Source organism: Lissotriton helveticus, chromosome 9 (genome assembly GCF_964261635.1).
Source record: "Lissotriton helveticus chromosome 9, aLisHel1.1, whole genome shotgun sequence".
In the NCBI taxonomy this organism is placed as follows: domain Eukaryota; kingdom Metazoa; phylum Chordata; class Amphibia; order Caudata; family Salamandridae; genus Lissotriton; species Lissotriton helveticus.
Genome location: NC_136070.1, coordinates 531,941,232 through 532,229,589, shown reverse-complemented (window position 1 = coordinate 532,229,589; position 288,358 = coordinate 531,941,232). Strand labels below are relative to the sequence as shown.

At 45.9% G+C, this 288,358-nt stretch overlaps 1 protein-coding gene across 4 annotated transcripts; it reads left to right on the top strand.

The window, feature by feature from the left end:
- Positions 1–96,956: 96,956 nt before the first annotated feature.
- On the top strand, positions 96,957–260,603 carry EGLN2 (egl-9 family hypoxia inducible factor 2). 4 transcript variants are annotated; one of them, XM_078660393.1, is made up of 6 exons: positions 96,957–97,061; positions 104,409–105,629; positions 247,587–247,706; positions 248,824–248,960; positions 250,676–250,743; positions 258,313–260,603. In XM_078660393.1, exons 2-6 carry the CDS (start codon positions 104,568–104,570, stop codon positions 258,366–258,368), a joined length of 1,443 nt encoding a protein of 480 aa, XP_078516519.1. In that variant the 5' UTR covers positions 96,957–97,061; positions 104,409–104,567; the 3' UTR covers positions 258,369–260,603. The 4 variants fall into 4 exon arrangements, with proteins under 4 accessions (XP_078516519.1, XP_078516518.1, XP_078516521.1 ...); XM_078660392.1 differs by lacking the exon at positions 96,957–97,061 and adding an exon at positions 101,356–101,619; XM_078660395.1 differs by lacking the exon at positions 96,957–97,061 and adding an exon at positions 101,357–101,619 and having other exon boundaries at positions 258,316–260,603.
- Positions 260,604–288,358: the final 27,755 nt, after the last annotated feature.

The window sequence follows — 288,358 nt, the reverse complement described above, 5'->3', positions numbered from 1 at the left end:
GCCCTGCAGGGTCAACCTCCCACAAGGAGCCCCACACGAAGCGGGACCCGCACAGCGGGTTCTGCGAGCAGTTAGGATGAAGGCAAAGGTACAAACAGCAGTCCAGGGTCCCAGCTCAAGGCACAAGCAATTTCCTGAGTAATCCGACGAACAGCCAACGGAGACGGCTTTTCACTGTGAGGATTGCAGGGAGGAGCTGCAGGGAGAGAGTCCCAGGTGGTAGCGGTTGGGGGTTGCTGGCGCTCCTGGGACTTGTAGTCCTGCGCCGCAACATGCTCGCAGCCCTGCAGGGTCAACCTCCCACAAGGAGCCCCACACGAAGCGGGACCCGCGCAGCGGGTTCCGCGAGCAGTTAGGATGAAGGCAAAGGTACAAACAGCAGTCCAGGGTCCCAGCTCAAGGCACAATCAATTTCCTGAGTAATCATGCATAATGTAGAACATTGTTTTACATATATTTTATTAGGCATTTTTTCTAAATTTGTAACACGTGTAAAAATATTTTATAAAATAAAAGTATAACATAAATTAAAGAATATAGTCTCCTAAAAAATGCCACCACCACATATACTTGAAAAACATACATTGAAATATACTTTACTTTCTTTTCACAGACCACTTAAAAATAGAACAGCATTCACCAAACAAAGAAAAACCTACATTCAACTTCAACAAAATAATAGTTGGTAAGTATATAATAAAACTGCATTTGTAATTATTCATGCATAATGTATAACATAGATTTACAGATAATTTTATATACATTTTCTCTAGATTTTGGCACTCCACAATGACTGAAGATGCAAAATGTATTACATCTCAGAAAGGCAAATTTTTACTGTGCTATATGGGGTACGTTTACACCCAAGAAAAGCAAACAGGGCTGAAAGTAAACTGGAAATGCTCAAAGTATTACTCAAACAAATGTTATGGGCGTGCAACAACCAGGGAAACAAGTGTAATACATACAAGTGAGCACAACCATCCACCAAATATCTCAGAAATAGAAGTGAGATCAACTCTAGAAAACATAAAAGAATTAAGTAGCACCTCAGAACTGCCAACAAGTGTTATACTTAAATAAATCTTACCTAGAGAAGCAATAGGCCAATTACCAACAATAGCTTCTATCAAAAGAACAATAGCTATAACAAAACAATCCACAAGACAAGCAATAACTACACCTAAAACTTTTCAAGATGTCATAATTCCCCCAGAACTCAGTATAATACATAATGATGAACCTTTCATCTTCCATGATAACCAAAATAAAGATAAAATGATTATTATATTTGCTAAAGCAAACAATGTAAATAAACTTAAAGAAAGCTAAAATATGGTACTTTTAGCATATGCCCTAAGCCATTCTATCAACTGTACACTATTCATGGGCAATACCATAACACTTGCATTCCATTTATATATTGTTTGTTCACAAACAAACAAATTGCAACATACACAGAAATGTTGACTAAAATAAAACAAGAAATAACAGACTTCTTCCCCCAACAAATAGTGATAGACTTTGAACAAGCCATGATAAACTCCATCCTCAAATTATACCCTCACACATCTTTACAAGGATGTTACTTCCACTTTAACCAATGTTTATGGAGACATTTACAGAAATCCACACTTAGGGCCCCATTAGGATGTCGGGCGGATCGCCACCGCCATGCGGGCGGCGGCGATCCACCCGACATCCTTCCCCGCCCACCACCCATTTTCCCCGCCATATTACTATGGCGGGGGGATTGCAGCGGGCGGAAAGAACGTCCGCCGCTTTTCCGGCCAGTCGACGTGTCGACCGGGCAGAAAAGGGTTCTATCTGGGGGCGGTGTCTGTTAGACAACGCCATTCATATTAGGAAGGCAGCGGGAACATGCTTTTCCGTTGTGGCGTTGCCGCCACGGAAAGGCATGCGGGAATCTCCTGTCGGGGCCCATTGGGGGCTCCCAGGGATTCTGGGAGGTGGGAGGGCGCACATGGGGGGTACCTATGGTACCCCCTGCACTTCAATGTACGTGGCAGGCACCGCAGGATACCTGCCACGTTGTGCACTGAAGTGCGCAACATGCATTTTTAGCATTGCGGCTGGCGCCGTAAAACGAAAAAGCTTCCTCGAAAAACCTGAAACATTAACATTCCCACCCACAAAAAGTACAAATAATACACTTTAAAAGACCATTACATATATAATTGGCTCAATATTGAAGTTAATAAATACAAACACAAATATTCTAACTAGGCCGGAAATCCGAAATACAACGATAAAAATTAAGACCTAAATAAACAACTCCAAAAACCATAACTTTCACAACGTAACTCCAGACACCCTAAACACAACAGTTCTACCTTCTAAACACACTTAAAATAGTAAAAGAAAATAACTCTTACCTTCTCGGGCGCGAAACAGCTCCCAACCACGAGCTTCTCTCTTCCCAAATAACCCAAAAAGACAACGAGCGGTTACTAAATTAAAGACCCAAATAAAGATGTCAACAATAACAATGTTAAATAAATGAGTTAATAATTTATTTAACATTAAATAAAAATTTATAAATTAAAATACCAGTATGATATATTTTTTTAAATTGTATCTTATATTTTTAAAAATATTGGATTTGTCTCATGTATTATAAAATTATAATAATAAATATTATGCCATAATAATATTTAATATTGGGCGTGGTTTAGCACGCAATGGTGGAAGATGTGCTCGGGTAGAGCTCCTGCTTGAGCTCCCCTACCCCGGGCCAATTCTCCGACTAAAATTGTCCTGCTTGGCCTGAAACTGCTGGCGGGTCTGCCCGCAAGCCTTGGCAAAATCTGGGCCAAATTTGGTGAAAATCGGCAGCGGAGCTCCGCACCGCGACCGACGGAGATATTGCGACCGACTTGCCTGCACCAGGACCGGATACGTACCTACGCGAGGCCGCGGCTTCTCAGGGCCTACCGGGCCCCACCCTGCGGCCTACCGGAGGCGGCCCGACCGCTACTAGGAGCGGACGAAGACGGGTGTGACGACCCCCCGCGGAGTCGCAGCTGACAGCCCCCACGCATCGGGCCCTGGAGATCACGGGTGGAGAGGCGGGTGAGCTGGAGACATCCGGGGTTCGGCGCGGGCCGGGACGGGCCTGCGGAGGCGCGGACGAGTGGAAGCGGACACCTGCCTGTTGCGGACGCGACCTGGGCTGCAGCGGGAGCAGCGCTGAGGCACTGACGGACGAGAGGAGCCTTCCTACTGCCCCTCCGCTGCTGCGTGTCACCCAGCGCCGACGCCCCAGACAGAGGGCCCCGGGGCTGGCAGGCCCTCACAGCGACGCAGTGAGTACCCTCCCCCCCATTACAGAGGGGACTGCCAATGGAGGGCTGCGGAGTCACTGCCGAGATGCACCCGCCCACGGTGGCTGCCTGGGCCCCCGCACGTCTGCAACTGCACTGCCCCGGGGGGCACCCCAGCGGGAATACCTAACCTGGTGAGGCCCGGCTGACGTTTGGCGCTGTCCGTTGGGTGTAGCCTCCTCCCTCCTGCCCCTCCGCGCTGCATTCTGCCCTGGGCTGGCGCCGGGGGCTTGGGACCTCGGAGCTAACAGACACTTACAGCGGCGCAACGAGTACCTGGGCCGGGGAATCCTTCTCCCCCTCATCGTAGAAGAGGCCACGAGCGGAGAGCCACAGAGACGCTGCTAGGACGCGACCGCCCATGGTGGCTGCCTAAGCTCCCACATGCCTGCAATAACATTATCCCGGAAGGCACCCTAGCAGCACCACTTGCCCTGGTGGGACCTGACTGGCGCTTGATGATGGCGAGGGTCTCCCACTCTCCAAGACTGGGCTGGCGCCCCGTCCTCCTGTGAACTGAGATTAGCTGCACTGCAGGCCCCCAGGCGCCTGGCTGGAGCACACGCCACAGAACCACGGTGTGGGGACTGGGGGAGTGGGTGCACCCACGGGTCTTCCGCACCAGACCAAAGACAAGTGGCATTGGGGGATTGATAAGCCGACGTTCCTAGCCTACACAGCCTGACACACCTTGGACACAACCTGCGGGCTTGCCCCCCCCCCCTCGGAACTCATGGCCGACAGCAAGAATCGCCCCTGCTGCTACCTACACATGCAACCTGCCCCATGTCTCGTGGGGTGAAGACACGCACCGGAACGGGGGGCATGTCGGTGAAGGGGAAAACGGCGAAGACACCTTCCAAAATGGACGCCGATCACGTGGCGTCGAAACTGGACTCTGTCCTGGCAGCCATGGAACGGATGGAGGAATCTCTTCAGCAGACACGCACCTCTCTAGAAACCAGGATAGACGGTGTGGCGATTGATCTAACTCATCTCAGAGCTGATCACAAGAAATTGCAAGAGCGCACCACTGCGCTGGAGGGTGCGGTGACAATCATGGAACCAAAGGTGTCGCAATCGGACAAGCACATACAGGACCTCCTTAACAGGGTGGAATTCCTGGAGGATCGCGCGGAGGATGCAGAAGGGAGGGCGAGACGGAACAATATCCGCTTGGTGGGCATTCCGGAGAAATGGGAAGGGATGGACCCCACGCAGAGAGTGGAGGACTGGCTCCGTGAACTACTACCGGAAGGAGTGCTGTCGCCCCACTTTGTGGTGGAACGTGCCCACCGAGTGCCCACGAAACCCCTAACCACTGGCTCGAACCCCAGACCAGTAATCCTCCGAGTCCTTAACTACAGAGACCGCAACACGATCTTGCGGGAAGCCAGGAAACTAGGCGAGATCAGGATCGACAACGCCACGGTGATGTTCTTTCCGGACTATACTGTGCAAGTCCAAAGGCAAAGACACTCCTTCCTGGAAGTGAAGAGGCGATTGCGGCAAGCTGGACTTAAATACTCGCTTCTCTTCCCGGCCAAGCTACGGGTGGTAGCGAAAGACAAAACGCACTTTTTCACGGACTCTGATGAGGTCGAGGCCTGGCTGGATGAGAACATGCCGGATGTGCCTAGACGGGCGCAGGGGACTGCTACTACAGAACGCACGCGTGGGGCGCGGAGGCGCCGCCGACGAAGAGCTCCCACACCTCCAAGAACAAGGGAACCGCCAGCCCACTCTCCAACTGCAAGCGAGATGATGCAGGAACAGCGAGACGCCCTCCGCAAAGTAGTGGAAATCAGCAGCTCCCCGGCCCCATCCCCTGCCCCGGACACAACTCCAACGCCTCTCCCAAGTGACGATGAGGCAATTTATGGCCTACAAGACTCCCAGCACACCGACGACCTCCCGGACATCACACCGCAAACTGCAGACTTGTTTGGCTAAAAGACCCACGCAGAATCCAGCTACTTCGCGATGGGAATGACAGAACTGCGCGGACACTATGCAGGCCTCCATTGTGAGGGGAGGACTAAGCAGCTCTACTTTGCTGGATCCTGTTTGCCTAGAGACACTGAAACCTGACCAGGTATTGTGCTTATTCTGTACACATGACCCAGTCACTTACTGTTGAGTGCTGGTTACTTAATAGACAGCTACACACGAGCTGACCAGAGACGGCCAGACTATTTGGGGAAGGAGCTCGCCCCCCCCCTGAGGGCCCGCTCTTCCAGCTCGATACCAGGCGAGCCACTGTAGCTACGCGGAGGGACGAGACCTGGGCGACCGCCAGACGGCGATGGCCTCCTGACCCTACCCGGGAGGGATGCTACATCCACTATGGATAATACTGTTAATTGTACTGTTACAGCTTAAGCCACAGAGCACCCCTTAGAACTGTATAGTTTACGAGCTCATACGAGCGTTTGGACGGCAACATGTTTTGTAGCCGACCTTGTGGCATTTTAGGTTATGTAGCCATGTTGAGGCCACGGGTTTCCATCCCTTTCCCTACCCATTTACTTCCTCGGAGATCACCACACACAGCGCTGACACTTTGGAGCACTTTTGTATTGGGGAGGTGGTTCTGGACCAAGCGAGAAGCACTTCTTGAGTATTTGGGGGCGGGGGGGCGGGGGAGACATGCAACCAGCAGCACAATGACTGAGACACGAATTTGCACTTGGAACATCAGGGGGATGCACACACCAGCTCGGCGCTACCAGATTTACTCATACTTGAAGCGACACAAGATAGGCATTGCACTGCTACAAGAGACACACTTAAACGAGGCGGAAGTCCGGGCACTGCACCGCAAATGGCGAGGACAACTGTACGCCACGTCCTATTCCTCATATGCCCGCGGCGCACTGATATGGGTCCGCCCTGGGATCCCCTGGACAGCTACAGACACTACGATAGATCGGGAGGGTAGGTTCGTTGCGATACAAGGCAGACTCGATGGGCACCAGATGGCGCTGGTATCACTGTACGCTCCAAACACTGACCAAGGTGGCTTCTTAGCGCGCCTCTCTACGATACTGGCACCCTGGCACGGGACCCCCTGGCTACTGGGCGGAGATTACAATTGCACGTTAGATACTGCGCTGGATCGCTCCTCACCGCCCCCTGTTGGCGCTCCGACACGCGGGGCCACGAAGGCGCTGCTGGAGTGGGCCGAGCAGTGGGACCTCCATGATGTTTGGAGGTCACACAACCCTGGGACGCGAATCTACTCCTACTATTCAGGCGCCCACGACTTACATGTCCGCCTAGACCGATTCATGTCCACTACTGACCTCTTACCCCTAGTGACTGACGCATTATACATGGGCCGCACGCACTCTGACCACAATCCACACTTTCTAGCCATGGCCTGGGACCGACCACACCCTCCGGTCCCCACCTGGAGACTGCAACCGGCGATGCTGCTGGATGCGGAATTTCGCGAATCCCTTCTCACAAGTACTGCCCAATATTTCGAGGACAACACGGGCACGGCGTCCTCCCCACAAGTAGAATGGGACGCCTTCAAGGTAGTGATCCGGGGCCACTGCTTGAGGACACAGGGCCACATGAGACAACAACTAGAGAGCGAGCTCACCAGATTAGAAACTACTCTACTCGAGAGGGAGGGGGAGGCCGCTGAGGGTAGCGCTGACTTGCTACGGAAGGCGCGCGCAGACCACGCGGGCCTCATGGAGCGACTTCGCGACATTAACTACGCAGCACACTCGGCGAGGACGCACCACATGAGTGACAGACCTGGCAAGTTACTGGCCTGGCTGATATCACAGGAGACGCGCTCAACCCCAGTGGCAGCGATACAGGTGGAGGGGAGAGGCCTACTATACTCGCAGCGCCAGATCCACGACGCATTCACCACACACTATACTGCACTGTATCGCTCAAGGCTACCACACCCGCGCCCCGACATTACTGGCTACCTTGCCCCCCTGCCAATGCCGCAACTGACTGCCGCGCAGCAGGACGAGCTGGGAGCCTAGCTTGACCCGGAAGAGGTTCGCGGCGCAATTTTTAACTTGTCTAATGGCAAATCCCCGGGCCCGGATTTATTTATTTATTTATTTATAGCAATTTTTAAAGCGCAAACAAATACCCGTGAGGGTGTCTCGGCGCTAAATTCATAGAACTCACTAAGAGATGTCGGGGGAGTTAGTTGTAGAATAGCCACGTCTGAGGGGAAGTTAGGAGGAGGAGAATAGCCATGTCTTGAGGCTTTTACGAAATTTTAGGAGCGTGGGAGCAGTTTTAATGTGGAGCGGTAGAGTGTTCCACAGTTTGGCCGTTGCAATGGTGAAGCGTCTGTCTCCCCAGTTGGCCCTCTTTGTTCGATGGACTTTCAACAGATAGGCTGAGGAGGACCGTAAAATCCTATGTTGTTCAACTGGACGGAGAGCTTCTTTTAAAAACTGTGGTCCTGTGTTGTTCAGGGTCTTATAAGCTATACACATAGCTTTAAATTTGATTCGGCTCCTGATAGGGAGCCAATGGAGTTTTCTGATGTACGGGGACACATGTGAAAATTTGGGGATAGACAGTAGCGTTCTAGCTGCAGCATTTTGTACTGTCTGCAGTTTATTGAGAACTCCTTCCTGCGCATTCAGGAGAAGTGAGTTGCAATAATCGGTTCTCGAGAACACTAATGAACTGATAAGAGTTTTTCCTGCTGATTACTGGGATGGGCTTCCAGCCGAATTTTATAAAGCAGGCTCGGCCATACTCATCCCTGAACTCCTGAGGATGTATGCTGCGGCCTTGGAAGACGCTGCCTTACCCCCGACGTTAAATGAGGCGACCCTGATCTCCATCCCTAAACCGGACAAAGACTGCACACAAGTGGGCTCTTATCGCCCGCTGGCGCTGCTCAATACAGATTACAAAATACTGGCCTACACTCTAGCTCGGAGATTGGCCCCTTATGTGCCCCGACTGGTGCACCAAGATCAAAATGGCTTTGTCCCAACGTGCCACACCTCCCACAATATCCGACGCCTCTTCCGGGTGCAGGAGTATGCCACCCTGAGGTGGCCTAGAGCAGGGTGCTTGATATTGGACCTGGAAAAAGCTTTCGACTCGGTGGAGTGGCCGTACCTGGGAGCGGTATTGGAAAAGTTCCAATTGGGTGGCGGATACGAGGCTATGGTGGATTTGCTTTATGGCAGGCCGACAGTTCGGGTGCGCACGGGTACGCTACTCTCAGACGCTCTTCGAGTCTGCAGGGGCACTAGGCAGGGCTGCCCCCTGTCGCCTCTGCTGTTCTCTCTAGCCATGGAGCCCCTGGCCACGATACTTAGGGCACAAGGGGCCGATTGGGGCATCCCACTGGCGGACGGTCTCCACGCAGTGTCGCTGTACGCAGATGATTTACTGTTGTACGTCAGGGATATAACCAACATCCCGGACTCGCTGGCCAGCGTCTTCCAAACTTTCGAGGAGATGTCGGGACTGCGAGTCAACTGGTCCAAATCGGGGGCTTACGCCCGAGTGTGATGTGCGACTGGGCGGCGGCAGGCTACAGTGGTATCCCACCACTTTCCGGTATCTGGGGATACGAATCTATCGGGCTCCACTGGATGTCCTGGAGGGAAACCTCATAAGAGCAATTGCCTCGATCCGGGCGCAGGTCACGTTCCGGAACACCTTACCCCTTAATGTTCCAAGTCGGATAGCACTTATCAAAATGATAGTACTGCCTAGACTCCTGTACTATTTCGCTAATATACCGACTTACGTGCCGAACAAAATTTTTCGAGACCTGGAGACCCTGCTGAGAAGCCTCATTTGGAACAGGGGCCGACCCAGGGTAGCGCTGACTAAACTCTACATGCCAACGGAACTAGGAGGCCTGGCGGTTCCCAACATGGAACTGTACTACCTTTCGGCACAGATGCAGTGGGTGTCGGAGTGGCTTAGACGCAAGCACCTCGAAGATACTGCCTCGGACGCGGCTGCCTGGACGCAAACGCAAATCAATACCCTGTTCCACCCGTTATCCCGAACCCCCCGCCCCCCCCAGATGTACTTGGCGGTGGCAGGCAAATGTTTCCTGCGCTGTTTGAGACTCACCCGGGCCACGACACCATATGCCCCGACCATGCCCATTCTAGGCACCCCGAGCCCTACAGGAGCACTGACTGTGAATTGTCTGACCAGTTGGACGCAAGCAGGGGTGGATACCCTGGGCGACTTGTATGCTGAGGGAGCGTTGCTCACCTTTGAGGGCCTAACTGCTGCCACGGAACTCCCAGCTGGACAGTTCCTGCTGCATGCGTCCCTCTTGCGCACACTCACTGCCTACTGGGGAGATGTGACGGAGGAACTACCGATGCACTGCTTTATACAGTACCTCCATGTTATGGGGACTGGCTCGCACATCATCCACTGGCTGGCGCAGGCTCTGCTGGCACACTCGCAGCGATCTGTGCTGCGGTTGCGTGATGGGTGGGCGGCAGACAGGGGGGCGGGCCTGGACCGACAAGGAATGGGCAATGATATTAGCCGGACCGACATATATCCCACGCAGCCCCCGCTTTAGGATCATACAATTCTATATTCTACACCGCGCTTACCTAACGCCTGACAAGATAAATAGATACTTTGCCACCACGGATGCTGCCTGCCCGCGCTGCTCTCTGGCTGGAGCTGACCTCTTACATATGCTGTGGCATTGCCCTGAAGTGAGCACATACTGGAGCGAGGTCGTGACGCTCCTCTCACGCAGTGCTGACGAGCAAATACCACACACGTGGGAAGCATGCATCTTAGGGTTGTATAAACGCATGAAGCTCACCAAAGTGCGGACCCGCTTCTGGGACATGGGGCTTATAACAGCTAAGCGCCTGATCACCAAGCACTGGAAGGCAGCGACCTCCCCCCATGTTCGACATTGGCGCGCTTCCTTTACTAACTGGGCGCGAGCGGAGGGCACGGTTCTTCTTCGGGAAGAAACAGCGGGACTCCGCAAATTCCCCATCGCCCAGCTTTGGAACGACCTCCTAAAGACATTCCACCACGCCTGCCAGGAACGGGGAATCCAATGAGACAAAAGGCAACATAGCCATAGTAATACTATCTGATACTAAGGGTGGATGCAGGCCTACGCCCCCCCCTCCCCCCGCCCACTCACCACGCACCGGTCAGAGACACGCGGCCCTGGGTGGGGATGCTACTGCCTCCCCACCGCACGTTGGACGCCTCTGAGACACTGAATGCGCGCCGTCACCCTGGCCCTGGCATGCCTGCGACGACAGCAGACATTAACACTAAAAGAGAAGCCGACCACCCCCCCGCCCGCCTGTCCACCGGCAGGAAACAAATTACCACATAGATGACCTGCGCCGCCGCCCCGCGCACTGCCGGCTTACGCCCTGACCCTGCAATGCAGTTGTTGCCCATATGTTCTTGAATGAGTCAGGGGACTTGCACCCCTCCCCCCACCCCTCTCCCCCCCCCTCCTCGACTGTCCCCATACATTGCAAGTAGCCTCGCTGGACCCCACCTTACAATAGATGCCCCACATCGGAACCTGCAACGATCTCCCCCCTTTTTCCCCCCTCCCCTGCCTCTCACACTCTCCCAACCCCCAGTTTTCCCAGCCAATATATGGGCGTAGGGAACAGTTTGTTTACTGGTCAAGTCCCCGGACTAGACCCAATTTCCTTGTTTTAAATGAAGACACAAGAGAAGACACGTTACAAACAAGAGACAATTCCTCGAGACCTCATGCCACCTGCGAATTGCGGAGACATGACACTATTCACATACCACAGGAGGTCCATATGGACATCTGGCCACAAACGTGTTACACGTGGATAATACACACTGCTTATTGGATGCTGTCATGTCCCTAGCGCCCTCCCAGTGCTGTAACTGGGAGAACTCACAGACACTCTACCGCTCAGTACTCTGAACCCTACCCAACATGGCTGCGGACTAACCCTGCTGACTACATCTGCGCACTCCTATGCCTCAGTGAGCTATACTAATGCACACATCACCAGTACAAGAGCAGCAACACTGACTCAACATTGGGAACGCATACATAACTGATTCCCCTCCCCCCTTTCCGACTACCCGCAGCTGACTGGTACACGACCTTTGGGACTTGGGGGAGATACATTCATGAGGCAAATGCTGGGTGACCATTGCGACACGAATCTTGAGGATAAAATGTAAAACCATGAGATCTGCCATTAACGTCATTAGTCAACAGATGGTTATACTAACTAGCACATGGAACTCGCCGCCGGACCCCCGGGTTGTCGGCTGAATGGCTGTGTCATCCTGTTCAGAACCTAGCAAACTAATATCTGCTTACGCAGTCTTTGTAGAGATGTGGATTGTGAATTATATGATAACCGCATACTGCATAATAAAGATCTTCTTAAAAATTAAAAAAAAAAAAATAATAATAATATTTAATATTATATTTTAAAAAAATGTATGTTCAAAAAAATTACAAAATGAATGTATTAATTTTACAAAGCAAATGTTATCATATGTAATAAATATTAATATTAATAATCCATCATTAATGTTAATAATATAAATAAATGTACTTTATATTATAATTTAAAACTATGTTATTTTTGTACAAACTTTATTTTAAATATTTACAGTATATTATGTTAAAAAATATTTAGCAATTTTTGTTAACATTTATAACAATATTAAAATGTAAAAACAATATTTTAAATGTGTAAAAAAAATGGACTAATTAACAAGATGTCAAATGAAAAAATAAAAATGCATCAAAGTATATGAACAAAATATATGCAAATGTAAAATATATTTGTATTCACTGTATAATTTTCTTTTTCCTATAATACACTTTTTGCAACATACATACTAATAAAAATAGATTTGCATAAATAAAAACATCCTAAATAAAACATGCTGCTGCAAATATTCATCAGTCGCGGAGGTGTGTGATGTTCGGATATTTTCTAATGCTCTAGTAGCCCGAACAAAACCACATGCAACATTTCCACTGTATGACCCATCTCGACCTGTATATTGACCATGAGCCTTATTAAAATGGCAGCAGCATGAGTCAGCCAGTGAGCAGGCCTTATGAATCTACATAATTGGCACAGAGGCTGATGATGCCAGTGATTTGTGTTATCTTCTCCAACTGGACATACATTTGTTACAGCCTCTGTTAGTTGCTGTAAGCAGTCAATTTCTGACCCTACTCAGCTGTGTTATTAGGCTTATGTATACCATATTTTAGGTTTCCAATATGTGCATTCACTGTGACTAATAGTGTATTAAGTAATTTGGGGGCCCATTTGGATCGCCCACCATCCCGACGCAAAAAGGGACCGCCCGCCAAAGGAGTGGCGGTCCCGTGGGGGCCATTAGGATGCACTCGCCACACTGGCGGGCGCATCCTGCATTTTTAACCTTGCGGTGGGCGGTGCTGAAAGCACCACCCGCCGCAATGCTAAAAATGCACGTTACGCACTTCAATGCACAATGTGGCAGGCATCGTGCGGTGCCTGCCACGTTGTACATTGAAGTGCAGTGGGATACCATAGGTACCCCCCATGTGTGCCCCCCACCTCCCAGAATCCCAGGGGGCCCGCAACGGGCCCCTGCAGGAGATTCCCGCATGCCTTTCCGTGGCGGCAACGCAACCATATAGAACCCTTTTCCGCTCGGTCAACATGTCGACAGGGCGGAAAAGCAGTGGACGGTCTTTCCGTGCGCCGCGGTCCCCCCCGCCATAGTAATATGGCGGGGGGAAATGGGTGGCGGGGAAGGATGTAGGGCGGATCGCCACTGCCCGCATGGCAGTGGTGATCCGCCCGACATCCTAATGGGGCCCTTAATGTTCTTATTTTGTAGGCACTGCGCTGCCAAAAAATGTACCTCCAAACCAACAAAAATAGCTGTAATGTCACCATCATCTAAAGCCAGAACAGCGCCTGAACCTGTCAGTCTGGAAAATGTTTCCTATGATGTGTTTGCATATTCTGGTAGGTTGAGTTGCATTCATGCCTGTTGTTTGGTTCTCTGATTCCGGGGAGAAATCTGACAGTGGAACGTTGCTGCTTTGGGTCTGGAAGGCACAGGCTGTGGATGTTGTAGCATTATCCTCCTCCATGTCTGAGGGAGCGCCTAGCTGTGCCTCATGTTGTGAATCATCACCTGTTGTGGATGAGACATCTATGACATACAGAACAATAGTCTAGTATGTTGACTCTAACCCCCACATGCATCATCCCGGTCGTTTGCGAATGCTAAATTGCGAAAAATAGCGAAACGCAATTTAGAATTCGCAAAACGGGATGCATGATTAATTTCTAATAATATTAGCGATTCGGTAAAATTCGCATTTTTTACCGAATCGCTAATATTATGCGATTTCTAATTTGGCAATTTGCATTTCCCATTGATTCCTATGGCCCAAAAGGCCCATAGGAATCAATGGAAATTGCGAATTCGCAATTTACAATTTTCACAATCTTCATGCATTCCATGGGTGCAGGGGGGGGGGTCCAAAGGACCCCCTCCTGCACCCCTGAAATGTATTTTTAAGTGGTTGTTTCACACACACATGTCCTATGGACATGTGTGTCTGTAACATGTAAGTTTTAAAAATGCATTTTTTTGCTTTTTTAACAATTTTCGCAAATTAACACGAGGGTCAACCTCGTGTTAATTTGCACTTCCAATTTTCAAATTCGCTATTTTAAAAAAAATGATGCATTGCATTTAAGGAATCGCACAAATGCGATTCCTTAAATGCATTCGCAATTATTAGAAATGCTAAAAATAGCAAATTATGCACAACAGTTTCATGCATCCCAAAAACGGATTTTGCATTCGCAAACGGCCGATTTTTCCGAATCGCACCGTTTGCGAATGAAAAAAACGTTGATGCATGTGGCCACAAAAGCATTTTTTCATTAAACATTTTTTTATTTGTTTGCTAGAAATGTGTTCATAACTTATTTGTAAAAGCTCATAAATGATCGAATTTTTTTTTAAGTAGTTGCAAACCTTATTAGCTTCATTTAATAGCTCATCTTTGTATCTTCACTGCTGCGCTGTCACAGGGTATTGGATTCTCTCCTTTCTTCGCTCTAAGGTAAATCTATGCAATAAGGCTGCTGTGTAAAGTGAGTGGCAGAGTGGTTTGATTATTATGTTTATTTTTTAGCTGAATTAGGGCTTGAATTCCCCTTTCATCAAAGCAAAAGGAGGAGCTGGCACACCGTGCCATCAGCCTTGGGAACAGCAGAGAAATTGTTGGAGATTTAGCTGAGAGAGTGTGATGCATTCTGCCCTGCTCATGGTGTGATTGAGCTCCTCCCACTGCACTCCTTTTTTAGGTCTTGCCTACGCAGTTTATATGCGCTGCACAGGAGGAGACCTCTTGGAATCGTTTCGCTTTTTCGCCCAAAAACGTGTACGCTTTGCATTGCTTTTAATGGCAGCGTGTGCACTTTTGGCGATTCCCTTGTGGGAGCGAGCTTTGGCGATATCGGTTTGTAATTACCTATCAAACAGATGGTGCCCCTGCTTGCTCCCGCAAGGGAAACGCTGTGTGTGTCTGTTTTTCCCTGCTTTCGCTTTCTCTATCCCAGTCACGCTGAGGTTCACTGCCCAGAGTGTTTCCTTGTTTTGATTAAATTTTGTACTGATATCTTTCATTTCCATGTCCCTTAATCTCTCTTATTCTCTGTCTTCTTGGTTTGCTTCCATACTTATCCTTCTAGCCTCCCATGCTTGAAACGGGTGCTGATCAGGAATGAGTGGAGCAGAAGGATGGGCAGCCGTTATTAAGCATGAGATCACAACACATGCCAGTATTCTTGCACTTTACTCTGCTGCTAATATAACATCTGTGTGAATTTATATCTTAAAACTTGCGTGAATTTTAAAAGCGTGTTTTAACTTTCATTGTGGTTGTCAGCTGTTTTTACTAGTATTCAGTGGCCATGTTCAGAGCCACTTCCTCCTTGCCACACAAAGACTAGAGCCGTCATGTTTGAGCCATGGTCTAGTCTAGTCGTCAGGTCCAGTCATGCCCGCTATTTACGGCACTCCGGGCGCAGATGCGCCAAACAGCAGCTAGAACAACTGACGCTTATTAAACTCTCCGGGCAGTACCAGCACCTCAGAGCTCTACCCGCTCCTGCAGGCACCCCGAGACAAACAGGCAAACCCTGCGATGACGCAGCTTTTGTGAGGGCGCAGACAATAGTAATTACTTTACGTACTGCCAACTTTTATAAGTGGCATGAACACATTATTGTGTGGAAATATCTGTCGCATGTTTGACTACACAGGTCATTCATGGGCCATCCGGGTGTGACCGGTGAGCCCAGTAAACAGCTCACGACCATCCCGAGCCAGCACGAGCTGTTCCAAGGTAACCAACACTTATCAATTAAATTCCACACTCAAACTATACAAAAGTGCCAACCTTTTCAACATTCTTATTGAAAGCTTGTTAAATGTAAAGGGCAAGTAGTTAATGTGCCAGAAGTGAGAGGCGTATAAAAACAATGCACACGCAAATATTATCCCCCCACCACCACCCGGGGCACCCCCTCAAAAACAGAAGCAGTTGCAGCAAATCACTATCAAATGGGGTGAGGTAGTAGGATGGAGAGGAGACTTTAACACATCATGTACCAGCCACTAAAGATGCGGAAAAAAAACCAATATTGATCAACATTACTGGCTACGCACTTCACAAGATTATTAATGTTTTGGAAGCTTTCGAGCCACCCTTCTTCTGGCCCGATATTCCCATCATTAAAATCTAAAATTGTGAAAGCATCACGACCTAAGGGGTATTTCCAACAAGACTGCCACTCCTCGTTTTAACATTCCAGTCAGAGAGGAGCATGAAGAACGTCACTGAGGTCATTAGTATCACTATAGAGTGTAATGCGACTAAGAGCTCCCATATTCATTAGGTAATTCGCAGGTGGATATTTGTACGATAAATACAGATAAAAGTATGCTCAAGTGGTCAGGAGCAGCGTATAGCGTTGGCACTATGGCGTCCAGAAACTGGCAGCACCTTTGCAGCTGTCTTAAATATCCTCTCTAAAATGGTAGAGCCCAATCCACATGTAACCAATCTACAGTGACGTGCTGTTTTACTTCCACTTCAAAGTCAACAAGGTCAGGTATCATCTGCTGCCAATTGACCCAACCCTGCCGACCTCATTCTGAAGACAGGCTTTCTGTGCGTTGTCTTTGAATCTGAAGTGACCAAATCCTAAAATCCTTCTGTGCTTCCTTACTGCCCATTTAATGGCTGCAGTAACAAAGTTAGATCTCCCAATAAAGGCTATTCTCTTAACCAGAATTGTTTCCTCCCTCTAGTTGCACACTTCAACCATCTCTCTCAACTCCTTTTTCTTTCCTTCCATCAAGAATATTTATAGATTTCCCTAAGGATTACCTACTTACCTTCCTCATTTAATATTTACATTCATCAGGTAACTTCTGATTTTAATGTCGGTTTGGGCATTGACAAAACAGTCTAACGTTGACCATGGCAAATTATGGTTTTGTTTGATGGGTCACATGGCATAGCCAATAGGTCTCGCGTTTGGGACCTTATAAGTGTTTAGCCATGCAACGGTTGATATTGTTGCACCAAGGATATTGTGCTGCATAACTAAATACTTATAAGGTCCCAAAAGCGAGACCTATTGGCTATGCCAATGCTTGTTCTGGAGGTCAGGGTTCGAATGTTAGAGCTTTTCCTTGTACAAATGATGGGGTCCATAAAGCGTTATCAAAGTTATGTAACTGAGGCTGATCAACAAATCAATATATTCAATAACATTAAAACACATTAGGCTTCACAAGAAAGACAGAAAATGATTACGTTTTCACACCATAAAGGTTTATGAATGGTTATAAGTGCACTGACAGCAAAACTCAGATAAGTATTGAATAATCAAATATGAATGCATCAAATAATATGTAGTTCAAATCAAATCTGTGTCATAAAGAGGACGAACTAGTATGGAGTCGCCTCAAAATAAAGGGTTAAGAAAATAATGTTCTCCCATATAGAGGGTATCCTAAATTCTCCTACTCTTCTCTAAGCTGCATCAAAAAGTGGACAATGCATTCTGAACTGCTATCTACTTTGCACTAACTAAAATCGTACAATTCCAACATTTCCTACACTTACACACAGTTCTCATGAAATGATCCAATCAGGAAAGAGTGAAATGAAACATTTTCAAGTTCATTGGCTTCTCCGAGTCTTCCAGAATACAGCTTTTCTCAGCCTCCTTCAAACGTAAATTATATGCAACAAAATGAGATACAGAGACAACCCTGTGTGTCTTCGTGACTATGCAATTAATTATAACATTCCATGACAATCACAGTGAAAAGAAAACATTTCACAGGGGAAAGAAAGCAAAAGAACATTGCATTTGATAACTAGAACTCCAGCTTCTTCTAGAAATAAAAGTGTCACAAAGCAAGATGACAACTAAACTTAGTCATTTTGAAGTTCAGGCCTTAGCTATGGTCAATTTCTATGTGAATAACCACAAACTCTCTTCAACTGGCATTTGCATCTCGGTGTGCTAATGTTGATTAATTGCAAAAACATTTATTTAAAAAAAACTTTCTCTGATAACCTTAGTGCCACTACCAGCAGGACCATAATGGATATTATCTTCCCCCATATTATGAGTCCTCACTGCAGTCAAGGCACATAATTGTGAGAGAAGGTTACAATAATTAACAGCAACTATCGCCCACAGGTGTGGGTCATAGCACTTAGGGTATCTTCTTCCCGCACCAATTATTTAGTGACTCCTACCCCCTCTCCTTCAAGAAACTTCAATCCATCTATGACCTAGACTCATTGGAGTTCTATAACTTTTTGAGTATTAAGGCAGCGATCTCTAAAGCAAAATTTCCACAAGTCCCCCCTCTCTTCTGAAATATCTAGCCAATCTCAATAAACTTGGCCACCAGGTCTCCTGGCTTTATAAATTACTGCGGCCGCAACACTCTAACCTCAATAAACATCTTACTCAGTTCTGGGAATCTCACTCCTCTCTACCAATTTCAGATTTGGATTGGGCCAAAACCTGGGAATCGACTATGAGACACAAAATAAGCCCTACACTCTCCCAGGTGAAGTTTTGGCTTCTCCATAATGCTTTCTGGACCCCGCGCGTCTCTGCTCACACAACATTAGAGAAAATGCAACTTGCTGGAATTGCAACGACAAAGACGGAGATCTGGAACACCTCTTACTCCAATGTGTATGTTTAGTACCCTTTTGGGACAAGGTCTTCACCTTTCTCTAAAATATTTTCCCTTTCTCTCCCACTAGGGAGTTATCCACCTTGGTTTTCGGGTTTCTAAGAGCTGACTCTCTCACAGATAATGATAGGGCCCTACTACACTTACTCCTCACTGCCGCTGTTAAGACTGTTCTTAATAATTGGAAGGACACTCGCAAAGCCTCTTTTAAATGCTGGTTAAATTGGGTTACCAGCCTCAGAGGGGCAGATAACATTGCACTTCAAAACACTCCATGGCGTCCTCCTCACAGACAAATGTGGGCCACTCTTGATGACTATTTCAGCAGGCACAAATCTCCTTAAAGCCCTCACATATTCCTCCACCTAATCCCATCACGATCACATTTGCTCTTTGATGACTCTAAAACTCCTTGTCCCTACACTCTCTTTTTGTGCTATACCAATGAGTCCATCCTCCTCAATAATTGTAATCACCTGCAAGTCACTACACTTGTGTTGATACTACCTATACAATATACTTGTGTTGATACTACCTAGGCAATGTACTTGTGCTGTTACTACCTATGCAATTGTTTCCCTAGATTCTATTGTCACCCAGGCATTTATTTCTGTTTATTTACACAGCCGGTCGTCATTTTCATTGTGCCCACCATTGACTTTTATGTTTTCTTTATTGTATGTACATGTCTTTTGTGTTCTTTTTGGAAACAACCAATACAAACTTTTGAAATAAATAACACTTAGGTATATTTCGCACTATAAGAACTAAGGTCACTTAGATGAACGAGAGATCCTAAAAGACTGATGCATGAGAACATAATGTGGAGCCTACATCCAGGGTTCCCATAGTCTGGAGTTCTCTGATGATGTTGTACGATAACCACCCTGTAATCATGGCGCACAGACACAGGATCCTGGATACACTGATAGCTGTGCTGGAAAAGTCAACCAAATGGGGCACTGGCACTACCATGTCCTATAAGGTGTTGGCCTCTGTTGTGCTAACTATTCATCCGCCTACTATAGTGTTGCCCCTTAAAAATATATTTTGTAATGGAGAAGTGATAGTGATACAAAGTACTTGAGAAGGGCTTGAGAGCAGTGACAGTATGAACTACCTGGTGACTGTATTCTTATGTGAGGATGGTGTGTGGTTCGAGCCTTCTTTAGATACTGAGGAATGTGCTAATGGGCAGGTTTAGGGTTTCTGAAGGGGGCATCATAAATAACTATGAATATTTCTTTGACATTATGTGTATATTTCAAGATTATGTAATGTATGGCTAGCATCACTAAAATGTGTTGTGAGTTGTAGACTTGGGATGTTTAGTGGAAGGGAACTAGGGACTTGAGAAGCTATCATGTCTAGCATTCACATTAAACGAGAGGGGGAGAGTGTAAAAGCCTTGTTTCCACATTGACTGTTGAGACTTCAAGCTTGAATTGTGTTTGAGTGATGCCAGTCAATATGTACGTGTGGACAAGTCAGAAGGGAGCAGATGTGCGTCCTCAATAGAACCTTCTTGAACGTTCCACATTTGCCAGTTGCTCACTGGCTGGTAAGGAGAGAATGTGGCTCCATAGCCAGGGATGAATGGAGGACTTTTAGTAGAAACAGAAAAGGGATATTTAAGGCCCGAATTTGTCATAACTCAGAACAATCCGCAAGTTGAAAACAGTCCTGAGATCGCCATCTTTAACCTCAGGGGGTGGAAGGAAGCAGCACTCCTGTCAGAACCCTGGTGGTAAGTGTGTCTATCAGAATGGTACAACGTCCTGTCTGGCTGGCTGTTTGTCATATGCAGTTGTAAAAAGCGTTAAATGCCCCGAGGTACTGGAATGGTGAGGGCAGAAGTGTTTCTCTTGAGGATAATTCCCAGCTTCGGTTATAACCAACATATCTCCACGTGACAAAAATTAGGCTCTCCTGAGGGATACATTTTCCAAAATATATACATCAAAAGTGAGCCCTTTGCTAAGTATTTTCTCAAGTTGATTAGAGGAAATGAAAGCATAAAATTGTAGTACAACGATGGAAATATTCTTTACAACAATTATGCTCTCACCTGTAGTACAAAAATACCGTATCCTGTGAGTAAATGATGCCTATGTTATTCAACACTATGATTGTCATTTTCTTTATTATAGTAATGGACATTTTAAGCAGCACAATAATCACATTATTTGACACAATTCTATTTGCGTATTCAATGCCGCAATTATGACCATATTCTTTATTACAACCATGACCATATTCTGCAGCCGAGGGGTAACCACATTATTTTGCACAAGGGTGGCCATATTTTGTGGATTAATGATGACTCTCAACTGTGGCCCAAAAATGGCAATATTCTGTGGCACTATGAAGGAAATAATAAATGATGCAATCATGGCCACATTCTAAGACACAGAGATATCTATATGGTGATGTGCAATGGTGGCAATAATCTACAGCACAATGATGCTCATATTTTGTAGTACGACAGCCATATTCTGCAATTCAGATATGTGCATAGGGCGCTGCTGAATCTGATTAAACAATTGCGAAATACCTTTCATAGGTGAGAAAGAGGGGGTTTAGGGCCAGACGTACGACCCTTACATTTAGAGACTCGCAAATTGCGTTGCTTTGCGACTTGCAATTTGCGACTTGCAAAATAGCGTTTGCAAATGCCAGGACCTTTTTTTGCGGTTGCAAATGGGCCAATTTCCCATTTGCTACAGCAAAAAACTGTGTGCATCTGGCACTTAGAGAGAAGCACATCCTCTCCCTAGGGTCATCATACATATCCATACTATGCTGCCACCTCTAGAAGTTCTGTGTTTCAGGATCCCATAAGGTTCCCCATTAACGGTAAGCACAGAGTTTAGGAAAGCACTTTCAGAACTTCAGATCAAGCTCCGGCACTCAATGGCTTCCCAGACTCCACTCTCGCACCCCTTAAAGACAACCAACAGGCCACCAGATGTATTTGTGGTTGTGTTATGACAATAAAAGGTCTATTAGTACATGGATGCTGATTCATGAAAAGTGACTTCACACTATGTTTGATCCTTGAAGACATTATAGAGGTCAGGGAGTTTCCTGTTCATCCAAAAAAGTCACAGCGAAGTGGTCATTCCTTCTAGATAAACATGACTTGCTTGTTATCAAGATCCTTTTGGCGGGAAACATCCTTTAGAACGCAACTTTTACCACGCAGTGCCTTTACAACGCAACTTTTACAACGCAAACCATTACAACGCATTGCGCTGGGGGGCGCTCTAGGATAGGGAATAGGTTTAATTTACTATCCAACACCTTCCCTACTATCCACGGGGACTGGAGTTGGAATAGTAAACTAAACTATTCACTAGCCAGCGCCCCAAAGCACTATGCGTTGTAAAGGCATGCGTTGTAAAAACAGCGTTGTAAAGGCATGCGATGTAAAAGCATGCGTTGTAATGTCATACATCCCTTTTGGCTGCTGAGGGCCCTGGACTAGACTAGGATTGAAATCTGCAGGAAGTTAAAGTGGTTTTTGGAGCATTGCTTACTCTTTGTTCCCATGTCTACCTTTATTACCTCTGATAAAGGAGGGAGTGCAAGCAGTGCCAGGAGAACCATGATGCATGCCAAGAGTGCCCTCTGCTATTCCCGTCGGCCCCTATTTGATGTTCATTCTGTAAATGACTTAAGGAAGTTTTACTCTGTTTATAATGGATGGTTTTATCAGGATATTTTAATATTTTGTTTAATGATGAATGCTCTCTGCTTGTATGCTTGAGCTTTTATGCTCTTACCGAATAAGTATTGCATAAAGTGATTTGACTGACTGACTTAATGGAAGCATTTAGAGAAAGCATTTTTGCTGCCCTCTCAGACCTCTATTTCTTAGACAACCCTGAGTTCTCATGATGTATTATCACACCCACAAGTCCTGATACCTTAATTTTACATGAGGGATGAATGTCAATCAAATTGGGCACAGTCTTTAGACCAATCAGGTGGTTCCTGGATGTTTTTAATACCTCATGGGCTGTGCTTAGTCCTTGAAAATTCTTTAACTACTGAACTATTTTGATTCACATCTTGGTTGTTCATGCTCTATAGTCTATTTTCAGCATGATCCTGTCAGTGCGCGCACGCCAGTGGACGACTCACTGCAGAAGGCCTTCACTGATCAGCGCCTTGAGACCCTCACGGGTGAGTAGAGCGCTTTATAAATGCTATGACTGATTGATTGACTGATCAGCCACATTAAATGGGTACGCACTGGAATCCGGAAGCCAACTTGCACTCCTGAGAATACCTGCATCATGCGGCAGTGAAGGAAAGTTTGAAAATGTGGGTCTATGCCTACCTTAAATTACCCTAGCTTTTTTCTGAAGGCAATTTTGAGATTTACAACATACACCAGTTCCTTCCAGTGCTGAATATATATGTAAACAACAAACTTGGCAGTGGTTTCAGCACTGTAGGGGATGTATCCTTAACCGTGGGTGTTACTCAATCCGCAAGGATGTGTCCGTCACCGTGGGCATTAATCGCATGTAATTCTAGTCAGAACAGAATCCGATATTTTATTTTTCCTGTGTTGATTGCCTTTGAGTCACCAGTTTAATATAGTATGGGGAAAGAGCTATGCAGCGTTCAATAAAATCTTACTTTAGTTTAACTCTCATTTTTTGGCTGACCTATCTGTTTGTGTCGTGCTAGGCTTATCGTTCAATCAGTGGCTTTAGCATGACATTTCTAGAGGAATTAAGTCACAGCCCGAGCCAAATTATTGTTCAGAAATGGTTGCCAAAATATTGAGGACACAAATATCAAAAGGTCTATCTATCTAAAGATGTATCTAAAGATTTACTATTCTTAACTCCACATATAAGTACCTTAACCGCGGCGCGAATTCCGCCGCGGTGCGGCGGTTTGAATAAGTGGGTGGGGTAGCGCCGGCCAACTGACGTGCACAGCACTATGGAGATAGTGCTCGCGACGGCGGTTGGCCGACGGGCGCAGAGAAGGGGTTAAATATATGCATATTGCCAAGGTACTTGCATGTGTAGTTAGGTATAGAAAATCCAGCAGCGGCCAATGCAGGTAAGCGTGGTGGGGCACTGCAAGGGAGGGGGGTTGTTGACAGATGACGTAATAGGAGTTATTTATTTATTTACTTTGCCCTATTCCATCGTCTGTCGACATTCCCCCTCGCCCCGCCCCACCGTGCTTACCTGCACCGGCCACTGCTGAGAAATTCTATACGCACTTACCTGTCAATATTTTTGTCCTCAATCTTTTGGCTCCAATATTAAAGTATAATGAAATTGCCTAGGTGATATTCAGGACCAGCACCTTCAAAAGCAAGATTAAGGGGAATCATTCAATGGATTTTCAATTTCATTTATTTATTTAGGGCGCTGTCGCCAGTTGGCAACTCGGCGGTAGGATACTCAATGGACCAGCAGCAGAACACCAGGCGAAGAGTAGTGGGCAATTAGCAGAAAATAAATATATTCAAAGCTCCATGGAATTTCTAAAATGCAGCACTGGGAGTAGCTCATTCCAAAGATTGGAGTAGCACCTAGAACACTGCATTCTTGTCTGAAGCGAGAAACCTTGAGGAAGAACTTGGTTTCAGATAATAATGGCTCCAGAAGATTGCTTAGAAAAAGGGGCATATCCTTTATAAGGCCCAGTGAACTACGCATAACTTTTTGCAGTGGATGATTAGTATTATGGCTTCTACTGGCAACCAGTTGTGAGGTTGCAGAACGGTGGGGATTGTCATATGGTCAGAGACACTGGAATTATGTGATTGTGCAGCCACTGCGATTATTGCATGATTATATATTTGCTGCATCTTCCACATATTCTATCATCTGCCACGTAATCTGCAGATTTCAACAAAAAAATGTTGTTTCTAGGTCACATAGTTCAAAAGTGTCTAAGAATGCAGTGACATGCATTTCTGCGCAATAGAAGGCTCTTTGCAAAAGTTATTTGGCAGTTAAACTGGTTCTAATAAGGTGGAACCAATGCCCAGACAGTGTTAACAAGGGATAAAATGACAAAATAATGAAGTATTACTATGACAAAATGTGCTGGTTTATGCTGCATAATTCACCTCTTCTTGCTACTCAACCCTCCTGCATAATTTGGCCCTCCTCTGCCGCATAATTCCAGTAGCCCTGCATATGTTCTGGTTCTGAGGAACTAGAGGCATGCTCATAAACCATGATGGTGAGAGCACTGCTTCTCATTTGATTCATGTCACTCTAGCCTTCTTCACGGTTACTATAAAAGATGTGTCAATTCACAAAGTGCCACCCGACATTGGCTCTCTTCGTGTGGTCTCCCGGTGGAAAGCTTATAACAGACTGTATGCACAAAGTGAGTTGGAAGCCCCAGCAGATTCTGATTTTCAAGCTCAAGTTTGAAGACTCTAGGCAGCCAACATCCTTCAGGGCTTTGACAGCATTTAAAGGATGTCTGTGACAATCACAGAAGCCTTTTTTATTTGTTTTTGAGGAATGGTGGGAGGGTCAGCTCGGGCATTACTGGGCTCTAAGCAGTGCCGTCTTAACAGCATTATAGGTCCCCGGGCAAAGCAGTGCACTGGGCCCTGCCTACACAACCACTCAAAGGAATAACAATGTAAACTATCAACAAAATAAACTTATATTTATTGGTACCACCAACAAAATCAGTGTTTTGTTAAATTCTGGTCTGTGCATAGATTAGCATGGGGTCCCCATGCTTGTGGGCCCCCCGGGCAACTGCCCAACCTGTCCATGAAAATGCTTTAAGATGGCACTGGCTATAAGCCCTGCAGCTCCATAGTTGGCCAGGTGGTAATGGGCTCAAAGCCCCACCCCTTCGAAGCCGCACCTCTGATAAAGTTCTTTTCAAAGTTCTCAGGTCAGCTTTGCAAAATATACTTGCAATATGAACTGGGGCCACACCTATTTCCATTGCCAAAAATAGTTTTTTCTTTAGCATTAGGCCATAATTCAATCTAAAAATAATTGCTCTAGTTTATTCCATTATACAGAGGAAATTGTTTCCCTGGTAACAGAAGTAACATGAAAATAAGCACTCCCGCCTGTGCAACTTCTCTAACGCACACACACGCTTATAGTTCACTGCTGGAAACCAGCAGAATGTTTTGTGTATTTATTTAAAAATGGGTCGGGCACCGCAAATCCAGCATTGACTGCACATTTTAAGGGTAGGCAGGAGCTATCATGAAAATATGCGCCTTTGCTAAAGACATCTTGGGGACATTCAGAAAGCTTACCTGGAATTATTCTGCCCATTGTTTACCATTGGCTTTGTGGTTTTTAACTTATATTTTCTGGCTTTATTTGTTTTAGGCTGTTAAGGGTGCGGTTGTCCTTCTCAAGGAGCTAAGGGCCAGATGTAGGTCACCAAATACCGGTCGGTAACGGCCGATTTCGGCCGTTACCGACCGGTATTTGGTTTGTGACATGTAGGGGGCCTAAAATGTACCGATTCGGTAAATCTAGATGTAGGTGGCACTGCAAACAGTGCCACAGGCCCTTAAGAATTTGTTATTTATCAACAAATACTATTTGATGGTAAATAACGAATTCCTGTGTACATGCACATCTGTGCATGTACACCTATGCCACATGGCACACATACATGCCCTAAGGGCATGTATGTGTGTCACATGGCACACAAGCCTGAATCAGGGGTGCAACAGGGTGTCAAAGTGACACCCTGTCTCCCTTGTCAATTCGGTAATTTTACCGAATCGGTATTTACCGATTCGGTAATTACCATTGGTTCCTATGGGCCTCAAGGCCCATATGAATCAATGGCAATTACCGAATCGGTAAATACCGATTCGGTAATTACTGAATATTACGGATTCATTAATTTATTCGGTAAAAATACCTACATAGCATTTACCGATTTGTAAATACCGAATCAGTAAAATTCGGTATTTACGAATCCGTAAATACTAATTACCTACATCGGGCCCCAAGGCTTTTCACACCAACTCCCCTTATATTCTACCATAAGTGCTCCTTTCTGTACGCGGACCTGTAAATCTTGTTCTTATCTTGTCACATTTGCTGTGCATTGAAAGACATAGTTCAAATGTCAGACTCGGTCTTCTGAGGGAGCCTGTTGTTTACTTTTCTTTCTCTTACTTCAAAGTGAGTGGATTTATGTGACATTTTGCTGGATGCTGGGGGTAGGAAAGTGGATTTTTCTAGCACACAACAACATTTAATAAACTGTGCACATATTTCGGAATATATCAGAATTAGGAACCACATATGAAGCACATTTTTATTAATTCTGTGATGTGTGTTGGAAACAAATTCTTTCATATGATCAAAACAAATCAATACACTAGATGTTGCCGTTTCCACACATTATCTTTTGTGCGCTTTATATTTTTGTTTAGTAAAACTCCATGTGTGTGCAAATGTAATGGTCATTTCAATTGAACATGTTTTGTCTGTAATGGCAGTGTGCTACCACACCATGCATACTCCACTCTACGTCACTTCACACTACTCTGCACCACTCCATGCCACTGCACTCTACTCTGCACTCTACTCCCCTCTGCACCATTTAGCTCTGCACCACTGTATTCTACAATACTCCACTCTACACCTCTCTACTCTACTCCATTTTACTCTATCCCAATACACTTTACGCCACTCTACTCTAAACCTCTGCACTCGTTGCCACTGAACTCTACATCACTCCAGTCTAGGCCACTCCAATCTACTCTGCACAACTCCACCATACAACACTTTACTCCAGTCTACTCCACTCTGCAACACTGCACTCTACGCCACTGTACTCTATGCCAATACACTCTATGCCCCTGCACTCTATGCCAGTCCACTGTATGTCACTCAAGACTACTCTGCACCATTGCACTCTACACCACTTTACACCACTGCACTCTACGATGTACCACTCCATGCCACTTCACTCTACTCTGAAACAATCTACTCTACGCCACTCTATTCCACTCTGCACAACTCCACTCTATGTCACTGCACCCTGTGCCACTGCGCTCTAGGCCAATGCACTCTACGCCAATGCACTGTACTCTGCAACAATGCATTCTCAGCCACTGAACTATACGCCACTCTACTCTGCATCACTACACTCTACACCACTGCACTCTACTATGCGCCAATCTAATCTAAGCCACTGCGTTCAATGATGCTGCATTGTACAACGCTGAATTCTATGTCGCTGCACTCTACTTCACTATGCTCTGCAACACTATATACTAATGCACTCTCCACCAGTCCACTCTAATCTTTACCACTCAATGCCACTGAACTCTACGCCACTGCACTCTACCCTGCACCACTCCACTTTATGCCACTTCACGCTACTCTGAAACAATCTACACTATGTCACTCTACTTCACTGCACTCCATGCCACTGCACTGTACACCACTCTACTTCAAACCACTAAGTCGCTTAAGGGCCCCCTGTACACCCCACTCCTAACAGTCATCAAAGCCAAGCTACTTCCAACAATAGCTTATGGCAGTGTGGTACATTGTGGAAAGAGCGCGCCACTCTTGGACAAAATCCAAACAAGGGTGTATAAACGTATATTCAGATTGCCATGCGACGCCTCACCCGCCCAGGTTCGGCTTGAATTTGGATTGAAGTGTCAAACATTGCAAAAAAAATACGACACATTGGTACAATGTGTGGCTAAACCGTGAGATACAAATCAACCTTGCTATCTGGGAAGCCATGCAAAGCAACCCAAACTCCCAGCACGCAAAGTATTTAAAATCCTCCCTAGAAATCACAGCGCTGGCGTCATTGTGGCAAAAGCAGTTACCAGTGTCTTCATTCAAACAGGCTGCAAAAAGGCAGCTAATTGGCACTCGTTGATTGATGATAAAACAATCCTGAGACAACGCTCACACTCCCGGATGATAATCCAATCATATAAGAAGCTGGCCCCGGCACCCTATCTAGGTCTAGCCTTTCCAACACCTCTGAAATCCAAATACCTAACCCTACGAATGGGCAATTTGCCTACAAATGCTGACCAACTGGGCTGGAAGACACCAGGCTCAAAGGAGTGTAACTTATGTGGCGCTGCGGTACAAGATCTCATTCATCTGATCTGCATTTGCCCGCAACTAGACAGTGAACGTCGGCACCTGCTCAAGGCAAAATTCAACAAACTAGGAATCCGCACATGCCGCTCAGCCATAGTCCAAGTGTTGGACTCAGCGGAGCCTCAATTTATCTGTCGAACAATTAAATATGTCATCAATTTTGAAAAAAAACAGAAATTGTGTCAATATCTACTACAAATTTGATCTTCCTGAACTTTTTAACCTGTATTTTATAGAATTTGAATTAGCACTTACAATTTTTATACCAGTACCAATATTATGTTTACCTTTTAAATTAATGTTTGTTTTATTATTCTATAAGAATGTGCTTTCTTTGATCCATCTTAAATCAATGTTGCATCCCATATTGTAATGGTTTTTATTAACTACACAATAAAGAATTTTTTTTTTTCACTCTACTTCAAACCACTACACTCTATGCAACTGCACTCTACGCAACTGCACTCTACATTGCACCACTGTACTCTGTGCCACTGTACTTTGTGCCCCTGTGCTCTATGCCACTCTACTCTATGCAAACTGCACTCTTCAGCACTCTACACCACTGGACCCTATGACATACTGCTCCGCATCCCTGCACTCTCCACCACTGAACTCCACGCCACTGTATTCTGCACTACTGCATTCCATGTCAATGCACTCTACGCCACTCTGTTCTGCATCACTGCACTCTATGCCACTCAACTCTGCATCACTCCACATCAATGCACTCTGTGCCACTCCATTCCACACCACTCTACACAATTGCACTGTGCCACTCTACTCCACTCTGCACCACTGCGATCTTCGGTACTGCACTCTAAGCCACTCCACTCTGTTCTGCACCATCCTAATATAGGCCATTGCATTCTATGACGCTGCATTGTATGCAACTGAATTCTATGCCACTGCACTCTACATCACTATACTCAGCAAAACCCTATGCCAATGCTTTCCACACCAGTTCACTCTGTTCTACACCATGCCACTCCACACCTCTATACTCTACTCTAGTCTGTACCACTCTATGCCACTGCACTCTACACCACTGCACTCTATGCTGCATCACTGTACTCAACACCACTTCCCTCTAATCCATTCTATTGAATATTACTCTATGCCACTGCACTCTATGCCACTCTACACCACTGCACTATAGGACACTGAACACTCTACATACTGCATTCTATGCCAGCGCCCTCTATGCCACTGCACTCTACGCCACTCTACTCTGAATCACTCCACGCTATGCCACTGCACTCAATGCCACAGCACTCAACATCACTATATTCTACTATGCACCACTCTGCACTATTCTGCTCTGCATCACTCTACAGCACTGCTCTCTGTGCCACTGTACTCTGCACCACTGCACTCTATGTCACTGTACTCTGCACCACTCCACTCTGCACCACTGCAGTCTACACCACTGTGCTCTACTGTGCAACACTCTTATCAACAACACTGCTTTCTATGACGCTGCATTTTACACTGCTGAATTCTATGCCGCTGCAGTCTATACCACTATATTCTGCAACACACCACACCAATGAACTCTACTCTGCTCTACACTACTCCACTGTACACCACTCTATGCGACTCCACTCTATGCCCCTTTACTAAACGACACTTTCTGCCTCTCCACTCTACAACACTGTAATCCACTCTTCACCATTCCATTCTACAACACTCCATGCCACTCTCCTCTATGTCAGTAACTTTTAGCCATGCTGAACAGCAGCCACGCTGGTGTACAACATGGCTAAAACAAAATGGCAAAGCCAGTAGCTCTTGCATAGATGAGACCTAACGGCTTTGCCAATGCTTGTTTGAGATTGGATTGTCTAAAGCATGTACATTTAACTCCGAACTTTTTCTGTTAAGCACACAAACTACAGGAAGCACAGCTCGGAAACAGTGAGTAGTGGTTGCCTCTTTCCTTTTCAGAGCAGTACTATTTGAAGCTCTTGCACCACCCCGGAGAAATATAGAGTTAATTCTATGCAACTTAGACAGTGCATTTACATCACGTTCATGATAATGCTTCAAAGGGGCTGCACCATTTTTATCTTTCAGGAGCCATCAAATAAGCTCACAGCTGAGACTATGATGATCAATATTGCGTTTTGCAGTCATACTGTAGTGTGAGGACAATGTGTTTGGTAAATGCTAAAGAAGGAAATGTAACAGCCACTCCCCTCATGCTGCCACAGATACCAATACCTATGTGGTCTGGCCACATATTTGGAGCTGGTAAATTTCAATGGTGTACCAAAATTTAAGGGGGCCCCCCTACAAAGTACACGGAGGGCCCCCCTCCCTGGGCCGTCACCTACCAATTTTGCTGAGGGGGCCCTCTTAAACTCGGGCCCCTCTGCACCGCGGGGGCTGCGGGGTCTTAATTTATGCCACTGGCTCGTTCTCGTTAGATCAGCTCAAATAGGCCTAGAAGAATCTACTGTGAGTTGTGACTCCTTCAGGCCTTTTCAGGACTGTGACTGCCTTCATCACATGCAGGGTGGCAATTTGGGCAGGCAGCAGCTTAGTGTTTTTATTTTTTTTGCCGGTCGCAACTTGAAGGAGGATGTGCCGGTTTCAAGGGAGACTCGGATTTAGGTGTTGCGACTGTGGTTAATATCCTTACCCAAGCTCAAATGGATGGAAATGGTGCCACAAACCAATGAGGTGACATGCATCAGAATGGATTCTTATTCGCCATATACTCAAAAATAAGCCCGGATGAAGTTCAGTTTATTTAAATGAAATGCGTTGGCTGTAACCATGGCTGTGTTTTAAGAAAAGAAAGTATAACATTCTCAATTAAGAAAATAACCAACATACAAAAGAAACTTCGGACTTTTTTGTGGCAGCACTCTCTTGTGGCTCATTTTTATGTATCTCTGCTCATCAGTGGTGTCAAGCAACAACTGATACCTTGGATGTAGTGCACTACTAATCAATTGAACGGAGCTGTGTGGGAGGTGCGGTTCCGGGAGTCTGTCATTGCAGGAGTTAATTGTATAGCAGCTTAGTGTAGCATTCCCATGACAGATTACACACCCTTCCATCCACTTTATCCCTTTCATAGAATGGCGAGAGGAAAAACCAAACCCCTTCGGTAAAGTCACTACGGGGGTTGGGTTCCCCCTTTATATACAGCTCTCCTCTAGGAGGTCATCCTCTGTGGCCATTCGGTACTGCAAAACCCAGCCTACCAATTACTCTTATTGACATGTTTCTGATTACTAATTTAATAGGAGTGTTGTTATGTTTTATAGTTTTTTGTTTTGCATTTCAGATGAAATGACAGGGTGATCCAAAGGACTTTGGTGAAAAAAGCAGCCACAAGAAAGCACCCATAGGGGGCTTCATGCCAATAACTCAGGAGTTCTTACAGCAGGACCCCAGGATGAAAGCGACGGTGCCCCATTATTCACATGGGCACTTGTAAACTTGAGCAACTGAGGCACTCCTTGGTAACTCTCCACCTCTGGGTGTGAGTCCCTTTCCTGGACTATGGGATCCAGATGTGTGGTGAACCCCCAAAGGTTTGGCAACAGATGTTGTATATTCCTGGTCGCCCACGGCCATCTACTCTGAAGTCATCAACTGCTGCACAACAACATAATATGCCCCTGGTGTGGCTAGCCAGTATTTACCCTCAAGTTGCCTCCCTAGGTCTTGTGGTTCTTCTCTACATCACACACTGGCCTGGAGATGTATTCATTGGTTCAGCTGATGTATACAGTGCTTATGCACTGTGAAGTATGTGGGTGTTTTACAACGCATAACAAATATTGAATGTACAAAGAGTGAGCAACGAGACTAGGAAAAAGATACTTAGGGCAGTGTAAAGAAATAAGGGGCATATGTATGAAGAAGTTGATTTGCGATTCGGAATTTGCGATTTTTACCGAATCGCAAAATCTGAATCGCAAATCGGATGTATCAACAGAATCGCAAATATTTAGCGATTCGTCCATAATCGCTAAATATTTGCGTGAAAGTCAATAGCGATTCCTTAACCTAAAAAAATCGCTAAACAGCGAGTTCGCATCGAGAAAATCGCAATTTAGCGAATTTTCATTGGGAAAAATCGCTAAATTGCGATTTTCTGGAAACATCCAATTGCAATCCTGATGCTTTTTGATGACATCACCATCCAGGAAGTGACTGATTACCCATGGGGCAACAGCATTGCTTGTGAGAGAGTGTGAGAGTGTTGTTTGCTATTCAGGAGCCATGGCTGAAAGTGGAAATAAGGATGTGCCTGCAACCCAGCAAGAGCAGCAAGAAGGGGAAACAGCTAGGAAGAGAAAGCTGAAGTTCTCTGAGGCAGAACTTGAAACCCTCATCACAGAGATGGTGCCAAACCATGACACTTTATTTGGGAGAAGCTCACACAAGGTGCCTGAAGCAAGAAAGAGACGCATCTGGGAAGGCATACAAGCAAAAGTAAATGCCCTTGGAGTAACACACAGGAGTGTTGAAGTTTTGCGCAAGCGCTGGTACGACCTGTGCCAGCGCTCTAAAGAAAAATTGGCAGCCAGGCTGGAGCAGTCTCAGCTCACCGGTGGGGGAACCTCCAATGTCTCTGATTCAACACCGCTTGAGGAACTGGTAGAGGGCACACTGCCTCCACAAAGTGTTGCGGGCGTGTCCGTGCTAGACAGCTCAGACCAACCAGCTGCAAGACCAGGTAAGAAGCATGCCTTCCCACCCTAAACCACCCCCAGCAACCCCCTGCAGCGACCTAGGGATAAGGGGAACCACATGTCACGCTAGAGCAAGTACACAGGCAGTCACAGTAATGCATTGTGGGAGATGTAGTCACAATAGTCAGTAATGTTGGAAGTAGCATCCATTCCATGCAATTTTCACATGTGCAGGTCAGGAAAGGTGAATGACAGAAGTAAAGTAAGGGAAAACTGTGAAATATTTTATTTACACATCATATGACAGCAATTAAAATTAATGTGTGCTGTTCTATCCACCAGTCATCAGTCCATCACTTGTTGTTTTTTGCAATTGCCGCCCTAAGTGCGCTGGGGATGCCCAGACGTGGGTCCCAGGCACTCCACACCACTTGGAGTCAAGCTAGCCGGGCTGAAGAGAGGTGTTACCTCGAAACCGGTCCGGTCCTCGGATGCTTGATTCCGGTCTGGGAAAGATATGGCTGTTGTAGTTCGGACTGGACTGTTCCCATGGGGCAACAGGGTCAGAGCTGATTTGCATAAAGCCATTATCTGACCCAGGGTGGTGTGGAGTGCAAAAAAACGATGGATTTGGGCCCAGATCTTTTGACTGGGGGAGTGTGTGACATTGATCCACATTCAGTCCGTCACTTGTTGTTTTTTGCAATTGCCGCCCTAAGTGCGCTGGGGATGCCCAGACGTGGGTCCCAGGCACTCCACACCACTTGGAGTCAAGCTAGCCGGGCTGAAGAGAGGTGTTACCTCGAAACCGGTCCGGTCCTCGGATGCTTGATTCCGGTCTGGGAAAGATATGGCTGTTGTAGTTCGGACTGGACTGTTCCCATGGGGCAACAGGGTCAGAGCTGATTTGCATAAAGCCATTATCTGACCCAGGGTGGTGTGGAGTGCAAAAAAACGATGGATTTGGGCCCAGATCTTTTGACTGGGGGAGTGTGTGACATTGATCCACATTCAGTCCATCACTTGTTGTTTTTTGCAATTGCCGCCCTAAGTGCGCTGGGGATGCCCAGACGTGGGTCCCAGGCACTCCACACCACTTGGAGTCAAGCTAGCCGGGCTGAAGAGAGGTGTTACCTCGAAACCGGTCCGGTCCTCGGATGCTTGATTCCGGTCTGGGAAAGATATGGCTGTTGTAGTTCGGACTGGACTGTTCCCATGGGGCAACAGGGTCAGAGCTGATTTGCATAAAGCCATTATCTGACCCAGGGTGGTGTGGAGTGCAAAAAAACGATGGATTTGGGCCCAGATCTTTTGACTGGGGGAGTGTTTGACATTGATCCACATTCAGTCCATCACTTGTTGTTTTTTGCAATTGCCGCCCTAAGTGCGCTGGGGATGCCCAGACGTGGGTCCCAGGCACTCCACACCACTTGGAGTCAAGCTAGCCGGGCTGAAGAGAGGTGTTACCTCGAAACCGGTCCGGTCCTCGGATGCTTGATTCCGGTCTGGGAAAGATATGGCTGTTGTAGTTCGGACTGGACTGTTCCCATGGGGCAACAGGGTCAGAGCTGATTTGCATAAAGCCATTATCTGACCCAGGGTGGTGTGGAGTGCAAAAAAACGATGGATTTGGGCCCAGATCTTTTGACTGGGGGAGTGTGTGACATTGATCCACATTCAGTCCATCACTTGTTGTTTTTTGCAATTGCCGCCCTAAGTGCGCTGGGGATGCCCAGACGTGGGTCCCAGGCACTCCACACCACTTGGAGTCAAGCTAGCCGGGCTGAAGAGAGGTGTTACCTCGAAACCGGTCCGGTCCTCGGATGCTTGATTCCGGTCTGGGAAAGATATGGCTGTTGTAGTTCGGACTGGACTGTTCCCATGGGGCAACAGGGTCAGAGCTGATTTGCATAAAGCCATTATCTGACCCAGGGTGGTGTGGAGTGCAAAAAAACGATGGATTTGGGCCCAGATCTTTTGACTGGGGGAGTGTGTGACATTGATCCACATTCAGTCCATCACTTGTTGTTTTTTGCAATTGCCGCCCTAAGTGCGCTGGGGATGCCCAGACGTGGGTCCCAGGCACTCCACACCACTTGGAGTCAAGCTAGCCGGGCTGAAGAGAGGTGTTACCTCGAAACCGGTCCGGTCCTCGGATGCTTGATTCCGGTCTGGGAAAGATATGGCTGTTGTAGTTCGGACTGGACTGTTCCCATGGGGCAACAGGGTCAGAGCTGATTTGCATAAAGCCATTATCTGACCCAGGGTGGTGTGGAGTGCAAAAAAACGATGGATTTGGGCCCAGATCTTTTGACTGGGGGAGTGTGTGACATTGATCCACATTCAGTCCATCACTTGTTGTTTTTTGCAATTGCCGCCCTAAGTGCGCTGGGGATGCCCAGACGTGGGTCCCAGGCACTCCACACCACTTGGAGTCAAGCTAGCCGGGCTGAAGAGAGGTGTTACCTCGAAACCGGTCCGGTCCTCGGATGCTTGATTCCGGTCTGGGAAAGATATGGCTGTTGTAGTTCGGACTGGACTGTTCCCATGGGGCAACAGGGTCAGAGCTGATTTGCATAAAGCCATTATCTGACCCAGGGTGGTGTGGAGTGCAAAAAAACGATGGATTTGGGCCCAGATCTTTTGACTGGGGGAGTGTGTGACATTGATCCACATTCAGTCCATCACTTGTTGTTTTTTGCAATTGCCGCCCTAAGTGCGCTGGGGATGCCCAGACGTGGGTCCCAGGCACTCCACACCACTTGGAGTCAAGCTAGCCGGGCTGAAGAGAGGTGTTACCTCGAAACCGGTCCGGTCCTCGGATGCTTGATTCCGGTCTGGGAAAGATATGGCTGTTGTAGTTCGGACTGGACTGTTCCCATGGGGCAACAGGGTCAGAGCTGATTTGCATAAAGCCATTATCTGACCCAGGGTGGTGTGGAGTGCAAAAAAACGATGGATTTGGGCCCCGATCTTTTGACTGGGGGAGTGTGTGACATTGATCCACATTCAGTCCATCACTTGTTGTTTTTTGCAATTGCCGCCCTAAGTGCGCTGGGGATGCCCAGACGTGGGTCCCAGGCACTCCACACCACTTGGAGTCAAGCTAGCCGGGCTGAAGAGAGGTGTTACCTCGAAACCGGTCCGGTCCTCGGATGCTTGATTCCGGTCTGGGAAAGATATGGCTGTTGTAGTTCGGACTGGACTGTTCCCATGGGGCAACAGGGTCAGAGCTGATTTGCATAAAGCCATTATCTGACCCAGGGTGGTGTGGAGTGCAAAAAAACGATGGATTTGGGCCCAGATCTTTTGACTGGGGGAGTGTTTGACATTGATCCACATTCAGTCCATCACTTGTTGTTTTTTGCAATTGCCGCCCTAAGTGCGCTGGGGATGCCCAGACGTGGGTCCCAGGCACTCCACACCACTTGGAGTCAAGCTAGCCGGGCTGAAGAGAGGTGTTACCTCGAAACCGGTCCGGTCCTCGGATGCTTGATTCCGGTCTGGGAAAGATATGGCTGTTGTAGTTCGGACTGGACTGTTCCCATGGGGCAACAGGGTCAGAGCTGATTTGCATAAAGCCATTATCTGACCCAGGGTGGTGTGGAGTGCAAAAAAACGATGGATTTGGGCCCAGATCTTTTGACTGGGGGAGTGTGTGACATTGATCCACATTCAGTCCATCACTTGTTGTTTTTTGCAATTGCCGCCCTAAGTGCGCTGGGGATGCCCAGACGTGGGTCCCAGGCACTCCACACCACTTGGAGTCAAGCTAGCCGGGCTGAAGAGAGGTGTTACCTCGAAACCGGTCCGGTCCTCGGATGCTTGATTCCGGTCTGGGAAAGATATGGCTGTTGTAGTTCGGACTGGACTGTTCCCATGGGGCAACAGGGTCAGAGCTGATTTGCATAAAGCCATTATCTGACCCAGGGTGGTGTGGAGTGCAAAAAAACGATGGATTTGGGCCCAGATCTTTTGACTGGGGGAGTGTGTGACATTGATCCACATTCAGTCCATCACTTGTTGTTTTTTGCAATTGCCGCCCTAAGTGCGCTGGGGATGCCCAGACGTGGGTCCCAGGCACTCCACACCACTTGGAGTCAAGCTAGCCGGGCTGAAGAGAGGTGTTACCTCGAAACCGGTCCGGTCCTCGGATGCTTGATTCCGGTCTGGGAAAGATATGGCTGTTGTAGTTCGGACTGGACTGTTCCCATGGGGCAACAGGGTCAGAGCTGATTTGCATAAAGCCATTATCTGACCCAGGGTGGTGTGGAGTGCAAAAAACCGATGGATTTGGGCCCAGATCTTTTGACTGGGGGAGTGTGTGACATTGATCCACATTCAGTCCATCACTTGTTGTTTTTTGCAATTGCCGCCCTAAGTGCGCTGGGGATGCCCAGACGTGGGTCCCAGGCACTCCACACCACTTGGAGTCAAGCTAGCCGGGTTGAAGAGAGGTGTTACCTCGAAACCGGTCCGGTCCTCGGATGCTTGATTCCGGTCTGGGAAAGATATGGCTGTTGTAGTTCGGACTGGACTGTTCCCATGGGGCAACAGGGTCAGAGCTGATTTGCATAAAGCCATTATCTGACCCAGGGTGGTGTGGAGTGCAAAAAAACGATGGATTTGGGCCCAGATCTTTTGACTGGGGGATTGTGTGACATTGATCCACATTCAGTCCATCACTTGTTGTTTTTTGCAATTGCCGCCCTAAGTGCGCTGGGGATGCCCAGACGTGGGTCCCAGGCACTCCACACCACTTGGAGTCAAGCTAGCCGGGCTGAAGAGAGGTGTTACCTCGAAACCGGTCCGGTCCTCGGATGCTTGATTCCGGTCTGGGAAAGATATGGCTGTTGTAGTTCGGACTGGACTGTTCCCATGGGGCAACAGGGTCAGAGCTGATTTGCATAAAGCCATTATCTGACCCAGGGTGGTGTGGAGTGCAAAAAAACGATGGATTTGGGCCCAGATCTTTTGACTGGGGGAGTGTGTGACATTGATCCACATTCAGTCCATCACTTGTTGTTTTTGCAATTGCCGCCCTAAGTGCGCTGGGGATGCCCAGACGTGGGTCCCAGGCACTCCACACCACTTGGAGTCAAGCTAGCCGGGCTGAAGAGAGGTGTTACCTCGAAACCGGTCCGGTCCTCGGATGCTTGATTCCGGTCTGGGAAAGATATGGCTGTTGTAGTTCGGACTGGACTGTTCCCATGGGGCAACAGGGTCAGAGCTGATTTGCATAAAGCCATTATCTGACCCAGGGTGGTGTGGAGTGCAAAAAAACGATGGATTTGGGCCCAGATCTTTTGACTGGGGGAGTGTGTGACATTGATCCACATTCAGTCCATCACTTGTTGTTTTTTGCAATTGCCGCCCTAAGTGCGCTGGGGATGCCCAGACGTGGGTCCCAGGCACTCCACACCACTTGGAGTCAAGCTAGCCGGGCTGAAGAGAGGTGTTACCTCGAAACCGGTCCGGTCCTCGGATGCTTGATTCCGGTCTGGGAAAGATATGGCTGTTGTAGTTCGGACTGGACTGTTCCCATGGGGCAACAGGGTCAGAGCTGATTTGCATAAAGCCATTATCTGACCCAGGGTGGTGTGGAGTGCAAAAAAAACGATGGATTTGGGCCCAGATCTTTTGACTGGGGGAGTGTGTGACATTGATCCACATTCAGTCCATCACTTGTTGTTTTTTGCAATTGCCGCCCTAAGTGCGCTGGGGATGCCCAGACGTGGGTCCCAGGCACTCCACACCATTTGGAGTCAAGCTAGCCGGGCTGAAGAGAGGTGTTACCTCGAAACCGGTCCGGTCCTCGGATGCTTGATTCCGGTCTGGGAAAGATATGGCTGTTGTAGTTCGGACTGGACTGTTCCCATGGGGCAACAGGGTCAGAGCTGATTTGCATAAAGCCATTATCTGACCCAGGGTGGTGTGGAGTGCAAAAAAACGATGGATTTGGGCCCAGATCTTTTGACTGGGGGAGTGTGTGACATTGATCCACATTCAGTCCATCACTTGTTGTTTTTTGCAATTGCCGCCCTAAGTGCGCTGGGGATGCCCAGACGTGGGTCCCAGGCACTCCACACCACTTGGAGTCAAGCTAGCCGGGCTGAAGAGAGGTGTTACCTCGAAACCGGTCCGGTCCTCGGATGCTTGATTCCGGTCTGGGAAAGATATGGCTGTTGTAGTTCGGACTGGACTGTTCCCATGGGGCAACAGGGTCAGAGCTGATTTGCATAAAGCCATTATCTGACCCAGGGTGGTGTGGAGTGCAAAAAAACGATGGATTTGGGCCCAGATCTTTTGACTGGGGGATTGTGTGACATTGATCCACATTCAGTCCATCACTTGTTGTTTTTTGCAATTGCCGCCCTAAGTGCGCTGGGGATGCCCAGACGTGGGTCCCAGGCACTCCACACCACTTGGAGTCAAGCTAGCCGGGCTGAAGAGAGGTGTTACCTCGAAACCGGTCCGGTCCTCGGATGCTTGATTCCGGTCTGGGAAAGATATGGCTGTTGTAGTTCGGACTGGACTGTTCCCATGGGGCAACAGGGTCAGAGCTGATTTGCATAAAGCCATTATCTGACCCAGGGTGGTGTGGAGTGCAAAAAAACGATGGATTTGGGCCCAGATCTTTTGACTGGGGGAGTGTGTGACATTGATCCACATTCAGTCCATCACTTGTTGTTTTTGCAATTGCCGCCCTAAGTGCGCTGGGGATGCCCAGACGTGGGTCCCAGGCACTCCACACCACTTGGAGTCAAGCTAGCCGGGCTGAAGAGAGGTGTTACCTCGAAACCGGTCCGGTCCTCGGATGCTTGATTCCGGTCTGGGAAAGATATGGCTGTTGTAGTTCGGACTGGACTGTTCCCATGGGGCAACAGGGTCAGAGCTGATTTGCATAAAGCCATTATCTGACCCAGGGTGGTGTGGAGTGCAAAAAAACGATGGATTTGGGCCCAGATCTTTTGACTGGGGGAGTGTGTGACATTGATCCACATTCAGTCCATCACTTGTTGTTTTTTGCAATTGCCGCCCTAAGTGCGCTGGGGATGCCCAGACGTGGGTCCCAGGCACTCCACACCACTTGGAGTCAAGCTAGCCGGGCTGAAGAGAGGTGTTACCTCGAAACCGGTCCGGTCCTCGGATGCTTGATTCCGGTCTGGGAAAGATATGGCTGTTGTAGTTCGGACTGGACTGTTCCCATGGGGCAACAGGGTCAGAGCTGATTTGCATAAAGCCATTATCTGACCCAGGGTGGTGTGGAGTGCAAAAAAAACGATGGATTTGGGCCCAGATCTTTTGACTGGGGGAGTGTGTGACATTGATCCACATTCAGTCCATCACTTGTTGTTTTTTGCAATTGCCGCCCTAAGTGCGCTGGGGATGCCCAGACGTGGGTCCCAGGCACTCCACACCATTTGGAGTCAAGCTAGCCGGGCTGAAGAGAGGTGTTACCTCGAAACCGGTCCGGTCCTCGGATGCTTGATTCCGGTCTGGGAAAGATATGGCTGTTGTAGTTCGGACTGGACTGTTCCCATGGGGCAACAGGGTCAGAGCTGATTTGCATAAAGCCATTATCTGACCCAGGGTGGTGTGGAGTGCAAAAAAACGATGGATTTGGGCCCAGATCTTTTGACTGGGGGAGTGTGTGACATTGATCCACATTCAGTCCATCACTTGTTGTTTTTTGCAATTGCCGCCCTAAGTGCGCTGGGGATGCCCAGACGTGGGTCCCAGGCACTCCACACCACTTGGAGTCAAGCTAGCCGGGCTGAAGAGAGGTGTTACCTCGAAACCGGTCCGGTCCTCGGATGCTTGATTCCGGTCTGGGAAAGATATGGCTGTTGTAGTTCGGACTGGACTGTTCCCATGGGGCAACAGGGTCAGAGCTGATTTGCATAAAGCCATTATCTGACCCAGGGTGGTGTGGAGTGCAAAAAAACGATGGATTTGGGCCCAGATCTTTTGACTGGGGGAGTGTTTGACATTGATCCACATTCAGTCCATCACTTGTTGTTTTTTGCAATTGCCGCCCTAAGTGCGCTGGGGATGCCCAGACGTGGGTCCCAGGCACTCCACACCACTTGGAGTCAAGCTAGCCGGGCTGAAGAGAGGTGTTACCTCGAAACCGGTCCGGTCCTCGGATGCTTGATTCCGGTCTGGGAAAGATATGGCTGTTGTAGTTCGGACTGGACTGTTCCCATGGGGCAACAGGGTCAGAGCTGGTTTGCATAAAGCCATTATCTGACCCAGGGTGGTGTGGAGTGCAAAAAAACGATGGATTTGGGCCCAGATCTTTTGACTGGGGGAGTGTGTGACATTGATCCACATTCGGTCTATCACTTGTTGTTTTTTGCAATTGCCGCCCTAAGTGCGCTGGGGATGCCCAGACGTGGGTCCCAGGCACTCCACACCACTTGGGAGTCAAGCTAGCCGGGCTGAAGAGAGGTGTTACCTCGAAACCGGTCCGGTCCTCGGATGCTTGATTCCGGTCTGGGAAAGATATGGCTGTTGTAGTTCGGACTGGACTGTTCCCATGGGGCAACAGGGTCAGAGCTGATTTGCATAAAGCCATTATCTGACCCAGGTTGGTGTGGAGTGCAAAAAAACGATGGATTTGGGCCCAGATCTTTTGACTGGGGGAGTGTGTGACATTGATCCACATTCAGTCCATCACTTGTTGTTTTTTGCAATTGCCGCCCTAAGTGCGCTGGGGATGCCCAGACGTGGGTCCCAGGCACTCCACACCACTTGGAGTCAAGCTAGCCGGGCTGAAGAGAGGTGTTACCTCGAAACCGGTCCGGTCCTCGGATGCTTGATTCCGGTCTGGGAAAGATATGGCTGTTGTAGTTCGGACTGGACTGTTCCCATGGGGCAACAGGGTCAGAGCTGATTTGCATAAAGCCATTATCTGACCCAGGGTGGTGTGGAGTGCAAAAAAACGATGGATTTGGGCCCAGATCTTTTGACTGGGGGAGTGTGTGACATTGATCCACATTCAGTCCATCACTTGTTGTTTTTTGCAATTGCCGCCCTAAGTGCGCTGGGGATGCCCAGACGTGGGTCCCAGGCACTCCACACCACTTGGAGTCAAGCTAGCCGGGCTGAAGAGAGGTGTTACCTCGAAACCGGTCCGGTCCTCGGATGCTTGATTCCGGTCTGGGAAAGATATGGCTGTTGTAGTTCGGACTGGACTGTTCCCATGGGGCAACAGGGTCAGAGCTGATTTGCATAAAGCCATTATCTGACCCAGGGTGGTGTGGAGTGCAAAAAAACGATGGATTTGGGCCCAGATCTTTTGACTGGGGGAGTGTGTGACATTGATCCACATTCAGTCCATCACTTGTTGTTTTTGCAATTGCCGCCCTAAGTGCGCTGGGGATGCCCAGACGTGGGTCCCAGGCACTCCACACCACTTGGAGTCAAGCTAGCCGGGCTGAAGAGAGGTGTTACCTCGAAACCGGTCCGGTCCTCGGATGCTTGATTCCGGTCTGGGAAAGATATGGCTGTTGTAGTTCGGACTGGACTGTTCCCATGGGGCAACAGGGTCAGAGCTGATTTGCATAAAGCCATTATCTGACCCAGGGTGGTGTGGAGTGCAAAAAAACGATGGATTTGGGCCCAGATCTTTTGACTGGGGGAGTGTGTGACATTGATCCACATTCAGTCCATCACTTGTTGTTTTTTGCAATTGCCGCCCTAAGTGCGCTGGGGATGCCCAGACGTGGGTCCCAGGCACTCCACACCACTTGGAGTCAAGCTAGCCGGGCTGAAGAGAGGTGTTACCTCGAAACCGGTCCGGTCCTCGGATGCTTGATTCCGGTCTGGGAAAGATATGGCTGTTGTAGTTCGGACTGGACTGTTCCCATGGGGCAACAGGGTCAGAGCTGATTTGCATAAAGCCATTATCTGACCCAGGGTGGTGTGGAGTGCAAAAAAAACGATGGATTTGGGCCCAGATCTTTTGACTGGGGGAGTGTGTGACATTGATCCACATTCAGTCCATCACTTGTTGTTTTTTGCAATTGCCGCCCTAAGTGCGCTGGGGATGCCCAGACGTGGGTCCCAGGCACTCCACACCATTTGGAGTCAAGCTAGCCGGGCTGAAGAGAGGTGTTACCTCGAAACCGGTCCGGTCCTCGGATGCTTGATTCCGGTCTGGGAAAGATATGGCTGTTGTAGTTCGGACTGGACTGTTCCCATGGGGCAACAGGGTCAGAGCTGATTTGCATAAAGCCATTATCTGACCCAGGGTGGTGTGGAGTGCAAAAAAACGATGGATTTGGGCCCAGATCTTTTGACTGGGGGAGTGTGTGACATTGATCCACATTCAGTCCATCACTTGTTGTTTTTTGCAATTGCCGCCCTAAGTGCGCTGGGGATGCCCAGACGTGGGTCCCAGGCACTCCACACCACTTGGAGTCAAGCTAGCCGGGCTGAAGAGAGGTGTTACCTCGAAACCGGTCCGGTCCTCGGATGCTTGATTCCGGTCTGGGAAAGATATGGCTGTTGTAGTTCGGACTGGACTGTTCCCATGGGGCAACAGGGTCAGAGCTGATTTGCATAAAGCCATTATCTGACCCAGGGTGGTGTGGAGTGCAAAAAAACGATGGATTTGGGCCCAGATCTTTTGACTGGGGGAGTGTTTGACATTGATCCACATTCAGTCCATCACTTGTTGTTTTTTGCAATTGCCGCCCTAAGTGCGCTGGGGATGCCCAGACGTGGGTCCCAGGCACTCCACACCACTTGGAGTCAAGCTAGCCGGGCTGAAGAGAGGTGTTACCTCGAAACCGGTCCGGTCCTCGGATGCTTGATTCCGGTCTGGGAAAGATATGGCTGTTGTAGTTCGGACTGGACTGTTCCCATGGGGCAACAGGGTCAGAGCTGGTTTGCATAAAGCCATTATCTGACCCAGGGTGGTGTGGAGTGCAAAAAAACGATGGATTTGGGCCCAGATCTTTTGACTGGGGGAGTGTGTGACATTGATCCACATTCGGTCTATCACTTGTTGTTTTTTGCAATTGCCGCCCTAAGTGCGCTGGGGATGCCCAGACGTGGGTCCCAGGCACTCCACACCACTTGGGAGTCAAGCTAGCCGGGCTGAAGAGAGGTGTTACCTCGAAACCGGTCCGGTCCTCGGATGCTTGATTCCGGTCTGGGAAAGATATGGCTGTTGTAGTTCGGACTGGACTGTTCCCATGGGGCAACAGGGTCAGAGCTGATTTGCATAAAGCCATTATCTGACCCAGGGTGGTGTGGAGTGCAAAAAAACGATGGATTTGGGCCCAGATCTTTTGACTGGGGGAGTGTGTGACATTGATCCACATTCAGTCCATCACTTGTTGTTTTTTGCAATTGCCGCCCTAAGTGCGCTGGGGATGCCCAGACGTGGGTCCCAGGCACTCCACACCACTTGGAGTCAAGCTAGCCGGGCTGAAGAGAGGTGTTACCTCGAAACCGGTCCGGTCCTCGGATGCTTGATTCCGGTCTGGGAAAGATATGGCTGTTGTAGTTCGGACTGGACTGTTCCCATGGGGCAACAGGGTCAGAGCTGATTTGCATAAAGCCATTATCTGACCCAGGGTGGTGTGGAGTGCAAAAAAACGATGGATTTGGGCCCAGATCTTTTGACTGGGGGAGTGTGTGACATTGATCCACATTCAGTCCATCACTTGTTGTTTTTTGCAATTGCCGCCCTAAGTGCGCTGGGGATGCCCAGACGTGGGTCCCAGGCACTCCACACCACTTGGAGTCAAGCTAGCCGGGCTGAAGAGAGGTGTTACCTCGAAACCGGTCCGGTCCTCGGATGCTTGATTCCGGTCTGGGAAAGATATGGCTGTTGTAGTTCGGACTGGACTGTTCCCATGGGGCAACAGGGTCAGAGCTGATTTGCATAAAGCCATTATCTGACCAAGGGTGGTGTGGAGTGCAAAAAAAACGATGGATTTGGGCCCAGATCTTTTGACTGGGGGAGTGTGTGACATTGATCCACATTCAGTCCATCACTTGTTGTTTTTTGCAATTGCCGCCCTAAGTGCGCTGGGGATGCCCAGACGTGGGTCCCAGGCACTCCACACCACTTGGAGTCAAGCTAGCCGGGCTGAAGAGAGGTGTTACCTCGAAACCGGTCCGGTCCTCGGATGCTTGATTCCGGTCTGGGAAAGATATGGCTGTTGTAGTTCGGACTGGACTGTTCCCATGGGGCAACAGGGTCAGAGCTGATTTGCATAAAGCCATTATCTGACCAAGGGTGGTGTGGAGTGCAAAAAAAACGATGGATTTGGGCCCAGATCTTTTGACTGGGGGAGTGTGTGACATTGATCCACATTCAGTCCATCACTTGTTGTTTTTTGCAATTGCCGCCCTAAGTGCGCTGGGGATGCCCAGACGTGGGTCCCAGGCCTTCCACACCACTTGGAGTCAAGCTAGCCGGGCTGAAGAGAGGTGTTACCTCGAAACCGGTCCGGTCCTCGGATGCTTGATTCCGGTCTGGGAAAGATATGGCTGTTGTAGTTCGGACTGGGCTGTTCCCATGGGGCAACAGGGTCAGAGCTGATTTGCATAAAGCCATTATCTGACCCAGGGTGGTGTGGAGTGCAAAAAAACGATGGATTTGGGCCCAGATCTTTTGACTGGGGGAGTGTGTGACATTGATCCACATTCAGTCCATCACTTGTTGGTTCTATCCACAGCACCTGCAACTAAAAAGGCCACAGGCAGTGCAAGTGACACAGGACCCCAAGCCTCTGGAGAAGCTAGCCAGGGGCAGGACACAGATGAGGAGGACAGTCTTTTCATACCACCACAGGGACACAGAAGGAGGATCATGAGGCCATTAAGAATCATGGAGGAAGAGGATGAGGACAACAATGAGATAGTGCAGTCTGATGCACCAGTTTCCCAGCAGCAGGAGTCAAGACCACAGCACAGCCAGGGTCCACAGGTCACAGGCAGGCGTAGACCCCGCACGGGCTTCAGCTCCATTGAGCATCATGAAGATTCTGTATTTGCTGGGCTGGAAATGCACATGCTCCAAGTACACCGCCTACAAGCAAAACATATAAAGGCAATTCAGCGTGAGATTAGGGCAGGGTACAGGGGAATGCGTGAAGAAATCAGGGGTGCTGTGCAAGAGCTAACTGCCGAGTTGTGTGCAGAACGCGCAGCCAGGCGCAAAGAGATGGCCCGCATGGACCACTATACACGCGCAATAAACCGGCTGGCCTCATCTACCAATATGCTGGCAAGGCGAACCATAGAGACCCAGCGTGAGTTCTCTCACGTCATTCAGGATATCGCCACTGTTGTAGTGCAGTCCACTTCTGCCCTGGATGAACTGAGTGCCCTGCGTACCGCTGGTCCAGGAGTGCTGACCCCCAGTGAGGAGGACTCCCAGTCAGTGCGGAGCTCCAACACCCCACCACCCACTGTTGAGAGGCGCCGTAGTGGCAGGAGCAACAGGCCTGCCACACACCAATAGGATCTGCTGCCAAATGACAATTACTTACAGGGGCAAAATAGGCCCATCAACAGTGTTGACTTTGCTGTCATTACACTCAAATAGTTGCACTGTGATTTCAACATGTGCATTGCATTTGGAGTGTTTAATTTTGACTATTTGGATGTGTGACATTGTTGCAATAGCAAATAAAACACATCAGCAAAGATTTAAGTTGTCATTGTCTTATTATTACTCACCTAGAAGTAGTTGCGCATGATCTCATCACGCCTCTGTCGCCAAGCTACAGCAACAGCTACGCCTGCTTCCATGTGTACAGGTCCAGGTCCCTCCATGTCGGAGGATTCTGAGTCACTCAACTCCATTGGTGTCCCTTTCCTGGTTGCGATGTTGTGCAGCATGGCACAAGCTACAACAATTTTGCAGCACGTTTCAGGGCTGTATTGGAGAGCTCCTCCACTTTTATGGATGCATCTGAATCTGCTCTTCAATATGCCAAAGGTTCTCTCGATGGTGCCTCTTGTTGAAATGTGTGCCCGGTTGTAGCGCCGCTCCCCAGCAGTGGCAGGATTTAGGTAGGGTGTCAGGATGAAATCCCGGACTGCATAAGCACTGTCCCCTGTGGGTGGAAATGTTAACGGTCAGTCACTGTGATGCACATGGTAGTCAGTGGAAATGTGGCCTATGTTTGTGTGCTTTTACCTAGTAGGTATCCCTCTCCAAAATTACCTCTTGAGAGTCTACGGTATAGCCCACTGTGATGGAAGATAAAGGCGTCATGTGTGCTTCCCGGATACTAGCCACTATGTCTGTGATGATGTTTTTGGCATCACACACCATCTGTATGTTAAGTGAGTGGTAGCATTTCCTGTTCCTGAATACATACTCTACGTTTGAGGGGGGTGAAATGGCAACATGTGTCCCATCTATACATCCTATGACGTGGGGGAATTGGGCAATGTTGTAAAAGTCCTGCTTGGTCTGTGCTAGTTCCTGTGGGGTGCTGGGGAAGTGTATGTGGTGTTGCATCCTATGTGTCATGGCGTCGAGGAATGCATGGAAGAAGCGCGACAGGGCACTTTGTGACACCCCTCCTGCTGAGGCTATGACCCCCTGAAAACTACCTGAGGCCAGCAGGTGTAGTGAACACAGGACCTGTATGTGTGTGGGTATGGCTTGTGTCCTGCGGGTGGGGTGTTCTAGGTAGGGTCTGAGTTCCTCTATTAAATCAAGTATGCTCTCTTCCTCCAGTCTGTTGTGGAAAAGTAAATTTTGCCATGTTATATGTGCCTACGTGTTCCCCATCTCATGTTATATGTGCATGATCAATATGCATGTATTCCTTTCTGATCGATTAAAGACGCAATTACAGTTGTGTCCATCTCTAGTATGCCAGTTTCCAGTTTTCGTGAATACAACGAATATCAGGCCTGTGTAATCCTACGTTGCCACGTTTTTACAGTGTGCACGTTAATTCATTGAATTGTCCCCGTTTCTAGGCCTCAAAAGGGCCCGGACTCAGATTCAGCTCCTGTTTCCTGAACCCTCTCCGAGGAGCGATACAGCCCCCACCTGTATCCCTGACCCTTAGCTTACTTTCATGCCTCGCAGTGCCCGGCTCGGCCTGGCTCTGCCTCCCAGTCTGCCAAGAGTATGTTATGATTTTAGTTATCAGTCCAGCCCTCCTTCTCTGCATTCCTAAGCTACTGAATCGCATCAATAGTTTCCGTCATGGTCTAGCCTTTATGTCTCCATGTAAGAGAAATACTGTATTAATATTCATAGAATATTCCTCACACACGCACTACATATAGAATAACGCATGCACCAGTCTTAGTGTCTATTAGCCTTTGCCCTGATAACTTTTGGATTCTATCAACATGTTCTCTAAACACTAGATACTAGATATGCCTAGGTACATGTCGCTCTGACACTCCAGACTTTAGTCTCCTCTTCTAGCGCAGAAGTCATAGCCCCCCAGTTCTCCCTGGTAACACGTCATTGTCAGTTTGCGCGCATCACTAGGTTAGAGGTCCCAGCTGCTCAGGTAGCCCCCTCCATGTTTCCGCCCCGTTTATGACATATTCTGTTACGTTTGCATCACATGTCTATGTATACGCCCTGTACACGCCTTCTTGTTACCTCATTTCACCCTTATCTTTCGCGACTGCTACAAACTCCACCTACTGCTACGCCTACTGTATTGAATGCAATGTATTTTGTTTAACTATATATACTGATGTTCTGTTATTAAAAGTTGTGCGCACCATTCCCAGATCCTGCCCCGGCAGCTGCCGGGCCCCTGCCATCCCATTCCCGTACAGGCTGTCCTGTTCCAGTCTTTATGCTTGATTAAAGCCTGTCAACTCCAGCTACCTCGTATCTTGACTCTTATTTATTGAGCTAACCGTTTATTGATTATAGTCAAAAATAGATCAGGTAATAATTTATTTATTTACCACATAATGGCGCCCGAATAGGAACTTGCCCTTTCCCCACGCGCCGGAGAAGCCACGCAAGCCCCCTGATCCTCTGCAGCCGTGACGGAACCATACCGTGCACGTGCAGATATTTCTGCTTCAAGTATCCCTCAGGCCCACGGAGGAGACGGAGGTTGCGGTCCAGCGTCCAGACGAGGCGGTGGAGGAACGCGGCGAGTCCCGACCAGAGCCCAAGCCAAGAGTCCAAGGTCCGAGGTATCCGGAGGCCCACCTGTAACTGAAGTCCGAAGTTCGTCCGTCCGTCGTCGTAGCAGTCCAGTCCAGTCCGAGGCCTTCCGTTCTTGCTGCCCGGTGAGTACCGTTGCTGGGGTAGTATCTAGACAGGGTCAATTAATTTGTCTCTGGTCCGTGGGTTTGGGCACACAGATCCAACACGAAGTGTCCACCTAGGTGGATGCGGGTCCTGACGTGTCTCTTTATGGGACCGGTAAGTTTCGTACTGTTTTAGTAGTGCATCTAGTCATTCCAGTAAGTTCTGTTCTGTTCTCGAGAAAATTCATGTATTCTGTTTTCAGTATTTCAGGTAGTATTTTGTCCGAACTGTTATTTTAAATGTTATTTCATGTGTTTTCAATGTCGTGGTATGAGTGATTTGTTTTCAAGTTATTATTGTGTTTTTATCGTGTATTGTATCGTGTCCAGACTCCAGTTTAAGTCATGCCTTTGTTCTCAAAGTTACGTCAGTTAAGAACTAGGAAAGGTCTGCTCGAGGAAGCAGTTCCTGTCCCGCCTAGGGACAGTCCAGGTCATTTTATGTATCAAAAGCATGGCATAAGTGCCATATTATATCTAGATTTATGGGTAGAGTACACCAAGGAATTAGAGGAAAAGTATAGATGGCCCGTATCAGGTACGTGGGATGCCGAGTGCATCATGCGAGTAGAAGAAGCATTATGGAAAAAGAAAGCCAGACAGTCCCAGAAAGATGCCATCGAGTTATGGCGCAAAGAATCTCATAAAAGAACCGAAAAAGAAATCAGAAAGTCAGAATTAAGTAGAGAATCCTCAGAAAGAGCCCAAGAAAGGGAATTAATCGAAGTAGGTGAACGAGTTAAAGCCGAACAGTCAGACAGACAGGGGAATGCCCTTATTAAGGGTATGTATCCTCTCCTTGCCGAGGGCTTGCCACAAGCAACCCCGGAAGCACCATGTAATTTTCCGCCGCCATTAGTTCCGATTAAGCTACGTCACAAACCGACCGCAGCTGATATTTTTCTCTCGTCCTATTTGGACGACACAGTCCCAGAATATGCGAATCCTGCTCCGCCAGCTCCTGTAAATAATGTAATTCCTGTTCCTCCAGCCACCGGGGCACCTGTTACAGTACCTGTTACGGTACCCCCGGTCCAGCCCGTAATACAAGTTCCCGCTACATCGGTCACTCTGCCAGCACGAAGAGTATCAGTCGATGATTCCAGTTTAGGGGCCGCGGGGGGAGGTCCTCCTGGAACCCCGCCGCCACACAAACGTGTAACGTTAGTCGAGTTACATGAACGTGCGTTACAGCGTACGCCCAAATATCAGTCCGTTGCAGATATCAGACGAGCTCTTACTGAATGCCGTTATGATCCAGTCCCAGGCGATGATAATATGGTTATATATTCATTGCGTGTAAGACGGGTGACCGAGTATTTGGACACCCTACCGAATATGAAAGAAGATCTAGACAGAATATATCGTTTCATCCGTACAGGAGAAGATCCAGAAAGTATTGGCGAAATCATGTCACTAAGGAAAGCTGAGACTCAGCTCATGCTATTAAAGTTTCTAATCAATTGTTTAATTAGGGAACAAGATTATCCAGATAAAGATCCGATCGAAATGAAAGTTCTGACAAGGTGGAGTGATAATATAGCCGAGGGAAGACACAGGACACTCAGTTGTATAGAGAGCATGTACAAGAAAATTCGTAAGGAAATAATAAGGTTACACGAGAAACGCAAAGCAGCACAAGTAAGCGAGAAAGAAGACGACTCTGATACTGAAGAGGTAAACGACGAGAATCCCACCAGAATAGCGTATGTAGGTAGAACTAGACTTCCCGACCGACATTCACGTCTAGAACACAAGAAAGTTTTCTCTCTTCCAGCACCAGAACAAGGTTCTCTAGAGCAAGTATTTCAAGCTACCGATCACATTCTGAAATCACGAATCGGTTATAGTGAACTTAGTACCATGCATGAACAAGAACTAGTCCGATCAGCAGTCCGATGGATTACTGATTCTACCACTTTTCCAGACGAAATAGTGGCACAAATGTTTCTGAAACTGCCCCCAGCCGAGCAGCGACTGGTGGGTATGTATATGATCCAGCACCTCATTACACTGTATGAGGGACAACATTCTGATCCAGGTCCGTTACATGATGTTCTGAACGAGTTACTCCAGTATAAATGGAAAGGTTTAGGTACCGATTTAATTAGTGTCATTCTAGAACAGCGCCACAAATATAGAACGTTTCTGAATCCGCATTTTGTTCACGTCTCACCTCCAGAAAGTAAACCATTTTATATAGATAGACAGCATCCGCTACGAGAAGTACATCCAGTTAGGACACCGGATGGTGAAATGCAACGAGTATTTGTTAACACCCCTGTCACAAAGATGGAACTCTTAGAGATGAAGAAATTAATTCCCTGTCACGACAAAGATCCAGCAGGGTTCCATCGAGAATTAAAAGACATGCTCCGTATGGGAGAATACACGTATCCAGATATTATTAAAATGTTAAAGGTCCTGTTGCCCGCAGGGGTATATGAAAAACTCAAGGAAAAAGAATGGGAGGTGGGAGAGAAAAAGATTGATTGGACAGCTCTAGAAGCTGAAGATAAAATACGAGTACCAGGTACCGGTCTTGGGGACAAATGTAAAGAGTTGCCCGAGTTATTAATTCAAGTTTTGCCAAGATTACTAGCCACGAAAAAGGAAGATTGGGATGCAATCTCAGCATGTAAACAGAAACAGGATGAAGACACTAGTGATTTTTATTCTAGATTCGAAAAATGTTTTATTATCAACAGTGGTTTGAAGACAGGTAGCGAGTCATACCCTCATCTTTTTGTTACTAAACTAGTCGAGAATTCAAGTCCACAAGTTAAAAATCGAGTTTTGAAAGTCGAAAGTACCTGGCAAGCTAGTACACCGTCACAGATGCTCCAAATGCTCCAGTATCACCAGAATAGAATCAGGGAAGAGCAAGAACACGAAAGGAGACGTATGAAAGACACGAAAATGAAAGTACTAGTTGCACAATCTATTCCACAAGACAGTCAGAAGAGGGGTCCGAATCAAGCCAGTCATCCTGCAGCTCCCGTTAAAGGGACATGCAATTATTGTAAACAGCCAGGTCATTTTATAAACGAGTTTGCAGTTCTGAAACACAACATAGCCACTGGTAAGACTAAAGAAAGACCACGTCCGCCTAGACCAGAACAAGTACCACAGACTTCTCAGCCACCACAGAATGCACAACAGATAGTTCCAGTACCGCAGCCTATCGCTGCAACACAGCATGTTACACAGCAGATGTACCAGTATGCCCAGACAGAGTATCCAGAGTATCAACCGTATTCATGAAACAGCCTAGAGAGGGAGGTAGGCTTGCCTCTCATCGAGATACCTGTAGATCAAGAGGGTCCCTATGTACACAGTCAAGTATTAGGGAAAGACAGAAAGTTTTTGATTGATACAGGGGCAAGTAGGACTACTATCAGTCATGACGAGGTTCCAGGGGCTCCGCTCTCAGGCTCTAGAAATGTTTCCCTTGGATTTTCAGGAAAGCCGATTGTTAACGAGATATCAAAGCCAGTTACTCTAGAAGTTGGTCCATTGTCCCGAACTACTGATTTATTACTTACGAAATCATGTCCAGAAAATTTGTTAGGTATTAAAACATTGAAAGAATTAGGTGCAGTTATTTGCTGTTCCCCAGAAGGAATCCGTTTGTTTTTAAGAGACTTTAAAGGTCACTATGTATTACGTGATTTTGATCCAAGATTGTCAAAGGTACCGCAGCATTTATGGGCGCAAGGTCCAACTGATGTAGGTTTTATGCAAATCACACCCCATCGTGTGACTCTCAAGCAAGGTATAGTTTTACCACGAATCAGACAGTACAGATTGCCACCTGAGGCTGTAGCAGCCTTATCCAAAATTATTGACGAGCTCATTGCTCAAGGAGTGGTTGTAGAAACTGACTCCAATGTATGTAATTCTCCTATCATTCCAGTCATGAAACGTACTGATCCAAATGCACCTCCAGTATATCGATTAGTGATTGACCTTCGAGAACTTAATAAATGTATCATACCCCAGTATCCAGTAGTCCCAGATATTTCATCTCTATTGACAGCTATTGATTCTGAAGCTACATTTTTCACTGTAATAGACCTCAAGAATGCATTTTTCAGTGTCCCGATTCATCCAGACAGCCAGTACCTTTTCGTTTTTTGTTTAAATGGAAGGAGCTATAAATTCACACGAGCTCCTCAAGGTTTCACAGAAAGTCCTAGTATTTACAGTCAAGCACTTAAAAGACAACTAGACAATATTCACATGCCAACTGACACTGCCCTGCTCCAGTATGTCGATGATCTATTGATCACAGCCCGTTCTGAACGTGATTGCGAGCGAGCGTCACTCACAGTCCTGTATTTCCTAGCCGAGCAGGGGCACAAGGTGTCCCCTTCGAAGCTTCAATTCTGTGTCCAGCAAGTGATCTACTTAGGCCACTTACTGTCCAAGTGGGGTAGGCAGTTGACACCAGACCGTATCCAGTTAATAGCGAGTCTTCCACAGCCCAAGACACAGAAGGAGGTACGTGCTTTTATTGGCCTCACTTCTTATTGCAGACAATGGATTCCTCAGTATGCATTTCTAGCTAAGCCACTGATACAGTTAACGACACAGGAGGCAGCCGTATCGACTGTTCTCCCTTGGACATCTGAACATACCCTTAGTTTTAATGAATTAAAGAAAGCCTTATGCCAAGCTCCTGTTCTAGCTACACCGAACTACAGTAAGCCTTTTACACTTTTTGTCACAGAACGTGATGGTACTGCATTATCTGTCCTCACACAAGATCAAGCCGGACAATACAAGCCCTGTGCTTATTTTTCGAGCACCTTAGATCCAGTAGCCCAGGCTCTGCCTGCGTGCCTCAAGTCAGTTGCAGCCACAGCTCTAGCTATTAGACAAAGTGATTCCATAGTATTAGGACACTCCCTGACAGTACAAGTTCCACACTCCGTGGAAGTTCTTTTAAACCGAACACAGACTCAGCACTTGACAATTGCACGTTTAACAGGTTATGAACTGACACTGTTCCAGCCACACATAGAAATCAGACGCTGCAACGTTTTAAATCCTGCTACACTATTACCGTCAGTTACTTCAAAACCTGTCACACATGACTGTGTGGAAGTTGTTAACACTATGACAAAGCCAAGACAAGACCTGACAGACATTGCATTACCTAATCCCGACCTGACACTTTATGTGGATGGTTCATGTATGAGAACTAGTACAGGAGAACTAGTAGCCGCGTATGCAGTGACTACTGAAACCGAAGTTATAGAAACTCACCGTATTGACACCCTGTCTGCTCAAGCAGCGGAGCTAGTTGCTCTGACCCAAGCCTGCATACGTGCCAAGAACCTGAAAGTAAACATATATACAGATTCACGTTACGCATTCGGAGTTGTACACGACTTCGGAGTGCTCTGGCAGGAGAGAGGTTTCATGACTTCTCATGGAACCAAGATTCAGCATGGTCTCCTCATTCAAGCCCTGTTAGATGCAATACATTTACCGACAGCTATCGCTATGATGAAGTGCAAGGCACATACGAAAGTTACTGACATCATTTCCCAAGGTAATGATCTAGCGGATCGAACAGCCAAGCTTACAGCTCAGACACCAGACATTCCAGTTAACAAGACACAGACATCCACTCCAGAACAGACTACTTGTATGACAGTTAAGGACCCTACACAAGATGTCATAGACATACAGTTACATGCTACTCCTGAAGAAATCAAGAAATGGTCCGAACAAGGAGGGGTCCAGACAGATCAGGGATGGGTGACGAAGGGAAAAGCCACATGGTTTCTCCCCGACTCTATGGTTCAAGTCATTATCAATACCGCACATAGTCCAGCACATCTAGGAGAAAAAGCTATGTTAGACAGTATCCAGAACCTTTGGTTCAACAAGCACTTACGAGCTGCAGCCAAGCAGAAAGTCTGTACTTGTATGATATGTTGTCAATTCAATCCAGGTAAAAGTGTCCCGGTGGAACAAGGTGGATTCCAACCTCCTGACCACCCTTTTGAAGTCCTCCAGATGGATTATATTCAGATGGAGCGATGTCGAGGTTTCAAGTATGTCCTTGTAGTTGTATGCGCTTTGTCCAGGTGGACAGAAGCATATCCAGTTCCAGATTACACAGCAGCGACCACTGCCAAGCAGTTGGTTCGTGAATTCTTCCCCCGTTATGGACTCCCTAGGGTCGTGTATTCTGATAACGGCCAGCCATTCTCATCTGAGCTAATGAAACATGTTTCCCTTTTGTTAGGGTACCAGTGGAAGTTCCATTGTGTGCGCCATCCTGAAGCAGCCGGTCTCGTAGAGAGACATAATCAGACTCTGAAAATCCGTATTGCTAAGACATGTAAAGAGAAAGGTGTAGACTGGCTAGTTGCCCTGCCAGTTGCTTTATTCTTTATGCGGATGGTTGCACATTCCAGATCAGGTCTGTCCCCTTATGAGGTCGTATTCGGCCGCCCCCCAAATATGTGGGGTACACCTAGACCCCGCAGTATTACAGATGTTTCCAGTAATATGTTGACAGATTACCTAGCTTCCTTGATGTCTGCCCTACACTCTTGTCGTTCACAGGTTGCCGCTGCATTTCCAGACAATACTGAAGTGAAACCGCACGAGGTCCTTCCAGGGGACCTTGTTCTCGTAAGGAACTTTGATCGTTCAAGTCCGCTGGAGCCCCGTTGGAAGCAGCCACGACTTGTCCTTCTGACCACCCGCACGGCCGTGAAGTTGGAGGGCCGCAAGGGGTGGGTCCATCTGTCCCACATCAAGAAATTCCATGGATTGCGTATAAAAACATTTGCCAAGAACATTTCTAAGGACTGCCTAAAAATTGACTCTGAATCCAAGCCTCCCCTGTTAGAGGCAACTCCGCAACAGGAGTATAAGTTAAAACTCCGGTCTAGTAAAATAAGTCAGCCAGTTTAATTGTCTAAGTCCCCCTCGGGTGAAACGGTTAGACAGGTATCTGACATGTATGAGATAGACCCCCATAGTGAGAGAGTTAGTCAAAACTCTATCAGATGTATCGTTTTTCTAAGTTTTATATTGTTTCTAAGTCTTATGGTTACCTGCACAAGTTATGCATTGCATTTATGTTTTCCAATTTCTCATGAAAATAAGTTTTCTAATGCTACAGTAGAGCACACATTTAGTGATCTGCCTCCTCACGAGTTATCCTATCGTCTTGCTATGAGAAATAATACATTTATCAGAATGTTACACTATTCACACCAGACCAGCAATGCTACTAATTGTTGGGTGTGTGGTCGACTCCCCCCTTTCCAGACACCGAAGGGAGTTCTGCCACTCTTTCCTTATCCATTTTCACATAATGGTTCGTGTGGAGCATGGTCCATGTTAACGTCATCCTCTAATGATATGTCCCTTCTGAATAGAACATGTTTTCCAGACAAGCAAGGTCTCTCCCATAGAACAGGGTTAGATCTAGAAAATGAAGTTTACAATTTAGGTAATTATTCCTCGAATTTCATGGTCCTGAATGTTCAGTCTGATACTACTCCAGATTTGCCTGCTATTTCAGTACTACCAGTCAAAGGCGAATTATGTGTCAGAAATAATGATTCCGCACATGTAGGACATAGTGATTGTACTACTACTGTCGAGTATAGTGACAGTGGGAAATCTATTTTCAAAGCCTCACGTCATTCTTATTTTGTTTGTGGTCAGACCGCATATGTTCGTCTGCCCCTCGATTGGGATGGAACATGTTACATTGCCTTCCTACTGCCACCAGTTTTTCTAGCCCCATCAGATTATCACAGAAACACACATCTAGTACACGTCAGACCTAGAAGAGAGATCGAGTCCCCGATTGTCGATCAAACTGAAACTGCTCTAGAACAGTATACAGATTTCAATAGAGGTTTCTTCTTCTTTATAGGACCTATCCAGAATAGTAAGCTAATCCGTAGGTTAACCAGAACCCTTGAAGCAGTAGTGAATGAGACTACTTCTGCTCTAGGTAACTTAACTGAAGAGCAATCTGCTATGAGATTTGTCGTGCTCCAAAATCGTCTCGTTCTTGACGTCATACTGGCCGATAGAGGAGGAGCATGTAGAGTCATCGGATCTAGTTGCTGCATTTTCATTCCTAATAACGCGCCGTCTGTTTATTCAGCTATAACCAGACTTCATAAAATTGCCCATCAGTTACACCAGAATCCAGGCACCTGGACATGGTCCGGTTGGCTCTGGAGCATTATATCTGCCTGGGGATGGAAAGTATTGTCATTCCTAGGTATTGCAGTAATGATCATATTCAGTTGCTGCCTCTGTATACAATGTGGCCCTGCGATTTGCGGCATTTGTGCTACCTCTTGTATTCCTAGTCCTAAGTCCCGTTCCAAGACAATTCGAGACGAGCAAATGATGCTGTATGAAATTATAGATGGTATCATGAATATAGATGTTTCCTGATGGAAACGTAGGGCACAAGGAGGGAATGTGGAAAAGTAAATTTTGCCATGTTATATGTGCCTACGTGTTCCCCATCTCATGTTATATGTGCATGTTCGATATGCATGTATTCCTTTCTGATCGATTAAAGACGCAATTACAGTTGTGTCCATCTCTAGTATGCCAGTTTCCAGTTTTCGTGAATACAACGAATATCAGGCCTGTGTAATCCTACGTTGCCACGTTTTTACAGTGTGCACGTTAATTCATTGAATTGTCCCCGTTTCTAGGCCTCAAAAGGGCCCGGACTCAGATTCAGCTCCTGTTTCCTGAACCCTCTCCGAGGAGCGATACAGCCCCCACCTGTATCCCTGACCCTTAGCTTACTTTCATGCCTCGCAGTGCCCGGCTCGGCCTGGCTCTGCCTCCCAGTCTGCCAAGAGTATGTTATGATTCTAGTTATCAGTCCAGCCCTCCTTCTCTGCATTCCTAAGCTACTGAATCGCATCAATAGTTTCCGTCATGGTCTAGCCTTTATGTCTCCATGTAAGAGAAATACTGTATTAATATTCATAGAATATTCCTCACACACGCACTACATATAGAATAACGCATGCACCAGTCTTAGTGTCTATTAGCCTTTGCCCTGATAACTTTTGGATTCTATCAACATGTTCTCTAAACACTAGATACTAGATATGCCTAGGTACATGTCGCTCTGACACTCCAGACTTTAGTCTCCTCTTCTAGCACAGAAGTCATAGCCCCCCAGTTCTCCCTGGTAACACGTCATTGTCAGTTTGCGCGCATCACTAGGTTAGAGGTCCCAGCTGCTCAGGTAGCCCCCTCCATGTTTCCGCCCCGTTTATGACATATTCTGTTACGTTTGCATCACATGTCTATGTATACGCCCTGTACACGCCTTCTTGTTACCTCATTTCACCCTTATCTTTCGCGACTGCTACAAACTCCACCTACTGCTACGCCTACTGTATTGAATGCAATGTATTTTGTTTAACTATATATACTGATGTTCTGTTATTAAAAGTTGTGCGCACCATTCCCAGATCCTGCCCCGGCAGCTGCCGGGCCCCTGCCATCCCATTCCCGTACAGGCTGTCCTGTTCCAGTCCTTTATGCTTGATTAAAGCCTGTCAACTCCAGCTACCTCGTATCTTGACTCTTATTTATTGAGCTAACCGTTTATTGATTATAGTCAAAAATAGATCAGGTAATAATTTATTTATTTACCACACTGTAATGGATGTAGATGTCCTCCTCAGTGCGCTGGAAGATGGTGGTGCACGCACGGAATATCCTCTCCTGCCGTCTCCTCCTCTGCGCCACAGCTCTCAGTCTTCGCCTCCTCACTATCATGTAGAGCCCAGACATTGTGGAAAAGAGTGTGTTGCATTCTGGGCTTCATTTTATACTTGGCACCTGGTTACCACCTGCTCCCACTTGATGGTAATTGCGATTCCTTAAAAAGCGATTTTCATTAAATCGCTATTTGCGAATGGTTGATACATATCATTGCGAATTCTTAATTGCGATTTCCAGAATAGCGATTTTCGCTAACCGGTTTCAGCGCAATATTGGAATTCGCTATGGAATTCGCAGTTTAACACTTTCGCAAAGTTTGGAACTCGCTAAATAGCGATTCCTTGTTTAGCGTGCATTTTAGCCTTCATACATTGGGATTTGCGATTTTTCCGTCGCTGGCGCTATTTTTACCGATTCGCAGCGTTTGCGACAGAAAATTAGCTTCATACATATGGCCCTAAATCGGTAGTCACAATTCGCTAAACCAATACAATTTTGAGCCATTTAACAAAGAGAAGTAAGGGTTAATTATTTGCTTATTGAACAGTTTTATATAGCGCATGTGCGGTATAGGCACGCTTTACATAGTAGCAACAAAAGTGACATGTTGTTTGTACATCGAAGGAGAAATACAACAAACAAGTGTGGGAATGGAGAACTGAACAAACAACCAGGAAGCTGAGGGAGGGGAGAAGAGAGAAAAGAGGGAGCAAAGTAGAGGGAACAGGAGATACATTTTGGTAAGTGTCATTGCTGCGGAGTGATGATAAGCATAGAAAAGCTAAATGTTTTACTTTAAATGGGGATTGAACAAGTGAATCTTTAGGTCCTTTATTAATGATAGTAAGGTGGGTTTGGTTCTGAGCCCCACTGGGAGCAAGTTCCATAGAACAGTGGCAACTTTTGAGATGGAATGCTGCTGAGCGTGACTGTTTTGGAACCTGGGATTTCTAACAGAAAGTTTTCTTTATGGTGTTTGATCGATTGAGGAGCTTGGAAAAATAGGGTATTCAATTAAGATGAACAGCCTTGTATGCTAGGCATCCTAGTTTAAAGTGTATTGTTGTGTTGGTGGGGATCCAGAGGAGTACAGTGAGAATTAGGGGGTGGGATCATATTTTATGGATCAGTGAAGAGGAGGAGCTGTGGAGTGAAGAAGTGCTTTGAGAGGGTTGAGTGTGGATTGGGGGAAGCCTGCTAGTACAGCATATCTGAACTCTAGTTGTGATAAGACGAGGGCAGGTCTGTGGATATCAGGAGATCTGGTGATAGAAATAGCTTCATGTGGATCCTATGTGATTACCTGTCAAGCAGCCGCGGCCCGTGCAGGTAAGAGCAGTGGGGTGGTGGGGCCGGGTGGGGGGTATTTCGACAGACGACAGCGAGGGAAAATTAATTATTTATTATGTAGTAAGTCGAAATCCCCCCCACCGCCCGACTGCCCTTACCTGCACGGGCCGCGGCTGCTGTCAAGAACCCATTGCATTGCAGTATTATTGAATCAAAAAGAAAGATGAGAAAAGTCAAATACCTATTTGTTCAGCATTATTCTTTACAGAAAAGGTGGTGTCCTCGTAGCAAACTGTTGATTTGCACTTCATTAAAATGTGTGCAGTGCATGCATGGTGATAATTCCAAAATGGCACCAAAGTTTTGGTGCGGTCTAGTGGTTTTAACAGTTTGAACATTTGGTGCACGTGTCAGCAGAACGTGGCGCACTTTAACTGAATTCCTGTAGTGAAACAGGATCGTCTCTTCAGTGTGCCTGCTTCATTGAGGAGAATTTGACGTTTTTTGGAGCATTAATCAGTATCTATCAGTAGTGCATATGTTTTAGAGTCCAACCTCGTGTGAACAGTGATTCATCTGAAAATGTCATGACAGCTGGCCATGTGTAGTGTTTCTGCACATGAGCACAAGCAAGTTAGTTGAAAAAATACTGAATCCGGTATCCTAGTGAAAGATTAGTGTCTTCTTGTATTTTGCTGCAAACAAAAGATAAAAGTCACAGTATAACTCTATTGGAGAAAATCAATACGATATGAAAGAGAACACAGAGAAGAGAAAAAACATAGACTGAGTAAGAGAACAGAGAAGATTAAAACCTACAATTGATTGTGGAATTAGTTCAAGAAAAGACATTAACACATTAAAACTACATATATATATATATGAGTGTGGGTGAAGTTGAAGTTAGTTGAAGTTAAAAACATTTATAGAGCGCGCTAACACCAAGCGGTTTCATGGCGCTATGATTAGACCGAAAGGGGGAGGGAAGACTAAGAACTGAAAGAGTATTTATATAGGGAAAGCCAGGGAAAAGAGGTGGGTTTTAAGAGCTCTGCGGAAGTCCGCATAACAGGGCAGAGACCGAATAGAAAGAGGGAGGGTGTTCCAGAAAGTGGGGGCAAGGAAAGAGAAACGGAATCCACCGTGCTTTTTCCTTTTGAAACGGGGGACCACCAGAAGGGCTTGGGTGGAAGAACGAAGGCATCTGGTGGGGAGATAAGGCCGGATTTTTGAATTAAGAAACCCGGGGGCGGTGCCAGCACGGACCATGAAAGTGAGGCAGCCAAGCTTGAAGAGGGCGCGCTGGGGGATGGGAAGCCAGTGGAGGGACTTAAGGAGGGGGGTGTGTGTGTGTTTGTGTGTGTATATATATATATATATATATATATATATATTCACAGAAAAAACCATAGGTTATAGACCATATATAGTTAGGAATTAGCATTTAAAAAACCTTTTTTTACTCACACAAAACCATTGAAATTCCATATATAGTTAGTTGTACTAACTATATATCGCGCACCCGCAATCCACTGCTGATCATGTCACATATTACATCATTCATGACATGGTCAGTGACATCACTGATGACATCACTGATGACATCTCAAATGACATCACTGATGACATCACTGATGACATCTCAAATGACATCACTGATTACATCACTGATGACATCTCAATTGACAACACTGATGACATCACTGATGACATCACTGATGACATCACTGATGACATCTCAAATGACATCACTGATGACATCACTGATGACATCATCCAGTGACTGTGTGTTTCTGTAAAGTTTAAATATGTTTTATATATTGAAGAATGAGTGGATATATAAGTGTCTGAATGAAGGTTTTAGTAGGTGCGTGATTGACTATATGAGTGAGTGATTAAATGTCTTACTGAGTGCATAAGTTAGTGACTTAACTGTCTTAATTTGTGCATCATTGTGTCTGTTGTTCTGTAATCTGCTGCATGTGATGATCATTAGCTATATGAGTAACTATATGGATTATTGATTGTTTGCCCAAGTATTTGTATAGGAGACTGAGTGTGTGTGTGGGTGGCTGGGAGGTGTATGACTCTGTGCATACATGTGTAAGCAGTTGATTCACTAGATGTATGGGTTCAAAAGTGTATATGGAAACAACTGTATGGGCGGTTGACTGTGTGCATGAGTGTATTGGTGAGTGAATGGATATCTCAGTGCTACATGTCAAAGTAAGTACATATGTAAAACACAGTACATGTGACAGTTGACATATGTAAATAAGTGTGCATAAGAGCCAGTGAATGTGTGAGTGGCTGTATGGATCATTGTGAATTTGTATCACGGATTGTATAAGAGAGTAAATATGTGTTAGTATATGTTTGAATAAGTAAGGTGTGTATAACTGTATAGTTGAGGAAATGGAGGTGTGATTGATTCTTTGCATGACTGACTAGGTGTTTGAGTAACTCCGTGGATGAGTGACAGTCTGTGAGTGTCTGTTTACACTGAGTGTATCTAAGGTTATATTAGAGTCTGAAGAGGTTCATCGTATTATCATATGAATGATGTCATCAGTGATGTGATCAGTAATGTCAAATGAGATGTCATCAGTGATGTTATCAGTGATGTCATTTGAGATGTCATCAGTGATGTCATCAGTGATGTCATCAGTGATGTCATCAGTGTTGTCATTTGAGATGTCATCAGTGATGTAATCAGTGATGTCATTTGAGATGTCATCAGTGATGTCATCACTGATGTCATCAGTGATGTCACTGACCATGTCATGAATGATGTAATATGTGACATGATCAGCAGTGGATTGCGGGTGCGCGATATATAGTTAGTACAACTAACTATATATGGAATTTCAATGGTTTTGTGTGAGTAAAAAAAGGTTTTTTAAATGCTAATTCCTAACTATATATGGTCTATAACCTATGGTTTTTTCTGTGAATTTTCAAGGTTTTGTAAATGCTAATTCCTAACTATATATGGTCTATAACCTATGGTTTTTTCAGTGAATTTCAATGGTTTTTTAATAGCAAATATCAAAAGCTTTAAAATGTATTCTTCTTTAAATCAAAAAATATATTTTATATGTTTATTAATACATTTTTTTTGTATTTTTTTTTTTAGTTCGCTCCCGGTCCGCGAACCGGTTAGCTTTCCGTTAGCTCAATTTAATGCCGCGATCCGGTCCGCGAACCAGTAAACGTTCCGTTCGCGCAACTGTCACGTTAGAAAACAACATCGTGACGCGTCGCGACAGCGTGACGTATCGCGTTGTTGCGTGATACGTCATATGACGCGCCGCGTTAGCGTACCCGGAAGTGAACCGGTACGCAAAGCGAGGCGCGAAGCGCAGCTTCCCGGAAGCGATCCGGGACGCGGCGCGAAGCGCGTAACGTAAACACAACAGGTCATGTGACTTGTTAATAACACTTTTCATTGGTTCATTTCACTTTTGGTTTCCTAATGATGTAAGGCTAGGTCATGTGACCTAAAAGTAACACTTTTCATTGGTTTAGAACTATTGTTTTTCCCAAATGATGAAAACCCCTCCTTGTTTTCTCACTCTGACTTTCATCTTTGTGAGAGGAAGACCTTTTGTCATCACTGAGCAATGGCTTCATTAGTAGCTTCAGCTGGTGCATCCCCACCACCACCACCACCTCCTAGGAAGAGAGGACCACCTGCTGAAGTTATCATTCAGCAAGAGGAGGAAGAAGAGGAAGAAGAGGAAGAGCAGGAGAGGAGGCAGTTTTTGCCTGAGGAGCCCAGGAGGTCTCATGTCAAAGAAAACTTTATTTGGCAATTTTTTAAATATCCCCGGGGCCAAAAAAAAAGTAAATGCCCGGTACGTAACTTGCCTTATCTGTAAGAAAGATTTGTCCAGAGGGACAAATAAAAAATATAGTTACGGCAATTATACAATGCATCGCCATATGGACAGGTGGCATCCTAACAACTACAGTGCTGCGCAGCTATGTGACCTGCAAGATAATCCTCCTTCTGTGGCCAGAAGATCAGTTGTAGAGGAAGTGACGGGACCAGAGGCGAGGGAGATGGTCCTAAATATACAGATGAGGTTTGGGGCAGTCAAACAAGTGTGCGTACGTTGCGGTCAGTTGATTTGCTACAGAGAAAGTAGCATCACTTTAATCAACTTAGCAATTGATAATCATGTTTGTTCAGGACGATTCAGAAAATAAATTATCTTTTTTTTTGTTGCTCCTGTTGAGCCCTTTACAATGAATTGTTTTCGTTTCCCCCCCCCCCAAAAAAACAAAAAAAATATTAAACCGTTCAAAAAATACAAAAAAAGTAAAAAAATGTTCAAAAAAATAATTAAAAAAAATATAAAACAACAAAAATAAAAAAAATAAAAAGTTCTTTTCAGAACTACCTCCCCTTTATAAAAAAAACTGCTAGAATGTTTAGCACTCTGGCAACCTCTATTTCTTTTGGTTCGCTTCCCGGTTCGCTCGCCGGTACGCGAACCTGGAGCGAACCAAAAAAAAAAAAAAAAAAAAAAAATAACAGTAAGTATAAGAGAAGTAAACAGAGAGTAATGTTAAAAGAAAGACAGCTATAGGGACTAAACCAGAGATACTGTTTAATAGATCTATTTACCGAAGAAAAGATGCAAGAGGGTATAATTGTGAAAAACAAAATAGATAAGGAAGTGAAAGAAAAAAAGGAGAGTAGAAAAATAACAAAGAAGAGTTTCTTAGAGAATATGAGTGAATGTTCAAAATAAGATTAAAACATGTGGAATAACACAGAGAAAAAACAGAAAGCAGAAAAGAAGAAGTAACAGAAAAGGAATAATTGAAACAGCAAAGAAATGTAAATAACATAGGGGCATATTATCAACATAGGCGATAAAAGTTTCGCAGCTTTTATCGGCAGAAATGTGCCAGTAAAGCCGCTTTTGCGGCAGAAAACTGCCGCTAAAGCCGCTTTTGCAGCAGTTTTCTGCCGATAAAAGCAGCGATAATTTTATTGGCTGTGTTGATAATATGCCCCTTAGTGTGCTTCAACTACACAGAGAAAGCATAATGAACAAGTAGTGAAAGAGTGATCAGTCAGAGACAGTGAGTAGCAGTAGAGTAAGTAAGTAATAGAGAAAAGAATGAGGGAAGTAGCAAAGGCAGGAAAGTGAGGGTTAAAGAAATAAAGAAATGAAGCAGTGGAACTAATAGAAGTTAAATGTGATAGAAATGTAACAAAAAGAGTACAAAACATTTACCTTATAATTGTCGTTAACTTAGTTACTTGTTATTTTTATACTTTCAATCTGTGAAAGAGAGAACAAACATTTGAAAAATATTAAAACATGTATCTACAAATTAGAAAAGACAAGGGAAAAGATTGAAGGACAAACAGTTTTTCAACAACTTTGACACTTACAGAAGCCTCTGCTTCTCCAGGCCCCCTACACAGTCCTAAAAATATACATTTTAAACTAACAGTATCTTGATGTAGATGAAGTGAGGCCTATCTTGCAACATGGTGCATCTTTTGCACTGCTGCTGTCTCACAAAAGTGACGCAACGGCAGTGCAAAAGAGGTGCACAGCCATCATAAAACTGTCCCTAACATTTTAAATGATTGTTTCAGGATGCCAATAAGGTGTGTCCTATCCAGAGGTTTGTTTGAGGTGAGGCCTACTCAGGGTTGCAGATGAAATTTAGGCTTGTTGAAGAGTACAAAGGAGATAATACATGTCCATGCCTACCAATGAAGTGAGTCATGTCCACTTCACTCTTGAACAAAGGCCACACCTCCTCTGTTTCCCTGGACAGGCCTAAACTTGATCTGCACAATGTGATTCGTAATATTAGGAAACAAAGATGATGTAATTGAAAAACGTGCAATTTCTTTTGCTCATTTCACAATCACATCACTTGTGTTTCCTTTGCTTAGGTATCGCATTGTGCAGATGTAGTCCAGCATATGAAAGAGTACGCAGAAGTGCAGCACTGCATGCAACAACTTTGACACTTACTGAAGCCTCACCTTCTGCATGCCCCCTACACAGTCCTAATTATATACATTTTAAAGTGACGGTATCTTGCTGGAGATGAACTGAGGCCTATCTTGCAACATGGTGCATCTTTTACACTGCTGCTGCATCACAAAAGTGACGGAACAGCGGCGCAAAAGAGGCACACGGCCATCATAAATCTGCCCTTAACATTTTAAATGATTGTTTCTAGATGCTGATAAGGTGTGGCCTATCCACAGATTTGTTTCAGGTGAGTCCTACTCAGGGTTGCAGATGAAATGTAGGCTTGTTGAAGAGTACAGAGGAGATAATACATGTGCAGGCCTACCAACGAAGTGAGTCATGTCCACTGCACTCTTGAACAAATGTCAGACCTCCTCTGTCTCCTGGAACAGGCCTAAACCTCATCTACACAATGTGATGTGTAATGTTAGGAAACACAGGTATAATTGAAAAACGTGCAATTGTTTTTCCTCATTCCACAATCACATCACCTGTGTTTCCTTTGCTTAGGTATCTCATTGTGCAGATGTAGTCTATCATATGAAAGACTACATAGAATGTGAGCACTGTATACAACAACTTTGACACTTACAGAAGCCTCAGCTTCTCCATGCCTACTACACAGTTCTAAATGTATATCATAAATACAAAAAGTACAGAATTAATTATACATGTTAAATGGTTTATTTTTGCTGTTCTCAGAATTTATCAAATTTCACTAAAAACAGTGACTTGAAGGTATTCAAAATGATTGTGTTTAAAAAACCCATATAACATAACCAATCAGAAATCAGAACTCCTCAAAAGTAACTTACTTTCCATCACGTCGAAGGATATCCTATGAACAGCTTACACTCTGTTGTGCTGTTATTATTTTCAACCCGCCACTTTCTGAAAGAAAAGCTCCATCGTTTTGACAAATATGTTACATACAATAAATGACTTCTCGCTCTCTACCACACTTTTCCACAAGGCCAAATCGTGTAAGAGCCATTTATAAATCTTGGAATTCTTCTAAGCAAATCCCGTCATTTTGTATTTCCGCAACTTTCAGAAAGAAAACGTTCAAGATCACTTTCACAATCCTGTACTAGTAATATCTCACCCTTCTTGCTCACTCATGTTCCACATTTCCTATGACACTGATACTGCTTACTATGAAGCAGACTTACACTACCTCTATGACTACTACAATTATTTAATTCTCTACATCGCTTTTAATCACAAAGCAATTTAAAACAGTAGATAAATTTATATCAACCCCTAGAATCATTATAGGCCACTTACCTACCCTAAATTCTCTTTTCTGAAAACAGAAAGTAAGAATATTTTTAAGTAAAAAGGCAACATTGTATCGTAGTGAAATGGGAATCATTTCCGAAACAGCAGCTTTTTTTACATTTTCAATAAGCTGTGTAATAAGCGGATCTTGTCAAAGGACCATCATGTCATATAATAGCTGCAGTTACAAATGTTCTTCCTAAAATCAACGACTGTGTAGCCACAACATTTGTAATTAAAGTTGAAGACTTACTTTCATCAGGTTTATATAGTTGGAATTTTAAAATGACATTATAACCAAATGTTTGGTCAAATAATCTAGACAGCATTGCAGACTTACATTACCTCTACTCCATATTTTGATTGGCTGCTTGAATTAGCTTATAAAAAGAAACAGTTTTTCTGAACTCATTCAAAGTGCAGTTATTTTTCCATGACGTTAAGTGTTATGGTAAGAACACCGTTTGCTTTGGGAAATACTCTGTTGTCCTTTAACTAATCCGTGCCCACCACTTTCTGTAAGAAAACCTTCTTTTTTTCCAGGAACTATTTAAAACTCAAAAATAACTTTTGACTCTGTACTACACTTATCCTCAAGGCCAAATAGTGTAGGAGCCATTAGAACCTCTTGAAATTCCTCAGAGCAAATCCCGAGATTCCTTCCCTAAAATTTTGGTTTTAAAAACACCAGGTAAGAATTTTTAAGGTCAAAAGGCAATTTTTTTTTTTAAGTTAAAACAGAATCATTGCAGAATGACCAGCCGTTTCTAGACTTTAAATAAGCTGTGTAATGTCCTGATGTTGTTGAAGGACCATCATGATATATAATTGCTGCAGTTACAAAAGTCCTTCCTGATATTGACAACTGCGAAGCCACAAAATTTTTTATTAAAGTTGTCAATTTTGTTCCATCAGGCCTACATCGTTGGAACATTAAAATGACATACTGGCCATATGTTTGTATAAATAATGTTGACAACATTTCAGACTTACATTGGCTACACTCCATGTTGTGATCAGCTGCTTTTACTAGCTTATTAAAGGACACTGATTTACTGTCTGGCAAACTTAAATATATAAATTTTTCTGAGTCTACACTAGTAGTACTTGATACCCTACAGTTCTCGCAGTCATGCTGCCATTGATAAGAAAGCCCAAACAGGTGATCTACATCTACACCTTCATCATGCAATACATCAAGCATATACATTAAAAACTCCTGACAATCTTGCTGAATATTTTGAGAGAATTGTGTTTGACCTGAACATCTGTCTAACAGATTTCGAATTTCAGACACACTTTCTATTTTTGTTCTATCAGTGCTACATTTCTCTAACACAGAATTCAACAAACTGCAAAATCTTTGATCCGAATTGACCACAATCTCTTCTTTTACATTTTCTAGAGAAAACAAAACATTAACCACTACATTAGCATAGCAGTTGACACCAGAACTGTTTTCAAATTGAAAACCAACAACATCTTCAACAAAATCCTTTTTCTTTCTGCTTATAATTTCTGGTTCATCGAATTTTCGTCTTTTTGCTACAACCTCCCTACTATTGGTCACATTTCTTCGTTTCCGGCCTACCACACGTTTCTCAAACAAAGGATATTGAGGCAAATGTGGCGCATACTCTCTTCTTAACCTATTGTATTCCTTAACACAATCTAGATCCGCACAAATGTTTGTGACATCACACTCAATCAAGTACAATCCCGATAAAGTTCTAACTCGTGACAATGCCACATATGCCTGTCAGGACTTCTGTCCCGGCTACTAGGCACACGAAGGTAGGAGCGAGTCTGGGGGTATGGTTTACCAGCTTTATTGGTTCTTTTAGGCTTTGATTGCTCTTGCTGGCTCATGAAACAAAGTAGTGATCTCCTTGTGGACAGTTATACAGTCACTGAGTACACACAGCAAACAAATAATAGGAAGTCTCTCAGAAAGTATCGGCGCTCGGCCAATGGTCTGGATGCTTTGTCCCTTCTTCGGGTGTAGAAGTCTTTGACCGGCCTCCAGAAATCCAGAAGGGAGTGAGGGAGAAAAGAAACAAAACAAGGGTCAGGTCTCTGCCTCTTCAAGATACGTGGGGGAAAGGGATGTGCATACCTCACCCCGGTCCCTAACAGTGCAGTGCCTAAGTGAGGGACATACCAGTGCTAGTGACGTAGTGTGGTGCTCAGGCGGCCCTTCCACCACCCTTTGAACCAGCCCCCAGTCTCCCCCGTCACTTGCCTGTCGCCACGGTCCCAGGTGACCGTGGTATCGTGAGATCCTGCCTCCTCTGGTTCCTTCAGGGGGCCGGTCTCGCTCGCGTTCTCTGGGGTTCTTGTGGTGTCCTCGGGTTGGTCCCTCGGGCTCGGGACGTTCTCCTGCTTTTCCTCGTTCTCGCCGACGTCCCTTCCTGGGTCTCGCCACCTCGAAGCGCTCTCGAAGGTCTTCTCTGTTCCTTCCGGTTCCGACTCCGGCTCTGCGCGCCGGTTTACTGTGGACGCTGCCATTTGTGTCCGCAAAGCGGAAACCGCGCCTTCCATGGCAACGGCTGGTATGCCGACCTGATTTCCAGCCGTGTCCAATCCCGCGGCCATCTTGGGTTGGGTCGGGGTCGCGGATCCCTCACAATGCCATACCCTCCTTGAACACAGAACTGCCAATATTCACCAATGCACTGTCTACACTTAAACCTTGCGATTTATGGATTGTCACCGCATATGCCAAGCAAACAGGAAACTGCTTACGACGAACATATAAGTCTTTTACAAGCAAAAACCTAGCAGAGCAACGACCAATTAGCTGTACTTCCTCAATGCCATCAAATTTAATTTGTAAAAATTCAATTCCGTCTCTATTTCTGTATTTCACAAAATCAACAACATTACCCATTGATCCATTTACCAGACCTCTTTCAACATGTAAATTCCTTCTTAAAATTATACGGCAATTTAAGCACACATTCAGAGTCTTTTCAAAACCTGCAGTTTTAGATATAGTCTTCTCTAATGAATCCAATTTTGATTTCAAATTCTCAGACAAAATAATTGTTGATCCCATATGCTCTACTCTGTCAATAGCTTCCAGTTTCACAATCTCTTGGTTTTCTAAATACAACATTTTGTTGTTGAAGATGGCACATTCTGCAAGAGTTGGCATCAAACATATTCCAGATTTCTTCTCAGTAATTTTCTGAAAAATATTCTCAGGCACAACGTCTTGTTCTGGATACAAATTTGACAGTAATCGTGCATGTAAAGCTTCTTTCCCATGCTCGGTCACTTTTCCAATTCTAACATCTTGTAGAATATTCTTGTAATCTTCATCCTTCGCCTGACGCATATTTTCACGCAGTTCAGCATAATTGAAGTTTAACCATATATTAACGTTGTCAATGCTCCCTAGGCACTTCCTGGTATCTTCATGCGTGAGAATTTTGAACACAGGTTGTCCTTTCACTGGTGTCAGCTGCAGAAGATCACCGAAAACAATGATGTGTTTGCCACCAAATAACACATCATACTCTGTTTTGAGAACTTCTTGCATTCTCAAATGCACAAAGGCAAGCATGACATTGGAAACCATGCTTACTTCGTCAATGATAAGAAGTTTCATTTTCTTCAAGACTCTTGAAACTTCACAACAAGCATCTCCAGATAACTTGTGGTATTGTAATTTGTTATCATGCTCCACTGGCAGCATCAGTAGACGATGCAAAGTAATACCTTTAATGTTATGTGCTGCCAGTCCAGTTGGAGCGGTGACAACACAAGACAGCGATGACTCAGTCCTTTTCTGCAAATAACATGAAATTGCTTTAATGAGGAAACTTTTTCCAGTTCCCGCTTCTCCACTCACGTACAGTCGGACAGGCTTCAACGACGTACATGAGCATTCTTTCTTCTCATGACTTAATCCATGATCAATTTGGTTGGTAACTTCGTCATATATTTTCCTCTGCTCAACGTTGAGTTGTCTTTCCAAGTCTTCTAAGTTAACCGCATCCTCCTGAGCATGTGCCATGGCTCTTTCCACTTCAATCATGGCAGTGGCAGCTTCATTTTCGATAACTGGTCCTCCTAGTGGATCCTGACTCAATGAAACAGAACTCTGACTGTCCTGAGAACTGTCTCTAGCAATCTCGGCTGCAATCGTTGCTTCCTGCTCGATTTCCGCATTCAACATTTCTAGATATTTGGGAAAAACAGGACATTCTATGGTCTCCTTGGCGGCATTGAAAGAGTCTTCGTAACAGAGGAAATCTCCAAGCAGTTCCTCTTCTGCATGCCAAGGCTTGAAAAGTTGCAAAAGTGCTAAATAGAAAAACTCTTTTTTTTCAGGAGATTCGCCACTCAATTTTCGATGGTTTACCAAGTGGCATTTTCTTTGCATGACCAGACATCCCTCACTTCCAATTACAGCATACACTCCTTTATCAATATCTTCTTTGATGTTCCTCTTGAATATGTAATTTTGTAGAACCTCATACAGACAAACATTCTCGAGGTGACTGCTTCTATTTGGATAATATGTATCCAACATGTTGGTCTTCAAAATATCGGTACTGTTTGTCTCCTTTTCCGCCACATACTCAATTTCCCGCACAGGTTTCAGAACTCGATTACGCGTTGCAGGAAGACCAAGACTCGCCCAAAGGATACTCCTGGATTTGGCATAGAGACTTGCTGAAGACAACCGGTCAGAACATTCGTAAGTTCCGATTTCTCGATGTGACAACATCTTCAGACTGAAACTGTACAACTTCTTACTGAGGCTCTTTTCATGGGAAATGTCCTCCCACATATCCTTCAATTCTGTCTTTTCTTTTTTGGTGATGTAAGATGTCACATACCGAGCCACAGCCATACAGTTATCAGCCACAAACTGTATATCCATGTTAGCATTCCACATGGACAAAATCACTGGGTTGTAGTCGTTGATGTACTTGGACTCTTCATTCCTTTTCAAATTGTATGTGTTTTTAGGTGATTTCTTCATCACATTATGTCGCAGCGAAGACATCAAACTGTTCACTCTTCCTTTAGAAATCACCGGTCGTGGAAAGGCGAAACGACATTTGGTGTAGAACTTGTCCTTGTTTCTGAATTTACAACGACAGTACTTTCCACAACGATGGCTTTGGAAGCGTAAAACTTGTTCTCTTAGACTTTTGTCTTCCTTTGCGTTTGGAACAGCACATGTAGAATACTGTTCTATGAAACTCATCACTAAGTCTTCTGGATCTGTTCCAAATTTAGGTGCATCCTTGATCCACAGCAGCATATGTATATGAGGAGCACCTCTTGCTTGGTACTCCTTTCTCCAGAAGAAATCCAACACCTCTCCAAGAGGTGGATTTTTCTTGTTCATGATGAAAGACATCATAGCTTCAAATCTATGATTGAAGTACCTGCATACATTCACTGGATCCAAAGAGCACAGTTCTCCGGGTGTCTTGAATTCGATATTTTCAATGTTTCCATTTGCCTCTCGTAGAAATTCAAGTAAGTCTTCCCAGCCATACTCGGCACAGCTGAGAGTGAGGAACCATGTGGGAGTTCCTAAGTTCCTCAGCATACATTTTAAATCACCATGACGACGGTACCAGTACTCATTAGTACCACGCTGACACGCCATGAGATTAATCAGGTGAGAATCCAAAATACTGTCTTGTACATTGACTTTATCCATAAAGTCACTTGCCGAGATGTTTTGCATCTGTATACCACTTTTCAAGATATGGTTCACTGCATATGTCAGTCCAGACAGATCGCTTTCAAACAGGAAATGAAACAAATACGGAATGCATTGTCGAAACCTAGGATCTTCTGCATACAATCGTAAAGTCCGGTATTCAGAAGCAGGAATTTGATGAGGTCGCTGATCATATCTTCCTCCTTGACCTGTTGGAAATAGCTGTGGGAAACACCGAGCTTCCAAACTTTCCTCCCAAACACTAATGGGACTCCCTTTGGCTTGTTTCATTTGAAACAACTCAATAGCATTCCCCATGACTTCCTTGGAATGCAAAGGATGAACACTATAATGTTCATATATTTCTTCACTTTTAGAGGGTTCTACTCTCTCAATTTGACCAGCACACAAATCGCTATCCTCTTCTTCACTTACTTCCTCTTCTGCAACATATATATTCTTATAGTACTTATTGCTTTTTTTCAAATACAATGTTGCCTTTTTGACTTTCCTAACATCCACTAAATCTTGCCATATTTTCTTACTCTTTGTCGGAACCCCATTAACTAAGATAACCAGAGGTTCCTCTTCCACTTTTTCTACTCCAATTGTATTAATGTTTTTCTTCAAATCTAGAGGCAAATAAACAACTCTTCCCTTTAATCCTCTCTGTAAATCTGATGGAGGCAATTTCCCTGTCTTTGGCTCCATTCTTACAATAGCCTGAAAGGGATGGATACTTTGAATCAAAATAGATTCATAAGTATTTAAATCCTTCAATTCAGAAGGAATCTCAACCAATTCCAAATTATTATGAACCGCTCTAGCAGGCATCTGGTTTTGATTTAATTTGTTACAACAATAAGTGCACACACGTTGATCCAATCCCAAATCAAAACAATTTTCTACCATCAAGTATGTTGCGAAATCCTTCCATTCACAATTATTTTCCCTTTCACTTTTCGCATATAAATCCACTAACTTAGTCTGATTCTTATAATAAGTGCGTCGACAACACACACAAGTGAAATTAGGCCTCTCACTTGATTTCACCTGAAACGTGGCAATTTCCTTCTGAAAATTATCTGTACTGGAAACCTGTACACTATCTTCCACATTACCCTCTTCTTCTGGGTCAATTTCAACATTCTCCTCTTTATTTCCAAAGTAACAAAACTCAATTTCTTCACAAATATTCTTCACATCTATTTCAGAACCATGCAAAAGAGCAGTGCATAATTGTTTAAGCATAATTGCTGGACTCTTAGCATAATACAACATTCTAACTAATTTCCTCACTTTATTATGATGCACTGCTAGCATCCTGAAATGATGAAAAACACTCTGGCCTACTCTCCTGGAAAGACAAGCCAGTGAATGACCATGCAAACCTGTCACTTCTCTCACTCTGCAAGGATCTAATTCTTGCAACAACCTCATTTTTTGTTTTAAACTTTTCTTATTAAATGTCCGTACAAAATCACAAAGCAAATTGATGGAATCCTGTCGCACACTGCAAATACTACTACACTTCCAGGTGTACACAGGTCCCTTAGGACGTCTTCCTAAAACCTCATTACCTAACACCTCTTCAGCCTCTGTTGTCACAAGTTTTTCTTTTTCAACTGGACAACCATCTTTCACCTCATAAGCTCGACCACTGGTGTCAACTGCATGCAGCAAATCATTATCCTGGAAATAACTCTCCTCATTAAAAAATGCCTCACAACTTGAACTATGCATCCATTCTCCTGAAAAAACTTCACAAAAATTACTACGATTAACTGTTCTCTTCCATCTACTATTTCTTTTGAAATCATATATTGCCTTGTTTAGCTTCCTAATTCTATTGATTATCAAAATAAATAACTTTCGCTTTATTTCAAATGCCTGATCAATAACTTTCTCAACTTTTTTTTTCTCTTATAAAAAACCACTTTCTGTTGACCTTTCTTAATATTTTTTAACAAATTGCCAATTATCCTGTTACGGAACATTCGTCTACGAATGTCCCTAAACTGTTGTTTCCTTCTACTATCATGCACAGAGTTATCTCCTGCTCTAGCAGTAACATTTTTGATTGGCCTTTCCTTTCCGTTTAAATTGCTTCTCTTTTTCTGGACTAAAACATTTTCTGTAGTACTACTTTTTTTTCTACAAATGTTTCTTATGAATGATTTCGTTGTCTTACCCAGAGCTTTCTTGGTGACTTGACAAGTTTTTTTTGTAGAGGACTGCTGCAACAATTTATTAAGCTGCTGTCTTTGACGTTTTGTAGCCTTTCGGATTCTATGCTTAGACGGCATTCTCTAATTTCGAAATGATCTGCAGTTGAATCTGTGGTAAAATATAATAAAAAATGTTATTAACCACTATTACCAAACAGTAAATCAATAACAGTCGTCAAAAATTTAACACACTACTTGTCATTTTTACATAGAATAATTTTTAGTGCATTGGCAAATTTAGTATTCACAAATAGTAGGAAAGAAATGGAATGCTTCTACATTTTACCTGTGCTGTTTTATATGTGAATCCGATCTAATTTTATGAGCATATTTGACTATTTTATTAAAGACACTACACATAACCTGTTTTTGAAGTTGTGTTTAATTTTAAATGAAACGGTTTACATTTTTACTTTTTATTTCCAGTAAATTTTAAAAATAAATGTTTATAGTTCCATAGGCTCAAGCAGGTCAGCTTCCCACCCTATGTCATACAATTCTGAAAAATCGGCATCCTCATCATGTTCTTCATCATCCTCAGGATTTAAATCATCTAAGGGATCTACTTCCACTGACGTTTCAATGACAAGTTCAACTATAAGATCGAGATCAACGGATTGCTCATTATCACTCATGGTTGATGTTGTCGTTATCTTTAAAGAAAGAGAACAACAATAAGATGTTGCAGAGTAAGAGACAAATCTCAGAGACTATAATAGTAAAATTGTTTAACAAGAGTAACATTTTGCAGCTATTATTTAGCCATGTCCAGCGATGCTGAGGAGGTGAGGCCTATGTCCAAGTTTTCAGTGAACAGGACTCATCTCTTTTTAACCTTGGATAAGCCTCACCAACTCTGTGTCCCCTGCTCATACTTAAATGTAAAGGGGCAGATTTATGTTAACTGGCGCATCCCCAGAGATGCACCGGTTAATGTGCACCGCTGCTCTGCCACCCATGGTGTGCCGCATTTACAATGTGGAGCACCACTGAGTAAAAACAGCACAGATGCGTCACGCATCTGTGCCGCAAAAGCAGCACATTGCAGGAATCACATCGTAAGCGCGACATGTCTACTGCAATGCACAGGAGCAAGCCACACATTGCATGGTGCATCACTCCTTATGCCTGTTTCAAACAGGCGTAAGGATTTGATTCAGCAATGCTATAAAGCTGACTCAGTGAAATCTTCTAAATTTCACTGTGTTAGTTTTACAGGGCTTTCATGCAAATGAATGCCCACCCTGCAACAAAACGCCTATATGAAACCTGACGCAGGTTTCATGTGGCACAGGACTTTACAGCATTACACATCTGCCTAGATGCATCAAGTTGTAAATATGTCGCAACATAGCGCATCTTTTGCGCCGCCGCTACGTCACAAAAGTGAATCACAGTGGCGCAAAAGAGGCACACGGCTATCATAAATCTGTCCCTAACATTTGAAATGATTGATTCAGGATGACGATAAGGTGTGGCCTATCCAGAGGTTTGTTTGAGGTGAGGCCTACTCAGGGTTGCAGATGAAATTTAAGCTTGTTGAAGAGTACAGAGGAGATAATACATGTGCAGGCCTACCATTGAAGCAAGTCATGTCCACTTCACTCTTGAACAAAGGCCAGACTCGCATCTTTTGCGCCGCCGCTACGTCACAAAAGTGACTCACAGCGGCGCAAAAGAGGCACATGGCTATCATAAATCTGTCCCTAACATTTTAAATGATTGATTCAGGATGACGATAAGGTGTGGCCTATCCAGAGGTTTGTTTGAGGTGAGGCCTACTCAGGGTTGCAGATGAAATTTAGGCTTGTTGAAGAATACAGAGGAGATAATACATGTGCAGGCCTACCAATGAAGTGAGTCATGTCCACTGCACTCTTGAACAAAGGTCAGACCTCTTCTGTGTCCGTGAACAGGCCTAAACCTCATCTGCACAATGTGATTCGTAAAGTTAGGAAACACAGGTGATGTAATTGAAAAATGTGGAATTTCTTTTCCTCATTTCACAATCACATCACCTGTGTTTCCTTTGCTTAGTTATCTCATTGTGCTGATGGAGTCTAGCATATCAAAGAGTACACAGAAGTTGAGCACTGTATACAACAATTTTGACATTTACAGAAGATTCAGCTTCTCCATGCCCCCTACACAGTCCTAAATGTTTACAGTTTAAACTGACAGTATCTTGTTGGAGATGAAGTGAGGCCTGCCTTGCAACATGGTGCATCTTTTGCATCACTGCTGCATTGGTTTCATGTGGCACAGGACTTTACAGCATGACACATCTGCCTAGATGCATCAAGTTGTAAATATGTCGCCACATAGCAAATCTTTTGCACCGCCGCTGCGTCACAAAAGTGACGCACAGTGGCGCAAAAGAGGCACACGGCTATTATAAATCTGTCCCTAACATTTTAAATGATTGATTCAGGATGACGATAAGGTGTGGCCTATTCAGAGGTTTGTTTGAGGTGAGGCCTACTCAGGGTTGCAGATGAAATTTAAGCTTGTTGAAGAGTACAGAGGAGATAATACATGTGCAGGCCTACCATTGAAGCAAGTCATGTCCACTTCACTCTTGAACAAAGGCCAGACTCGCATCTTTTGCGCCGCCGCTACGTCACAAAAGTGACTCACAGCGACGCAAAAGAGGCACATGGCTATCATAAATCTGTCCCTAACATTTTAAATGATTGATTCAGGATGACGATAAGGTGTGGCCTATCCAGAGGTTTGTTTGAGGTGAGGCCTACTCAGTGTTGCAGATGAAATTTAGGCTTGTTGAAGAATACAGAGGAGATAATACATGTGCAGGCCTACCAATGAAGTGAGTCATGTCCACTGCACTCTTGAACAAAGGTCAGACCTCTTCTGTGTCCGTGAGCAGGCCTAAACCTCATCTGCACAATGTGATTCGTAAAGTTAGGAAACACAGGTAATGAAATTGAAAAATGTGGAATTTCTTTTCCTCATTTCACAATCACATCACCTGTGTTTCCTTTGCTTAGTTATCTCATTGTGCTGATGGAGTCTAGCATATCAAAGAGTACACAGAAGTTGAGCACTGTATACAACAATTTTGACATTTACAGAAGATTCAGCTTCTCCATGCCCCCTACACAGTCCTAAATGTTTACAGTTTAAACTGACAGTATCTTGTTGGAGATGAAGTGAGGCCTGCCTTGCAACATGGTGCATCTTTTGCATCACTGCTGCATCGGTTTCATGTGGCACAGGACTTTACAGCATGACACATCTGCCTAGATGCATCAAGTTGTAAATATGTCGCCACATAGCAAATCTTTTGCACCGCCGCTGCGTCACAAAAGTGACGCACAGTGGCGCAAAAGAGGCACATGGCTATCATAAATCTGTCCCTAACATTTTAAATGATTGATTCAGGATGACGATAAGGTGTGGCCTATTCAGAGGTTTGTTTGAGGTGAGGCCTACTCAGGGTTGCAGATGAAATTTAAGCTTGTTGAAGAGTACAGAGGAGATAATACATGTACAGGCCTACCATTGAAGCAAGTCATGTCCACTTCACTCTTGAACAAAGGCCAGACCTCTTTTGTGTCTGTGTACAGGCCTAAACCTCATCTGCACAACGTCATTCGTAAAGTTAGAAAACACAGGTGATGTAATTGAAAAATGTGGAATTTCTTTTCCTCATTTCACAATCAGATCACCTGTGTTTCCTTTGCTTAGGTATCTCATTGTGCAGATGGAGTCTAGCATATCAAAGACTACGCAGAAGGTGAGCACTATATGGAACATGGCTATATAACTCAAAGAATCAAAATCTAAATTTGCCAAGCACACATAGGGGTGTATTTACAAGGACCTTCCACCACGGGGAAATGTCTTAAATTAAAATGGGAAAAATAACATCAAAGGAACTCAAAGGCCTTGTAAATATACCCCAAGCAACCTATGAAACTCTAGCAGTACATATCAAGAAACCTAATTGATTTCAAAAAACGTTTTTAAAAACATCTTGTAAAGCAATTATATTCCTACATTCATGGGGAAGTGACTTAAAATGCCCTAAGACACATGAAAGCGGTTTTTTTAGGCCCTTGCACCATTTTTGGGTCACTTTTAACATGGCTATATAACTAAAAGAATCAAAATCTAAATTTGCGAAGCACAGATGGGGGCGTATTTACAAGGACCTTGCACCATGGGGAAAGGTCTTAAATTTAAATGGGAAAAATAACATCAGAGACACTCAAAGGCCTTATAAATATGCCCCAAGCAACCTATGAAACTCTACCACTACATATCCAGAAACCTAATTGATTTCAAAAAACATTTTTAAACACATCATCTAAATCAATTATATACCTACATTCATCGGGAAATGACTTAAAATGCCCTAAAACACATGAAAGCGTTTTTTTAAGGCCCTTGCACCATTTTTGGGTCACTTTTAACATCGCTATGTAACTCAAAGAATCAAAATCTAAATTTGCCAAGCACAGATGGGGGCGTATTTACAAGGACCTTGCACCACGGGGAAAGGTCTTAAATTAAAATGGGAAAAATAACATCAGAGAGACTCAAAGGCCTTGTAAATATGCCCCAAGCAACCTATGAAACTCTAGCAGTACATATCAAGAAACCTAATTGATTTAAAAAAAACATTTTTAAACACATCTTGTAAAGCAAGTATATTCCCACATTCATGGGGAAGTGAGTTAAAATGCCCTAAGACACATGAAATCGTTTTTTTGAGGCCCTTGCATCATTTTTGCGTTACTTTTAACATGGCTATGTAACTCAAAGAATCAAAATCTAAATTTGCCAAGCACAGATGGGGGCGTATTTACAAGGACCTTGCACCACAAGGAAATGTCTTAAAATAAAATGGGAAAAATTACATCAAATAAACTCAAAAGCCTTGTAAATATGCCCCAAGCAACCTATGAAACTCTAGCAGTACATATCAAGAAACCTAATTGATTTCAAAAAACGTTTTTAAAAACATCTTGTAAAGCAATTATATTTCTACATTCATGGGAAGTGAGTTAAAATGCCTTGAGACACATGAAAGCATTTTTGTAAGACCCTTCCACCACTTTTGCGTCACTTTTAACATGGCTATGAAACTCAAAGAAACTAAATCTATTTGTAAAACACTTCACACAAAGCAACATTTTAAATACACAACTTTCTTCATAAATTTATCCCTAAAGCATACTATTCTCTATTTAAATTAAATGAATCTTTTCTCACCTTAGCAAATACTTTATGAGTTTCAAAACAGTCTCAGACACACACCAATTTGTCTTTAGCAGAGCAAAAGGTATGCACTCCAGAGGCTGCAACCAACAATGGCACAGAAATGCTGTAATTCATCACACATATCTCTCATGTCACCCAATCAAAACTCTTCCCTCACTTTTTTCAAATCAACACCCTTCCCCCCTCTGCCCTTTCTGCCTTTTTTGCATAGCAACCACCTCCTGAAAGACCTCTGATGTTTGCAAGTTCACACAACAATGTTTCATTTGAACTCTGAATTCTCAGTACACCTGCATATCCAGTGCAATCTTTCATTAAATGATTTTTTCTTGACCATTCAAATTACATCTTTCAAAGAACTCATCCATGCACCCTAACTTTCTGTTTTCAGCAATCAAAATCCACCAATCACTGCTACTGCTTCATTAACACAGAAACTCCACAGTTTTTTTCATTTTAAACTCTTATTTTTTCAACTGCCATTTCATTGCCACACTTCATCTGACTACAGCAGAACCTTCTCTCACCATGTTTTCTGTCTGGATTGTTGGACATAGTTACATCTACTGGGCTCAAAGGTATGCTGATAACAGAAATTTACCTAACCTCAATTTACAAAATGTGGAAATTAAGTGGATTGGCCACAGAGGATTAAAATGTCACCAATTGATACCATTGGTGAAAACCTTTTTGCATTTGCCAAAACCTGACCTGTTAATTGTGCACTGTGGATGTAATGACTTGGGCACTTTGACTGGGGTAGGTCTGGAAATGCTTTTAAAGGACACCTTTGACCAATTGATGGCACTTTTTCCTCAAACTGCCTCGGTATATTCAAATATATGCCAAAGACAGAAATGGAGGTGGTCGAACCAATTTTGTCCACAAATTGAGAAATCGAGGAAGCATGTAAATAAGTCTGTTTCACCTTACATGAGAGACCATGGAATGGGCTCAATGTACAACAATAACTTGCGTTACTACATGCAAGATATCTACAGAGGAGATGGAGTTCACTTCTCAGATGAGGGGAACAGAATTTTCATTCTGAATTTAAGACTGTGCATTGGTACCTACTTATAAGTACCTAAATCTACCATAAACCCAAAAGCTCTTCTCAGAGCTACCCTAACTATGATCACCATAAACAAATTTTAAATGTAACTTTTTTTTACTAATTTTCACAATTTACGCTTCCTGGAGCGCTACCCGGTACGCGCACCGGACGCTAACCGCGCGAATTTTTAAAAAAAAATGTTTCTTTTTCGCACATATGGACCTCCTCAGCCACCCTCAGAAAACCTAGGGGGTCAGGATACGTCTACCGTGCCCCCTTCTACCCATTCTGAACATTTTTTGCCCTCTATCTTGTATCTCAATTCTACCGTAATACAAAATGGAGGACTCCCGTAACGCTGCCGGTTCGCGTACCGGGGCGCTCACCGGGAAGCGCTCAATTAAAAAAGGTGGGAAAGTAATTTACAGAAAAACGACTGGAGACACTTTCACCAAATATAGATTAGCTCATACTACATACCAATCCCTACCATTTTCACAAATTTGATTGAAATTCCATTTAGCCATTTAGCCTGTAGACCTCTCTAAATACCCTGAGGTAAATTAATTCTCAAAACACATCTGAAGTGTTGGAATTGACAACCAATTAAAATGTTACTTTCATTTTCTACTTTTTTTACCTCACATTTGATTGGTTATGTACCTGAATATATATAAAAAAAGAGAGAGAAACACAGCCATTTTGACTACTACTTCCTGAACTACATTGCAAGATCATTTTCACTCACAACTTAAACTTGTTTTTAAAAGGTAAGATGTTATTTTATAAATTTGAAAACATTTTCAGATAGTTATATACTATCCCTCTGTAAGAGTTAGACATTGAGAAAGGCTTGTTTATTATAATTATGGATTGATTTAGGTTTCTGTGGTATAATTATGAATTTACTTAGGCTTTTTCACAGGCACTTTTTAATAGTACTACTTCACGCCTCAAAAGTACCTGTCTGAACTTAAACCCAACAGTGCCCTATCTCTACTGATATATTTATTTTTTATGCAAATTTCAGCACAAAAATGGAAGGAGAACAGAACGTTTCCTTTGAAATTGTCCTAGAGATGAACAATGAGGAAATCATTGATCCCATTGACTTGGAATTCATGGATGAATCACGAGACCATGAACTTCTACAATGTGTAGATTCTGTGGATTTCTTACTTCAATATGAGGACGGTCAAATGTGGGAAGTTATGTTCAGTCAAAAAGAAGACATATCGGACAGTCAAATGTTAGACGTTCTATTAAATTTTGAAAAAGAATCAGAAAAATAAAATTATATTTAATATTAAAAAATTGTTTGAGTCTTTAATCATTTTTATATGTAATTCATAAACTAGTACCAAATTGATTATAATGTAAAGTCAGACTTATAGTATACTGTGCACAATCACAAAAATAAATGTATATTTAATAATCATAAATACTGCTACTTAAATAAAAAAAATAAAAAAACACAACAAAAAGAACAATCAATAAACATACAATATTTCAAAATATCATAGTCTATCATTCTTTTTTCCTTATAGTACGCTTCCCAGACCGCTTCCCGGTGCGCGTACCGGGCGCTCCCCACGCAAAAAAAACAAAAAAAATTATTTATTTTTTGCCCCGCAGGGCCCTTTTAAAGCCTCCACATCAAACCTAGGGGGTCAGGGAGGATCTACTATGCCCCCTTATGGTCATTTCCCCCTTTGTTTTGGCCTCCTCTTGTCTCTCGATCCTACCGAAAGAAGATGGCGGCTGCTCCGGACTGTTTAGAATGTTGACAGACACCGGAGAGCCAATCAGCTTCGCTTCGCGAAGTTCCGTTACGCGTCAGGTACGCGAACCGGGGCGCTGCCCGGAGCGCGCTTACAGATATATATATTTTTTTGAACGTTAATTTCTCAAAATCCACTGGAGCACATATATTGAGACCTAGCAAAGGCACATCGGGCTACCAGTCCCTACAATTTTGCCAAGTTTTGTGAAAATCCATTCAGCCGTTCGAGCTAAAAGTGAGGCCAACCGCCCTATGGAAAATTGCATGGGAAAAACACGTTTTGGGACACCCCTTTTTTCTCGCCCCCCCCCTGACGAAACCCCCCCAAATTTTCAGGGGTTGCTCAGAAACAAAATGTGCCATTTTCCTGAAAATTTCAGCCAATTCCGTCCTCAAACGCCAAAGTGTTTCGACATAGAATTTTCAAAAATCCCATAGAGAAAAAATCCTAACTATATATACCTACTGGCGACCGCCAGTAGGCAATATATATATATACATATATATATATATATCCAAGAAAGATATTTTTTTTTGTATATGTATATATATATATATATATATATATATATATATATATATATATATATATATATATATATATATATATATTATTCCACAAAACGCCCTGAAGCATTGGAGGCGCACTCGACGATGTTCGACCATCCGGCCTGTAGATGCAGCCTGCTTGTCTATGCGCGTTTCTTTTCCTTTGTGCCGACGCGTTTCAGGGCATCAAGCCCCTTCTTCCTGGGCACGTTGAACAAAACACACGAGCCCCACAGGTTCTTTTTCCGGTTTTATTTAGCCATATCCGCCCACCATGAGCGTGTGGGTTTTACTCCATCCCTTGGTGCATTATGGGACATGGTGTTTTACCTGTAGGTACGAAAAAAATATATTATTGTCCTTTCGTAAGTTCGTGCGTTGTTCACAATTATTGTCCATTAAGACTCTGAGTGAGTTACACATTTCAAAGCTGGCTCAATTTAGCATATAGAACATCGTGCCGCTTTCAATCCTGATAAGTTCAGAATGTCCGGCCTCGATCTGCTGGTACATTTGTAAGTCCCAACTGTCGATGTTGCTACCTCCTGCGGCCAGGACAGCCGCGTTAAAATTATTCCACAAAACGCCCTGAAGCATTGGAGGCGCACTCGACGATGTTCGACCATCCGGCCTGTAGATGCAGCCTGCTTGTCTATGCGCGTTTCTTTTCCTTTGTGCCGACGCGTTTCAGGGCATCAAGCCCCTTCTTCCTGGGCAGGTTGAACAAAACACACGAGCCCCACAGGTTCTTTTTCCGGTTTTATTAAGCCATATCCGCCCACCATGAGCGTGTGGGTTTTACTCCATCCCTTGGTGCATTATGGGACATGGTGTTTTACCTGTAGGTACGAAAAAAATATATTATTGTCCTTTCGTAAGTTCGTGCGTTGTTCACGATTATTGTCCATTAAGACTCTGAGTGAGTTACACATTTCAAAGCTGGCTCAATTTAGCATATAGAACATCGTGCCGCTTTCAATCCTGATAAGTTCAGAATGTCCGGCCTCGATCTGCTGCTACATTTGTAAGTCACAACTGTCGATGTTGCTACCTCCCGCGGCCAGGACAGCCGCGTTAAAATTATTCCACAAAACGCCCTGAAGCATTGGAGGCGCACTCGACGATGTTCGACCATCCGGCCTGTAGATGCAGCCTGCTTGTCTATGCGAGTTTCTTTTCCTTTGTGCCGACGCGTTTCAGGGCATCAAGCCGATCGACAATAATTGTGAACAACGCACGAACTTACGAAAGGACAATAATATATTGTTTTCGTACCTACAGGCTACAGGTAAAACACCATGTCCCATAATGCACCAAGGGATGGAGTAAAACCCACACGCTCATGGTGGGCGGATATGGCTAAATAAAACCGGAAAAAGAACCTGTGGGGCTCGTGTGTTTTGTTCAACCTGCCCAGGAAGAAGGGGCTTGATGCCCTGAAATGCGTCGGCACAAAGGAAAAGAAACGCGCATAGACAAGCAGGCTGCATCTACAGGCCGGATGGTCGAACATCGTCGAGTGCGCCTCCAATGCTTCAGGGCGTTTTGTGGAATAATTTTAACGCGGCTGTCCTGGCCGCGGGAGGTAGCAACATCGACAGTTGGGACTTACAAATGTACCAGCAGATCGAGGCCGGAAATTCTGAACTTATCAGGATTGAAAGCGGCACGATGTTCTATATGCTAAATTGAGCCAGCTTTGAAATGTGTAACTCACTCAGAGTCTTAATGGACAATAATTGTGAACAACGCACGAACTTACGAAAGGACAACAATATATTTTTTTCGTACCTACAGGTAAAACACCATGTCCCATAATGCACCAAGGGATGGAGTAAAACCCACACGCTCATGGTGGGCGGATATGGCTAAATAAAACCGGAAAAAGAACCTGTGGGGCTCGTGTGTTTTGTTCAACCTGCCCAGGAAGAAGGGGCTTGATACCCTGAAACGCGTCGGCACAAAGGAAAAGAAACGCGCATAGACAAGCAGGCTGCATCTACAGGTCGGATGGTCGAACATCGTCGAGTGCGCCTCCAATGCTTCAGAGCGTTTTGTGGAATAATTTTAACGCGGCTGTCCTGGCCGCGGGAGGTAGCAACATCGACAGTTGGGACTTACAAATGTACCAGCAGATCGAGGCCGGACATTCTGAACTTATCAGGATTGAAAGCGGCACGATGTTCTATATGCTAAATTGAGCCAGCTTTGAAATGTGTAACTCACTCAGAGTCTTAATGGACAATAATTGTGAACAACTCACGAACTTAAAAAAGGACAATAATATATTTTTTTCGTACCTACAGGTAAAACACCATGTCGCATAATGCACCAAGGGATGGAGTAAAACCCACACGCTCATGGTGGGCGGATATGGCTAAATAAAACCGGAAAAAGAACCTGTGGGGCTCGTGTGTTTTGTTCAACCTGCCCAGGAAGAAGGGGCTTGATGCCCTGAAACGCGTCGGCACAAAGGAAAAGAAACGCGCATAGACAAGCAGGCTGCATCTACAGGCCGGATGGTCGAACATCGTCGAGTGCGCCTCCAATGCTTCAGGGCGTTTTGTGGAATAATATATATAAATATATATATATATATTACCTAGTTAGTTAGGACCTAGTTTCTATTCAAAAAGCATTTTATGTTTTGCCAATAACTTTGCCGCCGTTTGACGAATCTTCACGTAATTTTCAAAACTAATGGCCCGCCCTGGTCAGCTCCTGTCTTGAAAGTTCCAGGATGATTTTTCAAGTGGGGGCGGAGAAAAAGGGGGGTCCCTAAAAGCATTTTCCCCATGTTCATTTGCATAGGAACTTTAGACAAAGCTACAGCCTGAACTGCTGAACGGAATTACACCAACATTGGCAGAAAGGTAGCTCTTGGTTCAGAAAGGGACCTTTTTTAAATGGTGTAAATCCGTTCAGTAGTTTCTGAAAAATAAAAAAAAGAAAACTTTCGACATCTGAGCACCGAGGAGGTGTCGCGACTCCTCCAGAGCAACGAGCTGACTTCTGATTGGCTGCCAACACTCCAAACCAGGAAGTGTTGGCAGCCATCATGTGACTCGGTTATCGAGTGACAAGACAAAAAGTGGAAAAAAGGCGCTGAAAAAGAAGAAAAGGGGCAGGGTAGAAAGACCCTGAGCCCTTAGGCCTGTCCAGGGGGTCCCAGAAGCACCCCAGGCCCAAAAAAACTCTTTTTTTTTTATACGTCCGAAGTTGCTCTGGGTGCCCGAATCCAGATGAGGAAAAAAAAACAGGTGCTTCATTTTCTATAAGCCCCAGGGAGGGCCAGGTCCCGGGGCAATCAGTTTTTGAATTTGTGGGGCCTGTGGGGCCCCCCGCAGCCCCACAAACCGCAACCTCTCCGGGGCATTTTTAATTGTAAGGGGGGCCTCACGGGCCCCCCCATGCCCCGGGGACCACCACCTCCCCAGGGCTAAGCAAATGAAGTGTGGAGCCCTCGGTGGCCCTGGGGACTGCCATCCCCCAGGGCCGGCTCCTGCAATGTCCCGGGGTGCCCACCCCCGGGACATTGCTGTTTGCAATGATAGGACGGGAGCGTGGGGTTCCCGTCCTGTGTTTGCAAACACCGCTTTGGTTCTTGGAAGCATGAGCAGGCAACCTGCTCTCGCTCCCAAGAAGCAAAGCAGTATTGCTGTTGGGCAAGGGGAGCTGCATGTTAGCAGCTCCCCTTGTCCAAAAGCAATGCCGGCTCCCACAGGAGGCGGGGAGCCAGCTGAGACCATTGGGGAATTGGGGCTACCCCCACAGTCCCCAAGGGTATGCCTCAGGATGGGGTCCACGAGGCAGAATTAAATAATTTAGAATAGGGGCCCTTTTTTTTCACGCGCTTGGAGTCGTGACTTCATCGCGCCCCCAGTGTAAAATCGATGGGTTCGTGACAACAAGCAAAATTATAGAAAAAATAATATGCATATTTTTAAGAGGTAAGATTCACTGTTGGGTTATAGGGTGGCTCTAAAGAGCCCTTGTGTTTATTATGAGCTTGTTGTAGATTCATGTAAGTTAAAAGAAAAGAGTGGAAAAAAGACTGAAAAACAAGAAAAGGAGGCAGGGTAGAAAGACCCTGACCCGCTAGGCCTGGGCAGGTGGTCCCAGAAGGAGTCCCAGGCCTAAAAAAAGCGTATTTTTTTTATAAAACGCCTGAAGTCATGCCGGGTGCGTGAATCCGGAAGAGATTTTTTTTTTTTTAATGAAGCGCTTTGTTTTTTATAAGCCCCCGGGTGGGCCAGGTCCTGGGCAATCAGTTTTTAATTTGTGGGAGCCTTCAGGGGCCCCTGCAGCCCCAGGCACCGCCACCTCCCTAGGGCTTGTTTATTCAATGCGCGGGGGTTTGTAACACCCCCAAGCTGCCCCCCGGATCGCCACCACCCCAGGCATTTCGAATTGTGAGGGAGGCTTTGCTGCCCTCCCCAAACCCCGATGACCATCACCTCCCCAGGGCTACAATAAATAATGAGAAGGGCCTCGGGTGTCCCCCCAAGCCCCGAGGACCACCACCTCCCCGGGGCTATGCAAATGAAGTGAGGGGGCATGTGGCTCCCTTGTTGAGCCCTTGATGGCCCTGGGAACGCCACCCTCCCAGGGCCAGCTCCTGCAATGTCCCGGGTGCCCACTCCCGGAACACTGCTGTCTGCAATGATAGGGCAGGAGCTATGTGGCTCCCGCCCAGTCATTGCAAACTCTGCTTTGGTTGTTGGAAGCGAGATCAGGCAACCTGCTCTCACTTCCAAGGAGCAAAGCAGTATTGCTTTTGGGCAAGGAGAGCTGCATGTTAGTAGCTCCCCTCGTCCAAAAGCAATGCTGACTCCCGCAGGAAGCGGGGAGCCAGCTGAGACCACGGGGGCATTGGGGCTCCCATGTGGTCTCCAACATCAGGGCTGGCCCCGGGGATGGGGTTCTTGGGCCAATAGTGGCCCAGGGAAGGGGGGGCACGCACCCCCCTCCCTAAATAAAAATAAAAATAAAAAAGAACAAGGCAAAGCCCCGGGGAATGGGATCCCCGGGGCCAAAAATAGCCTAACAAGGGGGGGCGCGCAGCCCCCTCCTTTAAAGTATTATGTGGCCATGCCCCGGGGAAGGGGGCCCCAGGGCCGAAATCGGCCATGGGAAGGGGGCTGGGTGCCACCCTTCCCGTTTAAAAAAAAAGCTCAGGCCCTGGGGGATGGGGTCCCCAGGGCCCAAAGATAATAAAGAGAAGGGGGTCACAAAGCCCCCTTCCAAAATGCAAAGTAAAAAAAAGTTGCCACCCCCTCCCTGCACCACTGTGCAAACACTCCTCCTGGCATGTTCTGAATACGGGGATTAAGCCCCCTTGAATACTAAGGGTCCTTAGGGGCCAACTAGACCACCAGGTACCTGCAGTAATCCCCACACAGTGAGATTGCTGAGAGGTAGTATGAGGCCACTCCCCTTTTTACACTACTCTGAAAACAAGCTTCTTGGCACACAGCTGGTGGGGCGATGAGGTTCTCTTGTATTCTAAGGACCTCAGGACTAAAGTGATTGGAGCAGTGCATGGGTAGTACCTGGGTAATTGAAGGAGTGAATGAGTAGTGTGTAGAATTCCAACAGGCACAGAAAACAGTTGTTTCACCCCTGCCATTAAACCCCGCCCCAGGCTGGGCGGGACGAGACTGAAAGTGCCGATAAGATACCGGCAACCCACTTGCAGTATGAGTGGTAGCAGGCGGCTGAGAAGACGCCATCCATTGTAGCCACAACTCTGAGTCCACATCACCCCAGGGTCTGTCATTAAAAACGCTCATGCGAGCTCTAAGCTCCTCATCATATGACAACCAAGCATAACCCCCAAAATAACTGAGCTTTCCTTATATCCATGTACTTGAACATCACTACCGCTCTATCCTGATGTTTCTCACAATAAATGCTAGCGCAAAAAAGAAAGGCAGGTGTCCAGTTCTCAATAATTTTGGGGACCCTAGGTCTTCTGGCCAATTCCCATTCTTCCTCCTTTGAGCCTTCTTTGGCCTGAATATCCTGATGTAACAGCTTAAAAACATCCACAAATTCATGGCGCCAAATTCTGCTCTTGGTCTTCCTTGATAAATGAGAGCCAAATGGCATACCAATCCCCATGTAAGGCAATTTTTTTTGTGTATATTTTTATCGTCCTCCACTGTCTCTTTGTCCTCTTTTCCCACTTCCTTGGCTTCCTGAACTCCTTTGGCAGAGTCGCCCCCCCACCCTTAACTCCTCCTGTAAATTACCTTGATGCACAACCCCAGAAGGGACCTTGTCTAAAACCTTCTCCCCCCCCCAACTCCAATGGACCTGGTTGATTTCTTCGGTTGACCCCACTGTTGCCAAACTGTCCACCATCCTGCCTTACTTTTTGACAACTGAGATGTTCTCTGGTGGAATTCCTGAGGGTCATCCTGTTGGTGACAGACAGTTGTAGATTCCCGTACAATTGCTTGGTCTGCACTTGACTTCTGCAAAAGACTAAGAACACTGTTTTGCCCCGAGACACCCCTCTTATTCCCCACTAAATTCAAAAACTTCTCCCCTTTGTCCCCACAATCCCTTTCTCTCAATTCACCCTCTTCTGGGTCATCGCTTTCAGAATCAAATACCAATGGTTCACTACATCCACCATAACTTTCCCCACTTCCTGCCGGCTTTTCCCCATCACCGACCCCTCCATCATAAAACTGCCAATGAATATCTTTAGTAGCATTTGTTTTGCCTGTATGCAAAGGGAAATCCGCTCCAGATCTCCCTCTCTCTAGTAGCCCCCCTGACGGAGCCGCATTGTGCTCTGTCCACAACTTTCTTTTGCCACCCGCTTTCCTCTTTGATGAAACTGGCACCTTGCCCCTCAAGCCGCTCAGACCTGACAGTTCCTTATCACCTGATTTACCCCCCATGCCCCTAATCCTGTCACCATGATCCTCTCTGGACGTACCACCACTACCCACCCAGACCCACTGACCTCCCTTGGACCCCTGCCCAGCCATCTGAAGTGACCCTCCCAAGTTCAATCCCTGATGCCCTACCACCATTGCTGGGCTGGCTCACTGCCGAGCTCCTGATATGTGCCATCCCCTTGGGAAACCAGGGATCCTGCGTCATGTACTTGCTGTGTCCAAATAGGCAGCTGCAATGCCTCCACGCAGCCCTGCATCCCTGCCTGCATCACTGCTTCGCCACTGTTGGGCGCCTGTCCTGCTATAAAGCCACTTGGGGCCAAACTGACACTCCCTTGTGACAACATTCCTGCTGGCCCAACCGAGGGGGCCTCCATGGGCAAAGCTGGGGGGTATAAATATGGCAACGCTGGAGCAAGGCTCAAAACATAATTCTGCCCCTGTACATTGAGCAGCTGAGCTCTCCCAGGCCACACAAAGCCAGCAAGTGATACAAGGGGGGGCCAATAGGCCCCCACGCAAGCATGGCGGGGCCCGGCCCCTCATGCCCTCGCCCCGCGCCCTCGCCCCGGAAGTACTGGTGTGCTTCCGGGGCGAGGGGGCGGGGTCGCGGCGGCGAAAGGGTTAAAAGCCTGGGGAGCGCAGGAAGCGGCCTCTTTGTGCCCGCGCTCCCAGGCTCGCTCCTCGCCCCACCGTGGGGCCGTGTAATTTTCTCTTGTTTTTATTTCAGGTGCCGGCGGATTCTAGGGGCTTCGGGATCGCCTGGTTCCAGCCGACGTACGGCGGAAAGAACAGCGGGAGGACTCCGGTTATTTTTCTCTCGTTCTTCATTTCAGGTGCCTGAGGATTGCGAGGGGCTGCGGTGATCGCCTGGTTTTTTCTGCCGACGTACTGCGGAAGGACAGCGGGAGGACTGCGGTGTCGTCGCGGAGCGGATTCACCATCAATCGGAACGGAGCCCGGGAGTGGGCAGGACAGTTGGGCTTTAGGTGAGCCACGGGTGCTGTGTTTTTCGTTATGCGGGGCTCTAAGGACTGGATGTCAGGTTTTTCACCTGCTCAAATGCAATCAAACCATGAGGCTTACCTTACTGAGTGTTTTGAATTATAATGAGGGGCCATCCAGGTGTGTACCTTGCTATGCTAAGTTCAAACAGCATCATACATTGAAGGAGTGTCTTCTGCTACTGAATCCTATAACATGTCTCACGCAGCCATGACAAAATGATCTAAACCCACTTTTGCTGAGTCATAAATGTTGCCTCCGGGCTATGCTGACGGGGAGAAGGGGGTCCGATTATGCCTGTCCGTGCCATGTGCCATGGGGGTGATTAGGCCTGTCCGTGCCATGTGCCATGGGGGTTTGAATACTTGGGGCAGTGTGGACATGGGGGGTGCGTCGGAAAGGAGCTTACTAGTTTGTCCGTGAAAGGTGAGGCCGTTTACGAACCTTAGTTGTGTCTCACATCATATTCTAACTGGACATTACCAGTGAGGGGATTCAGCTAGAGGAATTGCACTTGACGAACAACGGGACTTGTTCTGCCAGTTGTATGTTTTGCAGGGCAATGTTAATGTTTATCGATTCTCAGTTAGTTAACAAAAGACCACTACATGATAAAGGAACGTTTAATTTCTGTGCAAGAATTTTCTTGGGGCTAGAATATCGCTGTTTATCTACATCACTTGTGGCACTCAAAAGGTTAGTACTGCTGTGTTTGTGCTGCGGCATTACCATGCTTGTCCTAATAAGTTTTGTTATTACGAATGATACAGCTGGGATATTAATCCTTTCAGCACTTGTGGTATACTATGTCCTGCAGCACTAAAAGGGGCATAAGAGGCACACAGGTTCTTTGCCGCAGCCGGCATTCAGGAGTGTAAGAAATTGGGTCATAGAGGATGGCGATGTAAGCCGGTCCTGCAGGATGACGGGGCAGAGCAGGCCTGCGCTCCCAGATTTATTATATGGGTGGGATGAATTACCAGAGATAGCGCTACTCCCCCCTTCTCCTGAACTCTGATGTGGACGAACAGTGGCGAGTGCTGAATCACTCACGTCTCGGTTGCATTGAAAGGGCCGACCATAATAGGGCGCAAAAATTTTCAGAGGGGAGAATTTATGCCACCAAGGCCGGTGGGGCGTTTGTCCTTGTGCCTGCTGTGTTTAGCACATTTTAGAGTAACATACCTCAGATTGTACTTTGTTTTCCTCTTGTGGTCTGCACACGGGTCACTTTCTGCCTGTGCAGTTTTGGCTACCTATGAATTTTGTTTGCTCGCATTTGTCGCTATTACCTCACGTAACTTAACGTCTGCTTTGGTAGTCTGTTCTCGGGGACTGTTCTCATCATGTATCATTGTTGTTCTTATCGCGAAGCGCTATGTCGCCGTTGGGTAAAGTCCGCGCTATATGTAAAAGCATAAATACATAAATAAAGACCCAGGGTAGGAGCACTTTAGGGCATACAGCTGCCATAAAAAGCAGATAAGTAAGATGGAGGGTACCACCACGTCAATAGGTTTCCCCTTCCATTGCTCATTTTGAGGAAGGCTTCGTAGGTAGCAATTTTAGACGCTGCACTGGCTGGCATGAAGATGCACGGAGGCAATCTTAACGGGTGGTGAGATTCGTTCGTGATAAATAGATTGGTTAAACGGTCTATGCTGCCATCTAGTGCGCCAATAACGTCACCACTTGCACAATGCCGCGAGAATAGACTGTCTTTGTAAAGCACATCTGTCATATGCGTGATGTTAGTCCCTGGCATGGGCCTGGGATATTAACTCCTAAACATTTAGAGATGAGTGGTGCACAGTACTGGTGTTCGCTTTAGGCAAAGGTACATTAAATATTACATAATAGTGTCTCATTTCTCTAATGAACACTAATGGTAAACTTGGCTAGCCACAGCACGGGAGTGCTTGAAACAAAGCACGAACTTTTCTGCCCAGCAGAGGATTATCCAGTTCTTGTTTCATAATTGCTCCCCAGAGAAGTTTCTTTTCATACATTAGTGGGTAATGATAATTACCGATCATGCCCCGGGACCTGGGTCATCAGTTAGCGGCTACTGGGTGTCTCCCTTTGTCAGACATTTATCTCTATAGAACTGAGGGTTGGTGGATAGAGTATTACTGCACGTGGGCGACAGAGGTTTCTGTACACTAAATTCTAGCCTGTCCCTACCTTTTACGTCAATTAGGCTTAAATTGCCATTAAAACACATATCTTGGGAGTAAGGTGGAAACAGGATAGGCTCAACTCCTTTCTGTATAAAGAGCCACAGTGGAATAATATTTCATGCTAGAAGTGACGTTAGTAGTCCAGTTCAGTTTCAAATGCCCTGAGTGGATGTATTACTGTTTACACGTTTATATCAAGTACTGTTTTGCTCCAGTTTGGTGGTGAAGGGTTGCGCGATGGTTAGAGTGGCAGACCCTGATGCAGAGGTCTAGCCCGGGACCAGGGGTCAATCCCCCGTCTTGGCGGGTTTTGGGCTCAAGTTACCAGCAACTGCCAGCCTCTGATGTTCACGAATTTTCATTTAAGTACAATAGTGGGGTAGGATAAGTACTATCCCAGATCCTATCACACCTGTTTACAAGCAAGTTGGTCCAGGGAATTGTTGACCGGGGGACCACCTGCTACTGGGGATTGCAATAAGGCAGTGGGAATTTTAAGTAGAATTGTGTGGGTAGGTTAAGTACTATCCCACATCCTATCACACCTGTTTACAAACGAGTGGGTTCAGGACATAGTTGGCCAGGGTGACCACCGGCTACTGGTTATAGCAATATGGCAATGGGCCATGTTAGCTCACAAGTTATTCAAAAGGATGGGTCAGGGCCATAATTGCCTGCTGAAATGGGAAGAATTTTATCTTTTTCGTTAAATCAGGAATGTCCAATGTAGGCACAGGAGGGCTGCACCCATGACAGATTTGCAGGAAAACCAACACGCTTTAAAAAATGTTATATGTAGAGGCACTGTATCTAAATGCATTTAATATGTTAATTCTAAGCTCAGGGATGCCGCCCATTGTACACCTACAGTGGGGCAAGAACACGTCAAACGATCATTTGTCAGAATGGTTGAGTGCAAGGAGCATGAAAAGCTGCCCACATGGGTTTAAATACTGTGACATTAGGATAACAGTTGCTGTGCCCTCGCGGTTCCTTTATGACTCAGCGACAAGACAGTCGTGGTAGCTACTTATGTGGTAGTTAGACAATGTGACCATGATGGCTGGGCGGGCACTGCAATCTGATCCCTGCTTGACACCGTCCTTGCACTGACCCCGCAACCCCATAATAATTTTTTCTGGGTGCGGGAATTTTTGGGTGTTTCCACTTCACCTGGGTATCTGCCCGCTACTCACAACGGTAACATGGCAGAGTGGTCTACGTAATCGACAATACTAGTTCGGGGTGACCGGGGGGCTTGCTGATTCAAGTTACACTTGCGTACGTGCTTGCCTAGGCCTATATGCACTTGCGTGTCGACTTAACAGCATTTGGCACTTAATTCTTCCCCACCTGTTTTTTGCCTAAGTAAGTCAGCCATACCAAAGGTCAGCCAGGAAATTGCCATTCCATAGTAGGCCTGTTAGTTTCAGGTACTTTCCCCAGAGGACATAGAGCACGCAAAAAACTCACGATAGTAGAGTGGATCTAAAGAGGAAGGTCGTGACCATGCCTAAATCCCATCTCTGATACTGCTGGTGCTCTTATATGGGCAGGAGGGTCAGACAGATTTGCAGATGAACAGGGCTGAACTGGGGGAGGCAGAATGGGTTGATGAACGGTAACACATTAAACCCTGATCTGTTGAAACTAATGTTGCATCATGATTTACAATAGGTGGCGGTATAATATGAATTGATGGGACAATCAGGTGTGGCAGCGGGAGGGCCACCTGTTACTTGCAACTTGTTAAGGAAATGATGCTCAGTCTGGGATCATGAGAATAATATATATAGGTTATGGTTGCCCCTTAGTTATTACGCGTTACCACTGTCAGCCACGGTCGAAGCCAACAGTCAGGCGCGAGGGGTTCGATACTTAGATTACGTATATTTCATCAAGTTGTGATTGGGTGGGTGTTAATACAAACTGACTGTTCCTTTTAAACTGATATCCTAATCATCCTTAAGGAGTCATGAGGGCGTTATGGGGTGCACTGGGGACTCCATCCTTTGTGTCACTGCACTACACACTGGGTAGTATTCGTTATTGAAGGCCATTTTACAGGGCACTCTTCGTAACACTAGTACAGTCAGGCTACAGGGGACACAAACTGAGGCGATGCGCAACACTTAGTCGGAAGTGTTTAGGAGTATGCATCGGACGCCAATTGTATCTCAAACGTAGCAAGGGATGGCAATGTAAGACTAGCACGTATACAGCAGTTATCGCCAGAAACACTAATGGTTTGTGTTTATCTTTTCCATTTATGTATGGCCGGGTCCATGGTGGATATCTGGAGTGCTCCGCATCACAACAGCTGCTACAGGTGGACAGCCCAAGGGATGCTGACGTCAGGTACAGGATGGCAAACAACAACGCAAGTGTGATGGGCGAGCGATCAAAAGACGCAAGAGGTGCCAACACAGAGTTGATTGTTTCGGTGTGTAAGCCCTTATATTGGGCTGGCGGCAGTAATGTAGCAGGATGTGATTTCACAAGAATGGCAGTATTTGCCGTAACAGGAAAATGTATACCTACAGTAACGGCGCCTGTGCACGCAGGGCCACCAGTGTCAGCATGATATGGATAGATCACCAAATGGTAAGTGACAACGGTAGAGATGGGACAGTACACAAGGGTGTACATTCCTAGCTTCGGCAACCCCAGGAATGATAGGCCTATGCAACGCCTCATTTCCCCGGTTCAGGAAGTGGGGTAAAAGTAGTACCATACACGTAAACACTTCCAGAGCGTAGTAGCTGGGTGTGGATGGTTAGCAGACTGTACAGTAGGCCAGTGGGAAGAGTAGAATGGGAGTACCAGGATACCCCCGGTCACAGCATCTGCAGGGACCCTCGAGAGGCGTGCCCCCACACCCTCGTTCATTTTAGGACATGGGGTAACGTTGATAGGACCCAGATTGCACCATGGGGGGGCTGCGTTTTCCCCCGGCTGCACGTAAAAGGGGGGGGGGGAATTAGGCGAGTGCACGGAGTCACTCGGTGAAGAATCACTCGATAAAGAGGATCTACACTTGGTTGGAGAAACTATTTCCTACACATTAATGACAGAATATCCCACAAGGGGTCATCTCAGGACCAAGTAGACTAACAGTCGGCTGATAATGAGGAGTTGACGTTTATTAGAGGCTCTACTCACAGGGTGGGGGGTCCAGTGGACAGAGTCAGGGATGCCATAGGGGTAGGGAACAAAATAGCAGGGGTAGAGGGTTTTGGATTAGGAAGTTATGACCTTTCAGTGTAGGCGGTTGGGGGGGGGGGGCCAGATAGTCGGTTAACTACCTGGCCTGTGGCGGTAAGGTAATTAATCGGTGAGCAGCATTTTAAGGTCCTTACGGGGGGGCGGACCCATTCACGAAAGGGGCCGCCCGCGGGAGGGGCCATTGGTCTCTCTCAGAACTTCAGGGGCAGGATATGATATCCCGTTTTAAAGGGTGCGGGGGAGGGAGTCTACGCTTTCCTCAGGCTGGTAGCCACCCCTCACAACACTATGACGTCACTAAGGTGCGCGAGTGTCTGGGCCCTCCTGTTATGGTTAAATGGAGTTCAGGGAGCGCACGTGGGTGTAACGTGCCCTGGGTTGCGCATGCGCATCTCCAACGTGGGAGCGCAGCTGTAAAAGGATCTGACACCGGTTGGCGACCTTGCCGTAGGACTTTATTAAAAATATTAGAATGCAGTTTAATTTTCAGGATGATTAGATTACGTTAGGAAACACGCTGTACTAGCTATTTGTTAAGGTTAGCCCATCATACCATGTCGGAACGGATGTCAATCTAATCGTCTGAAAAGTGTGCATTTTAATAATTGTCAGAAATGTTTATTTGATTAAAATTTTTGATTTGTTTTTATATTTTAATAAATACGGCCAGGGGGGGGGCCCCGTACCCCCCCTTGACTTCCAAAGACCCCCATGTGTTGACTGGTTGAATTGGGTAATTCAGTCGGTGTTCAAGGGGGGAGGTGGCCGGCAGTCCAAGACCATGATACAAGGGGGGGCCAATAGGCCCCCACGCAAGCATGGCGGGGCCCGGCCCCTCATACACCCCGTCCCTTTCGGGGCCGCTTGCCCCGCGCCCTCGCCCCGGAAGTACTGGTGTGCTTCCGGGGCGAGGGGGCGGGGTCGCGGCGGCGAAAGGGTTAAAAGCCTGGGGAGCGCGGGAAGCGGCCTCTTTGTGCCCGCGCTCCCAGGCTCGCTCCTCGCCTCACCGTGGGGCCGTGTAATTTTCCCCACCCTCCATCCCTTATTAGCAGACCTTGGGGCTTGGCAAATGGTAAGTATCAGGTTTGTCAAGGTGCCGGAATATAGGTGTAGGGGGGCTTGATCCAGTAGGCCTTGAATTTCCCGTTTACTGGAAGGTAGAACAGATTTAAACATTTTGTGCAGTGCCGTGATATTTAACCAATTCTTTCCTTAGGCCCTTTTTTCCCGCTTACAGGAGTATCTGTATATGTAGATGTTTTGTGCTTTTGCTGTGTATTAACAAATGTTATCCTTAGGCCTTTTTTCCTTTTAGAATAGCAATGTCGTATTTATTATGTGTGTCTGGCGGTAAGGTCATTAATCGGTGAGCAGCATTTTAAGGTCCTTACGGGGGGGCGGACCCATTCACGAAAGGGGCCGCCCGCGGGAGGGGCCATTGGTCTCTCTCAGAACTTCAGGGGCAGGATATGATATCCCGTTTTAAAGGGTGCGGGGGAGGGAGTCTACGCTTTCCTCAGGCTGGTAGCCACCCCTCACAACACTATGACGTCACTAAGGTGCGCGAGTGTCTGGGCCCTCCTGTTATGGTTAAATGGAGTTCAGGGAGCGCACGTGGGTGTAACGTGCCCTGGGTTGCGCATGCGCATCTCCAACGTGGGAGCGCAGCTGTAAAAGGATCTGACACCGGTTGGCGACCTTGCCGTAGGACTTTATTAAAAATATTAGAATGCAGTTTAATTTTCAGGATGATTAGATTACGTTAGGAAACACGCTGTACTAGCTATTTGTTAAGGTTAGCCCATCATACCATGTCGGAACGGATGTCAATCTAATCGTCTGAAAAGTGTGCATTTTAATAATTGTCAGAAATGTTTATTTGATTAAAATTTTTGATTTGTTTTTATATTTTAATAAATACGGCCAGGGGGGGTCCCCGTACCCCCCCTTGACTTCCAAAGACCCCCATGTGTTGACTGGTTGAATTGGGTAATTCAGTCGGTGTTCAAGGGGGGAGGTGGCCGGCAGTCCAAGACCATGCTGCAACCGGGGCACTGGCCGGTTCCTGCAGCTGACAATGGGAAACAACTGCTGCCGCGGCACTCTTCTCCCACCTCCCCTTCATGCTAGTCTTGTCCATACAAGTAATCCGGCCCAGGGCGCTTCCACGTAGCCTCCCGGCCCGACCCAGAGACCGCCCCCTCCTCCCGACCACTCCAGCGCGCCGCCCGTCTACAGAGAGCCGAGCTGCCGCACGTACCTGAGCGGTATCAGGGGCCGACTCGGGAGGGTCGAGAGGCTCCTCCAGTCCCACAGTCGCGACCTGCGCTGGCACCACCGGCATGGCCGCAGAGCACTCCTCTTCTTCCGTGGGCTGCGGGGACAGGCAGGCGGCCACTGCTTGGGAGACTCCACGCGCTGCCTTTCTTTTTGAGCGCGCGAGCCCCTCCCATGCCTCGCCCGGGACTCCGGGCTTCAGCAGGTCATCTCTGCCAGCCGCGTAGAGCACCTGGCAGGCCTCCCGCACCTCCAAGGTGAGGGGCGCAGGAAAATTGCAGCCTTAAACTACAAAACTGAAATCCTCTGCCTCCCGCCTCCCTCGGGCACATTGACTTTCCCGCCCTGCTAGACCCCTATAAATAACTTTTTGGGCCTGCGCGCCCACTTCCTCTCCAATTAGCCCTATCTCGGCACCTAGGTGGCCGCTCCATTGCGTCAAACAACCCAGGGGGAGACCGGCTTACGCCCAGCTCCCCCTGGAGACCGGCTTATGCCCAGCTCCCCCTGGGTCCCCCCCTTGTAGGCCCCAAAATATGTCCAAAGAAAACGCTAACACAAGCGAGCCACAATTTAGAAAAACCCTAAATTAAAATCAAACTACGTTCGCAGGAGAAGCATTTAAAAAAATCCTTAAACATGAAACATTTTGCTTTTGAATCATTTACATGAATCAGGATACAAAATATCAATTTATGTTGGTAGGTGACGTTCATACTCCCTATCCCGCGAAAAAAAGTTACATAGTCACCAGAGTAACATTATGTGCCTGTTGTAGTTCCCCCTCCTTTCTCTGCCAACAAACCCTTTATTACTCCCCGCATCACGCCGCCAGTCCCCTGGGTCACATGAGCCGGTGCGCACGTGTAGCCGCTAGACTGGCTTATGGAGCGCGTAGAGCGGCTCAGGGAGGGCAGGAGGCGGAGAGGGGCGGGGCGGAGACAGGCACGGGGCCCTTTAAGGGACGGCATCCTGTGCTGGGTGACAGTAAGGGGCCGGGATTTCTGTCATAGCATATCGGCAAGAGGCTCTGCCCATCGGACATCGGGGTCAGGCTAGAGTGGGGCACTGGGGCGGAGGCTGCTTGCGCCAGAGCGCTGAGTCATGTACCGCCCTCCTCCCGCACACATCAGTCCAATACCACGCACGCCTCGTAGTGCGCCTCCAAACCAGCCTGATCCGAGGCACTGAGCGGGATCTGGGCTGCTCAGCGGTGTATTCTGCTAAATAAAGCGCACCTGGAAAAGGAATCGACCCTACTCTAAAGTAGCGCGTCACTGTGTTTTTTTTCTTATTATTTTTATTCGTATTAGATCTAGGATCGCCTCTCCGAAAAAAGCGCCAACGATCCTCTCACCCAGTAAACGTCTCACAGGAGCTACGGCGTTCCACGCATCCTGCCCAAAAATGTGAAGTAGGTTTGTTTATGGCACCGTACACGTACCTTCGTGGATTATTTTACTGTGCTGCGCGCGGATCGTTATGTGCCATGCCTATTTATTTTATTGACGTATTTGCTTTTCTAGTGTGGTGTTGCCCGTTAGGCTGATGTGCGCTCGCTCTGCAGAGCGGCATTTAAGGGCGTGGGGGGTACTGCAGTCCGGGGGTACCGCGGCTACACGCAGTTGTCACTGATGAGGGTAAAGAGCGCACGTGGTACAGAGTTGTCCTCGGATGACACCGCGGGTTGCGGTACGTGCCTGCCCTTCCAGGCTAGTCTGTGAGTGTGGGGTGGGAGGGCACATTTCTCTTGACGTGTGGTCGCGATGGCAGCGTGTCACCGGGGGGATGAGCGGTTGGCATTCTGGCATGCTAGTGCTTTGCGTGATGATGCCATAGCGGACAGGGGTACGCGGCTTATTTTGATTCCGTCATTCTCCGGGGTGTGTCGAGGTGAGTGGACGTTAGAGACAATCCAATATATTTCGTGTTATTGCAATTATTTTTCACCAATTTACACTTGCATTTGATGACGTTTTACGTTTGTAATTTTACGCTCGGAGGAATAGTAAAGTCCCTTGCCCCAAATCACACGGTTTGAAAAAGGTGCCGAAATTAATAAAGTAACCTTAATAAATAAATATATAAAGATTATAAAAAAATAAGGTAACCTTTCCATGCCATTCTGAGCAGCAACGTTATGCAAATGCCACTTTCATTAACATAGAGTTGGAGTGGGGAAGGAAGGGCGGGAGGTTGAGAGTCCATACCTATTCTCCTGGTGTAACAGTTCAAAGGTCGCCCGGATACATTTACCACCTGCCTTTATTTTAAAAGTTGTATATAGCGCTAGTTTAACCCGTAAGTATCAGAGCGCTTGACAAACACACAGTAAACAGCAGCAAGACATTACATTACATAGTAGGCTGGCAGTAAGGAAACCATAGAAACAAAAAAATATAGCATGGGCAAAAAAAAAAATAAGTAGTGCAGCGGAGAAAAAGGCGAGAGTGACATAGTCCGGTCACCCACTATCCATGAATGTCCAGAGAGACCCTGACTCAAAGATGGCTTACACACCACCTGAGAGAAACCAGACACCACCCCTCCCCTCAGCTGAAACCGAAACGAAAGACCTGTACACTGGCTCCTGGGGCATGTATACCATGGCATGAAGTGACCTCATATCCCAAGTACCACAGACACCGTGCGCTGCTGCCATGTCTGCCCTGTGGCGCCTCTGTTCATTTACTGTTACATACTAAGCAGTGTTTTAAGTGGACATACATGTCTAATGACCTGCACTCTCTCATTAGGAATAGCTGTGCATTCAATTTAGTGATAATAGCTCTGGAGTGCCTTGAGGCGGGTCGGTTGGTATTGCGCGCTATATAACGGTTACAGTTATACATATATGAAATGGAGGGTGCCGGTTTCTCGTTTCGTGCCTGTCTAGGACGCCTCCTGGGCTGCCGGAGTCTCGCTGCATTCTGTTTGGGAACGGTACCTGATGGGAAAGATGATTAGAGAGGCGGGCGTGAATGTGCGAGCCAGCACCAGAAAAGGAAAAGCGGGTAAGGCGGGGGCCATGGGGAGAGGAATGTGCCCCCTCCCAATGGGGCCACTTGAGGCGAGTGCCTGGCAGCGCGGTTCTTTTCAGACTCCCTTTGCCAGGTGCCGCAAAAGCCAAGCGCATAAGGACTCGTTCTAATTAATATCTCTGCTGCACCATCCTTTTTTGTCAAATTGACACCGTATTCTTTTCGAGAAGTTACCTAGGTTTATTTTATGGATTTATTGTTTTTTTTAACCAGAATTCACTGGGGTAGTTGAATCCAGAAGCCCCCTTTCGCGACAGCTGCGCAGCCCAAACGTGACACATTCAGGTTCAGACTTGGACAGAAAGTATTGTGCGGGGAATGAAAGTAAAAGTGCCCCTCCCCCATTAGCGAATCAGATTGCCAAAAAGAGCCCATATTTTAAAACCGGGGTATTTCCGAATTTGCATTAGACACCCTGTATAAATAAGGGTTTTGTCAGTTATGGGAGACATGCATTTGTGCTTACTACTGTTTTTGTGGTAATGTCGGAGAAATAAAAAAAATAACAACCCACTAGACTAGACCATAAAACCGGGTCACACCCTAACCTGCTAGTCCAGCCCCTCTGGCACTGCCAAATTGCCCTACTTAAACCCTGTCCAAACCTGCACACATTGGAGGACTGGCATTACAGGCGTTGAGGATTGTTCGAATACAATGCTCATGCTATCATTGGCCTCTTTGCTGACACTGCAACTGTCTTAAAAGTAATTAGACAATAAAGTATCGACGTATCGTATTTTTTTTATCACACAAAGTGTTTATCCACAAAAGAATTGGGGTCCACGGCCTTTAACACAAGCTTTACGTTTGACTTGATTATATCAACATAGCTGTTATTTTCTCTTCCGTTCTGTCCCCTTTGGCATGTCCGCTCGAGGGACACTAGCACGAAGGGGCTCTGAAGGCACTTTTGGGAAGTTTAGGATATTTGAGATTTAAATGTTGACTGCGCCCTAGGCGTTCGGTCCCAAACTGGCCACGATGAACTTAGGTCTGGCTATGGGAAAAAAACCATAACCTCAACTTCACATCTCACATTGTCTTGGCAGGTGTCATCGTGTGCTTTCCTGTTTGTTTCTTGCATTTGGAATTGTGCCCAGTCGGGCAGGTGGAAGGTCGGGAACGAGGCTTCATTCTCACTTTATCTCTTTTTTTCTAGCATTGACCGAAGTATATCTTCCCTGCTGACTGCACGAGGGAACGACAGAAAGGCGGAAAGGCGGACGGCGCGCAGGTAGCACACAGCTTCGCCAGCAAAGGAGGCTGGCACCATGGGAGCGGGACGTGAGATACGTGCCGAGCAGATGAACCAGCTGACATGGAGAATTTGTACCAGCCAGACGATGTTTTAAGCACCGTGCTAGCGCAGCAGGGGCAGCCGCACTTGTTGATTCAGTCTCAGGGGCACGAGCTGGGCCAGCAGCGAGCCCTCGGTGCCCACTGCTCCAGCATGGGGGTGGAAAGTTACAGCCACCACGTGGAGGCTGCACAGATGCCCCGTGACCGCCTAGCAGCCGGGCACCACCCCACCCCCTTTCACCAGAAGCCATGGAGTTGTGGCCTGGCTTTAGGCAGTTGTGGGCAGGTGGGTTCCACCATGCTGCCCCCTGGGGCTTCAGGGGTTGCAGAGTCGAACCCCAATGTGTTTCATGCCAAGGATCCCCACCAAAGAATTGGAGAGCTCTCCGTTTTGGGGAGCGAACATACTGCTGTTATGATCACGAAGGAGGAGGCAGACCTCAGGAGAAGATATGGTGTTGATCCCGGCTCTACCAGCACTGGGGACAATTTCCTTATGCTGCAGCATCCCATTACCGCCCTGAGTGGCCGGACCGATGGCCTGAATGCATTGACTTTAAAGAGGAAGAACGGGAACTTCAATCAGGGAATTTACGCTAGCATGGGGCAAGAAGGCGGCTTGAACCCCTGTCCTTCCCAGGAGGCCAAGAGAATAAGATTGGGACTGGAGAGCAACCTAGAACCTCAGGGACACCACACAGATGCAGAGACGCAGATACTCCCCATGCCCATGCCCAACGGGAACCTGATTGTCTCCCCCCAGCGGATGGCTTTGGATTACATCGTCCCTTGCTTGAACTACTATGGCATCTGTGTGAAGGATAACTTTTTGGGGGAGAGCGCAGGGAGCAAAGTTCTGGAAGAAGTAGAAATTCTAAACCAGAGTGGGAAATTTCGGGATGGGCAGCTGGTGAGCCAGCGGACTATCCCATCCAACAGAATCCGGGGGGATAAGATCGCCTGGGTGGAAGGCAAGGAGCCCGGCTGTGAGAACATCGGCTTTCTCATGTCCAAGATAGATGAGGTCATCATGCACTGCTCCAGCCGACTGGGTCAATACGTGATCAATGGGAGAACCAAGGTAAGGAGGTTTTTTGGGTCTGCGAGGGGCTGGCGGCTGTGGCGGAGGTAGAGTATAGAAGCTCATAGAGGGATTTGCCACTTCTAAACCACACTCTATGGGCAAGTGGGGTATAAGTCAATAAGTGGAAGACTTTTAAAATAGGGCTGTGAGGGCCAGCAACCCCTTCCTCGTTCACCTTGTTTCTTCAGGGAAATTTGTGTTATTTGAAAAGAGCCAGACAACAAAGACTAGGAACCAGTGACATGCCCTGCAGAGCTGAGGTCATACGAGCGATCGACATTAGTAGCTGTTGCCAAGTTCAATAATATCTTTCCTTGGCAGACGAATGAAAAGCCTATGGGCACTGAACATCCTCACATTTCTTCTGAAAACTCTAGGGCATTGCATGCAGCTGCCGATCTCCCTCCACAATACCACCCTATAATGGATTCACTTGGTGGGCTCTGCTCTGTATTTAGAGTTTCCTCTAGAAATTAGAAGAATTTGATGAACCCCAATTTATTTCTGGCACATCAGGTGACATTGTGCACCTGTGAATGGCATGTAATGAGGAACAGGTCCAGCCCACCAAGACTAATGTGTTTATTACATTTAAGGACAACATGGTCACAAATGTTTGCATTTGAGGGCCTGTAGCTCCTCACATGGTGCCCAGTCCATCCACTTACCTCCTGTAGTATCATTATTTGCCCCCAGGCAGTGGAAGGTTGTGAGTGGGCAGACTTATCCCTCTACTTATAGAGGGGGTAAGACTGTCAATTACAGGTCCAGACTGTGTTGAGTTGGGGAAGTGCACCCTTTAATGTAATCTCGGCAGCGGGTTCGCTTTCTGCTTCATAAACGCTGTCATTGCCATATCTGACTATTATATGATATTGACTTTTGTATAGCATACATTATTCCACTGGGGTGGTCTCATGGTGCTACATAAGCTAATGCACACATTTCCAATGTGTCTACCCATGGTGCATTTTAACCCCTCTGGCCACAGCAATGAGAACTCATGTTAATGCATACATTTCAAATATGTCTACCCATGGTGCATTTTAACCCCTCTGGCTACAGCAATGAGAACTCATGTTAATGCATACATTTCAAATATGTCTACCAATGGTGCATTTTAACCCCTGTGGCTACAGCAATGAGAACTTATGTTAATGCATACCCATTCAAAGCTTTATTTCGATATACAAGATATCATAAAAGCACTTACAAAATATAAAAAACACAATTCATAAGGGTTACATTTTACAAAATAGGTTTACAATAAAAGTCTTACAAAAGTCTTACAATAGTAAGTCTTCCAGATCCACCATCACTCTTGATGGAGAACCACTGGAGCGTGTAAAAGAATTTGACTACCTGGGAATTAGGATTACACAAAACCTCAAGTGGCAGCCCCACATGGATAAAATGGTTTTAAATCATAGAAGGGTGGTTGGTGCCCTAGGGCGTGAACATCGTATGTCTACCTCTAAGCCCATTGCCCCTGCCTTGGACATCTATGCTGCTAAAGCTGTGGGCAGTGCTCTTTATGGTGCAGAGCTGTGGGGCTTCGATTGTATCAACAGCCTGATCACATCTGAAAACAAATTTCTTAGGGAGTTGGTATCCCTTCCAAGGGGCACCCCCATAAAAGCGCTTTTGGGTGATCTGGGTCGTCACTCCATTCAGGACCTAGCCAGGCTTCGGCCTCTTCTATATTGGGCTAGGTTACGGCGGACTCCGGAGCTCTCAAAGTACTTAGATGGTCTGAAAGAGGTCATGAGCTTTAACGGCGTCCATAAAATTGATTGGATCCGTAACTTAAAGAAGCTCCTGCACGATACTGACTTGCCAATTGATTGGGAGCTTGGAGTTCCTTTATCCAAGGCTGAAATTAAGCGAGTTTATTGGAATTGGGTTGATGAGCAAGACCTAAGAAACCCATTTCAAGGAAGGCTGACTCAAGAGTTTAAACAGCACAAACCAAAACCCCGCTTGGAGCCTTACTTGGATTTCATTAAGAAACCAAGAGACAGATCCCTGTTTATTCAGTTCAGGTTGGGAAATCTCCCCCTCCATGAGTACACGTCCAAGTGGAAGCCCCCATACCAAACTACACCTGACTGCCCAATCTGTAAAGGTGTCACAGAAAGTATCGCCCATTTCTTCTTCGCATGTCCGGCCTATGAAAAACCCAGACACAAATGGCTAAAACCCGCTTGCTTATTGCTCGGGACCAGGGACCATTCCTCCGCACTTAGGATACTTAAGACTGATACTAGTACAAGCCTAGTGTGCGGGGTTGCCAAGTTCCTGAGCTGGGCTTGGCTGATTAGATTAAAGGCTATGAGATGACCCTATTTTTAGCAGATTTTTTAATACTCACAAAGCTGCTAATGTTTAATATGCCTTTTAAATTATTTATTGTAATACGAAAGTTTTTATTGTAAACCTATTTTGTAAAATGTAACCCTTATGAATTGTGGTTTTTATATTTTGTAAGTGCTTTTATGATATCTTGTATATCGAAATAAAGCTTTGAATGGTTAATGCATACATTTCCAATATGTCTACCCACGGTGCATTTTAACCCCTCTGACTGCAGCTCTGAGAACAGCGAGTTAGGAGTGCACCTTTTAAGTAAATAAACTTGCCTTCTATAAACCCTTTTAGTGCTCTATTCGGCCACTAACTAAGCGGTCTAACCATTTTGCCACGTTCAGATATTTTGATGCTTTTGTTGGGTTCAGGAAGGGGCTTTTGTTGTCCTTTCACTCCAGCTCTCATTACGAGTTCGCCACTCTCCGGTATGAAAATTACTGCACCCTATAAAAACCGACAACGAGGTGTTCGGTATTTATCGGGCTAATAAGTATTACCTGTTGGGGTTTTGGGGAACATGGTTATGGGAGGGTAGTAAAATCTCTTCCTTTAGGATCACTTAGAGTTTTTGCTGATTGCTTGTGCCAATTTATCTACTAATTTATAAGAGACACTGTGCACAGGCTGTGATTAAAATGATGCAGGCACGTGTCTGTGCTGGTCTCATGAGCAGCCTGGCACCACTTTTTCTTTTCCACAGGGAGTTGAGCTTGTGCAACAGAATCTAGGCCTGACTGTTAAAGGAGCGTCCTACTGCCTGTACTGCTGCCAAGCGCTTGGGAAAGCACCTCTTTTTATGGTAAAGCGGCACGACTGCTCGCAGTGCTGAAAAACCCGTGAGAGTAACCAGCTTGTAGGGGGGTAGTTTAAGGTTTTTAACTTAGGACGTGGCAGGATTGAAATATTGTGAAATTCCAGTGAGGCCAGTAACAGGATTTAACAGACCATTGTTATTATGAGATCTCTTTTGTTTAATCTGGGGCCTTTGCCTGCTGAATGCTGCAGAAATTTCCAATTGAAACATGTGTCAGGAATAACCATACTAATTCCTCATTTCTCAGAGGAGCCTCATTGTTCCACCCGTATTCGCGGATATTTCCTCACCCCCAGTTACCAGGATCCTGAGTATCAATAACTGGCGGCTTGGAAATTACCACCTGAAATTGGCCCTAGAATCTCTCAACCATAGGTGCAGCCAGGCTGCTTTATGATAGAGCTCTAGGCAGGCAGGCTATTGGACTTCAGACTGGCCACATGACATCTCTATCGATAACACCTGTTTAGATTATAGGATTTATAGTCTTACTTTTACTGTAATGATAATGGACGTGCAAGTCCCAGCCTATATGATTCTGTTAAATAAACGTACATTTCTGAAGATCGCCATTGTGATATGGTCCACTTGATGTCTCTATGACTAACTTATTATCACATACCAAGTTTTCCTCTTTGTTTTCACAAGGTTCACAAAGTTGTCAGCTGTGTATTATGAGTTGAGGCCGGCAGCACGCTATTGATATATCTCTTGCTATTGACCAATCAATCAATTGATGGCTTGTAAAGTGAGACCACTCACCTCTAAGGGTCTTAAGGCACTGGGGGATGGTGGTGGTGTGGGGGAGGTAGTGGGAGGGAAGCTGCTGGTCCACCGAGGTGCTGTGGTTCAGGCGAAGAGCCAGGTCTTGAGGTCCTTCCTGAATTGAAGCAGTGACGGTGATTGCCTGAGGTGGAGAGGCAGGGTGTTCCAGGTCTTTGCTGTGAGGTAGGAGAAGGATCTTCCTCTGGCTGTGGTCTTGCGGATACATGGGACGGTAGCCAGGGCCAACTGGGCTGAGTGGAGGTCTTTGGTGGGTACGTGGAATGCGAGGCGGTGGTTGAGGTCCGCAGGTCCCACGTCATGTAGGGCTTTGTAGGCGTGTGTGAGGAGCTTGAAAGTGATTCTTTTGTTGACTGGGAGCCAGTGCAGGTCTCTTAGGTGGCTGGTGATGTGGCTGCAGCCGGGGATGTTGAGGATGAAAATGGCATAGGCATTCTGGATGTTCTGCAGTTTCTTGAGGCGTTTCTGGGTGATGCCTGCTTAGAGTGCGTTGCTGTAATAGATTCTGCTGGGTAGTTAGCTTTAAAATTTATAACATCCTTGTGCCATATCAGTGTCATTACTGTAGCCAAAAAAGGTCATTGCTGCTATTTGTGACAGAAGAGCCCTTCGAGGGAGCCACACTGCTACGCTAAGTGAAGGCCACAGAAAAAACGCAGGACCCATTAAGCAAAGAATCCGCGCAGGGGCGTCCTTATGTGGGCCAGTGGTTGTGGGCAGCTCCATGGTGAGGAGGGCAAGAGCAAAGAGTCTGATCCCTACCTGCCTACTGCCTTCAAAGGTGGAAAATGATGCCCCACCCATTTCACCCTCAACCACTGCGAGATCCCAAGTACGACTCCAGGCACTGAGAGGAAAAGTTGTGAGCCAAGGCCAACCAGATGATTGCTTGCTAGCCTGCCATCGTACCCCGTCTTCCATGAGGTCTACTCTCACCATTCTGAGGGAGAGCATTGAGACAGAGTGATTACTGTAGCATAACAAGTTAACTGCTGCTCTTTGGGACTGAAGACAGGCACTTCGGCAATTAACTGCTCAGGGTTCAGAGGATTCTGTTCAGAATGCTAAGGCTCATACAGAGGGAGCACGTTAGGGGTATCCACTCAGTTATGGGTATTGCCATGCTACCACTGTCTACAAACTGTTAACGCTTTTTCCAAGAAGTCCACCTCTATAAAATAATACTACCAGGTCCGAAATCATGCTGTGCAGGTAGGTAAAGCAAAACTGTTGTTCTAGAAATCATCATTTTTCTCAATATGTAAATCACCACTGTCATGCCCCTGCCCATATTGCCCAATATTTTAAGCACCACTACCATCTTGAAAGCCAGACTCACTATGTACATTAAGAATGAAGTGCAGGCATGCATAATGCCATTGTGCGCACAGCTCCATCATCATGCCAGATTGCACATTGTCCAGGTATACACAACAACACAAGCTCGCCAGAAGATTCTCATGAGGGATTGACCCGGGACTACTCCTTTGTCACAAAAACAGCATTTATTAGGTACTGCTTTGAAGTCTCATGAGCTGCACCATAAGAGAATTGTTCTCTAATTTTCAGAATAATCACTAAGCCTTGAGAAAGCCCTGGTCTCATTGACCACTTTGGGCAAAACACGTGTCGGCTGTTGCACCTCCAGAATACGTACTTAAATATTGTGTATGGAAATATAAGGATGTAATCAATAAAGATTTCTTTTAAGACAACACACTGCATTGGCTTCTCCCCAAAAAAACAACCGATCATAAAAAGAAAACCCTCTGCATGTTTGAAATTACCACTACTATTTAAAGAGGAGCATATGCTCAAACTCTCACTGCATAGTTACGGATATGAGGCTGGAAAGGCTCAGCGCCTCGAGCAAAGCTCCTCTAACAATTATTAACTGATGAAGGTGACATATCCAGTCCTAGGATGCCTGGACCTTCTTCACACCTTTAAACACAACAACACTGCCATGCCATTACCATATTGCCCCATGTCAATGCAAGTGTCATTTCTAGAATGCTACCAACCTTAGCTTTGATTCTACTGTCTCAAACTCCTTTCATCTCTTCTCCATTTTTATGGTCGGGCTTGACAGCGCAGCTGTAACCAGACAGTTATGTGAGGAACACAAGAGAGTGGCTTTAGCTTCGCTCAAATGTTTGGAGCATGAGTACCTGTTTTGATTGGGCAGAAGTTGTGTCCTTCCTCGCAAAAAAGTGCTTGCCTTCCAATCAACTGTGATCATTTTGTTTGTTTATCCAACTGTCTGAACTTGAATGTTTATTCGCGCACACATGACAATCTAAAGTTATTAAACTGTCTTAGATGACAAGACAATTTATGGTGTTTTTTTCTGGTAGCAGCATAGATGGGAGTTGGGTAGTCGTTAACCTACATGAATGTTTAGGTCTGGCTTGACATTGCAACTGTCACCTGAGGCAGCAGAAAAGGAAAAAAGATGTGGCAAAGTTTGCGTTTGACGTGAATTAGGATGGTTGTAGACCATAGGTCTTCAGGAAGTGGGCTTTTCCGACTTTTCTGGGCCAGGAGAAGAGGAATCCAAAGGGGGGATATAGAACATAGTAGTTGGACTCCTGCAGTATCATTTGTGATATGCCTTTACTAAAGGTGGGTCTGCTCTTTATCTCTCGGGGGAAGGCATTTAAGGACCAGATAAATGGCGCTGTAGTGGGATGTATTGATGTCCTAAACAGACAATTAATTTCAGATTCCTTTCAAGTGAATGTATTTCTGGGCGAGTTAACATTAGTAGCTGACGAGAACACTTTTATCGGACTTTTGTCTGTGAATGCAACGAAAAAAAGATTCTTAGAATACTCATGGTGAGAAATCAGTTCACCCAAACCTTTTAAACAGAATTTTGCGGTATGAGGGGCATTTACCATTTGTCAGATACCATTTCATAGAATTTCTTTTTTTCAAGTTTGTTTTTTCATGCAATTGAAGGGTGAAAGAGATTTCTAAAAGATGGTTTATCAACAAAGTTGCATAGATCTTTTTTTCCCTTCACCACATTTCCATCCCACATCCTGTCACTTACGGATGCTTCATTTATTTTTAAGTCTTGCTTGCAATTTATAGCTGCATGTTGCCGCGAGATCTCTTGTGGACTGTACCAAAAACATACAATGGACTTAGAACCAGCCCATTGCTTATCATTGGTTGGCCTTCTTATCACTATCATTTGCTGTCTTCTTTAACAGCTTTCCTTTACCTTCTTTGTTTGCCTCCTCAGGATCATAGTTTCTTTACCCTACTTTTAATTCAATGACGTGTATCCTTCTACTGCTCACATTCAGGGAACTCGTTTTTTCCTTTTCTTTCAACACTCCATAACAGTGCATGCGGTTTCATGTGCTCTTCCTTTTACGCTGCTTCCCCCTCAAATACCACTCCCATGTACTCTGTGTTTCTCCCTCCCCCCATACCCAGTGCCCCCATTGCTTCCCCATTAGTTATTGGCAGGGCACAAGTTCTAAAAAAAGAAGTGGGGGGACGCTGTCACTGGAAGTGACGTCACGACAGGAAGTGACGTCATGAAAGGCGGCTCGCACCATTGGGCTCATTGCCTCCACTCGCTCACCTCTCAGATGCAATTGCATCTGAGAAGCTAGCGCGTGAGCAACGTGCTGTGAGCTCCGATCTCGTCGCAGAGAGGCCAGAGTGAAGTTCAGCTGTTTGGCAGGGGGGACGGCGTCCACCCGGTAAAATAAGTAGGGGGACGCTGTCCACCCGCGTTGCACCCTGACTCGAGTCCTGGTTATTGGCTTTTCTATAGCCCTCTGCCTCAATGCATCTGTTACTCCACATATACTTCTCCCTCAGTCCGCTTTGACTTTTTCATGATACGCGACTCCATTGCTACCCATGGCACTACTGCTGCATCCTTTAAAAAAAGAAAGAAAATCTGTTTACATTTTTTTGTAGTTCCTAGCAATTGCCATTTGCTGCTGGGCAATTCTTTTTTCCAGTGCGCTTTTGCTCACTTGAAATTATATATTTTTTTATTTAATGCACTCCAAGATTGGCTTCTGACATCTTGGAATAGTAAATAATAAAATAAATGGCATCTGTGTCATGCCTTATGTGCTTGTGTGCTCATATGTCACTTTGGTCATGACGTACATATGCACGCTCTATGTTGCTTATGCACGTATAGTTAATTATACCTTTGTTCTCTCTCTTGCCCTTTTTTTGTTTTTGGAGATGATGCAGAATTGACTTTATTTTTCTGGACACTCAACAGTATTAGCAAAAAAAATTGGCAAAACTATAGGTCGAATACAGGAGACCTATTGTCTGTGTCAAGGCCTGTTTTAAATTGTTCTTCCAGGGAGGCGAGAGGAGGTTACCTCAGTCCCTCTTGTTTTTCCATACCCCACACCCCTTGGGTCGTTATATTCCTCCTTCTTTGCTAACCTTTGTTTTTTGGAGGGGAAGGCAGGGCACTCCATTACCCATCTTTAAATTAGTATATATTCCTCTCCCATATACTTCCCCCTTTTTTTTAGGTTGAGCATTCGAGACCTCTTGTATACACTTTAGTGTATACTTATTTGTATATACTTTAGTATATACTTATATGTGTATGTAATCTGTGGGCTCTGGAGATCAGCCCTAGGACTTGTCTGCTTCCGCTTAGGGACTGTTTTTTCTGTTCAACTGCCTCTATTTACCTGTCTTGATAGAAAACGACCAGTAGAGGTCAGTAAAATACCAGAATTGCTTTCTGCTGAGGGACTTCCTTTTTTTACTTTTTCTGGCAACTGCCTCTATTTAACTTTCTTGATAGAAAACGACCAGCAGAGGTCAGTAAATACCAAAATCACTTTAGCATTCCCTAGATTTCAGTCCATAGATATTGTCTTCCAGGAGCACCCATAGACAATATTATTTTTTTCAAATCTTGTATTTTGAGTGATAAAACCCACAGAAGGCCCTGATTTTATATTAAAAACAGAGCTTTGGACTATACCATTTCCCACTGAAAGGCAATGTTTCTCTGCATGTGTACCCATACCTGGCGTGTCACGCAGTGTGGTGCTTACTTTCCCTCCATGTTAAAGAACAGAAGATGTTTCAGCTCCCAGGCTAATGTGCTACATAGGTAAATACAGATAAGGCCCCAAAGGCGAGACCGATTGCATTGCAAATGCTTGTTTACTATTTGGAGGGAGACTCTCATTCCCCGTGTTAACCCTTTCCATGTCTTGCCTTTTTACACTTTGTTCCCTTTCCTTTTTTTCCCACATTAATCTTCAACAATTTATCCTAATCAAGAGTTGTTAAGGGATCCACAGTTCTTTTTTATAAGTATTATTTTTATATTTTATTGTAAATTAATGTTAACTATTCCTGAGTTTTTCTGTTCTATTCGTCAACACCGTATCTATATTTTTTCAACAGGGTTTTTTGTTATTTGGGTTTTATAATATATTGTTTTTCTATGAATTTTAAATGCAACAATATAAGACAAAGCAACATTTTGACCCCATGCCACATCTGTTGCCGTAGGGAGCCGACTAGACTTGCCTTGAAATAGAAGTGACCGTGATAGAAAGTCATTTCAGAGTACCATGGCCTTGTAAATAAACTTGGCCTCCAGCCTTGTTCCTCGATAAAGTTAATAAATCCTCTGTGACTTGACTCCGCGTTATCGGTACAATGGAACATTATGGGTACTTCATATCTTGATGGCGCCTGGGGTTCTAGTGACTTGCAAAACTTTCAGTCTTTGCCAAGTTGTTTATCCTAGTTCAAGAAGCAATAAGTGGCATGAATATACAGTTACATTACACTAAGAGCATGCACTAGAGAGATGCTGATTCCACATTAACATGTCAGTCTCACGAGAACTGGGACTCCCTGCAAATCTCAGCATGTTAGTCCCAGGGATGAAGTTTATCGGGAGGTGATTTTTCTTGTTGAATGAAATACGACCACGCACCGATTTGGAAAGTAGACGTAAAAAATACGGTGAGAGGAAATCAATGGCAGAAGTATGCTGAGCAGGCTGTTTCCTGCCCTGCTGCTAAATGCTAAATCAGCTCCTTATACATCTTGACTAAAACGGAAGGGCGGCTCGAGTGGGGAGCCCTCTCCCACCCTTGTGTATTGTAATCCCCTTTGGATTTCCGTCTATAATTGTGTACCTAAAGTAGGCTTAGAGAGGGACAACCCTCAATCTTGTGGCACAGACTAAAAAAGATCACACGGCCCAAGCCCCTGTGCATGTAGTCTGCCATCCCTATATTAAACAGTATGATTTTTCAATCGATGTACAGCTTTACATCATAATTTCGCAGGACAGTTTGTGTGAAGACCCCCACACATCCTTGAGACCCTCATGGGTGAGTAGTCGTGCTTTATAAGAATCATGATTGATTATTGCTTGAAGCAGGCCCGGACTGGCAGTTGCGGGCACCGGGCAATCCCCCGGTGCGCCGCAAGGCTGGGGGCCGGTTTTCGGCTCCTGGGGGCCGTTTTTGTTACAGGACCATTTTTGCAGCAACGCTGCAAAAACGGCCCTGTAACAAAATCGGCCGAAAACCGACCCTGGCAAAGAGCGGGGTCGCACCCCCAATCCCCCCAGGGGGTGAGGGGGCCGGCCGAGCACTTTGCCAGGGCCGGTTTTGGTTACCAGTCCGGCCCTGGCATGAAGCGCCACTAAAAGATGTTTCGTTTAGGAGCTGGATGATGATTCATAGAGTGCATCTTTAGAGTTTTATGTCATATCACCTACCTCCAATTTAGATGCCTGTGCTATTTAAAAGGTAAACCTCTGGCACCAAATTAGGCTTTTGAAGTGTGGTCACTTGTGCTACACAGTGCCTGAATTCCAGCCTCTCTACCTTCTTGATGTAGCTTGACTGCTGGCTGACATTACCCATGGAGAGTCAAGTGTATGTCTACCAGAACCCGACAGCCCTGCTAATGGCAATACAGAACTATACAAATCTTTGTTACGATAATGCAACAAATGGAGTAACTTGCCTGGCCGTTTGTTATGAAATAATATCTTATGTTCTGGGACACAAGTTGTAAACTACAGTATCCAACTGCTCATTAAATTCCTATGGCCTAATTATGAGTCTGGCGGTCCGAGGACCGACAGGCTCGTGGTGGCGTGGCGGTGGCTGATACACCGGCGGTCTGACCACCCTATTAGGAGTGGGGTGGTCAGACCTCCCTGCAACCGCCGGCTCTGCCAGGGAACCGCCGTTCCATGACGTTGAAGCGGCGGTCAGAGGCTGCAATATGTTTGGCGGGACCGCCATGGTCCAGCCAGCATTTTACGTGTTTTCTCTCCTCCAGGGTTTACATGGAGGCTCTTCCTCCATGTAAACCTTGGAGGAGAGGAAACTAATGGGGCCCTACAGGGGCCCCCTGTGCCTGAACTACATGTGGATGTACACAGGGGCGCATAACAAGTGCCCCATGTGTGCATGCACACCGGTTCCTGGCCGGCATGGACTTTCGAATCCATGCCGCACAGGAACCTTGTAGTGCGGTCTCATTGTGGTCTGGCTTAGAGACTGGCTTTGATTTCTGTCAGGCGCATGTTGAAAAAAAAAATCTGTACATATGTTTACACACCCACAGTTGGTTAGCCCTCTTCTCCTGTTGGCATTTTCAAGTGTCATTCATATATTGCTTCTGTCTCATTAGAGTATAAAGAATAGGGGGACGAGTCAGCCCACTTCATCCATTGACTTCTTGCGCTGTGAATGATGGCTGGAAAAGACTGCACTTTAGTGCCAGGGCGTGTCAGCTTGCATTGCTGGGCCACTTGCTTATTTTAATATTTTTCATATTGTGTCCCTGTTTTGCATGTTATGCACAAAAAATAATATAAAAGATCACGTTGCATGCTTTCCCATCCCAGACGTATTCGTTTTGCTGATGCTTGTTCGGATATTTGTTTCTGTGGATGTGATTAAATGTAAAGGTGCACTCCTAATAATTGATGAGAGATGCGACCTAGCAGCTAGAGCTGCCAACTTTGGAACCTGGTAATCCAGGTTCGAATCCTGGCTGCGACACTTGATTCAACATTGTGTGACTGCAGAAAATCACTTGGAGCCTTATTAAGACTTTGGTGGTGGTCCGACAGTGGGCGGTGCAACATGCTGTCTGCTGTAGTACTGCCAAAGCAGTGGTATGACCGCCTGCCAGATCAGGAGTCAAATCCTGGTCTGGCGGGCGGTCCTGCGAAGGTCTGACAGCGACGGACTGTGAGGCTCATAGAAGAGCCTCACATGCAGACCGCTGGTGCCAGAGCGCAGACTGCACCTTCCTGCATGGTCAGACATACATGCCACACCGTACAGGAAATAGGGGTGCTAATACATGAGTCTCCCAGGCCCAAATCCGGCAAAGGTCCCTGTTAGGGCCCCCTCTGTTGATATTTCGCCACTCTTTGTCCGGCGGGATGACTGCCATGAAAAGGGCAGTGAAATGGCAACTTGGAATATGCTTGGCTGTGCTGGCTGCAGCACCATCAGCATATTGCTGCAGATGAAAGACCGCAGGTCCATTGGGATCATTGTGGGGGAAAGGGGTTGGCCTAACGGCTAAGGCGCTCGACCTCGGACCTGGGGAACTTGGTTCGAGTCTCGGTAACAACGCCAAAAAAAAAACACCTGTGATTCTGGGCAAATCACTTAATCTCCCCATGCCTAAAATGAAAGTGTGTCCTCATGTAACGTAACTGGTGCTATGTAAAGCGCTCTGATAACTGATTCGGTTCGGTTCTAGTTCGCGCTATATAAAACTCTGCAAAAAAAAAAAATCCCAGTGGTGCCAGCAGTCTTGTGGCGGTCCGTCCACCGCAGTCAGAATACTGTGGGTGGTACCGCACTGTGGCGGTGATCAGACCACCACGGGTGAACCCTTAAGGAGGCCCTTAATCTCTCTGTGCTTATAAAAGTGAAATGTAATGTGTGAATTGTATTTTGTATTTTCCACTTGATGCACATGATCTTGTAGATTGCCTCCCATTCCCCCAAGTATTGGTCATTGCTCCATTGCTTCTGAGCTAGATGTGCACCATAACATGACATAAATATAATGTGTTTCTTAACAGCAAACACATACTTATCTTTATGAAAGTAAACACTACAATTCCATATCTTGCAGTTCTTAAAATTATTTAGTTACTCTGCATTCCCTAATATCTTTGTAAGTCATAGTATAGGAAGAAGTGATAAAAAGATCAAATTAAAAGCATACATTTTATGATCAACTTTGTAGCGTCCTCCTCAGCCCAGTTGCATGTAAATAAATCATGCCACACACGGAGCTTGGTATTACACGTCTTTATTCTCTAAAGTGTAACCATTAACTGACATACTGCGTCATGAATTTTACTAACCACACCCAGTCACTTATGTCACTAGACTACGGAGTCTGTTAGGGATCATATGGGTCCTGCGCTCTGTAGTACACACACACTACGTCCTGCAGACTGCTTTAATGAGGGTACCAACTCACAATTCTATCATACCGAGAATGGGATAAGTGAAAGACATTAAACTGTGTGTTTGTCTTACCTTATTATAACAGCACTTAAAAGTAGAAAGCAATGCAATATAATAGCTCCATAACCAATTTTAATGAATTTTGCATTCCCTGCCGGCCACTTCACTGCGCTGTAAATTCCTGGCAGGATCGCCTAGACACCCATCTATAGAAATCCACCCGGATGTGAGACTCTAGCCTCCAGGAACCATGACTTCACTCAAAGGCATGTCTGAAAAGCACTGGTTTCAAGACTTCACTCAAGTGCACGTGCTTGGGTTCTGCCATCATGTTCTGGTTCAGAGAATTCTAAAGGTTTGGGCCCGTACCATGATGTCGTTCTGTGCTTGTGCACGGGCGCATCTTGGAGCCGAGCACCAGTTTCTGTCTACATCTCGTCAACTACATATTTTAAGTGTGGCATATTGCAGTGTAATTTTGCCTGATCCTTAAACAAATTAAGTTTTACTCACACTGCAGCTAAGGCTCTCAGTGATTATTTTTTAGCAACACAAGTTTATAAATGTACATATACATCAAGCGGAGCATATCATTTAGTTAATGCTATGTATCGCGCTTGCCATAACTGGATAACTTTGTGAAGTAGTGTGTGAGGTCTGGACATCCCAGTTCAGCAACAGGGAACAGCAACCACGACGCCTGTGGTTCTGAGCTGTGATGTCAGCAGCAAATGAGATGTATTTAAGGAGTTGTCGAATTAGTGCACACGCCGTAAAAAGCGATTGTTATTTTAATTTGTTTAAATTTCTGCACTGTCCCGTTGTGTTCCTGTGCGAAGGTGCGGAAAAAGTGAATTACAAATCCTTTGAAACATAATATGTAGGAATATGTATGGTATTCATATATTTGCTTAATTGTCAGGGACCCAAGCAGTTGGGTAGACTAAGAATGCTCTTTTCAGCCATCTGCTTAGAATAATGCTTTCACACTTGAAAGCTTTTGTATTGAGCCACTTTGATATTTGCAGACGTTGCTGCAAAGAATTCCACATCCTGTGTGAATCATTGCGAGTCCTGACTTTTTAACCAACATTAACTTGGTATTTTGCATCCTATATTTTTTTTAATCTGGTAAAAAAAATGGCATAAAATTCTCTGTATGCAAAGTGCTATTTGCAACAAAAAAAGCCGGAATTGAGGAAGGTAGAACCCTTGACTTTGAGTATCTAGAAAATATGTACTTTCAAATTGGTATCACTATAGAGGTTGAAGGGTGCGTCCCAGACTAAGTGGAGGGGGCATCTTGTGTGAATCTTGCACCAATACACTATGGGCCGATTCACAAAGGTAAAATAAGACGTAAGTCTAACTTTACGAGTTTTGGTATTCACAAAGGGCATTTGGGAGTAGTAAATGCCCTTTGTGAATACCGAAGGTCGTAAAGTTATTTTATTTTATTTTTTATTTTATTTAATGCGATTTTATATAGCGCAAACTTTACCCGAAGGTGTCAGAGCGCTTTACATAAGAACCAGTTGCAAAACATGAGGATTTAGGATTACATGCATTACATAAAAGATACAAACAGAAAAAAATGCAAATGTACAAGATGTAAAGTCACACAAGGAAGAGATACAAACAGTAAGAAACATTGCAGATGTACAAATAGTAGAGTCACTCAAGGAAGAGATACAAATGTATATACTCTAAGAGTCACATTGGAATGGTAGAGAGTACAAAGGTCTACTGCATATACTAGTGATTAGAGTTATTTCTATATACATAAGGAAGGGATACGAATGGATATGCTCTAAGAGTGACATAGGCATGGTAGAGAGTACAAATGTCTACAGCATATACTAGTGATTAGAGTTATCTCTATATACATAAGGAAGGGATACGAATGGATATGCTCTAAGAGTGACATAGGCATGGTAGAGAGTACAAATGTCTACAGCATATACTAGTGATTAGAGTTATCTCTATATACATAGGGAAGGGATACAAATGGATATACTCTAAGAGTCACATAGGAAAGGTAGAGAGTACAAAGGTCTACTGCATATACTAGTGATTAGAGTTATCTCTATATACATATATACACATTGTAGATTTTCTCAGGTCAAGACCCAAAAAAAACAAATACAGAAAAGCAGAGTTCCATTAAGTGAGGACGGAGGAGGGATGCAGTCACAGCGCCAAGGGAGGGTGGGAGGAATACAAGGGTATGGAGAAAAGTTAGACTTTCGTTGCATTTTACCTTTGTGAATCGGGCCCTATGTATTTAGACTTTCCAAAGGGAAGCCCCTAGGGGGGGTAAGACATCTCCTCCTGGTTTTTTAGGTCTCGCGACCTATCAATGCGCGCAAGCGCATTGAGGGAGCGAGAATTCAAGTGCTCAAAATACTCGTGAAACCACGGGTTTTTCCATGCGGTTTTCTTCGAGTTCACGTGGCCACAGGCACGCGCTTTTGGGCCATAAACTTTACCCCTCCCCAGCCAGCTTTGCCAGCAGCATTTGCCTCATCAAAGGCTTCCGCTGCCCCGCCCCCCGCCCTCACTTATTCACGGCCGCAGGCCGTGACTTCAAAGGGTGCCGCCTGCTTCACGGCCATCTGTTCCCCAGCACCTCCCCTCTCTGTCCCCTAATTATTCACTGCTGGCCGGCCCGCACATCTAGTTTTCCACGCCGTAGGACAAGCTTCTTTGCTGTTTACAGCGTTTTTTACTTTCAAAATATACGGAATGCTCTCTACATGTGTTTAGCACTCTGCTTATCAACAATCTCTCGTTTTCACTGTTAACTTTCACTCCTACTTTGGGCAATGCTATATTTTCCTTGTGGCTGGAGTTTTGTATCAACAATTAATAAAAAAAAAAATGAAGCTACGTAATAAAATATCAAAACGAGCCTTGAGTTTCTTCGTGGTGCAGGGTTAGTCCATTATAATTCATGTCTTCATTATTTTGTTTTATGTGCTCCGTCCTTCAGGTAGTTCTTCTCTATTTTGTTTACTTATTTCTTTTCAAGTTTTACATTTGTAGATTAAGAGGAGGACATTTTAGAGACTAACACTAGTCTTAAATCTACCGGCAGGAGGCACTCTTGCCACATGGCTCATGTTTATAATCTGAATAATTCATTAGGAAAGTGTAAGCTATTGGCTTTGTAAATAACAATGCTATTAATTTATATATTTTCAGTGCCAACACATATTAAAAAAATAATTGTCATTTACAATACCAATAGCCCACACTTTCCTAATGCGAGACCTATTGGCAACGCCAGTGCTTGTTTTAGGTGGGTTGCGCATTCCAAGTAAGGAATGTGCCAGGATAGATCAAGTTTCTTAACGACAATAGGCAGGGGTGAAGGACAACTTTACAGCTCTTCTCCGGTGCTGAGGTATGGGTAGAGAAGTATTTTATGCAATGCCCTCCATCACCTTTTGTTTCAGTTGAGCTTTCGGTTAGAGTAGTGTGTCATTGATAATTTAGCGCCTGCTTTGTTGAGATTTATTTTCTTTTTCAGGTTTCAGGCTAGTTTGTTCATTGCTGTTAGGACAGGCTGCATGAAAGTACAGGCCTGAAACACAAAGATGGAAGTCTTCCGGGAGTGGGATCTCCAAGGGGGCTGGAGAATGTGACACTTTCAATGCAAAGTTTGGGTCCACCTGAATGAACGGTGGTTAAAGGATGTTTGGATGGGGTTGGAAGATGTGGTTGTTTGACTGGAGAGGTATCCTAGTTGGGTGAGGTTTAAGGGCAAGAGGGGATAGTTTGGTCTATGTACTAGTGAGGTGGGGATTTATGATGACTGTAATGATTTAGTAACTAGCTGCAGACCTGTCCTAATAAAGTGGCCTTTACTCTCTAAAATTGGTCCTTGGTTTTTATTCGCCGTCCTGCCTAAATGACCCCATCTGTTCACAGTCTTCTTCAGCAGTAATGGATTTTTATACATCGGCTCTCTGCACAGTGGGATTTGTAAGCCCATTCTTAAATTCGGGGGAGCAAAACTGTAAGTTCCAAAATCCCAAGACATTTTTGCCCAATATCCTTCATGGCTTGGGGCTACCCCCTCAGGGAAACGCACAAGTGACATGCTCCCATCTGCAAACCAGGACACCCCCCTCACCTCGAAATCATGTAAGTGCCCATTGAGTTACATTAAAAATGCGTAACATGCAAAGCAGTCCCTGAATGGTTCCCCTTTATTATAATTTACCTCTGTTTGTGTGCTATTTTTAATAGTGTGAGGTAACCGTATATGCAGCTGTAGTAAATTCAGTTTTTGTGTGCCTGCCCACTGTCCCCATTTTGTCAGGATCACCTTAAGCCAATACAGTCTTTTAACCCAACTGCCCTGTAAATTCAGGGATTTGCGGATTGATATTCCTATTCTTTGTAAGGACCCTCAATATAGAGAACTGCTTGCTAAACAGGCAAGACCGGCTTCCAGCTGGCTTCCCAGTTAGAAAATGTATTTTGTACCTTACTTTATGCCATTTACGTGACATACACCTTAATATTATCTTACCAGGTTCCACTTTGTTGCAGCTTTGACATTTAAACCTACATTTACATAACATTTTCATGTAGCTGATTTACATCTCATTTCTTCTTCACCACATTCTATTTTGATTGCTTTAATTTTCATATACCAAGAGGCACACCACAAAAGAAATTGCATATCGATGCTATTGTGTGAACAAATAAGTAGGCACAATTCTGCAGAGAAATAGTCAATTGTTTCTGCATGTTCCTGGAAAGCCTGTTCGTGTAGGGATTTGGAAGTGAGACACAGCGCTTTAAACCACCTAGCTACTAGCATAGAAGAGAGCCTAAGAGCCTCTGGGTCATACTGCTGCATGTTGCAGAATTGCTGCAGCTTTCTGCACACCTGGAAGACATTAAATTTGGTGGACTGGAAGCTCCAAGAGAACACCATTGTTGTAACCCACGTTTCGTATTATGAGTACTTCCTCAACCGCCAATTTGGAGGTATGGTAGCGCTCAGAAGCTTGAGCCGCCTGAGGCAGTGAAAGCCTCCCTGGCCAAAAGTACCAACGTGCGAGGACATGTTAAGGTCCCTTAACTTCTAAATTCTTGAACTTGCTTGTGAAGGCAATGAAAGGGGAAGCATCACTTACAACGAAACTTTTACAACGCACTACCATTACAACACGGTCATTACAACGCAAACCATTACAACGCATTGCGCTGGGGGGCGCTCTAGGATAGGGAATAGGTTAATTTACTATCCAATAACCTTCCCTAGTGTCCACGGGGACTGGAGTTGGAATAGTAAATTAAACTACTCACTATCCAGCACCCAAAAGCGCTATGCGTTGTAATGGTATGCGATGTAAAAACCGCGTTGTAAAGGCATGCGATGTAAAAGTATGCGTTGTAACGTCATACATCCCAATTAAACAGCCAAAACAACTATGTGTGTTTTTGTAATATTTGTAGGATTCTATACCTATTTTTCCGGTATATTATGATGACCTCTTATCTTGGATGTCATCTCAAACATTTCAATCAAAAACAGGTTGCAGGGTTCCAGCCACCAGTGCAAACTGTCAGTTACATTTTTGTATCAGCTTCTTAAGAACGAAGCTTGGGCAACATGTTGGGGACTGACATCACAAGGACGTGAAACTGAGTGGTGGAAGAGGCGAGCCCTGAGGATCCCCACAGTTCTCAGGTATTGCGGGTGATACGCAGCTCCGTACTTTCAGCTTTGGTTCCCCGCCAGTCAATAACGAGTGGAACCAGTGCCCTGGTAGTTCTGTTGTCTGGTTAACAGAACATAAACTTTCAAGAGGGATGAAGGCTTCAGTGACACTGCATGCTAGCAATAAGTCTAGCAAGTTGAGGAGACTTTAATCCTTTCAGACATCGGCATTGGCCACTGCATTACCCTCTACAGCAGGTAGTGGCGTTTTGACACGTGAGCCAAAGTAGTTGTAGTGCAAGCATGAAAGCTTGAAACTGGTCCACCATAGATCCTTCTAGAATTGTAAATAGCATGTGGAGACCTGGAATGCTGACTACTTACCAGTACAATGTGGTATGAAAATAAATAAGGGCGAAAAAAAGGGAAAACTTACTCAAAACATTTGGACAATTTATAAACCCAGATTTTCAAGTTTCATAGCCTTAGGCGTGACTATTTCTCTAAATCCGTTGTCCATCGTGGCAGGAGGCATTTCCAAGTTCAAGGTTTTACGTCTAAAGAGTTTTAATTTTATGTATTTATTTTATAGTTTTATAGAGTGCAAACCAGACCCGTGAGGGTATCAGAGAGCTTTACAGGATTAAGGGGGAGGAGTACAAAGTGTAAGGATGGGAGGGATCAAATTGTGAGTGATAGGGATACATTATACGGGAGGAGCACACAGTCTAACGTCCAAGCTACATGTGGGATAAAAATTAAGGCAGGTAGATATAATCTACAAAAAAAGCTACATTATATAGGAGGAGCACACCGTCTGAGGTCCAAGCTACTACATGTGGGATAAAAATTAAAGCAGGTAGGTATAATATACAAGAAGGAGACACAGTCTCAGCTCTTGGGGGGATGCCCAGGAGTGCAGAAAAATGTATAATCAGTGGAGGCCGTGGATAATGCCGCGGTGGAGGGTGGAACATGTCGATGAGGTGATTGTAAAGTATTCATTAGATGAGGTATTTTCCCATTAGGAAAGTTTTGGTCTCCTTCTTAAAGTGTGCCAATGACGGAAGTCTTCTGATGGCGAGTGGGAGAAAGTTCCAGATTCTTGGTGCGGCCCCTGGAGAAGGCCCGATTGTAGGTTCTTTTTTTTTCGGAAGCATGCTGGTTGCAGCAGCAGGTCTTTGGCAGATCTGGAGTTTCTGGCTCCTCTGGATATCACAAGTTTTTGTGCGAGAAATATAGGGGAATTCGAGTACAGAGCTTTGTGAGTAATGCAGGCCAGTTTAAATTGTATTCTGGCCTCTAGGGGAAGCCAGTTCAGAGCTTTGAGGTGGGAGAGATGTGGTCACATTTTTTTGAACCCGTTAGGAGTCTGGAGACGGTGTAGAGGCAGGCTTTCAATGGGGCCAGAGAGTTCTTGGGTAGCCCTGCAAGAGTAGACCATCCATATTCAAGTCTGGAAATGACTAGAGCTTGGGTTGTCGTTTTAAGGTCGGACACATTGAGGAAGGGTTTTAGGTTTCTTAGGTAGCTCAGGTGGAATCTGGCCATTTTGGCCATCGAGTTTATATGGCCACGCATATTCAGGCTACCGTCAAGGGTTATTCCAAGGGATTTCGCTGATTCAACAATGGTAGGAGGGCAGTTTAGTGCAGTGATGGTCTGTGGTTCTGAAAAATCTGGATTCATATAATAGTACCGGACTCGAGAATAAAAACTTCGTCGAAATAGGACGAATTTGGTATCAAAAGACCGAGAATGACGAGTACATCAAGTACATGTATTTTCGGCATATTCGAGTGACGATTTCACCTCGAAATCGTCATTTACCTTCTAAACCCTTAGCTGCATGTTGCCCTTTACATAGGCCTTAATCCAGTTGAATTTGATTCCACAAGGACACATACTCCTTAATCGACTTCTCCCTGACCCCAGTACAAGTTAGAACCATTGCCCCAGACCGAGCTCGTTAGGTCAGTTCCCTCCCAGTGGCCAAACAAGATAGCATCTAGGCCCAACCAGCCATAAAACCATTTCAGCGCGCACACCTGCCATATCTCGCTCACATCTTTCTCCACTCCTTTTCTTCACTTGCTTTATGATGGGGAGGTCACCATTTTTATTAGGGGTCCAGCGATATCTGATGAAATGTTGGGCCTTGCCGGATGATTTGTTATGAGCAGCACGACGTGAAATATGTACATGTCATCATGACTCTGGTTTTCTTTTGTAATCAGTAACCATAAATGAAATACCACGAATCCAAGGAATGTTTTGCTCAAGGCTGAATATTAGGTATAAGAAGAGAAGCCTGACTTTGTGAAAGTGTGCAGTCTCCTGAATATACTTGTATCGTACTTCTAGGACCCTGTCACCTTGGTTGCAGCCAATAAACTAACCTTTGACTTCACCTGGAAGACTCTGAAGTTTCTGTTGGTCTGACTCAGGAGAACCCGAGGTCTCTGGTGTGTTGATCCCCTGGCACCGCTGGGTTACCGGTTCTGTACCGGTTCTTAAAAACTCAGTACCTCATTTGGCGCCCAACGTGGGGCGATTCCAGTGGTACCAATCAGCCTGAAGATCGTGAGGAGCTTCGTGTGAAAATTCCGGAGGAGGGCCCACCACCTCATCGACCCCTGCATGTCGACGTGGTCCGAAGGTCTTTACTGCGAGGTTCCCCGCTTCCCGACGGCTACAAGGACTGCTGCCCTGGCTATCGCCCTGATGTTGGACCCTTGAAATTTTCGGTAGAGCGAAACGCTGAGACGAGTCTTCTGGTGAAGCTATCGATATTTTTCAGTTAAGTATAAGTGGAGCGTCTCCCAGTCCTTAGTTGGACTTACTTTGTGGTATCTTGGAGATACATAAAGGTTTTTATTGGTACTTGCAAGCACCATATTTATTGGTACTTGCAAGCACCATAACCGAAGGACTCGTGTTTTCACGAGGAATATCGTAGTCGATAAATCCTTTGAAGTTTTGGAACTAGACTAGAGAGCGAGGATGCCTAGTCTTAGACTCGGGAATTGGTTTTGTCTTGGTAGTAATAATAGGGACTCCCGATTGGAGGACTCATGTCCGGTTCCTCCAGTTGGAACTCCGACTTACGAACTATACGTTAAACATGGGGTAGGCCCCATCGTTTACAACGAGGTATGGATTAAATACACTAGGAAAGATGGTGTTTTAAAATGGCCCCAATATGGTAGCTTTGATTCCGAAATCTTAAACAACCTTGAAGTTAAACTCTTCAAAAAGAAAGCCCGGCCGGCGATGTTTGACTCTTTCCGCCTATGGCGCAAAGAAGCCAAACAAAAAGAAATTAAATTAGCTAAAAAAAATAAGAGAGAAGGGGGACTTTCAGTAATGCAAGCTGCCGTGCAGTTTAAAGATAATGAGGAAGAGCAGATAAATGAGCAGTTGCACAGGCAACGTAAAATGGCAATAGATAAGTGTTATCCAGTTTTGCCGTCTCTTCAGCAAGGGACAGCAAAAGAGCGTGGAAAAGACCAATTAATGTCGCAATTATTAACTTCGCCACCCCCCTATGCGCAGAATGCTACAGCACCCCCACAACCTTTAGTTGCGCAAGCTGCGCCTCTGGCTCTTCCACAGCACCCACCAGCTGTTCTTCAGCTGGCTCCTACTTCTTCGGTGCAGCCTCCTCCAGGCCCACCGACCGCTTCTGTTTCATCTATGTTTTCTACGATTTTGCCTACTGTACTTTCTACATCTCCTAATGCCCCTTCTATGATTTTGCCTAGTACCACATCTATTATTCCTTATACGTCTTCTGCCATCTCTACCCCCGCCTTATCTCACCCCGTTCTTTCATCTGTTTATCCTTCCGTTTCACCTTCCCTTCGGCAGAAAATGGCCAGCACTGTTACTAATCTTCTTTTACCCCTTTTTGGGTCGCCTGCTACGACCCCTAACATAGGAAGAAGACAGTTGCGAAGTCAACTGCCTGATTATCAAGAGAGAGATTCCCTGAATAGTTTAGCTCGGAAATGGGTCTTGGACACTGCAAAATATGATTCACAGTCTGTCATGGAAGTTTTCCATCAATGGGAAACAGCGACACAGAGATATGTGTTCGAACAGATGTGTGTTTTTCTTTGCGAGGATTTAGAAGACAATGATCAGGATTGCCTCCCACAAGAGATGTGTCGTATAAGGTTTAAATTTAGTCAGGGTATGATTGTAGGACCCGATGTGGAAAAAGCAGTTGAAATGCTATTATCATATCGAAGTAAGGGAAGTAGTTCTGGGTCACCATCAGAATATATTGCATCTAGTAGGAAAAAGGCACGACAATACCCTATGAGAGAAGTTCCCCCACAATGGAGAGAGGGTGACGCGACAGCAGTCCCACCTGTCCTGCCCCACTTTCACCGCGTATGGGTACATGTTCCATGGAAGCGAGCTGAAGTTTTAGCACTCAAACAAACACTACCAGATCCGCGTAAAAATCCTGCAGGGTATTATAAAGAATTGTCGCAAACTGCTGGGTCATGTATAATGAATTTGGCCGATATCGATATGTTATTCGGGAACGTTGTTCCACAGCCCTTATGGGGAAAAATTCGCCATGTAGATCATGACCAGGAATTAGGTGACACGTGGGCTAATATTACTGCTGCAGACGCACGACAAGTTGGTGGTGCCAAGCCTGAGCCCCTGATAGCGGAACTACCTGGTAGAATAGTAGATTACATGAAAACGATAATGCCTGCAATACGCGTAAATTGGGATAAGTTATCTGCATGCAAGAAAAAGAAAGAAGAAACTGTTTCAGATTTCTTCACCAGATTTGAAGAAACATTCATTGACCACAGCGGTCAAGATATGACCACAGAAGGTGGTCAGAGATTGTTTGTCGATAAATTTGTGCACAATCTACTTCCAGACTTGTGTAGAAAATTAAAAGATTTGGAAAGTTCTTGGGCAGTCTCATCTTCAGCCCAGATATTAGCTACCGCACAGTACTACGAGAATAGAGACAAAGATGAGAAAGATAAAGTAGAGAAGAAAACTAGAGAACTCAAAACGAAGGTCTTGCTACAGCAAGCCTATCCTCCACGTGGTGGTGGTAATAGAAATAATAATGGTCCGAATCACTACCAGAACACTTTTCAGCAGCCTCAGAGAAACTTGCAGAGATTCGATTACAATCAAAAACGCGTAGGTCCCAACCAGTGTTTATACTGCAAACAAGAGGGTCATTACAAATATGACTGTCCTGCCCTGCCACAACGTACAAATGGATTCTCTGGCGTAAGAGGTCGTGGTAGTCAGCAAGCGCCTAGAGGTAGAGGGCGTGGAAACGCCCCTCAGGACGCACGTCCCCTTCCAGCACAAAACTCTATGAACAGGTTTGACCAGCAAAATAACGTATCTGACAGGACAGCTCAATACTACGTTGATGAGTATTACACAGAAAATGAGCAGTGGGAGAATAATGATTGCTAGGACAGCCTTAGACAAGGAGAGGGAGTTGTTTCAGTTCCAGTAGATCAGAGTGGACCTTACGTTGAGGTGATTACATCGGGTGTGTCAGAACCTTTTCTGTTGGATACTGGTGCTACAAAGAGTTCTATTATGCACTCCAAACTCCCTGGCGCACCTTTGTCTGGCGAAATGAACGTTTCCGTAGGTTTTTCTGGCGCCCCGGTTAGAAATCCGATTTCTGACCCGTTATCTCTTTCTGTTGGTCCTTGTGAATTCGAAGCACCCCTTATTTTGACAACAGGTTGTGGTGAAAATTTGCTAGGATTAGATTTGCTAAAAAGATTATATGCGACTTTGTACTGTTCTCCCTCAGGAGTACAACTTACTTTAGGTAAGAAAGTGGTCTCTCCCATGTATTTGTCGAGAAATACGCTTCCAGCAGAATTGGCACTTCTTCCAGATATTCTTTGGGCTACTGGTCCGAATGATGTAGGTCTTTTAGAAATTCCACCGTATGTTGTAACATTGAAACCGAATGTCAAAATGCCACGAATTCCCCAATACTTGATATCCAATGAGGGCGAAAAAGCTTTGCTAGCGATTGTTTACGAGTTGATTGAGAAAGACGTAATTGAAGAAACACGAGGAAATGTTTGCAATAGTCCTGTTCTGCCTGTTTTAAAACGAACTGACCCTTCTCAGCCACCTGTGTATAGATTCGTGATTGATCTTAGGGAAGTAAATAAGATAGTGGTGCCACAATTCCCAGTTGTCCCCGACATTACAACATTATTGACTATGATTCCAGCCTCTGCATCCTGGTTTTCGGTGATTGACCTGAAGAATGCTTTCTTCAGTATCCCGATTGCTGAGGAAAGCAGGGATATTTTTTCCTTTAGTTTAGGTGGTCGAAGCTTCCGCTTTAAACGCGCTCCTCAAGGCTACTGTGAAAGCCCCTCAATATACAGTCAAGCTCTGAAAAGTCAGCTCGACGCAATGGTTTTGCCCGAAGGTTCCACTCTCGTACAGTACGTGGACGATTTGCTCATAGCTGCGGATACTGAGAAAATATGTAAAATGGCCACGTTGGAATTACTGCGTCATCTATGTGATCTACATCACAAGGTGTCACTTTCCAAGCTCCAATATTGCCGACAAGAAGCGACCTACTTAGGTCATCTCTTATCGAAGGAGGGAAGGAAACTGACCCCAGAAAGAATTCAGGCAATAGCTAAATTGAATGTGCCAAGAACGCAGAGAGAAGTACGCGCTTTCTTGGGCATTACATCGTACTGTAGACAGTGGATTCCAAATTTTTCGTTATTAGCCAAACCCTTATTGGCACTAACGTGTACAAATACACCCAATCCCATTCCTTGGTCTGATGAGTGTCAGAAAAGTTTTCTCGAATTACGCACAGCATTATGTTCGGCCCCTGTGTTAGGTAACCCCAACTACAGTAAGCCTTTCACATTATATGTCCACGAGAAGGAGGGCTGTGCATTGTCTGTACTGAGTCCTTTATACGGAGATAGACAGCGGCCATGCGCCTATTTTTCGTCAACTTTGGATCCGGTAGCACGAGCATTGCCAAGTTGTCTAAGGGCCACAGCAGCAGCAGCTGTTTCTATCCGACAGTCTGCAGGTCTAGTAATGAATAATACACTAATCGTGATGGTCCCGCATGCAGTAGACACATTGTTAAATAGGACCAAGACACAGCACTTAACTAGTGCTCGACTGTCCAGTTATGAATTGACGCTACTAGCGAGCCATGTGCACATCAAAAGGTGCAGTACCTTGAACATAGCCACATTGTTACCAATTGCTGAGGAGTCGGATGCTTCAGAACAGCACGATTGTTTCCTCAGAACGGAGGAAGAGACGAAAGGGAGAGTTGATTTATTCGACACTCCTCTTGCTGAATGTGATGGTACATTATGGGTGGATGGTTCATGCTTTAAACTCCCAAATGGTAACGTGACTACAGCATATGCTGTCACAACTTTGCACAGAATCGTTGAAACTGCGCGAATACCACATGGTTCAGCTCAAGCCGCTGAACTCGTGGCATTGACGAGAGCATGTGTGTTATCCAAAGGAATGAAAGTGACTGTCTATACCGACAGCCAGTATGCTTTTGGAGTGGCTCACAGTTTTGGACGATTGTGGAGAGAACGTGGGTTCCTGACTTCGCATGGAGCTAAGATTCAGCATGGTCAGTTGGTGAATGAGCTTCTTGAATCACTGACGTTGCCCCTGAAAGTAGCGATCGTGAAATGTAGTGCTCACAAGAAAGTGATTGATGATGTTGGTCGTGGAAATGCATTTGCTGATGAAACTGCTAAGGATACTGCAAAGAATATGATGAGCCGAATGTATGTTGCGAGCCCAGAAAGATGGACTGGTGATGTTGGAATATGTGAAGACACGATAGAAAGTGTGAAGTCCATCCAAGCTGAGGCCACGGAGAAAGAGTTAAGCATGTGGAAAGAAAGTACAGGGGGAATGGATGCAAATGGTTGTTGGATTGAATCGACAAAGCAACAGAGATGGTTGTTACCCGATGCATATGTGCCTGCAGTGGTTACAATGGCACATGGGATGGCCCATATCAGCGCGAAAGGGATTTGCGAGTTGTTGGCCCCAGTGTGGAAGAATTCAGGGATTCCCAAGTGTGCAGAGAATGTTGTCAAGAATTGCATGGTATGTCTGAAGCACAATCCTGGTAGGGGAACCCCAACTCCAGCTGGTCATTTTGCACCTCCTACGTATCCGTTCGAGGTTTTGCAGCTAGATTTCATACACATGGAGAGGTGCAACAACTTAAAATATGTGCTCGTGGTTGTTTGTGCCTTCTCAAGATGGGTAGAAGCCTATCCCCTAAGGGACAATACTGCCTTGTCCACAGCGAAAGCCCTTGTGAAAGAGTTCTTCCCCAGGTTCGGAATGCCTAGAATGGTCTGGTCGGACAACGGAAGTGAATTTGTGGGTTGTGTGATGAAAAGAGTCTGTGAAGGGCTAGGCATTAGGCAAAAGTTCCACGCTGCAAATCACCCCCAATCAGCTGGATTAGTGGAATGTTACAATGGCACGCTTAAACTTAAATTGGCCAAAATCCAAGCGAGCACGGGTCTTAAATGGCCTGACGCTCTACCCTTAGCACTCCTATCCACCAGAATGACTGTGCATTCGCGAATGAAACTCAGCCCCTATGAAATAGTCTTTGGTCGGCCAGCCAACATATGGGGAGTGCCTAGGCCCACGAAGTTTAGCGAGCTGCAACACCCCATTTTGCTTGACTATTTGTATGAATTGACGGCTAAATTGCGTGTTTTATATCAACAGGTCCACAACACCTTGCCTCCGGTCTCTGAGACACCGGGTCACTCCATTGACCCCGGTTCCTGGGTATTGGTCCGCAATTTCCAGAGGACAAGAAACGACCAGCCCAGATGGACCGGGCCTCACCTCGTCCTCCTGTCTACAAGGTCGACTGTTAAAGTGGAGGGGAAGGCCAATTGGGTCCACGGGATCCATTGTAAGAAGATACCCTTCCCTCTGCCACATGACCAATGGGTCCAAAAAGGAGGCACTAACTCAGAGCGCACAACTGATGAACGTGTAAAAGAAGCTAAACGTGATTGTAAGAGTGGGAACATTTTTCAAGAAACTACGCCGCCATCAGAACAATTGAACTCTGTGGAACCTGAACTACTATTTTTGGACCAGACAGTACCCGGGAAAAGACGCTACAATTTACGACCAAGAAAAACAGACTAAAGTAAAAGTGATTTATTTTTATAATCCGAGAGAAAAAACCTGTGGACTAATAAAGAGGTTGTGTTTTTTTCCCCCCAAATCCTATTTTTGAAAGTGCAGATTCTCCCATCTAGGTAACTTGCTTATTTTTGTTTTTTTCGAACCGCCATCCGGGTTCCGCTGCTAGGGTCGCGGTTGATTAAAGACTTTTGGGTGCAGCTGACGACAATAGGTCGCTGGTTCCAGTTGGTCCAAGGGAGCCACCCTAGACTGACGGAAGCATCCTTTAGCAGAAACAACCTACCGCCGCGGGCAGCACCTTAGAGAGGATGGAGTTTCCTGATGTGGAGAGAACTGCCAAACAAATGAACTTTAAGCAGAGACTTTTGAAAACAATAAGGAAGAGAATTTTTATAATAATGTGTATTTTTATGCTATTTAGCGTAATGGTCTTTCTGATAAGCTATGTTTTATTCTCTTTTCATTTTTTTTTTGCAAAAACATTTTTTATTGGTGATCAAGTGCTGAGGAGACAATACAGTATAAGAGCATCTCAGGCATCAGTGAACGATGCGGCAAATCAACTCAGCTCAAGCAAGACACCTTTTTTATAGAACCGCCCCCAACGTGCCCACCCCACCCCGCATTCCCCCCCCCGTAGCCAGTGTGCCGCTTTCTCCCTTTCCAGTCATTAACATGTTATCCCCGCCCGTCCCGGACAGGGGCCACAGTAAAGGGTAAATGGTGTCAGTCAACGGAGTGTCAAGACCCCCAAGGCTGTTATCAGTAATAGTAAGTAGTGCGTGCGCCTAGGTGTGTGCGAGAAATCCCGGTCCCAGCGCCCTCACCCAGGAGTCCCTCCCTCATCCTCACTCTGGTCTCCATCCGGCTGTTGGAGCGCTACCACTAAGGCCTCCCACGCCCTGGCCACCTCCAGCGCCCTGTCATTATCTAGGTTCCTAGCCTGTCGCAGCCGCAATGTACTCTCCGCCTTCGCCCAGCGCTCTAGAGTGGTCTTCCAACGCGTGTAGCTGGGGCCTTGAGTAGATTTCCAGTGCATGGAGATTTCACGTTTAGCCAGTATCAAACCCAGGTCGCAGAATTTGCTGGTAACTCGCGTGCGAGGGGTATGCGGGAACCACAGTAAAAGGCATGTACCCATGTCAGGAGCGATCTGCCGGTCCGTGACAGCATTCAGGCAGGACATTACCGCCTCCCAGTAACCCGCCAGCTTGATGCAAGTCCAAAACATATGGGCGAAGTCCGCATCCGCGGTTACACATCGGGGACAAAGCGAAGAGGCACCCTCAAAGTATTGCGAAATTTTCGTCGGCGTCAGGTACGCCCGGTGCAGGGTAAAAAACTGGACCAATTGGAACCTGGCGTTCCTCGTGCCCTTCCATGCCCTGCGCAGTAGCTGCGTCCACGCCGTGTCAGGAATAGACCGCCCAATGTCCCCCTCCCACTTGGCTCGCAGCCCATCTAGGGGCCGCAGGGCAGTAGTCGACAGCCGTCGATAAAGGCACGTGACAGCCTTGTAGGTGCCAGCGGCCGTCACTACATATTGGCAGCACTCCGATGTCTGCGGTTCAATGAGCCCACATTTCCAGTAGCGGCGAATACCAGCCACTAATGCAGCGTGTAGCAAATACCCACCCCTCGGTAGATCATAAGAGTCTCGCAGCTCCTGAAACGGAATCAGCGAGCCATCCTTGTAGAGATCGCCGACCATCAACAGGCCAAGCTCCTCCCAAATCGCCAGTGTCGACCAGTCCCCGCCATGCGGGAAGGCTGTGCACATCCCGAGCGGAATTTCCGGGGCATAAGGTCGAACGGCACCGGAGCGCTTGTGGGCCCGAAGCCAACAGCTGCGGATCGTCCGTTCCTCCATAGTGAGCTGAGTCAAGTCCAGTTTCTGGCCCAAGACTATAAAGGAGAGGAAGTGTCTCGGGAACAATTTGCCCGGCGTATCGTCCGGGCCGCGGAACTCCAAAGCCACCGCCTGGGTGAGCCACTGCAGTTGAGCCGCCAGGTAGTACCACTCAAAATCCGGGGCAGCAAGGCCCCCGTCCGCCCTGGGGCGCATCAAGGTGGTCAGCGCAACCCGTCTTCTACCCGAACCCCAGATGAACCCCGTCGTCAGGGAGCGAAGTCTGGTGAAAACTGACGCGGGGATCCAGACCGGCAGGGTGCGAAACAGGTACAACAGTCGGGGAAGTGCCACAATCTTCAGCAACGCGACTCGACCCGCGACTGAGAGCGGCAGCGTCCGCCAGAAACCCATGCAACCCTGTAGATTCCGAATTGCCCTGTTGACGTTACCGTCTAGGAGGACCGCAGGTGAGTGGTAGATGAAAGTGCCCAGATAGGGGAGGCAATGGTGTTCCCATCGCAGGGCACCCTCCGGTTGGGCGTCACCGGCCCCCGGAGTCAGCGGGAAGAGGCAAGACTTCCCCCAGTTGACCCTTAGCCCTGAAAGATGACCAAAATCCGCCAGGAGCCGTTCGGCCCCGCGCAGGGAGTCGCCCGTGTCTGCCAGAAACAACAGACAGTCGTCCGCATAGAGAGAGATGTAGTGGGTGTCGGCTCTCAGCGGGAGCCCTGCATACGCTCGGCCCAGCCGGGCGTGCGCAGCCAATGGCTCTATGGCCAGTGCAAATAACAAGGGGGATAGAGAGCACCCCTGTCGGGTCCCCCTACCCACCGTGTAAGAGGCTGAAATGGTGGACCCCGTCTTGACCCGGGCCGTAGCCGCGGCATAGAGCAAGGCAGTCCATCTCACAAAGCGTTCGCCCAGTCCAAAGGCCTCCAGGACACGGAGCAGGTACGACCACTCGACGCTATCGAATGCTTTCTCGATGTCAATCGAGAGGACCGCGGCACTCGGAAAGTCAGCGGCCTCCCCTCCCATGATCCGGAGCAACCGGCGCACACAAGTGGCGGTGGTGCGTTGAGGAATAAAGCCCGCCTGGTCGCTATGCACCAAGGAGCGCATGTGGGTGAGGAGCCGCGTCGCGAGGATCCGGCTCAGGATCTTGTAATCCGTGGTGAGCATGGAGAGCGGGCGGTATGCTGAACGGCAGCTCGCATCACCGTCTCGCTTTAGGAGGGGTATCACTAAGGCTTCGCGTGTAGACGCCGGCAAACACCCCGAGTTCCAGGCCTCTTGATAGACCTCCTGCAGTCGCGGAACCAGCACATCTGCGTAGGCCACATAAAATTCGATCGGGAGCCCATCCGTACCCGGAGTCTTGCGGCGGGCCATATGTTTGATGGCCACCCTGATTTCTCCCACGGAGATATCGCCGCCTAGCTGTTTCGCGTGCTCCGGATCGAGCCTGGGCAGCTGCGCCGCCACCAGGAACTCCTCCAACTCCGCTGGGGGGTCCGGCATCCTACTCCTATAAAGATGTTCGTAATACCGATGGAATTGGTCATTAATGTCCAATTGCGTGTAGACCATGCGCCCCTCCGGAGTGGCGAGCGCCACTATAGGGGAGCCCCGGGTTCCAGGACTGGCCAACCATGCCAGTAGCGAACCCACTTTGTCGCGTTCGGCGTGAGCCCGGACCAGGAACTCCTTATAATCAAAGCAGCGCAGTTTTTCCAGCACTGCCGCCACTGCCTCTCGAGCCTCGGAGACCGCTCCATGAGCCTCAGGATCCGCGTGGCTGCGCCTCTCCTCGGCGCGCAAACGGTCCTCACCGCGCTCTACATCCTGCAGTAGGGTTTTACGGACACCCGCAGTAGCCGAAATACAGACGCCCCGAACTACCGCCTTAAAGGCGTCCCATTCCAGTGCCCGGCTGGAGGCCGTGCCCACATTAGTGTCAAAGTATCCCTCCACCCCGCCACGCACACTGGCTTTAAACGCCGGGTCCTCCAGCACCAGCGGATTCAACCGCCACGTCGGGATAGCCTGGCGTCGCCTCATCCACTGTATCGTAACCAGGCAAGGGTTGTGGTCAGACACCGTCCTGGTCAAGTACTCACTGTGGCGGACCAGGCTCTGGACGTCCAGTGAACACAGAATGCTGTCTAAACGAACATGCAGATCGTGCGGGGGGGAGTAAAAGGAGAAATCCCTTTCCGTTGGGTGGTGGGTCCTCCATGCATCGACTAGGCCCCAGCTACTCTGCCATGCTCTCCTACTCTGCGCCAACTTGTGAGCCGCTGCCTGCGCTAGGGGCGGGTGAGAGCGATCCAGTTCCACGTCCAACACTGAGTTAAAATCCCCCCCAAGCAGGACCGTACCAGCCAGGACAGTCGCCAGCTTCCCAGACAGTCGCGCAAAGAAGGCAGGCTGGTCTACGTTAGGGGCGTATACGCTGCAGAGCGTCACGTCCCTCCCATCTAGGCGGCCCTGCACAGCGACAAACCTCCCCTCGGGATCAACTATCGTTACCAGAGGCTGGAAAGGAACCCCCGCCCGGACCCATATCAAAGCCCCCCGTGCAAAGGCCGAGTAGGTGGTGTAAAACATATGCCCCCGCCATCTGCGCTGCAGAGCCCGCCCCTCAGTTAGATCAATGTGGGTTTCCTGCAGGAAGGCAACCTGAACCCCCCTGCGGACAAGATGGGCATGAACCCTGTGGCGTTTCAGCATGGAATGCAGGCCCCTCACATTCCAGGTCACACACTTCAGTTCAAGGAGGGTCCCCATTCCTTACGACAAACACAACCCCAAAGAAAGCAACATTCGCACGCGCACTGGCTACTCCCCAAGAAACAAACCCCGACAATCCCCAACAACCCCACGTCCCACCCCTCCCCAGAATAGGTCCCCAACAGCAGAAACCCATCCAAATGAGCAAGTCCCAACAGTAACAGTCTCTGGCAACTACCAGAGTCCCACAGTAGGTGTGGGAGAAGAGGGGGTGGCCTGTCGCCTTCCTCAGCAGACCGCAAACAGCTCACTCTTTCAAGCCAGTTAGGCCTCCCCCTCATGCCCCAAGTGTCCCGCATCCCCTCCATAAGGAAGGCGACCATCACCACAGAGGTTGGCCGCCCAACATCAGTTCCAGGCCCAACAGGTCAACGCCATCACAGCCCCAAGCCCCAGTCAGGAGCTCATCAGGTTATACGATACCACAGCAGGGGAACAGTAGCCTCATTCGTCCAGTAGACCATCTGCAGTTCCAGGCGTGACATGGGGTGGCGCGGGGTCTCCAGTCACCGACTCCTCCGAGGACCCCCCATCGGTGCCACCACGAGATCCCGACTCCATAGCCGTTGCGGATTCCAATGTCTGGGAGATGTCAGAGACCGCCCGGAGGGCATCCCTACGCTCCAGCTCAGTCTGTGAGACCGTGGGTGTCCGAACCTTTGGCGGTCGTTTCTTGCGCCTCCTACCCCGCCTGGGCCGAGGTGGCGCCCGCCGCCGCTCCCCGGCCGCATGAGGAGCATCCGCGCCGGTCTTGTAAAGCTCCAGCCAGTTCCAAACGTCGTCGGGAGTGTCGTAGAAGGAAGATTTGCCATCTAGCATGATCCGTAGGCGGGCTGGGAACAGGAGAGAGTAGCGGATGCCCTCCTCCCGAAGCGCCCTCTTGACCGCCAAAAAAGTCGACCGCTGCCTCTGGACTTCCAAGGAATAATCAGGGTATATGGATACCTGGGCATTGTCCACTCGATAGGGTCCCAGAGCTCGCGCCCTCTGCAGAATGAGGTCCCGGTCCCTGTAATGCAGCAACCGCGCCACCACCGGGCGGGGAGGCCGGCCTTCAGCTGGGGGACGAGCCGGCACGCGGTGAGCACGCTCCAAGGTGTAAAACGGCGAGAGCCCTTCCGGAACAACCACATCTCGCAGCCAGGCCTCCAAATAGCCCAACATGTCGGTTCCCTCAATTTTCTCCGGCAGGCCCACCACGCGAACGTTATTGCGGCGGTTGCGCCCCTCCGCATCCTCCGCTCGCTGTTCCAGTATGTGCACCCTCTGCTGCAGCTCCCCCAGCAGGGCGTCCGCCGCCTTCGACGAAGGTTCCAGCACGGCGATCCGGGTCTCGGTCTCCTTGACCCGATCCGCCAACTTGCCGTGGTCTGCACGCAAGAGGCCCAGGCTCGTGGACACCTGCCCGATGTCATGATGTAGGGCCTCCCTGGTGTCAGCGATGGCCTTCAGGATCTGCTCCAGTTGGCTTTGCGGTAGGCCCGCCGCCGGGATGGCGTCCAGATTGGGGCCCCGATCATCCACCGGCCCCCCAGCAGCTTCCGGCGGGGGCTTCAGGGGGCGCTTCCCCATGGGGGTGGTCACGTCTCGCCCTCGCAGCAACAGGGTCGGCGCCTTCACCTGCGTCCAACACGCCAGGCCGCAATCCTCGGGGTCGTCCGCCGCCCGGCGTGTCCCCAGGGTCCGCCGGCCCCCGAAACCAGCGGCTCTCCTGCGGCGCCCGGGTCCCACTCGCCGCCTCGCGGTCCACTTAGCACACGGAGCACCTCTGAGTGCACTGTTCCCCAAAGTCCACAAGCAGAGTACAAGGCCACCAGCCCAGATTGGCGACAGGGGCGGCTCTCCAGGACGCCAATGAGGCAGGGGCAGGAAAAGGCGCGCCCGGGCGCCAAGAAGCGGCTCCCCCGGGGGGCCCACAGAGCCAGGCCACTAGGCTCCCCGGCGGCGGCAGAGTCCCTCGACAGTAGACGGCCAGGGAGCAGCGCGGGACCACCTCCACTCAGGTCGGCTGCACAGGGTCCGGACCCAGCTCAATCTCGGGTCGCGCAGGGCTGGTCTGCACCCCAAGCCCGCGTCTCACAGTTGGCGCTCAATGGAAACCCCCAGAGTCAGGCCGGCAAGGCCAGCGCCGGGCAGCTGCGACCCCGGTAGGCCGCGCGGAGAGAGGCCCAAGTCCAAGCCCAGCCACACGCTCCCTGTCCGGCCAGCAGCAGGCCCACCCCAGGCCGGGGCGGTATCAGGGCCGCTCACCTGTAGGTGGCCCCGCCGTGCTCCCGTTGATGCTCCGCGGTGATGTAGTCTGAGGTCCGCCGCCGCGGCGGGCCCAAAGATCCTGGGTTCCGGGTCTCGTGGTGGCCGGCGGCCGGCTAGGTACCGCCGCGGGCCGGCCCCCGGAGCACTCGAGGCCGGGGATGCGGCCGAGCGCCAAGGCCGCAAGATGGCCGGCGCCGCCCACTGATCACCGGGCGCGGCGCAGGTGCTGCGCGGTCAGGGATCCGTCCCCGCCGCCTCCGGTCAGGCCCCAGGACACACAGGAGGAGATGCGGGCAAACCTAGGGCACCAAGGCCATCAGGATCACCAGCGCCAGGATTAATGGAGGAGGCCACGGCGGAGCTCAGTGCTCACGCGTCTACCTCCATCGGCTGCCAAGCCACGCCCCCTTTTATTCTCTTTTCATGTGACATTCACGCCCACTACATCGCCCATACCTCCCCCTACTGTTTTCTCTCATTCTTTCCACTCTTTGCCTGACCACGAATCAAATAGGAGATTAGAGTTCATTAATAACTCCTTCGTTCAGCTATTACACCAACACCAACTTGTAATGAACACAACCAACTGCTGGGTGTGTGGTCTCATGCCCCACACCACGGATAGAGGTATCCCCTATTTGGTCCTGCCATTTAGTCGCAATGGGTCAGTATGGGCATATAGGACAATGTTCATATATTCACGAGAAATCCAACCCCTACGTTCTGTAAAAGATAACCTCAAGACTAGCGCCCTAGTCAAGGGTATAGTTGACACGATCAAGGAAGTCACTTCTTACGAAGATACCCCGGATGATGAGATACTTGCATACGTAGGTTGGAATGTGACCGGATATGGCACTACATTAAGTGAGAAACAGCAAGCCAAGAGATCGTCCCCTATCTGGATCGTACCCCATCAAGGTCACCTGTGTCTGCAAGGCATTGGTAAGAATCCCAGAGCTCAGCTAGGGAAGAGTGTCTGTACAGAAACGTACGTTTTTGGATCTCAGACTTCCCCTGCCTTTTTAGCCGCTAAGGGTACTTATTTCATCTGCCACGATAGAGCCTATACATGGTTGCCCCCTGACTTCTCGGGCTCATGTTTTGTTTCATTCCTGTTACCTCCCACCTACACAGCAGCGGCGGATTACCATCGGACAAGGGTAGTTAGAGGTGTTTTGAGTAAAGAAGACACTGCAGGTCAAGAATTTGGTGACTTTGCAATGGGTGTTCTGCCGTTCTGGGGAGCCATGATTAACAGCAGAAACATAAGGCAATTGACAAGGGTAGTTGAATCCACCGTGATTGAAACTGCTGGTGCCCTTAGTAACCTGACTGCTGAGCTCCAGTCGGATCGACTGATGACCCTTCAGAACCGGGTCGCTTTGGATGTAATACTGGCGGACCGAGGTGGAGTATGCAAATTGATCCAGTCCAGTTGTTGCATTTTTATTCCAGATAATGCTCCAACAGTGTACGGGGCCATCTCCAAACTACATAAAATTTCCGACTCTATTCATGTAGATAAAGGAGATTGGTCATTAATGGGATGGTTCTGGGGACTGATATCTGCCTGGGGATGGAAAATTCTGATGGTCATTGGGATGGTCTTAGCCATTCTTTTCCTGTTCTGTCTATGCATACAGTGTGCTCCTGCAATATGTGGCCTCTGTGTTACATCATGTGTAAGGAAGCCTGTGTCAAGACATGAGCTCAGCACTAGAATGATGTTGCAGCAACATCTCAATGACTTTAGGAATATAGATCTGGACTCAGATTAACATGAGGATAGATTAATTGCCTATGTAAGGGCAAAAGGAGGGTCTGTGGTTCTGAAAAATCTGGATTCATATAATAGTACCGGACTCGAGAATAAAAACTTCGTCGAAATAGGAGGAATTTGGTATCAAAAGACCGAGAATGACGAGTACATCAAGTACATGTATTTTCGGCATATTCGAGTGACGATTTCACCTCGAAATCGTCATTTACCTTCTAAACCCTTAGCTGCATGTTGCCCTTTACATAGGCCTTAATCCAGTTGAATTTGATTCCACAAGGACACATACTCCTTAATCGACTTCTCCCTGACCCCAGTACAAGTTAGAACCATTGCCCCAGGCCGAGCTCGTTAGGTCAGTTCCCTCCCAGTGGCCGAACAAGATAGCATCTAGGCCCAACCAGCCATAAAACCATTTCAGCGCGCACACCTGCCATATCTCGCTCACATCTTTCTCCACTCCTTTTCTTCACTTGCTTTATGATGGGGAGGTGACCATTTTTATTAGGGGTCCAGCGATATCTGATGAAATGTTGGGCCTTGCCGGATGATTTGTTATGAGCAGCACGACGTGAAATATGTACATGTCATCATGACTCTGCTTTTCTTTTGTAATCAGTAACCATAAATGAAATACCACGAATCCAAGGAATGTTTTGCTCAAGGCTGAATACTAGGTATAAGAAGAGAAGCCTGACTTTGTGAAAGTGTGCAGTCTCCTGAATATACTTGTATCGTACTTCTAGGACCCTGTCACCTTGGTTGCAGCCAATAAACTAACCTTTGACTTCACCTGGAAGACTCTGAAGTTTCTGTTGGTCTGACTCAGGAGAACCCGAGGTCTCTGGTGTGTTGATCCCCTGGCACCGCTGGGTTACCGGTTCTGTACCGGTTCTTAAAAACTCAGTACCTCAGATGGTCTTGATCCATTCCTGGATGTCTGGATTGGGTTTGGGTGGGGAGATCAGAAGAAATTCAGTTGTATTTGCGTTGAGTTTAAGCTGGTTGGCGGTGAGCCAATGGACCCACAGCTTCAGGGCCTCGTTTAGGAAGAAAATGTCCTCAGGAGAAGAGATTGTTATGTAGACCTGTGTATCGTCGGCGTAAATAAGGTAGGAGATGGCGGCATGAAGCACCTCGTGAGAGGTTCAAGGTAAAGGTTGAAGAGGGTAGGGGAGAGGGTTGATCCTTGGGGGACTCCACCAGAAACCGGAGAGGGGGCGAATAGATCACCATTGATGAGCATTCACCAAGGACCAGTCTCTTAATGAGACTGGTCACAAAAAGAAGTTATAAGATTAATAGTGAAAATGTTTTCTCATGTTATGGTAAAACCCAGAGAACTGGCATCCCATTGGCAGAATTAGGGTAAGCAACCCTCAACACAAAAGTCATACAGCACTGACAACAGCAGTGCAAGCTTCCCTCACACAGAATAGTAACGGTTTAGGGAGGATCCTGGAAAGCATCACAGGACACGTAGAGTGTGTGCAGTATCAGTGCAAGCTTCACACACACAAACTAAAGAATTTTTGCATGCACATTGTGATTTTGGGAGAAAGGTGTTTATCAGTGGAGTTATTTTTATTGCAACTCATAAGTCATCTTGCAATGGGTTAACTATTTTATTATTAACCCATTTAAGTAGTGAAATGCAAAATAAATGCATTTTTATGACAGTGCATGTATATGCTCTTTTTATTTTTATTTTTATATTGCAAACCTAGCTAAAAGGCAGCGGAAAGTTGTAAATGGACAAAGACAAGCATAAAGTCAACGAGTTATAGGAGAGGAAAGTTGGCTATCGACGATTAATGCATTGCGAAATAATGTTCTTTAAAGTGGCGAGTGTTCAACTCTTTCTTAAATTGGGGCAGCATTGGAGCAGTCTTGATGGTTACATGGGTGTTATTCCAGATCCTGGGTGAATAAAAGTAAAAGGCCTGCTTTTTTAGGTCAAGTCTGCAACAGTGCATGCACTGCAGGTACCCCTTGCTTGCAATATGTTATTGTTTACAATAAAGGGCATGGAGCCCGTCCACTGCTTACATTTGTTGGCTTCAGGGTCACTCTTTGTAGTTGCCTCCTAATTGGCCAGTGCCGGCCAAGCGTCACTTCCATTCCTTTCTTTGGAGCATGGACCAAGCACAGATTTATTTCACTTAATCAGTGCTCGTTCGCTGCTCTTGTGGTGATTGAGGTACCATTTCTTCTTGCCCTGTCTGGGACACCCTCGCCCCCTGCTTTTTTTCTAACATATTGCCCAGCAGCACAGGCTGCTGTGCACCATGGAAAAGCGTGTTTCACCACACATCCTAATTTGGCTGACGGCGTCTTGCAGACACTGCCACCAAATAGCGGTCATCATCCCGCGGATCAGCGGCGGACGGGCCTGCCGTCCGCCGGTGTTCCCAACGCCATCCCACCGCCATCCTAATCTGGCGGTGGGTGTTTTCTGTCACCGCGGCGGTGAATCCGCATCCTCTGGGCCGGCGGTGGCTTCCACCGTCCCGTAGGATGCGGATTCACCGCCTTCATTATCGACCCCTTAGTGTTTTTCAAGTCCAGCACCAACTATCCTCTAGTAGTGCTTAAACAAAAACTACACTAACATGTATAAATTATCATTTTCAAAACTAATAGGTCAGGCTTGCAACCTCGGAATCATCAATGACAACAAGCTCATAAGAAATAACAGATCCACACCATCTCCTCATGCTGCGTCACTCTGTGCATGCTACGTAAGATCTTCAAGTGGCTACCCCTACACATGAGACTCACCTTGACAAAGGCCCTCATCAGCAGCCGACTGGACTATGATAACGCCTTCTACATAGGAATCACGGCACACCTCCTACAGAAACTTCAGACCATGCAGAATGCCGCAGCCAGACTCCTCCTCGGCCTTCCCCGATTAACCCACATAACATGCCACCTCAGGCACCTCCACTGGCTGCCCATACCGAAGCGATGCCAATACAAGCTGCTGACCGATGCACATAAACCTCTACACAACCAAGGACCCCCTACATTAACCACCGCCTGAACTTCCACCAAACGTCGACTGTGCTCCGCCTCCCTTTCATTTGGCCAGCCTTACTGCATCCACTGAAGTAGAAGTGGAGGGCGCTTCTTCTCCCACATTGCAGCAAAAACCTGGAACAGCCTCCCCACGCTCCTCCGGACCATCACCTCACTTCCGAAATTATGAATGGCCCTCAAGAACTGGCTGTTCGATAAGCCTCTGGGAGCTGCAAGTGCAAGGATACCCTAGCAGGTGATTAGCTGTGCTTTATAAATCCTGACTGATTGATTTTGAGTCCTAGGTCTACCATAAAGAGTAGTGAAACAAATTTTAAAAAACAATTGTTTTCAATGTACAATGCATCTCTAAGGTAATTCAATTTAACCTGTAATGATTTTGAGTATAGCTTTGAGACATATAGTACTTCATGAATTACAACCCAAGCACTTCATAAAATGTGGATTTACACGCCAGATCGAGCCAGAGCTCACTTTATGTGTATTTTCAATGATTTGTAACAAGATATATCGCTTCAGGTGCAAAATGTTAAACCATTCTTGGCTGTTCAGCTTCCATCAGTTCGCATTCTGCTTCTTATAGTTCAGCATTTACAAGAGAAGAGTGCATGTGCAAGTAAGTACCTGAATTCCATCTAATGGGAGGTAAGAAGCGAGGGTGACAGAATATCTCCCACCCTTGAGAGAGGGGGAGGAGGCCGTGTATGGATTTTAATCCCGCGCTCGTCGAAGGGGCCTAATGCCTCACGTGCAACGTGTGCGCAGTGGCGCGTGCTATTCTCAGAGACGCTGGAAGCCCAGGAATGCGCGGTATTTCCCCCTACCAGCGTCCCTTTCCCACGCAAGCACGCAGCAGCGACCCCCGCAGGGCTGGCCGGCAGGGCATATCTAAGGCGCATCTCTCTGCCTTGAAAGGGCTTCGCTTCCGTTCCCACGTCAGCAGCGCCACTATCTCGAAGGCCTCGTGCAGCTGCGTGAACCCGCTCGCCGCGGGGGAGTGACATGATGTCAGTCCCTTGAAGCGTTACGTGCTTTACATCCTATAATCCAAATGGCAGTCAGTAATTCACACCTTTGTCCAATGCCTGTGTGAGCTTGGGTTAAAAAAAATACTATTGCCAAAATACTGTGACTCACCTGCGACACTCCTGCTGCTCAGAGCTCACTCGAACCCTCTCTCCTGTGCCACCGAATATTGTTGCCGCCCCTCTCACTTACAAGCTCGTCCACCTATCTAAATGTACTTTCTCTGTAAGGCCCTGACAAATGGATTGCAATTGTCGAAGAGTCCACCTCGCAATACCGATCTTCATTTTAACACTCCAATGCTGATATTTATATAGTAGCAGTGACGTAGATAGACCTATTGCCGCCCCAGTGGTGGTTGGAGGGGAGGGGGGTGAGGATGGACAGACGACTTGCTGTCCTTTGCCGCCCCTCAAAAGTGTGACGACCCCTCCGCCCCCACGAGCAACGCCACTGCTACCGAGAACGCGTCTGGCAAGTTTACGGTTGTATTTCACGTTAGGTTCCAAGAAATCTTACAGTTTTCGTGTTACAGTAAAAAGGAAGAAATGTAAATCTGTAAAAAGACAGATTAAAAACGATTAAAACGGACTTTGTTTCCTAGAACATAACATGCAGTAGGCTGCCCCTGCAAAGCTCAACTTATTCGCCATGCGAGGGTGAAAATGTCGATTTAAAAGGGCTTAGTGCCTAAATGGGGCAGATTTACAAGCCTCTCGTGCCACTTTTGCGTCATTTTTATCATGGGAAAAGTAACGTAAGGGTGGCGCTAGGGGCTTGTAAATAACTCCCAATGTGCGGAAAGGGCTGCCGCTTTCATATCCCAAAATATGAGGTACGGGGATACACCACCAGCATGTGCTGCTTTGAATAAAAAGGTGCTTTAAAGGAACAACGCCAGCGTAAGTACTTGGAAAGACCGCTGTGCCCCATTTGAGATAGAAATGGACGAAGAAATGGAAAGGATGTATGTTGCCAATGGCTTGTACCAAAGGATAAGATAAGGTGGGGCAAAAGGGAAGTGTCTATTTTGTGACATACATTCTAAAATAATATGGTTGTTCATTCCTGAAGGGCTGGTGAGGCCTTTCACAGCCGAATGTGAGGGTGATACTCGGTTCCTCAACGATCCTTCAGTATTTTCTGAGGTAGCTACCTCTTCACCTGACCTGGCCTAGGTAACGAAGGAGGATAGACATTGCTCTAGCCATATATGAAATGCCTTTCCAGTTCAGGTAATGGAGAATCTTCGTCCTTTGATGTTTACAATGGGCATAATAGGATGACGTTCCTCAGATGCTCTTCAATGCTTAGCAACGACGACATGATTCACCTTTTGTTATGCAGTTTTTTTGTGAGAGACTGTAGGCTGCTTGAAAAGATCTTGTTATTGTGCGTTGGACAGTATTTCAAGATATCCGTCCAGTTAGCCACAGTAATCATAAACACCACCCCAAGGCAAGACATACGTACTTTTTCTTGAATTTCCTGGTTTCCACCTGCTTTAAGTTTGAAGTTTATGACACTTGTGCCATTCATAGTGGCAACGTTATTGTATTCTTTACTTTATGATGCTTTGGGTGAGTTTCCATGAGCCATTGGCTTCTTCTGACTCGGAACCTACAGCCATTGGCTTCTTCTGCTGTGGAACCTTCAGCCGTTGGCTTCTTCTGCCATGGAACTTTCTTTCAGCCATTGGCTTGCATCATTGAACTCAGGGGTCATGAAAGCAGAGGTAGGAAAAGGCAGTCAGATTGCAAAGGAATTGGTTGGGGGTAGTAGGTGGGGTACAGAAAGGCAAGCTGTGGGTACCAGCAGCTATCCCTGGCTACCCTTAATTGAGATCCCTGAGTTAAATGCAATAACAGCACTACGGATCAGTCGCTTTTCTAGAGTGTTATCTATATAGTACTACTGTCGCTGTATGCAGGGCGGCTGCCCAGTCTCTCACAGCCGCTCACTGCACAGTCACACTTGCGATAATCATTACTCCGTGCTTTGTTTCTCACAACCCAAGATGATAGACGTTTCCAAGAGGTTCCTTACAGATCTCCATCCAAGAAGGAGCCCCGTGATACCCTCCACTGCTCGGCAGGATGTCAGTATGGAAGACGAAAGAGTTCTTTTGGGGTGACAAAGCAGAGCAGCAATTAGGTTAGAGATAATTTCTCAATGGTGCCGACACTCAAAGTGCAGTCACCTTGGGCTCTTGTGTTCTACAGCCAAACTCCACGCCAGTGCTAATAAATGATAACCTGGCATTTATTGCAACCCAGTCAGTTTGCGATAAACAGCCTGAGAAGCCCTTACCCAGAGTCATTGAACCGCTTTGCTAATCTTTAACTCACTCTGAAAAAGTCTGACCAGTCATTACCCTTTTGTTAGCTATATTGTGAAGTGAAATATTCATGTTTAGTGTACAACAACAGAACCAGAATCATTTAGGGCCCGATGAAAGAAAACACTGGTCCCAAAATACTGTTCACAATGTGTTGCTAGTATTTTTGCGGCCAGTGTAGAATTTTATAAACCAAGGTATGTACTAATAGGTCAGTACACAAAATTCTCATTTAAATTGGATCGCAATCCAACCCGAATATTAATGAGGTAGGTTGCAAATTGTGACTTCACAGAAACTCATGCCATTCCAGTGATGGTAACTTGCTTGGGCCAGCAGTCGATTATGTATGTAATCTGAATTAAATTACGTATTTTTCAAAATTTTTAAATGCAACCCATTTCCCTTTAAGGAAACAGTGCTGTGTTAAAAATCAAACAAAAAAAACACGTTTTTTTTTAGAAAGTATGTTTCAAAGTTGGCAGTGGTCACTTGGAACACTGCCTACTTCCGATTTTTTTTAAATTTATGATTAAGTAGCTTGCCATCTGAACTCGGGAGTCTGTAAATTTTCAATATTTTGAGAACTGGATTTGAGTTGCAATATACTGTTACATCTCCTATAGAATTACTATTTAGAAGGGTCAAACAGCGATTCCTTGGGGAGTCTCAAACCCATTTTAGGACCAGGCAACAATTAACAGACCCCTAAAATCGAACTGTACATATACAAGATCTTTTTACTGTCTCAGTCAGAATTGCACTTTGCAGTGGCAAAACATTTTGAACATCGAACCCCCATTTCTTACCTTCACCTGCACTGTCATTCTGAATATGAACAACCCAATCCCTATTGCTCTTTGACCACAGTATCAGTTTCAATTGTTGCATTCGTTTTCAAGTTTCAAGTTTCAAGTTTAAATACTTTATTCGACAGCATTGTCATAAAAGCATATTTCCCTAAACTAAACAGAATAAATACTACGCTAGAATTTTAAGAACAAGATAAAATGCATATTAAATACCATCAATTTATACAGTGCTGGCGAATATTTCAATTTATAAGATTCATATGTTGTAAAGTCCAAGTCACAGCACAAGGCCTTGGCAGATTAAATTTGTCATTAAAATTACATTTCCCTTAATTAATTACAGTTTTAAAGTGCGCATACGTATTATCCAGGCCCACCCGATGTATTTGGCTACAGCGATTGTAAGATTGGGGGCACAGTTTGATCTTAATATCCTTAGTGCCTCTAGATATTTCCTTGTCCCCAGATTCCTACAAACCGGTATTAGCCATCTACTTCTTGGGGCAGCATATAATGGGCAAACAAACAGAAAATGTGGGATGTCCTCTGCATGTACTTTACAGTAAGAGCAAGTATTTACATTACCAGGGGACCAATTGGCGGTGAAGGCATTGAGGGGTAGAGAGCCAATTCTGAACTGGAAATACAGCTTCCTGTCTAGGGGTTTAGAAATCAAGTCCCAGTACTGTTCGCATTTAGGAGTGATTTTAAAATCCAAGAACTGGGATGTCAACATGGATGGTTGGTTGGAAATCAGAACAGTATTGTGTATCATGTCCCAATACATTTTTTTCAATGATGCCTTAGATGGAAAGGCATGTGGGTCTACTGCAGTCCACAAATGATCTAGGTGCAATTTTTGGAGCAAGTTCCTAACTTCTTTAGGCCATGATATTTTATGAAACCGATCAGCGCTAACAACGTCCATGAGGGCAGCTGCGTAATGTCCCAGTTCAGGAGTAGTTTTTATACGCCTCCAATATAGGAGGGGACGCAATCTGGCCATGTCCTCGACCTTTTTCCTCCCAAGGTCATATTGGAGCGGGATCGAAGGGGTGCTCTGGGGGACACCAGTCATTCGACGAAGAAATTTATTTTCTGCAACCACTAGTGTACTCAAATTGCTGAAGCCCCATAGCTCTGATCCATAGAGGCAAGCGCCCAACACTTTCATACTATAAATCTCCATTATTGGCTGAATGGGTTTTGTAAATGAAGATTTATGTTTTTGTGCTATTGCCCCTGTCAATTGATTGAACTTTAGTACCACAGAGTCCATATGGGATTTCCAGTTCATGTTGGCCTGTAAGGAAATACCTAGATAGGTGAAGGCATTCACTTCCTCCAATGGGGATCCATTAAAATGCATTTTCCCCTTGAATTTTTTGGCAGGATTCAGGTTCATAAACTTAGTCTTTGTTGTATTTAGTTCCAAACCCCGAATCCGACAGAAGTCACCAAAGCGTTGATTGTCTTTTGAAGGCCACTAGGGGTCCGCGAGACCAGCAAGGTGTCATCAGCAAACATTAATACCGGAACCCGCTCCCCATCTAATATCGGGGCATCTGTCGGAAATTGCTTTAGAAAGTCAACTATGCCATTGATATAGAGGGAGAATAGAGTGGGGGCCAGGACACAGCCCTGCCTTACCCCTCGTTCCACGGGGAAGGATTCAGTGACATCTCCCTGGGCACCCCACCTAATCCGGGCATAGTTGTTTTCATGCATCCTCACGTGCAGAGTCAGCAATTCGGGGCTTATTCCGAGGTCTCGCAAAACAATCCAGAGTTTTTGTCGGGGTACCAAGTCAAACGCTGACTTCAGGTCAACGAAAACAGCATATAATGGGCCATTTATCAGAGTTCCATTTTTCCAGAACATAGTTAAGAAGTGGAATACCTGGTCAACGGAGCTAGTTAAGGGGCGGAAACCGGCTTGGTATGGGGAAAGGATATCCTTATCATCTATCCAGGCTTGTATTTTGTTTTGTATCATCCTGCCCATCAGTTTTTGTGCAGAGTCGATAAGGCTGATGGGCCTGTAGTTACTTGGTAAAGCCTTATCCCCTTTTTTGAAAACTGGTATTAACACCGCACCCTTCCATGTTGATGGGATCATTGCTCCTTGTGCGATGGCGTTACCAAGCCATACAAAATATTTACACCAGTTAGCCCTATCAGATAAAAACACATCCGCCGGTATTCCATCAATTCCTGGCGCCCTTCCTCTGGTTACTCCGTCCATTGCCTCGTTTGCGTCTTTCAGTGAGAATATTCCATGGGTATAGAATACCCTTTCTGGAGGGGTTTCAATTGGGGGAGGTAAATAGTCTGCGTATTGTGGTTTAAAAAAGACCACCCATGCCTCCTTTGCTACATGATTTTTCGGGCAATCTGCTATGCCCCCACTACCCCACTTTAAGATGGCCCAAAACTCCTTCTGTTGTTTGGCTGCACATGCTTTCTTCAGATCTAACCATATGTTCTCATCCCACAGTCTTTTTGCCCTGATTTGTTCTTTCTTGTAATCATCCCTGGCTTTTAATACTCCTGTTTTAGTCCTCAGGGCTATACTGAGTTTCTGTCGCGCTTTTCTGCAGGAGTGGTCATACCACCCTCTTTTTATCGGTGGTCTAGGACCCTTCCTCTGCTGGTTTTTTTTAAAAAATAACTTCTGTAAGTTAGCAAAAAACGTTGGCTGTGACTCTTCAATCAATTGATTAAAATTTAGTTCATTAGTATGAAACTGTAGTCTGGTAACCTCTTCGCTAACTATCGCCCCTAAGGCCTGCATATCCCCGGGTTTATCTACCAAAGTTGCCCATTTAATGTGGCGGAGATTATTGGTTGAGACAACATCTAGTGTCGTAGCACCCCTATTCTGGTCAGTTGAATTTTCACCTTGTTCCAGATTAAAGAGCAGGCACAACGGGTTGTGATCACTCTCCAATCTCGGTGTCACTTGCATATCTACCACTTTATGCCAGTCTCTAACATCTATTAGAATGTAATCTATCCTGCTACTTGACCTCAAATTGTCAAAGGTGTGCTTGCCCTGTGGGTCAGAAGGGGTGCAACCATTTACTGCCCTCAATCCCCTAGACAGGCATAGACTCTTAACCTGTATTGCCACTTCTGTCCACTTTTTTACCAGTGGCAGGTCCAACTGGGGAATTCCCCATTTGGTATCTTCCTCTTGGGCCAGTTCGTTATCCTCAAATCCTAGTGGTTCAAATGTTGTGTTCAGGTCTCCCCCCACTAGGATAGTGTACTGTGTGGGTAGAGTCTCTAAGTCATTATCTAATTCACCTATCACATCAGAGGCTATGCCCCCTTGAGTTCCCCTGGCATAAATATTATATAAGGCTAAGTTATGGCCATCAGCCCAGGTGAACACTAGTGGGAGTAGGTCACAATTGCTGATGGGTCTTTGCTTGATGGTGCATTGTAAAGATTGTCATACCCAAATAGTTAGACCCCCTGTGGGCCGCCCTTTGGTATTCTTTTTTGCAGGTACATAGAAATTTAAAAACCCTGCCGAAAAACTGGTGCCACTGCCCAAGTTTCCTGCAGCATAATAACATCGTGGCGGTCAATAAACTCACACCATTCAGGGGTTTCTAATTTATGGTGGATTCCCGCCAGATTCCAAGAGATAATTTTAATGCTACCTTTCATCTGGGTGGTCCACTCTTGTAAGGGTAGACCCTGATTAAGGGGAGACAAGGGGGATGAAGGACTACTTTCCTCATTGCTTACAATGGTGTGGGTATTTAGTGGAGTGTGCTCTACTAGACTGGGAATATATTCCCCGGGGTTGGGTGTCTTACCCTCACTACAGTTTATTTCTAGATGCTTTATAATACCATAATTTCCGCTGTCATGAAACTCTACAGCTTTAGCCTTTCCTAAGCTCATCCATTCTTCCAGTCAATCACATTCACTTAATCCAGAAAGGGCCGAAAACCTATTTTCCATCGGGATTCCCCAGTTATTTCTATTAACAAGGGTTTTCGCTTTTTTTAGTACAGGGTTCCATTTAGTTTTCAACATTGTTGGATTTAAAGTATTACCTTTTTTTGAATAAAAAAAACCCAACGTTAGTGGCACTATTTCGGTTGATCTACGCTGGGGGGATATATATTAGCTAGAATATTTGGCAGAACTTCTGGGTCAGAAAGATGTAGCACCACACAATCCCCCTCGAATTTTTTGGTACCACCCCCGATCCATTCAACTCTTCTAGCTTTAACTACTTCTTGTGCCAACTGATCCCTGCCTCCCGGAGTAAAAGCCATGTTCCTTGATAACCAATGGAGGGATTTATTTATCAGGGAAGGAACGTTCTCTACTTGCCCTGATTCCAACTGGGGGACGTTTGCTAGGACCAAAATTAATGGAGAAGCCTCTACAATTAATTCTACAGGCCCCTTCTCTAGATTAGCATCTTCTTTTCTGCCTCTGTGGCTCGACCCTGCAGAGTCCCCTTTATTAATATCTGGATCTGAGTCCCTCAGGCCCCCCCTCACTAGATCCACTCTCTCCATGGTGGTCAAAGGAGTATTTGCAAGTGGATCTATCCTGGGGGCAGTTTGGGTGATTTTTGATTCGACTATAATTGTTTTTGGCAATGACGTCTTCGATTTTTCTTCTAATGATTTTTGCAGGAGACCCCCCAGCCTATTCACCTCTTCTGTGAGCTGATCTATTTTACTTAGGAGCGGTTTGGTTATGGTTTTGATCTTATTGTCTATGGCATTTAGCAACTTCTTGAATTGATCTTCATCCAAGTGTACCTTCCCTCCTATAGTACCCCTTATATCATCACCACTATTTTCCTGGGGGGATGCATCAGGACGCTTTTTGCTTGAGCGGAGGCCGCCCCGTTTGGATATATTCTTCTCCCCCCCCTTCGTTACTCTCGGTGCTGGGACCGGTGCAGGGGCCTCTTCTTCTAGAAGAATAATTTCTTTGTCCTGTATGCTCTCGGGAGCTGGTTCGACAATGGCTACCAGGAGCTGGGTCAATGAATTGTTCTCTGTGGTCTGAAACACCTCGTTACTAATATCGAGAGTAGGAGTAGGTAAGGATGTGCTATCAATAAGCAGTTCTGGTGAATAACTCAACCCCAAAGATGATCTCCTCTCGTAATTAATTTTGGCAACTTTCTGAACCATATAATTGTCTATGGTATTTAGTGGGGCAATCGATTTTGTTTTAGACATTTTGAAAGGCAACTTTTCCAGGTAGCGTCTATGCAGAATCGTGAGGTGTTAGTCGTAAATGATATCACAGACACTTACAGTTATTTTTGGGAGATTATGGCTTACTTGGGAGATTTAGACAGAGGTCAGGGCCCTGTCCCTGTCTCTTCCTGCCGATGAGGGCCGTAGAGGGCCCGCCCTTTGCCCGGGCTTCGCCCCGGGCGTCCCGCTCGCGTCCCGCGAGGCTGGGTACTGCGCTGCTTATGTGCGCCTCCTGGCGCGCTTCGCGGTGTCAGAGAGCGCGCCGCCACTTAGGCTGCCGGGAATTATAGTCCCGGAGCGGCGGCGCGTGTAGTCAGCAGTAGTTTGACTCCTGGCGGTGGCGGCGTCTCCCAGGTAGGTACAGGTTTGGTCTCTTTCCTCTCCCCCGCTCTGCCGAGTACTGCGCTGCTTATGTGCGCCTCCTGGCGCTCTTCGCTGTGTCAGAGAGCGCGCCGCCGCGTAGGCTGCCGGGAATTATAGTCCCGGAGCGGCGGCGCGTGTAGTCAGCAGTAGTTTGACTCCTGGCGGTGGCGGCGTCACCCAGGTAGGTACAGGTTTGGTCTCTTTCCTCTCCCCCGCTCTGCCGAGTACTGCGCTGCTTATGTGCGCCTCCTGGCGCTCTTCGCGGTGTCAGAGAGCGCGCCGCCGCGTAGGCTGCTGGGAATTATAGTCCCGGAGCAGCGGCGCGTGTAGTCAGCAGTAGTTTGACTCCTGGCGGTGGCGGCGACTCCCAGGTAGGTACAGGTTTGGTCTCTTTCCTCTCGTTCGTTTTCTGTTTTTCATCAACCTCACATTCACCCATGCACTTGCCTCTTGTCTCACCAATCATCTGTTTGTCTATAATGAATATATTTTCAGAGCCTTTTAGAAAACTTGGTAGTGACTGGGAGTGGCGTAATTCAAAACAGGGTGATTCCCAGAAGTGAAGGTTCAGATAGGAGAAAGCCCTGCCGCCTTTGGGAAAAAAAGGTTTAAAATCAGCAATCATAAGGGTACTATTTCAGCTAGGCGAGTTTGTATCTTACGGGAGCATAGTGATTCATTTTGTGTTTTTAAATACTTAGGAGAAAGTTTGGTAAGGTTAAGTAATGGTGTCCAATTTAAACTGAATCCTCTCCAGCCGTGGGAGCCGTGAAGTAACTATCTGGCAAAAGCTAGTCTCTTTTGGAGAGACCCTTGACACATGAACACAAAAGGTTAAGGAGGGTCCAAGGGAATTTTTACCGACCACACACAACTATAGCACCCTATTAATACAGTTTCTAACAACAAAGAATAGCGGTGGGTCACAAGAACACACAGACAGACTAACTAAGCAATTGACAGATACAAAACTAGGACCAAAAAGAATACTCCTTAGTAGTACATGGTCACCTAGCTGAGGGTACTTCATTCGTGTGTAAAAAAATAAAAAAATGCCTATCAGTAGTCGACCGATACTGCCCTTTTCATCATGTGGGATCCTTGTTAGAGACCCTTGACACCCCAGCTACAGTATTCTGCAACTCTGCAACTTGCATGACTGGTATGATGGAAAACCTGCTTATAATTGCCACTTCTTCTACTGTTTGAAAATAAAGCATTGGCAATGCCAGTAGGTGTTGTGGGTTATAGCTGAAAATGCCTCTTAAGTCAGTGATGAATTTAGGATCACAATACGTCATCATACAATTACTCTCAGTCATCCTAGTACTCTTACTTCAATCTATCCACCCACTCACTCATTCGTGCATCCCCCCTACTTAAACATCTCCAGTAAAACAGACATAAAATCTCAAGCTGCAAGATAAATACAAATAATGAAAGTAAAGCAGGCAGTAGGACTGTGATGGGATCTGCAAGACACTCTTAGATACAAAAGAAAGGAAATTAAATGAAAGGGAACTAATAGAAGGAACAAATGGAAAACTGAAGTCATTTAGTTTTGAGGTGGATGTGCACATGTTATCAGGAAAAATGGCATCACTCTAGTGTAGGGCAAGAGAGCCAGCGGCAGAAATTGAGGTTACGCTCCGAGACTACCGGTAGAATAATTTTGCATTCAGCTATGTTGTGAATCCCAATGGACTTGGTCACTTAATTCTCTGCCCATTCTTCCTGAATAGTTCTAGTCACGATTTAGTGTTATTTTCTTTCTCTTTAGATTTGTAAGTTTTAGGACCCTGTCCACGTGGCTTACAGTGCGTTATTAATGTAAACTAAATGGATAAACAAAAAGGCTGGTTACAAATCGATAAAGTACACTTCTGATTAAACTTGAGGTTTACTTAGAATTAACCCTGGGCGGCCAACTACACTACGCTTGCGAAGTTTGCGTAGTTTGTGCTACTTCAGGCTATGTGAATTGCACGTAGCACAGTGAAAAATCGCGTAGCGTAGTTGGCATTTTTTGCTCGCACGTAGTCCTCAACATCAAGTTGGCGACCTCGAGCGAGCAAAATGACATCCCGGCGAGACTTTTTCCTCATTCGCGATCAGCAACATCAAGTTGGCGATCGCGAATGAGGAAAATAAACCTCCGTCGAGATTCTCAATGTGGGGCGGTCAGGTTTCTTATTGCGAGTGGTCGCGTAAGCTCACAACCATTCTTGATGAGAAACTACCGGTCTGCGTTGAGAAAGTGGCAGAAAACGACAGCTCGCACTGTGCGAGATGCCGTTTTCAATGATTGCACAGTGCGGACAATCATCCGGCACTGTGCAATCATCGCGAACACCGCACTATGCAGTTCGCGTATCTCACGTAGTGCGAAGTGCACTTCGCGTACCTACGCGTAGCGCAACTATGCGAACTACGCCCAGGGTTACTTAGAATGGCATCAAAAAGGTCATCAATACCACCAACATGTCTTATAATTCATCGCTGGCTATACAGCTATGATCTCTAAAAAACGATTTATTTCAAATTCATTTTTGGTTTGATAGAAAAAATCGGTAAAACTAACATGCAAAAAGACATTTCACAACTTAGCAAAAACAGATTGGTTAAAAAGAAACGAAGAAGAACGAGGTCCCGTTAATACAACACTCATAATACACTAAGAAAAACTCTTAAAACTCAAAATATAGTCCTGCGATAACTTAGACAAAATGTTTTAAAGCGTAGGGCACCTAATATTTCTCATCTTCAATTGAACAAGGAAATGTCCCTCTGAGTGACAGAACCGAAGTCATTACAAAGTAGCAAACGTGTAATAAACGAGACGTGCGTCGTCCGAGTTCAAAGCATTAAAAACAGGTTCAATATAGATACGTTTTAGGTTTATTCGATTCCACTTACAGTGAAATGCGCATCAGGATGTGAATACAATGGGCTTTACCATGCAGGTACACATGCATGTATTGCATGTACTACAAGGCCCATTAAAGGAACGTATTTTACAATGTTGCCCAAAAAATGAGCTACAAGGCTCATGAAGCCAAGCACAGACGTAAATATGAGCTGGCTGTTGGAGTGCAAGCACTCAGTAATTAGCTGTTTGGGGATGGTGGAGTGCTTGCCTTATTCTGGTGTTAATATAACATAGCACACTAGTGCACCATTGCGTTTGTTAACCCGTTTCATGCGCCCGTGATTTTGCGGAAGTGCGGCACTTCCACAAAACGGGCGAGACCACGTCGGCCATTGGCCGACGTCAGCACTGGGCAGGTCGTGCTGCCGTCGGCCAATGGCCTTGTGGCATCATTGATGTGATGCCACAAGGCAGAAAGCAGCCTAAAGATTTTGGTACTATTGGAACTATTTGTTTCATAAATATTGTTCAACTCACCTCAACCCCTTGATATACATAATTATATGTCAACCCCTTAATATACAGAATTACAGCTCAACCCCCTGATTTACAGCTTTATAGCTCAACCCCTGATTAGGCCCTTTCCGAAATACAAAGAATATACCTTGCGCCCTTCCACCTTCTTGCACAAGCTTGAAAAATCCCTTTCCCCACACCATCCTCGTAAGAAAGAAAATGATAAAATAATACTTTATGGTCGAGTCTCCACAAGCACGGAGGGGCCGATTACCAGTCTTGCGGTCTGGGGACCGCCAGACTCATAGGGGAACGGCGGTGGCGGTCTCCCAGCCTCCCTATTAGAATAAGGGAAGTCGGACTGCCGTTGACCTGCCACAGCTGCCAGGGAATGTACATTGTGGTGTTGCGGCGATCAGTAGGCAGTAATATGCTTGGCGGGACTGTCGCGGTCCCGCCAAGCATATTACAAGTTTCCTCTCTGCCATGGTTTTCAGGCCAGTTCCACTGCCACGAAAACCAATGCGGAGAAGAAACAAAGGGGGCCTTACAGGGCCCACTGGTGCCTCACGCCCTGTGGATTTACATTTTCCCTATCTGTGTGCATGCACATCAGTTCCTGCACAGCATGGACTTTACAGTCCATGCTGTGCCGTAACTGTTTTTGGCGTTCCCATTACGGTGCCCTTTTTTACGGCACCACCGTGGGAACGTAAAAAACACAACCCGCCAGACAGGAGAGAATCTGGCGGGTGGTCTGACCACAGCTTTGGCGTTGTGGCGGCGGGCGACCCGGTGCCCCGCCGTCAAAGTCATAATCAGGTCTTAACTATGCACGTGTAGAATTACTCCTGGGAACAGGTGCAGATTTAGCACTTAGCATTCACAAGCACTGGAACAGGTGCATCTCGAAAGCTGGGATTGTCATGCGACTCTTTTGGGTGAAGAAATGTACTCAGTGTTGAATTGTAAGCAAAGTACCATTCTGCTTTGTGGACACGCAGCCTCGCTGAGCAATTGCTCATTTCTTTTCTATCCACACATTCCCCATGGAGAAATCCCTTCCTCTAAAACTTTGAGTATTTTGTTTCCCTTCCCATCATAGAATGAGATATACTGCAACCCATTGCGGGGGAAAAAATGTCTGACCTTTTGTAGAGTGGGAAAGGGTCACAGCCTGAGTTTGTAAATTAAATCTTGTAACCTGATGGCCGTATCCGAAAATATCCACAAGCATGCGACTAAGTTCTTTTTTGCCCCTTTTCGTATTTGTATCAGAATAAAAATAATGCTACATTGCCCTGTGCCATGACCTACAGAAAAGCCCTTAGGGAAGACATTGTTCTAGAAATATTTCTGCTATGCAGGTCAGGTCAGGGGAGTGCTGGATTATTTCCAAAACATAATAATGCTTCAGAGAATGTCACTTTGTGAGGGGGGCGGAGCTGAGAATTCCCAAAACAATGTGTGACTCAGCCACAAAAACGCATAGGCCAGCATGGTGTGCGTGTGTTTGTATATACACACATACACACACTCTCCCCACCCTTCTGTCTCTTTGTCTAATATTTGATTTTCATGAACTAAGTATGCGCCTCTGGCTCTTTTGACTCAGATTTCAGCTTAGTATTTTGGTGCCTTTCTTAGTCGATATAGGTGTACAGTGACTGTAAACTAGACGTAGGAGCAGGGTCAGTTGGTTCCTTTGCTATTCGAGCAGATTATTATTTACACTTTTTGGAATGCGTTTATAGTTTAACTTTTTTACAGTGAGGTGATACTCTGTTCTCATTCCTTAGGGACCCGAGGAGCTGAATTATGTGTTGGTAACTGGATCATTGCCAAATCAGATTCTGGTGATCACTCATTGGTGCGCTGGAAAGGATGAAGGATGAATGAAGGCTTGTTTTTTTTCACTGAGGAAAAATATGTGCTCTATGAACCTGTATTTTCCTCAGATTTAATGAATTGTTGTTGTTGTTGTTGTAGTTAAGGGAACTACAGTAACCACTGACCGATAATCATTCGTTCACTGTCCTTTCACTGAGGTGTGATAATGAGGCGTAACTCCTGGGTGGGAGTGAGTTGGTTTACTGTGTGGGACACTGTGTGAAGAAGGCCTGAGGTGAACAAGACCATTGATTATGGAGCTTGTGTCTATACTGCTACCCTTGTAAACAGAAGAACTGTGTTCTAGCCCTGTCTTTCCCAATGGGCTGAGGTTGGTTGACATTTGACAAATCTCTTTTTAGGTCAAGCCTACTATAAGGCACATACGCAGCCTGTTGCACAACAAATTGTGGGTTACCGAGGACACAGAAATACTTTTTTTATTTTAACTTACAGCCATGCTGAACAGCAGTCAAGACGTTGTTTAGTGTGGCTAAAAAACACTTGTTTAGGTGAGCCCTATTGGCTTTGTTATGCTTATTTTTTTGTGCATCATCATGATCATCAAAATGACTTTATTTCCTCCACCAGGGAATAAAAGTACAAATAGAGATAAAATGCACAGTAAATAATTCAAAACAATGCCTTTGCAGCGTAACAGCTTCTTGTTTCATAAAACTTACAGCCAGTAACAATGCAATAAGGCATAAAAAATCAGGAAACTCCACAGAAAAGATGGGGTTTGGTTCAGAGGATGTCAATACAATTACAACTATTATATAATTAAAAAAAAGTAAAACAGGGTGATCGACTTAATGTAACAAGAGGAGCTGTGACGTTCTGCGGAGTATCAGCATCGCACCCCGAAACTTGGCTACAGGGATAGCAAACATTGGGATACAGTCTGACCTCAGGATGCGAAGGGCAGCCAAATGCCTATGAACACCCAGACATCTGCAAATAGGTGCTAGCCAGGTTTTGCTCGGGCGGGCATTAGCTGGGTAGGCAAAGAATACGTGCCCGACACTCTCCTCTGTAGGGGAACCAATGGGCCATGCATCAGTAGCCACACCTGACCACTTAGTTGTAAATACCTTCAACGGGAGTGCCCGATCTAAACTGGTAGTTAACCTCCTGTCTATAGAGACAGTCACATGGTCCCAGTATGGCCCATACTCACTCAAAGATTTAAAGTCAAGGAAGTCACTAACCAGTTTGGAGGACTCAAAGGTGAGAAATTTAGGAATCGTGTTCTATTTCAGACTCACCTTTATTGATCAGACAAATCAGCTTGTGTCGCCTTGTTTTTTTCTGTTAAAAATATTAAAGAAAATTCTACTCCATACCTTATGATGTTAGGGAACCTGTTATTATTTCTCTGTTTCTTTCAAGACTAGATTAGTGCAATGCCCTTTACCTGAGTTTAAATCAAGTGGTGTGAAACCCATTGCAGAGGGTAGAGAATGCAGAAGCTCGTCTCCTTAAAAATATCAGGAACTCTGTCTCGAAAGCCTTGGAGGAGTTGCACTGGCTCCCAGTTAAGAAGAGGGTAGCTTTTAATGCTCTTTGTACAGCTCACAAAGCTCTTAACCTGACTCACCCTGAATACCTCAAAAGATGATTCTCTTGGTATGTACCAAATAGGCATTTATAATCTGCAGCTGCTAAGAAAGTGGTGGTGCCTAGAATTCATAGAGCCTCTTGGGACTGTAGAGGTTTTCTCTACCACACTTCCAAGCTCAGGAATCATATTCCAGAGCACTTGCGAGGCCCATCCAATTCACAGATTTTCGGAAAGCAGATTAAAACCTGTCTTTTTGCTCTTTAATTTTAATTTATCACTGTTGTAAATTACCTAACAGAAGACTCCAAGCTCCAAGAAGCCTTTAGACATGCGCCAATACTTTACAAAAATAGATTGGTAGACTTGATCCCTTTTTTGATTGGTTTAATTTGGAGCTTGGTTAATACTATTTTAAGAAGTTGCTGGGGGATGGCTTTTGTTGTGGCAGTATGTCAGGAAAATGACAACGTAAGAGGAAGCATGTTATTTATTCTTCTTCCTCTGATGACGAAGGGCCTATTTTTGTGAAATAGCCTCCTAAGGATGGAAATAAATTGTAATCCAAGCCTTACAATCCTCTCGTCTCTCAATCAGAGGTGCAGGACTTGATTGAGGATGCAGTTTTAAGAGCCTTAGCATCGGCAAGAGATAAACGAGGGGTCAGGCATACTAAGAACCAGGAAGAATGAAATTCCTTGTCTTTGGATTCTGAGAAACCCTCGATGTCATCAGGGAAATACCTCAGGAAAGAAGAAATGTGAGAAACTCTTTACCATGTGCAGCATATTTTGGGGTTTCCTCCCTTTCAAGTGGAGAATGAAGGGGATTCCCTATTTCCACAATATGTCAGACCTTCTACTATGGCAATGCCATTTCGTGGTGCAATTAAGGACGTGGTAATGGGAGAGTGGAAGGAGCTGGATAAGTTTAATGTGCCAAGATTTCTGCAGAAACTATATATGTTGAACGGTGATGAATTCTGATATCATTAAAGTAGAGGCTTCTCTAATTGTCAAGATGAGTATTAATCCTGAGGATTGTATCCCTTTTTATGCCTCTGATAAAAATGCGGGTTCGAGATTTAGGAAGGAGTTCGCAGCAGGGAACCTGGCTCTGAAAGCCAGCATGTATGCAGCATAAATGACTCAGTCTCTCATTGATGACTTTGATCAGTTAGCGCTGGTGATTCAGGGCAGTCTGAAGACTTCAGAGCTATTGGCTGGTATGGATTAATAGGCAAGACTGTTGGCTGATATCTCCGTGAATGTGGTCTAGGCAACTGCAATGTCTTCTGGAGCTGTGGTTGCTGCCAGACCCAACCATGGATGAGAGATTAGAAAACGGAGGCTGGTGAGAAATCATCATTAATAAACTTCCATTCCAAGGCAAGATGCTTTTTGGGTAGTAGTGGGATTCCATGATCTCTAAAGCATTTGAAGATTGAAAGAATACCCTTCAACATAAAGGGAAGGTTGATTCGCAAGATTTTGGAATGAAAGAACAGGTGGGGGTAATGAATGCTTTCTCATGCCGATGGTCAGAAGGTCTGCTATATGCATTTATCCAGTTTCCCCATATCAGACTGTTTCTGGTGAGAGTTAGGAGAGAAAAAGCAGATGTGATTCTGATTGCACTTCTGTGGCCCTGGGCCAATTAGTTCCCTCTTTTAATGATCATGAATGTGGTTTCGTGGTGGTCGCTTCCACTGAATCTGTCTCCTCTCAACTTTCCACTTTTGTGGATGGAGTCGTTAAGGAAGCTCCGCTTCACAGCTTGGAGGTTGAGAGGAGGAGATTAGGACCGGGGCTTCTGGAAAAATTGGTAGTCATTTTCCAGGCATCCAGGAAGGTCTGGACTCACTTGTCACATAACAGGCACTGGAGATCTTTCTTACTATGGTGTGATAGGCGGTTAGGAGAGTTGGGAGCTTTATCGTGTAGGTTTCCTTTTTGCAAAATCTTTTATGACTGGATGGTTTTGGTGTTGGCGCCTTCCTTTATTCCGAAAATGTATTCCTCTTTTCACAGGCTACTAGAGATGCATTTGGCCACCTTTCATCCATCTCCTTCTTCGGAGGAGGAATCTAGAATACATTTGTTGAATGATAGAAGGGCTCTCCGTCTATATCTAGACAAACTGGGGTCCTTGTTTGTGACTTTTGACCTGGGTAAAAAGGGGGGAGAAACCTGCAACAGCAACTTTGAGTAGGTGGATCAAAACTTTGCTAAAGCCTATGAGGTGGAGGTAAAGTCTCCCCCTTTGCGTGTACAGGGAAGGTCGACCCATAACATGGCTTCTACGCTGGTAGAATTACAGAGAGCTTCCCTTCATGAGATTTGTAGAGCAGTGACTTGGTTGAACACATCTTCTTTTGCAAGGCACTATAGGTTGTCAGAATGTCATTGTATTACTGATGTTTGTGGTTACAGGGTCCTGTCCTCTATGAAGGAATAGTGGGGAAGGGTTTTCTGTTTCAAATAAAGCATGTTTTGGTTCAGCATTCATGGGCAGTTATCAGTTGTCCATTATTTGTGAGCTTGGTACATCTCACACGTAATAAATGAAAGCGGGGGAAGGGTAATGCTTAAATTACTTACCAATAATGGCATTAGTCTGAGTCCTACTCCCTCACTTTTATTCATAAGCTCCCCAGTTTCTGTTTCTATTGATTTTTATAGATAAATACAGACAGAAACACATTTATTTTCTTGCCTGTATTTATCTTTAAATGTGGATAAAAACAAAAACTGGCCTGCTTTTTGAGTGATTCTATATACTCTCTGCCATGAATAGCAGGCCAATAGCTGTGTCAATTGATAGGTAAGGGAGTTAAAAAAGAAAGGAATTTCAGTAGAGTCTTAAACAACAGTAGATATGCACAAGGTTGATACTGAAATGTGCATACTTTCATATAAGTGCATTGAATTATCTTCTGCGGGTATCCATATCACTGCAGGCAGTCAAGCATGAGTGCATATTTATCGGTAAAATGCATATGGAAATATACCAGTTTCCACTTCATTTTTTGCACAAAATCCAAAATAAATATTGATAAAAACAGACAGAAATGTCCAAAAACAAATACCATAAGACCGTGAGCCCTTTTTAGGTCTCAACCTCTGCCAATGCGCTTGCGCATTGCAGATGTCGAGACATATAGAGGTGGAAACAGGAAAGCTGAACCAGGCGGATTACGCCGAGTGCATGTGCCCGTGCACGCGCTTGCCGTTTGTTCCCCGAGCCGCCTCCATTATCGCATCAGACCCGCCACAGCAATGCCGAGAGCTTCACACTTCAGAGGAATGCTCTCCCTCGCCCTCATGCCTCTTCTCTCACCCTTTCGCTATCTCCCCCGCCCTCCCACCTTCAGCCTCTTCCTCACACTGCCTTCTTTCTCGCTTTGAATTTCAGCCTAATCCTTTTGAAAAAATACACTCGGAACCACTCTTTGACTGGTTTTGTTTAATTCTTGCGTTCATGCTGCCTAACACGGTGCCCCGTTTTATATATTTTTTTTCTTGCTGCATCCTTTGACCTCGAAACCATCATGCACCCTACGATCTTAAATAATACTGTGTCCTCAATACTTTTCACGCTTGGCAGAGCCTTTGACTTCCGCAGCGCAGCGTGAGTTTTAGACACAGCTGTACATATTAAGAGCATTGCTGCCTTTAAAGGCTGCAAATCCCCAGGTTTCACCACTGCTTTCCTTTTCACCATCACCTCACTAAATCCAGTTATGGATCTTAAATAATGCGGTCAAAAGCTTGGCCCCTAGCACGGTGCCCGGTTTTATGGTATTCTTTCAATGAATGCACCCGGTTTCCTTTTTTTTTTTTAAATTCATGTGTTCACGATGCCGCATCTTTTCACCTCAAACCCTCATCTTAAATAATGTGCTAGGGTGCCGCGCTCCCTAGCATGGGGCCCGGTTTCATGTCTTTTTTTTTTAAATGATTGTGCTCGGGCATCACGCTGCCTACCACAGTGCCCGCTTTCATGGGTTTTATTTTCATTAATTTGCTCCTGCTCCACGCTGCCTAGCTACCACTGTGCCCAGTTTCCTTTTTTTTGTAAATCTTTCCTGCCTTTCGCATCCTTTTGCCACTTTGCCTTTTCCTTCTAACTCAGTAGTTATTTTCTACCTGCTGATGCTTAGTCAGCCTATTTCTTTTTCTAGCCTCTTATTACGACCTGCCTCTTCAATAACCTGCATGCCTCTCTGATTACCTTCTTCCCCTGCACGCCTCCTCTTCCTCACTGGTGCCATTGTATCCGCCCCACCTCTCCCCCTTGCTATCATGTTCTCTCCTCTCCTTCTCTCTCTCCAGATCGCACCTTAATCCTTAATGACTCTCGTCCATCCCTCTCCCTCTTTGCCTCCGCCACCCTCCCGTGTCCTCATTATCACTCATCATCCCAACTCACCAAGCTTTCCAGTTCACAATCAGTCATCACCACGTCTCACAAAGGTTTTCAAGTTCACAATCAATCATTATCACATTTCCCCAGGTTTTCCATTTTCATTTCCACAATCAATCACTATCACCTCACCACAGCTTTCCTTTTTACCATTCACTCACCATGGCTTTCCAGGTTACAATCAATCATTATTACATCTCACCAGCGCTTCCTTTCCACCAAGCGCCATGTTTTATATTTTAGCCCACTTTAAGCATTATTTTTGAATTATTGTGCATGGGCGCCCCGCTTTGTGTTAGCATGGCACCCGTTTTTTATATTTACAACACGGGCGGATCGCTTTAGATATGGTCACGGCCCCTGCTTTTATGTTTTAAAAAAGCAATAGCTTTAAGTCTCACAAATGCAACAGGTTTTGCATTTGCCCGAGCTTGAGCTATTGCATCCGACTGGGGGAAAAGGGTGATAAATGAAGAAAAAGTTGCGTTTTATGATCCGGATCAAAGGTATTTTATTTGAATGTTTTCCGCGTTCAACTACATCACAGCACCCAAGAGAAAGCATTACATCAAACAAATGTGCTTGCATTTGTAAACAAGAAGAACGTGCAAGGATAGGTAAGTGCACAGGGGCAAAATCCAGTAAATAATGTAAACGTTTCTCAACTTGCTAATAATATTAGCATTTGCTAAATTTGTCATGTAGACAAATCACTTTTGGTGAAGCTGGAGTAGACTGGTTTTTTGTTGGCTTAGCTAGTGCCGCTTTTACAGTGCGGGTTACAGCTGCTTTTATAAAGCTTAATTTGTGACCGGATAGGTGCCGGGGCTATGATTATGTGGCAGCTTTTATTGAAATATGTTTCTGTTAGCCTGCCTAAGAAACAGCACAGAAATCATATTATTCAGGAGGACATGTTGTTTAGAGGGAAAAAGCTGAGACTTTTAGCACTCGTGTATATTTTACTTTGAAAGGAGCTACAGACGCTTTCACCGTTTCTGGCCTAAAAGAGTTTCTTAGGCGGCCTTTGGAATCCGTGCGTGTCCTTTCCAGGCCATACCAGCCTTTTTTACCCACATATAAGCCTTATCATATGTGCCCAGCCAGCTGCAGTTCATTGCTGTTTTTTGTCTGTGTGTTATGTACATAAAAACGTTAGACAATAAACACTTGCGTGTATATTCTTTTTAAAAGCAACTTATCACCCAATGCACGTGCACACAGCCAGCTGCCGTTCCTTGTTGTTTGTGGCTTAGCTACAGCTGCTTCGCGCAGTGCTGGTTACTTTCAGCCGCTTTTCCAGTGCTTAATTTGTGACAAAAGAGGTGCTGGGGCTATTATTAGGCGGCAGCTTTTAAAAAATATTTTTTTGTGTCAGCCTGCCTAAGAAAGATTACAGAAATCGTACAATTGGGGATTGCATGTTGTTTAAAGACAAACAGTTAGAAAATCTGCACTTGCATTTATATTATTTTTAAAGGAAACTTAACACGAAATGCAAATGTGCCCAGACAGCGTGTGATTTTTCGCAGCACCAGACTTCAATGGAATGCCTCCAAGCTGCTCCCCCGCTCCCTCACTCACACCCCATATGCTCGTTCCCTCCCACCCTTCCTTTGATGTCCGCATCTTTATGCGCGCCCCACTCCCCCTAGCCCTCCCACAAAGCAAGACATTTTTTTTAAACTTGTTTTGTTGAGATTCTGCGTCAGGGAACGCTCAGTGACTCAGCCTCCGGCTGTCATTTCTTCATATTTTCTGTTATGGCTCAGGCCCGAAAATTCTTCCACTGACCTGACGGGGTCTGCTTGCCTGCTTGTAGACTAGAGGGTGCGTTTGGGAGGGAGGGGTGGGGGGGAGTGAGCAGACCAAGAGACCAAGTAGAGTGTGAAAAAGGCCGCTTTAATGAAACAGGTGCACATTTACACAACGAATCCTCGGCAAACGCCTAACAATCTAAAACCTTACCAATTGTTTGAATTGTTTTTCCAACCCCCAAAATACCCACCCCCGCCCCTCACCCTCAGTCAAACCCGCCCCCACCCGTACATACCCCATCACATATTAAAACCATATAACAGCCCCATTACAACATTATAACTTCAACAGGCCCCAAAACCATATCTCCAAACCCCACTTACAGCCAAAGCCCGACCAGATCCCCCAGCCTATGCCTCCAAACCCGAATTCCACCTGTACAACTTCCCCTGACAAAATCCACGTTCCAAAATCTCAACTCCCCTCGTGCCCAAAATTTGGCAAATCAAAATATTCCGCACCGCACCTGTTCCAAGCGACAATAAAAGAACAATAACAAATAACCCCCATGTCCACCCGTACCAAAAAGCTGCGCCAAACAAAAAGAAAAAAGGAAGGGGCAAAATAGCAAGCGTCAGAAAAACCCATGAGATGAAACCAAAGAAAAGGAAGAAAAAACCATGAGGGAGGGAGGGAGGGACAAAAAACTCGCTATGCAACACACCCGGCCACCAGGTCACCTAAGCCTAAAATGGTGGCCGGGAGGAGGAGCCCAAGCCCCTTATAGGCTGGGCTCCTCCACAACCAAAAATAGCCCAAAACTAGCCCAAACCCCTGGCCTGCTTCAAAATGGCCCCCACCCGACCCTCCCAAACAGCCCGGGGGGGGGGACCTCCCAGGGGTCGGCTGCCCCCCCCCAAGCCCCCCTTGGGAGGGAGGGGTGGGGGGGAGTGAGCAGACCAAGAGACCAAGTAGAGTGTGAAAAAGGCCGCTTTAATGAAACAGGTGCACATTTACACAACGAATCCTCGGCAAACGCCTAACAATCTAAAACCTTACCAATTGTTTGAATTGTTTTTCCAACCCCCAAAATACCCACCCCCGCCCCTCACCCTCAGTCAAACCCGCCCCCACCCGTACATACCCCATCACATATTAAAACCATATAACAGCCCCATTACAACATTATAACTTCAACAGGCCCCAAAACCATATCTCCAAACCCCACTTACAGCCAAAGCCCGACCAGATCCCCCAGCCTATGCCTCCAAACCCGAATTCCACCTGTACAACTTCCCCTGACAAAATCCACGTTCCAAAATCTCAACTCCCCTCGTGCCCAAAATTTGGCAAATCAAAATATTCCGCCACCCAGAAAGCAGTGGGAGAGGACAACGAAAACCACCTTTCTGCCCCCCCAAACAGACAACAAATCCCGTGAAAACAAGGGACAAAAGATTACACTAAACCAACGCATTTCTGACCGTCAAACAGCGGGACAAAACCTCCCGAATCTCCAAAAGATACAAGTCCATCCCCATCCGGGATAAATGAACCCCGTCACTGTGGAAAAAAGGCACAGCATCATACCGGATGTCACTATGAACAATCCGGCCAAACCCCAAGTCCCTACAAAACCGAGACACCTCAAGATTAACTTTCCTGCGGGACTTGTCAATAGCTTTAGGCTTTACAGCATTACGCCAGCACCTCCTCGGGATCAATTCAGTCCACAGGACGTGGCACCCAGCCCATTGCTGATGTAACAAAGAAAGATCCTTTTTCATGGTCCGAAGAAGAACAACACCCTTAACTGAACACAGGTCATTCTCTCCCAGATGTAAAACCAAAATATCCGGACACACCCCTCCCACCAACCACGAATTAAGAGCTGGAATAAGATCCTTCCACAACATACCCCCCCGACCCTTCCAAACAACATTAAATAGACGTTCATTAAAGCCCAGCATAGCACCAAAGTAACTCAAACGGGCTTGAAGCTGAGCTCTTTTAACGAAGGAGTGGCCCACAATCCATATCGTCAGAACAGCGGAACGAGGACCAGCCACAGAACCTGCAAGAAAAAGAAGTATCAGAAAGGCAAAACAGGAGAAGACGCAGGCGCATCCCCAACCGCACCTCGGACATAGCGCTGAAAGCAGTTTGAAGTCCAGCGCCCCAAATGCATAATGTCCTCCCGTGACCAACCCCTGTGATAGGCCTCAGTGGCAGCCCCAATTCGAAAAGAATGAGTGCCATAACTAGACTCATCCAAGCCAAGATGACGCAGCGCTTTTCGCAACACCATGCGCAGTTGGTATGTAGTGACCACAGAACCATCTAAGTGCTGAAAAACATTATGTTCTAAAACACCACCCGAAAGATCCCACCAGCAGCGCGCCCAGCGCAAAGGGCAAGTCTCCACGGAAGAAACAGCTTCCAGCCAAATACCCTTGCCTTTCTGTCTCTGATCCGTTTTGGAATGAGAAAGCCAAATATGAACCCCTCTACCAGACAAACGAACATCACCCCACAGAACTCCCTTGGAACACCGATTACCCAACAACTCGGACACCCTAAAGGCGCCAAAAAACATCCAAACCATCAAGGTGGCAAACAGGCAAGCTTCCGCCCTGTCCCTACACACTTCCGGCAAGATCGACACCACACTAGCCAACCTCTGCCATGACAAAGGAGACCTCACCGCCGGAACACCACCCCGCTCCCGAGCCCACCCTTCCAACATTCTCCTGCCCAATTCCCCCGCAGATGGTGAGTAACCCCAAAACAACTTACCCATAAAGGAAACGCCCGCCAACTTCCCAGCAATAGTAACTCTAGATAAACCCCTGTCCATTAAACCCAACATAAACTGAACCACATCCTCTGATCTTTGCCACGACAGGTCCCTTTTGACAGCTCCAGAAGCCAAAAATTCTTTCCACGCCAGCTCATACGCCGTTCTCGTGGAAGTCGCCAAGGACCCTACCACCAGCTGAAAGACCCTGTGTTGCCTACCGTCCACAGATGTTCCGGCATGGGAGTCGGCGTCTCGTCTGCCTCCAAAGCTAGCCCACGGAATCTCTCCCACTGTGAACGAGACAAAGCATCCGCAATGTCATTGTCCACACCAGGAATGTGTAGGGCCCTAAAGCAAATATCAAATCTAAGGCATCCTAACACAAAGACCCTGAGCAGCTTCAGAACTTGGACGTCCTTGGCAGATTGTCTATTGATCACCTGAACCACAGCCAAATTGTCAATCCTGAAAAGAACCTTCTTGTGAGCCAAATCCTGGCCCCACAACGTTACTGCCACAACAACCGGGAACAGTTCCAAAAAGGCAATGCTCCGGCCACCATTCCTCCAAGCCTCGGGCCACCGCTGAGCACACCATTTTCCTTGCCAATACAGGCCAAAACCATCACTACCAGCTGCATCAGAAAAGATCTGCACATCCCACATCCAATCCACTTCCCTATGTAGAGGAACTCCATTGAAAGAATGTAGAAAGGTGACCCACATACGCAAATCCTCTTTGACACCCACCGACAGCCGAACCCGATGATGTGGCAAGTAACGACCAGACAGAGCCCTGCCTAGTCGCCTACAGAAAGTCCTGCCCGCCCTGACCACCCGACATGCAAAATTAAGGTGACCCAGTAAGACTTGCACTTCCCGCACCATGACTTTCTTTTTAGGCAACATTTGTTCAACCAACTCCAACATGTTCCTTTTCTTATCAAGGGGTAAACGAGCCTGCATGGACTGAGAGTCAAGTTCAATGCCCAAAAAAGACATGGTCGCGCAAGGACCCATGGTCTTCTCCGGAGCCAAAGGAACACCCAAATGAACCATAAGGGACTGGAACTGAACCAAAGCATTCTGGCAGTCTAAAGAATCAGCAGCACCCACAAAAAAGAAATCGTCCAGATAGTGAGTGACCAAAGTGTGACCAGATTGCTGTGTGAAGAACCATTGTAAGAACGTACTGAACGTTTCAAACAACGCACATGACATGGAACAGCCCATTGGCAGTGCTTTGTCCACGTACCACTTCCCAAGGAATTGGATACCCAGAAGAGGCCAATCTTCAGGATGGACTGGAAGCAGTCGAAATGCGGATTTAATATCGCATTTTGCCATTAGAGCCGAAGGGCCTGCAGCCACTACCAAAGACATGGCCACATCGACGGAAGAGTATGAAACAGAAGCTGCTTCATCATCAATAAAGTCATTCACAGAACTACCCTCAGGCCACGACAAGTGTTGGATAAGCCGAAATTGCCCCGGGTCTTTCTTGGGAACCACCCCAATTGGTGAAATAATTAACTCTTCCAGAGGCCAATCATCAAAAGGACCCGCCATTCTGCCTTCACACACCTCCTTGTTCAACTTCTCCTGGACTATATCCTTGTGTTCCTCCGCTGACTTAAGATTCTTTGACCACCTCCTCACACGAGGTCCCACATAACCCAGATGAAAACCATCTCTGAAACCAGACACCAAAAACTCTCTCAACTCAGCAGACCCATACCCGTGTAGCGCCGCAGACAAATGTAGCACATTAACCGGCGTATGAGCCTTTGGGCCCAACACCCGATGAACCTCTCCCTCCCCTGGAAGCCGGAGGTGGCTGTGAAATGGCCTGATGTGTGGAACCCTGCTGTGACCACTGTTGCCCACCCGGAGGTCTGAGTCCCCAACATCTAGAAAGCGGGTGGCTCTTTTTCCCACACTGTGAACATTCGTGTCGGAACTTACAAAACTCTCTAGTGCAAGTCCCTCTATTGAAGTCCCAGCAGGTCCCAACATTAGCCTGTGCTGATGTACCTGACCCCACCCCTCCCCGGGTGGGTCGCGCTTGAAAGGGGCGGTAAAGTAAAGGCAAACCACTGGCCGTAAATATCGTTTTACCACTAGAAGCCGCTCCCATGGTGTGTTGCCAAAGGTCTGTGTCTAATTCCCCCCATTTCGCCTCAGGGTCCCAAGCCATACGGGCCCTAAACTCCTCATCATACTGCGCCCAAGCAAAGTCATTTCTAGTGATTTGAGCTTTACGAATCACATCCATGTATTTGAACAACGAAACGCAGCGCTCAGGAAACTTCTCACAGTAGACACTGGCGTATATTAAAAACGCTGCCGTCCAATTTTCGATGGTCAGGGGGACTCTAGGCCGCTTAGCCAATTCGTATTCCTCTTCCTTGGAACCCTCCTTGGCACGTACTTCCCTATGTAACAACTTTAGGAGTTCCACAAACTCACCATTCCAAATTTTCTCCTTAGTGCTCAACATTAGATGAGCTCCCAATGGTTTAGTGACGCCCATATAGGGCAACTTCTTGATTTTCAACTCCTTACTATGTACAACCTTACCTGTATCCGTTCCGACAGTAGAAGTCCCACTGTCAACCTTAGCCTCCACCCCCTTGTCAACCCCATCGGTACCAACACCCTGATCTTTAACATAGCGACCCTTGTGTAACCTACCCCCAGACCCCGTGGAGACTAAATCTTCCCCAGACCCCACAGACACCATTTTAACCTGAGGCTGCACAGTCTCACCTGGGCGTAACAAAGGAGGCTGGCTTGGCTCCGTTCTCCACTCCACATGGGAAACATCATCCGCCGTTCGAGGAGCCCTCACTGAGGGGCCGAGCGCTCGTGGCCTGGACCGTTCAGCTCTCCCACGCACCACCGGTGCCTGTAAAGAACTAAAAGACACATGAGACTGCCCCCCCTTAGGCACATTATCCCGCACTTCGCCCTCCTCAGGGCTATCCTCATCATAGTCAAGAATTAACGATTCCTCCAACTGAGAGGGGGCAGGCAACACCACTTCCTTCTGGACCCCTGCAAGGGTCAGTGAACGATCACGGGCCTTACCAACCCTGACATGCGAGCGAGGCGGGGAGGCAGACTGTACGCGCCTGTATGCCCCACCATCATTACCAATCCCAACACCTGTCACCGGCAAAAAATTTTGAAGACCTTGTGGAGCAAAAGCAGTCGCGCCGGACCTGCTCTTGGAAACTGCGCTGTAATCCCTCGGTGGAGCCAGTGAGATCGCACGTGACCTGCTAAAACCAGCTGCGCTGACATCCCTCGTTGGGGCCACTGAGGTCGCGCTTAACCTGCTTGTAGTGGCCACGACGGGATCCCTCGTTGTGACGGGACGTGCCGCGCAAGGCTCCACCCTCTTTTCACCTTGGCGCAAATGGGCTGCCTTCCGCCCTACCAAGTCCGCTGCTCCCGACTGCTCCCTATCCTGAAAAGAAAAAGGCCGGACTGATGTGCCAGGGTCTAAACCACCTAAAGAACCAGCAGCTGGGAACACGTCCCCTGTTGCCCTACCAAAAACCTGTCTGCCCCCCTGAAAATCAACTGGAACCGGCCGCTTACTCTTAAGAGCCGCGCTCAAACGAAGCGGAGGGGGAGAAGGGGCACAAACTTCTTCATCACTACTGCATTCAAACATTGCCAGAATTATATCGGACGCCGTACCCTGGACTTGAGAACCCAAAGCCACGCTGTCCTGGTGTGCCCCCTCCGAAAAGCCCGACGCCCTATTCTGCCCACCAACCTGTAAACCCGGAAAATGCACCACACCAGACCTCGAACCCACCTCACCCTGAGCTACACCAGTACCAATCTGAGCAGCATCACGCAGCCCCTCGGCCCAAGAGGGGAAGACATCCAGACCCCCAAAAGACCGAACCCTAACCCCCGAGGAAGCTCCACCCACATCGCCCCCCACTGTAGAGGATCCCACCATCCCCTTATCTGCAGACCCAGAAAAAGAAGAAACCTGAGGAAAAACAAATTCCCCACCACCCACGCCTGATCGCAAATTGGGAGAAACATCATGCCCCCCAGTCTGTGCCCACTCACCCTCCCCCACAGAACCACTGCAAACCGAAAAAACTTCCCCCCCAACAGATACAGGGGGAGAAAACAATAAAGGGCTAAAAGGCACCCTAATGGAACCTGCCCCACCACCTCCCTCCAAAGGGGAACAAACCTCCTGAGCAGGAGTAAGGGAAACTGTATGAGACCTAGGGGCATGGAAGGAAAGCCCTCCCCTTGACACCCCCGGCGCTAGTAAAACATCCTGGGTAAGTCCCTCCTGAAACGAAACTACAGAGTCATGCCTCTCTCTGACACCCTCGCTCTGAAGAGGCATAATACACAGCGCCTCGCGCTCCGAAAAGGCCTCCGCCCCTCCCCCCACAGTGACGTCACCAACCGCCACCGCAGAGGTTGAGGCAGAGCGCCGAGCACCACCACGTTGTCTAGAGGCCCGACGACCCTGCTGGGATGGAGCAGAAGCCGCCCTCTCCCGAAAGGATGACACCGGTAACTCGACCGGCGCTGCCTGCATGCCGTCCCTAACCGCCAGCTCACCCGCAGCAAAGGCGCCTGCACCCACGAGGTCAGAGAGCCCCGAGCCCCTCCCCCGCTGTGCTTTTACAGCCGGGGCCGCTCTGCGGGAACGCGAGCGGCCCCTTTCACTTACCGCCTCATTTCGCCGACGTTTGGGGGACACACACGCCGCCACCACGGCGGACACTCCCGCCGATGCACGACGCTGGGGACGCGGCTGCTCGACCTGCCGCTCCCCAATTACCAAATCCAAGCGGCCCGCCTCGCTAAGGAGGCGGATCGCTTCAAGGACGCGATAGTCTTCGGCCGCCATCAGTAAAGACTATGAAAACCTGACTATGCTCACACAAAAAACTCGCTATGCAACACACCCGGCCACCAGGTCACCTAAGCCTAAAATGGTGGCCGGGAGGAGGAGCCCAAGCCCCTTATAGGCTGGGCTCCTCCACAACCAAAAATAGCCCAAAACTAGCCCAAACCCCTGGCCTGCTTCAAAATGGCCCCCACCCGACCCTCCCAAACAGCCCGGGGGGGGGGACCTCCCAGGGGTCGGCTGCTCCCCCCCAAGCCACCCTTTCGAGCACAGCACTACCCATCCTATAGTTTAGAATTTGTCACTTCCTGTGCGCACCTAGTAAATACAGTGGAACTTGTTGTTTGTTGTTTTTTTTTTTGTTGGCTTAGCTAGTGCCGCTTTTACAGTGCGGGTTACAGCTGCTTTTATAAAGCTTAATTTGTGACGGGATAGGTGCCGGGGCTCTGATTATGTGGCAGCTTTTATTGAAATATGTTTATGTTAGCCTGCCTAAGAAACAGCACAGAAATCATTATTCAGGAGGACATGTTGTTTAGAGGGAAAAAGCTGAGACTTTTAGCACTCGTGTTTATTTTAATTTGAAAGGAGCTACAGATGCTTTCACCATTTCTGGCCTAAAAGAGTTTCTTAGGCGGCCTTTGGAATCCGTGCGTGTCCTTTCCAGGCCATACCAGCCTTTTTTACCCGCATATAAGCCTTATCATATGTGCCCAGCCAGATGCAGTCACTTGCCGTTTTTTGACTGTGTGTTAATGTACATAAAAACGTTAGACAATAAACACTTGCGTGTATATTGTTTTTGAAAGCAACTTATCACCCAATGCACGTGCACGCAGCCAGCTGCCGTTCCTTGTTGTTTGTGGCTTAGCTACAGCTGCTTCGCGCAGTGCTGAATACTTTCAGCCGTTTTTCCAATGCTTAATTTGTGACAAAAAAGGTGCCGGGCTATTATTAGGCGGCATCTTTTAAAAAATATTTTTTTGTGTCAGCCTGCCTAAGAAAGATCACAGAAATCATACAATTGGGGATTGCATGTTGTTTAAAGACAAACAGTTAGAAAATCTGCACTTGCATTTATATTATTTTTAAAGGAAACTTTTAACACGAAATGCAAATGTGCCCAGACAGCGTGAGATTTTTTTTTAAAACAATATCCAGAGACAATTTTGGAACGCGTGTCTGTAGGCAACTTTGTAACACATCACATGTTTGGTTTTTACACTGCGCTCAACACAACATACACTCCAAATACCACTCAGTGCCACATAATTACACGCCACATAATTACACTACACTCAATGGAACATACACTCCAAATACCACTCAGTGCCACAGTATTACACTCACATAATTACACTGAACTCAATGCAACATACACTCCAAATACCACTCAGTGCCACATAATTACACGCCACATAATTACACTGCACTCAATGCAACATACACTCCAAATACCACTCAGTGTCACATAATTACACTCCACATAATTACACTGCACTCAATGCAACATACACTCCAAATACCACTCAGTGCCACATAATTAGACGCCACATATTTACAATGCACTCAATGCAACATACGCTACAAATACCACTTAGTGCCACATAATTACACGCCACATAATTACACTGCACTCAATGCAACATACACTCCAAATCCCACTCAGTGCCACATAATTACACGCCACACAATTACACTCTACTGAATACAACATACACTACACACAATACCACTCAGTGCCACATAATTATATGCTACATAATTACACTGCGCTCAACGCAACAGACACTCCAAATACTACTCAGCGCCACATAATTACACTCCACATAATTACACTGCACTCAATGCAACATACACTCCAAATACCACTCAGTGCCACAATAATTACACGCCACATAATTACACTGCACTCAATGCAACATACACTCCAAATACCACTCAGTGGCACATAATTACACGCCACATAATTACACTGCACTCAATGCAACATACACTCCAAATCCCACTCAGTGCCACATAATTACATGCCACATAATTACACTGCACTCAATGCAACATACACTCCAAATCCCACTCAGTGCCACATAATTACACGCCACATAATTACACTGCACTCAATGGAACATACACTCCAAATACCACTCAGTGCCACATAATTACACGCCACATAATTACACTGCACTCAATGCAACATACACTCCAAATCCCACTCAGTGCCACATAATTACACGCCACATAATTACACAGCACTCAATGCAACATACACTCCAAATACCACTCAGTGCCACATAGTCATATGCAACATAATTACACTGCACTCAATGCAACATACACTCCAAATACCACTCAGTGCCACATAATTACACTCCACATAATTACACTGCACTCAAAGCAACATACACTCCAAACAATACCACTCGGTGCCATATAATTATATGCTACATAATTACACAGCACTCAATGCAACATACACTCCAAATACCAATCAGTGCCACATAATTACACGCTACATAATTACACTCTACTGAATACAACATACACTCCCCATATTACCACTCAGTGCCACATAATTACACTCCACTTAATTACACTCTTCTCAATCCAACGTAAATACACTCCACATAATACCACTCAGTGCCATATAATTACACACCTCGTACTTACACTCTACTCAATGCAACATAAATACACTCTATCTATCTGTCTAGCTATCTATCGCCCTCACTCTATCTATCCATCTATCTATCTATCTATCTATCTATCTATCTATTTATCTATCTATCTATCTATCTATCTATCTATCTATCTATCTATCTATCTATCTATCTATCTATCTATCTATCTATCTATCTATCTCACCCTCACTCTATCTATCTATCTATCTATCTATCTATCTATCGCACTCACTCTATCTATCTATCTATCGCATCACCACAGCATCACTCACCACCACCACAGCATCACTCAGGGGCACTACAACATCACTATGCGCTACCACAGCATCACTGAACGCCACAGCATCACTCGTCGCCACCACAACATCACTCAGCGCCACCACAGCATCAATCTTTGCAACCATTCAACAACAACTGGTTCAAATATGTTCTCTCAATGTTTCAAGCTTTATTACAAATGTCACAATAAAATACAATGAACATAATCTTCACAAAAGTTATTTCCAAAAGTTTAAGCAATTGCCATTATAAATTACAAAAACTTTTATTTAAGTATTAATTAGTAAAAAAATGAAAAGCCATTGTTATTTGTAATATCAATACATCTAAGCCACTTAAATACAACACATATCGCATTACAAATGCTATAGGTTTCACATTTCCGAAAGTTGAAACTATTGGCATTGTAGATGACAAAGCTATTAATTTAGCTATTTTCAAAACCAACACATAAATTAAAAAAAATTCATTTACAATACCAATAGCTCAAAATTTCCTAATGGGAGACCTATTGCATTGCAAATGCTTGTTATAATCCCTCCCGCCCTCCCAGTATGAAACTACTGACACATTTGTTGTTTAAGAGCTTGATTACTGAAAGGAGGTGTGGCGGGGAAGGGAAGGTTTATGTTACCTGGTGGCATGCGATTGGTTCTAGGGAGGCAGAGAGGCAGAGAGGCCTCAGACTTAATGAATGAATGCAAGGGAGTAGGACTCAGAGTAATGCCATTACCGGTAAGTAATGCAAGCATGTCCACATCAGAAAGACATGTATACAATAGATACAAATGGTACTGATTTACATAATGGTTATCCTGAAAATCTGGCATGTATGCAGCTCCGGCCTAGGCTGAACATCTATAAGTTTCAAAATTGTTAAAAAAAACACTTCCATTCTCATCAGCCTCAAAGGATATGCCTAGTCTAAATTTGGAACTAAATTGTTATTAAGAAAAGAAAAAAATCCAAAAATATATTTTGTTTAAACAAACTTTTTTATGTTTAAAAAAAATATATATATATTTAAAGTCTGGAAGAAACATACATGGCAATTTTATTCCCCAGTGTTTTTTGGAGTACGTTTTCAACCATTTCAAATGGGTTGCGAAAGCTAACAGTTGATTCACATGAATTTCTGTTTCTAGTGAGTTAATCTCAGGCAGGGCATCTGTAATGGAAAGATGAAGCCAAGGCCACAGACTTTACTGAAGCTGTAACACAAGCACCCAGGTCCCCCTGCTTGTCCTGGCTGTGTCTGACAAGAAGCAGATTTAGCATTATTTCCATCTGAGCACAGAGCGCTTCTTCGTGTACTTTACAGGAAGTATTTTTCCTCTCTGGTGTTTTTCTGGTAATCAGCTTACAGGAGTTGGGAAGTGAGAAGTAAAGTAGCAGAATGTTAAGACTTTTGTAGTAAAAATGCTGTTCCACATAGGACCCTGATGTTATTCCTGATTTAGACAGATTAAAAGCGTACCCAACAAACATTGGCAAAGTCAATATGGAATCCTTAGCGAGCTGTGCAATAGTAACATTTTTTTAAGGTGTATTTGTCTGTTGATGACAGAGGCCTAAAGACCAGTGAAACGTATGATTATTTGTGCAATACCATGCCCTTTGACCTAACTTGCTCTTAACAATTATCTTTGCTAAAAAAACGGAACTAAAAAGCTTAAATTGAAGTTTAAACATTTTTTTTACTCAAAATACTAGACCGTTTTCTAATCCATAGATTTGAAACTTTTTAGTACCAAGATTTCCACTTTATTTATTTCTCTTTATTGATCTGTTTCAATGATGGAAAAATGAATGTCGACCTGGAACATCTCAAGGCAACTTATTTCAGGAGCATGCATTTTTAGTTTCAAAAGGAAGGCGCAGAGTTTTCAACAAGATGTATGCTCTTACCTTGGAACTAAACTGGGCCTTACATTGACACCTACTTATTCCACTCTGATTCCACAAACAGTACCGATGTCCCCCAAAATGGAATTCCTTTGTCTGCGGTATTGCCTTTGCTATTTCGAGTCAAGACTACTTGTCGTATTTGTGGGGCAGGAACGTGGTCTTTACCTCATTTGCTAATCATCTATCCCAGACTGATTAATAGAAAGTATTATTTTAAACCTATGCTTAACTTTTAAACAAAAAGAACAGACTGTTCCTTTTTATATCTCAAGGTTGTACCTATCATGGCTACACTTGTGTAGTGAGATTTATTACTGGCTATTCTCTACTTTGCAACCCTGGAACAAGGACACTGATCAGTAAGAGCCCATATTACTTTGATAACAGACAACTCATCAAATCTGTTGCTGTTTAGTGTTGCAGAGTGTGGTTTTAAACTTTGCAGTGATTTATATGTGTTTGGATAATGACGATATTGTGCCATGCCTATGATAAACTGTTTATTAAATATTCAATAAATACAATTAAAATAATTGTCAGCAAATTGCACAAAAAGAAAAAGAAAAAAAAACGTCACCTGAACATGGTGGCCATATGCTTGCTGTAGAAATTTTGAATTAAAAATAATTAACCAATGCCTATAATTTTAATAGAATAGTCAACTTGCTTTCTAGCAAGCATGTGTACTTAGAAATTATATATTTTTTAGTTAAATGCAGATTACATCAACATATGATTATATGACCCACTAGGGTTTATAGATTTAGAGAAGCTGCTGAGTTCTTGGTTCATGCTAACCAGTCCTCACAGGTAATACAGGTAATACTCTTTGTGACAGTGGGTAAAGTTGCCTTATATTTATATTTATGAGAAGAAGTTAGTGAGGCCTTCAAGCATTTACAATTGAGACCTAGAAGTAGGGGTGCACGATATATGTGTAGGGGCTATGGTGTATAGGCGTTTATATGATTTACTGAATGCCTGAGAACATCCCTTATTTTCCAAATAAATACAAATGATGCACAAAAACAGGTGAGCGGGTTGGATGTTGGCTATTTCTGTGAATGTGTGATTATTTTTTGTGCACCATTGCTTTCCTGCTAGGTTTCCGCTATTGAAAGGTCACTACATACGTGTGGTATGCGCCCATAGAGCTGTGTGCATTGATGTGTCCTTCGTCATGAGATGAGACACGGATCCTTGCAATCAGGCACCTGCAGGTGAGAGAGTTGCCTGAGTAGGACCTTGAACTTGTCAGTTATGGTCTAAGGGAGTTGAAATCAATTCAGTGGCTGTCTTGTGGAGTTTGGGGAGGGGGAAACAAAAACAAGGGAGGACCTTGCTTGTTTTTGGGTTCTGCTTGAGACATGTGACGTGAAAGCTTGCACTGATATTTCTTGTGTCTAACAAGAAGTACTTGGCTTGCCTGGCACTGGTGCCTAGTGGCAGTAGGGGCCCTCCTTGAGTCAAATATGTCACAATCTGCCACAGGAGTTGACACTTTTTTGCAGATGTCAGGTTTAATGGAGTGAGATCTTAAACAGTTTATGTAGTGGTCTCACTAGAACTGAGACGTGCTTACATACACAATAATGGTGTTGCTCCTACATATAAGATCCAGCAATATATTTTTCATGTGGGATAACTACAATAGGTTCTCACAACAGACATCTAAACTTCCCTATCATTTTGCAGATACTCTCATACGGACATAGGCGAAAATGTTGAAACTGAGAACGTACTTATTGATAATGGGGTTACCTTAAATAGGTTAAAATAATCTTTCTTGGGTAGGAACCCTGGAATCAATTTTCTTCTTCTGGAATGCTGCCAAGTGAAATTCCACATTTCATAGATCAATTTAATTAATATTTCGAGCAGTTTAAGAGTAGTGACTGCAAGTATCTCTTGAATCCTTTTGTATGGCACTTAAGTCCTCAATTCCAGGTTAAGGAAGTAGGTCAGACATGTAATTTAAGGGCTCCATAAAATGCAAACCGATTCACGAGAAAAGGATCAAGCAACACTTACAACAGCAGTAGGAGCCATCGAGCTTGACTGCTCAATGACGTCTACCTGGGCCACCTCAGGAAACCATTCTCTAGGTTACTACTAGGGCAGCGGTGAACACGTTCATTTTCCCACCACCTTCAATAGGCCATACTGTAGACTAAATTATAGATGTTCCTAATGTGGAATTGGAGTTTTCCACTGTATAACGTAAGCTGATGTGGTTTGGATTGCCCTATGGTTCACGTTTACAGTTCTAGACTTTTCCCTTACATGTCGGTGTTTTAGGTATGATAGTCCAGTGGGTTCATTTGAAGTAAAACTAGACTACATGTCCCAGATTGCACAACTGCGATAAAGAAACTTAGAATTGTAAAATGCTGGCGTTGTGACACAGAGTCAAATGGTGCCCGTCACTCCGATCCAAAATGGCTAACTAGTGGAAATGTGGACTACTCGCCCACTGATCTGTCCATACTCTGAAGTAAACCACACTAAACGTTCTTGCTGCCCTCAAGGTATACAAAAAGGCATTTGCTGCTATGAGACACAAAGTAATCCAGTCTGAAGGCTCAAGGAAATCTACTGGCAAGAATATGCAAGCTCTCCTTCATTATTTACCGACTATTGGAGATGATTTGTAGTTACCAAAGAAACAGCTGCCAAGTGGTCAGTGTCTTGCGTGACGCCTTCCTCCAGCATGGCTTTTTAGCCAGCTGTGCATACTAAGGTTGTTTTGCTCACCCTCGCGTTGTTACAAGTGAAACTGCTAGTCCCAGAATTCAACATACTGGTGGATAACATGTCCGAACTGGCCATTAGTGTCACATATAGGAACAGGCTACTAGACAGCTAAGGAGTTAAAATGGTGTAAAAGTATCCAGTGTAGTAGGAGAAAAAAGCTTCAGCCGAGCAAAGTGAGGTGACAAAATATTGCAAATTTTGAAGAGAGTCGACTGGGCGAGGTATTTCGTCCTGCCCTTGTTGCCTTAGGTCTAGTTCTCCCTCGTGCCAGTGAGGAACAAATAAGGTGTGCGGAATAAAAAGAGTGCCTTGCTAGAAAGTGCTGACAGGAGTTGCGGCTTCACCACAAAGCAGACTGCGCCAGGAGCCCGAGGCAGCGTTAGAAAGTTTCAAAGCAAACATATCCTGGAATGCATCCTTCAAAAGCACACAACTCAGAAGGTGGGGCATTCAATGTAATCTTTTGGCTGAAGCTTTTCCTAAAGTGACAGGCCTGCTAAAAAGGGCCTCTGAAAACAAAAGTTTTCAGTTTCTTGTTCTGTGGAAATTAAGGGCTTGATGTATCTCGTTCACTGTCTAATAGGTACATCAGGACATAGGGTTGAGATATAATGCACCTGTAATAAGGCAGGTGGGAATCTTCCCTGTATAGGAGTACCTGTCGACCAAACTCTAAATCAGGCCTTTAGTTGGCACTAGACAGAGGCCGGACCACTGCGCCACATCTCCTACCTCAACCTTAAGCTAGGGTGTCCACCTCACTTCATGTCACCATGGACCCTATATTCAGTCCTGGGCTTTAACGTAGACAAGTCAATAAACACAGACTGGAGCAATTGGATTGTTTCTATCTATTCTGGGATGAAGTGATGGGACTGAAAGATACATTGTAGTGGGTGGTTATTTTGGACTGTTTTTGAATGTTCACAATTGCACTATGATACCAGGTGCATTCATGTATATCAAACTCCTGCCCTGTGGGGTTTGACCTCCCAGATGTAGAGAGCCACCCGGGCTCTCACCTACAATGTATCTTTCCTAAGCACGCACGCACACGCAGCCTCGGGGCGGGCTCGCCCCTAGGTATAAATAAACAAGCGGAAGACCGCTCGGGGTCTTTCCGGCTAACCATACACCAGTGTCCGTGTCATCCCTGTCTGAGTGAGAGCACACGTGGTAGGCCTTACCTTACCACTTTACATTGGCGACGAGGCCGGTGTTCATCCCCACGTGTGCCTGGTGCCCCGGGTCGCTCTGCCGCCTGCCTCCCGCTGCGGTGCCTGCCCGCTGTGGTATCCCGGCTCCCCGTGCGCCTGAGACCCGCCCTCGCGTCTCCCGTGAGGGAGCGCCTTCAGCCGGCGGGACTCGGGACTGACGGAGGCCGACGTGTTGCCTGGTGAAGATCCTGCGGGTGAGTGATCGTCTGCCCCGCCTGCGCGGCCCCTGCCCTGCCGCCTTCCGCCAGCCACCGCGGAGGAGGTGCGCCTGCCGGCTGCAGGCCCTCGGAGAGGCCCGGCGGACACCACGTGACGGCCCGCCCTGGACCCGCCCTCACTCCCGGAGAAGGCGCGCATGAGGCGCCCTTGCTGCGGCGCACGCCGAGCACAGCGCCAGGCCCCTCCAGTGCGACACCTACCCTCGCTACACCCCGGACGCAAGCACAGCTGTGCAGGGCCCGCTGCCTGCCTCGTCCGTTGCTTTGCTTAAGGAGGGGGGTGAGCCACACGTCCATAGAAAAACAAGCAGAGGCACCTGCAAAGGACTCTAGCCTGGGGCAGCCAAATAAGCATTGGCAAACACAAGAACTTGCATCATAGAACCTGCCACCACTGCTGGTTCCTGAGGTCCTCACCCTCGCCACTGCTGCCTCTTCCTGCGTCACGCCCCACGGCGCCTCGACACGTGGCGCGGCCTGCGCCTCTGCCCTACGCCACACACCGCCACCATCCCGGAAAGCACCAGCACGGCCGGAGTGACGCCACGCCATGAACCAGGACGCGACAGGAGCAGCCCAAGACGGGGCTGGCCAGCCCCCCCAGCAAGCAATTCAGCCGCCACCAGTTGCGCCCGCTGCTCAACCGCAGGCTCAAGCCCAAGCCAGAGCGGGTGCCCCGGTAGGACCCCCCGCGCCTGCGCCCCACGCGCATCAGCACGCCGGTGCAGCACCCATAGCACCGTTCAGCGAATCTGCGGACCCGGCGACGGCGGCTATCCGCTGGAAAGCATGGGTCGGACGCCTCAATCTGTATTTCAAGGGCACAAGGGAAACTGATGGAACGGTGAAAAGGTCGCTCCTCATTCTATATGGGGGTCAAGAGATCTATGATTTATTCGAGTCGCTCCCTAACACCGGAGCTGAGGATAACTATGATGCCGCTGTCGCGGCCCTCAACGCACATTTTGATCCTCAGCTTAACAATGATTTTGAAAAATTCAAGTTCAAACGTGCATGGCAGATGGACTCCGAGTCGGTCGACATGTACTACACTCGACTCCGACGGCTTGCGAGCACGTGTCCCTTCACCAATCCTCGTGACGAAATCAGGGATCAGATCATAGTTGGCTGCAAATCAAAGCTACTGAGGAAGCTGATCCTCAGACAACCAGGAATCACTCTTGACGAGATCCTCATCCTGGCGAGATCACATGAACTGTCCGATGCCCGTGCAGAGGAGATGGAGGTAGCGCTGCGCACCCCGGTGATCGCCCCGTCTGCGGCGAGGGCCCCGACCATCAAGGAAGAACGGGTGGACGCGGTCCACAGACGATTCCCGCCCGCAAGGCCGCGAGGTGGCCCGCCAAGAAGTAGTCAATGCGGGTACTGCGGTGAAGACCACCCTGCCACAGCCACGTGTGGCGCCAAAGGCAAGACGTGCCTCAAGTGTGGACGTCTGAATCATTTCGCAGCTGTCTGCCGGGGAGGGAAATTCCGGTCAGCAGGCCCGCGCGCCAGAACTGTGACACAGCGTGTCCGGCAGCTGTCTCTCGACCAAGAGAGACCCCCTCCCGACACAGAGGCACAAGACCGCCGGCCCAGGTACGAAGATGATGAAGACGACGAAGTATATGTCATCTCCTATGTGAGCCGGGCATCCACGAAAAGACGACCGCCTCCCATGTGTTCCGTCTCAGTTGATGGGACGAGTGTCAACGCGCTGATCGATACAGGGGCGTCCGTAAACGTCATGGACTCGGACCAGTATGAGCGCATGTCCCCGAAACCAACGCTGGCACCGTCCGCGGCACGCATCTACACCTATGGAGGGACGGAACCCATGCCTCTTCGTGGAGTGATCCAAACCACCGTTGTCAACGGAGAATATTCCACAGTGACCAAGTTCCACATCACCGAGGGCAAGAAGGGCACCCTCCTGAGCTGCCACACAGCAGAGGACCTGGGACTGGTGTTCTTCGCCAACCAAGTGCACCAAGCTCACGCGGACTTCATGCTAAGAGACTTCCCAGAACTGTTCAAGGGCCTCGGCAAGCTCAAGGGAAAGAAGTTTAAGCTACACATCGACGCGACCGTGAAACCTGTCGCTCTCAGGCACCGGCGAGTGCCTTTCAACCTCAGGCCTCAAGTGGAGGAAGAGCTTCGCAAGCTTGAAGAATTGGGAGTAATCGAGAAAGTGTCGGGCCCGACACCCTGGGTCTCGCCACTGGTAGTCGCCCCCAAACCGAAGCAGCCGGGGGCCATACGTCTATGCGTGGACATGAGGCTCCCCAACACCGCTGTCAAGCGCAAACGGCACATCACCCCTACTATGGATGACATCATAGCTGACCTCAACGGGGCGAAGTGGTTCTCAAAACTGGACCTCAACTCAGGCTATCACCAGCTGGAGTTAGAGCCGGCTAGCAGATACATCACCACATTTTCGACGCACGTGGGGCTGCGTCGCTACACCCGGCTCAGTTTTGGGGTCTCGTCGGCAGCCGAGGTCTTCCAAAACGCCATTCGCGAGGTGCTATCTGGCCTACGGGGGGTGATCAACCTGAGTGATGACATCCTAGTATACTCCACGACCCTCGAGGAGCACCACGCCAACTTGAGGGCGACCCTGCAGAGACTCGCCGATAGCGGCCTAACCCTCCACCGCGCCAAATGTGCCTTCTATCAAGAATCAGTAGACTTCTTTGGATACATCTTTACGAGGGAAGGCCTGAAGGTTGATCCCAAGAAGGCAGAAGCCATCAAAGCAGCCAGCACCCCACGGAGTCAAACCGAAGTCCGCAGCTTTCTGGGCATGGCCACGTACTGTGGCCGGTTCATCCCGAACCTAGCTGACATAGCGGAACCCCTCCGAGCCCTCACCCGTGCTGATCAGAAATGGGACTGGACTGCAGCCGCCAACAAAGCGTTCCAGACCATCAAGGCCAGTCTGCTAGACAACACCACCATGGCCTACTTCCAGCCACGAAGGCGTACCGAATTGATTGTCGACGCCTGCCCAGTAGGGCTAGGAGCCGTTCTGCTGCAAGAGTACGGACCGGAAGAGTGGAAGCCCGTTGCCTATGCCAGCAAGGCCCTGTCCGACACTGAGACCAGGTACGCCCAAATTGAAAGAGAAGCGTTGGCCATCAAATGGGCATGCCAGCATTTTCACCTCTACCTCTGCGGGCAGGAATTCACAGTGGTCACAGACCACAAGCCCCTTCTACCCCTCTTTGCGGGAACGTCACGGCTTGCTCCCCCGCGCATCGAACGGTGGGCTGTCCAACTGCAGGGCTACCGGTTCAAGGTGGTGTTCAGGCCAGGAGCACACAATCCCGCCGACTACCTGTCGCGACATCCTGATGTCATCCCGCCACAGGCCCTCGCAGACGACGGGGATGAGGTAGAGGAGATCGTACACATGATCACCCAAGCGGCGTGCCCTGAGAATATGTCGCTCCAGGAAATTGGCGACGCCACGGCGGCGGACGAGACCTTGGTGAAGGTCAGACAAGCACTCGAGGGAAATCGCTGGGCCCATTTTCTTGATGGCGCATCTTGCCTCCGGCCGGAGGTGAGTCATGCCAGACAGCAGTTGTGGCAAATACGGAGTGAACTAAGCATCGGAGACGAGGGAGTGGTGCTACGCGGACACCTCATCGTCATGCCCGCAGGTCTTCAGCAACGAGCCCTGAGCCTAGCCCACGTGGGACACCAAGGTATGGCTAAAACCAAGGCCCGCTTGAGGAGTAAAGTGTGGTTTCCCGCGATGGACAGCCAGGTGGAAGCTATGATACGGTCCTGCCACGCATGCACGATCACGGGCGGAGACCCTGCCCCAGCACCCGTGCTCACGGAAGAAGCGCCCCAGGCCCCGTGGGCTCAACTCAGCATTGACTTTGGCAGCTTTCCAGACGGTCGGCACATGTTGGTGCTGGTTGATTCTTTTTCAAAATTCCCAATCGTGGAAGTCATCGCGTCCACTGCATTCCCGCAGGTAAAGAAGGTCCTAAACCGAGTGTTTGCCACGATGGGGCTCCCCGAAGAAATCAAGTCCGACAACGGACCCCCCTTTCAAGGGAGAGAGTTCCAGGCCTACTTGGAGGCTCTCCGGATCAAACATCGGAAAATCACACCCCTGTGGCCCCAAGCCAATGGGGAAGTCGAGAGGCTGATGCGAACATTAAACAGAGCACTTAGGATAGCGGTTGACAATGGTGAAGACCCGGAGACTGCCCTGGACGATTTCCTCGGAGCCTATCGTCAGACGCCTCACTCAACGACAAAATGTGCTCCCTCCCATGTACTGTTCAAGCGAGCTCCAAGGGATGGCATCCCCACTGCAAGCACGTGGGTGCCGGAAGAAAGGGACGCTGAGGCCATACAAGCCCGACGACAAGCCACAAACACCAAAGCGAGTGTACACCGGCATGCCAAAGAACCAGCCCTCCGGCAGGGGGATGCGGTCATTGTCAAGGATCGCCATCCTGGGTGGAAGTTTCGGACTCCATTCGAGCCCGAAGTGTGGATAGTGGAGCGAGTGCAAGGGACTATGATTACAGCTAAAAGAAATGGCCAAGCCGTGACGAGAAATGTCTCATGTTTCAGGAAGATAACTGACACCGTCGATGGGCGTCAGAGAGCTGAGAGAACGGAACCCGGAGACCAAGGAAACATGGACTTAGACAACTATCCTAGTCCAGCACCTACTCCGCCAAGAGTGGTCACTCCGCCAAGGCCAGCGTCACCAGGCCCCGATGTCGGGTGGAGTCAGCCAAGGGTCGAGGAGGCGAGCGAAGGTCCGATGATAACCCCGGCCGGGGTTATCGAACTACCTCGGACCCAGGATCGTCGCTACAACTTGCGGCCTAATCCAAGGCCGAGTCAACGGTTGCTGGACTTTGCCTGTTCGTCTCCCTGAGCACTAGTCTCCAAAAGTGCCTGCAGAAAAGGACTAAAATAAAGGAGGGATGTAGAGAGCCACCCGGGCTCTCACCTACAATGTATCTTTCCTAAGCACGCATGCACACGCAGCCTCGGGGCGGGCTCGCCCCTAGGTATAAATAAACAAGCGGAAGACCGCTCGGGGTCTTTCCGGCTAACCATACACCAGTGTCCGTGTCATCCCTGTCTGAGTGAGAGCACACGTGGTAGGCCTTACCTTACCACTTTACACCAAGTACCTGGCTAGATATTACACCGTTAGCTAGTGAAATCTGACTTTTGAAGGGGGCTGGTGACGGCTACCACGAGTGACGGCATACTCCTGCCCAGTGAGATCTGGCTTCTACGTGGATTGACATCATGAGGGACTGACGTCGGCCTGGCCAGGCAAGCAACGGCCACCGAGTCCAGACTCCTAGAGTGACGTCAAAATCTGGCACTTTAAGGCCTGGCTTGCTAGGAGATCGACATCCGGTGCCCGAAGCTCGTGCACACACGCAGGGATGGGGCTCTCCGCTTCCACGAGGAGTGATGCCTGCCCAGCCCCGGACTGCACGCCGTGATACCGTCCCTGAATGCAGAGGCCAATGCTTCTAGGCACTTTTTGGGGAATCAAAACTCATTTTAAAGTTTAACAAACACTGTGTAGTAAAGCTCTGTGCTTTATTACATTTGAGAACTAGATGGAAACGAATTGTAAAGTTCGAAGAAGAAGCAATCGTGGAAATAGCGCCCTGTGAATCCAGAGTTTGAAGGGAGGGGTTAAGGTGGGGAGGAATGTGTTAATGGGGCCGTTGCAAAGGGCTGAGCCGCTGAAAGCATGTCTTGTTCAAACATTGGGGACTTATCTGGAGGGCTGGTTCGTGGGAAGCGAGGCTGGGCGTCGCCCGTGACGCACTTGTTGGGGTCTCGGTGCCGGGAATAGCAACATGTTCTCGGTCTCCTGTCAGGGCGAGATGGCCGTGCTGTCGGAACTCTCGGCTGCTGTGCCGAAAACAGCTTCCTTCAGCTCCGTTGTTTATTCCTTTCAAGCGGTATGTAGTCGAAGCCAGGCCACAGGCGAGGATGTTTCTTACGCTACAGGCAAAGGAGTGTTCTCAGCAGTGTGAAAAGTCACATTTTTGTGAGCAGTCTGAGCTGAAAAGAGTGTCACTTTATGAATTCATCTCACACGTTAAAATCCCTAACCTCATTTCACATGTTCTTCCCGAAGTACCACCCCCTTGGCCATATAAGTGGCTACACCTCCTTTCCTCGGCACAGGTGCTCTTAAACACAATCTCCCTGTCTTCCCAGTGATTTGAAAGGCCCGGTACTGTCCGGTACTAACTACCGGCACCTTTTTATTTCAAGAAGAAGAGCACCTGCATTTCTCAGGGGAACCGTAATACTTGTAATTGGAGAGTACCAGCACTTCTCAGAAGCAAGCAGGTGCTCTGGTACAGAGCACCTGCACTTATATTTTTCCATTTCAAGCACTCTGTCTTCCTACCTCTCCCCAGCAGCTTTTATGACCTATCGATCAAACCCCCGACGCGCCCGTCCTTTCCTGTACCTACCTGTCACTCAACTGTTTGCACCAGCTGGTGCCTCTTCCTATTCTGCACCTAATATCCATCCATACACTCTATCCTGTGTCTAATCGTTCTTGCTTCGCCCTACCTCCTAGACCAACAGGTCCCCTTCACGTGCTGGGCCCTAAAGCCCTGCTTTTCTCTCCTGTACCTTTACTGCCGGTCTGCCTTTACAGGATGGGCATACCAACCCTACTTTTCTTGACGGACCAGGCCTTAAGCGCCTACTGGTGCAGAGACCTCCCAAGCAAACTAAGCTGGTTACACTGGAAGCAAGGTCAATATTTCCTATCCTCTCCATCACAGAGACACCCAAACCTAACACACTTTTCTATTACCACACAGTAGGTAATCTTCATACAACCAGGACAAACGCCCTTAAGCACATATTCCTTCCTGTCCTGCACTTTCTGATGTCACCGCTCTCATATCTGTATGCCAAAAAACTCTCCTTACAATGAGAGTCCTGCACCCATGAGAAGCCATTCCTACAACATACAAACTCATATTAATTCACCCTTATTATTCCCCACTCCAGCTTTATGAAACTAATACTTTATCTCTATTTGTCCTCTCCTTAAGAATTCCTTATTATAGGTTGATCCTCTTGCATGTATGTCTAGGAAAATACACAAGTAGTTTGCTCAAGCTCTTTTGTTTATGTAATCCAGTCCTTATCAGTACCTAGTGGAATTTTCAACAAAATCTTTGTTTGACAATCAATTTGGCTTTAACTTCTAGTACCCTAATTCCCTAAGCTATTAATTTGATCAGTTTTATTGAGCAACTTCATAAATGAATTGCGTTGATTACTTTAACAAAAAGCAATATCAAACATAACACCTTACAAAATGGGCCCCATATTTCACTTTTCATCCATCATTTTGCATTTTGCAACCACCACAACAGTGGGTAGCCTAGTTTACTCCAAGAAGTCCTCTTACACACGCCAATTTCCTTTCACCAAATAATTATAACTGTTACTCAGTATTACTCATTCATCTGCAAAAATGTTATTTCACGCTGTGACATGCTAAGGGCTTTTAAGGACCATAGTTCCACGGTTTCCAATTATCCAAAACCTCTGTCGCATTGCCCGTAAGTTGTAAAAAAAAAATGAAATAACCTCATTGTAAGTCTGTCTGTTTATTGAACAGCCTTAAACATAGATCATCACCTCTTATCCCAAGAGATTAGGCTTTTGCAGAAAACACACCCTGCCATACTCTATTTTTAGGTTACGCCGTTACTGTACATAGGACAAATACTATGTTTCACCAGGTCTTGTTAATGCTCTTCTTGTGTTCAGTCCCTCGTGTTTAGGTCTTGCTTGACAGTGCAACTGTCACCAGATGTAATGTGATCAACCTAAAAAAGAGATTTCATGAGTACTACAAAAAGGGGCTTTGGCTCCACCCTAATATTGGTATGCAGGAGTAAATGTTTTGATTGGGTAAAAGCTGTCTGCTTCCACAGAAAAAAACAGTGCGTTCTCTCTATGAAGGTGTGATTATTTTGTTTATTTAACCAGCTGCCTGATCCAGCAGAAGTGTGGCTGCCTGAGTTTGAATCTTCAGGAGCACACAAAACACTGTAATGCTGTTAAAGTGTTTTAGATAACTAGATAATGTATGGTGTTTGTTTGCCCTAGCAGCAGCACAGACGAGAGAAGAGGAGTTCCGAGGAATGTATTGCACTCCCAGCACACTCCCATTTCATCGTTAGCTTTAGACTTTAGAATGCAGTTTTAGGTTTGAAAGTAGTATAGGATGCCCACGGATACAGTAATCTACATGGATTTTTAGGCCTGGCACAAGGCCGGACTGGGAACCGAAACTGGACCTGGCAAAGAGCTTGGCTGGCCCTGGGTTGGGGGCAGGTGGGGATATTGGGGGGGTTTGGGTGGTGCTAGCGGCGAGGGCGAGGTTTAGTCCGCTTTTCTTGCAGGTATGCTGCAAAAGTGGCCCCTGGTAACAAAAGCGGCCCCACAGGGGTCTAAAACCAGTCCCCACCCTGGCGGCCCATTGGGGAAACGTCCGGTGCCCGCTACGGCCAGTCCGGCTTGGCCTGGCTCGACAGGGCAAGTGTCGCATGAATGTATGTGATCAACAAAAAAGATCATTCAGAGTACTATTGAGAGGGAGCTTAAGCTCCAGTCACATGTTGGTTCCCCAGAGTAAGGATTTGAGTGGACCAAATTTGTGTGCATTCACTAAGAGTGCTTGTATTGCACGTTTTGGCTTGTGGCAAAACCTATACTTTAAGCGCCTTCGGTGCGTCGGACGGGCGGGGGCCGTCCAACGCACCAGTGCTCATGTGCGTAGGACGGCCCCGGCCGTCCTCGCACATGGCACAGGGAATCCCTCTGGTGTGGGCACCAGAGGGATTCCCTTTACCCCCCAATAGCCACGGAAGCTGGGGAAGAGCTTTCCCAGCTCCCGAGACCCCCCTGGTTTCCCTGAAATGACGATCAGCGCGCACACGGCGCATCATGTCATTTCAGTGAAACCGAAACTGAAATGAGCCAAGAGGCTCATTTCAGTTTCACTTTCCACGTGCTCAGGGGGCTATCTCAGCCCCCCGAGCACGTAGAAAGACGGGAGAGGTATAATTGGAAACTTTCCAATGTTACCCCTCCCTAGTGGATCCCTGCTTGGGGTTCACCCCAGGAGGGATTTTGGGCCCTAGCGCAGCCGGCACATAGGAAACCTGTACTTGTACTAGACACCAAGGGGAATCCAGGATGGGGTGACTTGTGTGCCTCTCAACAGGTTCTGTTACTCAGAATCCCTTGCAAACCTCAAACTTAGGTAAACAAAACACATTTTTCTCACATTTCTGTGATGGAAAGTTCTGGGATCTGTGTGGCTCCACAAAATTCCACCCACCCCGCATTCCCCAAAGTCTTCCAAGAAAAATGGTACCTCACTTGTGTGGGTAGGCCTAGTGCCCGCAGCAGGAAACGGCCAAAACGCAAAGTGGACACACCACATATTCACAGTGAAAACTGACCCTTTGTTTGCAAAGTGCCTAGTTGTAGATTTTGAACCCTAGCTCTGCCGACACCTAGGTGAACCTAGCAAACCTATACATTTTTGAAACAAGACACCCAGGGGAATCCAGGATGTGGTGACTTGTCTGGCTCTCGCCAGGTTCTGTTACCTAGAATCCCTTGCAAACCTCAAACTTGTTCCCAAAAAAAAAGTTCCTCATATTTTTCTGTGGTGGAAAATTCTGGAACCAGTGTAGAACCGCAAAATTCCACCCACCCCGCATTCCCCAAAGTCTTCTGAGAAAAATGGTACCTCACTTGTGTGGGTATGCCTATTGCCCGCATCAGGAAACAGCCCAAAACGCTACATGGACACATCACATATTCACAGTGAAAACGTACCCTTTTTTTGCAAAGTGCTTAGCTGTAGATTTTGAACCCTAGCTCTGCCGGCAGCTAGGGAAACCTAGCAAACCTATACATTTATGAAAACTAAACAACCAGGGGAATCCAGGATGGGGTGACTTGTCTAGCTCTCGCCAGGTTCTGTTACCCAGAATACCTTGCAAACCTCAAACTTTGTAAAACAGAAAAAGACATTTGCCTCACATTTCTGTGGTGGACAGTTCTGGAATCTGTGTGGATCCACAAATTCCTTACCATACAGCGTTCCCCCAGGTCTCCCGATAAAAATGGTACTTCACTCGTGTGGGTGGGTCAAGTACCTGTGACAGGCAATGGCCCAAAACGTATTGAGGTAACATCAAAATTACCTATCACGAAACAACCTGGTTTTGCCAGGGGGGTCCCCTGGGTTTTTAGCCCCGCGATCGGCGGCCATCTTGGGAAACTACCACACCCACATATTTTTGAAAACTAGACACCTGGGGGAGACCAACGAAGTATAACTTGCGTGGACCTCCCAACGCTTTCCTACCCCAGAATCCCCTGCAAACCTCAAATGTAGCTAAAAAAATCACTTTTTTCCCCAAATTTCCACATTTATGTGTGGGAAGTTCTGGAATCTGCGTGGATCCACAAATTTCTTACCACCCAGCATTCCCTCAGGTCTCCCAATAAAAATGGTACCTCACTCGCATGGGTGGGTCAAGTACTCACGATAGGCAAGGGCCCAAAACCTATTGAGGCGACATCAAAATTACCTAAGACAAAACAATCTGGTTTTGCAAGGGGGGTCCCATGAGTTTTTGTCCCCGGGCTCGGCGGCCTTCTTGGGAAACCTACCAAACCCACACATTTCTGAAAACTAGGCACCCGGGGGAGTCCAGGGAGGTATGGCTTGCGTGGATCCCCCAATGTTTCCCTACCCAGAATCCCCTGCAAACCTAAAATTTTGCTGAACAAATCAAATGTTCACACGTTTCTGTGAGGGAAGGTTGTAGGATCACCGGGCAGACACAAATTTCCTAGCACCCAGCATTCCCCTAGGTCTCCTGATAAAAATGGTACCTCACTCTTGTTGGTGGGTCAAGTACCCGCGACAGGCAAGAGCCCAAAACGTATTGTCGAGACATCAAAATGACCTAGCACAAAACAACCTGGTTTTGAAAGGGGGGTCACCTGGGTTTTTGGCCCCGGGTTCGGCGTCCATCTTGGGAAACCTACCAAACCCACACATATCTGAAAACTAGACCCTCGTGAGATTCCAGCAAGGTATGGCTTGCATGGGCCCCCCAACGTTTTCCTACTCAGAATCCCCTGCAAACCTCAAATTTAGCTGAAAAAATTCACATTTTTCTCACATTTCTGTGCGGGGAAGTTCTGGAATCTGCATGGATCCACAAATTTCCTACCACCCAGTGTTGCCCCAGGTATCCCGATAAAAATTGTACCTCACTGGCGTGGCTGGGTCAAGTACCCGCGACAGGCAAGGGCCCAAAACTTATTGAGGAGACATCAAAATTAAATGTCACAAAACAACCTGGTTTTGCAAGGGGAGTCACCTGGGATTTTGGCTCCAGGTTCAGCGGCCATCTTGGGAAGCCTACCAAACCTTCAAAATTCTGAAAAATAGACACATGGGGGAGTCCAGCGAGGTATGGCTTGCGTGGATCCCTCAAAGTTTTCTTAATTTCCTACCCAGATCCCCTGCAAACCTCAAATTTAGCTAAAACAATCTCTTTTTACTAATATTTGTGTGTGGAATCACCGTGGCGGCACAAATGTCCTACCCCACAGCATTACGCTCAGTCTCCCGAGTAAAATGATGCCTCTCTTGTGTAGGTGGGGCAAGGGCCTGTGACTGGAAGAGCCCAACATTTAGGGATTAAGGATATAACACCGAGAATTGTAAGCACAACATTTTTTTTAAATAAGTTTTTAGCCAAACTGCATTGGACACCCACACAGGTGAGGTATGATTTTACTCGGGAGACTAAGGAGGAGAACACTGTGGGGCAGGACATTTCTGCCAGCACGGTGATTCCACACAAAAATATGTGGAAAATGTACCTCACTGGCGTGGCTGGGTCAAGTACCCGTGACAGGCAAGGGCCCAAAACTTATTGAGGAGACATCAAAATTAAATGTCACAAAACAACCTGGTTTTGCAAGGGGAGTCACCTGGGATTTTGGCTCCAGGTTCAGCGGTCATCTTGGGAAGCCTACCAAACCTTCAAAATTCTGAAAAATAGACACCTGGGGGAGTCCAGCGAGGTATGGCTTGCGTGGATCCCTCAACGTTTTCGTAATTTCCTACCCAGATCCCCTGCAAACCTCAAATTTAGCTAAAACAATCTCTTTTTACTAATATTTGTGTGTGGAATCACCGTGGCGGCACAAATGTCCTACCCCACAGCATTCCGCTCAGTCTCCCGAGTAAAATGATGCCTCTCTTGTGTAGGTGGGGCAAGGGCCTGTGACTGGAAGAGCCCAACATTTAGGGATTAAGGATATAACACCGAGAATTGTAAGCACAAAATTTTTTTTAAATAAGTTTTTAGCCAAACTGCATTGGACACCCACACAGGTGAGGTATGATTTTACTCGGGAGACTAAGGAGGAGAACACTGTGGGACAGGACATTTCTGCCAGCACGGTGATTCCACACAAAAATATGTGGAAAATGTGTTTTTTACAGCTAAAGTTGAGGTTTGCAGGGGATTCTGGGTAGGAAAACGTTGGGGGATGCATGCAAGCCATGCCTCGCTGGACTCCCCCGGGTGTCTAGTTTTAAAAAATGAGTGAGTTTGGTAGTTTCTCAAAGTGGCCGCCGAGCTCGGGGCCAAAAACTCTGGTGACCCCTTGCAAAACCAGGTTGATTTGTGATAGGTAACTTTGATGATTCCTCAATACGTTTTGGGCTCTTGCCTGTCGCTGGTACTTGACCCACCCACGCAAGTGAGGTACCATTTTTATCGGGAGACCTGGGGAAACGCTGGGTGGTAGGAAATTTGTGGATCCACAGAGATTCCAGAACTTTTTCACACAGAAATTTGAGAAAAATTTCATTTTTGCAGCTAAATTTGAGGTTTGTAGGGATTCGGAGTAGGAAAACTTTGGGGAACCCACGCAAGCCCTACCTCACTGAACTCCCTTCTTGTGTCTAGTTTTAAAAAATGTGTGCGTTTGGTAGGTTTCCCAAGATGGCCCCGAGCTCGGGGCCAAAAACCCAGGTGACCACCTTTGGAAAAGCAGGTTGTTTTGTAATAGGTCATTTTGAAGTCTCCTCAATGCGTTTGTGGCCCTTGCCTGTCAAGGGTACTTGACCGCCCCACAAGAGTGAAGTACCATTTTTATCAGTAGACCTGGGGAAACGCTGGGTGGTAGGAAATTTGTGGATCCACGCAGATTCCAGAACTTTCCCACACAGATATTTGAGAAAAAAAGTGTTTTTCCAGCTAAATTTGAGGTTTGCAGGGAAATATGGGTAGGAAAACGTTAGGGGACCCAAGCAAGACATACCTTGCTGGACTACCCCGGGTGTCTAGTTTTCAGAAATGTGTGGGTTTGGTAGATGCCCAAGATGGCCACCGTGCCTGGGGTCAAAAACCCAGGTGACTCCCCTTGCAAAACCAGGTTGTTTTGTGATAGGTCATTTTGATGTCTCCCAACACGTTTTGGGCCCTTGCCTATCGCAGGTACTTGGGGCACCCACACAAAAGAGTTACCGTTTCGATCAGGAGACCTGGAGGAACGCAGGGTGGTAGAATATTTGTGGATCTATGCAGATTCCTGAACTTTCCAGTCCTTTTAGAGAATCGCAATTTGCGATTCTCTAAATGCAATGCAGGAAGCGCTGTTTAAATTGCGATCCTGCTTTAAGGAATCACAATTTACCACCAATTTCAAGTTGGTGGCAAATTGCAAATCCTTAGAAAAATGCAAATTTTTGCAATTTTCTAAGTGCCATGTGGCGCACATACATCCCCTTAGACATATATACATACATCCACATATTTCAGGGGTGAAGCAGGGTGTTGTTTTGTCACCCTTGAAATTGCATGCTCAATTTGCGAGTACCTATTGGGTACTCGCAAATTGTGCAATCAATTCCCATTCATTCCTAAGGGCCTCTAGGCCCATAGAAATGACTGGGAAGCCATTCCTTATTTGCAACTCCCAATTTGCGAGTCGCAAATAAGGAATGCGTAGGATTCGCAATTTTATTTACAAATCCTACATACATTGCATTTTGCGAGTCCATAATAGCGAATCGGTAAAATTTGCTATTAGGGACTAGCAAAATACAATGTTTTTGTATTATTATATAAAACCTTTTATTTGAGACAAGGTTAAAACACATCAGACATCATACAGCCACGTGTGTCCGAAGTTCGATGCTGGCACAAATTTAAGAATATATCTGAGACCATAGTGTTATTGCAAACAGTGTACATTGGGTCCACTTATGACCAGCCATTCCAGATCGGCACCCCGCCTAGTCTGCGGGGGATCACATATTCCTCCCCTGTATTCATTCCATTTTCCCCAAATATGTGTCCATTTGGTGGGAATCCCCCTTGATCCGTATACAGTTTTCTCTGTTGCCATCACCAATCCATGTCCTTTCCCCACTCACGCAGTGTTGGTGGTTCCTGCACCCTCCAAAGTCTTGCAATATTTCTCTTGGCAATTATCATACCCTGTGCCACCCATATTCTCTCTTTGGTATTTAAGTCTGTAGGGCCCCAAATATTCAGGAGACAAAGTTTTATATTACAGTCAGTCTCAGTACCCATTACTTGCTCCATGCACTTCTTCAATGAAGACCAGTATCTCTAAAAGACCATACACTCCCAGAGTATGTGTATAAAAGTACCTTCCTGCCTGCATCCCCTTATGCATCTGGCCTCAGTGCTATATCCCATCTTTACCAGCATTGGCCCCTCAAGGGATATCCTATGGAGTATCTTCAGCTGTACAAGTCTAAGCCTTGAGGAGATGGCAGTCTCTCTAGGAGAGGCCAAGGCCTCAAGCCATTCTTCATCCTCCGAACCCGCATAATCGTGGTCCCATTTGGCTCTAAGTCGAAGGAGGGGGTCCAACATGCTATTAATGGGTTTTTCAATATTCGCGATATGGCTTTCTCCGGGAGATTACCATCTAGGACCCTATCTTCTAATGCGGTGGAGTGTGTCGGCGTCTCTCCCTTTGCTATCACTGCGAGCAACGCGTGCATGATCTGTAGATACCTAAAATACACAGTATTAGCAAGTTCATATTCCACTTGCAATTGGGGGAAGGGGATTACTCCTCCCGCCTTCCAGAGATCCCCAACCTTGGAGATGCCTATTAAGTCCCAATTGTCAAATCCACGAGTGTGTCGTAGATTGCCAAGTAGGTCGGTGTCCCAGAGTGGGGTGGCTAGCGTGATCTTACCCTTACATTCTAGGCTCCTCGTAGCAGCCCGCCACACTTGGATCGCATGTCCAGTGGGTCCCGACAGTCTCATCTTGACGGGGTTAGTATATATTGCCCCTGCAAAACTTCCTCCTGGGAGGAGCCATCTATCCATGTGGAATCCAGGATCTCCCTGTGGCCTATATGTACATTGATTTATAGCGGTAAGTTGTGCTGCCCGATAACATTTCTGGATGTCTGGGAGACCACTTCCTCTGTTGTACCACCCTCTGTAAGCTTCTGCATGGCAATTCTGGGTAGTTTACCATCCCCCAGGAGCTCTCTCAAGGCGCAGTCTATAGCCCTAAAGTATTCTGCTCCCACTGGATATGGCATGTTCTGTAGGACATATAAAAACAGTGGAAGGGACACCATTTTGAATAAGGCTGCACGCCCCAGCAGAGACAGTGGGAGCGACTTAAATTAATCATCAATCAGGGTTTTTATAAAGCGCGTTACTCACCCGTGAAGGTCTCAAGGCGCTGGTGGGGGGGAGTGCAGCTCTGGATCAGTCAAAGAGCCAGGTCTTGAGGTTCTTCCTGAAGGTGTGCAGGGTCGGGGAGCGTCTGATGTTGGCTGGTAGCTCGTTCCAAGCCTTGGCTGCGACGTACGAGAAGGTTTTCCGCTTGCTCTGTTTCTATGGATGCGGGTTGTCTCTGCCAGAGCGAGGTCAGCGGAGCGCAGGTTCCTTTTGGGTATGTGGAAGGAGACTCTCTCGTCGAGGTATTTGGGCCTGATGTTGTGGAGGGATTTTTAGGCGTAGGTGAGAAGTTTGAAGGTCACTCTCCTTCCAGTGCAGGACATAACTCTTGAGTCGCTGTAGTGGGGGCAGGAGGTTGCATTCATAGAAATGAGTTGGGTCTTTAGAGACCTGGATTCCCAGGTATTTGAATCCCATCCCTACTTCTGTTATAGTGAAACCCCTGTGCAAGGAGGGCAGCCTTCCACTAGGGATGTAAATGACTGATTTGGACCAATTGATCCTGTATCAAGCGGATCTTCCAAATACTATAAAGATGTAAAGCACTTTATTCCGGAAGGCCACCAGGATGCCAAGTACAATAGAATATCATCGGCACATAGTGAAATACAGTCTTCCCAATCCTCAGCCCACCTAAGCCCCCTGATAATGGGATCTTTCCGTATCCACATCGCCAATGGCTCAAGCACTAGGGCAAAGAGTAATGGGGAGAGGGGACAACCCTGCCTGATACCCCAACCGAGTATGAACACAGGAGACTTTCTATTATTGACCACTATTTGAGCAAGCGGTTCTGAATAGATGAGGTGGACCCACTCCAAGAAGCCCCGGCCAAATTCCAACTTCTTTAATACTGCAAACATATAGGACCATTCGATCGTATCGAACTCCATGGCCCCGTCCAAGGACACCACCACTGCGTCTTCCTCGATCTTGTTGGCTCAGTTCAGCACTCCCTGTAGTCTCTGCAAATTAAGAGAAGTATTTCTGGCTGGCATGAAGCCCGATTTACCAGCTTTGTTATAACGCTTATTTAACGAGTGGCTAGGACTTTCCCCAATATCTTGGCTTCCGCATTAAGCAGCGATATTGGCCTATACGACGAGCATAGGTTCTTGGGTTTTCCACTCTTATGAATAACCACTATCGTTGCCAACCTCTGTTCAATGGGTAGCAGTCCCGCCTCTCTGCTCTCCTGAAACATTTTAGTCAAATATGGTGCAATCTTACTTTGGGCCAGCTTCTATAATTCAATGGGCAAGCCATTTTAAGCCTGTCGACTTGCCCAAACGTAAATCTTGTATTGCTTTCTCCACCTCTGTGCAGTTCAATTCCAGTTCAAGATCCGACCGCTCTTCCTCAGAAAGTAAGGGTAAGGAAATGTCCTTAAAAAATGAGTGCATATCTTTTTCTGCGTGCAGTGTCTGAAACGCATAAATGCCACGATAATAAGCGCCAAAGGCGTCTGCGACCTCTTGTGGCTCATTGAGTCTCTCCCCGCACTCTGTTGCGAGCTCCACCACCACTCTAGTTGCCTTTACCCTACGGTCTAACCAGGGCGGTGGTTTCCCAGCCTTTTCCCCGACTTTGTAGGACCTGCTGAGCGTTGCCCTGTGTGGTGTCTTGGCCGCATCAGTGGCCAAGGCAGTATATTCTTTTGTTTTGAGTTTTAAGGCATGTCTTATCTCATCTATGTTCGCATCTCAGAGTTTCCCTTCCGGTTCCAATATTTCTGCTTCTAAATGTACTAATTCTGCCTGTTTGCGTTTTTTAACCCCCTCAATTTGATCGATAGCGGCACCGCAAATTACTACCTTGTATGCTTTCCACAGTATCTGGGCTGAATCCACAGATTGCTCGTTTTCTTGAAAATAAAGTTCTGTATCTCGTATAATTCTCTCTTTTATCAGGGGGATCTTAAGATACCACAGATTAATAAGGCTGTTCTACCGATTTTGGGTTCTCCCACCTTGAGCCAGGACCAGATATGTGAGTGATCTGAAATACCTCTGGCGAGGTGATTCACCTCTTTGATGTTTTCCAATTGGTCTACCGGTGTTATGATATAATCTATCCTTGACATACTTCGGTGAGCCCCCAAATAGAATGTGTATTGTTGTTCCATGGGATGGACACCCTCCAACTATCTACTAGGCCCATTGCTCCCAGAAAAATATGAATTTGTGTACAAGCGGCAGTATAGCTCTTGGGGGCCACCTATTTAAAGAATCAGAAATAATGGAGTTAAAGTCACCCCTAATTATGAGTCTGCCCTCTTGTAGGGTGAGCAGGAGGTCGCCATGGTCTCTTAATACTGGGGCCTGAAGACCCGGCGGTAAATATACTGAGACTAAGTTTAATGTGCGTCCCTCTCAACTCCCAGAGATTGTCACGAAACGACCCAAGTTATCTGTCCATGTACGCTCAATCGTCATCTGGAAAATGTTATGAGTCATTATTCCCACCCTCCTAGACCCGGAACCCAATGCAGAATGTGCTACGAGCTTGAATCCTCATCTTGTCAATGTGTTACACGCGTTACCTAGTAAATGTGGCTCTTGGAGTAGAATCACGTCGGGGGAGTGTTGCTTTATATATAGGAGCACTACTCCTGTTTTTATCTTGTCCCCAAGCCCATTTACGTTCCAGGACAACAATTGAAGCCCTTGGTTCGATGTTATAACCATGTTTGCATAGGATATAAGTCTGCGTCATCAAGGGGAGACCTCTGCGCACCTCAATGCTCATCTCAGTATCTATCACCCATATAACCCTACCAGGCGTCAGTCTTGTTATGTCTAGTGTACGAAGCGCTCTATCGCCAGCTTTCTGTCCAGTGTCAACCTTGTCCGAACTGCTCACAAACTTAACTAAACATTCCCCAAACTTCTGTCGGTCACCAGTGAATTTTAACTGATCATTAGTGTGTGCAATGCAAGGTTCTCGGCAACTGGAGACCCACCCCTCCCATTGTAAAGAACTGTACCCCCCTCCCTGCCTTTCTGCATGGCGGTTTCGGAACCTCCAGCCACCTCAAACTTGCAGAGTGCCTATCGCCCACCCCTTTAACTTGTGGTGCATGTGCCAACCCCACATCCGTTCAATAATCACCTTAAGGAAATGCTGAGTCAGTGCTCTGATTCCCCAAGCAGCTCCATCTTACTTTACATTGTAGTCTTTTGCCCCTCATAGTGGACAGTCCATTTCTTAATATCTCACCCTCACTTGCTTGTCAGCCTGCCTGGGAAACCAAGTTCGAATGTGGCTCAGAGAAAGAGTTGCTGCAAAACATTTGCAATAAAAGTGAAGGATAAGGACTAGTCCTCATTAGTCACCATTGACCGTCGTGTTCTCGCCTATTGGGGATCATGCTTTTTGTTCCACTCGAGATTTCCCTTGTCTATCATGTTGGCTTTGGTGACCCTTCTTCGCTCCTAACCGCCATCCGTCAAGCTAATCCCATGCCTCCTCATGAGTAGCGAAAAACCAAACCTTTCCCTCCGATTCCACTCTTAACTTGGCCGGGATGAGCTTCGCATATTTGATGTCTTTCTCTCCCAAGGCTCTTCTAATTTCAAGGAAGCTGCATTGCTGGCAGTGTACCTTGAGCGTAAAGTTTGGAAAGAAAGACACCTTACTATTTTCGAGGTCAATTGGTGGCGTTGTGCGAGCCGTTTGTAAAATGATGTCCCTGTCCCTGTAGTTGAAGACTCTCGCTACTATAGGCCACGGGGGAGCACCAGGTTTCGGTCTACCTCTGGGCACTATGTGTGCCCGCTCAATCGTAGAAAACTTTGACAGTCTTAAGGGCTTTAGATAGGTAGTGAACAAGTCTGTTTCCTGCCCTTCCGCTTGCTGTGGAACACTAAGAATTCACACGTTGTTACGCCTGGAGTGCCCATCGTACTCATCCAGCTGAGCTTCCATCCTTACACTGTGAGTCTGTAGATCGTTCACTCTTTGTTGAAGAGTGGACGTGTCTTTGACTAGGGAGCTTGCAGTCGATTCAACATCTTTAAGTCTAGTGTTCCTAGATCTAATGTCGGCACTTATTAAGGAGACCTCTATGGCATCAGTATCAATTCTGGACTCCAGTGATTTCCTCACCGTCGTGATGGCTGCCATGATATCTTGGAAGGTTAGCTCCGGCGCACCATCACATCTTGCCTCTTCTCAGGCACGTCTTCTGCATCTTTATCTTTGGAGCCCGCTCCCTTGCTTCAGGCATATTTGTCTAACTTGGCCTGCAAGGTGAACTTGGTATTTCGGCCTCTGGCCATGTTGGGGTCCCCTCACATCACCGGCTGAGGATAACTAGGCTCTGTCCGCCCCCGTAGATGGCTCGAACGGGCCAGTAAGCCGCTGCGGTACTCAATAGTCACTGTCAGCGAGTCACTGCAGAATTTGCGTGTGTTTGTTGCTAAATATCGTGCTGGCGGTTCCCCGGCCGGCTGACTGGTGAAGCGTCACAGGGCCTCCCTCGAACTATTAACACCCCCACCAGGAGCAACAGAATATAGTCCAATCACGCCAACGATGTCAACAACGTCAGGGTGCGAGAGCCTCCATTGATGCCTACATGAAGAAGCAGCCACTATTAAAAATTGTAAAGTAGTCACTAGTGTCCATGATGGTGAGGGAGCATCGGAATGCGACAGGGGAGCTGAGGACAGCAGCATTGATGTATTTTTCAAAGTCCCGAGAGGTAAACTAGTTGAAAGGAGGCTGACAACACTTTTATACCTGGGTCTCAAATTCAGCGCATTGCTAGCTCCACACAAACGTTGCTCTAAATGCTGTTTGAATTGTGTGTGTGTCCTTGCCAGGGTGTTCTGTGCTCTGGCTGGTACAGCCGATCATTTGTCCCAGTCGCGAGTGCAGCCAATGGGACCCTGCAGGCACACACACAGCGTCTTCCCCATATCGTGGGCGCACCCTTCAAGCTCTAGGGTGAGTCCAATTTGTGTGTGTGTCGCCCCGCACTCCTTGATCATCACTTGGGCACCAGCTGCAGAGACGGTCCGACGGCACTCTCAGCCTCACGTTACTCGCTCTGCATAGGCCCCACGGAGGCTGTTCACCGGCTCAAAAACGCCGCTCGCTAGATCCTCCCACGCCGACGGGGCCGCCGAGGCTCAGGCTTCAGCTGGAGCGTATCCTGGTTAAGTTTTCTCCAGGTTGCACAGGTCTTGGGGTTTTGAGCTCACCTTCCAATCCAACGCCAGTGTCTGATGTGGTGGGCGAGTTTAGAGCGCCCCTTCTCCGACTCTTTCGCTTTGTCACCTGGTTGATCACATAGTCGAACCGTACTCCTTCTCTACACTCTCAGTCCGCCCGGTTCTGGGCTCGGAATATGCACTCTTGGGTGTGGTATCTAATTGAGTTGTTTTTCACTCATATCTTTCGATCTTAAGGCCGATTTTTACTAGGCCTGGGCGGTAAATTTCATTCCGCTCGCGGAATTTGCAATATTTTGACATTATCGCGTTCCGCGGAGAGCGCGAAAATGTCAAAACTTTCGCAATCTGCCGCGAAACTGAAGTATTTTCTTGTTTGCGCTTTATAAATGCATTCTCGGGCGCGCGGTAGTGAATTACCGGGTCCCTGCCTTCGCCGACCAATTTTCCTATCTGTTCGCGTGCGCCATGAGATGTTGGATTGTTCGCGCGCGTTTGTGTTCGCGAACGCGTCATTCGACCCGGAGCAGGCAATAAGCATCACGAGCAAGCTGGCCGCACCCATTAGCGACCGCATGGCAATTTGGAGATACATTTTCATGCAAGCACGCAAAAACACATTGCGAACGGATGGGAAAAGCAATCTTTGCGAAAGTTTTGCATGCTCGCGAAGATTTTGAGCAATTTTGCGATAATTTGCGAAAGTCCATTTCGTAAATTCCGCCCACCCCTAATTTTTTACTGGAACGGGTGTGTTCCGACGGAGCCGCCTCAAGGTGCGGCCATCTTTCTCGGCGGTTGGCCACGCCCCACAAAATACAATGTTAATACATCTGGCCCTTTCACTGTGAGAATCCTTATCAAGCCCTTGGAGGAGAGATAGTATTTTCCTTTGCCAAATGTAATTTTATATACATGTGCAATTTTATGACTGTATGCTGGATAGTTAGTTGCCTTGTAGGAAAGCTTAAGCTAAGTACAGCACCTCTACGTTGATTATGGTGATAAGCCAATGATCAGAGCTATAGGCTTGATTTGTGTGGAGGGAAATGTTATGCCAGATGCCATAATTCTAGCCTGTTTATTATGAACATTTATTACAAAAGCAAAAGGCCTTGCATATTTGTTTTGAAAATCATATGATAAAGCAAATAGGCCTCTAACAGTTGATTATTGTTGTCATGTTATGTTACAGACCGTAGGAAGCTATCTCATTGATTACCATAGTATGCCAGGCTTTTGGTGTTGGTCACCTACCCTGACAAATCTGGGATGTGGAATTTCACTGTGATGATTCTCGTTAGGCCCTGTTAAGAGGAGTTGTACATTTTTTTGATAACTATAATTTTGTACATATTTGTAATTATATAAATGTATGCCTGGTGCTTGCAAAGTGTGCACACTTTAGTATGCATTTATTGTATACAGTGTCAAGCTATTGGTAAAGGCTAGAGATCTGATGATTGCCTTGTGAGAAAAGCGTATGACCAAAGCAGTAGGACAGAGAGAGTGACTAGCAAATTATAAAGGTTATAGGCCTGATTGTTTATAATGAACAGTTACAATAAATGTGGTAGACCTGGCATATTGATTGTGCAAAGTCAATAGGCATTTAAGGGTAGCTTGTTATTACTCTTTATTAAAGCCTATGGAGAGGGGTATGTTGTTATACGAAAGGAAGGATTTTGATATTGGTACCACCTTTGGGAAGCCCTAAGGGGAGAAACTTTGCACTGTAGTCATTCTTGCTAGAATCACTTTTCTGTCTGCCAATATTATTGCAGTAACAAAATCTTTCAATAATATCTACAGCCATAAATGCAAAAACATATCCATATAGATACATAGAGTGCCTTTTTGTAAGCTCTGTTCTCCTATTAATCTGTCAGATCATCATTTAGGGTCTGCTTAAATCCATGACAGCATACTGCATGGGGTAATGGTTCGGTCCACATCAGTCATTGGCTCTCTTGCCTTGTCAATGATGGCATTTTCTGATCATGGGTACATCCACCTGAAAATGAGTGTGATTCAGTGTCAGGGCTGGTTGTCCAGTCTTTTGGATTTCAATTTGCATATTTATAGTTCCCCTTTCATTTCTTTGCGTCTCCTCTTTTGTATTTTAATGTTCTTAAGAGGATACTACAGCTCTCCGGGCAGTGCAAACTGGTCGCTTGCTTGGCACTCCATTTATCTGCAGTGTGCCCCATCTCACTTGGGCACTTCCTGTAAACCAGGAGACCATTACCGAATACTGTTGTCCATAGTGCTTATATATTTTAGTATTCTACGATGGCCAACACGTTGGTTGTAAATGTGGCAGCTATGTTGGAACTTTAAAACAATGCTAGACTATTTACAATCCCTCAGCAAGTCGGACATCCCTTGCTATGCTTGGTTTAGTTACTGCAAGCATATGCCTGTCTTGTTTAGACAGCAGCATGGTTTCTTTTTTTCTACTTCTGTTCATTTAATAAAATGTGCATATGTTGTTGAGTATGTGTGTGTTTTATTGTAGTTTTGCATTGTATTGTATATGTAGTTGCATTTATATTGTGCTTACTACCTCTGATAAGGGATTGAAGCGCTTTGGTGAATTGCATGCAATCCTGGAACCAAAAAAGAATTACTGGTACATTAGTCTGGGGAAATATTAAATTAATTTGAGCGGTGGACATGTTAGTCTGTTATTTGGATTTAGAAGGATAATGGAGGGATGGAAAAGGGGAGGCTTTGCATTTAAATAGTACTTGCTATCCCTGATGAGGAGTTGAAATGCTTTTTGGCGGGTAGCACGCTACTTCGGAACCCAAACAGAATTAGTGGTGAATTAGTATAGGAAAATATGAAATCAATTTGAGTGGTGGACGTTTTAGTCTGTTGTTTGAATTGAAAAGGAATAGTGGAGGAATAGAAGAAGGAAGGATCTAGAAAGTTTTCTTTAGTTCATAACAGTAAGAGGGAGTTTAGGATGAGTACATAGGAGGTGGAGGGGGAAGAGTCAGAAGGAAGAGTTTAGAAAGGCTTGTTTGGGAGATCTGAATAGTAAAAGAGGTATGAGATGATGCGAGGAAGGATAGAGGAAGGAAGAGTCTAGAAGGGGTTATTTTGGGGGTCATAGTAGTGGTATGGTGTTTGGGATGAATGAGAGTAGAGGTAGAGGATATATTGATTGAGGTATAGGGTGAGAAAAAGGGGGAGTATTTTGGAAAGAGTAGTAGAATGAGGTTTGAGATGAGTCAGAGAGTTGAGGAAGAGGATATAGTGAGAGCAGTATAGGGTGAGAAATAGGGCAGTTAATTGGAGACAAAGTCATATCTATTATTCTAAAGTGCAGATCCAAAGCATGTGAAAAACGAATGCTACAGAAAATGATTGCTTATTTTTTGTGCATCCAGTTTTTAGATGCTGCTAGCATCTGCTCTCCAGTGTTACTGGAATACTCGACAACCAAATTAATTCAGATATAAAATAGTCCCTCATGCGTGGAAGCAGTATGACACACTCAACCAGCCAACAGAAAATTGGTATGACTAATCCAGTCTGTGGATTGGCCATGTCTCAAGCCAATCCTTGAAGGTTTTAGAGAAAAAGAAGCCAATGGCGAAGGTTGCCTACGCAAAGTGAACTTCAGAATACAAACTGCGTGCACTGAATGAAGTAAGCAGTGTACAGGTAAATTCTACAAAGGAATTAAATACAAGACACAGTGAACCAACTCAAATAACTTAGTGGAAACAACGTGTCAGAGTGTAAATGCATGAATGAGTCTGTGGATGGATGATGAATGGTTGTATGAGTGACAGAATGCACGAATGATGACGTATACCTTATCCGATCAATTAACACAAAAAGCACATTTATTCATGAACCAGACCTGTTGGCATTTCCAAAACCCAAACTTGTTACTATTTTAACCCTACAGGCATGAAACAGTCTTGGAAGCACCCAAAAATTCTTATTCATCAACTGTGCCAACGTCTGCCTAAACAAGCATTTGCAATGCAATAGGTCTCGCATTAATGAGAGTTTAAGCAATGCAATAGCTTAAACTCTCGCAAATGCAAGACTAATTGCATTGCAAAGTACTAGCACCCATGCGGGGCTTTCACAGTCATAGAGGCCGCGCCCCTTTCTTTAGACAAGCCGCGTCTAAAGAAAGGGGCGTGGCCGACAAAGTGAAACCGCGGCAAGGGGCGATTTGACCCAAAAAAAATCTATTTGCCAAGTTGACAAATAGATGTTATTTCCTGGATAAAAGCGCACATGCCATGCTTTCACTGTAATGTTGGCCGCGTAGCTTTTTGTTGACGCGGTTTGTGCAAAGAAAAGGGCACAGCCTCTATGAAAGTGAGAGCACCATATGGGCGCTAGTAAACAAAATAAATAAGCGCAGCTGCTAAATGCGGACAGTGCTGCTAAAATAAATAAATAAAAAACCACGGGCCCTAAAGTTAAAGTGAAACACCATTAGTAACATTTAAATTAAAGGAGGTGTCGTGCGGCAAGGTAGTGGGTGGAATAGGGAAAGAGCATTAAATAAAATAGTGTGCACCGACTTATAAAGCAGACCATGTAACAACACCAGTAAAAGGTCCTTTCGTTATGGGAGGTAACAAATGCAGACAAGGCGGAACCAAGGAGGGACTAACAAGCCTAATAATGACTCGGAAGCCTGCGTTTACGAGAGACAATGACACAAACCAATTAAAAATATGGGCGAAGAGTGGACTGGCTTCAAAGCCATACTCCACGACTGCATGCCTCGCAGCAGCGCTTGAGCTGCCCAGACTAGACCTAAAAACTATTGTTCAACAGAAGCCCTCTGAAACTCTCCCCTCTTATTCTTTAAAGCCTTAACCCTGAATCAAACACCATTGACCTGCTTTTGGTTATAGAGAGTGCATCCAAACTCTTACTATTGAAGTGCTTGCCATTGCTAGGTGTAGTATGTTCGATGTATCCCCAACACAGCTTTTTATGCTCCAGTGTGTATTTTGTGAAATCACTGATCCTTACCACAAAGGCAGGACAAAGTACAAGTTGAAAACATTGAGTAGGGAAACAACAACCTCTCAGTTGTACCCCATTGTTCGGGAAGGCGCTCCTATAGTTCTCACTTTAACTACAAATAAAGATATAACTTGGAACCTACATCTTGGCATCCTGAAGATTCTTACTTGCAACACATCCTGTGCAATTATTTATTAAATAGTCTGCAACCTCGCTAATGTTGCAGTTTTTCACTTTGCCAGGCCTGTTGCAATTTTGCGATAATTTATTTCACACATATTGTTATTTAACACTAACAAAATGGCGCTACATTTGATATGCTTCTCTGAAATCATGGTTCTTTTCCTGTGCAGTGTTGTGCTTAGAAGAATTCTGCAAACCCGGTAAACGTGCTGTAAAAAAAAATCTGCAACTTTAGACATTGTGACTAGAAAAGCTTTACAAAACGTGTTGGTACAAAATTCGCCATGCAACCAAATGCTATGTAGGGTATATGTTTACACATAAACTTTCCGAGCAGTGAGCGCTCACACGCGGGAGTTTTGAGATCAGCGACAGATAAACGCCAGTGACTGGGCCGCCTGGCTCCCGCACAGAAACTCCTGCCATTGTTTTGGGTTTGTTCTTAGATTCTTTGATTAGAAGTCTTTGGAATGAGCGGCATTTGAGATGACTGGAGACTTTCTGCTTCCTCCGTGGCAAAATAAATATGGTAGTATTCGAGCAGGCAGAGATATGTTTTCTCTGCACTACCCACATCCATGCATCCTACACACACGCATGGGAGCCAATATGACATAACAATATGACATAATTATTGGTGAGGCTACGCAATGTAAACTGCTGAACCGAAGCTCAGTGAGTGTACCCATCTCGAGACAATCTTTGAAAAAATTTGGATGCACGACCCTCCCACCCAGACTGTGTGCCAGGACAGGATTTGGCACTCCCAGAATTCTCATGAATAACCCAAACTGGCACTGACCGACGGCTAAAATGTCAAGACAGAGTGAGTGGGGCCTGACTACTTGTACGAAGGGCTAAAAGTAATGCAGATTCCTGTTAAATAGTTGGACTAGGAGCAGCCAAGATTCCTGCTAAGTAATTTGGGCATGCAGCTGACACTTAAACCAGTGAGTGAAGGAATCACCACTTGCCTTCCATACCCTCTCCCTCTGAGAAACCTAGGGGCATATTATCAAGGGGGTTTATCGCCGCTTTTTTGGCTTTAAAAGCCAAGAAAGCGGAGATAAAATGATCTCCCTATTACCTAGCTGTCGCTAACACCAGTTAGCGACAGCTAGTAGGAGATAGCGACCATCTTGGGCCCCACTTTGCATGTCAGTGATATTTATCACTAATGACATGCAAAGTGGGCGTGCCAAGATGTTAGCGACTGGAAACAGTCGCTAACATCGCTATCTCCTATTACCAACTTTTGGAGATATTCACGCTAAGCGCGAATATCTCCAAAAGCTAACACCTGCCCTGAGCAGTTCTTAGCCATGTTATCCAATGGGAGGTGGATAACATGGCTAAGAGCATTAGCTCGGTAATGCATGAATATCGCTGACTTTTCAGCGATATTCATGCATTGCGGCCGTTTTTTATCGCATTTGCGATAAACCTTGGTAAAAATCGCCGCAGCTCAGCGGAAAAATTTTGTCTCTAACCAAGCAATAGCGATAATTATCGCTCTTGCTTGGTAATATGCCCCCTAGTTTCTCGCCGACCAGCTAAGCCCTGACTTTATCCCGTGACGAAATAAAACATGTTTGAATCAGAGAATTTTTGTTACAGGCCATCTGAAACCGCTGTCGCAAGTTTTAACAACAAGAGTGAAAAGGAAATTTGTAAACGAGTACTATAAAAAAAAAAATGAAAATGTTTAATATTTAGTTAAAACAATTTGTATGGCGTGTTTATTTGTACAAGGAGCGAACACTAATGGAAGCATCTGAAAAACAGATATGTTAAAAAAACATTGCCTTCTTTTCTGTAGCTATTTTTTGGATGCATTTTACAGTGCTACTTCCAGGTGTTACTGACCAATCACAGACTGTGAAACAGTACCACGTCTATCCCGGGAACATCCTGAACAACGAGGCCGGAGCCACGAGTTCCGGAAGCCTGCAAGCCGAACAATGACTTGCCTTAACAACGACTTTGACTTAACCTTGCATGTGCGTGGTTGAGGCAAATTTGGTCTAGTGTTCGGGATAGTCGGGGAGAGAGGAGCGTCAGAAAGAGAACAGGACAGGTAAAAGGAGTTTGGGGTAGTTTTAAGGGAGTGGGGGGGGTTCGGGTAATTTTTAGGGGTGGGGATCAGGCTAGTTTTTAGGGGTGGGGTAGTTTTTAGAGGGTGGGAGGGAGTTTGGGATTGTTTTTAGGAGGTGCGGGTTGGGGTCGTTTTTAGGGGGTATGAAGGGATCGGGGTGGTTTTAAGGGAGTAGGGAGGTTCGGGTAATTTTTAGGGGGTGTGGGGGTTCGGGCAGTTTTTAGCGGGTATGAAGGGATCGGGGTACTTAAGGGGTGGGGATTTGGGTTAGTTTTAGGGGGTGGGGGGTTTGGGGTAATTTTTAGGGGTTGGGGGTTAGGAGTAGTTTTTAGGGGTGTGGGGGGGTTCAGGGTAGTTTTTAAGAGCATGGGGTGTATTAAGGGCTCAGGGTGAGGGGGGGTCGTAAGCTTAGCCACTGATAGCTGTTTACCATGCATGCCTTTACCAGAAAAATGTGTGGTAAAGGAATGCATGGTAAAGCAATTTGTGGTTAAGACGTGGTTGTTGTAGAGACCGCGTTGTAAAGGTAGTCGTTGTTGAGGAACTCATTGTTCCAACATGCAACCCGTCCATCCCAATGGAATGCGGAAGGGCATACTTAAACGGCCAATAGAAAAAGAGTGCCACCAAAATACTCCTCTCTGTTGTTCCAAGGTTGCCAATGTTGCAGGCCTATGACTTAAAGGTTTGAGGGCAAAAGTACCAATGGGTGAAGAAGACTAAGCCAAAGCCTCATAAGGCATCGGTTGACACAATACATTTGCCACGAATAGCGCAAGCGCCACATATGTCAAACATCAAAATGACTTTAGAATCTGAATGAAGTTCTGGCACTCTGGGGTACACTATGCATTGTAGTGTTTGTTATGCCATTTACATTATTTTATGTCATGGGCATTATTTGTAGGTCACTCTACTGAGCACATTTACATCTGCATTCATTTAAACTTGGTAGCCCGATATTTTATCATACTGATGTGCCATTAATTCTGAGACGCTTTTACTCTGTATGGTGGTTCAGCAACTGTGCTGTTGGTGTATGGTTTGATCTGCAAAACAAACATTCAATTTGGGATAAGTCCAGCATAGTCTTTCATCCTTCCAATGTCGATAAGTAAATTGTATACCGTTACATTAGGCAACACCTGTCATTTACAGCGTTCGAAATGAGGAAATTACGTTTTCAGTGATCGTAAATCATTTTTCATGTTCACGTGTAACTCTTGGTAGAGATGCTGATTACACTTAGCCTTGACAACAGAGCCTGGAGCTGAGCAAACAAACAAACCATTCTCAGCCACACAGACTGATTACCCCCCCCCCACACACACACACATGTACTGACGGAGCCACCCGGCCCGTCCATACCCGCAGTCACGCACACACGTACACACGCACGCACGCATCCCTACACACCGAGGGCGGGCTAGCCCCAGGGTATAAATAAATGGGCGTGAGACCGCTCGTGGTCTTCGGCCCGTAGCTATAGCCAGTATCTCCGTTGTGTCTTTTGCAACTAAATAGTTTAGGCCCCACTTTGTGGCCTAGGTTCTCCCCACCCCCGTGCCACGGCACCACATTGGCGACAAGGCGGGTCTTCCCACGCCTCGCCCTCGATCGCCCATCACCGCTCCCCTCCTGCGGTGCTCACGCCTCAGTGCCTGGAAGTTGCCGACACTGTCCTGCTGTGGCCGGCCGTTGCACCATCAGACCGGCGAGGACGGTGCCACCGTGTCCGTTTCTTCGCGCCCCGTGGGGCGCCCAGGTGAGCCCTCCCCTGCCGGGAGGCGTCGGCCTCTGCCAAGTGCTCCCGCGAGTGCCCCTGCTGCGCGACCAGACCGCGCTCTCGGCGGCGCTGCCCACCCGCCACCCGCTGACACTGAGGGACACCAGGAGACCTGCTCTGTGTGCCGCGGAGCCGTGCTGCCCGCCCTACGCCCGCTGCTGCTGGGGGACAACGAGGGACCTGCCTTGCGCGCCGCGTGCCGCGCTTCTCCCCCCCCCCCCTCTCCCGCACCGGACGGAATGTGAAGGACACCCAGTGAGGGTGACGGTGTGACGCCCACGCATCGATAGGGCCCACCACGTGGCGCTCTTCCCTGCAATTGTGTGGTCTTTGCAGCCGGCCCTGCAGCCTGGACGTAGGCCCACGCGCTGTGCACAGCTTCTCACCCAGGACCCAGAAGGGGGTCACAACACACGTGACGCCTGCAGGTGGCCCCCACAGACGCTGCTGCTCCAACGATGAGTCAAGATGCCGCCGCCAATGGTGCCGGGGACCCCGCCGCTCAGGCCCCACAGGTCGCAGCGCCCCAGAATGCAGCGGCGCCACCAGTCAATGTCGGCGCCCAGGGACCTGCCGTGGCTGCCCCGCCAGTCCACGTCGGCCATGGCGTGGCTGCCCCCCTGCCACCATTTAGTGAACTCTCCGATCTTTTCACCGCGGCAGCGCGTCGGCGGTTGTGGATTGGTCGCCTGGACCATTATTTTATTGGCGTGAGGGAGACGGACGGCAGAGTCAAGCGATCCCTGCTCATGTGTTATGGCGGGGACGAGCGATATGAGCTGTTTGAGACCTTACCGGATAGGGGTGAAGCACACGATTACGACGCCGCTGTCACCGCTCTGAACCGATACTTCGACCAGCGTGTTAACCCGGACTATGAATGGTTCAAACTACGCCAAGCGCGCCAGGGAGAGACAGAATCCATTGACTCCTACTACGCACGTCTTCGCAAACTGGCTACGGCCTGTGAACTACCGGACCAAAGGGCGGAACTTCGAGCACAACTCATACAAGGGTGTAGATCTGTCCAACTGCGACGCCTCATCCTCCGGCAACCGCGGATCTCACTTGACGAGATACTTGTGTTGGCCCGTTCCCACGAACTGTCCAATGCCCGAGCTGACGAGATGGAAGCCGCTCTACACCGGCCCGGAGCGGCGTCTCGCATGCCGGTGATCAAGGAGGAGCACCTCGACATGATTCACAGACGTCCACAACCGGGGAAAGGAGGTGCGAGGCCCACATCCTAGTCCTCCTGCGGGAATTGCGGGATGGAACACCATGCCAATGGAAAATGCTTCGCAAAGGGCAAGACGTGCTCGAACTGTGGCAAACAGAACCATTTCGCGAAGATGTGCCGGAGCAGTGCCAATCGTCGTTCAAGCAATTTCGGCGCCAGGGGAGTGGCTCGAGGAGTACATCAGCTGTCACTCAAAGATCCCGGACCATGCAGTGACCCATCTCGTGCAGCGTTTAGCCTGGAAGACGATGATGAGTTATACTTCGTATCCTTTGTTGGCAGGAATGGCGCCAAACGACGGCCGCCACCAATGTGCGACGTGCAGATAGCAGGATCCCCAGTTCATGCCCTGATTGACACTGGGGCGTCAGTAAACGTCATGGACAGCATTCAGTATGACCGCCTCTCCCCTCGCCCATCTCTCTCTCCGTCCAATGCCAAGATATACACCTATGACAGTGATGATCCACTGCCCCTGCGTGGAGTGATCGACGTGGTGGTCACCAGCAATGGCCACTAGGTGAAAACAAAGTTCCATATCACTGGAGGGAAGCGCGGCACGCTACTCAGCTGCCATACAGCCGAAGACCTTCAATTGGTGTTCTTCGCCAACCAGGTGCATGAGTTGCACGCAGACATGATGCTCAAGGACTTTCCCGCCCTCTTCCGAGGTCTAGGCTGCCTCAAAGACAAAATGTTCAAGTTACACATAGACAAGACCATTCGGCTCACAGCGATGAGGCATCGGCGAGTACCATTCCACCTGCGGCCGCAGGTGGAAGAAGAGCTGCGGAAGCTCGAAGAACGAAGAATTGGGCGTGATTGAGAAGGTGTCCGGCCCGACACCCTGGGTGTCACCTCTAGTGGTCGCGCCGAAGCCCAAACTACCGGGTGCCATTCGCTTATGTGTGGATATGTGCCTCCCGAACAAGGCCATCAAACGGGAAAGGCATCTCACTCCTACGATGGACGACATCGTCGCAGACCTGAACGGGGCGAAGTGGTTTTCGAAGTTAGATCTTAACGCAGGATACCACCAGCTCGAACTCCACCCAGACAGCCGTAACATAACAACCTTCTCCACACATGTAGGATTACGACGGTACAAACGGCTTAGCTTCGGCGTCTCCTCTGCAGCCGAGGTCTTTCAGAATGCGATCAAAGAGACCCTCTCCGGCCTGACTGGAGTCATTAATCTCAGCGATGATATCCTTGTATTTTCAAAGACACTTGAAGAACACCGTGCCCACCTCAGAGCCACCTTGCAACGCCTAACAGACCACGGCCTCACGCTACACCGAGCAAAGTGCTCCTTCTACCAGGAGTCCGCTGAATTCTTTGGATACATATTCTCGCGCGACGGACTGCGCGTCGACCCGAAGAAGGCGGAAGCCATTCGCTCAGCACCGAGACCTATGTCAGCCACTGAAGTCAGGAGTTTCCTGGGAATGGCGACATATTGCGGCCGCTTCATCCCCAACCTCGCCGAGCCCCTGAGATCGCTGACCAAGGCTGGCCAGCCATGGACATGGTCGGCGAAGGAAGATAGCGCGTTCTCCACAGTCAAGGATGCCCTTATCGACGATAAGGTCATGGCTTACTTCCGCCCCCATCGTCGCACAGAAGTCGTGGTCGACGCCAGCCCCGTCGGGCTGGGAGCCATACTCATGCAAGAGACAGAGGCACACGAGTGGGTTCCCACCGCGTATGCTAGCCGTGCCCTCAAAGCCACGGAAATGCGCTACGCGCAGATTGAAAGCGAGGCTCTGGCGATCAAATGGGCCTGTCGCCATTTTCACCTCTACTGGTATGGCCACGAGTTCAAGGTCGTCACAGACCACAAGCCATTGGTACCCCTATTCGCAGGAACAAACCGGCTCGCCCCCCCCCCCGAGAATAGAGCGGTGGGCCGTCCAACTGCAAACATATCGATTTTCTGTCTCGACACCCAAAGGCCACTCCCCTCACGATGGAGCACGAGGACACAGAAGAGGTGGAAGAATTTGTCCGCATGCTGACGCAAGACACCTGCCCAGAGGCCCTCACGCTTGGGGACATTGGGAAAGCCACAGAGGAAGACGAGTGCCTGCGCCGAGTGAAAACGACTCTAGCGGACCGCAGCTGGAAGCACTTTCTGGATGGGGCCAGCGCCCTCACGGCCGTGGAAAAGACCTTCTGTCAGCAGATCTGGCAGGCGCAAAGCGAACTCAGCGAAGGGCCACATGGGGTGATCTTGCGCGGCACTGCCATCGTTATACCCTCGAGTGTGCAGAAGGAAGTAGTGCGACTCGCACACCAGGGTCATCAAGGCGTGTCCAAGACGAAGGCGCGCCTGCGCAACAAACTGTGGTTCCCGGGCATGGACCTGGCTGTCGAGGAGGAGGTGCGCAATTGCCATTCATGCAACATCACAGGCCAGGACCCCGCCCCTCACCCGGTCATCACTGAAGAGCCATGCACGGAACCGTGGACAAAGTTAAGCATCGATTTTGGATCTTTCCAGACGGAAGGCACACTTTAGTGCTAATAGACTCACACTCTCGCTTTCTCGTGGTTGAAATAGTGCCGTCCACGGCGTTCACCCATGTCAAAGCAGCGTTAGATCAGACATTTGCCATGATGGGACTGCCCTCCGAAATACGGTCAGACAACGGCCCACCCTTTCAAGGGAAGGAGTTCCAAACATATCTGGAGACAAGAGGCATCCGCCACAGGAAGATCACGCCTCAGTGGCCGCAGGCAAACGGCGAGGTCGAGAGGTTCATGCGCACGCTGAACCGAGCCCTTCAAATCGGGGTGGAAAGAGGAGAATCGGCGGAGGAATGTCTGTCGCAATTTCTGAGTGCATACCGCCAAATGTAAATGTACAGGAATTTATATAGCGCAAATCACCAAGCGGTTTCTAAGCGCTTGCTTAGGGAACCCGTCCTGGTATTCCCATGTGAGATAACCCCGGCAGGGTATCCGCAAGGTGAAAGCCAGGCATCCCGCTGCGAGGGGCCATTGTGGAGATTAAGCAAGCTATTGCCCAGAGTCGCAGAGTGTGAACCCATGAATCGAGTAGGCACCGGAACAAGGATTGTCTAGTCCATGGACATTTTAGGACTCAAGACCCCGCCGAGCCGGGAATTGAACCCTGGTCCCGGGCTGACCTCTGCTTCCAGGTCTGCCTCCTCTAACCAGAACGCCACACTGCACCACAAAATGCGCACCAGCACACCTACTGTTCAGGAAAGCCTCCAGAGACTGTGTACCAGCAAGTCCCTCCTGGCGCCCGCCGAATTTGGATCAGAACGCCACACAGCTGCGCAGACAACGGACCAATGAAAGAGCAAGCCAATACAGGAGAGCGAAGTCCCGGTCCCTGGCCGTTGGGGACAGAGTGATCCTGAAACACCGACACCACAACTGGAAGTATCTTACCGCGTATGAACCCGAAGTGTGGGAAGTCGTCAATGTTCGGGGCACCATGGTGTCAGCAACCAGAGGCAACAGAGCTGTGACGCGGAATGTGTCCTGGTTCAAACGGGCCACAAGAAATCCTGAAAACGAGGAATCCGCACTTGTGGATGAAGATAGCGCGGCAGGAGAGCAGAACCTCCGGGAGACGCCGCCGAGCCAACCGAGTGTGGACGCCCCTCTCGCGAGGTCAGAACAAGAGGCAACCGAGGGCAGTGAAAGCGTGACAAACCCACCCCGGGATCCGACAGAGGAGGCTGGTGGAGATGGAGAATGTCAGCGGAGTCGGAGGTACAATCTCCGACCGAACCCCACCCCGAGCCAGCGGCTGAAGGACTATGCCTGGGCACTGGGTGCAGTACAAATGCCCTCATAAGGTGGACTATGCATCTGTGAGTTTGGAGGGATGTACTGACGGAGCCACCCGGCCCGTCCATACCCGCAGTCACGCACGCACGTACACATGCACGCACGCATCCCTGCACCCCGAGGGCGGGCTAGCCCAGGGGTATAAATAAATGGGTCTTCGGCCCGTAGCTATAGCCAGTATCTCCGTTGTGTCTTTTGCAACTAAATAGTTTAGGCCCCACTTCGTGGCCTAGGTTCTCCCCACCCCCGTGCCACGGCACCACAACACACACACTGCGCTGTTCATCCTGCCCTGTCCATTCAGCCGCTAAATATGAATTATTGCCAGGTTGCCTCAAGCCCCATAATATCAAGTGACCCCTGTGCTTGTTCAGCTGGTGCGGGACTGCTCAAACTGGGCTTCCAGAAACACATTCTGTTCCAGTTCTGTGACCAGAGAAGTCTGTCATGGCACCTTCTCTCTGTCAATCAAACGATAGGCGACCGCACATCTGTGCCAAAGTGAGAATCAGTTTTGATGGAGGTCTTAGAATAACATAGTGACAAGAGTATCTGTAAAGTACACATCAACCCGAGGGGCTATCCAACTCAGTGGTTATCCTTTTATCGATTTCGAGAGGATGAAAGACTGACTAGACCCGCCAGGATTCAAATCGGTGAACATATGGTTACAGATCCTTGCACTGGATGCTTCAATCCACTGAGCCACTATTTACAAAAGAAGTCAACATAAACACAAGCAGGTCTTAAATATCGATATCCCTTTATGAGCCTCACCTATGCTCTCAGCGTACCTTCACTATTCACGGGAACACAACTCTGGTGAAGTGATCCAACCTTGACTTGGAACACCGCCTGCTATTCCAGATGTGGGACCCCACACTTAAGATTGCCACTGTTTAATTACCTTTTCCTCTTTTGAAACAGCCAAGAGCTGATGAGTGAAAAATAATTGATGTAAAATTGGCAGGATAGTTTTGTAACATGGCAATGACCCCTCTGTTTGCTCTAATAATGATTCTGAAACGATTAATAAAGCTCTTAAATACATTTGAACTGATTTCTTTATGTTATTACAGTTTTAAGTTTAAGATTCACGAGGCAAACATATAGATTTCCCCAGTATTTTTACTGGCCTGAACTTAAAAAAACATGCCAGGCTGGTAACAAAATGGCCAGGTGGCAACCCTGCTCACACTTAACTACCCCAGTGACCATAAAGTGACCTCCTGCACCCCGAATACCCAACACAGGCCCCACACCTCTATGCATGTATTAAGATGGCAAATTCCTGCATGCACTGGTGTGTCTGTTCTTAAACTTGCTGCAGTACAAATGCGTATGTGCTGTGAAGCAGTAGGCAACTCCTACACCATGCCTCACAACTTCATAGACTGCACTCAGCTTTTCCCACGAAGGGCAAACAAAAACCAACACCCTTTCAACCATACACTGGAAGGGCGCCCAATGAAAATCCAAGTGCTTCTTCGATCACACCAAGGCTACGAAGCACTTTATAAATGGCACATATTTACTAGCTACTTAACAATACACAAAGTGCCTCATGCCTTGCAAGGGTATCGACGTTGCTGTATAAAATGCTAATACAATGACATAGCGTGCAACAGGGGCGTAACAAACACCCCCGCAGCCCTCAGCCTTGAGTAGGTGAAGGGTGCCCCTCAGCTCCTCAGTGGAGATCAGATCTGTGAGAGGCTCTGAAGCAGCAGCAGTGTGCTGAGCTCCTCCTCTGACCCATGACTGAAGAGAAACAATCTTTCACCTGACATTGTTTCTCTTCAGGCAGAGCCACGAGCCAGAAAGAGGAGGGGGGTGGGGCTCCAGAGACAGCATTCCCTGCAGGGCTCTGCTCCTCTGAGAAGAGACAAGGACAAGGATGGGGTGGGGTGGGGGCCCCAGAGACAGCATTCCCTGCAGGGCTCTGCTCCTCTGAGAAGAGACAAGGACAAGGATGGGGTGGGGGCCCAGAGACAGCATTCCCCAGGGCAATGCTCCTGTGAGAAGGGAGGAGGCAGCAAAATGGTGCCCTCAGGTAAGCACTCTTGTTAGAAGGCACACTACTTTGTGTCTGCCCTCAGTCAGGCGTGTTTAATAATTGAGCTCAGTGTGCCAAGTTGTGTTTGTGTTGCTCTGGTTGCAGATGAGAGGCGAAGACATTATAGTGCGAAGGTGGCTGACTGTTCTGGATGCATGGGCTCTGGGCTCAGGCGCTTGTTCCCACCTTCTTATATATTTGTTGACACAAGTAACTCTCAACAAGGACCGATAACAAGGAAAGGGTGCTGCGCTGCAAAGAGCGTTGTCTGAGTCTTTAGGCAAAAATCACTATTTTTTTTTAAGACGTCTTGGGTCTTGATCGTCTTATTTGGACCTATTAAAAGTAATGAGCCACGGTAGCGCAATACACCTTGTTTGTCGTCCCAACAGACAGTGGAGAGAGAGAGAGAGAGTGGAGAGAGAGAGAGTGGAGAGAGAGAGTGGAGAGCCTGGAGAGAGAGAGTGGAGAAAGTGAATGGGAAGAGAGAGAGTTGAGAGAGAGTTGAGACAGAGAGTGGACAGAGAGTGGACAGAGAGAGTGGAGAGAGAGGAGAGAGGGAGTGGAGAGCTTGGAGAGAGTAGAGAAAGTGAATGGAGAGAGAGAGAGTGGGGAGAGAATGGAGGGAGACAGTGGAGAGAGAGAGAGTGGAGAGAGAGAGAGTGGAGAGATTGGAGAGAAAGAGTGGAGAGAGAGAGAGTGGCGAGATAGTGGAGAGAGAGAGTGGAGAGCGAGACAGTGGAGAGAGAGAGAGTGGCGAGACAGTAGAGAGAGAGTGGAGAGAGAGAGTGGAGAGAGAGAGTAGAGAGATTGGAGAGAGTGGAGAGAGAGAGTAGAGAGATTGGAGAGAGTGGAGAGAGAGAGAGTGGAGAGAGAGAGTAGAGAGAGTGGAGGGAGACAATGGAGAGATTGGAGAGAGAAAGTGGAGAGATAGTGGAGAGAGAGAGTGCAGAGCGAGACAGTAGAGAGAGAGTGGAGAGAGAGTGGAGAGAGAGAGTAGAGAGATTGGAGAGAGTGGAGAGAGAGAGAGTGGAAAGAGAGAGTGGAGAGAGAGTAGAGAGAGATAATGGAGAGATTGGAGAGAGAGAGTGAAGAGAAAGAGTGGATAGAGAGAGTGAAGAGAGATAGTGGAGACAGAGAGTGAAGAGAGAGTGGAGAGTCAGTGGAGAGAGAGACAGTGGAGAGAGAGTAGAGAGAGTGGAGTGAGAGTGGGGGGAGAGTGGAGAGACAGTGGAGAAAGAGTGGGGAGAGAGACAGTGAAGAGGGAGTGAGACAGTGGAGATAGAGTGGACAGAGTGGAGAGAGAGAGTGGAGAGAGAGAGGGTGGAGAGAGTGGAGAGAGAGTAGAGAGAGAGAGTGGAGAGAGAGAGAGAGAGAGTAGAAAGACTGACTGACTGACTCAGAGACTGAATACTGACTGACTGAGAGACTGGCTGGCTGAGAGACTGACAGAGAGAGAGAAAGACTGACTGACAGAGAGAGAGACTGACTGACAGAGACTGACTGACTGAGGTAGAGAGATACTGACAGAGAGAGGCAAAGGCTGACTGGCTGAGAGAGAGAGAGACTGACTGAGAGAGAGAGAAAGAATGACTGACTGAGGTAGAGAGAGGGAATGACTGACTGAGAGAGAGACTGACAGAGAGAGACTGACTGACAGAGAGAGAGACTGACTGACTGAGAGAGAGACTGACCGAGAGAGACTGACTGACAGAGATAGACTGACTGACAGAAAGAGAGAGAGATAGAGAGACTGACAGGGAGAGAGAGACTGACGGACTGAGAGAGACTGAATGACAGAGAGAGATAGACTGATTGACTGAGAGAGAGACCGACTGACTGACAGACTGACTGAGAGAGAGTGAGACTGACTGACTGACCGACTGACTGACTGAGAGAGACTGACTGACAGAGAGAGAGAGAGACCGACTGACTGACAGACTGACAGAGAGAGAGAGAGAGACTGACCGACTGACTGACTGAGAGAGAATGACTGACAGAGAGAGAGAGGCCGACTGACTGACAGACTGACTGAGAGAGAGAGAGACTGACTGACTAAGAGAGAGAGAGAAAGAGACTGTGATGGAACTGGGGTCAAAGTGTGTATGAAGCTATGCAATGCCTCTTACGATTGCTATTGTCTACCAATACAAATGTATTATCAAAATGTGCTCTTTGTAGTTACATCTGCTTTTGAAATACTACATTGTCGCATTGTCTAATGTTTTAAAATGGAAACAAGAAGGAGCAGTGGATGCACTTTTGTCAAAACTGAAGGATGAGTGGGCCCCATGTTGTATATCATGACAGGAGTCTGCATCAGGAAACCCACCTAAAATTGTCCAAACTTCTACTGATGGCAGGGACCCTGTATTAAATGGTCCACCACCTTCGATAGCCTGCTGGCAGACTAAGCCCAACCTTTACATCCACCGTCCAGTGTTATTTATAACGGCTGTATTGCTGTATTGGTGACAGTGGCGTAACAATAGCCCCGCATCCCCTGCAGGTCGCTGGCATGAGAGCTCTAGACTGGCACGAAGAATGAAGTTTGCAGGGGGGCCCCCTCAAGTTTCGCAACGCCACTGGCGTGCAATACCAGTATCGGACCAGCATTTACTACCAGTTCTTCGGTGTGCTGCGCACATCAGGTTTGACTTCAATCTCATTCTGTGGCAGATGCTGAAATTCTAGTATTGGCTGACCTAGGGCAGCTCTTTCCTAGTACCTAAAAGTTGTTCTGCTGCATTCTTAGCCATTAGAACGTTATTGCTGATTACATTTTTTAAAACCCCGCCTCTCCTAGCACCAGCTGCACTTCGGCAAGAGGGACAGATGCGGTGTATGTTCGTGCAAGGAGACTTACCTCGTTGGTCCAGATGGGTGATTGGGAGAACGCGACGTTAGGATGTCTCCCTCCCCCCCCCCCGGACTTAGAGAGACTGAATGACAGAGAGAGATAGACTGATTGACTGAGAGAGAGACCGACTGACTGACAGACTGACTGAGAGAGAGTGAGACTGACTGACTGACCGACTGACTGACTGAGAGAGACTGACTGACAGAGAGAGAGAGAGACCGACTGACTGACAGACTGACAGAGAGAGAGAGAGAGACTGACTGACTGAGAGAGACTGACTGACAGAGAGAGAGAGGCCGACTGACTGACAGACTGACTGAGAGAGAGAGAGACTGACTGACTAAGAGAGAGAGAGAAAGAGACTGTGATGGAATTGGGGGTCAAAGTGTGTATGAAGCTATGCAATGCCTCTTAAGATTGCTATTGTCTACCAATACAAATGTATTATCAAAATGTGCTCTTTGTAGTTACATCTGCTTTTGAAATACTACATTGTCGCATTGTCTAATGTTTTAAAACGGAAACAAGAAGGAGAAGTGAATGCACTTTTGTCAAAACTGAAGGATGAGTGGGCCCGATGTTGTATATCATGACAGGAGTCTGCATCAGGAAACCCACCTAAAATTGTCCAAACTTCTACTGATGGCAGGGACCCTGTATTAAATGGTCCACCACCTACGATAGCCTGCTGGCAGACTAAGCCCAACCTTTACATCCACCGTCCAGTGTTACTTATAACGGCTGTATTGCTGTATTGGTGACAGTGGCGTAACAATAGCCCCGCATCCCCTGCAGGTCGCTGGCATGAGAGCTCTAGACTGGCACGAAGAATGAAGTTTGCAGGGGGGTCCCCTCAAGTTTCGCAACGCCACTGGCGTGCAATACCAGTATCGGACCAGCATTTACTACCAGTTCTTCGGTGTGCTGCGCACATCAGGTTTGACTTCAATCTCATTCTGTGGCAGATGCTGAAATTCTAGTATTGGCTGACCTAGGGCAGCTCTTTCCTAGTACCTAAAAGTTGTTCTGCTGCATTCTTAGCCATTAGAACGTTATTGCTGATTACATTTTTTAAAACCCCGCCTCTCCTAGCACCAGCTGCACTTCGGCAAGAGGGACAGATGAGAGAGCACAAGTTTGAAAAAATGTATAAGTACGCCATATTTACAAGCACGTAGTTAGTTTAAACATGTTTTGCACACGAGTGTTTTATATTCAATAGCGAAATGTATAGAATGTTAAGTAGAGTAACCATAATTATAACGGTGTGAGATTAAATGTAGAAATGTTGGAGTATATGTGAAAACCTCATGGTTCTCTCATGTTAAAAGAGTCATGTCCGAATTAAATGTAACTTTGGATTCCAGTATTTTGTGTAGGCCTTAGGGCAATTCACAGCAAACCTGAACGTGCTGCTAAAATGATGTGAGATAAAGTTGACATGGTTCTTTCAAAATGTACTATTGAACTTAGGGTTAAAAGTATATGCTTTATAGATGTGTTATTTTAGAAACGTATGCTAGTTAAGAATGTTTGCTGTTTAAATCAAGTTAACGTTTTAAGAGTGCAGGGACCTGCTGCATGTAAATCAAGTAGGCCAGAACAGATAATGTCATGTAGTTTAAATCGTCATGTGCTCGTTAGAGGAGAGGTCGTGAGGTGTCCAGTATGGAGCTCTGAGAGTGTTTTATGGCCTAAGATATGGTGAAGTCTGGAATTTGAGGCCCACTGCAGGACGAGCTGTATGCAGGTGCGAGGGTCCTAATCAGCTCGAATGAAAGGGACTTTGTTCAGTGGCGCCTTGCGCAGGCCTGTAGGAGTTTCCAGGAATTTCAGGGGGTATCAGCGCACTGAAGAAGCCGCCTGGGAACCAAGGTCAACTATAACGAGGGTCTTCAAGAGTACCATCATGGAGTTTACCGCGCAAAGATGTACCACGTGAGGGGCGTCCCAAAGGGCGTTTCTATTGGAAATGTGATTTGGTATTAGGGAAAGTGACCCGGGAGGAGAGCAGAGCAGATGATTTTGGGAGCCTAAGGAAGCGGATGGGTAGGCAGATAGGCTGAACAGGAGAGACCCATTATCAGAGAAGAGACAAAGAGAAGTGCGTGATCTTCTTAGGAAATCACCACGGCTGACACCTAGAGGGTAAAGATCTTGTTAAGTAGGGATGTCATTTAGTGTATGGTAGGGACAGACTAACCTTAATTTTCTTTTCTGTAATGACTTTGAGGTTGCAACTTGTATTCATTTTGGCAACGCTCATGTTATTAGAAGTTGTACTTATTATTCTGTTCTTCAGACTCAGACTATTCAAAAAGTTCATGTTCATAGTGATACCGATTTATCTTCTTAATCTCATTTTGAGAAGTTTGTATCTTCAGTTATCTTTGACTTTATATTAAATCTTTAAAACTTAATTTTGGTCAGTGGTCATTTAGAGTGGTGTAAGTTCTTAAATTGATTGTTTACTGCGAGATTACCTTTTACTCAAGACAGGTACCAACGATTCAGTCGACAGGAAATGGGATTTGGTAAGATAATTAGTAACCAGTAATCCCGCGTTAGCAGTTGGTAGCAGAGTGAGGATGGTTATCTTCTTGAGGAAGGTAATCTAGAGAGGTTAGTTTACCCCAAGGCCCGAGACGCCGAGAGACGAGCAGCGGAAGAATCGTGTGCCGAAAGGTGCAGACGGCGCGAGAAAAGCAGCAGTATCGGAAGAGAGTGAGTATAACAAGGGTCATGCGTGAACAGATTGCGGTGTTTTGTGTTGTATTTGTATTGTAATGTCTTGCGGAGTTGAATGCCTGTAGTGTGAATGAGAGAAGGTTGTGAGCGCGCGCAACCTGGTAAACTGGTAACCTGGTAAACGGGTGAACTGGTGAAATCTTAAGTTCAGGCCAGAGCTTAAGTGGTTTTGGGTGTATCGAACATCCAGGGTAGTTGTCGACCATAGTACGGAGGTCACGAGGTACCATTGACCGCCGTGGATCCAAGATAGGGGGAGTGTAAGAGTGAGTGTATGAGTAACGGACGCTGGTCGAAAGTTACTGTGTGTGAATAACCTATCGGAGAAGGCGATTGTCTGGAAGTAATCGGAAAGACATTTCGCCAAGTTAAGGTGACAACTACAGAAAGACTGTGGGCGTACAGTCAAAGAAAGGTGATCGCTTGGACGGAAGTAATCATTTTTCAGAGTATGAATGGGATGCGTGCATGACCGAGGAGACGAGCTGAGAAAGGAGGGGAACTGCTGCGAAGGGGGACGGGTGACGTCGGCTAGAGCCGCGCTCTGATTGAGCGGTTGGTGTGACGTTAGCTAGAGCCGCGCTCTGGTTGGGCGGCTAGCGTGACGTCGGAGGAAAGCCGCGTACGGATAGGCCAGTTAGTGAGAACAGCGCTGAGATTGGTGGAGTGTCATCAGGAAGTAAACAAACGCGGAGAAAAGAGAAATCATGAAGTGTTTTAAGTGTTTGAAAGGGATTTTTAAACGTAAACGAAGTGAACATTATTACGGGGAAGAGGCTCCCCCAGAGGGTACGCCAGCTCATTATATGGCAACGAATGTTGGGCTGCATACGATATTGTGGATTGGGGCTTGGAATAAGCTTACGGAAGGGAATGAGGAAATGCAGTTCCCGAAGTACGGGACGTTTAAATTAGAGGTGTTACATCGGCTGAAAGCAACCATGTCCTCATTGAAACCCTCGCCCAGACCAACACAGTTTGAGGCTCTTAATGCATGGATTAAGGCTGCACACGACCGAAATTTGAACAGGCGTCAACAAAGGCTGACGCGATCGGTAAGGGCAGTGCGAGATTCCAAATGGGATGAGGAGGAAAAGCGTTGGAGGGTACAGACTATTGAGGTGGAGAAAATTTATCCGATGAGGGAGGTGTCAGGAGGAGGAAACCTCATGGAAGAAGACGAGGAAAGCGAGTCGGAGGACAATCTGATAAACAGATTGTTAATGGATAGACCACCTCCGAGAGTGGAGTTGATAGAAGATAGAGGGCTCGCAAGGGAGGATGGGAATGAGATAGAGGGATATACACCACTCCCTATATCGGAATGGACACCTAGCAAAGGCGGAGAAACACCTCCAAACAACACTGTACAGAGTGTAGTGGGAAGGTTTGTGGTGCAGAAAACGCCAACCACAGAAAGGGTTGAGTCTGTGGGATTGCCAGACGCTCTTCAAGTGCCTGTTACCATAGGACCCATAGTTTCGATCTATAATTCTGAGAGAGATAGAGGGGAACAACAAAGGCAATTGGATAGGGAGAGGATTGAGATGGAAAGGAGGAATAATGTGACAAATGCATGGAAACAATTGCCAGGATCAGTAACATGGAATACCCCATTAGACACAACTGTCGGTCCCAATTCAGAACAGGGAGGTCCGAGAGGACCAATGGATCTAAGGGGACCGCGGCCAAGATCTTTTTCAGAGTTAAGAGCTGATTTGAGGGAATGGGACGGGTCCATAGTATCTCCGAGTAACAGGACAAGAACGGAACCAGAGTGGGAAAGCAGGGGTAACGGGACTGTATCTCATTGTGGGGCCAGCGAAAGCAGTCAGGGCCGGGAAGGCCAAAGTCAAGAGAATGGAGGGGATGCATGTCCTACAAATCAGAGAGAACAGCCGGAACAAAATACTAGGATTGTAGAATGTGAGGAAATGTCCCGTCTCTGGGGGAAGGGAGGAGATGAGGCGGTACGGGCTTTTCAGAATAGGTTTAGGTGCCTTCATCATACACTCGGGGAAGACGTTCAACATTGGAGAAAGGAGAACAGCGATAAGTCCCGCCACGCCTCGAATAATCAGGAATCACAGGGAAGTAGGGAAGAAAGAGGGAGTAATGGAACATCTTACCCTGCATCCCGTGAAACTAGCCCGGAGGGGGAGAGAGGGGCTATGAGGCATGAAGGAGTGTTTCACCACCCACCCCGAGAAGACGGAAAGGCATGGGATCTAGAGAGATGGGAACAGGGGAGGACTCCCTATAATTCACCAATACCTAAACGTAGATCTCGGAGCTGGGATGGGAGAGATGCGGATGGAGGAGCTAAATTGAGTGTCTTGAAAGCTGAAATTAAGGCAAAAAGGCTTGATGTTACCAGTTTAAAATCAGATGTTGATGAGATAATAGATGGAACATTGCCTTTGGAAAGGATAGAATTGTACGAACAGGATGAGTTATTGTTCATGGCAAAGGATATTACTAGGAAAGCTAGAGCGTTTCATGAAAAACTGACTGATTTGGCAGACAAGTATGCCGTGGATTTGTCTAGGACAAGGGCATTGCAGAGCAACCACAGATTACAGTACGCAGACCAAGATCTAGATGAGAAGAGAACTACTGGATTAAAAACACACATAAGAGAGCTGGTAACAGGGATAAGAGTGTGGAGAGAACTGGATAAATGGGAAGAAAGGTGGTCGAAAAAGGGCACAGTTAGGCGAAGTACAAATGTGATGACCCCTGAGGGAAGGGTAATGCAGATGGAGGCATTCCCTTTGCGAGAAATATCAAATGGAAATTATGTACATGTGCCCTGGAGTAGAGGAGACTTAGCCGCATTTACCAACTCATTTCCGAAGTTGCGGGACAATCCAGTCGAATGGTATAAGCAGGTAGAGAGGTTCGTTAAAATCTCGAAAGTACTGTGGATAGACTTGAACACGTTGTTTGACATCGTGGTCCCATCTGATTTGTGGACCCCGTGCAAGACTAGTGTCGAATGGCCAAATGCTGAACCATTGAGGGATGCTCGAACAAATGGACCATCTGAGATTGTCATGCGAAAGTATGAAAGGGTAATAGCATGGCTGAAAGATAAGGTACCACCACAGGATATAGATTGGGTAAAAATAGACCGAACAAGGCAGGAACCCAAGGAGACAGTTCACGAGTTTTATGAAAGATTGTTGAAAACATTCAAGCAATACAGTGGACTAGATGTAATGGATCCCAAAGACATAGGGCAGTTCGTGTCAAAGTTTGTCTTGGGGTTGAGACCTGATATTTGTTTGATGATACAGCAACATTTAATCTGTTGGCAGAACAAACCACTAGATGAGATTTTACGATATGCGAGGTACTGCAGTGACGAGATAGATTCTAAAGCCAAGAATCTAAAGGAGAAATTGATGGTGGTGCAAATGCAGTCCGCTGGGAAGGGTGGCCAGCAGAAGCAGGGGATGGGACGAAAACCAAATGGTCAGAGCAAAGATAATGAAGAAGGGCAGAGACCTAGGATAGACTTTGCCACTTTAAAGAAAACGACAAAGTGTCATCAGTGTCACCAGGTGGGGCATTGGCGACGCGAGTGTCCCTTTAACCCTGAAAATGGAGAGCTAGAAGTAGAAGAGCAGGTCCAAGAAGACCCAGTGCAAAAGGTGACAGTCCCAAGTAATAAGGTGGCCAAAGGGGGGACTTCGGCTCCACGGGCCCAATTCCCACAGCCACCGAAGATAGCAGCTGGAGGAAAGGTCTTTAAACAAATGCCTCTGTTTATCGAGGAAGAAAAATGTTATTACATTGATCCATTGACAGGACAACGGGTGAGCAGTGAAGAGGACTGTACCCTCGGGGCAGTTCTAGAAGTGGATCAGAGAGGGCCATTTGTTGAGGCAGAAGTGGCAGGGTGTCCCACTACGTTCTTAGTGGATACTGGGGCTACTCGTTCGACTCTGAGATCAGCGGTGGTTCCAGACTTGCCGATGTCAGGGGAAACAATTCAGGTGGTAGGAGTCGCAAATAAAAGAATGACTAGTCCGTTGACAGAACCAGTATCTGTGAAAATAGGCAATCATATGAACGAACATCAGTTTGTGGTTTGTGACTCGAGTCCGGTATGTCTGTTAGGAAGGGATTTGTTGTGCAAATTGAACTGCACCATATACTGCACCCCGCAAGGAGTGGAGGTACAGACTACCGACGATGATGCTACCTTTAAGGTGGCCAATTCAAAATTCTGTGTAGAACTATATCCTACTCTGACTGTAGAAGATCTTCCACAAGATTTAAGAGATGCAGTGGCGTCAGAGGTGTGGGATTTCACAGGAGAAGATATAGGATTGATTAAAGGGGTAGAACCTGTAAAAATATTGGTAAAACCAAATGTTGAGTTTCCAAGAACGCCTCAATATAAATTGTCACAGGAAACGATTGCAGGAATAAAGCCTGTGATCGAGTCAATGATACAGCAGGGAATACTGAAAGAAATCGTGGGTAGTCCTTGTAACTCCCCGATTATGGGTTTGCAGAAACCTAGCGGGAAGTTTAGGATAGTTCAGGATTTACGAAAAATTAACAACATAGTCGTTTCATGTTGTCCCGTGGTACCGAATCCATCAGTAATATTGTTTCAAATACCATGTCAAGCAGAATGGTTCACAGTGATAGATCTTTGTCAGGCTTTCTTTTCAATCCCATTGGATGAAGAGAGCAGGTACCTTTTCGCTTTTAAAATGGAAGATCGCGTTTTAACATGGTGTCGAATCCCACAAGGATTCACAGACAGTCCATCCATCTTTAATCAGTTGTTGAAAAAGAATCTTGAGAATCTAGTACTGCCACAGAACTCGGTTCTGGTACAGTACATAGATGACCTACTTGTTGCGTCAGAAACAGAGGAAGCTTGTAAAGTAGATTCAATTGCCTTACTGAATCATTTAGCTGAAAATGGACATAAGGTATCTCCGAGCAAGTTACAGTATTGTCTGACAGAAGTACAGTATCTAGGGCACAGGTTAGAAAAAGGGAAACGTAAGGTGTCCCCAGAGAGGATTGAGGCGATAATGAAAATGAATGCGCCTACAACACAGAGAGAAGTTAGAATGTTCTTAGGAATGGTGGGTTACTGCCGACAGTGGATAGTTAACTTTTCACTGAAAGCAAAGCCCTTACAGAAACTGACGCACAAGGAGGTGAGTGATCCGGTACCATGGGATGAAGAATGTCTGGTGGCGTTTTTACAGCTGAGAGACGATTTATGTCGTGCTCCGGCTCTGGGAATGCCAGATTACGAAAAGTCATTTTCACTCTATTGCTGTGAGAGAGAGGGATGTGCTTTGTCAGTCTTGGCACAGACCCACGGTAATGCCCGTAGACCAGTTGCATATTTTTCGGCTACATTAGATCCAGTAGCCGCAGCGTTGCCCGGATGTCTCAAATCCGTTGCCGCAACGGGTGTCAGCATTGAAAGGAGCGAAAGTATTGTAATGGGACATCCAGTGGTGGTGTATGTACCGCATTCAGTTGAATTGTTAATGACCAGGACGAAGACGCAGCATCTGACCAATAGCAGGCTCACGCGTTATGAGCAAGTTATACTTGCCGCAGAAAACGTGACTCTCAGGAGATGCTCTGTCTTGAATCCTGCTACTTTGATGCCATTACCTACTGTAATAGAAGGCGAAGGATGTGAAGACCACGATTGCCTTGATGTGACTGAACTATGCACGAAACCCAGACCAGATATTGTGGATGAGCCATTGTCTGACCCCGATGAAATTTATTTTGTTGATGGCTCATGTTTAAGAGACGATACTGGTCGGTTGAGAGCAGCTTATGCTGTTTGTACCATTACTGGAGTTGTAGAAGCCGCTTGCCTGGAAGGAGTACATTCCGCACAGGTAGCAGAGATTATTGCCCTAACTCGTGCCTGCATAGCAGGAAATGGAAAGAGAGTCACCATCTACACGGACAGCCAATATGGTTTCGGTGTGGTTCATGATTTCGGGCAGTTGTGGTCTCAGAGGGGTTACATGACCTCCTCTGGTTCGCCCATTCGAAATGGAGAATTTGTGCGATTGCTGATAGAAGCATTACAAGGTCCTGTTGACATTGCAGTAGTGAAGTGTGTAGCTCATACTAAGAATACAGATTTTGTGTCACAAGGTAATAGATATGCTGATGAAGTCGCACGCTATTGTGCGGAACAAAGTTATTCTTTCTCAAAGGTGGAAATAGAAGGTGCAGAAGAAAAGACTGAATTAAGTATGATGTTAGAAACTGTAGACACTTGGGAGGATTTAAGAATAATGCAGGAGAACGCACCTGAAACAGAGAAAAAGGCATGGGAAATAGCAGGTTGTGTGCGAAGTGAAATGGATTTCTGGGTTTCAGCAGATGGGAGAGCTGTGTTACCTGAAGAATTAGCTAATCCCATGGCGAGAGAAATACATGGTCCAGTACATCTAGGAAGGGATGCTATGATGAGAGTTTTTAGGCAGACTTGGTATTGCCCGAAATTCAGAATAGCAGCAGAATCAGTATGTAAGCGATGTGTTACCTGCCAACAACTGAACGTAGGCAAACGAACACCAGTCACACTGAGTCACATTGGGAGGTCGGGGGGGCCTTTCAATAGAATGCAATTAGATTTCATCGAAATGCCAAGAGTCAATCGCCTTAGGTATGTGTTGGTGATTGTATGCGTATTTTCCAGATGGGTTGAAGCGTACCCTACACGTAGGTGCGATACACTCACAGTGGCTAAATTGTTGCTCAGGGAGTTGATACCGCGCTTCGGGGTGCCTGCCTCTTTGGAATCGGACAGAGGAAAACATTTTTACAGCGAAATAGTGAAGATGTTGTGCTCCACACTGAATATCGATCAAAAGCTGCATTGTAGTTATCGACCAGAAGCTTCAGGAATTGTGGAACAAGTGAATGGCACTTTGAAGAATAGATTGGCTAAAGTAGTGGCATCCACATCCTTGAGTTGGCCAGATGCTCTTCCATTGGTGCTCATGAGCATGCGCAGCACACCTGATAGGAGGACAGGTCTCTCTCCCCACGAGATCCTGATGGGGAGGGCCATGAGACTTCCTACAGTTCCAACTACTGCTCTATTGAATATTACATATGATCTGATCTTGGATTATTGTAAAGGACTGTCTGACGCCATCCATTCTGTGTCCCTTCAGGTGCATGCGGCTGAAGTTCCAGCAGCGAGGAACCTGTGTCATGACCTGAACCCAGGGGACTGGGTCCTGGTTAAAAAGCACGTCCGGAAGAACTGCCTAGATGTTCGCTGGCGTGGGCCCTTTCAGGTAATCCTGATAACGAACACCGCGGTGAAGTGCGGGGGGCTGCCAAATTGGATTCATGCATCCCATACTCGAAGAGTTCCAGCACCTCTAGAAGGAACAGCTCCCATCCCAGACGAAAGCCCGGAAGTGGAAGAAGAGTCGCAAGAAGGGATTGAGGCAGCTGAGGAGGTGTCGGAGGAAGTTGGGAACGCATCGGATTCAGAAGAAGAGCGAAGGCAGGACGGCAGTGAGACAGAAGACGCAACTGAAGGAGAGAGCAGAAGTGAATACGACTCAGACTCAGATCCGTATCGGAGCGATCAAGAACCAAGTGGGAGGACAAGAAATAGGAGAATAAGGCTTGGAGCTGCCACTTGGCCAACAAGGAGAAGAAGGCTAAGTTTGAGGTCGGCCCAGGAAGAAACGCTCACTCCTATATCCGAAGACTCAGATCCAGAAGAAGATATCCAGGATCAAGCCGAGGAGGGTCTTAGAAGATCAAGTAGGGTGCGAGTGCCTAGCAGAAGATACTCTACTCCCGACTGGACCTACCTCGTGGCAGATGTCTGGGAGACACAGAACAGGGAGGATCAGGGAGGTGGAACTGATCAGAACTGACCCGATCATCACAGTGCAAATAAAGTTTCTACTGCCAGGAGCGGAGACCGAAAGGTTGCTGACACTCAACATCGTTCATCCTGCTCTCCTGAGTGGAATAAGAAAGTTGATTTTAGAAACAGTTGAGTTTCCAGTTTGCTGTTCACGATATCCAATATTGGAGGGAACTCTTCTTCGTTTGGAAATGCTTGAGCGAGTAGTAGAAATGTTAGGAGCACTTATTGTTGTGGACTAATATCATATTGCGAATGGCTTCAAGGGGGTGCAGATCTGGAAAGGTGAAGAAAGTGATCTTGATTAGAACGGACCCCTTTGTAATTGTGGATATAGAACTGATAGTACCAGGATTGGAAATTGAAAAAACGCTAACTCTCAATTTTGTCCGTCCACTTGTCTTGAGCGAAATAAGGAGAATAATCCTAGAAAAAGTTGACTTTCCATGGTGTGGTACGAACTGTCCAGAACCTGAGGGAATGATACTTCGGATGGACATTTATGAAGAAGTAGTGTCACTCCTTGAGTCATACATAACTTCAGACGAAAATAAGACTTTTGAAAAGAAATTGTAAATTGTTGCAAGATAACCTAGCGCCGAGTGGAAGAAGAAAAAAAAAAATGGTAGGGGTTTCCTTTTAGCGGATGGAGAAGGGCTAGGGTTGTCTATTTTACTGGACTTTGAATTGTTTTGCGGAAATAAATTGTCAAGCTTCCAAGTGTTCCAAGAAAGACATTGCAAGAGAGAAAGACTTTGTTTGAAAAGAAGAGGAAGTGAATGCTGGAAGATAGTCGAAAACTACACTGTTTGAGAACATGGAGGCTGGCAACCCGAACCGCAGGGCAAAATGTATAGCTGTTACATTTTTAGGAGTAGTGGTTTCTCTTATAATTTTAGTGGTAACTGTTTCATTCCTAGCGGGACACGAAGGGGATGGAACCACAGTTAAGGAGGATAAGGGAGTGTCAACACCGAGAACTACCATTATTAAGGAGAAGGGAAACATCAATGAGAAAGACAAAGCGTTGTTAGATGCAGAAGTAAAAAGGTTACACATGGATGAGTCACAGGGGAATTACAAGTCAAATGCTTATGCTAAGTTGCTTTATGAATATGTTGATGCCATGGAAGTAAAGGATTGTTATGTCTGTATGCAATTACCAATTTCGGTGGAGGAGGGTATCAAATACCATCATCTCCCGTTGACCTATGGGATAACGTGCAGTTTATTGTTAAGTATGTTTTATGGACGAGACGGATTTGAGTATTACTTCTCGAATTTCGACTCGACATTGCCAGAGGTTCCGAATTTCAAGCATTTGAACAAATGGGACTACTACAAAAGCGAAGACAGGTTACACAAATGGTTTATTCCATGGAGAACGTTAGATACTTCACATGCTCGAATCAACAATCTGACTTGTCAAATATCAGAAGTTGAGAAAAAGTTTATAGCTCAGGTAGATACTAGATACAGGAGGCAGAAGATATTGAAGGCATCAGGACAAGGGGAAACAGATTGGACCAAGGAGGAAAGGGCACAACAACGAAAAGGTAGTATTGGTCCAATTGCTTTGGATAAGGAGAAACGGGGGAAACTGTGCATTCACAGGAGTTACTCCTATTATGAAAACGTTTATGTAGGACAAGTAAATTGTGAACATGCCTTTCAATTGGAGTACTACTCTAAGAACTTCATGAAAGGGATGCAAGCAATACCAAATGTATATTTTGTATGTGGAAGATATGCCTATGTGAAGTTACCAGATAATTGGTACGGATCATGCTATCTGGCTGTTGTCTTTCCTAAAATATATCATGTTGAGAATTTAGACACGCCTAAGAAAGAAATATCAACTAGATGGAAGCGAGGGCTGGGTGCAGCAGAAGTAGTTGGAGATGTAATAGGTGCTGCATTCCCTTTCTTAGGATTGATAATGAATGACATTAAGATCAGGAGGTTAGCTACAGTCGTAGATAGACTGTCTGCCAGTACTGCAAGATCCTTGATGCTGATAGAGGGGGAGATGCAATCGATTAGGGCAATGGTTCTTCAGAACCGACTTGCTTTAGATGTTCTGTTAGCAAAAGAGGGAGGAGTCTGTAGGGCCTTGAAGGTACAGGAATGCTGTACTTACATTCCAGACAATTCAAAGCCTCTAGAGAAGTATATACAAAACATCACTGCCATACACTACGAAATTGAGGACCTGGCAAAGGTAAATGTGTGGGAAAAAGTAGGTCATGGAATGGGTAAAGTTGGAAGTTGGTTTGCCAACTTAGGAAAGGGTATCGTTTGGTACATATTGAAACCCATCATCATAGTAGTGATTTGTGTAATCACTTTGTGGGGATTGGTGCGTTTGTATCAATGGTATAGAGCAAATAGGTTACAGAGAGCTATGAAGAAACAGGAAGAAGAGTTGACAGCGATGCAGGACACTCAATATAAGAGTCTGAAAGCATTAGAGAGTATGAAAAGAAGTGGTACTACCCTGTCTTCACTTTAAAGGTTCTACATTTTAGTGTCATGGTAATGATGACCCCTGAAGGTCATCAAAGGGGGGACTGAGAGAGCACAAGTTTGAAAAAATGTATAAGTACGCCATATTTACAAGCACGTAGTTAGTTTAAACATGTTTTGCACACGAGTGTTTTATATTCAATAGCGAAATGTATAGAATGTTAAGTAGAGTATCCATAATTATAACGGTGTGAGATTAAATGTAGAAATGTTGGAGTATATGTGAAAACCTCATGGTTCTCTCATGTTAAAAGAGTCATGTCCGAATTAAATGTAACTTTGGATTCCAGTATTTTGTGTAGGCCTTAGGGCAATTCACAGCAAACCTGAACGTGCTGCTAAAATGATGTGAGATAAAGTTGACATGGTTCTTTCAAAATGTACTATTGAACTTAGGGTTAAAAGTATATGCTTTATAGATGTGTTATTTTAGAAACGTATGCTAGTTAAGAATGTTTGCTGTTTAAATCAAGTTAACGTTTTAAGAGTGCAGGAACCTGCTGCATGTAAATCAAGTAGGCCAGAACAGATAATGTCATGTAGTTTAAATCGTCATGTGCTCGTTAGAGGAGAGGTCGTGAGGTGTCCAGTATGGAGCTCTGAGAGTGTTTTATGGCCTAAGATATGGTGAAGTCTGGAATTTGAGGCCCACTGCAGGACGAGCTGTATGCAGGTGCGAGGGTCCTAATCAGCTCGAATGAAAGGGACTTTGTTCAGTGGCGCCTTGCGCAGGCCTGTAGGAGTTTCCAGGAATTTCAGGGGGTATCAGCGCACTGAAGAAGCCGCCTGGGAACCAAGGTCAACTATAACGAGGGTCTTCAAGAGTACCATCATGGAGTTTACCGCGCAAAGATGTACCACGTGAGGGGCGTCCCAAAGGGCGTTTCTATTGGAAATGTGATTTGGTATTAGGGAAAGTGACCCGGGAGGAGAGCAGAGCAGATGATTTTGGGAGCCTAAGGAAGCGGATGGGTAGGCAGATAGGCTGAACAGGAGAGACCCATTATCAGAGAAGAGACAAAGAGAAGTGCGTGATCTTCTTAGGAAATCACCACGGCTGACACCTAGAGGGTAAAGATCTTGTTAAGTAGGGATGTCATTTAGTGTAGGGTAGGGACAGACTAACCTTAATTTTCTTTTCTGTAATGACTTTGAGGTTGCAACTTGTATTCATTTTGGCAACGCTCATGTTATTAGAAGTTGTACTTATTATTCTGTTCTTCAGACTCAGACTATTCAAAAAGTTCATGTTCATAGTGATACCGATTTATCTTCTTAATCTCATTTTGAGAAGTTTGTATCTTCAGTTATCTTTGACTTTATATTAAATCTTTAAAACTTAATTTTGGTCAGTGGTCATTTAGAGTGGTGTAAGTTCTTAAATTGATTGTTTACTGCGAGATTACCTTTTACTCAAGACAGGTACCAACGATTCAGTCGACAGGAAATGGGATTTGGTAAGATAATTAGTAACCAGTAATCCCGCGTTAGCACAGATGCGGTGTATGTTCGTGCAAGGAGACTTACCTCGTTGGTCCAGATGGGTGATTGGGAGAACGCGACGTTAGGATGTCTCCATCCCCCTCCCCCCCCTTGGTTTTACGGCGAGTGGTGGGTGCCAGGGCAAGTAGGGTGGGATTGGTGGAGGTTTAAGAGGGGGACGGCTTCAGGTCAGTGCTTGAAATGAAAAAATAGGAGTGCAGGTACTCCGTATCAGAGTACCTGCTTGTTTCTGAGAAGTGCCGGTACTCTCCAATTAAAGTATTAGGTCTCTCTTGAGACGTAGGTACTCTCTCTCTCAAAATAGTAAAGTGCTGGTACTCATTACCGGCCCGTTTAAAGCACTGGTTCAGGTAACATTTAGGGTTAGGCTGAGAGGGCGGTAGGGCCTTTTTGTCAAAGGGTAGGCTGTGAACCCGCCCTTTCAGGGGCAGGATGAGGTTGTGGTTGGTCTTGTTGCGTGTCATGGAGGGGAATGGAAATGGACGAAGGACTGGAACTGCAGGGCAGGGAAGGCAGTGAAAGAGTTACAAAGCGCGTGTGGTAATTCTTATCATCAAATGTTGCCTAAGCTGCAGCTGGCTATGACAGACTAGGCTAAAGTTGATGCTTCTGCGTTTTCATTCCCCGGAGAGGGTGTGCGGTGGCTCATTATAGAATAGGACACAGAGCACTTTTGTAACTGATGCTTTTGTCTGCCTCCCGACCTACGGCGCCATCACACAGAATCCGAAACTCAGTTACGCCGCTACAGTGTTGTAACACTGTAACTTACACACCCTGTTACTGTTACTCAGAGGAAACTATCCCAATCTGGTCCTTGGGCAGCTCACTATCACAAATGCTCTTGTCTGTCAGCATCTGTCTGAAAGGGAAACCAGAAGGATGCCAACTCCAATCGATTGACCTTACCTTGTACACCTGAACGTTATCACCAGGAAGAGAGAAAGGTTTTCACATGACACCCAGGCTGGGCATTTTGTTGCTACTCTCCTCCTGTCTGTGGTAAGGAGGTACCTTGACGCTAGTTTGCAGGGCACCTACTCCGAAGGGCCAGGTTAAGCCCCACCCCCCACTCCGCTGCCAGATAGCACATTTGAAAAAAGGCATACGTTCTAGAAGTCATTGAGGGGCATATTACCAACAAGTAGCGATAATTATCGCTAAATAGGCTTAGCGATGATTTTTTTATCGCTGCCTATCGCTTGATATGTTAGCGGAGAAAACATGCTATTAGCAACGTTTTTCTCCATTGTGCTAAAATATCCAGCGATAGCGGCAAAATGCGTGAATATCGCTGAGAATGCAGCGATATTCACACATTAGCGATGAAATGCTCTTAGCCATGTTATCCACCTCCCATTGGATAACATGGCTAAGAACTGGTCTGGGCAGGTGTTAGTATTTGGAGATATTCGCGCTTAGCGCAAATATTTCCATCGCTACGCCTGCCTTGCTAATAGGCGATAGCGACGTTAGCGACTGCTTGCAGTCGCTAACTGATTGGGTACGCCCACTTTGCATGTCATTAGCAATAAACTTGGCTGACATGCAAAGCGGGCTCCAAACCGCTCGCTATCGCCTAAAAACTGTCGCTAACATCAGTTAGCGACAGCTTGCTAATAGGGCGATAGAATTGATAACTGCCTATCGCCCTGCTTGATAATATGCCCCTTGAATTCCCGGTGCACGATTTTTTGCGCCTGACCTCATCTCCTGCTCTTAGCTTCAGAGTGTACATCCGCCTCTCTTATAAAGTGCAGACGTACAGATGGTCTCTTTTAGAGCAGAGTGCAGAAACCTGGGCTTCTTTCGCTCTCTCCCATGGCAAAGACAAACTTGACTTCAACATCAGATGACACCGAAGAGCACAGTATGTGACCTCTGGGCCATAGTGGGCTTTGACAAGTGATACAAAGCTCGTTGGCCAATAGTTGAGCCAGTAGGTTTGACAGTTGGTGTCATCAAATTTCTGTGCAAATACAATTTCTTTGTTCACAAGTCTAACAGCAGAGTAGAGTAAATTATGGATAGTTGTTTCTTCAGCTATCGGCAGTAGTGATTCATCTCCTGATTGTTTTCTCAGAGTAGTAACATGCTTCTGCTTACAGGACCTTCACTTGAATCCTGAAAAACTTGGTATAGGGAAGAGATAGTTTATTGGTGAAACTGTAGTAGAGAACATTATAGCCCTGATAGTAGGCTGCTAATACAGGCGCTTCTTAGTGGCCTTAATCAGCTCCCGCTAAGTTCCTTAGTGACACTTTGAAAAGAGATCCAAGTTGATGGCATGAGTTTTAGTTCAGCTGTATAGATGTAGAAATGTTAATTTAAAAGTGGCGTTTTCAAAGGAGGTTTAATACTAAGATCAAATCATTAGTAGGCTATTAGTAACACATCTATAACCTTTCCATATGTCACAGGAGGATTGTCGGAAAATTTCTCCTGGATGAATATCTTGTGGCCAAAATAACACTGAGCGGAATATTTGAATTAATCTCAGATGCTGGTAATTACTCCAGGACACATTCAAGTCTATCATTTTTTGCTCACTGTGCCACTCCCGGTAAGGAGCGGCCATATACAAATCAGTCTTGGACCTGTTACAGTAGTAAGAGTCAAGCTTGAATGGCCAGGCTATACACCTCCTGAATCAGGACACAAGCAACCTTGATTTCAGCCTTCACGTTGCTCATCAGCGAGGTGCAGCTGGAGTCCTATGGCTCACTGAGCTATAGTATCCACTTGTGGGCATACCCAGCACATTCAGAGAGAGAAAAAAGTAACAGGTTTAATGCCTGAATTAATTTCATTTACTGGTAATTACTCTGGCCAACATTCCAGTCCTTTGTTTTTTTCCCCTCACTCCGCCACTCCATATGATGGGATAGCCATATACAAATTAGTCTTAAACATGGTCCCATAGGAACGGTCCTGCCAGAACTGTCATTCTGGTTACTTTCTGAACCCGAACACAAGCGACTCTAGATCGGATTCAGCTTGTTGGGACTCATCAGAGTAGTGCAGCTGGACTCTGGTGGCACAGTCTGGTAAGGGACCCACACCCGGGCATATCTGTTGCATCTGGGGCATCACACTGAAAGAAACCAAAAAGTGATATGTTGAAAGTTTTGAATTAATCTCAACCAATGTTAGTTACTCTGGGCTACATTCCGAACCATTGTTTTGTTGCTCACTGTGCCACACCATAAGTATATCATTCATCTTGAGCAGAAAGGCTTTCAGCCAGATGAGTGAAAATTCCATCAGTGTTGTGCCCTAGAGAAGGTTCCTGGGGAGGTGGTAGCTGTATTGGTTTTTTGTGGAGTAGGACCTCAAGCGTAGATGTAAGCATTGTGTGGAAAAAACTAACAAGACCAAGAGGGTGGATTAAATAAACTCGGCTATCCTAAATTGCACTCAAACATGAAAACAAAAGTATGGCGAATACACGGCAAATATCAGAATGGAAGGTCAAAGGACTGCTCTGTCCTTTGGTGATTTTATTTTATTTATATTTTGCAAATTGAAAGAGAGAAACGTCTACCGTCCAGGTTTGCGAAAAATCTCACTTGATCTTTGTGTGTATTCAGATAAACTGTTTATACTCAGTGAGACTACTCTCGGATTACAAAGACAACACAGCTTTAGGGGCTTACAGTGAATGTAGCATGTTGTGTATCAACATTAGCAAAACAAAAGTCCTTGCATATGGTAGAATTAAAAAAGAAATGGGTGTGGACACATGGTGGCAAACCCTATGATGCACTCAACTTGATGTGAAGGGCATGCGTAGTGTGGGATGATAGTTTTAAACCCTCTACTGTGATCAAACACACATTAGAAGAGTTAGGGGTGGTTATGAGAGGCAAATGAATTAGAATGGGACCCATAGTAAGAGTTAACAGTCTAAGGGTGTTTCACTCAGAGACTTCCAGGACACAGACTCAGAATGAAATTCCAAGAACAATGTGAGGGGATCGGTATTAAAAGACTTTTTCCTGCATTTTAATCGCCCTAAACATTGAATACCTCTTAATTCCTCCTCTCACCCTCCAAACCCCACACCAAATTACCAAGAGCCCCCTAGTGCCACTAATTTAGGCATTGAATAATGTGTCAAGTTCCGAACAGCTCGTGTATTTAATGTTTTCTTAGGTGGTCTCTTCCTTGTACCTCAGAGGAAATTCTTCCAACCATAATGTAAAGGCAATCAGGTCTTGCGTGGATTACTGGGTCTTACTTGTGTAGGTTTATTTTTCATGATTAATACCTACTTCAATGAAGCAAGTGATATGGTTGGAACTTGATGTAGCACCTCTGAATATAACTGCACTTTTTGGTGAAGTGAAATAGATTACAAACTATTTTTTGTTTTAAAAAGATATCCAATGATGATTGAAGATAGAAATCGAAAATTCGTTTTTTAGAGTTAGACTCCGAATTTTAAGGTGGTAAAGCAATAATTGGTGTTGGAAGGGGGTCCAATGACAGTGTACGTGCAAGATGATTTTTTCCTGATATTCCTGATACACCGGTTCAAATGCTACTGTTTTCCCAATACCTGAAGGAAAGTTACAGCTTTACACTACATGTCCTAAATATAGAGTGAATAGAACATTTGTAATGGTCTCTGGGTATGTTTGTTGCACTTGCAAGGTTTGTATCAAAAGTAAGCCAATTGTGAATTAACCATTATTACACAATGAACTTTGAATCATTGCACTTTAAGGTTGTCACTTTTTTCAAACCTTACTTAAAAAATACATTTTTGTAATATCATGAATTATTATTTTTATTTAGTTTCAACTATGATTTCTTTTTTCTAAATAAGTATATATATTATAGATTGTCAACTCCTGCTCCCTTACTGTCATGATGCAGGCATCACACCCAGATGTATTGGTAGCATCTGGAGCACGGGTGACTGAATATTCAGGGGACTGAGTGCCTCATGTACCTCTACTTTTCCCCGTTCAGTGCCTCCGTTTGCTATTTTGGTTAGAGCTACGTTTAAAGATTTAATATAAAATATTTCGCCGTGGCTCCCCAGAATACAGAAGGGCAATGTAACGCATGTCAGACTTGGATACTTTTTCTAACTTTATCTTTTGTATAAAAAAAGACAGCTTGAGTAGAGAACCAAAAGAAAGCGGGAAACGTTTCACGAGTAGCTAGTCTGACACATAAAATTAATCAGGAATTCACTCACACCCTAATAACTCTCTGGGAGTTTCATTCTGTGGTCCATAATTCTCTCAGAATATTTAGAAGTGGAATAAAATGCAGTTTTTCTTCTTTGGGCCCTCCAACCATATCCTTTTCCTACCAGGGCCCACTCTATTGCAATAAACTTCCATCAGACCTTTGTCGAGCACACAACCTGGATATCTTTAAGAGGAAACAAAATACCTGGCTCTTTAACAGTTAATCCAGATGCCCTGGTCTGTCTCCCATTGTCTAGTGCCCAGACACACTGCTGAGTAGATGCGCCGCTCTTCAAAACAGTGTAACATAACATAACCACCGCTGCGGGGTTAAAGTGCCAATTGGTTATTAAGAGGAATGTGTTGTCATCAGTAATTGAGGCATCAAGATGTTAATGTTTATTGTCTTCGGCTCATTAATTGCCTGTGTTGCATCCTGTATTTCAAGGGGTTGTTGCCTTTTGCTAGGTCATCCGAGTCACTGTGTGAATGACGGGTCCTGTTATATTAATCTTCTAAATATAACTGTAGATCAGAGCATTGCTGTACTATTCCATGGCCACCATGCGTCATGGTTGAAAACGTTTCCATACCAACGATTTTCAAGCTCATCGAGGGTCATTGGGCGCTTTAGCTGGAAAAGAAATGAAGTCAAATAACAGAGTTGCTAAACTCAAAAGAGACTACTGGTAGTTATTATAGTTTAAGACCTCCATAAATGCACTGATTAAAGCAGCTGCGTGTCTTATGATGGTGCTGTAACATTCAGGGTAGAGTTAGTTTTGAGTTTTAATTGACAGTTTTAATCAACAGTAAGGTGTTGGGTGGTGGATGTATGCATGTCATCGTGTATGGAGGTTTGAAGGACCATTAATGAAGCATTGACAGTCAGAGGTTGGCTATGGCTCCAAGCAAGAATGTCTGTGCTGATCAGAGAGGGAGCTACTGCAGTGACTCCTAGTGGTTTTAAACAGTGACCCTGTGGCTCAAATGCCTTGCAATCTCCAAAAATAGAGAGTTTCCCAGGGACCAGAAAGGACTGGGTATCAAATACTTGTCAAAAAAGAAGAAACCTTTCTGTGTACTCGTCTTTTAATTAGTGACCATATGGCCTACACATTTAAATCAATACCTATTACTTTGTGACTTGTAATATTAGGTAGACATTGGATAAATATTAGAACTCCACACTAGAATATCATTTAAATGTATATGATTTGTATGTATTTTGTATTTATTGTTCAAAGTATTGAGGTATATGATTTTTTAAACTTTGAGTGACTCTGAGATAGATACCGTAAAGTGGAATTGTTAGACAGCATATAAGTTTGTACCAGAGCACCCAATTACAGTATCAATTGAATGCACATTTTACAATGATTTTATCAAATATAAATGTTTTCCTATAAACAATAAATTTGGCTGAGAGTAAAAAAACGATATTCTAGTGTGGAGTTCTAATATTTATCCAATGTCTACCTAATATTACAAGTCACAAAGTAATAGGTATTGATTCAAATGCCTTGCATTCTTCACCTCATCCACAGGGAGGTGCCATTGTGTTTGCTTCTGCTGTTGTACATATACAGGGAAAGGGGATATGCCACCTAAGTTTATGATTGGGTGTTTGCAGTCTGCATGTGATTGGTAGTGTTTGGTGTGTTGGTAAGTGTGGAATCGTTGGTAGTTTGATCTAACTAACCATGAATGATGACATGAGTTCAAGCGTGTCAAACCCAAATACCCTTCAGTGTTATTTATGCAGACATACGCAATAAGTATTAAATGCTTAAAAGTGTTAAAAATGTAAAAGCGGCATTCTCTAAAGGCAAAATGCATATTGCGTAACAAAAATAATAAAACATTTACCCTTTTCAAAAAATAAATAAGAAATACAAAATGAAAGCAGATATTGGCTCACCAATCTTGGCATTGAATTGACGTCTTTTTAAGCGGGTGTGCACATGTGCACAATCAAAATGCCTTCACTCACAGTGAAGAGAGCTAATGACTCAAGTGAGCTCAACCATGTCCTCATATTGCATTCTTTGGTGGGTGGAAACAAACTTTGAATGACAGTATAACAGACTAATGGATGAAGAGGGCTGACTAAAAGTTCCTCTATGCATGTATAAAAGTATGTATTTCTATTATGAATTGTTTGGAAGACATGAGGCTGTTGTGGCAGCTAAAGCTACCTCTAAGCCAGACCTAAAGATTGGAGGCAAAGGGTAAGGTAGAGAAGAGGCAGTTACACTACTAAAGGAAATGCAATGATTTGAAATACACACATTAGAGCTAACTGTTTCTTTTTACCTGCAGGCCATGGTGGCGTGTTACCCCGGCAATAGAATGGGCTATGTCCGTCATGTAGACAACCCCAATGGCGACGGTCGTTGCATTACATGCATATACTACCTGAACCAAAACTGGGACGTTAAGGTATGTACCAGCATTGTACCAACAAGGTAATGGTCACGTGGAGAACCTGACAGAACTGAGTAGCGGGTACTGGCACCCTTACAGACGACCAGGGATCCTATGCCGTGTTTCCAATAGACTATTGCTGATCAGGGATCACCTGCCTTAATGCTTCTTTGACATGTGATGGTCCAACCACTATATAAACTTTGTGACCTCAGAGTGGCAAATCTCGTGAGCCGGGGATGCAGGAATTTCTATGCTCTGTCACATGTAAGCACATTTTCCTTTGATAATTATATTTTGGAAATATTAATGCCCGCTCCTCTGCCCTGAGAGGGTTGCAGTGGACAGCCCCTCTTCATAGAATTGAACATTGTCACTCTTACAAGTTATTCTGCTTTTCCTTATTGAACTTTGTGTACCTGATTTGGGCTGTTAAACCAAAATAACTGATTGGGTGTTGCTTGTGTAACACCCTCTGTCCCTTCTATAAAAGTGGCTGAGGCAGGGACCGGTGGCCCTTCCTGTTATTTGCATCAATCAGTCAAGTACTAGCCAGCTTACATTTCAAGATCATGAATGTGGTTGTCCAACCTGACCCCATATGCCTTGTTAACATGTTAGGCATCTAGATTCTGTCAGAGCTAGTCTGCATGTGCGTAGAAGACATACTTTGGAGATGGGTCACGGCAGCCTTAGCTTACCCGTGGCTCCACTCTTTAGACCGTGACCAGCCACCGAGAGAGACTAGAGGGTGCTTCCACTTATGAAAGCAACTAGAACCTGTTCCTTTCCAAAGAGTGCTAAGGTATACATGAGCAGGAAGTGTGCAGAAGAGTTTTGGTATTTTGTCTTTTATGTTGCACAGTCATGCCCATCTCCGCAGGGATGCCGCTGTGATCCGATGGACACTACGGCCATTTAAGGGATTGGTGAAAACCACTTACGGCTTCGCTCCGGACTCTACTGACGTACATTTGTGGTCAAACCCAACGTGTACTTTTGCATAACATTAATTCTTCCCTTCAAGTATTCATCCCACAAGTGATCAGACTGTGAGGGAAGAATAGAACGGGCGCCTACACTGCTACTTGCCCTTTAAGACCCCAACTTCTGTTTGATATATTTCTCACAGGTGGATGGAGGACTCTTGCAGATCTTTCCAGAAGGGCGATCTATGGTGGCTAACATTGAGCCACTGTTCGATAGGCTGCTAATATTTTGGTCCGACCGGCGCAATCCCCATGAAGTGAAGCCTGCCTACTCTACCAGGTAAAGATTATTTATCCATCCATTGGCTTCTGTGAAAAGTAATGTTATCAAAGTAAGGTATCATGGCATTTTAGGATCAGTTGCGTAGCTGCTCAGAAGTATTGTGCAAGTTTTCTCTTCCCTCTACAAAGTCTTTTTTTTTAATGAGGATGGCAATATGTAGCATGGCGTTAAATGCAAATGAACTGTGATAAACCTGATCTGAAAGTTCTGGAACAGCCCTGTACTCATCTTGGTATTTCATAGACTAGGAGACCAGGATAATCCCAGATCCCTGGAGGTCAAATTTGGAAACAGTGATGTCAAAGCATGTACTACTACATGTGCCTTGCACCCAGTAATGAGTCAGAGGTCCTCTTTGCATTTTTTCTTTTAATTTAGAGCAAACTCAACCCAAAGGTATGCCGCGCTTTATATGAGCACCAGTTACATTACAAAAGGATATATTCATTTTTGGCATGCACAGGGATATGATTTGCCAAGAATCACAGGATGGTGAGTCGATGCCGAGACTCAAACCTGGACCCCCAGCTCCAAAGTTGGCAGCCCTGCCGTAAAGCCACATTCTGCAGACTGATATTTACTGTCTTATGCTGTAATGTCCATTACAGTACATAATATCATGGCGGTCTGAGCCTTGATCCCTCAAGTACCTTGCATGCTGGAGGTAGAGAAGGCCACTTCATCTGATAACCGCATGCAAGGTACACATTGTGTTAGGCACCATGTGTTATCTCATGGAACATTATTGATGAATGGAAAACTAGTATAATAATTCCCCTTCCCATCCAACTTGCCTTTTTTTTCTCCAGAGTTTTATATAGCGCAAACTTGACCCGAAGGTATCAAACGTAACAGAGCACTTTACATGAGCACCAGTTGCATTACATAAGGACACATTCATTTTTGTTAGGCACGGGGAGATTACGTGATTTGCCCAGAATCACAGGATGTTGAGTGTCTTTGCCGAGACTTGAACCCGGTTCCACAGATTTGAGATCGACCGCCCTAGCCCTTAGGCCACATCCTCTCCCCAAGCCTGACTGACTTGCTGTTGTATGTTTCTTTATGTTTGGCGTGCATGGTACTTGCACCATTCATAGCTATCCTATATATATTCTTTACTTACTTTAGAAGACTTAGGAACAGGTTACATTTGTCATTGGCTTTGTTTGCTCCGAAATCTTCAGTCATTGGCTTTAGACATTGTCAATCACAAAATGCATCAGCTTACTGTAGTATTATAGAATCAAAGTGTTTCTACTGGCTGTTTAGGTGTATCCTGCCTCCATTAGAATGCAAGAGGAACTTTTTTACAAGTGTAATCAGTTTGCACCCGACCCACTAACACTGGGAAGGGAGCTTTGGAAAATGCATTTGTAGAGTGAATGCAACAGAAAAGAAAGCAATCATTCTTTTCCATAGCATCCATTTTCCAGAGGTTTATATTTGTACTTGCCCCCTACCCCCCATGCACAAACATGCTGTGGCAAAGCTAATAGGTTTGTTATTTGTACAGCGCGCACACAAGAACGTCTGATCCACATGCCAAGCAAACATCAAACCTATAGACTTTGTGAATACATTTTTTTTTATAGTAACCATTTTGGAACCTCAAAGCATTGTAGCACCCTTCTCATAATCGCTACCTTGTTTCTTCATGGCGCCGTGAGCTGAAGTCATTCTTTATTAACTATATTTCCTTACGCTTTCAGGTATGCCATCACAGTGTGGTATTTTGATGCAAAGGAAAGAGCAGAAGCCAAAGACAAATATCGGTTAGGTAAGGAAAACCCCTTTCTTTCTTTCTTTCTTTCTTTCTTTCTCACATTTTCTGTTTTTGTATCCACTCTTCCCTTCCTGTATTACTTTTTTCTTACTAGTTTTTTCTGTACTCTTTTCTTTTTTTCTCCTTTCATACTCCCCCTCTTTTCTTCTGTCTTCCTACCCGTGCCCTTTTTCACTCCTTTTCTTTCGCTTATTTGTTTCTTCTATCTTTCCTTATTTTACACCCTCTAAAAGATTCATTTTTTTATCTTTTAAGACATCATGTATTGTTTTCTTCCTTCATTTTTGGTCTCCACTTTTTTCATTCTTTGTGTTGAGAGCTGTGCTGTTCTTGTCCTTTTATCTCTTTGGTAGCTACAGCCTTTTTGATTTTATCACTCTTCTTTCTGGTGACAATCTCGACAGGCACAGATGTCTCTCATTTCTTCAACAGGTGTTCTTCCCTCCCCATGCCCTTGCCCCTGAGCCTCCCAAGCCAAAAGAGTGCAGCTCAGGGTCACAGGCATTGCAATGCAAAATACCCACAGCCTCTCTCCTGTTTTGATTTTAAAAGCACGCAATGTCTGCCATGTTGTGCACTGAACCGTATCCGCGGGCTTGTTCAATGAGGGCTGGGTGGAGGCTTGTGTGTGAAACTATAATGCAGCATGAGTATGTCCTAATCTAGATAAACAAAGAGGGATGTACCGTCATTGGGAAGTCAGAAGAGATTCCTAATGTGGTAGTGAGCTGCCAAAAGGAAAAAATGTATCCTTTTGTTAAAAACCCCTCACTCACGAACCTAGTGGTGACATGCTTCATCATCGGGGTCCACCCTGGTGGCCTAGCGTCACCAGGGTGTGCTACAACACCTGGATTACAGTGGAGCAGGTTGTGCGTGTGAGTGCAGAAAAGTGTGTTAAAAATTGTCCTGGTTTAACTTAGTGGGAGAATAAATTTTATTTACAAGTAACTGGCCAATATTAAAAAATGTGAGGCGAGATACTATGAGGGTATATTAAGGCCAAAAGTATCTCTTATGTGTAAACTGGTCTACATGTTTCAACCGTGAGAGGGATATACCAGGTTTTCATCAGGACCGCTATAACAGGTAGCTTGACGGTATGTGCCCCCTAAAAGGCACACCCAATCCTAGTTCACTGTGACCAAGTTAGCAAAAATCGCTAAATGGTGTGGGGACTCTAACCACGTTGGGTGAGCCAGTAAAAAAACTCTGATTCCAGTGTCTAGTTCATTGGAGGGCGGGAGGGGGTATCTCCACGGTTAGTAACGTATTAGTTATCTCCTGGTAGGACTGCCGAATACCTATGTGTGCCCTCCGCCGCCCTGCCTAATCTCACAGCTGCAAAGAAGACCGAAACCGCACAAAAAGAAGTGGCAAACCACACAATGAAGAAAAGAAGCAGACCACACAAAGACAGATAAAGCTACCAGAGCTGGGAGAAGTGGCATCTGTTGGTGCTGTTGAGCCTCCAACCTTCACAGTGCTTGAGGGTTGTGATGGCTGATTTACTCGTGGCTGGTTACAAACTTGATTTCAGCACACAAACTCTAAAATGTGTTCTAGGAGCACCGCAGCGAAACAGTTGCATTTTGAGGCCTGTCAGATGGCCAATTGAGTTGAGGGTTTGAATACCTGCTGCAGAGATCTGTGTGTAACTTGTATGTCACATGTTAGAATGCCAGTTAGGAATGCTCAGCATTTTACCCCCCCTAGGTCACTGCAATGAGTACAGTTGTGCTGAGTAATAGTAACACAGAGGCGAACTGCATGAGTTTGCACCCAGTCAATTTTGCAGAGACATTTGCAGATTGCATGGGATTGATGGCTCCTTGGCCGGTGATAATCTGCTGTCAAATTTCCAGATTATATGGGTTTGCAACAGGGCTAGTGTAGTTTAGAACTGACGTTTACGGATTACATGGCATTGCACTAGTGCCTGCACCATTTCACACTAAAAATTTCCTAGCCTATGACACTTGTAAGTTGGTGGAAGTGTTTTTTTTTCTATAGTAATTTGTCCAAATCGGTGATCTGGCTGCAGGGCAGTGCCCTGTTATTTACTGCGCTAGGAAACAACAAATTTCTCCTGGAAGTAGTTTAACATGAGGACTAAGTTATTGTTCATATTCATACCCATTGACTTACAATGAGATCGGGATATAAGGGTAATGGGAAAAAAAACAACAGTGCTTAACAGCCCACCCTCCCAAAACACAGTGAGTAAGGACACACACACAACAGTTGACAGAGGAAGAAACCGATGTTTAATGTAATAATAATAATGTAATGTGTATACTTGTAAAGCGCACTATCACCTGACAGGCATCTTGGCGCTGTATACCGCTGTGGAACCCTTCCTGGCTTTCCCTGTGAGATGCCCCTTACTGGGTACCTCCAAGGTGAGGCCAGGCATCCTAGCCGTTGTGGAGATTAAGCAAGCTATTGCCCAGAGTTGCAGAGTGGGACCCATGATTACAGTAGGCACCTAGGCGAGAATTATCAAGTCTGTGGACATTGAGCCCAAGACCCTGCCACATCAGGAATTGAACCCTGGTCCGGGCCAGACCTCTGCCTCAGGTTCTGCCACTCTAATCGGTGAGCCACACTTCTCCACGAGGGACAACATAAAATGCATATATAATAAAGAGATGGAGACCTGCAGTGCTGCTACCTTAAATACCTGCTGCCTTCCCCTGCGCCACATTGACCTGTCTTTCTGGCGCTCATTCCTTAAACATTGGTTTTCTTGGCATTGCTGACCGTCTGGCCTCATCTCAGTCTTTGAAAACATGTTGTTGTTGTGTCGGATTCAGTTCGAAGTGGTCCAAGTGGTAGCTTCGCCGGAGTGCGGAACTCAGCCAAAAAAGTGTTTCGCTGTCGCTGACAGAATAGCGGGGCTAAAGGGGCGGGGAGTCGGTGGTGGCGTTGTCTATAAAAATGCCATGTCCCCGAGACGCAGAATTCTGTGGAAATTGGGCATTGTTTTGCAGACGGCAAAAATACTCTCAAGGGCTTCCTGTTACGTGTGTATGTATTTCAACCGTCGGGCAGGCTCCTGGGTTTGCTTGAAAACCAGGAGAATTGGGTCATTAGTCACATCAGCTTGGCAGGATGGAGAGGCTAAATTTATATCGATGGCATGGGAAAAAATAGAAAGGCATTCACGTCTGAGGAGAAAGAACAGGGCTACTCACGCAATGCCTGACCACTAGTTCCTGCCACTTGCGGTCTCTGTGGCTGTTGACACCACCTGCCCTCTACTTTGATGTTCGGGACAATACTTTTTATATATAGGCCAGTAAAATTAAAGTCAGCCAAATCTGCAAAAATGAAAAATGTAATAGTGGTTGCATTTGTAATCACCCTTAGGGATGTTATACTATTTGGCGAGACAGTGCCAAACAGGCCAATGTGAAGGCAAAAGGCCGCTTTATTAGGACAGGCTACAGCGGAACTTTATAAAATAGTACATTAACATTTAACAACCCCATATGACCCTTCCCACCCTTAAACATCCCTCCCAACCTGTACAAAAACTGCCAATAAAAGACGCCAGCATTCAACACACTCCCCATTCCATTCCATTCACCGTTCTTTCACATCTAACCCCAGTGTCTCTCTCCTGCCCTCATTTTGCAATGGTTCCTCTGGCAAGGACCCAACTCTTCCAGTCTAGTGTATGTGCCTTCCGCTTGTCTGCTGCTTGTCCAAGCGACAGCTAAAGTTCACCCTCAACTTGAAAAGCCAATAAAGCCACCCTAATGCAATAGAGAAAAGAAGGCAAGGCTTTAAACCCTAGGGAAGGGGGTGGGGAACAAAAATAACCTACCCTATGCCAGCTACAGGACAACTGAGCAACCTACACTGCCTTATCCCCGGGGAAAACACGGACTATGAATCATCCAATCCCCATCCCTCCAAGGGCCTTGTTGTACCACCCGTCCGAAAACCACTGGCGGTGGACCTCCTTCAGGTAGCCACCTCAAAGATCTTGTTATAAGCCTATGGCAAAGTCCGCATCGTAGGCAGTGAGCTGGGGTCACTTAGTAAGCACAAGAACCTGTTGTATGCACACACAACTTTCCTGTCCCTCCAGTACTATCTAATACATGTCACGGCACACAGATTTTGCTCACAATTGTCAGGGCTGCTGCTACAAAGCTGATCTCTCCTACTTATTTGAAGTGGAAATCCATTGAAGGGTAGCCCCAATCGATCAGCACCAAAATGGGACATATCCTCATTAGAACCCACATGCTGCTCAGTTAACAATCTCACTCAAAAATCTTTGAACCACACTTGCTGGTAGAACAGAATGTTAAATACATCTAGGAGTGTGTCTTCATGGCAGTCTGTTCATGATGGCCCAAACTAACCATGTAATTAGCAACATCTTACACCGTGTTTTGCAACTCACACCTTTGTCTCTGAGAGCTATGACCATTGGCACCTTAGTCGGTTCCAGATTAGACGACGCTAGCTCTCTATATTTGGGGGCCGTGGACAAACAGCAGCGTAAAATACGGATTAAACAACATTCAGGAGTACATCTGGCCCCTGGTTTGTGAAGGACCCACATTTGCAGGGCTGTTCGAGAACAGTATGTGGTGCCGCTATCTGAGACTAATCTACAAGAGCCATTTTGGTTGCAGAAAAAGGTCGTTTTAGTCAGAAAAGAAGGATATATACACTCAGTGAGCATTGGAGCTATACGCATATGAAGTGTGCAGTTTGACTAGTTTAGAAACCCCGCTTTGGAACAGACTCCTCCAAGCTGTATTTTGCAACCACAATCAATACTTTAAGATCTAATTTTAAGACTTATCTTCCTAACCAACCGAGCCAGTGGCATGGTTCAGGAACAGCACAAGGAGAGGGCCTCGGTCATATAATGTCATTTATAAATATCCTTATTTATATTTCACTCATCACTAAAGGGGAACATGCAGCTTTTGTATTGTGCCACTTTAGTCCTCTCTCATACCCATCCCCAGCAATTATGTTTCTCTTGGCCCATTTTTATGGGTACATTTATATTTAGTGTATTAAAGGCTGCATCCCCTTTGGTATCGCTTTGTATAACATTTTGATCATATTTTATTATCTCCAAACTCCTTTTTTGCTGGCAAGAATTCTTTGCATCTTCGTTCTTTTTCTTCGAACCTTACTGTGATTGTAGAGACCACATTCTTGGCCCCCTAGGATTCATTTTATTCATAGCATGTTCATAGTCTTCCTAAATATGTGGTGCTCAAACTTAAAAATTATTCTAAACTCAAACGTCGGTGCTTCCTTTTGCCCAGATAGTATTTATTACTATTATTGTTTGTATTATTATATATTATTATGTATTCAATATTCAGGAACTTTGGTTTATTTCCACAACAGTCTTTGGATTTTCTTTATACTTCAAGGTTTCATATACATTTGAAATGTTGCCCCATTTCACTATTTCTTATATCCACATTATTATGTGAATAATGAATCAGGTCTAAACCACCACGCATTCCAAGGTAATTTCACACTCCTTCTTTAGGATAGCTGTCATATGTTAAAAAGATCACATTTCACCTCAATATCGACTGTCACCTGTGTTTCGTAAACCCAGTGACTTTCAGTATTCACTTAATAATCTATTCTCCCTCATTCTAATCAAAGTTCCCCTCCATGCTTGGTCGATAGCCCTCTGGAACAAGCAGCGAGTAAAAACTTGGCCGAATTACTGATTTAAAGTTTCTTTGGTAAAGCATTTGTTTGACTTTCAGTTCACACTAGCACCATCCAAACTCATTATCATTCACTTGTTTCTTCTACTTTAGTCCACAGGCCTTCATTTATTCAACATACCTTGCTGATTGGAACATATTATGCTTCCCATTAACTCTGCCAGTAGTTAAACATGTCCTGCTCTTCCCTGAAATCTAATATTAAACATAACTCCCTTTAATGTCGAAACTCTTATTGTGATATATACGTTCCACAGATCTGTGTTCTGTAATCATGTAGGGATAGACGTTCCTAAACATGATTCAACGCCAATTTCAATTAGGTGTCATGACAGTTGTGTAGCAGTTAACTTTTTAAATGAACTTTGTAGTCCTCAGTTCTCTTATCCGAAGTCTTCCATATGTTGAAAAACGTTGTGGTTTCCTCTGCAAGAGGGTATCTTAATATTTCCTGAAATAAGAAGTGAAATGTACTCTGTTTTATTTTGTACCTGGACAATCCTGTACATTGATTTGGTACCTTAATTCGTTGTTCTAATTGATTGCTTGCCAATACAAGCACCCCACCCTTCTGAGAGGGAAAGGGAAGGCTAGGTATACAAATGTAGTTTTCACTGACTGGTCCATGTCCTTATGAATCCGAGCTTTGTCTCAGAAATTCTATTCATGCTCCTGTGTATGACTGCGAAATCTCCTCTGTAATTGTATAACATGTTTTCCATCCTTTCGAGAATTTGTGACACTGTACTATCATTTGTTCATGTGAATCTGGTTTGTAGGTGCAAAATATGTGTGTATCTCTAACTAGAGACACTGATCCCAAAATATTCCCGAATCAATTAAGTATTTCTGTGAATCCTCAAATTAAGCTTGTCTGATCTGCATATGACCCGATTTGCTCTTGGGTGTCAGCCACTTCCTGCATTCAAAAGGATTCTATATAGGTGTTATTAGGTGCACACTCTGTGTCAATCACAGAGGGATGCTTCGTTTTGCCAGAATTGACCTGCACTGCTTGTCTTGACAGACATTTTTGTGTTCCTTTTCTCTTTGGGACTTCAGCTATTTATAGGGGATGCCTTTTAGAAAAAAAAGGTCCTGTGTGAAGTATTTGGGGGATAGGATTCCAGTATAACCAGATAGCAGATATTCACCCCTACCTCCCCGCCCCTCTCGAAAACCTGCATGAAATCTACAGGTACCAGTGCCAGATCAGGCTGATTATGTAGGAATGCCCATCTTCCAACTTGGCCTCCAACTTGTCTGCATGCAGGAGATATACCAGAGCTTTTCTAAAGGTAGACATCTCTTTAAGTAGCCTTCATAAATAAATGAAGTGTCATATAATAACATTTGGTTACCTAAACAATCTTTTACGTTTACCATGCTTACGTAGTGGACAGATGGTCAAGAGAGATCCAGGGATGAAGGAAGTAGTAGATGTTTTAGTTCAGATGCATTCACTTTGGTCTTCTACATGCAATGCCTCAATATCCAAGAGGGTGTATATTTAGAATAGGAAATACACACTCTTGGAAGGTGGGGGTGGTATTGTGTGTGTGTGTGTTTGTGTGTGTGTGTGTGTGTTTGTGTGTGTGTGCATGCACACACATACTTAGTTGTATTCTGTGGTGTCCAAAGGAGGTGATGACTTTCTGGGGATGTATTGCTTGACTTATCAACGCAGAACCAAGCAGCATATACATTGTTGCGTTAGCCTTTACATCCCCAGGCATGGCATAGTTCTAAGTAAAATGTCATTTTTAATATTGTACGTTCAGAATAATCTTTGCATTGGAAGACTCATGAATCTTTTTTCTTTTTTCTTTCCCAGCAGCCAGCGGACAGAAAGGTATTCATGTTTCAGTTTCTCAAGCAAACAGCACCTAAAAGAGACACAGGAATTGTGAGAATTGCAAATTGGAGTCACTTGAGACTTATAAGAGAAACAAACTAATTACCTCTGCTGCTAATGGTCTGGTGTGTCTTTATTTGTTGAGGTCATTGTCTTGGTGGTCTCCCCTTTTCAGTTTGGGACCGCCAAAGGTCTGTTTCAAAACTGGACTCCCAGGATTAGAGTTTGTGGACATGCTGGACTGCAAGGCCCTGAGAAACAAGTGACGAGTGCAAGGTTAGGCCCATGTCTGCAGTTCAGAACATGATGTTTAGGATTTTCGTCCGAAGACTGCTTACAGCTATGTGGGCTTGGAAATGTATTGCAGAAGACATCTGTGAACTGATATTAGCTGACCATCAGCTGTGTATCACATTCTAATGACTACTATGGCACCCAGACATTAAGCATTGACTGGGGTGAAGTATCGCGTGCCCAAGAATTTCATTGGGAGGCTTGACCGCTGCTTGATCAACCTGCAAAGACTTTGTTTTGTTCGAAAAACATTTATTTAATGGTGGAAATGTAAGGTAAATAAGTTGTAACCAGGTATTTTTCATCTTTTGATTGCGTATGTCTTTTGATGAAATGCAAAGCCCAGGTAAAGAAGATTGGGATAGAATTTCCAGTGATATCATAAAGAATATTCCTAGCAGTCTATGCCCTGCGTACATACAGCTTTCTTGTTCAGATCTGGAGACACAACACCTTGTAGGGTTTGCTTAAACTAGAAGCTAATGGTCATTAAGGGACAATATGATCACTCAACTGGTCATTCAAGCAGGAAAGCTGCTCTTCGAGGGCATTTTCCCCGGATTGCCGGAAGGGTGGGGCCCGGTTTTGGACCAGGAAGGGCCATTTTTGGTACAGGTAGAAGTGCTGCAATATTGGCCCCCTGTACCAAAAGCAACTGCAGTGCTTTCCAAGACCCCCTCCCCTGCCCCGCGGCCGGTCCCACTCATTGGCCAGGGTCAGTTTGCGTTCCCAGTCCGGCTCTTGTTTACCTCATTTCGTTTAGTCAGTGTAGTTTATTCAGAAACACAGCTCTTACACAATTCCCTCAGTCCCCACATCACTGAACTCAAGAGCTCAGTCACTCCTGTGGAGTCTCATTCATCCTCCACCACTTGCCTAGCATAGTCAAATCAATAGAAACTGTCATTCCACTTAAAACTGGCCCAGTTATTTCAATGCAGTCTTACTTGTTCCCAATATGGCTTCTTCATACACGTCAGTAGACTCTTGCCTGCTACCTGCAATGCTGTTTGTATGCAGTGCAATGGGTATGAATTTCTGACCAAGCCTCATTCTTGTATTTCTCAGACCACAATTTGCTACAAAGATATCAGTTTCTGTAGTGTTGCAATTTTTCAAATATTGACGTTTTAGCATAAATTGGGAAACCGGGGGGTAGCCAAACTATGCTCTATGCTGAGATACTGGTCCAATAATAAAGAACCAATACCACATTAAATGTTGTAAATCCCACTCTGCAAGCACTGTATCGTCACTAATATTTGAAAATTTGTAAAGGGTGCGTCCATTATTATAAATATAAGGGGCATGATACACTCTCCCTGAGGACAATTGCTAGTTTTTCCTTACACTTCATAACTGGTCTTGGCTTAAAGAGTCTTTCAGTTGTCTTTGAGTGTCTGGCCAACTTTGATGTGACGTGCTTGGTCAAAAACTTGCTCCAAGTAGCGTGACTGGCAACATTGACCTAAGGAGCGTATTCTAAGATGATTGGAAAAGAGGCTGAAAACGCCAAAATTCCAAAGACACTAGAGCCTTTAAAAAAGGTCACAACCAGGGCAAAATTGCTACCCACCAAAATATATTAGAAAAAACATGACACATGATTTTAGTAGTGCATTCATGTCTATGTGAAATGATAATGAAGCAGATATGTTCCTCACTGTTTGAAAAGGTTAACGTTAAGTTCTTAGTTTTTGAATAAATGGCTATTATCCTTTTTATAATTGACTTCCCTGAAAGCTTTCTCTGCTGAGATCGCCTAAGCACCATAACCCGATTGGAAGTTTGCATGGCATGATGTCTGGGCGATTTGGCCAGAATGGTACACATCTCTGTTATCTCTTTAACTCTTCAAACTAGTGGCTGAATGGAGTTTTTCGAGAGAACAATCAACTTTATCATACCAACGACTCCCATCTGAAACAGAAATCCACTGACCAGTATACTGAATAGCTCAGGGCCAGATTTTATTTTTTTTAAAAACAAAAAACTAATTTTTCCTTCTTTTCCCCTCCGTAAAGGGTCCTATTTGTCTTCCCCCATTCTTGATGACTTAAGTGTGTTTCTCTCTAGAAGGAGTGTCTTTCTACAAAATGTGTTGAAGCAAAATAAAGGGCTTTGCACCTGCTCTCCTTCTGAAAGCCTCTAGCCACTCACTTTGTGCCCAGAAGAAGACCTAAAGAAAGTCAAGAAGTGGTTGAAACCTTCCTTCCTCTTCAAATAGTCTTTTGGACGTAATTGCAGCTGAAACAAAACTATGATCTTATTAGACTCTGCTGTCAATTCTGTAGAGGTTGTCATCTGGCAGCAGGTATCCGTCTCTCTCCCCTTGCTCAAGTGCAATTAAGTGGTAACATGAAAGAGAATAAAATAAAACACATCTCTATAAATTTGTGTCAATTAACCGTTTTAGTTGGCCTGTTTAAAAACCACTTCCTGTGTTTGGTGGCGTAATGTTGAATTGCAGAAGTGTCCCGCTAATCGCCTAGTAAGCATTGATTTTTATGTTTAATGGATCAAATCACAGAATAGTTTAAAAAAAATGTATTTGCATATTTTGAAAACCGCAGTCCTCCATGATTTTTATTTCTTTACACTTTATGGAGAAAAGGGATCTCCTTTTGGAGGAAACTGCTCCTTAATATTTGGCATCAACTGAAGGCATTATATTTTGTGCCATGTGAAACAGAGGCATACTTTATTAGAAGTTTCATCCACTGCATCAAAACTTTACCCGTCTTTCTGAGCTGTGTGTTAAAGACTATAATAATTCACGAAACTGATTACCCGGGATAGATTATTTTTCTGGCTATATTTTAAATGGTTGTTCAGATTTATATTTTATTTGATTCCTTCTCTGGGATGCGACAGAGAGACTTCTTTGCCAGTTTTTTTCTGTACAGAGATGATTTTATTTTAAATTTTCCGTGACCAGCCGCCTGAAATAAACTGTTACCTCAGCCATCTGTGTGGTGGATGTGATTTCTTCCTGAGCTTTCTATCCAAAAAGCCAATATTCCTCTTCTCTCACTCTTGCATATGGAACTAAAAAACGCACATGTGCCTGCTTTTTACTAAGAACTGTTGTGTCTAATATTTGTAATAGGAATGGCTGTGTGAACAACGGCATCTTGGGGAGTGTTTAATATGGACAAGTATGCACATCATCACCCTGAACAATGCTTGATTTACGTCACTCTTGAATTTGCAAGGTAGCTTGAAAAGCCATCAAATAGCAAAACTCGTCAGGTTTTCAGAATGTACAACAAATATGAAAATAATCTACACTGATATTGATATTGTTCTTAGCGACTACAAGGTGTCTATGGATGGAGCGCTGAATTCACTGCTTAATTTGAGCCAGTGGTTTCCGGTGCTCAGCACCGGCACTTAATCATCAGCACCGGAGCTTTTCATGAGCACCAGTTAAGGACACATTCATTTTTGGTAGGCACAGGGAGATTAAGTGATTTGATATGAATAACAGCATGTTGAGTCGACTCCCAAACTCGAACCTGGCTCCCCAGCTTTGAAGTCTGCAGCTCTGGCCATTATACCACATCTCCTCCCCACTTTCATGGTTAGTAGTTGGTTCTGTTTTAGGCGGCACCAACAGAAGAAATGGGCTGGTGCAATCTGGCTCCTGTTGAGAGCCTCAGCACTTATTTTTTTACAAATTAACCACTGCCCCGACTATTAGATCTGGGTTGAGTCCATCATCGTTCTTTAGCTCACTTTGACGCCCCAGTTTAGAACCAGCCATATGCAAATCAGTCTTGACCCTGTGCCTCATGGGAACAATCCAGCCCGAACTGCCAAGCCAGGTCTTCCCTGGACCGGAAACAAGCATCCTGGGACCGGTTTCGGGGTAACACCCCTCACCAGCCAGGCTAGCTTGAATCTAGTGGCAAAGTGAGCAAGGGACCCACGTCTGGGCATACCCTGCCAATTTAGGGCGAAGAAAGCAAACACAAGGCGATGATGGATGGAGGGCTGAAACCTTTCAGATACTCACTCCTAGTCATTATTAGATCTGGGTTGAGTCCATCATCATTCTTTAGCTCACTTCGCCACCCCAGATATTGTTCTTATACATATTTAATGGGGATATGCTGAAAACATTTATTGGAAGTTACAACAGTTTCCAAGAGCCCAGCCCTGGTAAACAAATGTGTGACTTTTGTCTCTACTGTTTTATTGTAGGCAATATTTGGAGCTTAAGCAGTAGATTGCAACGCATGAGACGTAATCAGAGCCCATTTCTATTAATTTATGAATTGTTCTATGATGTTGTAAGTATTGAGATGCTTGGAAAAAGAATACTTACCTTTGTGATCGGACCTTTTAAAGAAGGTCATTATCATCAGAGTTCTCAGACATGTACATCACCAGTAATAACTGAATTAGCCCCATTCATTACTCGTACCGGCAGTGTAAGCAGATTGTGAAATCGATTTTCCTATTAAAACACGAAAAAAGTGCCAACAGCATAACATACCTAACTACTGTTTTTGCAGCATGAGAACACTTCTAGATTCACATACTTTGTGCAATCCTGCCATCTAGTGGTAGGGTCCAGAAGTGTCTTTTTTCTCCCCTCAAAAAGTTTGTTAGCTGGTGGGTGGAAGTCGGCTTAGGCAGAGCCTCTATATTGTATTGTATTGTAATTGCATTTATATAGCGCGTACTACCCCTGACGAGGCGTCAAAGCGCTTTTTCGGCGAGCCGCACGCTACTCTGGGACCCATAGAGCATTAGTGTTGAATTAGTATAGTGAAACATGCAAGTACATTTTAAGTGGTGGACAAGTTAGTCAGTTATTTGGATTTGGAATGATAGTAGAAGGATAGAGGAGGACAAAGGTTGAAGTGGAGAAAGGTGGAGAAGTGTGGCTCAATGGTTAGAGCGGCAGACCCTGATGCAGAAGTCTGGCCCGGGACCTGGGTTCAATTCCTGCCTCGGCAGGTCTTGGGCTCAATTTCCTCGGACCTGTTAATTCTCGCCTCGGTGCCTATTCTAATCATGGGTCCCACACTGCAACTCTGGGCAATAGCTTGCTTAATCTCCACAACGGCCCCAACAACGCTAGGATGCATGGCTTCACCTTGGGGTGCCCAGGAGTGGGCACTTCACAGTGAAAGGCCAGGAAGGGTTCCTCAGCGGTATTCATACAAGCGCCGAGATGCCTCCGGGTAGTCGTGCGCTATACAAGTACCTCTACATTTACATTTACATTTACATTTACAAAGGTATGTATTTATATAGCGCTTGTTGACACAGGCTATTCATAAAGCCTATAAAGAATTAGTGGTGAATTAATATGGTGAACTATAAAGTAATTTCAGTGGTGGATATTAGTCAGTTACTTGGAGTGAGAAGAATAGCAGAGGGATAAAAGAGGAAGAAAGATTTGCATTCATATAGCACTTGTTACCCCTGATAAGTGTTGAAGCGCTTTTCTGGCGAGTAGCACGCCACTCCGGAACCCATAAAGGATTAGTGTTGAAAATGAGTATAGTATAAATATGAAGTAATTTAAGTAGTGGATATGTTATTCAGTTATTTGGGTAGTATATTAGTATAGTTGAATGTGGAATTTGAGAAGTGAACATGTTAGTCTGTTAATTTTTATTGAAAAGGATAGTGGAGGGATAAAAGAGTGAAGGATTTTTTTAATGTTTTTTAAGGTTTTAGCAGTAGGAGGAGGCTTTTGCATCAGTATAAAGGAGTTTTGGAGGGGAGGAGTCAGAGGGAAGAGTTTAGAAAGGTTTGTTTTAGGGGATCGGTATAGTAAAAAGAGGTGTCAGATGATGCAAGGAGGGGTAGAGTAGGAGAGAGTCTAGAAAGGGTTATTTTGGTGATCATAGTAGTGGTATGGGGTTTGGGATAAATGAGTGAGTGGATGTAGAGGATGTATTGATAGATGTATAGGATGAGAGATAGGGTAGTGCATTGGAAGGAGTAGTAGAAAGAAGTTTGAGATGAGTCAGAAGGTTGGGCTAGAAGATATATTGAGCGAAGTATAGGCTGAGAAATAGGGTAGTGCATTGGAAATGCTAAATTAGAAGAAAGTGATAAATATATAGATCCATAAGTACATTGAAAGTATATAGATACATAAAGGAGGTAAGTATATGTAGATTAAAGATATTGATAGAGGCACAGGATGAGAAATAGGGTAGTGCATTGGATATGCTTTTTCAGGAGAAAAGTAACAGACACACAGATCCAAGTACATGGAAGGTTCATAGATGCACAATGGAAGTATGTACATGTAGACCAAAGACATCAACTAGTGAGATTAATTGATACATAGCATAAAAACATGATTAAAAAACAATAATACGTGAGACTTATTATTTTTGTTTTTTAATCATGTTTTTATGATATGTATCAATTAATCTCATTAGTTGATGTTTTTTATCAGAATATTAATGTATTTGCGTATTTAATTAAAAGATTACTGTATTTTAATTTTCCATTTTTTGAACTCTTCTTGTACTGTATATGTTAATTGTTGCCTGGGAGTTCTATTTTCCATTGTATACTGCAGTCCGCCTGTGCCAGAGCACAAAACTGAGCTTGATTGAGACCCGTTTCGAGGCCCTCTTTAAACAAGCTTTGGCATAGCCAATAGGTCTCACCTTTGGGACCTTATAAATGTTTAGCCATGTAACAGTTGATGTTGTTGCACCAAGGATATTGTGCTGCATAACTAAATACTTATAAGGTCCCAAAAGTGAGACCTATTGCCTATGCCAATGCTTGTTTATTTTAAACAACTAACAACCATTGACAAAGCCAATAGTCCGGGCTTGTTGTTGGTGTAATGATACTTGTTGTATTATATATCTGGATGCAATGACAGAAACAACATACTACCATATGCTAAGCACATATTTTTAGCCTAGGTGTTTTAAGCCACGCCCTTAATTACATCGAACACCCCCTTTGAAGAGACACCCCCGTTTTTTTTACCCCACTTAAGGCCCTGGAAACAACACAATGTCACAGTCACCTCACATTCTGGCACTGTGCATCATGGATGTCTTATGACTTCTAAGTTTTCAGATCGCCTATGTGCAGGGGCATAGTGAACCTTCCACACCCCACCCCTTGCTTTAGGAACTACAGCGAAGTGACGTTCTTGATGGGCCTCTTCTGACTGCAGCTCTGCAAGACAAAGGCTCAGCTCATAATGTAGAAAGGTAGGTGAGTAAATAAGTGAAGGAATGTGTGAATGACTGGATGGATTACTGAAAGGATGAATGAATGGGTGAATGGATAGATAATGAAAGAAAGGATGGATGATTGAGTCGAAGGAAGGATGAGAGAAAAGGTAAATAGATGGATGCATGGGTGGAAGGGTAGATGGATGGGTAAAAGGGTGGATGGGCGAGTGAAAGGATGGATGGATGAGTGAAAGGGTAGATGATGGGCGAGTGAATTGGTGGATGGATGAGTGAAAGGATGGATGGATGAGTGAAAGGGTAGATGATGGGCAAGTGAATTAGTGGATAGATGAGTGAAAGGATGGGTGAATTTATGAGTGAAAAGGTGAATGGATGGATGAGTGAAAGGATTGATGAGAGAGTGAAAGGGGTAGATGGATAAAAAGATGGATAGATGAGTGAATAAGTGAAAGGGTGGATGGGTGACTGGATGGATGGATGGATGAGTGAAAGGATGGATGAGTAATAGGGTCAATGAATGGATGAGTAAACGGGTGGGTGGGTGGTAGGATGGGTGGATAAGTAAAAGGGGGATAGAGAGAGAAAGGGAGGATGAATGACTGAAAGGGTGAATGGGTGGAAGAATAAGTGAATGGGTGGCTAGATGATTAAGTGAAAGGATGGCTGGATGGGTAAAAGGGTAAATGGCTGGATGGATGAGTGAATAGATGGTTGGGTGGAAGAGTGGATGGATGATTGTATGGATATGTGGGGTGAAAGGGTGGATGAATGAATAATGGATGGAGGGATGGATGAGTGAAATAATGGATGGAAGGATACATGGTGGATAGGTTTGCAAAGGGTTGAATATGTTTGGATATAGATCGGCACACAGATGGAAGGACAGAATGAATGGTGAAAGACTGAATGATAGATAAAAGAATGATTACACCTTGTAGCACCCATTATCTTAAGTAACATTTAGTATACATTAACGTTCATGTTTATTTGAGCCATTGTCTCTATATGATGTCTATGTGTGATGTAACACACTCAGACACCCTGCCCTACATACATGGGATCAGTAGCACCATAAAAGAAATTAAATACACATGAGGGACGGTCTTTGTGAAGATGAGGTGCACCATTGGAGGGTAGTAGCAAGGTCGGACTGACCGGAAAGGGGATCTGGTGTTTCCCTGGGAGGCTGGAAAGGGGGGGGGGATTTGTGACTGGGGCGGGCACTGCAAAGTTCATAGTATATCCAGTAGTTTTCAATCAACAATAAAGTGGCCCCACTTGTATTCAGGTATGGTTCACCATTGTAGTATGACTAATACCTGCTGGAGCTAGATGCAAATTTTGAATCGTCTAAGGTAGACGTGTCTGTAAAACTTACCTTTTGTCCTGAAGTTTGTCCTGAATTTTGACCTCCTGTCCTGAATTTTTGTCCTAAATCTTTACACACACCATCCTGAATTTGCACCCTTGCCAGTTGGTCACCCTATCCTTAATGCCATTTTAGAGTATGAGCACACTCTTCATGTTTTGCCCATACTGCCACCCAAGGTTCACCCTAATGATGAGCACCTAGTCTGTATGTTCTGTCTGCCCTAGATGATTATGTCTTGTGCTTTTATTTTAAACCAAAGACCCTGGTTCACAGAGACAAGATCCTTTGAGCACATTGGTAAAGTACAGACATGGCGGCCTTGCTCGTAATGGAGAAAATGAAGAGAGGTGCCCTATCAATTGAGGGTACGAGTTTCTTTAACTGTGAGGTTGAGGCGCAAGAAGCTCGGGGAACACCAAGACATTGAAAACAGACGAGGTGTACGAGGTTGAAAAGACACACCATAGAGACCTAAAGCCCACAGTGTCACATGCCTGTGAAACACCTACTTTGTTGAAAGAGCAGACAGTCAGACACACACCCAAGACAACCTAGAACCACTAAAAGCTATACCTTCAACGCTGAAGAGACATGAAGTCAAAGGAGCGTAAGGAACTTCCTATCCTACCGGGAAAGAAAAACTCACTGGTAAGGATATGCCAAAAGGTGTTACCTCAACTCCTGAGGATGATCAAGTGTACAGAGTGAATAAGGGATGGACACCCTCGAAGGAAAGGGTTTATGGGAAACGTAAGACATGATGTCGGTGATGTTAAGGGAAAGAGGAGGTCCTTGGAGGTTGAGATGTAGAACTTGATGAAAAAAAAGGCAGCCTTTGAGGGAGCCATGACATCTTTAAAGGACACTAGATTGATAGGCATTAGGAGACCCACACAGGACATTGTACTGACACAACAGGAAGAAACACTCAAAGAAATACAGGACACAGAACTGGGGGAAGAGTAGGAATGTATTTCTGAAGTCGACCTTGAAGACTTAGGAGTAGATGAACCACAGGAGGAGATGCTGTGGGAGGACGTTGAGGCCGACTCACCTCTGAAGGGAGAAGAAATCCTGTACTTCGATGCCTTCCTCTCAGACAACAGTTCCACATACCACACAGCTGTGAAGAAGGCAGTGGCAGTCTTCGACCTGGAAATGGAGGTAGAAAAGGAGGAAGCCTGCTTCTTCCTCAAAACACTTACTCCACCCTACAAGAGAGACCATGTATGTCCCCAATATTGTTAAGTAGGGCAGAAAGGTCTTGTCTAAATGGCGACGTCAAAGGCGGCCACACCATGCATAGAGAGGAAATATAGGGCCTCCACACAAGACCCCAAAAACATTCAAGGCCATGTACAGTCAGACTCCCTAACTGTCTTCACAGCGAGGAAGAGAGCCATGCCCACAGTGTCCATGGTGGCCCCTGCCTGATAAGGAAATTACAAGAGTGGAGGCTCTAGAAAGGAAAATAAAGGGCTGCAGCCACATATGGAGAATTGTTAATTCCAACACTATTGAATCAACATGCCCACCAATACCGGGAGTATATTGAGGACCTCATGTCTCACTTCCTCGAGGAGTAACAGAAGAGGGTGAATAGCATTATTGAGGGAGGAAAGAACATCGCCAACTCATGCCACAGCCTTTTTTGCTGCTGATACAGCTAGTGGGCAGCTGGCCATGGGGACGGTCATGAGGAAACATGCATGGCTGTGCATCCCTGGTTTAAGCCTGAGATACAATCCAATATCATCAATGAGCCTCTCACAGGAAGCCAGCTCTTTGACCCTTGGATGGACCAAGCACTGGAAGGGGATAAAGTAGGCGAATGAAACCTGAAAGGATATGGGAGCCTTCAAGAAATGAGAGGATAGGGAAGGCAGATCTTAAGTGCACGGTGCCAGGAGCAGCCAAGGGGCAGACAGTTTTCAGGCCATGTGTAGTTGTAACTGCAACAACAACCCTATCCTGTTTTTCGAGGAAGAGGTCAATGAAGAGGTGGAAACTCTAGTGGAGCTTGTGCTGGGTCCTCTCTGTCCGTAACTTTATTCCCACAACTCAAAACACTCCTGTAGCAGGTAGAATAAAGGAATTCCTCAAAAACTGAGAAGCCATTTCGACAGACAAGTGGGTTGTAAACATCGTTTAATAGTCGGTAGGTGCACAGCCCTTGTGGGTCTGATTAGTCTTTAGTGAAAATTCAGGTGCTTGATGTCCTACAAACTATATCCAATAACCAATCAATCACTTGTACAAAGGCTGACAAGGGAGGAGCACTAGTTATCATGAACACAGCAATGTATGATCAAAAACTAAACGAACACATCGCTGACAGCACCACCTATATGAAATTGGAAAATAACCCGACCAAACAATTTGTCAACGTTCTAAGAAACATAGTGGAGAAAGCTTACCATGCAAGAACCATCAAAGAAAGGACTAAAAACTTTCTAATCAAACAGAACCCAAGATGTCCATCGATTTACATGGTCCCGAAGATACATAAGAACGCAACAGACTCACCGCCGAGACCCATAGTATCTACACGGGGAAGCCTCCATGAGCCTGTGGGTCAATTTCTTGACATATATGTCCAACCAGCAGTAAAGGGCATGAGAAGCTACATCAAAGATTCCACTGATTTCTTACTTAAACTACAGGAACTGCAGATCAACGAGGACGAGAATTTATTATTGTGTACAGCAGATGTTAAATCCCTGTATACCTCGATTCCACACCAACAAGGAATCGAAGCCATGGAACAAGCGATACTTAACCTTGATTTTGATCATCCAATGCAATTATTTCTTATGGAACTGGTGTATTTCACCCTCTACCAAAGCTACTTCAAACACAAGAATGACTGGTATCTTTAACATGTAGGTACCTCTATGGGAAATTGTGCCGCGCCTGTATATGCGAACTTGTTCATGAAACGGTATGAGGAGGAGCACATCTTAACAAAACCAGTATGGAGTGAGAATATCAAACTGTTCGTCAGATACATTGATGATATTTTCATTATTTGGTAAAATACTAGAGAAACATTACATGAAGCGCTTTCAACTCTGAACCGAATTGATCAGCGTATCCAGTTCACGTGAGAGATTAATACTAACAAAATCACGTTTCTAGACGTGGAAATCAGCTTAGACTCCAAGCAACTAACGACAGATGTCTATAGAAAACCCACAGACAGGAATAACATGTTACACTTCACTAGCTTTCACCAGATGCCGCTAAAACAGCATCTCCGAGTATCTCAAAGGATTAGGGTAAAAAGAATAACATCGGACCCCAATAAAGCTATCATCAGGATTGAAGAAATGGGAGACCGGTTTTTGGAAAGAGGTTATCCGCACCACATCATTTAAGAGGCGACAAAAAAATATACATTCCTTGCAAAGAACGGAGCTTTTAAAAACAATAATTAAACCGCCCAACAAAAGAACAGTAGTTGTCTCCATATTTTCAAACCTCAGTCAAGACTATAAGAAGATTATTAACAAACTTTGGCCGATCTTGAGTATGGAACCGGATTTTAAAGCCATCTTTGCCCACGCACCATTGTTCGCATACACCAGAAGCAAAAACGTAGGTGAAATTCTTAAAACACCCAAAGTACAAAATGTGGAAACAAAAGGCACAAGACCATGCACCAACTGCAACAATTGCAATAACATTATACCGGGCAAAAGTGTAACGCATCCTATGAAGGGTCACAACATCAAGCTTACAGTGTCAGCAACATGTGATACTTCAAACGTGATTTACCTTCTCAAATGCCCCTGCGTCAAAGTCTATGTGGGGAAAACAGAACGCAAAATTAAAATGCGATTAAATGATCACAAATCTAACCTAAGGACACGACTCATAAAGTCCTTAATGGCTATGCACTTTCTGGAACAGAATCACAACATTTCCCAACTCAAATTCATGATCCTAGAGGTCGTCGAAAAAAGAAAAAGAGAAGGAAGAGATAATAACACATTTTTACTACGTCGTGAGAACTTCTGGATCAGTAAGCTGAATTCAGTGAAACCATATGGGTTAAATGACCGCATTGAATTGTCTTGTTACCTTTGATTATTCGTAGTTTATTCTTTGTATCAACATACACTACCGTTGAGGCTTGTTTGTTCTGTACTCTAGTTCAGATTGATGGTTTATGCATATACACCACACACCATACACATCCTATGAAGATGTATATATTTTCCACACCTCACATGCATGTTGGGTATTCAAACCCCGAGTTTGAGTATTCCTTCACCTTTTTTCCGTTATTTTTCAATTCGTGTTATTTTTGTTCCTTATTTTGTCATACGTGCTGCCTCTTTTTTGTAGGCTCGTTAGAGTTTTAAATTTTTCAGATTCACATCTCACGTGACACCGGTTTCTTAGCAACCAGTCTGTCTTCTTTAGCCTACAGACATCTCGTCTCGAGTCTGTTGTTCATCTTTACTGCGCATGCCCGAGGAGCCCCCGACACGTGACATAGATTCCTCCAATATTCCAATCATATAAGCTATTACACTGGATATGCAGACACACGTCGGACGGGTAAACAGTGGACGCAGAATGCCGGTTTACTTTTTTACCGAACCATACCTCTGAATTTAAGTAAGTGAGCCCGACTGGCAACCGCTATAAGAGGCTGTTAAACGTCTCTAATGACATGCTCATAGTAATGTAGTCCTCTGTTTGTCTTACCCCGCTTCGTTTGTAGGTTACAAATCAGCAGTTTGACAGAGTTCAATGTAAGCTTCATCTTTTTTTCGAACTAACGTTTTTTCGCATGATTTCTTTTACACAACGTCGTATTTTCACCAAGCCACCACAACACAGGGTGCCTCACTGGGGATTATGCACTTATATTCATTAGACACAATAGCATAAAGGTTTTGACTGCCTATTTGGTGTATATGTATAATACAGTGATGTTATGATGTTTCACATTTACAGACATGCTCCCAGAAGAAGGGCGGCAGGCCCGAAATGCATTGGAGCGATCTGAGCTCTAGTTGAAATGAAGATTAATTGTTAATGGAATCAAAATAAGAAATGAAGTCAATTTCTTAAATGGAAGCATGAACAGTATGGAAACTAAATAAAACATTTGCTTTAACTCATTCATAAACTTGTGAGAAATCCTTTTGGAATCTCAAAAGTGTGCCCGTTGGGATGTGACCAATTGCCAATTGGAAGCACATATTACTTATTTGTAAACATCGTTTGTCATGGTTACTGTACAGACTTCATATAAAAACCAACAAAACATCAACATTAGACCTGCGTTTTGTAAACGGGTACATAAAGACACAACATTTCTTATGACAACATAACAGGATGTAATACCTTTGCTAGACAAAGGAGACTTCCTAGCAATGGTGGATACCAAAGACGCTTACTTACACATGCCCATTCTCATAGCACACAAGAAGAACCTAACATTTTGAATGGAGGTAGAACATTACCAATTCAGAGCCTACCATTTGAAAGTCAGAGCATGCATGTCTACCCCTACTTGAACGATAGGTCAGTCAAGGCAAATATCTCTGAGGGTTGCCAAGAAAACATGACAAGAGTAGTATCGCTTCTAGACACACTAGGATTCACAGTGAATTGGGAGAAATCATCTCTCAGCTCATAGAGCAGAAAACTTTCTTGGAAGCAGACTTTGACACACAATTGAAAATGGCATTCCGACTACATGGAGGGCTCAGGGTTATTATGAGGCAAGTTCACTTCTTCCAGACATCACAGTCTCTGACAGTGAGTACAGTAATTACATTCTTATGGATGCTAGCTTCCTGTATCAACCTCATTCCCAGCCAACACTTCATGTGAGGAGAGTATAGGAATGATTACACAACCAATGGGCACAGGGGTCAGGCACTTGGGATGATCTAGTGGTGTTATGGACAAGGTTAAGAAGGGACTGAGGTAGTGTGGTGTAAGGAATATGCTCAAGGGGGGAGACTCTTCAGACACCCTTACCACAAACCATCATTGTCATGGATGCTTTACTGGTAGATTAGGGAGCTCTTTGTTCCAGAAGGGCACTACCAGACAATCTTCCATTTACTAAAGGCCTTCCAGAACAAGGTCAGAGGGAATCCTGTGCAAATACTAATAGACAACACAAGAGTAATGTTCTACATCAACAAACATGCTCTACATCAACAAACTGGACTTATCACATTGCAATCTAAACCTTCCGTCGACACATTCTATGCCCTTCTCTATCCTTTCTCTCTCATATGTTATAGCCTTTTACGTTACTGTCTGCATCTTCCCTCTCCGGGCCTCCTTCTCTGCCCTTATCCATCTTTGCTTAGCTTCCTTTTGCCATATCTGAAGATTGTCAAACATAGACTCTCTGCTCCTTTTTGCTAATAATTTATCCTGCGGGACTTTTGTTCATCAAAAGTACCCATCAAAGGCCACTGCAACTCGGCATTGTCCCTAGTATACTTGTGCCATAGCGTACTAAACATAATAGGGCAAAGGCCATGCTTGACGTACATAACAAAATTCAGAGTGCCTTCCGGAGTCGCTGGCTGCTTCTCCTCCAAGCTAGCATCAACAGAGCAACAACGTCACCCGAAACAGGAAAACTTGCTAAAACAAGGCATTTTAACAAACCCAAAAAATATATAGAAAATTCGCTACCTGCACCCAACAAATGTCTTACCAATTCCTCGGTCTGCATCGGCCGCTCAAAATCACTAGCCAAACCCCAGGCGTTTTCAAGAGAGGCCAAATTACCAAGTCCCCTGGCAGAGAGTCCACAAACACCCTCTTTCTCCAACATGGTCCACAACCTATCTATTTCACAAGCAAACAAAGAAATGATCTCCAGACCGTTTATAAACAAATTATTCAAAACAGCACCCTTTTCACCAGAAATCAAGACAAACTCACCTGGTGCACACAAGTCCAACAAAGTTATTCTCCACAGCTGACTCTTTGGACCAGACGGCTGATTCCAAGGGTTTCACCTTTCAGGACCCCAGCTGGGATGACCGCTAGATGAGGAGCCACCTGATCAGACAGGCGGGGCAGCCTCGAGAACCAAGCACGATCGTGTAGGGATCCCTGATCCGCCCATCTGACCAGACGCAACCCCGACCTCCACAACCCGACTACGGGCGGGATGCGTCAGCTGGTGGAGTTCCTGTTCGGGCGCCAAATGAAGGAAGTGGCCCAATTACGGTCTCTCCGGTCACTCAAAACCACCTCTCTGCCTTCCCAATAAATGAAGAGTTGAGAAGACAGTAGAGACTACAAACCAGTTAGTTTATTGCTAATACGCTTTATCGGAGCCCAGTCTGACCAGTCTCCTGAGATGACTGGCGAGGGACTGACCCCCGTCTACATGGTAGCACAAAAAATAAATGTTCGAGGCATATGAGCTGCAGATTACACACTGTTCTAGATCGCCACCTAGTGTTGGGCCCGGATGTTTACAGTTGTTTTTGTGCTAAAAAGTCTTCGGAAGTCACGTGATAGGTAACTCCTACTTTGGACAATAGTGCGTATGGGCATGGGCTTCATCCTTGGGGCTCGGATGTTTTTCTGGTGCTCCGGTTTGGAATCGATTCTCCTTCGGCACGCAATCCTCACCCAGTTTGACGGTATTGTTTAGATCGCGGTTCCCATCAACGTGATTCTTCACGACTTCGAAGTCTTCGATTCCGGTCATCGACCTAGGCCTTCGGGCTTATCTGGGACTTACTCTCTAGCTCTTGGAAAGGAGGCCATTTAAGAAGTGTCCTCAATGTGGGTCGAAGTTTACCCACACTGATCTACATGGGGTGTGCCACCTTTCCCTCTCACCGGAGCACGAGGCTAGAGACTGTTCCACTTGTGCCTCCTTCCGCTCCAAGAAGATGATTCAGGACCGTCAAGCTCGAAGAACCATGGCTCACTCGTCATCTTTGATCCCGGACGACATTTTCCATGAGGGCGTCGACGTGCCAGAGCAGGAGCAAGAACGTGGCGTTGACAGCGACTCCGAGGCCAACGACTCAGATGTTGAGGACATCACTCCGGCACAGAGGGTCGTAAGTACACACGTTGACCCCGACCCTTTCACGACACCCTCCAAAAAGGCTTCGGTCACACCCTCGCCTTCGGGCTCGGGTGCACACCGAGAGACTGCTTCCCATGCCCCGCCTTTGGGCTCGGCAAAGAAGCCTAATAAGCCGTTAGGCGACTCTGGCTTGAGTCAGCTACCCCAGGTGCCAGCACACACCTACCAACACCGAAAAAGAAGCCATCTTCTTCCGTCTCCATGCCAGCTGCTTCCATATCTAATCACTTGGCACCGAAGACTGGCACCGGCTGCTCTGCACCAAAACCACACCCTGAGCCGAGCAAGAAATTGCCACCAAAAGCACCCGACTCCCATGCTTCGGAGCTGAAAAAACCACCGGAACAGAAAAAGCTTCGGAGCTGAAAAAACCACACGGTCCACCGGACAAAGACAACATGTTTCTAAGCCAAAAGATGCTATCGGTTCAGTGCTGAAAAAGCCTACGGAACCAAAAACCTCGGCACCGAAGGATCTACCTCCCACAGAGGAACTATTCCATCCCGATCCTACACAAAAACTCTTGTTAAGGATCCCAAAACTGGTCGATTGACTCTTAGTTCTAAAAAGCGACCATTAGAGACGCCTGCACCAGCTCCTCATCCTAAGAAGAAGGACATTCTGACCTCTCTTCTAAGAATACCTTCTCCTCCTCCTCCTCATCCACCACCTCCTCCCTAGCCACATCACTCCCCTGCACCATCTCCTACTCCTTTAGAAGATGATGATGACGGGGATAACACCTCTGATTACACAGGGGGTGGTGCAGATAATGAGCCACTAGATAATACTACTACTCCTAAACTGAGAAAAATCCGAACTTTAAGACTTTTGGCATTCACAGAAGGCATTTAGGAGTCCTAAAGTTAGGAGTCCTAACTTTACTACTCCTAAACTGAGAAAAATCCTAACTTTACATCTTTCGGTATTCACAGAAGGCATTTAGGAGTCCTGAAGTTAGGACTCCTAACTTCTGTGAATACCGAAATGAGTAAGTGCCTTCTGTGAATACCAAAATGAGTAAGTGCCTCTGTGAATACCAAATGGTAGTAAGTTTAGGATTTTGTCTTAAGTTAGTTCTGTGAATCGGGCCCAGAGTGCGCAAACTTCAGCAACATTCTCTCACTCTCATTCTAGTTGCTCCAACTTGGGCCTGACAACCGTGGTACACCACACTGCTGCAACTTTCTGTGGTACTGCACCAAAAACTATACCTGTCTCCACGCTTCCTAACCCTGAACCATGGGGAGATCAGACACCCAGACCCAGCTCAGCTCAACCTAGCGATCTGGCTCTGAGGTCCTAGAGTTCAGTTATCTTAACCTTCCTCCTGATTGTATGAACGTCATTAAAGAGGCTAGACTTCCCCCCACAAGGGCATGCTATGCAGGAAAGTGGAAACATTTTGTAATATACTGCCATAACAACAAAATCAATCCTCTAGATGTGTCTATTCAACACATCATAGGATACTTACTACACCTCCAAAGATGTAACTTAGTGTACACATCTATTAGACTGCATCTTGCTGCCATTGCAGCATACCCACAAAATAGACAACATCTATCACTCTTTAGAGTACCTGCCATAAAGGCTTTTATGGAGGGCCTCAAAAGAATAATTCTTCCCAGAGCACCACCTAGCCCCTGTGTGGAATCTAAACATTGTTCTCACACTTTTAATGGGACCTCCCTTTGAACCTCTACATAAATGTGAACTGCAATTCTTAACTTGGAAAGTTGCTTTCCTAGTAGCTATTATTTCTAACCCTGGGCAAAGCACTACGCTACGCTCGCGTAGTTTGCGAAGTTTGCTCTACTTCGCACTACGCGAACTGCATGTAGCACAGTGCATACACGCGTAGCGTAGTGCAGCGGTCATTTTTTGCTTGCTCGCATTCCTCAACGTCAAGTTGGCGACTGTGAGCAAGCAAAATAACATCCCGGTGAGATTTTTTCCTCGTTCGCGATCAGCAAAATCAAGTTGCCGATCGCGAGCGTGGAAAATAAACCTCCCGGCGAGACTCTCAACACGGGGAGGTCAGGTTTCTCATTGCGAGTGGTCGCGTATGCTCGCTACCGCTCGAGATGAGAAACTACCAGTCCACGTTGAGAAAGCAGCCGCTCGAGTAAAAATCTACTCGTGCTACGAGTAGCTCGCGTAGTGCGAAGTGCACTTTGCGTAGCTTCGCGTAGCGCTACTTCGCAAACTACGCCCAGCCCTAATTATTCCTCTAAGAACAGTTAGTGAGCTTCAAGCTTTAACCATTCAAGAACCTTTTATGTAAATGCATCATAATAAGGTGGTTCTCCGTACCAATCCTAAATTCCTTCCAAAAGTCATTTCGCCCTTCCATCTCAATCAATCTGTAGAGCTGCCCGTATTCTTCTCGCAGCCACAAACAGTCGCAGACAGAGCTCTTCATACCTTAGATGTTAAAAGAGCATTGCTTTACTACATTGAAAGAACACAACTCTTTCGTAAAACTAAACAACTATTTGTGTCTTTCTCACCACCACACAAAGGCAACCCCATATCAAAACCTGGGATAGCTAGGTGGATTGTCAAATGTATACAAATTTGCTACCACAAAGCTAAACGTACATTATCTGTTCCTCCTAAAGCCCGTTCTACTAGAAAGGTAGGGGCTTCAATGGCATTTTTAGGGAACATTCCCTTAGATGACATCTACAAAGCAGCTACATGGTCTACACCGCACACATTCACAAAAAACTATAGTGTAGATGTGCAAACTAAACAACAAGCTACTGTGGGCCAGGCTGTACTCAAAACACTATTTCAAACTACTGCAAGAGATATCGGTGGTTGCTGCTAAGAGTGGGTACTGCTATACAATCTATGCACGGTGTGTAATCTGCAGCTCATATGCCTCAAACGGAAAATGCTACTTACCAGTATGCATCTGTACTTGGCATGTAGAGCTGCAGAGTTACACACGGCCACCCGCCTCCCCGGCTACTTTTATCTGTTCCAGTATTATCTTAATTAGATACAGCTTACATGAGCAACCTTCCTGTTTCTTACAAAACTCCATCATTTCCCTGCTGGCGAAAAACAATCTAAGGATGGAGCCCATGCTCATGCGCACTATTGTCCAAAGGAGGAGTCATCTCTCTTGTGACTTCCAAAGACTTTTCAGGACAAAAACAACTGCAAACATTCGGGCCCAACACTAGGTGGCTATCTATGCACAGTGTGTAACTCTGCAGCTCTACATGTCAAGAACAGATACATACTGGTAAGTAGCATTTTCCTTCCAACACCTCTAAAGACCCGCCCAAACTGGAATTTGCCAGCTCAGGCCATGATGAACAAAGAAGGCACACAAAGATGAGTACGGCACAGGGCTGGGAACATGCTATCTCGACCCCAAGGCCACTTGGCCAGTGCCTACCATTCTAAGATGTGGGAACGGATCTTTCTAACAGAAAAGATATGCAACAATAAATGGTACATTCATTAGTGCAGCGAAGCTTCAACCTTGAGAAGTACAAGCTGAAGGCACAGGGGCAGCCTTTCTGCTAAGGTGAGCATTGTGAGACAGAAACTCGATCTTGATTACAAAACAAGATGGCGCCAATAAAGATGTTGCCATGAATACTAACTTAACACGAAATAGAGTTTAAGCATAGCTAAAAGGGCATTTCGATTCTGCGCATTACGGAAATGACATTTCAAATCTAACAGCCCTTAAAGTTGTACTCTTAGTACTTCTGTTTTCTGTAGTTATGCTACTGTGAGTGCACAATAACCTTTTCACTCTCACGTTCACCAAGCAGGACGAAACGTGTCCGTGATCATGGAACGTCTTTGAGCACGTTCTTCCTCTGGCTCATGGAGTTGCGTTTACACTCCAGTGACACTGGATGAAGACATGCTTCCCTTCTAGTCCTTGCAACTAAGAAGGGCGCTCCTCGTGCATGTTTTGTAAACTCACAGCGTCTGCTTATGAGCATCTCCCAGGCTGTAAACTCTTGCCAGAGTTAGTTAGGAGAGTCCCACAGGAATGTCCATGAGTAATGAAAGAGAGCTAGAAAAACAAGGCGTGCGTCGATTCATGCTGTCAGAAGTTTTTTTTACCAAATGGGACTTGCTGCTGCGCCAGCACTGCGCATACCTCTAAGATAGCTTGGTGTGGTAAGTACCTGCTGCTGTAAGGTTTCATCTCCAAAGTTTTTATTTGCATCCTATTGCAAACAAGAAATAATGTGTTCTCCTTTAACCTTTCCTTCTATTGAACAGCAAAAAATCATTCCTACATGAATTACCTGTGAAGAGCTCCCCTGAATGTATAAACTTAACATATTTGTCACATCTTAATCCTTTGTATACTTTAGCATTCCTTATATTTTTCATGAATATATTTGAAATGCAAGCATTTAATACTGCTTTTAAGCATTTTCATAAATTGCCAAATGTAGTTCTTGTTAACTGGCACTATCCAACACCCTTTCCTCTCCCATCTTTACTTTATATTTAATATAGTATATTGTTCTGGCACTGCTGGGTTTTGAAAGTAAAGAAACTAAACTAAATTATATTTCTGTTCATAGTTGTAAGAAGATGTTACCTTACTTTAATGATGTATTGCGGTTATGATTCATGCTTATACTGAAATTTTGTTTATGGGCAGGAAGGTGTTCCTTCTTGCCCATAAACAATCACTAATGGTGAATTGTAACGTCTATGTGTGCTACAGAAAACTGTTTGCTAAACACGTCAGGAGAAGTAGTCCCTAATAAGTGAGAAAGACCTCAGATCGGTGGAATCACAGTGCCGACCACCTGGATCTCGGGGGGTCTGAATGGTCAGATCTTACAGGTAGATTCATCAAGCATTTGTGCGAGCGCAAACGGTGCGAATCGCAAAAATTGGCCGTTTGGGCCCGCAAAAATTGCATTTGGGATTCATCAATGGTTCATGCTCTCGCAATTTAAGAATTCGCAAATAATTGCGAGTTCTCAAATTGCGATTGCATTTAAGGAATCGCGATTCCTTATATGCAATGCATGAACCATTTTTGAATTGAGAAATCGCTATTTCTGGCCGCTATTTACCGCGAAGTCTGACTTCGTGGTAAATAGCGAAAACTTAGAAAAATGCACTTTAGTGCATTTTTCTAAGTTGTATGTTACACACACACATGTCCTTTGGACATGTGTGTGCGCAACATCAGTCTATATTTACATTTCAGGGGTGCTACAGGGTGTCCTTCGGACACCCCTGGCACCCTTGAAATCGCATCCTTATTTGCGATTAGCAAATTGCTAATCGCAATCGCAAATAAGGAATGACTCCCCATTCATTCCTATGGGCCTTTAGGCCCATAGGAATGAATGGGGAGTCATTCCTTATTTGCGATTAGCAATTTGCTAATCGCAAATAAGGAAGCTGTAGAAATCGCAAATAAAATTGCGATTTCTACAAGAATCCTGTTTTGCAAGTCCTTAATAGCGATTCCTTAATAATCGCTATTAAGGACTCGCAAAACGGGACAATGATGAATCTGGGGGTTAATGCCCTCACATACCTGCTAGGGTGTCATGCTTCATCATAGGGTGCTCCTCATCAAGCTGGCGCTGCAATACCTGACGGGCCTGAGAGATCTTCTGATTCCGTAGATGCTGTTAGATGAGTGCATGAAAGGGTATCGTGCAGAAGATAGGGTGGTGAAAGGGGTGTGTGTAGAATAGTCTAAGGTGAACAAAGGAGGGTTTAATGGGGTGAAGGTACCTTGACTAAATAAAAACAAAGGTGAGTTCGGCATGTTTCACGCCTATATAGCCAGGAGAGTCAGTTCTAGTTGGCATTTCAGAGGACCAAAACAAATCAATTATACCCTATGTTAATCAATGGAACACCCTCTGAGTAAAGGGTGGCTGCTTATGACATACAGTACTTCACCTGGATTGATGCAGGGAGCGGATTCCACTCGAAGGTGTGAAAGGAATGGCCACTTAGGTAAGACAGAGGGTCCCGGCGAATTAACGGGACAGGTGGTGAGCACGGGACATTATCCCTTGACCTACCCTCCTCCGTCTTCCTGTAGATGGCTGACTTCAGCTAGGTCACACCCCCGGTCACGGTAAACCATAAACAAGGCTCAACCTCAGTATGATGAAGACACTTCTACTGCTGTCCCTGTGCCTTGTAGGAAGTATTCCAGGAGGAGGCAGGCCCTCTTTGGCTCAGACTCTGGTGCTCTTGGTGGTCTTGAGCATGCTCCTCACACACCGAAGTTGGATTACACCTTGTCCTACAAAATGCCACTCGCTTAGACACTTCACCAACGGTGGAATTGAATTGGTTCTTCGGACCCCTACAGAAGAAAGTGCTTCTTTTGCGGTGTTGAGAGGTGCATAAATTGCAGCTGCCTCCAATGTAGACCGAGGACAACCTTCTGACATAAGTCTTGCAGCTCAAGTCCTCCGCTTTGGAGCCCTTTTATCCATTTATTAGAGCCTTAACTAAGATCCTTATGGCAGCCTAATCCATACCTTGCATGACCTGCAATTAGTCGCCAAATTGTTAGATGGGGCAAATATGCCTCAGGTGGTCCAACTTACCACCTTGCCAACTTGCAGTATTTGCCACCTGAGCGAATTATAGTGCTGACATTTAAGAGTGAAGTCAATCATAATTCATACCCTACTGCTTCACTATACATCAAATTGAAGACACTCAATACTATGGAAAAGAAAATCTTTTCATTGGCTAGTATAGCAGTCCGTTTATTGACTACTGTGTTTCTTCTTGGATTACCACACCCATGCCCAGTTGATTCTGGTGTCTCCAAATTGTGCCAGGAGGATATAATAATCCGTAAGGCTGACACTCAGCATCTGCCTCTCTCTTTAGTTTCCTCTACAGGAAGATTTGATGCTCCAGCAGCAGGACAGGATATAAGATCCAAACCACCACAATCCACAGCTCAATGCATGGACAATGAGCTGAACCAGCTGAGAGAGTTTGAACTTCAGTTGGAGGTGATAGATGCATCCTACTTTCTAGCTAGTGTTCCACAAAGTCCATGTACTCAGGCTGATGGTCCTAATTTGCCATGCGTTGTAAGGAAAAGCAGGTTGATCCTCTGCACCCTAAATTCTCTGATTTGCTGTGGTCATTGCTAAAGGTTATTTGTCAGCCCTTTTGGCTTTCTTCTTTTGCCTGCTCAGCCCTTTCTTCCAAATCACCTACTGTTATGTGCTTTTTATTATGTTATGTTATGTTATGCAGATTTGTAGAGCACATTATCACCCAGAGAGTTTCCTGGTGGTGAGCAGGTTTTTTTAAATGGCTTTCAGATATGTTTCACCTAGCCCCATTCGTTATGTCACGGTGTGAATTGAATATAATCCTCCTAACTCTGGAGATCGCGTTTCTCTTTCCAATCACTTCTGAACATCATGTCAGTGAGTTGCAGACATTTTAGGCCTAGTCGCTGTACTCTATTGTCTTTCCTGACAAGCTGGTTCTTAGGACTAGTGCTTCCTCTCCTCCAAAAGTAGTGTCCGCAATCCTCGTGGGATTCTCCATTAAGCTCAGTGTTCTCTGCACTCTGTTCTTCTAAAGAGAAGGAGAAGCTACAATGGTTGGATCTGTGGAATGACCTTAGCTTCTACATTGATTGGACGAAGGAGTAAAAGGTGGATTATCCTCTCTTCATTGGTTTAGCCAGTGCAAAAAAAGGAAACCTGTTCACATATGGACCTTATTGCAATCAATTGTCCTTTGCATCAAACAGTGTAATGCTTTGGTCAACAAGAACAATACTAAGGGTGTGAGGACTCATTCCAGAATGGCAAAGGCAGCAACTACAGCCTTTGCTTTGGGAGTCCCTGAATTGGACACCTGCCTGGAAGCATCATGAGCATATGTCCATACATTCCTCAAGCACTACTGCACTGAATTGTGAGTCTGCGGAGAGAGTACCTACGTGGTCCTGCAGGTCTTCCTGGTGTAAAGTCCACTCCTTTCACCTACCTCATTGGATGAAGTAATGCTTTTACATTGAATCACAAGACGAGGAACCTTCAGTGAAAAGATCCTTCATAAGAATAATTTACATACTTTCAGTTACACTCTTTTTGGTGTACTTTAACCGCGGATTCCTTAACTGCCTGCCAACCTCCCCGAGTTATTAAGGTTCCAAGCTAGATTTTGCACACTGTCATTGTTCTTAGTCTGAGGGCGCATAAAAGACCAATGACTAAACAGATGTCAGTACTCAAGGGAGGCGCCCATGTGCAGCCCCATGTGATGATGTTTGGCGGTGGGAAAGAGTCATGAAGTGGGCTTATGGCAGCAACTGCCAACATCAAAGATATATTGCAAACGTTTCTGGATTCAACCTGGTGACTGGGGAGATTCACAAGATGAGGAAACTGCTGATAGAATATTTACAAGACAAATTGTTACTGAAGGTATGTAACATTTGAATGGTTGGCTACAATGTAATGGCAAGAGCAGAAGGTATTGTTATATGGGAAAGTCTATCTTTAATTTGCCACTTAGCAGCAATGACACCATAAACTGTATGATGATCTCAAAAAGTAAGAAGGCTTCCCACATAATAGAGGCTCACTTTTAATAGCTGCTGAGCTTCAGTGCAGTACCTACCATTTTTCTCTCGGACTCATATAATGCAATGTTTATGTACACAGAATGATAATGACCTTATTGACAATGTATTCATTCTGTGCAGCTCTCGCTTATCTTCTCTTGCTATGGTAATATGTGTATCCTCATCTCCTATCTGACACAGCAACCTCATTTGGCTGCATTACCTGTTGACACATCTCACTGCTATCCAATGTGGCATCTCACGGTTGCATCCTTTCTTGCACCCGTCCACTACACCCTCAAGGCTGCACCTCGTCCTGTATTCTCAGGTCCTTAGTGTGGCACGTACGAACTTCACGTCTGTCATCTAAATTGCTTTTTTGTCCTTAACGTGCTTAGCACTCTAGCTGCTAATCATGCTCCAACAGTAGCTGAGTCTTGAGCAGCAACAGTACATTTCAGCTGACAATTGTTGTAACCACGGCTACACTTCACTGCAGCTGTATCCTTAACCATACATTAAACAAGCATTGGCATAGCCAATAAGTCTCGCCTTTGGGACCTTATATGTGTTTAGTCATGCAACAGTTGATGTTGTTGCACCAAGGATATTGTGCTGCATAACTAAATACTTATAAGGTCCCAAAAGTGAGACCTATTGGCTATGCCAATGCTTGTTTGGCTTGCTGTGATGCAGTTTGCTGGTTGCCTGCCTCAGATGCGGTTTGATAGGATTATCATCAAGTAATTAGGTACTAACTTCAGCTCTCCGCAAATTAGGTGAACATTATATCTACCCCGAAGTGTCTCCTTCATACATGGTAGGAGCATCACCTCTACACCTTGCTATAGATGCTTTTGATGCAATTGAAATTCCACATTCCGAAGACGTAACTTCCATGGACTAAAATCCTTATTTTGTGAGCATTCGATGAAAGTATCACTCGATCTTCACATGCAAAATATATACAGAAGCCCTGAAAATACTGCCTTTCCCATGAAATAGAAAATACAGTAAATAATCCAGCAGAACCTCTAGATACACACTATTATCCAGAGAATGAAAACCCTTTGTTTCAGAATGATACACTATGGAATGCTGTAGTAAAAAGGGTTTTGTTGTGTGTTGAACTATTTGTGGCGTGTTGGATTTCAAGGTGTTATACATAGATCTTCCTATGCAACGTTCTGTGAAACCATTAGTGAAAAATATGTTCATTCTTATTGTTTGGTTCTGGGATGTAGTTCAAAATCCTTGATCTTAATAATCCATGTTATCAGAAGCAAAGGTCTTCGCAGAACGGAAGCCGAAAGAAACTGCGTGAATGTAAGATAGAGCAACAGCCAGAAACAAGAGAGAGAGAAAGAGAAAGGGTGGAGAAGGAAGCAAGAGCAGCAGCGCGTGGAAGAAAAAGTTGTGAGAACATCGGGGGAAAGAAGGACAGAAAAACAGATTACAAAGCGGAGATAGTGGGGTAGCAAGAAGCGAGTATTGGGGCTGTGGAAGAAAACGAGGACATTGAAAGACTGCGAGAAAGAAGGAGCGCAGAGAGTAGACAGAGTGTAAAAAATTTGGGCGATAGACAAGCCTGAGACTGGAGGGGAAACATCCTTTACAACGAAACTTTTACAACGCACTACCATTACGACGCAACTTTTACAACGCAAACTATTACAACGCATAGCGCTTGGGGGCGCTCTAGGATAGGGAATAGGTTAATCTACTATCCAATAACCTTCCCTAGTGTCCACGGGGACTGGAGTTGAAATAGTAAATTAAACTATTCACTATCCAGCGCCCAAAAGCATTATGCGTTGTAATGGTATGCGTTGTAAAACTTGCGATGTAAAGGTAGGCGTTGTAAAAGTATGCGTTGTAACATCATACATCCGACTGGAGGGAGTGGAGGCTATCCTGAAAGTCTGAGCCAGACGGGGTAGGCAACCCAGAGGTAGCAAGAAGCAAGTATTGGGGCTGGGGAAGAAAACGAGGGCATGAAAGACTGCGAGAAAGAAGGAGCACAGAGAATAGACAGAGTGTAATACTTTCAGGAGATAGATGAGCCAGAGTCTGGAGGGAGGGGAGGCAATGCTGGAAGTCTGAGCCAGACGGGGGAGGCAACCCAGAGTAACCCGAGATGGCGAGAGGGGAGTGACAGGACAGGAGATTCACTAATGCTGATATTTCTTGCACAGGAGTGGTGTGTGCGTGTATGCGTACGCGCGCAGTCTGCTCTTTTTCAAAGTACACACTTGTGCTTGAGGCATGCCGCTGCCCACTCCCGCAAGCTGTATGCTGCCACAAGTATGAGTATGTGCTTGGAAAAAGAGCTGAATGACGGCTAAAGGTCTCCTATGCAGCGCATGCGCGCTGTGTATGCGAGACCTAAAAAAGGAAAAGTACAATATAAAAAGAGAGATAGATTTTGGAACAGTCCTTTTCATCTGCCATTGAAAGGTTAGGCAAACAACCTACCACCTGTGCAGTGTGGTAACACTTCTTTCCATACCCTCAAAATTAACTCTGGTCTTACAGTGCTTGGTAGAAGACCATTTTTATTTATATTACTAAGTAATATGTTTCTTATTTTTCTTTTTTTTTCAGTGTTCATTAGGGATAGGGGACGGTACGACTCGCAGCTGTTTAGTGGCTTGCCCGGTTTTGGCAGTGCGACCAGCAGTGCCTCCCTCATCGTCGCCGGCAGTTGCCCCTGTTCTAACGCTTCCTCCAGCACCATCGCCAAGCGTGGCAACAAGAGATCCACATATTCTTTATAAAATTCGGAGGGCAAACCATCTGTGCCAGCTGCCTTGCCATTCGGCAGGGCCGCTATCGCATCCCTAATCTCTCCTTCAGTAATATAATGCATTAAGAACTCCTGCTGTCCCTTCGATAGCCAGACCAATGCTATATCATCTAAGTACAGTGCTAACTCGTCCTCATCCGCCGTCTCCCTGTATCCATACATCTGCCCATAATACTGTACAAAGCAATCCAGAATGTCAGTAGCGTTTGTCACGGTAGCGTCCTCAGTAACTATTTCCTGTACACCACAATGTCTGGCCCAGGGTTCTCTAATTCTATCCGCTAGCCCTCGTCCTGCACGTCCCCCTTCACTATAATACCGCGCCCTAGCACGTTTGGACAAAAATTTAAGCTCCTGTTCTGCTAGGGCATTGTATTCAGTAACTTTCGTCCGGATCTCTGCTAGCCGAAATGCTTCCGGTTGCAGCTCCTGTAGTCGTTCTAGCAACAGCAGTTCTCCTTCTAGTTTGGACATGGAGTTCCTCAGTGACTTAAGTACACCTGACTGTAAACCCATACATTCTCCCCGCACGGTCACCTTAAATGCCTCCCATACTGTGCACATACTCTCAACAGACCCTATATTTGTGTCAAAAAACTCCTCAATACTCGTTCTCAGACTTTCGCGCATCACTTGATCTGTCAATATGCCAGGGGATAAACGCCATGAAAAGGGAGCCGGGGAGTGCGTCGGCAACCCCACCTCCATCAACACAGGAGCATGATCGGAAAGAGTCCTAGGCAAGTGTCTCACCCTTTTAACTCATCCACTGACATCTCTAGTCACCAGCCAATAGTCAAGTCTTGACCACGTATCATGCGCAGACGTATAGCAAGTTCCTTCACGTGTACCCGGATTCCCCAACCTCCACACATCCACCAGGCCAAGTCCATTCATACCATCACGCACAGCATCGGTCGCCTTTCTATGCACATAGGGCCTCGCATCTTTTCTATCTAGCACACCATCTAGAGTCACATTCAAGTCTCCTCCACAGACAATCGCCGAAGGTGGTAGGGCATATACCTTATTCCAGAGTGCTATATAGAATTCAGGATCATCAATATTAGGACCATGAACATTGACCATCGTCACTAGTGTGCCACACAATTTCCCATGTAATATGATGAATCTACCTTCTTTGTCGATTTCTTCATGTATAGAGACAAACTGTACATTTCGTTTGATTAAAATCATGACCCCATGGGCATATGAGGAGTAGTTAGACGCAACTTTAGTGCCCGCCCATTGCTTAGCCACCACCTCCACCGCCTTACCCTGAAGATGTGTCTCTTGTAGAAAGACCACCTGCGCAACATGCTTGTTAAGGAAGGCCAACATTTGTCAGGTCTTCTGTGGACGGTTCAATCCCCGTATATTCCAAGTAATCCAGTTAATTTTCCCACCCTCAGCCATTATATCTACCCACCCAAAACCCTGCATCTGAGAAGCAGTGTAAGCCCCCCCCGAACTGAGCACCCAAGCCTGAGCAGTGAATCATAATACCAACCACAGAAATCATCCAAAAACATATTAGAAAGATCAGCCAGGAGATCTGTATCTCATTGCCCGCAACCCTCAACTTCCCACCCATGTTAATAAAGTGCTATACCCAGATCTGAAACCCCTGAAGTCAGCTATCCCCCCCCCACCCACTTCAGCTCCCCAAACC

Coding starts and splice junctions, on each gene's coding strand:
- EGLN2 (XM_078660393.1), top strand. CDS start 104,568: ATGGAGAATTTGTACCAGCCAGACGATGTTTTAAGCACCGTGCTAGCG. Junction 248,961..250,675: donor AAGCCTGCCTACTCTACCAG/GTAAAGATTATT, acceptor TTACGCTTTCAG/GTATGCCATCACAGTGTGGT. Junction 250,744..258,312: donor CAAAGACAAATATCGGTTAG/GTAAGGAAAACC, acceptor TTTCTTTCCCAG/CAGCCAGCGGACAGAAAGGT.